This window comes from Phodopus roborovskii, unplaced genomic scaffold (assembly GCF_943737965.1).
Source record: "Phodopus roborovskii unplaced genomic scaffold, PHOROB, whole genome shotgun sequence".
Classification (NCBI taxonomy): Eukaryota; Metazoa; Chordata; class Mammalia; order Rodentia; family Cricetidae; genus Phodopus; species Phodopus roborovskii.
The window spans coordinates 4,347,980-4,636,337 of NW_026125264.1; the positions used below are offsets into that span (position 1 = coordinate 4,347,980).

General features: G+C 44.9%; 5 protein-coding genes and 1 long non-coding RNA gene across 6 annotated transcripts; 3 read left to right on the forward strand and 3 right to left on the reverse strand.

Moving 5' to 3' along the window:
• Positions 1–2,737: 2,737 nt before the first annotated feature.
• On the forward strand, positions 2,738–79,155 carry Abhd12 (abhydrolase domain containing 12, lysophospholipase). The gene is made up of 13 exons (XM_051193977.1): positions 2,738–3,118; positions 51,931–52,055; positions 60,489–60,594; positions 62,737–62,856; positions 67,890–67,920; positions 69,429–69,474; positions 71,662–71,791; positions 72,766–72,803; positions 73,130–73,209; positions 74,125–74,207; positions 76,161–76,239; positions 77,152–77,279; positions 78,514–79,155. Exons 1-13 carry the CDS (start codon positions 2,928–2,930, stop codon positions 78,551–78,553), a joined length of 1,197 nt encoding a protein of 398 aa, XP_051049934.1. The 5' UTR covers positions 2,738–2,927; the 3' UTR covers positions 78,554–79,155.
• A 1,003-nt stretch (positions 79,156–80,158) lies between these two features.
• Pygb (glycogen phosphorylase B) lies at positions 80,159–130,253 on the reverse strand. Its single transcript, XM_051193965.1, has 20 exons — positions 129,888–130,253; positions 109,747–109,848; positions 105,091–105,169; positions 102,763–102,866; positions 99,271–99,402; positions 97,544–97,655; positions 97,039–97,121; positions 96,124–96,267; positions 95,546–95,638; positions 94,307–94,453; positions 93,279–93,442; positions 92,314–92,428; positions 91,350–91,451; positions 90,448–90,595; positions 88,111–88,169; positions 86,830–86,971; positions 84,714–84,921; positions 83,534–83,668; positions 82,331–82,397; positions 80,159–81,710 (listed from the first exon to the last, which is right to left on the reverse strand). The coding sequence occupies exons 1-20, from the start codon at positions 130,128–130,130 to the stop codon at positions 81,558–81,560; spliced, it is 2,532 nt and encodes an 843-aa protein (XP_051049922.1). The 5' UTR covers positions 130,131–130,253; the 3' UTR covers positions 80,159–81,557.
• A 10,118-nt stretch (positions 130,254–140,371) lies between these two features.
• Entpd6 (ectonucleoside triphosphate diphosphohydrolase 6) lies at positions 140,372–157,660 on the reverse strand. Its single transcript, XM_051193989.1, has 13 exons — positions 157,333–157,660; positions 155,124–155,200; positions 150,811–150,954; positions 149,477–149,552; positions 148,654–148,689; positions 147,710–147,798; positions 146,663–146,742; positions 146,125–146,189; positions 144,740–144,841; positions 143,958–144,095; positions 143,488–143,544; positions 141,604–141,716; positions 140,372–141,414 (listed from the first exon to the last, which is right to left on the reverse strand). Exons 1-13 carry the CDS (start codon positions 157,622–157,624, stop codon positions 141,316–141,318), a joined length of 1,368 nt encoding a protein of 455 aa, XP_051049946.1. The 5' UTR covers positions 157,625–157,660; the 3' UTR covers positions 140,372–141,315.
• A 53,177-nt stretch (positions 157,661–210,837) lies between these two features.
• Vsx1 (visual system homeobox 1) lies at positions 210,838–216,561 on the forward strand. The gene is made up of 5 exons (XM_051194264.1): positions 210,838–211,267; positions 213,211–213,289; positions 213,546–213,669; positions 214,685–214,862; positions 216,000–216,561. Exons 1-5 carry the CDS (start codon positions 210,838–210,840, stop codon positions 216,290–216,292), a joined length of 1,104 nt encoding a protein of 367 aa, XP_051050221.1. The 3' UTR covers positions 216,293–216,561.
• Positions 216,562–236,141: 19,580 nt separating this feature from the next.
• LOC127229226 (uncharacterized) lies at positions 236,142–236,649 on the reverse strand. The gene is made up of 2 exons (XR_007835119.1): positions 236,612–236,649; positions 236,142–236,468 (listed from the first exon to the last, which is right to left on the reverse strand). It is a non-coding gene; the product is annotated as an uncharacterized LOC127229226 (long non-coding RNA).
• A 229-nt stretch (positions 236,650–236,878) lies between these two features.
• Positions 236,879–282,771, forward strand: Acss1 (acyl-CoA synthetase short chain family member 1). The gene is made up of 14 exons (XM_051194000.1): positions 236,879–237,231; positions 245,253–245,349; positions 260,384–260,583; positions 262,597–262,772; positions 263,131–263,283; positions 269,707–269,854; positions 270,964–271,101; positions 272,151–272,243; positions 273,328–273,440; positions 273,791–273,917; positions 274,600–274,727; positions 274,849–274,912; positions 279,051–279,169; positions 281,114–282,771. Exons 1-14 carry the CDS (start codon positions 236,919–236,921, stop codon positions 281,291–281,293), a joined length of 2,049 nt encoding a protein of 682 aa, XP_051049957.1. The 5' UTR covers positions 236,879–236,918; the 3' UTR covers positions 281,294–282,771.
• The last annotated feature ends 5,587 nt before the right edge of the window (positions 282,772–288,358 follow it).

Sequence of the window (288,358 nt, forward strand, 5' to 3'; positions counted from 1 at the left end):
TGGGTCAGCTGGGGAAGGAGGCAAGATCCTACCTTTTGTGACTTCAGAATCACAGCATGGGCCTGTCTTATTCCTATAACTGATCCTGGAGGGAGGGAGAGAGATGGCTGGGAGTGTAGACTTATCTGTGAGGCTACAGCTCTTGCTTTAACAAGGACATACATTATCTGCAAAATGGGTATGGGAATACCTCACCACTTTAAAAAGCAACTACTTGTCCAGGTGTTGTGGCTCATGCCTGTAATTCTATCATTCCAGATGCTGAAGTAAGAGCATTCCAGAGAGTTCCAGGCCAACCTGGACTTTAATGTGAGAGCCTGTATCAGAAAACAATAGATAGATAGGTAGATAGATAGCTAAATAAATAGGGATGTCTTTTTTTCTCTATTAGGGATACTTAGGTTAATGTTTATTAAACACCTAGTTATACTGCTGTAGGATTGTGAGTCACAGGCTAGTAGCTTCAACCCTTCTCAGACATGCATATTTCAGTTTTAGCCAGGAGGCAAGTCTTTTATTGACCTTTAGATTTCTTTTTAAATGAGAACAGTGGTATACCTGTGAGCAGTCTTGATGATTCAATCTTCCCCCTTCAGCAAATATTTATGAAGTGTGTACTATGAGCCAAGTATTGGTCCAGATACTGAAGATAATGCAGTAAACAAGGTCCCTTCTTGGAGTCTATCTTGCAGTGTGGAAAACATCAATACAGATAAAGATATATCAATGTCAGGTGTTTTGGCAATAAGCACTAACAAATAAACCAAGGAAGGTCAGCACAGCAAAGTTGAGAGAGTCTGAGGGTTCTGTGTTAGTGTTCAGCAAACACAGTTCTTAAAGGGGAGAGGAGTAACTTTGTTGATATGGGCTTTAGGAGGTAAAGTTTTGGGGTAACAAGAATCAAAATGCAAGGTCTCAGGGAGGGACTAAGGGACATAGTGAAGGACCAGCAGGGAGGCAGTGATCCTGGGAGAGGTTGGTGCTTGAGCATGGGGCTGGAGCTCTGTCAGGCAGGCTACTGTAGAGCCTTTTGTATATAACCTAAAATAATCCACCCTGCTTGGTCCAGGGTGGGGATTGGTAGAGAAGATGGAAGTGGTTAGATACTGGATTTTGAATAGAGGGCTGATACAAAACTTGATGACTGTTGTGGTATGATGTAAGCAAGGAAAAACCAAGGATGGAGTTCTCATTCCTCAGGAAGGAAAGACTATAGGTAAAGATGAAGTAGAAGGAGAATTGGGTGCCTATTAGAAGTCAGCAAGAAGTAGACCTTTGAAAAAAGAGCCTTAGTTCCAGGAAGGGTATGACTCAGAGATACAGTGTGGGCTTACCCAGTGTGGTAGTGTGTTTAAACATTAGGAGACCAAGAGATGAGGATCATAAGGACAAAGTCTAGCCACTCCCTATCTCCTTTTCTGTCTCCTCCTTCCAGTGCCTCCCTTCCCCCCCAGCCCTGGATAATGGAACCCTGATCCTCAGGTACACTAAGCAAGTGTTACCACTGAGTTATATCCAGCTCTTTTTATTTCTGTTATTTTGACCCAGGGTCCACTAAATTGCCTGGTTGACCTGCAACCTGCAACCCCCTGATATCAGCCTTTATAATAACTTCAGGCAGGTCCTACCAGGTCTACCTGCTCTTTTGTTTTTCTATAAAGATTTTTAAGGTGATAGGTAGAAAACAATTTTTAAGCATTTTATTTGCTTTTTGAATCTTCAAATCTATAGCACTGTTTTTGATGTTGCTTTAAAGACTATATATATTCACATGGTATGAACATAGATTGTGACATAGCAAAAAGTCAAAGAAATTCTTGGGCAACTTCAAAATAACATTACAAAGCCAACAACATAACCCCTTACATTTCTAAATTCTATTTATTAGTTGCCAATTGTTTTCAAAAGTAACTTTGAAATAAGTAGGCAACTATGTATCTCTCCATTGTAGGTCATTAGTGTAACTAATGCTACCATATCGAACAAAGCAAAAAACTTTAAAAAGCTACATTCATGAATGCGCCCTTTCCATCCCCCCCCATTGAATTATTACTTAATTTCGGGTGTCATTAGTACAAATCCTTCTTTGAAACGGACTTCCTGGCCTCCACCATTTCTAATCGTTTTGTGAAGATCCAAATTTTAATAAGAGATTTCAAAGCATATATAGGCAGTTGATTTTCTTACAGTCAACCAAAGAGCTAAGTAAATACAAACGTGTTTTAAATGATACGTTAGCTACAGGAGAGCGTGCTTCCCCCCCCCCACCATCTAAGTTAAAGCTTTTTGTTGAATATAATAAACCTTAAGAATATCTGGAGGTTCTCGCATATTAGGGGAGCCAAAGGTCCCAGAGAGGGAGTGGAGGGCACCTATTTGGCTCTGCAAGTGGAGCAAGCGCCCTCAAGGAACCCCTTATGGCTGTTGCATTCCCTGCGTCCTCACCATTGGACCACTGAGATGGGACATGCCTGAGTCGGTTTGCAGAGGACAGCTGACACCTGGAGCCACTTAGCCTGAGAACCCAAACCCACCCTAATCCACAGCGTAAATGCGGTGAGACTTCACGTCAGCCCTGCCCTGACAATGATCCGCAGCTTCAGCTTCTCCTGCCCTTCTCCAAGATGGCTGTTGTTGGCGCTGGGGATGCTGGGCGTGCTGCCCGCGGAATCGGAGAGGAGGTGATGGGGGCGTGACTTAGGGGCGGAGCTGTCTGGAGCCTTGCGCTGATTGGCCGCGGTGGCCGACCGGCCTCCGGCGCTGGTCCATAGTGGACGCCGCGGCCTGGGGCTGGGATGTGACGGGCAGTGGGCTCCCGGCTCCCGGCGCTGACGGCAGTGAGCGGCGGCTACTGCGGCCAGGACGGCGCAGGCGGGCAGGCGGGCGAAGCCAGGGCGCTGAGGACTGCGGGCCGACAGGGCCGCGGGATGAGGAAGCGGACCGAGCCCGTCACCTTGGAGCATGAGAGCTGCGCCGCCTCAGGCTCGTCCTCCTCCGGCTCGGCCGCCGCGGCGCTGGACGCCGACTGCCGCTTGAAGCAGAACCTGCGTCTGGCGGGCAAGGGGCCGGCAGAGCCGCGCAGCGGAGCGGACGCGGGCATGAAGCGGGCGCTGGGCAGGTGAGACGCGGCGCGGGTACTCATGGGCCCCTCACCTGGCGGGCAGGTATTCCCGATCCCCCACCTCCAGTGATCTGCTGTGGGAGCATCACAGCATCCCATCCTCCCGGCGTCCTCTTCGACCCTTCTTCAGACTGCCTCCCCTCGTCTGGCCCGCAGGGACCGTCCAACCCCATTCTTTCCAACAAGCGCTTGCCTCTGGAGCGTTCCTTCCACCTTCGCTTGCCTGGGTTCAACCCCTACCCTACGGGCTTCTCACTAACCCACCCAACATTCTGGCATGTAGACCCTTATCTGGTTAGCCCGCAGGGATACTTAGCGACCAGGTCAGTAGTAGTCAGGGCTCCAGTAATCCTGACTGGCCCGGGAAGAGTCTCCGAGGAGTTAGAAAGGCCCTGTGTAAGAAGAGGGCCACGCAGGCTGGACTGCAGCCCCTCCAAGTGCTGTTAGCCGCTTGACTTGCTTTGCCTTGACCTCAAACGGAACTCAGTAGCAGCTCTCTTCTGTCTGGAACATTTTGGGGTGCTTGGTCTTTCTCTTTGGTAGTTCATCCTGGGTAACTATTTCAGAGCAGCGTTCGCCGACCCTCTTTCGTGGGGTTAAACGGTTTGTAGTGTCTAGGGGAAAGGATCCTCAGCTGTTGGAGGGAACCGGTGGTTGGCTGTGCAGCTGGCTCCAGGCACTTGAAATCTGGTTATTGAGAATTACTTTGTAAGTCCTGAAGTCTTCTGGGGTTGGTCGATTAGTTAGTTTTGCATCCTCCCTTTGGGATGGAGAAGAGTACAGTTATGTAAAACTGATTTCAAAATTGAAATAGCATATTTCATAGGGATAGGTTTCTTTCTCTCTGATGGTTTCTAAACCGACAATTTGCCAATTTGTAGATTATTATCTTTCCTTGCCAGTCTTGAAGTCTTGATAGTTCATGATCAGAGACGTTTCTTTGCAATATTCCCAAAACAGGAATTGTAGCAGTCATTTCTTTTTACATCAATTGAACATTCCTTATGTATATGTAAAACATTTACCTAAATAGGAAGCAAATCAGAGCTTGTGGCTCTCTGATAAAAGATTATGAACATAAACTATAGAGATCTCTTAAGTCAGTGATTCTCAGTCTTGCAGAAGGGTCAGAACTGGTTGTTTTTGTTTTGTATGTGGATAAAATTAAGTAGCAAGGGGTGGGTGAGATTGCCTATCTGGTGAAGGCTCCTGCCCTCAGCCCTAATGACCTGAGTTCCATCCTTGGGACTTAATGGTGGAAGCAGAGAACTGTCTCCTGAAAGTTGGCATTTGTCCTCCATGCAGTCCACCTCACATATATGCATACAAAATAAATGTACTACATGTAATTAAAAATTAGCACATGATTAATCTTTTGTAAAACTAATATACTCTTTACTTTTTCTTAAGGAAAGTTTGCCTGCATTAAAAACCCTTGATAGTTCAAATACATTTTTTTATTTATATACTTTGCATATAACTTAGATAATTTAGAAGTTCTTTCTTTGAAAAAAGTCAAATTGCTCTGCACTGTAATGTTCAGGGTGTGGGAATACTGCCCTGACACCTTCCTTGTATTAAAAGGACTTGATTAATATTGTGGGACAAAGAAGCATTCAAATGGTGCCCACATTCTCTGAATGAACAGAGGCTTCAGGGGAATAAAGCATAACAAAGGAAGGCCAGGATAGAGTATTGCTCCATAGCTTTCTTTCTGGTTGCCTTTAGAAGACATTCTGGTGCTTCACTCAGCCCAGCCCTGCACTGTTTACATCATCACTTACCTGATGTTGTAATTGTTATAATTGCATGCATACTTGTTGAATTATTTTACCTGTCTCCTCCCCAGCAAGAAGGGAAATGCAATAAGAGCAGGTTGCTTTCTCCACCTCTGTATTCCAGTGCCTGCCAAATGGTAGGGGGCAAAAAAAAAAAAAAAAAAAATGCTCATTGAATAAATGAGTATCTGTGAAATAAATTCCTAGAAGTGGAATTGCTGGTCCAAAGGGTGTGTTTATAGCTGACAGATAAAGCCAAAGTATGCACTGAAGAATTAATACCAATTATGACCTCCATCACTGTAAGTTGCCTGCTCCCAAGACCATGTGTAATTACCACATTTTTGACCTTGCCTGTTTTTTTAAACTCTGTTCCTTGGATACTTTCAGATACATGAAAGTGAAGTAAACATATAATGGTCCACTATGTATCTACCACACACTTTCAAGCTTTCACTGTTCAACAGTATTGAATCATCCCTCTTCACTGCATTTTTTTTTTTTTTTAGGGTGGGGGGTTAGAATATTTTAAAACACATTTTATCAATTGATTGATTGATTGACTTTTCAAGATAGGGTTTTTCTGTGTAGCCCTGGCCATGCTAGAACTAGCTCTGTAGACCAGGCTGGCCTCTAACTCAGAAATCTGCCTGCCATGTGCCTTCACCACCCAGCTTGCAAATTTTAAGTACTTTAGGATAACTTGAACAAACAATTAATTTGAAACAATGTAGTAGTGATAGTACCATATATCAACTATGTAAAACATCCAGTCTGCACTCAAATTTCCTAAATTCTCAGAAATGTCTTACTGATTGTTTTATCTTAAAATTCTGTTTTTTTTTTTTTTTGCTCCCTGCCTATGTATTTCCTTTAGAAAAATTCAATACATTCTTTTTATATATTTATTATTTTGTGTGTATTTGTGCTATGTTTGTGGAAGTACATGTTCCATGTAAAGATCAGAAAAAAATTTCATGGTATTTGTTTTCCTTTCTATCTTTATGTGAGATCTAGGGTCAAACTCAGTTCTCCATGCTCAAATGGCAATTGCCTGTACTATCGGATGAGTCATGCATTTTTATCCTAATTATTTGTTTTTTTTTGTTGTTGTTGAAAACAGGATCCTTTATTATAGCATGTATTCTTATTGTGTTAGTTATAACTAATAACATTATTTCTCATAGTTTTTACAATTGATTCTATTTGATTTTCTGAGTATTCTGTCATGGCAGCTGCAAGTAGTGAGAATTTTGTTTCTTGTCTTCCAGTTTTTAATGTCACTTGTTCCTTTGTCTTTTCTGATTTATGGTATTTGCAGACAGAAAGCCAAGTACTGTTGATGATTCTGGACATGGCTTTACTGAGAGCCAAGCAGAATGGGTAACACTGGGTACCAGTGACTAGTTCATGACTCTGACAGCCAAGTAATGTGGCTGATACTAGGCACTTTCATGACTTTACTGATAATGCTTTTTGAGTTTTTTTGTCATTAATCATCATGCTAGTTATTTTAGTAAGGGGTGTGTGCTGATGATTTTTTTTTTAAATAAAAAAATGAGCTGGATTTTTAAAGTGACATTTTAGCATTTAGCATTTGTGGCAGGTTCATAGTGCTTTTCTCTTTAATATTACAGGTGATTTTTTTTATTATAGAATCATTCCATTTTGGGGATAAGTATTATTATATAGAGGTGTATTGATATTTTATTTAGAAATTGCATTGTTATTTATAAGGCTTATCTATAATTTACTTATAAATTTTTTGCAGTATTGGGATAGCAAACAGTTTTTTTTTTTTTTTAATTTTATTGTATTTTTATGTACATGAATGGGCACATGACTTCAGGTTTCCCAGGTCAGAGGTGTGGGGTCCTTGGTAGCTGGAGTTATAGGCAGTTGTGAGCAACCTGACATGTTGACATGCTATTGAGAACTGATCGGATCCTCTGAAAGATTTGTACGTGCTTTAACACTGAAAACACTGAACCATCTCTCCAGCCCTCACAAGCTTTCTCTCTTCTCCTTCTCCTCCTTCTCCTTCTGTTGTTGTCTCTATCAGTTGTTTCAGCATTGTCTGTAGCTTGTTTAAAAGTTTTGTCTGGCCAGCCATGGGGTTGAGGCAGAGGAAGGTGCTTGAGCCCAGGAGTTTTGGGGTCAGCCTGAGCAACATCGGGGTGGAGGTCTGAATCTCTCTTCCTTTATGTAAGTCTGTTTAAGCTACTTTGTGGCAGAGTTTTAAGTAGCCCAGGCTTGTTATCTGTATAACCAAGGATGACCTTGAATTCTTGGTCCTCTTGCCTCAGCCTCCAAGTGCTGGGCAGGTCTCTGCCACCAGACCTGGCTCAATTTAAAATACTTTCAAAATTGTTTCTTTAAAATTTGTAGAATTAACATGTAAAACTGCTAAGTATGGAACTCTTTTAGCATATAGCATTGTTAACTATTACAAATTGTTCTAGGCCATCAGTATTTAGGCTTTACTACTACTGTCTGGGTCCACTTTTGCTGACTTACACATTCATGGAAAATCATCAAATCATCTATGTAATTTAGCTTCCCCTGGGTCTCTCTATCTGAGGCTATTTTCCTAATATTATTAAACATTTCCTGCCTTCTCCTTTGATTTAGACCAACTAATGATATGTCTAATACATATGTACACTGGAATTTGAGGAAATGTCCCCAAGAAAATATTTGCTTTTTATCCTAGGAGGGCTGGAGGATGCCAGGGGTTACTAGTAGAACTAGTTCTGTCTGAAGGTTTCAGTAGCCCTATGTCCTATTGTTTTTTGTTTGTTTGTGTGGGCTATTGTGTTTTGTATATGGTCTTACCAGCTTTATAAAACCAAACCCCCCAAAAAAAAAAAAAAAAAAAAACTGTAGCTAATTCAGATGGAAACAATTTTTGAGATTAAAGGCCCCTATTTTGTTTTAAGTTCTGTGTTGGTCAAAGGGTGATTTATTTTATTTTATGTTTTTGGGTTTTTGAGACAGGGTTTCTCTGTGTAACAGCCCTAGCTGTCCTGGAACTAGCTCTATAGACCAGGCTAGCCTCGAACTCCTGGAGATCCATCTGCTTCTGCCTCCCGAGTGCTGGGATTAAAGGTGTGCACCCCCACCCCCATGGTGTTTTTTTTTAAAGGTAAATATTGATAATATTGATACAATTAACATAGGAACTCTATACTCTATGGGAAGAGGAATGATACTAATTTGCTTTGTCTGATGAGTAGAGATACAGGGCAGATGAAGGATTTTGTAGGAGTTTCATTTTTTTTTTTTTTTTTTTTTTTTTTTCTTGTAGCCCTGGAATTCTTGACAGTGTTCATGAAAGGTTCAAGCCCTCTAACTTGGACCCTGAGAAGGCATGTGACATGTGTGAAATATATAGTAATGGTGTTTCCTCTTCTTCTCCCAGCCTTTAGACCAAATCCAGGAATGGACAGAGCCCAATGAGCTGCAAGGGAAGGTTTCCTAGTCAGATGACTTTTCATGTAAATACCAAAGAACACATTCAACACCTTCATTTTTCTTGGTCCAGAGAAGGGCCCTCATCCAGCATGTTGCTGACTTTACTGCAGCCCAGAAAGGCTAGTGGCCGAGGTCAGTGTCCATGCCCTTCACCTTTAGCTTTCCCAAGGAATAGCCTCATGCATCCCTGTATATGTCTCTTCAAGCTTAATTTACTGAAATGAGAGGAAGCTTTTATTCTTCTGTTTTCCTTTCCTGCACCAAAACCAACAGAATTGGTACCAAGTAGCAAGTTGACTGTGAAAATTCTCCCAGACCCCCATTGGGTCAGCCTTTTCCCATTGTGCAGGACTTGTCATGGTTGCACTATAGCCTGACACCAGTAACCTGACCCCAGGTTTTATTAGGACTGTGGGATGTGTATATATGCACGTGTGCGCGCGCCTGTGTGTGTGTGTGTGTGTGTGTGTGTGTGTGTGTGTGTGTGTTTCTGTTTGACTCAAAGTTCCTTTCAGCCCACAATCGCTACTTCTTAAGTGGTGACTCTGACAGACAGACAGGCCTGAAAGGACAAGTATCAGGCAGCACAAGACACCCCAAGACCATGTTCTCAGCACAAAGGAGATTTATTTGCCCTAGAGGGACAAAGGGCAGGGAATAAGAGACAAAGACAGGAGATAGAGGATGAGGGAGACAGAGAAAGGAACAAGGGAGTGGGGGAAGGGATATTTGTCCTGGAGGGACAAAGGACTGCCTCTGGATAGAGAGGAGACAGAAGTGGCCCGTAGGCAAATGACAGTTTATAAAGGGAAAAGGGGAAACCCCCGTTAGGATGAGGTGTTTAATTTTAATTAGGCATGCATGTTAATTAGGGCAGCCAAAAGAGGGCTTTTGATGGTGGGACTTCAAGTGGCCAAATAAGGGAATAGACCTTGGTGGCTATCTTTAGGGATGCAATATAATGATTTTTAGCAAGGAAGAGGGACTAGGGGAATGACAAGGCCTGCCAGAATCATGTTTGTCATGCTTGGGCCTCCTACAATCCTACAAGGTCTACATTGTGGGAGATGCCTTTGGGCAGACTGAAAACTCTTGACATGCTCATGGAGGCCACCTTAGAAAGAATCATGGACTTGGGAGGGCCTATGCCCTGTCCCAAATGATATGACAGACTTTGATGATTCCCTTGGAAGGCCTCACCCTTCCTGGGGAGCAGAAGAGGGCTGGGATGGGGGATTGGTGGGGGGCATGGGAGGATGGAAGGGAGAGGGGACTGGGATTGATATGTAAAATAAGATTGTTTTTAATTTAAATAAAAAAATTTTAATAACACACTCACACACATACACACACGCACACTCTCGTGTACACATACACAATCTGACCTGATTCTAAAAAGAAAGAAAGAAAAACAATCATGGAATTTTTTAAAAGTTTAAAAGTGACTTGGTAGAGAGAGCATCTGTTAGTGGGTTAAGGTGCTTGTTGTACAAATCTAGTGACTTGAGTTTGATCCCTGAAATCCATGTATAGGTAGAAGGAGAGAATCCTACAAAGCTGTCCTCTGCCTTTTACATGTGTGCCATGACAAACATGCCCCCATACATTCAGGTGTGCCCACACACACATACACACTTTTAATACTTTAAAAAAAAAGTAATGGAAGATAGTCACTTTATCATGTCTGTGCTAATAAAGGTGGAATCCTGTTTCAGATGCCTGCTACTCCTCCCAAGAGAACACTTGCATTTCAAATAAAATATGCAGGAAGACTGTTTAATGACAGTTGTGACAAGCTTCAGGTCAGTGCTCTTTGTCTACAGTTGGTACCACAAAACTTAAGTTTCAGTGAATTTGTGCTTTGTGAGCGGCTCTGTCAGCATAGCAAGTCACTTGTCCTATCCTATGTTGTAATTGGCATGTGGAATTTCAGGACAGAGGGACTAAGTCAGCACAGGAAAGATGATAGCCAGGTTGCTGGGACTAAAATGTCCATTATCTAGAGGACCTGTCATTAGGGTTTAGTCTCCTCCAAGCTAAGTTCCATATTTTATAGGATGCTGCATTGTGACCTGAGTCTCAAGTAAGTCTTTTCAGAATCCCTGGCTTGACAGAAGCTACTTAACTTTCTGAGTCTGTTATTTTTTAATCCGTAATGTGGGGATAAGAATGTCTCCCAGTTGGATTATGGCGAGGCCCAGGTGTGTGGAAAAGTCCTGGCACCTGGTGAGCATCAGGCAGTAGCATCTTCTGGTATAACTGTCCCATTGTTACTACTAATATTATAAGCTAAAGAAACTGAGAAAGCTGTATGCTCGTGTCAAGAATTTATTCCACCTTCCCATTCCTGCCCCAGTTTATAATCTGACATTTCATAGTTGTGCATTTAGTATATCCTAGTTGGTAAACATGTCTTTGATATTTTTTTAGTATGTCCTAGTTGGTAAACATATTTGTGGGTTTTGGGAGGAGGGGGGCACACTCAAAAGCTCAGTAGAGGTCCGAATAAATTGCAGGAATTTGTCATAGAATATTGTTTTAACTATGTAAAAACGTGTTACGTTTGTTTATGCTGCACAGTATTACTTTAACTGTATAAAGGTGTGTTACTTTTGTTTATGCTGCGTTTGTTTAAGATGTAAGGATGTGTGTTTAATGATGTAAAGATGAGTTGCATTTGTGAAGGCCAGAGGGCAGTTTGTGTGAGTTGGTTCTCTCCTTGTATCACGTGGGTCCCAGGGATTGAATTCAGGTGGTCAAGTTTGGCAGTAAGTGCTCTTACCCATTGAGCCATCCTGCCAGCCCTGAGCTATTCTTTTAACAATTTGAATATCTGTGAGGTATGATAATACTTGCAAGGCTTCAGCAGTGTTCACAGACTTTATTTTCCTATGGGAGAGACAGCAGATAACTCTGTTAGGTGCTCTGGATACTAAGAGCTGTAAAGCCAGTAAGAGGCCACAACTGTGGTAGTGGTCTAAATGAGAAAGAAGCCTTTCTGACAGTGGGACAATTGAGTGGAAGCTTCTGGCTGCTTTGAAGCAGAAGAATGGCACAATAGGCTATGTATCCCTCTCTCTCTCTAGTGTGTGTGTGTGTGTGTGTGTGTGTGTGTGTGTGTGTATAATACGTGTGTAGATATAGAGAAATATCTTGTCTGTGATGAAAACAACCAGGAGATGATGAGGTTAGGGGTGTTGTCATCAGTGTAAAAAAGACATTATGGGGCTTGGACTGAGGAAGCCTTGGAGATGGGGGAGAAATGTGGAATTCTGACCATACCTCAAAGGAGGCATTCTCAGAACTTACTGATTGCTTGAATGGAAGAGTGTGTGTGTGTGTGTGTGGGGCGTCTTCTGTGAGTAACTGGAAGAATAGAGCTACATTGCTGAGAAGGGAACTATTTTAGATGGTTTATTGCTGTAACTACCACAGACTGGAGAAGATTTTTAATTTACAGTTCTGCAGTGTGGAAAGTCCAGAATCAAGGGGCTGTATTTGGTGGGGGTAGGAGGGATGTTGGGGCTACAGTTTAACATAGCAGAAGTTGTCACATGCAGAAAGAGTATTTTAGAGAAAATGGAACAAGGACAGATGTTTGACCACTCAAGAGAAAAGATTTTCACTCCTAACAAAGCCACTCTTGATTTTTGACCCACTTCTGGTTATAACACCTTTAATCTAGTCTCACCACTTCTCAAATATTTCATCCTCTCAATATAGCCCTATTGGTAACTACATTTCAACATGTCTGAGGTATGGTAGTGTATGCCTGTTGTCCTAACTTCTGGGGGTACCAAGGAAAGAAGGAAGGGTTATTGTATATTTTGGAGGGGTTCAAAAGTCTCACAGATCTGAAAGAAATCACAGTACAGCATCAACTCAAGGGTCCCAAGTTCAGAGTCTCATCTGAGTCAGATATGGGTGGCATTCCAAGGTTTCATCCTGAGACCTGTTCTCGCCTGCTGTGAGCCTTACTTCCAAAATATAGTGGCGGGGCAGGCATTCCAAAATGAAGAGGTAGGCAAGAAGAAAGAAGTAGTGGTCCCTGTTAAGTCCAAACCCATCAGGTAAAATAGCATTGGTCTAAAAGCTAAAGGATGGTGTTCTTTGCTACTACATCCCACGCCTTGAGCACTATAGGATAGTAACAATGTGTTTCTGGGTGCTTCAGCCTTTACCTTCTGCAGCACTCTTGCTTCTGTAGCTTTGTTAGGCTTTTACCAGCAGTCATAAGTTGGAGTTTCTTACCTCAGTTCTTCCAAAGTGGAGTCTCACAGGTAGCTCTACAGGATCTTTCTGGTGGCCCCACCCTTATAACTTTGCTGAGCATTTGCCCTAGAGCTATTTCTGTGGTGGCTCTGCCTCATATCTCTATCTAGTCTCCTTGGCTGTTGACAGCCTACTCAAAATCAAGGTATACATGCCTTACAGCTCTCAGAATGCTCCAGATCATGGGCAAAGTTAAACTGGTCTTTAGAACTCTATAAACAAAGTGATCTTTGCTCTGATTTCCCATATGGTTCCTCATTTGTGCCTGAGCTCTCACAAGGATGGCCTTTACTCTGTTTTCTGATAGAGTTCCACACTTTGAGATCTCACAAGGATAGCCTTTAACCTTTATTCTGATTTCCAGTATAGTTCCTCATTTTTGTCTGCCCTGGCTAGCTTTAACTGTCGAGTTGACGGTTAACCCTAGAATCATTTGAGAAGGAAATCTTAAATAAGGGATTGCCCAGGTCAAGATTGACTGTGGCGTATCTGTGGGGGAATTGTCTTGATTGTTAATTGATGTGTGAGGGCCTAATATGCTGTAGGTGGCACCAAATCCTGGACAGGTGGTTTTATGCTGTATCAGAAGCTACAAGTGAGCCAGGAAGCTCTCCATGGTTTCCTGTCAAGTTCTTGCGTGTTCTTGCCTTGACCTCTCTCACTGATGGACTGCAACTTAGAAGCTGAAATAAACTCTGTCCTCTGATTTGCTTTTGGCTAGAGTGTTTAATTACAGAAAGGAAACTGAATAGTGTTTGAGACCCAGCAAACATTTAAGCAAAACTGATAAATTCTTGACTTCCCTGAAGCTCTTTTTCTTTCTTCCTTTTTTTAAAAAAAATATTGATTTATGTATTTATTTGTTTTTTACATACCAACCATAGTTCCCCCTCTCTCCCCTTCTCTTACTCCCCCCATGGGGGTTAACAAAGTCTGGCATATCAAATTGAGGCAGGACCAAGTCAGCAACACCCCCACCCCTCGCCAACCAGTTGAAGCTGAGCAAGATATCTCTCTATATATAGGGAATGGACTCTATAAAGGCACTTCATGCACTAGGGATAAGTCCTGGTCCCACTGCCAGTGCAGTGGCCCCACAGACTGCCCAAACCACAGAACTGTCACCCACGCTCAGATGGCGTAGTTCAGTTCCATGTAAGTTCCCCAGCTAGTAGTTCAGCTCCCACTAGCTTAGGTCAGCTGTCTCTTTGGGTTTCCCCATCATGATCTTGACCCCTTTGCTCATATAATCTCTCCTCCCTCTCTTTGACTGGACTCTGGGAGGCTGGTCCAGTGCTTAGCTGTGGATCTCTGCATCTGTTGAAGCCCTTTTCTGAGTCCTTACCAGAATTATCCCTAATGCTTTGCTCATGAAAATATAGGCTTTTTCTAACTTTCTCCAAATTATCCCAACTTTAACCCATTACCAAGTTCTAAGCCTTCTCCCACATTTTCCTGCGTGTATGTGTGGGGGTTAGAGGAGGACCTTGAGTGCCCTCTGTCATTCTCCACCTTAGTCCTTTGAGGCAGTCTCTCCAAACCCAAAGCTTTCGATTTTCAGCTGGCAACCAGCAAACCCTAGAAATCCTCTTGTGTGTGTCCCATTCAGTCCTGGGGTTCCAGGCACTATGAGGATCACATCCAGGTTCTTATATGCACTCAGAGAGAATGCTAGGCTACAGGCTGAAGTTGTCATTCTTGCAGAGCAAGCACTCTTAAACCACTGTGCCATTTCTCCAGCCTCTTAGTCTGTTTTTATAGCTTTACAGAAGACCATTGATTGGGAAGATTATAAACAAATAGGAGCTTATTTGGCTCACAGTTGTAGAATATGAGAATTCTAGGATTGAGGATCATATCTGTTAGGGCCTTCATTATGGGTTATACATAACGTGATAGCAGGCATCATATGGCGAGAGAGAGAACTCAGGGAGTAGAGTAGTTTCAAGGAAGAAGTCACATATCAGAGCCTGTCACCTTTATTACAAAACTACTCCCTTGATCTTTAAGCCATTTGTTCAGTAAGTTTGTCAAGATGAAGGAAGAGGACCTGGAGGTATGGCTCAAGTGGTAGAGCACTTGGCATTCGCAAGGTCCTGGGTTTGACCATCAATACTGTAAAAAGAAAGAGATGGAGATAGAGAAGAACTGCCAGTTGAAGAATAGAAGCAGAGCTAGGAGTGTTTTGACCTTTTTGTTGTTTTGTTTTGAGACAGGATTTCTCTATGTAGCCCTGGCTTTCCTGGTATTTGCTCTGTGTAGATCAGACTATTCTCAAACTCAGAAATCCTCCTGCTTTTGCCTCCCAAATACTGGAATTAAAGGAATGTTTTGATCTTGTATTGGTTCTTGAAACTGGGAAGAAGTGGTCTTGCACTTTAAAGTGAAGAAAAAAAAAGTTAAATTGCCTTCAGTTGTTACCAGACTAATGGAAGTTCCACAAAGGATTGGATATATTGACTGACCACTCATATAATGGAAGGGTAAAAATGTAGGGTTGATGCCAATTATTTTGATGTAGTGAAAGAGGACCCTATAAAATATCAAGATGTTGATTTTCCATTGCTTTTAATACCGTGTGTAGCAGATACATTATGCTCTTTTGTCTTTGAGCTGTGCCATTCTCAATGCTAAAATACCCACATAGCTTTGCTTGAAAATAACGTTAATGTCAGGAATACATTATTGTATTCCTCAGTTGCTGAGCTTTCCCAGGTACTGTGAAAGCAACTGGTGATGCAAGGAGAGGGTACAGTTCCCTAGGGAATCTTGTTTTTCAGCTTTATGAATGGCAGCAATCAGCTCTTACATTCAAATGTTTTGATCAGTGCTATGGCTTAGACAGAACACAAGAGTGATTGGAGACCATCTGTCTGCTCTCATAGTCACCTTTTTCTTTCAGAGTCTTGTTGTATAGCCCAAGCTTACCTTAATGTTTACTTCTATCCTGGTTTGAAAAAAAAAAAATAGCCCCCCAAAGGGAGTGGCACTGTTAGGAGGTGTGGCTTTGTTGGAGTAGGTGTGGTCTTGTTGGAGGAAGTATGTCATTTTGAGGTCTCATATATGCTCAAGCCACACCCAGTGTCTCAGACCACTTCCTGTTTCCTATGAATCAAGATGTAAGAACTCTCAGCTCCTTCTTGAGCAACATGTCTGCCTGCATTCTGCCTTGCTTCCCACCATGACAATAATAGATTAAATCTCTGGACTGTAAGCAAGCCACCACAATTAATTGTTTTCCTTTATAAGAGTTGCCATGCTTATGGCAATAGAAACCCTAAGACACCTTTCTTCTGCCTCAACCTCCTGAGTACTAACTGGGATTACAACAGGCATTTACTCATCACTATGCTTGATTTTCTGATGTCTCCTTTTTTCTTTTTTGAGATTGGATCTTTGTAGCCAAGGATGGCTTTAAATTCCTGATCTTCCTGACTTTGCCTCCCAAGTGCTGGGATTACAGGTATGCACTGTAGATCAGGCTGGCCTCAAATTCACAGAGGTCTGCCTGTCTCTGCCTCCGAGTGATGGGATTGAAGGCATGTGCCACCACTGCCCATCATATCATCCTTTCTTAAAGACCCATTTATTTCATTATTTTTATGTGCTGATTTATGTTAAAAGTAACCTATCTTGTGGCCTCTTGTTCCATTCAAATGAAATAATGCAAAGAACATCACTGACCAGCTACACAGTCTAGAAATAGAACAGAAAGTCTCACAGTTAGGGACACAAGGCACTCTGACAAAGCATGTTATGTCAGTACTCTTCAAATATAGCTATGTATGAAGCCTTGAAAATGAGGAATAACAAAACAACCATTGAAGAACACTTACTATCTAGCTTAACATTTCAGAAGAGCCTCTTAAACCAGTATGGGCTGTGTGGAAGCCTGCCAGTGTCTCCCCAAAGCCTCAAGAGAAAATGGAAAGATTATATAGGGCCCAGGGAAGATTTCTAGGTGTGAAGTCACCCAGGAGATGCCATCGCTATGGTGAGAGGCCGCTCAGGGGCCATCACTCTCTCATTCAGTTCCTTTCTTTGTATCTGATTCCAAAGTAGTAAAGATCCTATAGTGAGAATCAGAGTATAGAAAGATAACAGGGAAGTGAAATTCTCTTCCAGAGTTTTAACTGTGTTGTTAAAATATTGAAAATGGGATTTGTGTCTTTTTTCATTCATTAGCCTTCCTTGAGAGCTAGTTAATACAACTAAAACGTGGCAGGAGAGTGGGTCTCAGTCTGTGTGGAACTTACGGTTTTGTGAAGGAGAAATAGCCAAAAGGCAGACATAAATACCAAGGAAAATTTCAACAGTGTGATGAAGTGCTGCGCAAAAACAAAACCAAAAAAAAAAAAAAAAAAGAAACAAGAATAAGGAAACATGGCCATGTATGAAGCCTTGAAAATGAGCCCTACCTCCAATAACTTTATTTTTGTTACTACCAGAACCCTACCCTGTCTACCTTCCCTGCACAAACACAAAGCAGACTTTCCATAGTAGGATACTCAACTGCTCAACTCTGCCAACAAAATCCTCATGATTTTTGTTTTCCTTTTTGAAAACAAAGAGACATTAGAGGTTGTTGTTGCACATTTCATTAAGGCCTTGAAGTTTTCAGATATGTAGTGCAATTGCACCTAGTACCAACTGTGTTGGAATAAGATTTCCATCTCACTGGGTATAGTGGTGCATGTAAGGCAGAGGCAGGTGGATATCTATAGGTTTGAGGTCAGCCTGGTCTACAAAGTGTGTTCCAGGACAGCCAGAGCTGTTACACAGAGAAACCCTGTAATGAGTCTTTTCCTGAAGTCCCAGCTCTCAAATAATGGCATGGAGACTTGTTAATTATGAAAGTTTGGTCTTAGCTTAGGCTTGTCTCACTAGGTCATATAATTTAAATAAGCCCATTTATTTTAATCTGTACACTGCTATGTGGCTTGTAGCTTTTACCTCTCCTGCTACATGCTCTGCTTCCTCTGAGTCCAGCTGGCAACTCCCCCTTCTTCTCAAGTCCTCTCTCTTCCCAAAAGTCCCGCCTAATCTCTTTTTGCCTAGCTACTGGCCATTCAGCTCTTTATTAAACCAATCACAGTGACACATCTTCACAGTGTAAAGGAATATCCTGCAGCAAAACTCTGTTTCAAAAAACAAAAACAAACAAATTCTACCTAAAAAGAAATATTTAATTCAGCTAATAGTGTTGGGAGATAATCCTTATTAATGGGATTATTCTTTTGTTCTTTCTAAGAAAATATGTTGTAATAAAATAAAAAAGAAAATACTTCAGCTCTTTTGCTGATTACAGTAACAGAATTGTAATGGTTACTTTTCTAGTGCTGAAACAGTATCAGACAGAACACCATAAGGGAAGGGGGGTTTATTTTGGTGCTCAGTTTTCAGAGGGTATGATCTACTATGGCAGTGAAAGCATAGTGGTCAGAGCTGCTCACAGCTCATGTGGCAGCTATTTTACATGGAGAAAGATGAATGCCACTCACTTTCTTCTTTTTCCACTCTTATTCCATCCAAGCCCATGGGATGGTCACTTATTCAGGTCAAGTCTTTCTTCCTCAGTTAATCTTCTCTGAAACATTTTCACAGATACTCCAAGGCACATGCTCCAATCTCTTCGGAGGTCCTAAATTTGACATTATGTTATGTTAGTCATCACAAGTCCACTCCTTGTCAGTTTTCAAACACATAACTTGAATCTGTAATACTTTATCCCCTCCCTTCACATCCCCATTCACCTCCCCAAAACCCACTCCTGTCTATCTCAGAATTTATATAATTTCAAGAGTACCTTCAAACATTATTCAGAAGGCTAAGTTTTCAAAGTCTCCTCTTTGAATTGATGCTTTGACTCAAAGCATTCTCTCAACTCTAGCCACTGTAAGATTTTTCAAATGTTACATACTTCCAATATATAGTAGCACAGGGAAGACATCCCCATTCTAAAAGAGAGGGGGCATAGCAAAGAAATATCAGACCAGACTAAGACCAAAGCCCAACAGGGAAAACACCAAAGTTTTGCAGTTCCAGGTTCAGCATTTAGGGCTCATGGTAGCATTGTCTAGTATCCAACAGGCTTGGGTAGTCATAATTCTCCAGCTCTATTACCTGTGACATACATGGCATCTGTCATGAGCTGACTCCTCTTAGTATGAATAGTTTTCCTTGGTGATAACCCTCATTCCTAGCATCTGCAACACCCTGGAGTCTGTATCTATTGTAGATTGGTCTTCATATTCATAGCTTTACAAATAGCCACTCAGGAGTTCCATTCAGGAAATCTTACCCTGCCATATATTGCCTAGCCAAGTGACTTTCCTGAACCTTGAAGCAAACCTCATTATTTCTACAACACTTGTATTTTTCATGCCTGCAAGGTGACTGCAAATTGTGTTTCTGGCTTGAAATGTAGCCTGGCCACTTTGAACCATGGTGGTAGCAGCCTATGTTTCTTTGCAGATGAACTTGGGGAAACATCATTCTTTCTTTTTATTTCATGTTCATTGGTGTTTTGTCTGTGTGTATGTATGTCTGTATGAGGGCATTAGCTCCCCTGGACCTAGAATTAAAGACAGTTGTGAGCTGCCATGTGAGTGCTGGGAATTGAACCTGGGTCCTTTGGAAAAGCAGCCAGTTCTCTTAACTGCTGAGCCATCTCGCCAGCTCCAGAAAACATTTTTCTAAGGGATCCTGCAGCAATAGAGTGTCTTGGGAGCTCTGTCTTCTCAGGCATTCTCTTCCATTCTTCTTTTAAATTAATTTGCATTTTTATGCCCTGGAGCTTTTGATAGATTGAGGTCTTAGCTTCATGATACCTTTTCTATTGTCCCAGTTCAGAGTGTGATCTCTTTAATTGAACCAGAATATCAGTTACAATGACTTTGTCTTCAGCTACTTTGAACTTTAAAATTTGTTCAAGATCCTCCATTTACAAAACTCTATGCTTTTCACATCTTTTTTGTTCCACTTAAGCAATCTCACTGTAGACTGTATATATAGTCTTGAAATTACCTCTGTAAAACAACCTATTACCTTCTAATGTAGCCTCACTCAAAATTTCAGAACATAGAACATAGCCAGAGCTTTTGCTAAAATACAATACAATAGTTTCGATCACAATTCCTGGTAGAATCCTTGTTTCTCTCTGAAACCTGATGAACAGTCTTTTCATATCTGCTTTTCTGAGTTTCCAGCAGACCAACTCATTATCTATGCTTGCAACACTCTAGGGTTTCTCCAGGTCACAGCTCCAAACTCATCCACTTTCCTCCCATATACTTGTTTCCAAAGCCTAGGAACTGCTCAGTTAGGTTGGTTTATCACAGCAAGGCTCCACTCAGCAGTACCAGCTTCCTGTATTTAGTTACTTTGTAAACCTTTTCATCAGTGGGGTAGCTGATAGACCAACTTAAGTGAAGAAAGGTTTGTTTTTAACTCACAGTTTCAGAGGTACATTCTTTCACAGTAGGGAGCAACTGGCTTGGCAGGAGCATGTGGCAACTCCCTTTTTTTAGGGATTTTATTTTATTTATTATGTATACAGTGTCTGCCTACATGTGTGCCTCCATGACAGGAGAGGGAGTCAGATCTCATTATAGATGGTTGTGAGCCACCATGTGGTTGCTGGGAATTGAACTCTGAACCTCTGGAAGAGCAGCCAGTGCTCTTAACCTCTGAGCCATCTCTCCAGCCCAGCAACTGCCTTTTACATGTCGCCAAACAGGAAGCAAGAAGAGGTGAATGTTGACATTCAATTCACTTTCTCATTTTTCCCATCCTGTCCCTAGCTCATGAAATGATTCTGCTCATGTTCAGGATAGGTCTTTCCTCCTCAGCTAATCTCTGATTTCCTCAGAGGTGTGCCTCAGTCCTCCAGGTAATTCTGAATCCAATCAAGTCGACAATGAAGGTTAAGCATCACTACAGGTATTACTGAAAAACAATTATGAACAATTATGAAAGGATAAATAGAACTTCCACCTCTCTGGGAGTTACGGAGCACACCTGCAGCCCTAATAGTAGGAAGCCAAATCGAGAACATCATTTTGAGGCCAGCCAGGTATAATTAGTGAGACCTTGTCTTAACAAAAACAACAAAACATTCTACCTCCAGCCCATTTAGTGACACATGGGGTTGAGTTTACTTGAAGTAGCTGAAACAGCACCACAGCAAAAAAGAAAGAGAGAGAGAGACAGTATACATGGAATAAAGGTTTGTTTGTTTACACTGTCTTTTGTAGCCTAGACTGGCCTCAGAGGCACTATGTAATGGGGCAGGTCTTGAACTCCTGATCCTCTGTCTCTACCTCCCAAGTGCTGGGATTGCAGTTGTGCACCTCTATGCTCAGATAAAATAATGTTTTCAAAATACCTGGCATTGAGCAACAAGAGCCAGTAATCCCTGGAGAGGACTGACAAATGAGATAAGCCCTAGGATTGCTGGACCTGACAGGGTTTCTCTGTTGTAACAGCCCTAACTGTCCTGAACTCACTCTGTTGACCAGGTTGGCCTGTAAATTATAGAGATCCACCTGCCTCTGCCTCCTGAGTGCTGGGATTAAAGGTGTGGGCCACCACCACCCGGCTTTGTTGAAGCTCTTATATCAAAGTAATGGCAGACTGGGTGACTTAAATGATAAATTTATTTTCTCATAATTCTGGAGGCTGGAATTCTAAGGTAAACTTGTTTGCATAGTTTTTTGAAAACTGACTACCTTCCATTTTCTTCACAGTCTTTTGTCTATATGTGTCTGTTAATACTTTTTTTTTTTTTTCTTTTTTGCTTTTCCTCATTTTGATTTTGTTTTTTGAGACAGCATTTTATGTAGTCCAGGCTGGTCTTAAGCTTACTACATAGCTACAAATGATGTTGAACTCTTCTGATCTCCCTCCTTTTGAAGTACTGGGTTTACAGGTATGCATCATCACTCCAGGCTCCAAATTCACCATTTTACCAGTTTCAAATTTCTTCTTATAAGGATTAAACATAGTGGATTACTGCTAACTCAACTGATCTCCTTTAAAGACCTCTCTAAATATAGTTACATGCTCTAACATTTCAAAAAACCCAAAACTACATTAAATGGGCACACAAGCGTCGTTTCAACCACAGTAATATTTTTAAAAGATCAGTTCATAGTGACAAGGGATCCATTAATGAAGAGGACAGATATAACACTACTAAATATTTATGCACACAATTGGCAGAGCTTCAAAATATACATCTTCATTACTTTTCTCATAACTGTAACTTTGCAAAAATAACAGGATACAAAAGTATTTTGGTTTAGTTGAGTTGGTCATAGCAGGGAAAGCATGGTGAAGTTTCATGGCAATATTCATGGTGGCAAGAAGTGTGTGACTGATGCTCCTCATACCTTAGCAGATCAGGAAGAAACAGAGATATGATGGAAACAAGGCCAGGCTGAAAAGCACATTCCAGTGATCCTTCTCTGCTGGATCTTGGTACATCCACATAGTGGAGCACTGGAGTAAACAAAAACAAAAATAAACAAGCTAACTTAGCAGAAACAGTTACTTTGCCATCCTGGATGTATTTGAGAAAAATCCTCAATGTACAATAGCAAATGTGAATTCTCATGTAAACTATGAACTCTGGGTACAAATGTGTTGATGCAGGTTCTTCAGCTGACAATGTTCCACTCTGCAGGGGATGTGATGGGGTAGGGGTGTAGGTGTATATTTATTTATAGAGAGAGTATATGGGAAATCTCTGTTGCTTCTGCTTCATTTTGTTGTCAACCTAAAACTGCTCAAAAATATTAAGGGCTTAAAAGAGAGAAATGAATATTGACAGGTGTTGTAGAATATTATCTTAAGGTGTGTTCCATTTGTTTATGTTGTGGAACATTTGTTTAACGATGTAAAGATGTGTGACTTTTGTTTATGCTGCATTTGTTTAATTCCATAAAGCTATGATTCTTTAGTGTGTCAATTATGTCTCAATAAAGCTGTTTTTTTTAAACTAACTACACGTTACAGTACTTTTATGTGAGAGTTTGGAAGGAAACTATCTGACTTTGGTCTAGTCTGTGGTAGAATTCTGGGTTTTACTCCTACTGGCCTTTGGTATTTGTGAGCCTTTTCAAGTAATCTGAAACACCATGGAGAAGGCAAGATCAAGTTTCCTTTGTGTATTTTTGTGTATTTATGACTATGCTTTTTTTTTTTTTTTTTTTTTTTCATTCCAAATGAGGATTCAGTGGAATGGAAAAAGTGGGCTGAACCTCTGAGGCCTGGGATGTGAGCTCATTGCCACGCAGAGGCCAGACCTAGGCATGGCATTTGATAGCACTGAGTTCATTTTCCATTTCGCTACAATGGGAGCATGATCTATGCTTCCTCCCTTCCTGGCTGTACTAAGATTTCAGCATGATCATATCATTAGTATGTAAGAATAAAGTTCTATAGTTTGTTTCCCCTCATCTGTTTACCCCATCTACTACTTCTGAAATGTAAAAGAAGTTTACAGAGAACACCTATTTGTGCCTTGTTTTAGCCCCATGACGTTGGGGTATATATACTATAGTAAAGCTCTACTGTTTGGCTACAGCCCAAGTCCTACTTTCTTTTCCTTTTGATACTTGGTGTCATTCATTACCTGGCCTTGATTCACTGTGTAGCCCAGACAGGACATGAACTTACAAACCTTCTTCGGCTTCTCAGGTAGTTGGAATTCCATCCTGAACTATCAGGCCTACCTAGCTTTGCCTAGATTTTATGATGCTTCTCAATACTGTTACACATTGCTAACTTAGATCATGTCCTTGTATTTTTGCATTAACCACAGGTTTCAGAATTTTCCTCAACACATTTTGTATGTGTGCTATACAAATAGCACTGAAAATCAGGTAATTTTACTTTATTTGGTAAGAGATATGCAGTTCTGTTTTCTCTTTCTCTCTCTCTCTTTTTTTCTCTCTCTCTTTGTTTGTGTGTATGCATGCATATTCATGTTTGTGAATGTTCATGTGGAGAGCAGAGGTCAACCCCATTGTTATTCCTCAGGTACTGTTCCTAGATTTGAGATGAGGCCTATCACTGGCTTGAGCCCGCCATGTAAACTAAGCTAAGCTGGCTGCTTAGCTACCCCATTTTCATCTTCTCAGTGCTAGGATTAAAAACTTGTACCATGAAACCTGGTTTTTTTTTTTTTTTTTTTTTTTTCTTTAATGTGGGTTTTTAGGGATTGAATTTATGTCCTTGTGCAAAGCAACCATTTTAGTGAGTTATCTTTCCAACTCCCCGTTCTTATTTCGAGAGGGTTCTTATTGTGATGCCTAGATTGACCTTGAAATCCTCAACCCAAGTGATTATCTGGCTTAAATTTTTTTGGTGTTGTTTTTTGAGACAGGGTTTCTCTGTCCTGGAACTCTGTAGACTAGGCTGGCCTCGAACTCACAAGATGTGCCTTCCCCAACCCTTCACCCTCTCAGTGCTGGGATTAAAGGTGTGTGGTTATTAGAATCAGAAACTTCCACAAACAGGCAGCTTATTGCATTTATTTCTTTTGCAAATACCTTAGTCTGTTTTCTGTTACTATAATAAAACATATAAAGAACAGAAGTTTATTTTTCACAGTTCTAGAGGCTGGAAAGTCCACAATGGAAGTTCTAGCAGGTTTGGTATAGGCAGTTGTTCACTTTTTAAGATTTTGCACACCATAAATGGATTGAACTTGAAGAAACCATCCTGAGTAAGGTAACCCAGTCACAAAAAGAGGAACATGGTATGTACTCACTCATATATGGATTTTAGACCTAGAGCAAAGGATCACCAGCCTGTAATTCACACCGCCAGAGAAACTAGGATACAAGGAAGAACCTAAGAGATTCATACAAGATCCCTCACAGAAGGGGAAAGGGACAGGATCTCCTGAGCATATTGGGAGCGGAAGGGGGTGGGATGGGGGTATGGGGAGGGTGGGGGGGGCAGTGAGTAGAGAGGGAGTTAGGAGAAAGAAAAGGGGAGGAGAATATATAGGAAAATTGAGTCATGGGATGAATAGACAGAGAGAGAGAGAGAGAGAGAGAGAGAGAGAGAGAGAGAGAGAGAGAGAATAATAGGCAGAACCATTGGAGGTTTGAAGAGAAAACTGATTCTAGAGAAATGTCCAGAGACCTACAAGGATGACCCCAACTAACAATCTGAGCAACAGTGGAAAGGCTACCTTAAATGCCTTTCCCTGATAATGAGATTGATAACTAACTTATATGCCACCATAGAGCCCTCATCTAGTAGCTGATGGAAACAGAAACAGACACCCACAGCTAAACACTGAGCTGAACTCTTGGAATCCAGTTGCAGAGAGGGAGGAGTGATAAGAAAAGGGGTCAAGACCAGGCTACAGAAACTACCAGAGACAGCTGACCTGAACAAGGGGGAGCTCATGGATCCCCAGACTGATAGCTGAGAAACCAGCATTGTATCAGTTCAGACCCCCTGAACCTTGGGTCTCAGAAGGTCTGGGCAGTCTAAGGACCTCTGACAGTGGAACCAGGATGTATCCCCTGGTGAAAAGGACTTTGGGAGCACATTCCCCATGGAGGGATACTCCCTTAACCTAGAGGCAGGAGGGAGGGCCTACTCCCTACTCCAAATGACTTGACAGATTTTGATGATCCCTCCTGGGAGGCATCACCCTCCCTGTGGAGTGGGGGTGGGGTGGGGTGGGATGGGAGAGGAGTCAGGGGGCATGGGAAGGAGGGAGAGGGAACTGGGATTGATATGTAAACTAAGAAATAATATAAAAATAACATACTTCTAAAAACAACAACAACAAAAAGATTTTACACATCATGATGCTGTGTGCTTAAATGGTAAAAGCAGAAAGGCAAGCTGGTGAATGCTGTCTGAGGCCTCCTGTGTAAGTGCCTTACATGGGTTCGTGGAGGCGTCCTCATGGTATAATCTCATAAAGGCCACCTTTTCACATAGACAGCACCTGAACTTTAGAGGAGGCACATTCAAACATGTGACCGATAATAGCTGTTGCTATTTTCTGAGCTTCCAGTTGGGCCAATTTTACATATCAGAACACTGTCTTTGTATTTGCTATACTCCATTAAGAAATAAACATAAGTGTTTCCTCTTTTAGCCAGTGTACATGGGAAAGCAACATAGAAAAAAAGGGGGTAAGATGAGAATAATAAATCATATCCCCAAACTCTAGGATCTGCACGGTCCCATTCTGGCCCACAAGAACAGAACCTTAGGCAAGAAAATAAAATGGTACTGTTATTACAATAGTCCCTTTTGGGTGAGGCCAAGAAGATTACCATCTTGCCAATAACTGAGGCTCCTTCCAAAAACAAAGAGAAGAATGCCTCCCAATGCTGGGATTAAAGATGTGCTTCACCATGCCCAGCTTAGCAGCCCCAACTATCACCTTGCAACCTGATGTAGGATGTGGGCTGCAGAGCAGGCTTTGTCCAGCAGGTACATCTTCTTTAGTTAAGTGCCAATCCGGGCAGCGAATAGAGCTTCATGTGCTAAAGAGAGAGGAACCAGCCCCCCTGGTACTGATCTTGAGGGGTGGGGGGGGTGTCTCAAATCCTGCCTTACAGTCCAAAGTGCTTGGAGCTACATTTCTGCTATCTAGAAAGGAAATGAGAAAAAGATTGGAGCTATCAAGATGGTTTAGTGGGTAAAGACAGGAAGTTGTAGGGAGGAGCCAGGTGGAGGAGGGTTTATAAGGGTGAGAACTTCTTGGGAGAAGCAAAGAGGTGAGCTGCTTGCTGTTTAGCCTCTCTGGGAAACAGGATTCTACCTCAACCTTTGAATTCTGATTCCTTTAGCCGAACCAAAATTTAAGTTTTCTTAGTAGCTTGAAAAGAGTCAGTGCCTGAGGGAGCAGAATTCCCTCAGGCTTCAGCTCTTGCTGCTTAGCTGCTGCTTTAGTTTGGCTTGTTTCTAGCCAGCTTTTTTTAAATCTTAAGTTAACTGTCTATCTTTTCCCTCAAGGCTTTTACCTTTTTTTGTATCTATTACTTTCCTTTTTACTGTGTGGACAGCTGGCCCCTTGTTCTCTTGCTGTGACTAGTCCTCATTTCTTCTACTTATTTTCTCTGCCTGCCAGCCCCGCCTATCTAGGCTCCTGCCTCACTATTGGCTAGCCATTCAGCTCTTTATCAGGACCACCAAGTGTTTTAGACAGGCACAGTAACACAGCTGCACAGAGTTAAACAAATGCAACATAAACAAAAGTCATACACCTTAAAATAATATTCCCCAACGCTTGGGAGGCAGAGGCAGGCAGTTTGAAGCCAGCCTGGTCTACAGAGCGATTTCCAGGTCAGGCTCCAAAGCTACAGAAAAACCCTGTCAAAAAAACAAAACAAACAAACAAACAAACAAAAAACCCTAAATAAATAAAAAAATAAAGGGGTACTCTGAACAGTTGTACACTAACAAATTGGCTGACCTAGATCAGTGGGCAGATTCCTTGGAAGAAAACATCTATGAAGACAAAAATCATGAAATAGAAAATCTAAGTGGACATATAAATATGGCTAAGTGATAGAGCATGTGATTTTCATGTTCAAATCAAAAAAGTCTGAAGCCAGTGTGATAGCACACAGCTATAATCCCAGCACTTGGGAGGTAGAAGGGACCTTGAGGATCAGAAGTTCAGTGTCATCCTCAACTGTCTGATGAGTTTTTGGCCAGCTTCATAAAACCCTGTATTTGGAAAAAAGAAAGGTCCACACCCAACAACAACAACAACAATAATAATAATAATAGTAATAATAATAAATAAAAAACAAAACAACAAAAACAAAAAAATATATATATATAAATAAAATTTAGTTTAGTGGCAGAGCACTTGCCTGGCATGTGCATGTCTCCTAACTGATATTCAGCAGTCCCCAAAAGAAAACAAAGTGTGTGAGGGGATCAGACACTTCCAAAAGTAAAGTAGTAGCCAATAGGATGGGAGAAAATATTTGTAAATGTCATATTTAATAACAAAAAGATAATGTCCTCACTATATAAAAGACTGCTAAATGTTGACCAAAAGTTTGTGAAATGGTCAAAGAACTTTCATAAGCATTTCTCTACAGATACATCCATGATGAATAAGCACATGAATTGATGCTGAGTATCAATTCATGTGCTTATTCATGCAGATTGAAACACCAGTGAAAAGCCACTGTAAATCCATCAGGATGGTTCATATAAAAATAACAGCAGTGCTGGAGAGATGGCTCAGTGGTCGAGAGCACTTGTTCTTGCAGAGCTCTTGGTTCTATTACCATCACCCACATGGCTCACAGCCTCCTGCAATTCCAGTTCCAGGGGTTCTGATGCCCTCTTTTGCACTCTGTTGGCCCCAGGAATGCATATGGTGCACAGAGCTACAGTGAGAAAAATACTCATACACATAAAATAAACCTAAAAAAATGCCAGCATCGGAGGCTAACAGGGCTGTTGAGGATATGGAGGAATGGCACACTGTGAATGGAAACGTGAAACAGTATAGCCATGTGAAAAACAGTATAATGGCCCTTCAAAAACTAAACATAGAATTGCCAAACAACACAATTCTGTTTCTGGGTATTCTTAAAAGAATTGAAAGTAAAGTCTACAACATGACTGCCTATGTGAGCTGAACAAGGATAACAACAGCAGACATGCTAATGCGGATGGGGGAAAGCCCGGGAGGTCTCAACCCTAGGGAAAGAACTACAGGTAACTAAGGAATGCTGAGAGCTGGAGAAATAGTTTTCCTCAGGGAAGAGCATACTAGTTATCCAGTACCAAATTGTCATCCCAGAAGACATACATACAAGTCATATTACACAGACCAAGCTGGTTGTACTAGAAGTGCTTAAGAGTATATATGTGTGTGTGTGTGTATGTATGTACGTATATATATATATATATATATATGAACACACATGTGTATACACATAGATTTGTGTGTACATATATGTATATGCACAGATCACACATGTATATAATAACAACGAAAAAAGAGGTCATAAATTTGAAAAAGAGTAAAGGAGGGTTGTGTAGGATGGTTTGGAGGAGGAAAAGGAACTGGATTGAAATAATGGAATTATCTCAAAATTAAATGAAAAGAAAACAGTGTCTAAAATTACATTCTTCTTCTTGGCAGTATATTTACAATAGCAGAAGCATGCAAGTGGCCCGGAGATCCATTTAAGGTTGAAAGGATAAGAAAACTGTGGGAAATGGAATATTAGCTTTAAAAAGGAATGGAGGGGCTGTAGAGATGGCTCAGCAGGCAAGAGCCTGCACTGCTTTTGCAAAGGACATGAGTATGGTTCCAGGCATCCAGGTCAGGCAGCTCACAACTGCCTATTTCTTCAACTACAGGGGATCTGATCCACCTTTTGACCTTCCTGAGCAATTGCACCCATGTGTATGTGTACACACACACACACACACACACACACACACACACACACTGAGATATTCACCTTGTCTGCACCTGTGGAATAGATCACGCCCATTGGGGGATGGAGACAGGGTCGGACATGACCTGGGGGAACTAAGGCTGAGGAGGGGGCTCCGAGAGCTCTCTTGCTTGCAGCATGGGGACAGGAGTACATTTGGAGGCATCCTTGGGAACAGGAACCTCCTGGTGTTCATCTGCCTATATTGTGAGTTATTTCTACCTGAATAAACATCTATTCGGCCTATTTCTCCTGATCCTTATTAAACATCAACACACACACACACACACACACACACACACGCACGCACGCACGCACGCACGCACACACACACACACACACACGATTAAAAAGATAAAAATAAGGGATGGACTATTATAACATGATTCTTGAAGAAGTGCTGAGTGAAAACCAAGTCACAAAAAGACAAATAATTCCTGATTCCACTTGCTTGCAGTACTGTATTATCCAAGTATTGGAGATTGACAGTGAACGGAGGTTGTGGGGTCTGGGACTACAGCATGGGAGCTGTTGTTTTAGTGGATTAGAGTTTCAGTGTTAAAAGATGAGAAGAATTATAGAGATGAATGCTAGTGATTGCTGGTCAACATTGAATACATTTAATAATTTAAATGTACAATTAAAATGATACTTTTTAAACATTATTTTTTGTGCATGTGTGTATGGACACAGTCATTCCATGTGGCATGTATAGAGATCACAGAAGATTTATGGGAAGTCACTTCTATCCTTCCAACATGTGAATTCAGGTCTGCAGGCTTGGCAGCAAGCATCTTTACCTTCTGAGCCATCTTGTCAGCCCCTTAAAGGATCATTTTGTTACATGTATTTTATAGTAAGAGCTGAGAAACAAAGACGTGTAAGAGCTATTACCTATCATGTGCAAGGCCTCGGGTTCCAGTCACAGAATAATAGAAAATAAGAGTATATTTTTTTTCTTAAAACAATAGGATGTTGTAAAATTTCCTCCCACTTCCCCTTCTGTAACTTGAAAATTCCTTCCCTATAAGAATGTAAGTCCTTTGTGCACCCTATAGTGCCATCACATAGATGACAATGGCAAACCATTTTTGTGTGGGGGTGCTATCCTCTATTAATGAGGTAAAATTACTGTTCAACATGTCAGGAGGCCAAAGCAGGAGGATTGACAAGGGTTCAAGTTCAGCCTGAGCTATATTATGAATTCCAAGCCAGCCTGGACATCAGAGTGAGACCTCTGCTTCAAAAACAAACCAAACCAAGCAAACAGTATACAGTAATCTGTAGCTTTCATATGTATAAGCAAGTGGTTGTCAGGCAAAATGAAAGAAAAGATTTTAAAAATCAATTGTAAAAAATACCTCAAAGAATACTTAGTGGAAATGCAAACGCAAGAGAAACATGAGAAGGAAAGGAAAGACTCAGCAACATGTTATGGCGTACTGTGTTCTTGAATTGCACACATGAGAGTGATAAGATGCCTAGTCCTCTGGATGATTTTTCTAGAGAGATTCCAAGTGAAAATACCAAGCTGATTTGCTGAAGCTAAGGGAAGGGCAGTTTCCAGAGTGGCAGGAATCTCTGCAGAGGAAGGTGGTGTAGGTGGGGCCTGGTCCATGCTGGAGGACTCCTCAGACTGTTTTCCTGGTCCTAGAGATCAAGTCTGGGTTCTTGAACAAGCTAGTCAAGCAATCTACCACTTAGTTCCACTTTTGGCCCTGGATTTATTCACTTAGTTCTTTTTAAAATTGCTATTCATTTCCTTAATTTTTATTTTAATAATTCTTTGAGAGGCACATATATAGCCATTTGAAATAAAACATTTGAATTGGAATCTTGCACAATATACCAGCATCAAAAGTACATTGTGCTGGTTTTGGTGACTCATGCCCTTAAGCTTACTTAACACTCTAGACTTAAGTCAGGCTGATCTCTGTGATTTTCAGAAGTGCTGGCTAGTCTTAAGTCAACTTGACACAAACTAGCTATAAAGTATTTTCTTTAATTAGTGATTGATGGGGAAGGCACAGCCCACTGTGGGTAGTGCTATACCTGGGCTTGTAGTCTTGAATTTTGTAAAAAAGCAGGCTGAGCAAGCCATGGGGAGCAAGCCAGTAAGCAGCATCCCTCCATGGCCTCTACAACAGCTCCCCCCTCCAGGAAGTTGGGGAGGAGTTTATTCTGCCTACACTTCCTTACAGCTGTTTCATCACCAAAGGAAGTAAGGTCAGGAACTCAAACAGGTCAGGGACTACTAGAAATTGGGATGGGGAGATGGCTTAGCAGTTAAGAGTAGTTCCAGGGGATCTGATCCTACAAGGGCATGAGGCATGCATATGATACACGCAAGCAAAACACTCATAAAGTAAAAATGAATAAATTTTAAAGCTTTTAGTAACTGACAAGAAAGAAGATCAAATTGCCATGGATATTGTGCAAAGATCTAACTAAAAAGCAAAACAAAAACGCTGCAGAATAAGAAAGTACATATTGTCTTTTTCTCTCCACTACATGCTTCCCCACCTCATATGTGGATGGGCAATTGCTCTCCCACTGAGCTACACCCCCAGCCCTACTTTTGGTTCTTAGAGAACCTGAAGGTACATCAAAGTGGCCCTTCCCATCCATCAGACTGGCAACTGCTTTGTTATTTTGCTTTTGAGGTGTAGATGGAGTTTCTGTCCCGCTTCCTACAACCGTTTAGACCCAAATAAACACACAGAAGCTGGTATTAATTATAACTCCATCTGCATTGGGGGAAGCAAGGACTTGGGAGGGAAATCAGTTTGTAATTACAAATGCAGATGCCATCCTAGTCCTGCCTACACCTGCATGTACAAAACTATAGAATGATTCCTTGTGAAGTTTGCTAGAAATAGCCTGATTGCCTAGAATAGAATGGTTTTTCAGTGTTTGTCCTGTTGGTTAATTGAGGTGGGAGGAGCAAGAAAGCTATCAATTGATACGGAAGAATTCCTGGATATCTTGTAGGATGAAAAAAATCAAGGAAGAAAACATTGAAACTGTGTAGCATGCAGCCTTTATGTTTAAAAGAGAGGGTTTAAAGCATATGTGTTTATATGTGGAAACTCTGGAATCAGAACTTAGTAGAAGTGGTTATTTTTGGGCCCAGGGGTGATGTGACAAGATTTATGACAAGTTAGCAGTAAGATTTGCTATGATTTGTTTTTTAGGCTATTTATATACCTTTATAGATACTACTTTTAAAAGCTTGTCAACGGTTTAAAAACAAAAAATGATGGTGTATGTTCCTATGTGCGTGCATGCATACATACATACATACATACATATATATATATATATATATATATATACATACAGAGAGAGAGAGAGAGAGAGGGAATGAGGGGAGATGCGTGTGTATGTATGTATGTATGTTTTGGCAGAGGAAACATTGAGATAAATTCTTGCTGTGTACTGCCCAGAGTGACTTAGAACTTTTGTTCTGCTGCCACCTCCTTAGTGCAGGAGTTACAAACATGGCTAGAGTATAGTTTTGTGTGAATTAGGAAACACTAGCTGTTGTACTGGGTCAGTTAAAAAAAATCATCTGTATGTTGCTTTGGGTGACACTGGCAAGAACCAGTCACATGGTTCCATATGCTTCCAGATGGTCTAGGAATTCTCCACCAGGCAGCCTGTACCTATCAGCAACTGTACACTAGGGGCAGAGTGCTAGTTTGGTATGGCCTGCTATCCATTTCCCTTGTAGAGCCTAACTTTATACAAAGTAATAGGGCATTGAGCTTCAAAAAGCACAATGATGCTACCTACACCAGGCTGTTAGTATTAGCTTGTTTATCCCAAAGGTCCCAAGTTCAATTCCCAGCAACCACATCTCTATAAAGAGATCTGATACCCTATAAGAAAAATAAATAATTTTAGGGTCTGGAGAGATGGCTCAGAGGTTAAGTATTAGTTTGTTTAGCATCATGTGATAGGAGATGATTTTTTACATTTCATGTTTTTTTTTTCTTTTTGATTTATATGCTATGTTCCCTGGAAGATTCTTGTAGAACACTGTACCAGAACAGAGCCTCCTATCATGCTGGGATGGCTGTTAGGTGAGGCTTTTTGTTAACTTTTGTTTCATGCTAGGGTCTCATGTATCTGTCTGATCTTGAACTCTCTGTAGCCAAGGATGCTCTTGAACTTTCATGTGAATATGTGCATGTATGTACACATGCACATTACGTTACTTGCATGTGGAAGCCACATGCCAGTATCAGGCATCTTCCACAATTGCTCTCCATCTTAGGTTTATTTTATTTTATTTTGTGGTGGTTGGAGGCCTGTGTTACGGCATGCCTGCAGAAATCGGAGGATAACCAGTAGGCATCAGTTCTCTCCTTCCACCATCTATGTTTTCTGGGGATTGGATTTCGGTACTCGGGCTGGCATGAGCCTTTACCCACTGAGCCATCTTGCTGCCCACCCTCTCCCCTTATTTTCTTGAGGCAGTCTCAGTGATTAAGGAACTCATGGATTTTGGTAGGCTGACCAAACAATGGACTCTATGGATCCTCCTATCTCTGCATTTCTAGTCCTGGGATTACAGATGTGTGCTACCACCATACCAGTTTATACACTTCAGGGGGTTGCATTCAGGGGTTTATGTATTTGAGGCAAGCACTCAGTCCCTAATTTATTGTTTGATCAATCATTTTATTATTTTCATTTTATAACTATGAGTATACCTATGAGTTTTGTCAGTGTGTGTGTGTGTGTGTGTGTGTGTGTGTGTGTGTGTGTGTGCACCACATGCATCACTGGTACCCTTGGAGGCCAGGAGAGTGTTGGAGCCCATGTAACTGGAGTGGTTGGGGGCTGCATATGGGTGCTGGGAATTGAACCTGGGACCTCTGGAAGAGAAGCTAGTGAGTGCTCTTAACTGATCAGCCATCTCTCCAGCCCCTTAGTCAGTAATCCAGAGTAGAATGCTAGGTTCAAGGATAGCTCTCCACAGATGTTTAATGTTAACTTTTTGGTATTGGCAATATTCCTTTGTTGTTCTGAGATCCAGTATTACTGCTTTGTTGCCTAGTGTGCCTTTTTTTTTTAATTTTTAATTTTTGTTTGTTTTTCTAGACAGGGTTTCTCAGTGTAGCCCTGGCTGTCCAGAAACTCCCTCTGTAGATCAGCCTGCCTCTTCCTCCCAAACTGAAATTAATGGTATGTATCACCACTGCCCGGAAGGGCTTATGAAATTTTACTGTCTTGGCCTCCTATGTTCACCATTTTGGCCAGCGTGGTATTAGCAGTCTTCTTATTCTTTGCCAGTAATACAGTGAAAAACTGAGCATGGCTGCTCACACCTGTAATCCCAGTATTCAGGAGACCAGAGGCAGAAGAAATGTTGCAAATTTGAGGCCATCCTGGTTTGCATAGGGATTTCTAGTTCAATTTGGGAGGGCATCACAGCAAAACTTTATCTCAAACAACTACAAAAATAACACAGTAAAAATGGAAATTAGTTATTTAATTTGCATTTTCACATGTCATCTTTACTTAGTACCCGTGTTTTGGTAACAAAATACCATCTATCATGTGAAAACAAATTCCCAGTCTATCCCTTGTAAATTTTTGTTATCTATTTTTTTTGTTTGTTTGTTTATTTTGTTTGTGAGACAAGGTCTACTCTATGTCCTAGGCTGGCTTGGAACTCTCTTGTAGTTTAGGCTGACCTTGAACTTCTGAGAATCCCCCTACTCCAGCCTCCCAAATGTTGGGGTTATAGACATGAGCCACCACACCCAGCTGTTTTATTTAAATAAAAATACAAGTGCCATGATTTCAAGAGCTGTTACAGTGGTTTTAGACGCCTTGATAGGAGAGAGGCCGGATGTACAACTCATCCTGGTTATCTGGCCTTCCATGTACATTGTTTAAAATATTTATTTTTATTTCATATGACTTGGTGTTTTGCCTGCATGTCTGTCTGTATGAGGGCAGCAGATACTCTGGAACTAGAGTTACAGACAGTTGTGAGCCGCTGTGTGCCTGCAGAGCAGTCAGTGCTCTTCACTGAGCCATCTCTCCAGCCCCCAGGGGAGGGAACTTTGTGTTCCATTCTCAGCACAAGCAATCCCAAGGCCTAGGGATGGATTCTCAGGTGGGTGAAAATGCAGATAACTGTATTCTAAAGCTGCTTTTTGTAGCTAATGTTTTATTGACCAAGCACTAACCTACAGCATTTAAAGTTAAATTTTGATCAAAGACATCTATTTCACCAGCCAGGATTGTAATAAAAAAGTGAAATGTCATGGTAGTCACCACCTCATGCCTCTTGGATACTTGGAAAGTATTTGTTAAGAGAATGAAAATTCAAGTAAAGGAGTGGGGTTTTACGCTTCTTCTCACTATAGTATAAAATAGTATTCTAAATGTTCTTGTTGTTATGGAAGGAGGCGTATAAGAGCTGGAAGGATAGGTCAGTAAACTGCTTGCCTTGCAAACATGAGAACCCACATAAACAGTTGGGTGTGAGGATACAACTTTGTAATTCTAGTCCTGGGGAGATGACCGGCAGCTCAGGCCAGCCCGCATAGCTTACTTGAGAGTGTCAAACCGGTGGGACCAGTGAGAGGCCCTGTCTCAAAACAAACAGTCCAAATCAGTGATTTTCATAGGCACACACATGCACATGAGTACATACCTATACCCAGATCTGCACCCACACAAACACATGAACACACAAAACAAGAGGACGAAACTGTCACTGACTGACTGAAGATGACTTTTTACCTGGAAAAACCTAACAATAGTGCTCAGACTATTAAATGAAAAATAAATGTATGCCAGTTGAGAGCTTTCTTGTATACCCATAACTGACAGCTAGAAAGAGCAACAATATAAGCTGTATTTCACAGTAGTAACATAGAAATATATAATGTCAATATCAAGAATAGACATTACCACTGGATGATGGTGGCACACACCTTTAATTCCAGAACTCAGGAGGCAGAGGCAGGCAGATCTCTATGAGTTCAAGGCCAGTCTTGTCTACAGAGCTAGCTCCAGGACAGCCAGGGCAGAGAAGCCCTGTCTAGAACCCCATCCCCCATAGACATTAAATGATACTTTAACAAGAAAATCATTAGACTTTAATAATTATGTAAAATATATTTTTACATAAAATTTCTTAAATTTTATTTGGGTTATTTTCAAAACAGGATTTTTGTAGCCCTGAGTGTTGTGGAATTCCCTCTATAGATTAGGCCAACCTTGAATTCATAGAGATCTGCCTGCCTCTGCCTCCCAAGAACTAGGATTAAAGGTGTGCACCACTACCACCCAGCTCTTTTGTAGTATATCTTTCATATCTTCCCCCTATTTCCCCTTTGCTGCTATCTGAACCCTCCCACCCCCCATATTCCCTTCCCATTGTCATATCTCCCCCCACCCAGCCCCTTGTAACCTGCTGAGACTAGTTAGTGCCGTATGCTGGAATGCTAACTGAACTTGGCTTGTGTGTAGGTAAGCATAGCTACCATGAATTCATGAGTACAATGGCCATGAAAAGCAGGGCTTTGAAGTGGCACATGACAAGCTAGTGTGGCTCAAGGCCTGGACTTTCAGAAGGTTATCGGAACCTGCTTGTTGCTTGTATTGCTTAGCTCACCAGCTTCAGCTCTCTAACAGTGGAGGAGCAAGTGTGGGATTCCTAACACTTTTTTTTTTTTTTTTTTTTTAGCTTTCCTGTATTTCCTATGTTTTTAGTATAATTGGAGCTCCATGATTCAAACCTTTTCCTTTATAGTTTTGAATAAATAAACTCACTGTTCTGGTAAGATCAGAACAGTAGCTCCACTTTGTTCTATGAAATAGGAATCGGGGTTGGTCTGTCTGGCTGTGGTGTGAAATTGTCCTGATTTCCTGTTCCAACCTGAACAACTTATAACCTGATGCTATCAGCTTCTGTGCTTTTTTTTTGCTCACATGCTGATTCAGGGTTCTGTTAGGTGTGTTGGCATAATCCCCTGGAGTTCTTTTTCTATTCTCCAGCTTTTCTCCAGCTTCCAAATGTTCTTACTGAGGCCTCTCCATATTTATGAGGTTTTTGTTTGTTTTTCAAGACAGGGTTTCTCAGTCTAACAGTCCTGGATGCCCTGGAACTTGTTTTGTAGATCAGGCTGGCCTAGAACTCACTGAGATCCACCTACCTCTGCTCCCCAAGTGCTGGGATTAAAGATGTGTGCCGCCGCCGGTGCCTGGCTGGTGTTTTTTTTTTTTTTTTTTTTTTTTAAGATTTATTCATTTATTAAGTATACAGTGTTCTGCCTGCATGTATATCTGCAGGCCAGAAGAGGGCACCAAATCTCATTACAAATGGTTGTGAGCCACCATAAGGTTGCTGGGAATTGAATTCAGGACCTCTGGAAGAGCAGCTAGTGCTCTTAACCACTGAGCCATCTCTCTAGCCTGATAACTTATTTCATGGGAAATCAGATTCTAGAACACAGTAAAGGTTGATTGATGTTTATTTGGGGAGAAATCACTTATGCTTGAAACAGATGACTGTCGCGGGTTCCCCCTCTAAGGATGCCCCCCCGGATGCTCTCTGCAGCCTAACCAGGGAGTAAAAAAGCGAGCTGGGGGTCCGGGACTCCAGATCTAGACCCCACAGGTCACATCCGCACTTGTCCCCATGCCCCAATGGGCGCGGTCAGTGCAACAGGTGCAGGTGGGGTGGATATCTCACTATAGATAGTTATGGTTTTATATATTAAAAAAGTTATTATTTTAGTGGAAGGAACAGTTAAACCTATCCTTCTTAGACTTGTGTGTACATTTTTATGTTCAAAGTGATTTTTAAGGTTACATTTATTTAATGTGTATATGTACATGCGTGTGTGTGTATGTGTGTGTGTGTGTGTGTGTGTGTGTGTGTGTGAGAGTGAATCTTGAGTGTTGTCTCCTCAGGAGAAGGGCTTTTTGTTGTCCTGAAGCACTTCTATTAGGCTAGGCTGGCCATCAGCCCCAGGAATCTGCAAGTCTTTTACTCACCAGCTCTGAGATTATAAGTGCATGCCACTATACCCTACATTTTTTTTAATGTAGGGTGTGAGGATCAAACTCAGGTTCTGTTCTTGGACAGCCGGTGTTTTACTCCCAGCCCCAGGGATATCCTTTTGAATATGCATTCTTACAGTATTTTTCACTTAGCAGTATATCAAGAATTTATTTTTGCATCAAAATTATTTGTATAAAATTAATAAAAGAAAATAGCTATCGCGGTAAATAAGGATCAGGATAAACAAATAGGCCGAATAGATGTTTATTCAGGGGGAAATAACTTACAACCTAGACAGATGAACACCAGGAAATTCAACCCGATCCTCTCCTGTCCGAGTCACGCCAGAAAGAGAGAGCGCCTTCCTGGCCCCCTCCCACCTCCTTCCTCAGGTCACCTCCGCCCATAGCTCCACCCCCCAATGGGCGTGGTCAGTGCCACAGAAGGACTATCTCACTACAAATAGCATATAGAAGGCAGTGTTGATTATGACTGAGTTCATTGTAAAAATGCATTTTCAGATAATGTGAAGGCATAAGTCAGACAACACATAGCTATAAGATCACTTTTCCCTGGGCAACAGTTACCCTTCTGGTTGCACTTACATTCTTTAATCTGTGTACACACAAGTACCATTTCCATTTTTATCTAAGATTTTGGTTTTGCTTGATTTTGGAAAGGGTCTTACAATGTAGCTCAGAGTGGCCTTTGTTTTTAACATTTGTATAGCTAGTGCTTCCTTGTTTGACCTGGGGGCCTTCCTATATACTGAGCTGCCATAATGCTGTCTGACTGAAAGATGCAAAGGAGTAGGAGTGATATGATGTGGACAAGGGGACTGCATTGTCACAGTGGCTGTGATTTAAACTGCTAATGGCTCAGGTAGCTCATTTGGTAGAGCATGAGACTCTTAATTTCAGGGTTGTGGGTTTGAGCCCTACATTGGGCACCAAATATAGCAGGTTTTCTCAGACTGCCAACCCCTACTCTAGTATACAGTAGTTACAATACAACTCATAAAATCATGTGCACAGCTGGGTAGAGTGGTACACCTATAATTTCAGCATTGGGGAAACTGAGGTAGGAAGATCTTGAGTTCAAGGCCACTCTGGGCCACAAAACCACCCTGGGTGCTTTGCACAAGACCCTTGCCTACTCCTGATAATGCTTGCTCTTTGTAGGATTTTCTCATGTTTGGCATTGTCTTGCCCCTTACCATGTTTTGACACACAAGAAGAGTGTACATGCCCTAGTCCAGATTCCCAGGCTGGGGATGACATAGGAATATTAGCATGCCTTCAGAAACACCACTGTTGCCCACAAGGATGGAATGACCATTGAAGGGTCAAGAGGAACCCGTGGCTACCCGTCATGACATCAGGGGAGTTTTAAAAGGATAATTACTGCTTTTCTCAGTCAAGACCCAGTATGATACATACCCAGCATCTTCATAATATATGAGTTCATCATTTATTTAATCAGCTTCCTACAGATCTGGTTTTTCTTGGTGCTTCTTGCTATTATTAGCAGTTTCCTAGTGTTCAATCTGTTCCTTTTTCAAAAAGTGCCTTGTTACTTTGGGTAATTTGAGATGTGGTGAGTCAGAGTATGAATATTTACAATTTTGACACTGTTGCCAAGGTGACCTGTGACAGGGTTATAATGTTTTATCCTTTTGCCTGGAATGTTCAAATGGATCATTTTCTTCTCACCATCATTATCTATTATTAAGATTAAATGACTGTTTATGGATGAAAATGAAATTTTATGTGATACTTTCCTTTGATACATATACTGAATAATATTTATTTATCTTGAATCTTGTAAAATGTATAAATTATTTCCTTGAAAATATTTTGTTAGTGGATGTTGTAATAAGAACTTGATTTCTAGCTGGGTGGGTGGGGTGGTGATGCTCGCTTTTAATTCCAGCACTCAGGAGGCAGAGGCAGGTGAACCTCTGTGAGCTTGAGGCCAGCCTGGTCTACATAATGAGTTCCAGTTACAACCAGAAACCCTTTTTTGAAAAAAACAAAAAACCAAAACAACAACAAAAGAACTTAAGGGATGGATATATATTATATCTCAACCTCTAGGCTCTGGCTTTGATGCCTAGCACCATATAAAAGTATTATCATCCTGCTGAACTCATTCTCATTGTTTTAATCTAATCAGAAAATTCTTGGTAGAAGCTGTAGACTTCTGACTTTGTTAATTTATTAGCATTGTAAGCAATATTTCATGATCACCCATGTGCTTGGTACTGGTGACTGTCAATTGCAACATTTATCATGGAAAAGACATATAGAAATTATGTCTAACTATTCCCTTACAGACTGTGGAAGGGAAAGAAAGTTTAGATTAGACTGAAGTCACAGGAAGACTGCAGAAATGTCAGTGAGACAGACCTGGCTGAGGACAGGGCTGGAGGCTTCAGGTAGGGAAACACAGTGTGTATGTGTGAGCAACTGAAGGATCTGGAGGGTTGAGACCAGTGAGTGGGTGCTGAGGTGGGAACATCAACAGGGGTCTCCTGAGATGCTCAGTGGGACAGGCACCAACATGACCAGATTGCATGTTAAAAAGGTTTCTCTGGCTGTACAGTAGAGAATGTCACTGGAGCAAATCAGGTGTGAGACAGAGGCTTGCAGCTGTAGGTCATTCCAGGAGACCAAAGCATTGGTCTCCAAAGTGGGTCACCAGACACATAGTCACTGTGGCCTGGGAAGGAACTAAGGCTTTTTGATTACATTCATATTTAGAAATTAACCTGATAAACATGCAGAGAAGTCATACTTTTATATAATTTAGTAAGCATGTATGTAATAAGGCCATATGCTTTTTTGAAAAGTTATTAATACAATGAATAACCAAAATGATTGCCAAGCATGATAGTTACTTTTCCTGTTACTGTAATAAAATACTTCAGCGACAGCAGCTTATGTGTCTCACAGTTTAAGGGTGCACCCCATCATGTTGGGGAAGCGAAGGCAGCAGATGCTTGAAGCAGCTGGTCACATTGCATCCACAGTCAAGAGGAAGCAAAGAGTAAAATACGTGCGGCTGCTCAGTTCCTTTCTTCATTTATACAACCAACCCAGGTTCCCATCTGGGGCATGGTGCCATCTACAGTTTGCTCTCTATTGCTGTGCAAACTTAAACACCATGAGCTAAAGCAAATTGCAAAGGACAAAGTGGAGTTTTGGGCTTACATTTCCCTGAAGAGGGAGCCTAGTTGGTCTTATCAGTAAAACCCAGAGTCAGATGTTTAGGTAAATGCTGAAAGATCAGAGAAGCAAAGGAGCAGCCACAGTCACTTCTCACGTCTCCGAATCTTCCAACCAAAAAGGCTGAGATCCTGTCTCTGCCTTGCCTTATCACTTCCTGTCTCTTTTCTGTACAAACCTCTATGGTTAAAGTGGCTAGTTCCACCCTCTGATCTCCAGCAAGCTTTACTCATCAGAGCACAAACAAAATATCACAACATTTCCCCCATTACAGTCCATCATTGAGGGAAGTCAGGAAAGGATCCTGGAGGCAGGAACTGAAGCAGAGACCATGGAGGAGTGCTGCTTACTGGCTTGCTCCTTAAGGCTTGTTTTACTTCCTATTTATTTTTTATTTGAGTTCGTTGGTGTTTGGCCTGCATGTGTCTCTGTGTGAGGGACTTGAACTTGAGTTACAGAAAGTTGTGAGCTGCCATGTGGGTGCTGGGAATTGAACTTGAGTCTTCTGGGAGAACAGCCAATGCTCTTAACTGATAAGCCATCTCTCCAGCCCGAGAGGGAGTCTTTTTTGGTTGTTTGTTTGCTTGGCTTTTGAGACAGGGTTTGTCCATGTAGCCCTGATTGTCCTGGAATTGGATATGTAGACCAAGCTAGCCTTGAAACACAGAGATCATCTACCTCTTCTTCCCCAGTTGTGGGACTAAAGAAAGGTGTGCACCACCACAAAGATCCCCCCCCCCCCACCCAGTCAGCATTTTTTTTTTTTTGTGTAGCCTTGGCTGTTTTGGAACTTGCTCTGTAGACCAGGCTGGCCTCAAACTCAAGAGATCCGACTGCCTCTGCCCAACCCAGGATCACTTGCTCAGAAGTAGTACCACCCACATTGGGCTGGACCTTCTCACATCAATCATTAAACAAGAAAACGCTTCACAGATGTCTCTATCAGATATCTTCTCAATTAAGAATCTTTCTCCCCCAAATGATTCTAGTTTGTAACGAAAACTGGCACATTTGTTCTTCCCACCTCTATCAAGGTAATCTTCCACAGGCAAACCAGAGGCACGATTCTACATTTTATCAAACTGACAATTGATACTATCAGTAGCACAAGCCTATAATCCTAGCACTTTGGAGGTGGAGCTTGGGGGAATCACACATTCAAGGCTGGCCTGGGGTTACATAGCAAAACGAAAAGGAGAAAAAGTGTGTGGTTCATGGTAAAATAATTGCTTAGTATGTGTAAGGTCTTAGATTCTGTCCCTAGCAATGTAATTAGTTGATGAATTTTGTGTGATGTGCTGGAGATGGCTAATCTGGTCAAGAAATATTGCTAGTCCAAATTGAGAGGTAGTGAGTGAGATGACTAAAGGTAAAGGAAAGGTAAAGGTAAAGACTTGGTTTGGATTGCAAATGAAGATCAAGGAGGTAGATACCAAAATGCTGTCAGGCACCTGGGCAAGTCGTGTTTGCAAGATGGAAAAGGTGGGGCAAAACAGGTGTTGGGAAGGAGGAAAAAAGCAGGAATGTTGGCTTTGAGTAGCCACTAAACCTCCAGATGGAGACCTAAGGAGAAGATAGGTAAGTAAACTCAGAATAGTGCAGGCATAGAGTTTGCTGAAGAACCAAGTCACTGAAGCATGTTGGTTACTCCTGCTGTGTGCCAGCTATTGTTGTTGTGGTCACTCAGGGTCCAGGCCATTGCCCACCACAGCTCTACACACTTTCTTCATCTCTCAGGATATAGACCCTTCTGCTCATGTTTCCTTAGGCTAAGCAACTCAGTTGTCCATCCTTGACCTTAAAAGTGCAAGAGAACAGTATGCCATCCTTCTATGAATTCAAGCAGAGAACAGCGCTGACCATTGCATGGCAGTTTTCCAGAAGACCCACTGGCGCATAGACCATTGGGTATATTGGGAGCAGCCTTGAATTTACCCAAAACTACTTGGCTCTGGGCATGCATGCCGTGGGGGGAGTGTTAGAAAGCCCTGTAGCAGAATTCTTGGTGGATAGGCAGGTGCAGGTAGCCTTAGAATGAAGTTGCTGCTGCCTACCACTTGCTTGGAGAGGTAGCCTCCCTTCCCCGCTGCATTGGGGTGATCTAGGCAGTCTCAAGCTACTAATGCTGCTGGAGAGGAGTAGTTATAGACTGTACCAAAGCAGGAAATGTAAGCTCAGCATGATGGGTTTGTCCAGAGGGGCCTTGTCAGATTGTATCTGCCTCTCCCTAGCTCTGGCTAGGCTTTGAAACTTCACTCCTGCCTCCTTCAGGGGGCACAATAGTGGTCTTGGTCTCTTGGGGTCTCTTGCACTGCAGTCTCTCTGAAGGCAGGCTGCTGACAGGCAGAGCCAGTGGGGTTGCAGTGATAGATGATTTGAAAGCACTGCTATTTATTGATATGTGGCCACTTAAAGGGAATTTGAGGGCCCCCAGGGAGTGAAATCTGAAGTCTCTGGTGCAGGAGCAGAGATCAATTGGCTTCCAGGAGGCCTGACCCTGGGTATACTCACTGAAGGTTCCACCATATTGGTGACCCTATGTCAGGCCACTCAGCTCCCATGGTGGCTGGACTAGCTTTTGTTCTCCCAGGGAAAAAAAAAAAAAGAAACCAGACCCAGTGTTGTTTTGTAGTATTATTTCCTTGTCACAGCTCAAAGTGGTGAAAGGTCAGAACCCTGAAACATACATGATGGCTATTTGGTGGCTTATTTGTGTATTTACATATGCTTTTCCCTTATATGTCCCTTGCAATTTTCTGAAAGGGGATGTTTTATGCCCCAGCAGGAAATGGTTTAAAAACAAAACAAAAAACAAAACCCCAGAAGATCACAAGGCAGTCTCGGTCGGCTACACAGTGAGAAAGTGTTTCCAGAGAAAGGGGAAAAGGGGGTGGGGGGGAGACTGTGGGACGGTCTATTCCCAGTCCATTCCCAGCTGTGTTGGAGACAGTGTTTCTCACTGACCATGATGAGCTTAACCTCATCCTGGTTTTCTGTATGAGTCTATTTGTTGAGGACAGAGATCTAGTCCAAAATTTCTTGGTACTTTCTGCCCCATCTCCTGTGATGCTGGAGATGGAACTCAGGACCTCACACATGCTAGGGTAGTGATCTGTCAGCTCCTTCTGTTTCCTCTGATTGGCAACAGCAGGGAATCACAAAGCCTCTCTTTTGGTCTGAGCAGAAAAATTATGGTGACTGAGATCATGTACCCAGGAAAGAGAGGGTCTGGGAAAGTTAGGTGCTGTCCTCTAGAAGTTGATCAGAAAGTGAGCTCCCTAGTTGGGGCTGATGGATGATTTGAAAGTACTGGTGTTTATGACCAGCTAATGGGCATTGGAGGGTGCTGTGGGAAGTGACCTCTGAGGCCTCAGGTACAGGAGCAGAGATCCAGGGAGGATGCAGGTTATTCAGATGGAAAGGGATGCGTACCTCATAGAACCAACACGTTCATGGAGTGCCAAGACTTCAGCAGGCTTAGCAGAGGCTGTGCCAACTTTGTTCTGAGGATGGAGCTTTCTCAGGGATGGGACCTACGATTGGTTACTTCATCTGTCTTTTGTTCTAATTATACACCTCTAGAACAGAGATGCTGTCTTCATTGTTGAGAGCAGTTAAGTTTGAGATATTCCAGTATCTTTTTAGAAGGCACAGAAGCAGCTGGTGTTGCAGTTCATGCCTATAAACCTAGTTACTCAGAAAATGGAGGCAGAAGAGTGTTGCAAATTTGAGGCCATCTTGGACTATACAGTGAGAATGAGAATGCTTGCACGTATGCGCGTGCACGCACGCACACACACACACACACACACACGAAGGGCAGGATGAGGCAAGATAAAAGGATGCAGATAACGGAGCAACTTTCTAATTTTCAGCTGTGTGGGGAAAGCCAAGCATGGTGTTCTAAGAGAATAGGATGTACCAAATAGGCTCAGGAGGACAGACAAGTGAACTTTTTATTCCCCCTAAAATAATGTTTATCACAGTTACAACAGGTAAATCCTGTTTTACCTAAGATTTGGGTGTGCTACTGTTTGGCTTTACAGATTTCTGTTACTGTCACCATATTCCCCTGTTCATTAGAGGTCCTGTGTGTGTCTGTGTAATGCTCTGATTCAAGAATGCCAGGAAAGGCGGACTGTGTTTAGTTCCAGTGTTTCTATCTGATATGTGGCTTCTATTGACCATTTTAGGCCAGAAAATTTAAGGCCTAGAAGTTAATAATGAAAATCTAGATGTTTATGAACTGAAATATACAGGGAAAACTCATATTCTGGCTCCAAAGCTGAGACTGCCTGGTCTCCTGCCTTCAGGTACCTCCCTCCCCCAAAGGTGTTCTTTCAGGTATGGAAAGAAGTAACTATATGTGAATATGGTTTAGATATTGTTTAGGGCTTCCCAGTCTTTAAGAATTCAAGAGATTGTTTGGCTACTATAGGGTAGTTTCATTTGCCTTCAAATTCCTGTCCCTCTCAAGTTTCATCCTTAGTACCATTACTGTTGCAAACACTGGGTAAGGGCCACTATGTGACTCTAAAATACAGGTTGGGGAAGTATTAGTGATTGCAGGTAGGTATTCTTAGACGATATGTTGATTGAGAGCCAACTGTATAAGAAATTGAGTTAGCTCTGCAAAGTCAGATGGGAAGGTCCAAAGAGCTCATGGCTCAGGCAGGCTGTGTTCTCCAGGTCCAAGATGTGAATCACTCATCTCTAATTCAGAGGTGATTGCTTATTTTATCAGCTTTGATAAAAGCACAGTTAATTCTCTGTCAGAGGCTCTGGGCTGATTACCAGGGGGAGATAGTGATCTTGCTAGCTCTGCTTCCAGTTGGATCCAGCAATACAACACATGTAGAGAAAATAGTAGGACAGGGTCTGGTCCAGCTATTTTTTCTCCTCTGGGGCCTTGTGCCCTCTGCCTGAGACAAGAAGCTGCAATGTCTTCAAAACACACTTAGAGAGGGTTATATTGGGAAATGACTGAACAGTTAAGTTTCATGTTTTGCATAGAGACTTGGTTAGTCTATATTCTCATCTCCATGTACTTGTTCATACTTTGGGAGTTAGTTTTAAAGAGACATGAAAATTAATGTGAGAAAAAAATGACACCCTCAGCTCTTAGCACTATATTTCTAAAGGTGTGTGTGTGTGTGTGTGTGTATGTGCGCACGTATGTGCATGTGTGTGTGTGTGTGTGTGCTGTTCGTGTGTGCGCTCTCGCATGTGCACATGCATGTTTCTGAGGTTGGAACTCAGGTTCACACTCCACTGCTGAGCTGTACTCCAGCCCTATGACAGAATATATGTTAAGGATGTAAATAACGAGCAAAGTGAAGAAGTACATGGGACGAGGCCTGAAGGTTTTTCAGGGCAGGAGCTTTCATTTCCATGGAGTTTGGCTTCTCCGTACAGAGGGCAAATTCTTGTTCACCTTCCCACAAGTCCATGTGATCAGCTGTCCAAATTTCCAGTGGGTTCCTGTTTTCTTCTTCCCCTAGACATGATTGAAGCATGGACAACCACATAGAGGAGTGGACAGAATGGAGAACCCCAGAAGGCCTGTCTGTCAGCTTCTTGGCCTGTTGATTCAGCAGGACAATAGTTTACAGGATTTGCCTTGAGGAAAAGAAATCATGATGACTGTGGCCTGCCTTGTGATGGAAAAGAAACTGTGTGTGTGTGTGTGTGTTTGTTTGTTTGTTTGTTTTCAGGGGGAGATTTTGTTCCCTGAGACCTAGAGCACCTTTCTACCTCATCTTTGTGAAGCTATTTCAAAGTGGCTTTATGACCTGAGAACAAAGCTCAAATGAACAAGATAAGCTGATTCTAGTCATTTAGGAAGCCCTGTGCCATCTCATTGAAATAACTGAGTTTCTATCGATGAGAGTTTTTGATACTTTTTTCAATATCTGTGATAGCAACTAGCATTTTAAATAGTCAAATGATATTTCTTATAATAAAGAACATTAATAATTTCATGAGCTGGCTGTGGTAGCAGGCAGATCTGTGAGTTACAGACCAATCTGGTCTACAACATGAGTTCCAGGACAGCTAGGGCTATTACATAGACAAAACTTGTCTTGAAGAAAAAAAAAGTTTTACCATGAGATCAAACCACTTAAAAGCAGTGTTTCAAACAGGAAGTCACAGGGAAAATTACAGAACATTTTTAGGAGAATGAAAGTGAAGGTACAACAAACCAGAATTTATGGGAAAAGCTAAAGTAGTGCATGGTGGTAATCTTACAAAAAGGGACTTCAAACAAGGAAACCTTCAACATTAATACCCTAGGAAAAGAAGAAAAATAAAGTGATCAAAATGAAGGGTAGTACAGAAATCAGTGAAATAGATAATAGAAGAGGAAAAAAAAATCAGTAACGCCAGAAATTGGTTCTTTGAAAAAATAATCTTGAGAAACCTTTAGCTAGATTGAGAGAGAGAGGGAGAGAGAGCTGTAAATAGCTAAAATCAGAAATGAAGGTGAGAAAATGACTGCTAACTTTTCAGAAGTTTTTTTGTTTTTGTTTTTTTAAAGCAAGGGGAGCTCATGAAGGAACACCATGAACAGATACATGCCTAAAATAGACAACAGGGAGAGGGAAAAACGGACAGCTTCCTGGAGCCATACAGGTTCCGTCATTGACTGGTGAGAGACACACACACTGAGCAGACCTGTGGCCAGCAAGGAGATGAATTGGTAATTTAAAATTTACAAAGAAAGGGAAAGTTCCAGGTAGCCTCACGGGAAAGTGTTACCAAACCTCTGGAGACAATCAAACAATTTTTCTTCACAAACTCTTACACAAAGTAAACATGGAGGGAATATCTTCCACTCAGAAAACTTTTATAATTTTTAACCTGATAATGATACTGGACAGAATTTCACAGGTAATGTCTCTCGTGATTGCAGGTATAGAATCCTTAACAAAATGTTAACAAACCAAATCTAGCAGCATATAAATTATCTGTACATCATAAACAAATGAGATTTTATCCTGAAAATAAATGAGTTTAACATCTAAGAATCAACTAATGGAATATGCTATATTAATAGAATAAAAGACAGAAATCATACAGTCATCTCAGTAGATACAGAAAAAGCATTTGAAAAGTTCCAACATTCCTCATGCTAAAAATATTCAAACCAACTCAAAATAGAAAATCATCCTTTAAAAACCCATGTGGGACTGGGAAGATAGCTCAGTCAATGAAGTGTGTGCCTTGCTAGTGTGAGGAGACCTGAGCCTGATGCTCAGAATCCATGTGAAAAATAGGCATGGGGATGAAGTGATGTCTCACTGCTCTTCAAGAGGACCTAGGTTCAGGTCCCAGGCAACTCACAACTGCTTGTAACTTCAGCTGGTCTCTATGGCACCATCATGCAAGTGGTATACACAAACTCATTCACACATAAATGAGCCAATAAATAAATCTTAAAAAAAAAAAAAAATAGCAGGCATGGTAGTATGAGCCTGTAAAGTCAGCACTAGGGAGGCAGAGACAGAAGAATTTCTAGGGCTTGCTGGCGAGCTAGCCCCACTTGCTTGCCGAACTCTAGGTGATTGAGAAACTTGTCTCAAAAAAAAAAAAAAAAAAAAAAAAAATAGCTGGCCCCGAGGAGCATGACTAAATTTTCTTCTGACCTCCATATGCACCTACACACACACACACACACACACACACACACACACACACACACACACACACACACACACACGAAGTCCATATTTTATTTCAGGAAAAAAACTAAACACTTTTCTTCTAAGGCCAGGCCAGAATCAAGAATGTCTAGTATCTCCACTTCTAGACAGTATTGTACTAAGGTTCTAGTCAAGGTAGTTAAGGCAGAAATAAAATATCCATGTTAGATAGGGAGAAGTAAAACTTAATCTGTTTTCAGATGACACAATCCTTTGGCTATTTGTTTGTTTGTTTTTGTTTCTGAAGACAAGATTTCTTTGTATAGTCCTGTCGTGGAACTCAATCTGTAAACCAGTCTGGCCTCAAACTCAGAGATCCACCAGCCTCTGTCTCTCAAGTGTTGGGGTTAAAGGTGGGTATCACCATGCCATGTATGTATGTATGTACATATGTATGTATGTATTTTGAGATAGGGTCTCATTATGTAACACAGGCTGCCCTAGAACGCATCTTGTAGCCCAAATTGGTTTCTAGCCCTTGATGATTCTCTGCCTCCGCCTCCCTAGAGCTGAGTTGTGAGCCACCATACCCAGCCATGATAATTTATATACAGAAATTCCTGATAAATTTACAACAAATAACTCCTCTACACACACCACAAAACAAAGTTATCAGAAATAATAAACAAGACCAGTGATGATGCAGGATATGAGAAGTATACCAAAATTTAACACTATAGTATTAGAGTAATGAATAACCCCAAAATGAAGATAAATAACTCCATTTATCACAGTATCAAAAAAGAGAAAGGCACCTTGAAATGTGCAATTTTTTCTTTCTGAGACAGAATTTCACTGATTGTTCAGGGTGACCTCAGATTTATTCCATAGCTTAAGCAGACACTGAACTTAGGATTCTCTTATCACAAATTCACAAGTAGCTAAGGTTACAGCTCTACATAAGCTGTGTATAAGCCCAGTTTTCTTCATGTCTGTTAAGATGATTCTTGAAAATTTTTTTGTTATGATTTGATTCTTTTGTTGTTATTATTATTGATGTTATTTTGCAGTGTTAGGGATTGAGCCCTGGGTCTTACACATGCTAGGCAAGTCTCTACCTTTAAGCTATATCCCTAGCCTCCAGCATATATTTTAATTTGTAAATCTTGATATGTGAGGAAGCTGTTGGAATTTATTGGACAACAAATTACTTTCTCATTGACTTTTTAAAATTTTTTCAGTTGATTTATTTTTGGTGGTACTAGGGATTAAACTCAGAGCCTCAAATACTCTACTATTGATCTATATCTATAGCTTGAATATTTTGTTTAGGAACTATCAACCACTTTTATTTGTTTAGATTCAAGGGTTATACTTTGTGTTTCCCCTTAGCTGTTTTAACATACATGTGCATGATAGTGTTAAGTTATGATGATGGCAATGAATATCCTCCTATAACTGGTGTTTTACTCTGAAATTCTGCTTTGTTTGGATTAACAATTTGAGGTGGATATGAACTTCCCTTATGTCAAGGGGGAGTGCCTTCTTCCTATATTCCTTTCTCACTAGGTGTTTTATTGCAACTGCATGTTGAGTCTTGCCTGATACACTAAGTAACTTTTAATGAAAACACATTGAATGATAATATAGTTTATGGGGGAAAACTGTGACCATGGACTTGGGTGTATGAAGTTTGGAGAAATATAAGCCTCTAAGAGGACACCAGGTCCCATTCAGGGTCTTAAAGGAAGAGATGTGTTTCTTTAATGCTGTCCCAAGCCCAGTTCCTTTTCCTCCCTCCCTTCTTCCCATGTCCCCCCCCCACCCCCCAGTCATACTGCTCAGAAGCCAGGTAGCTCCTCCTATCTGCTGCTTTCAAGGTTACCAATACCACATGAGATGCAACATCTAGAAACTTCCATTATACTGACTTAGATGAGAAAGAAAGAGGCAAATGTCAGGTCAGTGTTCTGAAAATCAGTGATCTCACTGGCCCTGTCCATGATCTTGGGGGCACAATGAGCCTGTGGTTCCCCCTGAGGAATTCTGTGTAACTTGGTATCTCATTCAGCATTTCTCACTCAGTGTGTCGGTCTAAGCCATGCTGGAGCCGATTGCTTATTTCTGGGCTATTTTCTAAATAACTCCTAGGATGATTTTTTAAAAAATCATTGGACTGCTAACATAAGTAACAGCAGAGATGAACCTCAAAACACTGTGCCAAGTTAGTGAGATGGCTGTAAGATAAACTGTGTGACTCTATCTGAAAGTCTAGAAAAGGCAAAACTGTAGGTCAGAAAAGCAGAATTGTGGTGCTGGGGGCTTAGGTCAGAGGAGACTGCCTGAGAGGTATGAGGGAATTTTGGACCCTGCCTGAAAGGGAGTCCATGGGATGAATCCAAGGGCTGGTCTCATTTTCAGCCTCTGCAGTCTCCTGGACCTGGTTGGGCAGGTTCTGCTGATGTCCTGGGTGTAGATACTTCTGGCTTCCCACGAGCAGCTAATGAGTAACTCAGCACTGAGCTGGATCAAAGAAGCTTGGCAGCAGTGAGGTTTCAAGGCCAGAGAAGCCAGCCACTCTGCCGGGATGAGGTGGAAGCGGGGGTCTGATATCAGGTGGGATGCTTTTTGAGGACCTGTTGTCTTTGCTGGATTCTTGCCCAAAGGCCAAAACAACAGATGAACAGGACTGTATCTTTGACTTTTAAGAAATAAACACAAAATGTTCCCTCTAGTACAGTTGAAAACTCAAAAGACTATCTCAGTTAATTAGCAAAAGCAGATGGGAGGCCACTTTTATCAGTGGCAGTGTCCCCTGTGTGGAAAGATGCCTGTGGCACTTGTTTAGAAATTGAAGGTGCTAATAATAAGCTGGCAGAATTCATACATACTGCCTTTTGACTCATATTGCTTCTGTCTTGTAGACGAAAGAGCCTGTGGTTCCGACTGAGGAAGATAATTCTCTGTGTTCTGGGGTTCTACATTGCCATTCCGTTTCTTGTCAAACTGTGTCCTGGGATACAGGCCAAACTGATTTTCTTGAATTTCGGTAAGTCCCTTGTATAGATTTTTCTTTAATTTTACTTAGTATATTTTCACAATGGTGGCTGACTTTAAAAGATGTCTTTTTATTTTAATTGAGATTGAACTTCCATGTAGTAAAATGTATAGATTTTAAGTGTATAGTGTGTAGGGAAGTAGAGCCACCTCCCGGATTCAGGAATAGTATGGTCTGTGACCTGGGAAGTTCCCTGTACCTTTTGTCAATTGAGGGTCATGGTGACAATGGCGTTACTATCCAGTACTGCATTCGGGTCTCTAGGTGACTATTGCGCTGGAGGTGATTATCTCTTGACCCAGAGTAGATAAAAATATTGATGGCATGAACAATTGTCTGAAGCAGTCCTGTTAGAGACATGTTGTCATTGTATAGTCTAAGTTAATTGGAACCATAAAAAGAATAGTGTCAGCCAGATGATAGTGGCTCACATCTTTAATCCCAGCACTTGGGAGGCAGAGGCAGGTGAATCTTGGTGAGTTGGAGGCCAGCCTGGTCTGCAAAGCAAGTTCCAGGTCAGCCAGAACTGTTACACAAAGAAACCCTGTCTGGGGGGGGGGGGGGGTAAAAAAAAAAAAAAAAGAACAGTGTCTTTAAAAATAACAACAATGAGCCTCATGTTTTTCTTAATTGTTGTTATTATTGGTCCTTTTTAAAAAAACAAAAACCTAACACATTTTGATTTTTGTGGGATTTTATGCTGTTTATAAAACATGGACCCTGTTTTATTCCAAAGCTGTTTGGGGTATAAGAAGGGGGAAAGGTGAGGAGGTGTGGTGCTTAAGACAGGAGGCAGAGGGTCCTAGGTGTGTTTGCTAGAAACAGTCTTTTCAAAAATACCATTTTATAAACAAGACGAGGCAAAGGAGGGTGGAGGCATTAACGATGGCCATGAAAATGGCTATGGTCAGTGTTAAGATGGGATGAGGTGGCCTCCTCACCAGATCTTTGGCAAGGTTGGCTTACGTGTGTTTGGGAGCTTTAAACTCAGAAGCTGGCTTGATGCTGTGAGACAGCGGGCAAGCTTTGGGCAGCTGGGGGGACTGGAAGGGTCCAGTCCGTGTGTGAGTGTAGCTCAGGACATGGTAGAGCCAAGGATGCAGGGCAGGTAGGAGGCATGTCTCAGGTTTCAAACTCCCACTAGTAACAATTCCATGCTCCATTGGGTCTGGTGTTTTTCTGAGTTATTGTCCTTTAAAGAAGGCACAGAAAAGATGCTGGGGTTTCAAACACAAAGACACGGAGCTGTAAATTTATTGGTGTGGCCTTAGAACTGACCCATGTAGCCTGGGGCTGTGTGTTCTCTGTTAGGTGCCAGCAAAGATCTGGATTGGATTTTTTTTTTTTCCCCCACTAGATTCTGTGGGCTGCTGTAGACACAGCCCACAGTTTTGCAGTGCTGTTTTTTCTGAAGAGTTAGTGACTATGCCACAGGCACAGAACTTTGGGTTCTCTAGTCTAGCATGTGTCACAGAAAGGAGGTTGTGACATGGCTGCCCCCCCCCCAGGTTGATGCTGCCCTCTAATATTTTTCCTTCCACTGCCTACTGCTTGGGGAGCAGAGGGTCTGGGTCAGGTTTGGGTTGGGACTGCGCTGATTTTGGAATAGTGAGACTTAAACCCAGGGCCTCACATGCTTGTACCAGAAAGTCCTTTCCTGGGCAGTGTTTCTGAAGGAATAATAGGATGAAAATCTGTCTCTGGGGTGCTGCTTTGTTTGTTTCCTTTTGTTTGGGCTGGGGAGGTGGCTCAATGGGTAAAGTGCTCAGTGCTCAAGAATAAGGATCTGAGTTTGGATCCCCAGCACCCACATAAAAATCTGAGTGTGGTGGTACATGCCTGTAACCCTGGTACTGGGTTGGTGGAGACAGGCTGATGATCCTGGAGCTAACCAACTAACCAGCCTAGCTGAAATGGGTGAGCTTCAGGTTAGTGAGAGATTCTTTCAAAAACTAAGATGAGACTGGGCATGGTGGTGCATGCCTTTTGCCCCAGTGTAGAGAAGGCAGAGCCAGATGGATCTCTGTAATTGCAAAGCTAATTTGGTCTACATAATGAGTTCCAGGACAGAGATTGAGACTCTCTCTCAAAAAAAGTAGAAAAGTGATTAAGAAAGATATTCTGACATTAATCTCCAGTTTTGCTTGAGCAAGCATAGATAGCCACAGACACACACACACACACATACACACACACACACACACACACACACACACATACACACACACACACAGACAGACACACACACACACACTCCGACAAAATTTATAAAAGAATTTTTGGATTTCTCAAGGACTAGAGAAAGGCTCAGCAGGTAAACTTTGCTGTATGACAGTCTGGAACTCATGTAAAGGTGGAAAGAGAGGATCAACTCTACAGCGTTGTCCTCTGGCCTTCATTCCTGTGCCCTGGCACACACATGTACCACCCACTACAGGGAATAAATAATATTTTTTTAAGTTACTCAAGAGCTTGGCTCTGATGGACATCATTTTAGGGCAGTGGTTGGCCGTCACCACAGCCTTTCTCACAGCAGCATCGTGAGGCCTGCTCTCCTGGGGGGAAGGGGCAAAATGGCTCGGGGCTTGCTGGTTTTCAAGTTATAGTGTGGCCAGCTTTAACTGTTTGTGTCTGTCTCCCCTTTGAACTGGAAGCTGTAGAGGCTTTGGGGCAGGAGTTTTACCTGAGGCTGGGAGGGTCTCTCTGTATGTGGAAGTTGTCTCTTCCAGATGGGAGTCAGGACTTGTTGCTGTCCATCCAGACAATCTTTAGGACTCAGGGCATGGTTAACATAGTCATGAGTTTATAGCAAATTTATCTTAAAATAAATTTACAGTTAGATAAATAAGCTTTAGAAGAAGCACAGCACCTCTGATTTAAGGCAGTATTCTCCTTTAGATGCATTTTTTTTTTTTAGAAAGAAAAAAATAATTCTTCTAAAAAGAAAAAATGTTAGCTGAAAAACCCTGAATAGAATAAGTAATAAGTAACAGTGAACATCACTTTGAAAAAATTCTGTTAATACTGTAGTTCATTGCCTGGTAGTCTTGTTTTGTAAGTGTGAGTTCGTATGAGCATGCTTCTTGCTTCTTGGGTCCTGGTATTCCAAAGCCTGATTCCATTCCAGCGATACTTGGGTGATGCCTGACATCTAAGGTCTAAGAGGCTGGAGTATGCTCCCAGCTATCACTCTGCTATCATGTCTCAAGTGTTAGGAACACGTCTCCCAGAAAAGGGAACGTCTTGGTTTGGAGGCAAATGCAAGGGAGAAGTTCAAACCTTCTTGGGAAATGAGTTAGCTTTATTAAACACTAACCTCCTTCATCCTTCCCCTGAGCAGTCCCTGTTAAACTCATATAGCTTTCTTTCTCATATCCTTATCTCCCATAGATGTCCCTGGAATTGATAAAACCCAGATAACCTGCCAGGCCTTTTCTTTCTTGGCACCACACCTGGTACAAAGCTGTTTTGTTACTTACAAAGATGGAATGAGATGCAGCCTGATAGCAAAACAACCCAGGCAGTCACAAATGCTCATCTCAGTTTAGGAACTCTAGGCTTTTACCCTTTCAGGTTGCTTTCCTAGTCATTGACATATTTATTCACTTGTTCTTTACTGGGTGCCTGTATGTGGAGGATCTTTTCCTTGGTTTTATAATTGCTGATACATGGTGGCATGGCTGAAAAAAGGGGTTGATGAAACTCTGAAGACTCCAGAGACCTGCAGAGGTAGGGTTTCTGACCTGTATGTCCTAGCCCTGTTTAAGAGGAACCTGTGAGGGATGGTGGTGAGAGCAGGACTACATCTATAGAGCATGAAGTAATGAATGCTCTGTGGAGGGCCTGTTTCTTTTGTTACCCTTGAGCCACGTGTGCTGTTCCTGCTTTAGTTATTGCATGAATCTGTGCCTCAGCAGGGCAGGCTCCAGACAGCATCCCACAGTCATGAGGATCACCAAGGGTTGATGGCTAAGAAAGATATAATAACCACTTGTTAGGAGAAAGGGCCAGTATTGGGCAGAAAGAGTGAGCTACACATCTGGCCTAGGTGATCCCATGACTGCACTCAAGCTACCTCCACCTAATGCACCCTTTATCCCCATTTCCTGCTTTGTGGCATTTCTGATCTTTTGGACCCACACTGGCCAGGTGGTTTCTGTAGTTACAGTTCTGTGGGGGCTGTGTGATCCTGGGGACTGACCAGGCTCTATGTCAAGATCTGCATAGGCAAGGACATGAAAGGCAGCATCTGCTGACTGCAGGGTATTCCCTATGCTTCCCTTTCCACTGCTAAGTCAGTGAACTGGCAGACCAGCTTCCTGGGATGCTCTGTTTGTACAGAACAAAGCTTCCCAGATCCTAAATGCCTGTAAATTCTCATAAAACCACTTGACCAGAATTCCTCCAGGATCTCAGGGAGGTTCATGTTTCTATATTGGCTTTCTTTCTATACACAGTATGGAGTATGTTAGGATGCTGAACCAGGGAAACCAAGTGTTCCAAGCCTTTCTCCCCTTGGGAGGGTGGCTGTGGTTCCACCTTCAGAGGCAGGACTGACATATGAGTCTAAGGTTACCGGTAGGCATCTGATATGAATCTTTATAGTTTTACTGAGGGAGTCACCTTGTTAGCAGTGGCAGGCAATACAACCCAACACAGCCACCAGCACCCTGAGTACTCTTAACTCTTAAGGATCTCTATTCAAGTAAAGACATCTTGACTGCTACAGAAAAGAATTTCAGGATGGGCCAGAGTAAAGCAAAGCATGAGTTTATTCTAAGTGTTTGACAGAAAATCACTGTATTAGTTACCTTTCTGTTGCTATGATAAAACACTGTGACCAAAAAAACAACTTATGGAAGAGTTTACTTTAGCTTGTGGTTCCAGAGGGGTAAGAGTCCATCATAATGAGGATTTGTAGCAGCAGGCAGCACACATGGTGGCAGGAGCAGGGAGCTGAGAGAGCACATATCCTCCTCTAGGTAAGCACAAAGCAGAGAGAGGAAGTCTGCTGAGGCTAAGAACTCTCAAAGCCCACCTGCAGTGATCTAATTCCTCCTGCAAGGCTGCCAGGTTAGGGTTAGGGTTAGGGTTAGGACCCTCCCACCCAGCCCACCCCAACAGCACTGGGGATCAAGTCTTGGAATAGCTGAACCTACAGTAGACATTTCTCATTCAAGAAATCACCACAATCATACAGGAAAAAGGATGACACATACTCCCAAGACACGGACCTAGGTTTCTCAAGAGAGTCATGCTAAGGTCAGCCAGGTAACTCAGCAGGTAAGAGGGCACAAACCTGATGGCCCGAGTTTAATCCCCAGGACCCACAGTAGAAGAAAGAACTGACTCCCAAAAGTTGTCCTGACCTCCACATACATTCCATGGGACATACATGGATGCCTGAATTTACACACATAGCATACACATACAGTAATAAGAATTTTTAAAAGGAGGCATACTTAAGTGTCTTTACAATGGCTATATATAATCCTGTGGCTTTCTAGGTTCCATTCCTTAAAGGATGTAATTTAAAGCAAATTAAAGGCTAAGTAAAGCGCAAATGAAAAAAAGAAGAAGAAGAAGAAGGAAAAAAAAAAGCCTAAGTGAACTTTTAAAATTAAGTGAAAATATATGAGGGTGTTTACTTATTTTCAAAGAATTACTTTTGTGACTAAAATTGTAAGGTGTTGTAAGGTGGCTTTATGGTGTGTATTATTTAGGCTTAGGAGTGCTGATAGAATTACAAATATTCATGTCCTACATAAGCACAGTTCAACTGCTGTTTTTAACATCCTGTCTGAGATGGCATCTGGAGGTTCAGGAAGACACCTATCTCTGTGGGCAGTTTTGGCTTCATCGGTTATATTAAGTTTTGACAGTCCACCCCCCACCCCAGGCAGCAGTGAAGGCAATCTGGGTGCTAGTGAGTGAGATGCTTTTCTTCCTTCTCTGGCTTTCCTGAAACTCACTCTGTAGACCAGGCTGGCCTCAAACTCAAAGACCCACCTGCTTCTGCCTCCAGAGTGCTAGGACTAAAGGTGTGTGACACCACCGCCTGGCTAATTTTGGGGGGGGGCTTTTTATCCTACTTTAACTTCACCTGCAAATGAGGCTGCAGCTTTTAAATTCCAGTGTGTGGTAAGTTCATAGAGGGAAGCACGGGATTGGCTCGTACAGCACAGGAAGTAGACTTCTTTCTAGTCAGAGCCTTCATGGGTCCCACTGTTATCAATAGAAAACTTAAATAAGCTCTTAGCTCTCTGATGGGTGGCTGCAACAGGACAAAAAGCCTTGGTATTTCTATCTTCCTTTCTGTGCTGCCATCACCCTCAAGTCAGGTTCTATTCAGGTCTCACTCAGACCTGCTGATCCTCTGTGGAGCTGGTCTTCTGCCCTTGAATATCTTCCAGCCTCTACTCTACCTTCAAGCCAGCCAGTGAAGGCCTGCTTGCCCCTTTGTCCAGGGAGCAGTCAGTGCTGGCTCCTTCCTATTTGTAAGCTGGAGCCCCATTAAAGCTTTGCATGTATCCTTTGCTTGGTTTCATTCTATTGCTTCCATGCCAAAGGACTGCCAAGTCTCCAGTAACACTGTTGTCATGGTAACATCTGAATACTTTAGTATGATTTTCCTGACAGGTCTTCAGACTTGTTGGCTTAAAACAAAAATGCTATCTTGAAGTCCCAGTGGCCGAAAGTCTAAGATCAAAGTGTTGGCACCGTCTGAGACACCTGGATAGAATCCATCCTTTCTCCCTCATCTCCCTTTCCTCCCTCCCTCCCTTCTGTACTAGGGATGAAACTCTAAGGCCTTGTGCATAGCGGGCAAGCACTCCACCACCTCCTGCCTTTTTCATCAGCTGCCACTGGCCTGCAGTCTTTGATATGTCTTGGGTTGTAGAAACCTCAACTCACGATCTTCATGTGATCTCCCTTTTTAGAAGTATGCTAGCCATGATGGGTTAGAGGTTACTCTGGAAAGACCTGGTGTCTAAGTGAGATCATGATAGTCTAGGGTTCTAGGAGTTTGGGGGAGAACATTTTTCAACATGTAACAGAAACTTAGAAGGAGATTTAAAACTTCAGCCTGCTTCTTCAGGGAAGTGGATTAGGAGGTAGTGATGTGAATAGCAGTTCCAGGAAGAATTCCTCTCCCAACATGGCATGGAGGAGGCACTCAGAGGACTTTCTGGAGAAGGATCCTATGTGCATCCCTGTGTGCTCATGAATCAGATGGTTCACTTATTCAGCAAGTGTTCGTTGAGGCCCAGTGGCATTTCAGGAAGTGAGTTAGACCTGCTATATGTGATGCGTGAAGTTAGTTTTGAAACCTCCTTCTTCACCCCCTCCTCAAATCTGTGAATGGATTTCTTCTAGAGATTGTTATCACCCAGAAAGAAGTCATGACCATCCTGCTTTTTGTTACTGTCCCCCATGGTGAGGGTAAATTACACCTCGGGTCTTATGCTTTCTGGCTTATTCATTTAAGTTTTTCATATTTCCATTAAATTTTTCTCCAAGAGTTGTTTGCCATTGCAATAAATCACAGTGATGTATAAGGAAGAAATTAAGTCTCTCTGCACACTATTTGGCATGTGTCTTTCTCTGTCCCACCTCCCAATCATGCATTGTGTGGTTGCGGTTGTTCATGTTCTTTGCTTGTGTTTGCAGTGTCAGTGGGACTGTCATGCATGTTTCCCATAGCTGATGTTTCCATGATCTCTCATAGTTTAGCATACCAGTTTATCCAGTTATGAACCTACTGGAAGATGACCATTAATTGTTAAGACTCTGCATAGTAGCCTTGAGTTCACTGTGGATGAGGTTCTGGATTCTTCCATTTTGATGTCTTTTCTGGGGTTAGTGATATCCTGGAAACATGAGGACCTCTGTGCCTTCTTTCCCTTTTGTACCTGTCATCTTATCCATTATCCCTTTTCCAGTGTCTGCCAGCCACCCTAGCCTTCAGTTGTGGCTTAGCTGAGCTCTTCTGCAGGACCTTCTCCCCTCTGTGTCTCAGCCTGTCTTGTACCAGTTTATTTCCTTGCTTCTGACTTCCCTTGAACAACCATCCCGGGCTCTACTCAGCCTGTGTCCTTACTGCAGTGTTTCCAAGTTGTATTTCAGTTCTTCTTAGCTTTACCCCTTCCCTGAAGTATGCCTCTCATGCGTCAAAATCCTGATAGAAACGCACTTAGTGCCTTTTTGTGAGTTTCTCCTATGCTGTGGGAACGGGGTATGTACTTCTCTCTCTCTCTCTCTCTCTCTCTCTCTCTCTCTCTCTGTCTGTGTGTGTATGTTGTGGTGTGTGTGTGTGTGTGTGTGTGTGTGTTGTATACTGAATGCATGGGTGAGAAGAAGTGTTTCTTTGTGTGTGTCCATCCTCTCCCATTAACCCAGACTTCATCTCTTTGTCCCCTACAGTGAGGGTTCCCTATTTCATTGACTTGAAAAAACCACAGGATCAAGGTTTGAATCATACCTGCAATTACTACCTCCAGCCAGAGGATGATGTGACTATTGGAGTCTGGTGAGTGTCTACAGCCAAGGTTGCAGGGTAGAGGCACTAGCTTCTTTGGTCTCCTCGGGAGGCTACAAGTCCCTGCTCAGCTCTGGCAGTGTCCTTGAGTACTGTTGCTTGTTTTTTATCTTCACCCATTCTCAAGGCCAAGAGAAGAGCTCAGCTAAATTTGATCTCAGTGGTGCAGAGTGAGATGGCACCAAACTCTATCCTGAGGTCTTTGAAACAGCAAAAGCTTTGTAACCACATTGTTTTTAGAGTCTTATTTCCAAGTTGTTTTTTTTAAACCAAACAGTCTAGAGACAAAAGGAATGTAAGCACACAATCAGAAATACAGGCTTGAATGTACCTTTTAGAGAACTGACTGCTGCCTGTAGTACTTCTCAGGAGGGAGCCTCAGAGGGACGTTTATGCTTTCTTTCCATAAATTTACACTGGATGTAAGCCCTGTGACTTCTCTGTGTAAGTGATGATTCCTAAATAGCAGGGTCAAAATTGACCAGAATTGCATCAGCGTTTCTTTTTTTTTTTTTTCTCAGAAGCAGCTCTGAATAACTACCCCTTTATCTTAGCTGGGTCTATTTTCCAGTTGCCATAAAGTCTCTTTCTGCAGCCTTAGAAACCCACCGTGTATGTGAGATGTTTATAAATGAACCCGGTGAGTAGGCTGCCAGTGTGGATGAGGGGACCTTCGATCGACCGTCTGTGGTAAAGAAGAAAGAGCAAGAAGGGAGGCTCTTGCTCTCAGCAGAGGACATTGGGAGTAGTTTTGTCATTTTCTTGTTTGATTTAAGTGAGCAGTAGCTGACCCATGTGTGCTTTTGGAACTGTCAAGAATCTGACTTGCTTTGTCCAGAGCTATATGGGGGGGGGGGTAGATGGTAACTGGCCGGTAAGCAGGAGCAAGGCTCTTGTCTTGTGTAGGAGGTGTGTCATGGCGGTACTTAGGCAGAAGGTATCGACAGCACCTGTGTACATTGTTAAGTTCCCACAAGAGTTAGAGTGATGGCTATTTACATCTCAAGGCAGTAGATGGCAGCTGCTGCTCCTGCCTGTTCCTGACCATTCCACGACCTTGGACCTTAGGAAGCAACGGGCTGTGCTCTCAGCTGCCCCTCACTACATCTCTGCAGATTCTCCCACCAGCTTGTGCAAAGGCCTGGGTGGAGCCCAAGCAGTTCTTAGCTACCAGGTCAGTGTTAGCTACCCTCTGCCAACTGGTTGGAGGTGTGCCCACTGGGCCTCTGCCAAAAGCTCCAAAATGGCACAGTCTGGCTTCTAGAAGAATATCAGCTCCAAACATCAAATAGGCTCCGGTCTTTCCCCCACTACTCCATTAACACGGTATATTGCATAGCCTGGCCGAAAACTCCTAGGATCTAGTAATCTTCCTGCCACAGCCTCTCAGGTATCTGGTACTATAGCTTGTGATTGTATGGGATGATTATAGTGGCTAGAAACATGAAAACATTATCCTCATGAATGGACAGGAGAGATGCATTAAAAATGAGAAAATAGCCAGGCAATGGTTGACACACACCTTTAATTCCAGCATTTGGGAGAAAGAGTTTGAGGACAGCCAGGGCCATGCATAGAAACCCTGTCTTGAAAAAAGCGAGAGGGGGGTGGCAAACTTGGCTACTTGATTTTAAAAGATTCATGTCACTGGCATCCGAATGAATTTGGCTAAGATTTTTAGAAGAAAAGTAGACATCAATTTAGACCTTTCCCAGTGATTAACAGTATTCGTGTTGGCATTTGTATATCTCTAAAGGAGAGTTTGGCTAAATAAAATAACAATATCCAAGAGCCTAGGTTAACCTGGCTTTGGTGAATTTGCCCATGCATTTATGGCCCTAGAATGCAGGAAGTTTCTATCTAGGAAGTTCTAGTTAATGCAGGACAGATTTCTCTCACATCAGGATAAAGGCCACCAGAACAAGAGAGGCCCTTTTGCTTTGTCTAAGGCTGGCAGCTTACAATTCTAGTTACTTATTTGAGGGATAAGTTATTCTGCCACCTACCTGTTAGTCCACTTGTGTGTAGATAGGAGTTCTGCTGCTTTCTGTCTCCTCAGACCTTCATATAGGTGTCACTGTCTGTGAAGAAGGGGCATCTGACTTTGCTCTCTCCCTCTGCTTTTGTTTCCAGGCACACCATCCCCTCCATCTGGTGGAAAAATGCCCAAGGGAAGGACCAGATGTGGTATGAGGATGCTCTGGCTTCTAACCACCCCATCATTTTATACCTGCATGGGAATGCAGGCACCAGGTAAGCTCAGACACGAGGTGTAATCTCTGTGCAGCATCACCTGGCTCCTTCCTAGGCTGGAAATGCATTAGGTTAGTCTATCTAAAGTGGGCCTGTGGTCTACATAATCAGGTTTACTGACCTACCTCATGCAAGGAAGCTTCTCTAGAACAAAAGAAAGGTAGGGAGAGTTTAGAGGCTGGGGCTGGGAGAGTTTAGAGGCATCTCTGTGTGCTAAGTACCAGTGGGTCTCATCTACCCAGAGCTCCCTGGGAGATAGTGCTGAGCAGCAAGCAGCTTTGGAAGTTGAATTTTAATTCGGTGGAGGGGGATGTTTCTCTGCCAGAGAGACTGAGCTCCTCCAGCCATAGGGTATCCTTCTTCCTGCTTTAAGTCAAAGGGTACTGTGTCTGCTAGTGTGTAGTTTAGGAATCAGGGCTTCTCTTTAAGGAAGTGGTAGTCACTCAAGGGGTGGTGATGACACTTGTTGGTGGCTTCAATACACCTTGAGGAAAATGATGACTGCCTTTCACCTGTCTGAGTTTGCTACCAGTGGGATAGCCCCAGGGTGTAGACTAGGGTGACTATAGGAAAGGTAGGCACATTTCTTTATTTCTTTTTCTCTTTCTTTCTTCCTTCCTTCTTTTCTTCCTTCCTTCCTTCCTTCCTTCCTTTCTTGATTTTTTTTAAAAATTTATTAATTTATTTTTATATTACAATCCCAGTTCTCCCTCCCTTCTCTCCTCCCTATACCCCTACTTCTCCCTACCTTCCATTTGTTCCTTAGAGAGAAAGTCTGCTAAGTCTGTCCTATCATCTCATTGAGTCATGAACAAGCCTTCCACTTCCCACCCCCACCCCTGTGTCTAGGCTGAGCAAGGTATCTCTTCATATAGAATGGGCTCCATAAAGTCAGTTTGTGCATTAGAGTTAAGATCTTGGACCCACTGCCAGTGGCCTCATATATTGTCCCAGCCACACCAGTGTCACCTTTATTAAGGGAGTCTAGTTCAGTCTTATGTAAGTTCCTGAGTTGTCAGACAGGAGTCAGTGATCTCTCACTAGCTAAAGTCAGCTGATTCTGTGGGTTTCCCCATGATGGCCTTGACTCCTTTGTTCAGATTATCACTTCTTTCTTATTTTGATTGTACTCCAGGAGCTCGACCCAATGGTTGGTTGTGGATCTCTGCATCTGCTTCCTTCTGTTTCTGAAAGAGGGTTCTGGTTTCTCTGTGGTTGTGGATTGTAGACTGGGTATCTTTTGCTTTATGTCTGGTGTCTACTTATGAGTAAGTACATACTACATTTGTCTTTCTGGGTCTGGGTTACCTCACTCAGGATGTTTTTTCCTAGATCTATCCATTTGCCTGCAAATGTCAGGATGCCAGGTTTTATCTTTGTTTTGTTTTTATGTTTTGTGTGTTTGTTTGTTTTTGTTTCCCAAAACAGGGTTTCTCTGTATTGCTTTGGAGGCTGTATCGTTTGGTTAGTTTGGATGAAGGTTTGTCTGTTTTGTTGAATTTCTCGAAGAACCAACTCACCAACTTTATCTAATTGATTCTTTGTATTGTTTTTCTTTTTTTCTATTTTATTGATTCAGCCCTCAATTTGACTATTTCTTACTGTCTACTCCTTCAGGGTGACTTTGCTTCTTTTTGTTCTAGCGCTTTCAGTTGTTCTATTTGTGAATTAACAGATTTCAAGTCTTGAATTGTTTCCTTCACTTGTTTGGTTGCTTTTTTGTTTTGTTTTTATTTTCTTTAAGGCATTAAGGCATTTGTTGATTTCTTCTGATTTTTTTTTCCTCTTTTTTTTTTTTTTTTTGTTTTTTTGTTTTTTGAGACAGGGTCTCTGTATTGCTTTGGAGCCTGTCCTGGAACTAGCACTGTAGACCAAGCGGGACTTGAATTCACAGAGATTCACCTGCTTCTACCTCCTGAGTGCTGGAACTAAAGGCATGCACCACCAATGCCTAGCTTTTCCCTCCATTTCTTTAAGAGAGTTTTTCATTTCCTCTTTATGGGCCTCAATCATCCTCATAAAGTTATTTTTAAGGTTGTTTTCTTCTGCTTCATCTGCATTGGGATGTTCAGGTCTTGCTCTTGTAGTACCACTAGAAACTAGTGGTGCTATATTGCTCTTTATTGTTGAGTGTGTTCTTACCTTGTCTTCTACACATCTCTTTCTCCAATCAGTATAGGTAGAGCTTGGGCTTCAGGGGACATCTCTCTTTCTACCATTGGTATAGTTGGGGGCTGTGGCTCCATTGACTACTCCTTCAGGTGCAAGCAGGGCAGAACCTCCATTGATAGCTCCTCTTGGTGGAAGTGGGCCCAAGGCTTTAGTTGGTGGCTCCTCAAGGTGCAGGTGGTGCTACAGTTCCGATGGACACTCCTACCATTAGAGGTGGGGCCATGGCTCTGGCGATTGCTTCTCTAGGTGTAGATGGGACTGAGGTTCCAGTGGTCACTATAGAAGCAGGGTATCTCAAACTGAGAAATAGCAGTGGATGCTGGCTGGGACACAGGTGCTCTTTCCCAGAGGAACTTCTTGCGATTGCTTCTGGTGTCCACTGCTGGAAGCCGGTACTATAGTCTCTCCCGGTGGTTACTCCCTGATCCTGGGTGGTGGCTCAGGCCTCCCTCTGATGTTACTCCCAGGCCCGAGGCTCCTCTTCTTTTTTTTTTTTCCCACTTCTAAAAAATGAGATGATAGTATTGAAAAGTGGCCATAAGAAAAGCTGAAGGCTGAGCATGCATGGAAGTGTCCTGAGCTGCCTGTGCGGGTGAGCTATCTACTGGCATCCTTGACACAAGCAACAACAGTGTGTCCCAATGGGCTGTTGAAAAAGCACACACTGTCCATATGGGCCTTTCTCTTTTATCCCAGATGCTTCTCATGAGTGGGTTTAATGCCTTGGTCTAGTTTAAGCCGGATTTGTTCTCCCACCTAAAGAGTTCATGCTCTTTTTACACCTCAGCATGTTCAGAAGGGACAGAGTAGGAGGGGAGGTGCATTTTTTCTAAGGAAAGCATTGTTTGAAAATTCTATGGTCCCTTTTTCTGTGCCTCTTTGGGTTTCCTGTGAGAGAGCCCAGAGGAGCCAGAAGGGAGGCAGCCCTTCACCAGCAGGGTAGTGTGAGGTCGACCTTTCATAGGTAGAAACAGCAAGAAGAACAATGTATGGGTCTTTCTGGAGGCAAAGGCAGTCCAGGATAGATATCTGCTATGGAGCCATGCAGAGGGCATTATACAAAGAACCCAGAGCACAGCCCACGAGGCTGGCGTCTGTGCCAAGAGCAGAATGTTTGGCTACTGAGTCACACATGCTCTGCACAGTTTACACTCTGCTTTGTTGGGGACAAGCTGCAATAGTTTCTCTTCTGCTTTTCAAAGACCAAGTAGCTATAAACAGCCTTTGTACTATCTTTCCCTAAATGAGAAAATTATAGTTGGCTGTGACACTTGTTTCTGGTAGTCATGTGTTAAAGAAAAAGGACAAAGCTTTTCTGTAGCTATGTCTGAAAGGAATATGGTGGCATTCAATGATTTATTGTGCCTTCCTACGCCCAGGGCCTGCCTATAGCGCCTGCATTCTGTCCAGTTTTGTCTTCACCCCTATTTCTCAAAGGCTTTGGCTCACTTACCGAGATTCTTTTCTAGCCATCCCTCCCTCCCTAAGCAGGGTCCCTTCAGTCTCTATAGCATTTGAAGTCTCTCAAAGATGTGTCTTTCTGAGCTCTCAGCCCACTTTCTTTTTTCAGTTAATGGAGGGAGCTTGGGGCTTTTAGGAAAGCTATCTTCCAAAGATAACTAAAAACATCTGGCAGGATTTCCTGCTGGTCTTGAACACTTTTTTTTTTTTTTTTTTTTTTTTTTTTTTTGCATTTTTGTGCTGCAACGTATGGTTTCATGTGTCCCTGCAGTGGCCTTCCCACTCACCATATACCTGAAATGGCCTCAGTGCTCCTTATAAAAGAAAGAAAATAGGTTTGCGGGATGAAGAGAATAAGAAATGCTTGATAAGACTCTAGTATGCTGAGGAGTTAGCCATTCTCATACACTATGATGAGAGCTAAGGGACCTCCTGATGAAGGTCCAGTAGCTAGGTCCAGGGCTCACTTACCTGTGTCTAGGTATATTCCACATGTTTGTATGGCACATGCATGTGAAGAGATATCAGTGTAGCCTGACTAGGCAGTAGGCAGGAAGGAGCTCCCATGATAGGTCTAGATAGGTAATGAGGGTTGAACTAGGAAGGTACTTGGGCAAGTTCCTTGGGACACAGCTTCCATACACATAGGTAGTCTTGGCAAGGCCCTAGGAAGCTGGGGAAGGCCGAGTGGTGCAGGCAGTCTGGGTGAGGGTCTGTTGTGATTTTTAATTTGGGCAGTAAGTGTTCATTCCTACTGAAAAATTAAAGTATACACGGTAATTAAGAAATATCCCTAAGAAGAAAAGTTTGATATCATTTAGGGGAATCCAAAAGTCATGTGTCTACTATAGGACCTTTTTTTCCTTCCTTCCTCCCTCCCTCTCTCCCTCCCTCCCTCCCTCCTTCCCTTCCTCCCTCCCTTCCTTCCTTTCCTCCTTTCTTGGTTTTTTGAGACAGAATTTCTCTGTATTGCTTTGGAACCTGCCTTGGAATTAACTCTATAGACCAGAATGGCCTCAAATTGCTGGGATTAAAGGCATGCGCCACCAACGCCTGGCTTCATAGGACCTTGAAATGGGGTTTGGGATCCCAGATTGAAGATTTAAAAATATATAAGTATGCATGTCTGCATGAGTTTATGTGCATTATGTGCATGCAGATGCCCACAGATGACATGGTAGAGGGTATTAGATCATATAGAACTGTAGTCACAAACAGTTGTAAGCTGCCCAATGTGGGTATTGGAAACAACCCAGGTCCTCTGCAAGAGCAGTAAGCATTCTTAACTACTGAGTCATCTCTCCAACTCTGGGGTCCCAGACTCTTGAGGATCTTCCTTTGCCTCACCTTGAGCATGGGAACTAATACCACTTCCTATTTATTTCTCTTTCATGCTGCAGAGGAGGCGATCACCGCGTGGAGCTGTACAAGGTGAGTGCTGATGGATCAAAGGAGCAGTGCTGCTAGCTACAGGATGCTGGAATAGAAGGGGTCACTTGAACTAGCCACTCTGAAAAGTCACCATTCATGGACATGATGAAGGTGATGCCTGGCTAGTTCCCATGGCTCTTAGATTGTGCTGCTTCTGGGGTAGGCTCCAGAACCAGTGTGTACATGTATTTGCTAATGAGATGAAAGGCATTTGCCATAGTTTTAAGCAATGTGCTCCTCAAATATAGAAGTGCTGAGGGAGCTATCCTTACTATAGGATCACCCTTGGGGTGTAAGGAGTATAAAGGCAGGTAGAATTTGAGCCAAGTTCCAGACAGGCTTGGTAAAAGCTCCTGTAAGTAAATGTTCATACCTAAGTAAATGTTCATGCCTTAGGCATGACATAGAATCCCTTTTGTTTTTGTAGGTTTTTTTTTTTTTTTTGGTGTGTGTGTGTGTGTGTGTGTGTGTGTGTGTTTGTGTTTGTACAGTGCAAATCAGAGGAAGTCAGAGGACAGCTTGTGAGAGTTGACCTTTCCTTGCACCGTGTGAATCCTGGGTATTAAACTCAGATTACTAGGCATTGCAGAAAGTGTCTTTACCTGTTACCATCTTGCCAGCCCTGTGGTTTTGTTTTTTGATGTTGGTACAGCATGCTTGGTGGCCCATGCCCACTCTCCTCTGCTTTGAGAGTTGTGTGTATCTAATAGAGCAGAAAAGAATATACACAGATAGGTGGGCCTATTTTGCTCTGGGTAGTGGGAAGTTTTTTATACTCTTGAATAAACTGGATCAAGACAGGAAAGGTAAGAGGCTTTGAAGTTAGAAGTTCCCTTGATGTTTTTGTGGTAGAAAAGAATCTCCTTGTCTAGGCCCACGAGGCTTTGAGTGTATGTAGGCTAGGAGGGGCCAGGATTCACCAGGCTGCCCAGGAAAGCACCATGTCATCCTGAAGGTAGAATGCTAAGTGTTTCTCAGTGACAGTGGTGATGTGGAAGTCTCTTTCATTGTTCTAGGCATACCCTAGCCAGTGTATTGGGCACTGCACATGAGTAATGACCTTAATGAGAATGGACAAGGACAGCTAGTAAGTCTGTAGGGATTTTTAAAATAATAGAGAAATTCACCAAAATCAGAGAAATAGAAGGTTACAGGAAGGGTCCTCAAATGAGTTTCTGAGGTTCACCAATATGCTGGCTGTCTTAGGCCTGCTGGTGGTACCCGAGAGCTGTCTGCTGCCCTGTGTTGTGAAGCATCATCCTGGGAACTGTAGGAGCTGGCCACTTGGCTATCTAGGCAGCAGCAGCAAAGCCACCCTTCCTGTGTTGCTCAGCCAGAGGAAGTGAAAACATCCTACAGTAGTAAGTCTAGACAAGAGCTACCTGCCAACAATCTGTTAAGTGCCCATTGTATGCAAGCCTCATGACAGAACTCTGGATGGGTTTAGCAGGGAGAAAGCCTCTCAATACAAGACATGTTGCCAATGATGGATGTTTTTCACTTCACAGGTGCTGAGTTCCCTTGGTTACCATGTGGTCACCTTCGATTACAGAGGTGAGGTTCTTTTTGAATGTATCTCTCAAAAAACCAAACAAAAGAATTTATCCAGGCATGCCCTCACTTCTGATTGTACATCACTGGCAGATTTGAGTGAGAGCTTGGAACCCAGGCAGTCGCTTGTTTATGCATTGCTGGGCCTGCAGGGCTATGTTGTCAGTGAGAGGAAGGGTAGGTGGTAGACGTCCTGCTGTAGCTTCTGGTGCTGACTTTACTGTCAGTGCCCTGATAGTAACATTTAAGTGCAGAAAATACTGTCTTTTCTCCTCACGGGACTCAGATTTTCCCTGCAGCTGGGCATTAGACATGGGCTTAGTAGCAGAGGTAGACTTGGTGAAATGATGAAAACAAGAAAAAGATTCATTGAGAACAGAGAGATTCCTCCATCTTAATGGCCTTGCTTCTTTTTGTATTTAGTCAGGATTGCCACTGGGCAGACTGTGAATCCAGTTTGATGTGTGCTATGAGCATTCTAATTAATGAGCAGCAGATATACTTTTTTAACAGTGAGCAACTATTGGAGAGCTCAAGGGAAAAGGCTGCTTAGCGAGCTTGTTTGATTCTTCTGGAGAAGGGCAGTTATTCAGAAGTCCTCAGGCTAAGCTGTTCAGAAGGGATGGAAACCACTGCCACCTGCAAGTAGGGTTTATATCAGTTTTCTTTTGTTAATGTAACAAATTACCACAAACAGAATATCTTAAAACAAAGCAAATTTATTATCTTGTCATTATAGAGATCAGAAATCTAAAATCTTTAGCCTCTGTAGTAGAATTAAAGTTTCTGTGGGCTTTGTTCTTCAGGATTTCTAGAGAGACCTTCTCTAGAGAGATCACTTGCCTTTCCTAGCTGTAGACACCACTACCCCCTTTGACTCATGGGTGTTTGGACCCTGGCATTTGACCTCCCTTTCTGTTATCAAAATGTTTATGAATCCTTGGGCTTTACCCAGATGATCCAGTATCACCTTATTTCAAGGTTGGCCCATTAGTGGCCTTCATTCTTTCTGCAGCTTAACTCCCTGGCTTGAGGGTCACATGCTTACCAGTCCTGTGAATTAGATGTGGACTTCTCCAGGAGTCACTGTTCTGCTGCCTACAGTGATGGCTTTCAATAAAGTTCCATTAAAGGTGGCACACACCTTTAATCCCAGCACTCCGTAGATCTCTGAGTTTGAGGCCAGCCTGGTCTATAGAGGGAATTCCAGGACAGCCAGGGCTACACAGAGAAACCCTGTCTTAAAACAAAATGAAACAAAACAAACAAAAGGATGAATGTTATGGGCTCAGAAAAATTAAGTGAAGAGCTGGAAAGCCCTGCTCCTTTTCCTGCCTTCTTCCTTCTCCATGCTGCAAAGGTTTTTAGAAATATTCTTCCTGGTGTGTGCTGAGACCCTAGGGTAATGAAAAGAATGCCTCCTTCCTGTGTTCTCTTCCTGCAGTCTGTCAAGAAGACATTCCTGCACCTTGTCTCTCCAGGCCAAATCTGCCTGCCTGTGTGGCCTGGGACCGCCCCATCCCCTCTCTGACTCTGCTCCTCTTTTCTGTTACTCTGTCTCTCTTCATGTCTTGCACATGATATCCCGAGCCTTTACCCATGTCCCTCCTCAGTAGTTCTTCTGGGGTTGGGAGGCTGACATTATAATTATGGGGTTTGCTCACACAGCAGAATTGCATTTCTGAGCCTTGTGGTGTATTCAGGTCATGTGATGATGACTCAGTGCTGAGCCACTGAAAAGGCAATTGTATTTATCTTTGCTGGAGACTGTGAGAAGAATCTCTCCACCTCCCTGGAGCTTCATGACTTCCTCCTTTCTGACCTGGTGTATCTGTGGGCAGACTGGGCTGGCCTGGCTCTCATGAGCTTCAGGGCTGGCCTGTCAGTAGAGCAGAGGAGGAACTAGGCTGGATGTTTACATCTGTGGGCAGGCGCTAGCAAGACATGTGTTTGAGGTTGAGGTTTTGCTGACTCTGTTCTGTTAGTTACCAATCTGATGTGCATGTAGAATGATAAGGACCTCTGGCTTGTCAGCCAGCAGAAGTAGGAGAGGTTCACTTCCAGACCCTCCTGCCTGTCTCCCTGCCACCAGAGCTGGAGCAGAAGTGAGGGCACAAATGTGCTTATAGGGCAGCTTCTGTGGAGGCTGCTTTAGTTTCACACGCTGCCTTTGACATTCTTCTTTCTCAGGTTGGGGTGACTCGGTGGGAACACCATCGGAGCGAGGCATGACGTATGATGCACTCCATGTTTTTGACTGGATCAAAGCAAGAAGTGGTGACAACCCTGTGTATATTTGGGGCCATTCACTGGGCACTGGGTAAGAACGCTCAGGCAGGAGGGAGACTTAGTGAAGGCAGGCCTAGTTTGTGACCTCTGAAGCAGCCCAATGCCTCTGAGCTGATAGCAGCATCCATCCTTGCAGTCTTGGTTCCTGGCCCTGTGGTAGGGGCTAAGGGAATAAAGCACCATGAGGGACTAAGGGGAGATTGGATTTCTATAACTATTCCTCAGTTCGGAAGTGCTTTAGAACCAATATAGACAGTGGTGATGGCAGCCAGTGTTGCAGGGAACTCTTGTCCCCCAGAGCATCTTCGGAGTGCTGGTAGAACACCTAGACTGTGTCAGGTTGAATTCATGTGTGTTTACCAACCATTGAGTCCAAGAACACTATGCTATGTAGAGATGTTTGGAAGCCCCTTTGTCACTTTGCCGTGTTCAGCGCAGTAGGGAGGATTGCCCATAGGGAAAGACCTATGGGCAATCTGGGTTCTGCTCAGCAAGGTCCCAGATGTTCTGAAAAGAGCCTTAGCCCTCAACCTTCCTGATACCTCCCCCTGTAGGCATACTGGCTCAGCTCTTTCGTAGCCCTTTTTCCTCACTTGGGTGGAATCCTGTAGGACAGGGTTACCTGTCCATCTTAGGGAGAGTGGGGATAGCGCATGGAAGGATACGCCATCTCTGTGGCTGCCTGCACAGAATCTGCCAGGTGTTAATCCTGAGACAACAGGAGGTCACAGGATGGTAACAGCTATCACCCCACCAGGGCACCAGCTAAGGGAAGGGCCAGGGAAATCTGCGGGAGACTTCCTGGAGAGAGATCACATGCCTGAGGACAGGAGGGATGGCTGTTGGCACCTTTTTAAAAGGGTCAAGTGATGGCTCACCTTCTTTCTCCCACTTAACCTTGAAGCCCTAAGTTAGCTTCAGGTCAGATTCCTGTCAGGAGCAATGCAATCTCATTGAAAAGAATTTTCATCATAATTCAGCTGAACTCTATTTTTTTCTTCCCAGAGTGGCGACAAATCTGGTACGGCGCCTCTGTGAGCGAGGTGAGGGAGCCAGGTGCTGTGGCTGGGCACCTTGTTGTACATGTTAGAGGTCCAGCCCCTGCTACACAATCTTGCCAAGCAAGTTCTAACTGGCAAGCAGCACAGTGATGGCATGAGCTGACCATCAAAGGCGGGGCCCCTGGTGTGCTCAGAGTTTACCCAACCTGTCCCAACAGGATCCTCAGAAGTCATCGGGGCCCCTTGGGGGCTGGGCCTGATGGTAGTGGGAGGCCTGCAGAAGTGGGTACCTGGGCTCCCTGTCCTATCTAAGCTCCCCAGCCACCCAGCTTCTTAGCCACTATCAGCTCTTGTGTTTGCTTATCTAGAGACGCCCCCAGATGCCCTTATATTGGAGTCTCCTTTCACAAATATCCGTGAAGAAGCAAAGAGTCATCCATTTTCAGTGGCAAGTATATGCTTTTATGAAAATTTATTTTCATTATTGACATAATTGCTATGAAAATAAGAGCAAGTAGATGATGAAAACAGTTTAGTTTGATGTTACTGAGGGGCTCCCAGTTCTAGGCACTGACCTGCCCAGAGAGCTTCCAGAGAGGGAGGATCGCTTTTAGCCAGAGACACTGGTACTACAGGAGCCGTGGCCCTGTGGCCTTATTGTCTACCCAGTACCCATGTGGCTTCACTGCACACCTGATCTCACAGCATCACTGTCCACTTGGGGCTGTGGAAGGCTGCAGACTATCTGCCTCCTTGGGGTGGAGTCCATACTTTGGTACTAGAGGATGATTGGAACTCAGACTCGGTGCACTGCAGTGTCTCAGAGTAAAGTCCACGTAATCCTTGCTGGGGGGCTCTAGGGTGGGCCACTCCCTGCCCTTTTCCTCATTAGTTGGGACCCATCCTTTCTTCTGGCCTACCCTCCCACCTTCCCACTTCAGCTCCCGACCAGTGTGTGTGTTCTGGAGTCTTTGTTGACATGATCTCATGCTACCACCTGTGTGGGCCAGAGCACCCCTTTATTTTCTCTCATATAGTTGTTACTGCTTTTTTTCTGACATTTTGTGAGGAAGCTAGCCTTTGGTACCTATTTCCTTGGTGGGTAGTGGCTTTTGTCTGTGGGGAGTCTGATTTCTCAGCAGGATTCTGGTGTACCTGAGGTGTAGGAGCCCCATGTGATCAGTGGGGCTGGCAGATGAGTCTTCTGACTCCAGCCACAAAGCCAAGAGAAAGCTGGGAATGGATGGAAACTACACATCCCCCTAACTCCCTGAACCTAAACTACCAGAACTCTTGGCCTTTCCCCTCCGCTCAGCTGTCTTAATCCTTCTGAAAAATGCTTTCCATCTTGTCTTGTGTTCAGATATATCGGTACTTCCCTGGCTTTGACTGGTTCTTCCTCGATCCCATTACAAGCAGTGGAATTAAGTTTGCAAATGACGAAAAGTGAGTATTGTGGCTGCAGTCCTGTTAGCCTGACAGAATGGGATTCAGAAGATTTATGGTTGGTCTCTGAGAAAGTGTCTGTCGACATTTAAATGGCAGGCAGGGGCATATGCAGGCCACGGTTTGCCTATGAAGTCAGAGTTTCGGGTGTCGGTTTTCTCCTTCCACCTTTTAGGCAGGTTCTCTTGCTGTCTTTGCCATTCTGCATGCTCTAGGCTAGTTGACCCACAAGGTCCTGGGCCATTCTCCTGCCTCTGCCTCCTTTCTTAGTCAATACAGGGTCTAGGATTTTTGGATCCCTGCCATCACATTTATCTTTTTTTTTTTTTTTTTTGTCTTGTCAGGCTTGCACAGTGAGTGCTTTTACCCACTGAGCAAGTAGATAGATTATGATACAGTTTTTTCCAATGGCACAGAAATAGACTTTTAAAAGACTAATAGCACATTTTTGCTCACATAATTCTTTTTTCAGTCTTGAAACCATGACTCCTGAATAGACATTAAAACAGTATTTAAATTTAACAGTGAAAACTATTAAAATAGATGTTTAAACATAAAGTAGTCTTCCTCCAAGTATGTATTTTTGTTCTAAAAATAAAAATGCACCAGGTTAAAATTTCAGTAAGCTATTACAAACAAAACCCCTTGCTTAAGTGTTGCCATTGTAGATCTTAAAGGGAAGTTATCAGTATAAAGCAAATTTCTTTAAAAACAAAAGTGAACAGTAGTCCTGGAAAGCTGACTTTGGCTCTGACTCTCCCACAAAGCTAGTTGGCATAAGAGTGGCATGCTGCAATGGAACCCTGAACCTTCATGTCAATCTCTTGCCACTTCCTCCAGGAGGCTCAGGCTGAAGGAACCAGCTCATCAGATGCTCCGCCTAGGGGGATAGCTTAATTAGTGGAATGCTTACCTTGGAAGCATGAACACCCGAGTTTAAGCTCCAGAACTCGGAAAGCCAGGCAAGATGATGCTTGTAATCTCAGTGCTAGGACCTGGGGCTCTATGGCCATCCAATCTAGCCCTGCCTGCTGAATTCTAGGTTACCTGTTTCAAAACAAAAGGTGGACGGGCCCCTGAGGATGATGTCCAAGACTGCCCTCTGGCCTTTACCTACACGTGCATACGTGTGTAGGTATATCTACAAGAAATGTCCCACCGAGTCATGTGTGTGCTGGGTGCCACTAGTAGGAGGTTATGTTTGGGTAGCAGGCTGTCTGAAGGCTAGGTCCTGCCCCATGTGCTAGGATGGCACTGTGCTGCCCTCAGGGAGTGCACAGCCCAAGTAGCTACCTCAGTGGTCCTGTCCAGTCTTGTCAGCTTGTCTTTCTGCTAAGGCTTGTGGAAGAACTCTGGCTCAGTTGGACTTATTGTCCCATTTACTGTTAAAGGATCAAAGTTGAGAGTTACTTAAATGTCAATTACACCAAAGATTAAATAGAATACTGATTTTTTTTTTTTTTTTAAAAAAACAACAGATTCATAGTAACATGTACTTGCTGCCTTCCTCTGCCAAGACAGTTTCTCTGTAGCTTTGGAGCCTGTCCTGGAACTTGCTCTGTAGACCAGACTGGCTTCGAACCCCTGCCTCCTGAGTCTTGGGATTAAAGGCGTGCCCCGCCACCTCCAATGCACTTAAATACTCCCACTTATAAAGATTATCTTTTTAACTTTTAATATGTCTACTGGCAAATATAATGGTTTTCAGTTTTCATAAAATACACAGGGGTCAGATGTTGGGGAGTGAAATGACCTCTGGAATACATACTAATTTAAAAAACAAGAAAACAAAACCCTGAGAAGTTATTTCTTAGCTCTGTAGTGAAAAGAAACCCAGCTACATTCAGACAGTTAAGCACCAAGGCAAAGCACACTGTAAACCCAGGTCCCTGCCCAGGGTGAGGGGTACAGGTGACCCCTCTTTGGTCTCCACCTAGCCCCTCTCTCCTGTAGTGTGAAGTACATCTCCTGTCCCCTGCTCATCTTGCACGCCGAGGACGACCCAGTTGTGCCCTTCCATCTCGGCAGAAAGGTAGGTGCTGTGTGACTCTGCCCCTGGTACAGTAGGTGCCATTGGCCCCAAGTCTGGACCAGGTTGGGCATGCAAGGTAGGGTGGCAGCCCCTATGTACTTTGTAATGGAGTGGGTTCAGGTCACACTAGTCTGCATCTTCTTCAGGTGCTTGACAGCCTAAGAGGTCTGATGTCAGAGTCAAGACCAGACTGCTGTTCTGTCCGCCAGAAACTGTGACAAGCAAGCATTAGAACTCAGGCTGACAAGGGAGGACTGAGGGGACAACATCCGGTCTGCCGGCAAAACTGATGTAAAGACATCCAGACGTCTTCGTGCCTTTGGGGATAAACTGCAGGGTCTTTGCACTTGATTCTACAAAATCTGCTTTGATTCTGCTGCTAGGAAGCTGGATTAGTTTTGTGGAGGGGATAAAAGTGGGGTAAAGAACAGCATGTAGGCTCTTGGCAGCATATGTTCATATGCCAAGGAGCAGGCGAGCCTAGAGGAGTGCATGCTGTGCCTCACCAGCAGACTTGACCTAGGACTCACATTGAGCAGGCTTCATAAAGTACAGACAATGAAGCCATTCCAGAGAGTGTGACCTGCTCAGCAGTGGCCCTGTGGTCATGGAGCTGAGGTGGGATTACATTGTTTCTGTCATTGGAGCTGTCCCCTCTTAGCCTTTTCTCAGAAGAGCACCCTGGAGATACAAGGGTAAAAAAGGGTCTTAAATGGTGGGCTTGAGTAGCCGTTCCTAGTGTTTGGCCCCTGGTAACCCACACTCTGGCTTCTTGGACCTTGGCTGTTGCAAGCTATAATAACAGAAAGTGTCCATGGGCTCTTGCACTGTTCTCTGGAGGAAGCATCCAGTCTTTGTTGCAAGAGAGGTCTCCATTGGGCTCTGGGCTGATTCATCTCTCCCTCTCACCAGCTGTACAACATTGCTGCACCATCTCGAAGCTTCCGAGACTTCAAAGTTCAGTTTGTCCCCTTTCACTCAGACCTTGGCTACAGACATAAGTACATCTACAAGAGCCCGGAGCTTCCACGGATACTGAGGTGAGACATTCTCTCTCCTAACCCCTGAGCCTCTCCTGAATAGTGATGGCCTCACAAGTAGCTGTGCAGCAAGTGGCAACCACTGATGCCATTGGAGGTGGCATGTTGCAGGGTCACCATGATTTAAGAGCTCCCACTGACAACACAAAGGCATTACAAAGTCTGTTTCTGGATAATTCTGATTAGATGGGGCATATGGTCTCCCTGTACACATTGTACAAACCCACATGAACATGTCTGGGGGAGTAGCTAACACACTGTGCACAAGCACTATCCTTACTTACAGACTGCTGTGTGTATAGGAGTGTGTGAACATTCTGAAACCTTTCAGTGTGCATATGCACCATTCCTGGTGTACAAAAGACCTCATATGTACAGGAGTACTCAGACACAGCTTCCTGAAGGGAGGCCATGTTTCTGGCTATGGAGCACTAATCATACTCTTGGACAGAATGTAGGCTGCAGCCCAGAAAGCCAAGGGCCCCATCTAGCCTGGGCCCAGAACCCAAGTGTGAGTGGGGGGTAACAAGGAGCAAGAGTTTCAAAGGACTCCCATGCGTGCCTATCCTCCATGCTTCTATGATTTCCCCATATCATCACCAAGCTCCTTGTCAGGTACCCAGGTTCCCCACATCATCATTAAGAGCAGCCCTGATCACAAGTCTAACCTTCCCTGTACACAGGACAAGGTACATACTTGGGCTGCTGTGTAGCATGTGACCCAGAGCACTGTTGTTGCTGAGAGTGACAGTTCTGCTTGTGCTGGTAGGCTTGAGTGGTTTAGAGGCCACTTCTAACCTGCAAATAAAACTGCTTCTAAATCGTCTCCCAAGGAGCAATGTCCTGTGTAAAATTATAGTCCATTCTCTGGCTCCTTTGAGAGTTTCCAAGGCAAAGCTACATTATAGTAAAGGATTCCTTGTCTTTGGGGACAGGGAGCTGAATAAATTGGGTTTGGGATTGACATCTTTCCCCTCATTATAAAAGGGAATATGGCAGAAAATTCCAATTGAATATGGAGCCCCAAAGCCTAACTTTGTCTTTACTTCCCCGCACTGGGATTTGACCTGGGAGCTGAGCTGCAGTGCCCGTCTGCCTCTTTCTTGTCAAGAGCCTCCTGCCCCAGGCTCGTTGCTGCCTCTACCACCAAAGACAGCCACTTGAGGAATGTGCGGAGTGGGATCTTAGCGCTAAGCACAGTTTGGCTCATGCACTTGTCCTCTTTTTGGTCTAGGGAATTCCTAGGGAAGTCGGAACTGGAACGCCAGCACTGAGACTGGCCCGTGAAGGAGCATGAAGACCCACCTTCCTTCCCTTCTCCCCTGGCCAGCAGTCTGGCACCCAGTAGCCCAGGGTGCCACCACCTGTGGTGCTCAGGAGCCCAGTGCGTACCTAGAAAGAGGACTCGGACACAGTGGGCAGAGGCTCTGCAGATGTGGATCTGTGAGGAAAACACGGTGGCAGGCAGGCAGCCTCCTGAGCCTCTGGTGGCCACCCTACCTGAGCTCTCTTTGGGAATGTTTACTGACAGCAAGTGGACCCCATATGCCTTGTGCTTGGGCATGGCAAACCTGGGAGGGGCCCAGGAATGCAGGACCACTCCAGGTTTTCTGGCACCACCACTTAAAATATGGGGAAATGGTTCTTTCTGCCCTCCCTGGCGTACGAAGAATGGACTCTTAAGTGGTTCGGTTTGTCCCCTTCAGCTTGTGTACCTGCTTGCCTTCCTCAGCTGACCCTGCCTCTCATGGCATCTGCTTACCCACAGTAAGGGGCACCTGGTTCTGCACTTCCTTCCATTCTGCCCACCTGTCTGTCATCTAACCTGGCTGTAGACTGAGCATTTATTTAAGAATAAAATCTTGGTGGTGGTCTATTTCTTGTTTTCTCTACAAAGTAGGAATCATTGTTGCCTCCTCTTCTGCACCAGGCACGATCCCCACAGGAAGTACAGGGCTTCTCCTAATGCCCGGGCACTGAGGTCTACCCTGATTGGAGGCATCTTTTCCGTATCTGCTAGGTAGCCTCTTCTAAAGGCAGTCCTAGACAGACTGCACCACCACACTGTGTGAGCATCGCCACCAACACACAAGCACTGCTCTTCCAGAGGTTATGAGCAGCACAACCAGGACTGAGAAATGTACCAGACACATTTCACCAGGTTGTCTTGATCTGTTTTGTTCAAACAGCCTGACTTGAAGCTACACACCTAGAGACCAAGCAGGGCTGAGAGTGTCAGAGCACAGAGCTTAGCAAGAACTGGCATGAGGAGCAGCCACAGGGGCTGTGGTCCTGAACATGCAGCTGAGTACAAGTGGCTATATCACCTGCATCCTCTGGATACAAGATCCTCTGGGTGCGTGTGAGCCCATGGAGGAGCCAGCCTTTCCTGATGGTAGACTTTCCCCAGGTCCTTAAACTATAGAACTTTACATCTCAAAGCACCAGTGCTGGGAGAGCTTGACCATCTGCCTGTTTTCCAAAGTCAGAGGCACAGCATTAGCAGGTGTGGGCTTAGCTGGAGGACCCATGCCTGGATCCTTAGTCTCACCCATTCCAAAGCACCACAGAGCTCCCTGAGAGATTCTCAAGACACGGGAAACAAACCTTCTCTACAACACTCAAGGACCAGGGATTTAGCGTTACTAAAGCGGGCCTGAGACAAGAACACCAAGCTTCCTTCTCTTTGCCTTTAACTGGGCATACCCATCTTGTGTTACCTGTCTTGTATTCACTGTCAACAGGGCAGGGCCATCAAGGAACCCTTGGCTTCCTTGCATAAGTGGTCTATGCCAGCATCCTGGGCCTCATCACCAAGGATCAACTATAGCCTGTTTTGTGTGGTGCCTGCCCTTATGGGAGTTACCCAAACACAGATACACATTGACCAACCATGGGCATAGAAGTTTTAATCCATTTCTCATACAAGGAGGTAACAGCAAGTAGTAGAGTGATGGTCACGTATCATGGCTTCAGGGACCTCATGCATAAGGCCACCACACAGGGCAGCAGATGACCAGCCCTAGAATCTGCTCACCCCATAAGCTATCACAGTGGCTCCGGTGACTTGAATACTGAAAGCAGACACTTCCCAGCAAATGCTGCTGGAGTGAGGGGAGGGACAGGGTCCCCTACCCACCCCTGCCCACCCCCAGCCAGTTATAGCAATGCAAGGTGACAGAAGCCTCTGGAAGGAGAGTCCCACGTAGTTTCTCTGGCAATCCACTCTCTTTGGGGCAGCACTTAATGCAGGTTCTGCCCTCAGGGAGGAGCACGGCTTTTGGAGTAAGGGGATGGGAGTGTTCACCCTCTCGTCCTCACTAGGCTGCTGCAGCAGAGTGGAAACTGGGCTGCTTTGGGCCCATGGACCCTCTTTCCAGACCTGGCTGGTGGAAATGGAGGCAGCATAGTGCCTGGTCTCTGTGCAGACAACAGGAAATGCACCCCAGGATGTGGACAGAAGTGTTAGGGGGACCCTACTGCAGGACAAGACGCTGACTCCACCAAAATATCCCTAAAGTAGCCAACTCTTGACACCAGACTGAGCTAGTAAAATGTTTACTTGCTAAAAAAGAAAGGCTTTAGCTAGTTTCAATTCCTCATGAAGTGTTATTTCCTGTTGGAAAAGTAGAACACCAACCCAACTCTATAAAATTACCAGTCTTTAACCAAGGCCTCAGATATGGGGTAAAGGTCCCTCTTCAGTGCTCCTTTCCTGAAGTCCTGGATTCTACATGACATCCACATGGTTCCACAGACAGCTACAGAGGCATGGCCTATATGGGTCAACAACTCATATCCCCAATACAGCCAGGGGCAGAGGACAGAGAGCTGTGAGCTTGAAACCTGAAGAAATGATTCTACCCAGCAGGACCATGGAGGCCACATACTGGGCTTGGCCTTACCCTACAGCTAGTGACCTCAGTCCTAGTAAAACACAGAAATACAGGCTTCATCACAGATCCCTATTCAGACTCCCAATCTAAAGGTTCAAAACTAAAGCCTTAAGCTCACTCAGTTAGCTATGTGCAGGGTTTCAGGGATTTAGCTCCATTCCCTGCTCACCCTCTGCAGGGGACCATCTCTGCCCATCTGTGCTGTGAACTCTGCAAGAGTTCTTTTGCGAGAAACCAGGAGGATGCCACACATTCCTTTATCCCCTCCTGGAAACATAGTGCATCGGATCGCAGGGACCAGTAGTTGCTTGTAGTGCTTGAGGACTGGTACAGGCACAGAGTCAGCCAAACAAGCCACCGGTCTCACTGTGTGGTGGGGTAATTAGTCCTTGGGGAGGTTGGGGGGTGGGATCTGCAGGTCGGAGGGCTCTACGCCCCAGATCTCCCTTGCGTACTCAGTGATGGTGCGGTCACTGGAGAACTTGCCAGAGCAGGCAATATTCTTGATCACCTTCTTGGTCCACTCCTTGGAATTCTGTCAGAGGAAGAGGACATGATTAACCTTTGGCAGAGATAAGGTGCCCTAAGAAAGTCCAAGCTTCTGGAACATGAGGACTGTTAACAGATGAGCGCTGAGCCTTGGAACAGCCTGGTAGTAGAAGAGACTGCAATCATATGCCCAGAGAAAAGGGGTCCTCACTGGCCAGAAGAGTGACATTAGATGTAAGGTACCAGAAGCTTAAGACAGGGTCACTGTCCTGTCCTCAAAAGGCTCCTAGGCATGGCCCACAACATTAAGCAGGGAGCACAGCCCTAGGCAACTAAATGTCCTAAAATGACTGCTCTCTTCTAAAACTTCAGTCCCATTACAACTTCCCCTGTACTTCAAACTCCTAGACTATATACAGCCTCCAGACTTCAATGGAAGAGGCCTCCTAGGAGGGGCTTAACTCCTGTGGCCAGCCCCCTGGATGCTGTTTTCAAGCCCCTCATTCTAGTCTCAGCTGTGAGGGGAGGTTCCCCCCATGACACCTAATGATAGGACAGCTGACCCTGAGGCAGGCTGGATATACTGATAACAAGGCACCCCACCAACAGGTCCACACCGACCCATCCAGCCACATCCTCCCCATCCTGATGGCCCACAAGCCTTACCCGGTATAGATGGTCCACCTGGGCCTGGCACTGTATGTAGGCTTCATAGTCTGCAAACACCTTAAACCTGAAACCGTAATAATAGGTTGGGTCAGGGTAGCAGGTGCAGTGGGTGAGAAACCCTGCCCGGAACATCCTGCAGTATTTCCCAGAGGACAGTCTCCCAGTCAGATCAGGAATGGCCCAGGCCATGCCTTTCATATCCTCCCAGCTACTGGGGGGCCTAGGTAGAGACTATCCTGCTTGTGGGTGCCAGGATGCACCAGGTCTACACGGTCCACAGGCTTCTCTGGAAATCCTTATGTCCTGGGGGTACTTTTTTGAAAGTCTGGCTTCAACCCAATGTTTCTTTTAAGAAAATTATCGTTTCCAAAACAGGTGTTAGACATATACATGCCCAGAGGCAACTGGAGACCCAGAGCAGCAAGCCCATGGTGCATTTTATTTTACTATCAAATTTGAAGCATGGTTCACTATTTAAAAAGTCCCTCCTTCATCATGGGCCTCAACAGGGTCTCACTTTATGCTGGACACATGGAGCCATGTGTGGAGCCATGATCTAGTCTGATTGCAGCCAATGCCTTGCACAGTCTTCAGAGAACAAAGACAGGCTAACCACAGGCAACTAAAAGTGGAGAAGTTAAATCTGGATTAAACTTTTACCAGAAGGATAAGCACTCCCCTGAGGCACCAATGTCTTTGCAGACTTGCCTTGTAGCTAAGCTGGTTGTAATTATACCAGGTATAAACGATGTATCTCAACAAAGTACTGAGTACATTGAAAGTTTGCGATGCAGCAAGTTGATTCCATTTTAACAAGGGAATGTCCTTGTAGACTAATACTTGCCATGGAGCCATACCCTCCCTGCCACCACTCTGCAAGTTCTAGGCTGTCTTGCCTAGAACACACTCTTGAGCACACTCCCAGGGATATAGCTCCCTGTTCAGACATGGTGGTGCTGCTGGCCACCACCCATGACCCAGGGTCCCTGAGACACCACTAGAGGCCACTGTAGACTGTGGTTTGGCTGTGACTGGCTGGGGTAAGGTCTAGTTTGAGGTGCAGATAGGAGATCATAAAAATTCAGGCAGGTCTTACATTCCTCATAACATGAAATAGCTCATCAGGTGAATCCAGCTGTCTCAATGGTGGCGAGTGGGTGGCCAACCTGGAAAGCCAAAGTAATAGGATTTGTGTCCTACCTGTCATGGTACATCAGCATGTTGACCACATCCTTGAAGCAGTCTGGATCTTTGGGAGAAAAGAAGCCACTGCTGATCTGATCCACAGCCTGTCTCAGCTCAGGCAGGCGGTCATAAAAGTCTCTGGCATTGTACCTAGGGGAGAGAAGCTCACTTAGCAACCGGCAAGCAGCCTCAAAAACAGGTGGTGGTGGGACCAGCTTATGCTTGACACAGCCTCTACCCCATGGCAACCCTCCGTTGTGGTGGAGGGCATCAGCTACTGACTACATGTGGTTCCCTTAAGAGGCAGCTGGCTAGACAAAAATCAATCCCTGCCTCCTTCGCTGTTCACAGAAATGTTACCACTATTACACACAAGCCTCCAGCAACAGCCCACCTGAAAAAAACCAAAGAACACTAAGAGATATTATGCCTAAGAGGGTCACTGGCTGGACTGTAGAATGAAGGAATAAGGCCACACAAAATGACATAAAGCTATCTGTGACTGACCAAGAAGCCCAAGAGGACAGTGAGGGACATGCAGAGCTGAGAGAGAAACCAAAACACCCTGCACCAACACATGAGCTCTCAGGATGACAAAGACAGATGGATCTTAGTTACACGCCCCCCCTCCCCCCAGGAGCTTTGAAAAACAGTTAGACTACACTGCCTTTTAGTTTCAAAGTCCAGGGTTCCTCATTAATGTCAAGGCCAGGGAAAGCAGCTGTTTTCACATTAGAAATGGGGACACATGATGACCACAGCCACCAAGGGCAGGAAAGGGCAGTGCAACATGGACTTTAATGACAATGTGTCACTGAGAGGCTGCCCCACCCTCAGGAAGATGTAAAACAGTGGGAAGCTGGAAGAGTGGGAGACAGAAGCTCTGCACTGTTTGCGAGTTTCTGCATTCCATTTCAAAATGGAAATGTCTGGGGACTGTGTCCAGCCCTGTCCTGAGTGGTGTGTCCCTCTAGTAGGAGACCTGTAGCCAGGGCTTCCGCTTGTCATGGGGACGTGAAGGGGCTGCCAGATTCCTCTCGCAGCAGCCTCCTTGGGATCTCATGTTTTGTGCTTAAGAATGGACTCAATGGGCACTCAGTCCCAGACCCTTCCTTGCTTCAGCTTCCTACCAGCCACCTTTCAGTCCCCACCCCAAAGCTGCCACATGCCCAACAGCAAGGGAATGGACACATACCCTTTCTGGTCCAGGGCCTCGACGTCCTCCACCCGCATACCAAAGATGAATAGGTTCTCCTCCCCGGCCTCCTCCGCCATCTCCACATTGGCACCGTCCATGGTGCCAATGGTGAGGGCCCCATTGAGCATGAATTTCATGTTGCCCGTGCCTGAGGCTTCAGTGCCCGCAGTGGAGATCTGCTGTGACAGGTCAGCGGCTGGAATCACTGCAGGGAGATAGGGACAGATACAGACAAGATGGCAGCTCAGTCCAGGAGGTAGCCTGTCTCCATGGAGTGTGATCCTAGGTAGGAATCATAGTCCTGAAGACATTGAGCTCACTGCCAAACAAGGAGCCTGACCCCAAAGCGGCCACCGGAATTTTCAAGACGCCTCCCTCCCCTGGACTAGGTTAGCTAGGACAGAAGGTCTAAGATGGAGACCCTAAAGGAGAATCCCCACAGCGGCATGGGATTTTTGTTCTGACATTTTCCTTACTTTTAACTTTTAAAAATTCTGTATGTGTGCTTTTCCTATGCATGTTTATATATTTCATGTGTGCCTGGTGCCCGTAGAAGCCTGAGGGCTTTGGGTCCCCTGAACTAGAGTTACAGATGGCCGTGAACCATGAAAGTTGGATCCTTTGCAAATACAGGCAATGCTCTCAACTGCTGAGCCATCGACAGCCAGTTCTGGGTCCAGGTTTACTGACATTGCAGATACTTCTTCCTCTTGACACTGATACTTTATTCAATTAGAACACACTCCTGATTAGCCTGAGAAGGGCTTAGATCCTGCAGAACCAGATGGTGGGAAGGCTGGGTCTAAGCTTGAGGTTGATGGTATGGGGAGTTAATTCATGTGTACAGGGGCCCATGCAGGCAACCAAATACCACACCCTCTTCCTTCCACATTCAGGCTTCTTGCACTTATAAGGTAGCAGGCTAAGAGTGATATCCTTGGGGCTGGGTCAGTGCCCCAGGTCCTAACCTAGCTGGACACCTCATCTCAGCATCTACAGCTAAAGCCAGAGCTTCCATTGCTACCTGATGGCAGTCACTCAATTCAGGAAAAACCCAGGGTCAGGCATCTACAGCCCCCAGTCCAGCTGACAACAGCTGTATGTTTCCTACCAAGTCCAAGGAGCTAGAGAAAAAGTGAGGGCAGACCCTACCTGAACACCTGTGGCCAATTCTGTAGATGAGCTGGTCTCAAAAATAAAGATGGACAGAGTTCCAGGCAACAGAAAGGGCACAAGATGCTTAGGTGGTAAGTCCCACCAGGGTTCCCACCTGGGTGAAGCCCAGTTCCTGGAACCCACGAAGGGACCTCAAGCATCAAGTGCTGATAGAGGCAGCAACAGCTGGATAAAGGACCAGACCTTGGAGTAGTCTGAGCTCACAGGGAAGCGAGCACATTAGGCAGCTACCATCTGGAAAGAACTATTTAACTGGACATGCAGGCATCTGACCCCAGTGGCAGAAAGGAAACGGGAAGCCCAGGCTCAGGCTCCTCGACATCCATCTGATTGAAAAACATGTTTGCCACCAAGAAAGACCTACCTAGGTCAGTGAGCACCCTCATGTCTCAGGAGAGGTCCCCAGTAACAGCCTAAGTGGAACAGCACCAGACCAAACTCTTCAGATAAGCTCTGAGGTGCCCTTGGCGCTGACACACAACAATGAACAGAGTGCCCCACAGGGAGAGGGACATGGTGAGGACAGGGCTAGTGTCAGGGAAAGTAACGGGAGGTTGCAGGAGCTGGTGGAGGTGAGCAGGGGAGGAGGAGAGGACAGGTAGAAGGTTCTCGGAGGTCAGGGGAGTCATAGTCTACTGGCAAAAGAGACCCAAGAGCAGCTGACAGGAGAGGAAGGAGGAGGGAAAAGAGGAAGGAGAGGAAGAGGAGCAGTGGGAGGAGACACTGAGATCCAGACAGGCATGAAGGGATCCAGATGGCAAGAACGAACAGTAGGAACTAATGACGTGCAAAGGTCCTCAGACACTCATGACACACAGTGTTCCCCTGGCAGGACCTCTGTGTCCACACCAGAAGCTGACTGAAGTGGAGAACAGTCCCAGTCAGCACAGCCAACCCCAAACTCAGCTCCAAGCAGAAGCCAGGAGTTCAGAGCTACCTTTTTCAGCTAAGGACACTCGGTAGTTCTCCAAGAATATCACTTTGAGCCTGTCACCCACAACTGGATCATGATTGACAACATCTCCAATGGATGTGACCAGCTTGATGATCATCTTAGCCATGTGGTAACCAGGAGCTGCCTGGAAGAGGAAAGAAAGGTTGAGGTGTTAGCACAAACACCGGGATCAGGTTCCAGGGTTCACGGAGCATTTGGTAGCATTGCTAACTCCTGGCTGTGTAAGACAGGGGCTTATGAGCCATGGAGACCTGTGCTGGACTGGCCAGTAGACTGCAGACCATGGAGGTCACACCTGCAGTGGCCCTGCTGGTGTTGGAGAAAGGGAAGAGCTTGCCTTTGCTCAAGTGTCTTGGCTTCTGCTCACTTCACAGTGATGCTGAGAATCTAAACCATCTTGTGGTTATAGAGAGCATCTATGTGCAGATGGACAGTAAATACAGAATAAAGTATATTATTTGGACTCCATTCTGCAGTGGTGAGAAGGATGTTCTGTACTCCTTTCTCCTTTTCTTTAAGTTTAGTCATTTTAATACTTGAACAAAACTTTCCTAAAAGTCCACATTGCTTTGGACTGTAGATACTAAAGTACTAACAAAGCAGTATGCCATCCAAATTTGCTTCCAAAATACCAGGTGCTAGGTGTGGACAGAGACCAAACAGGTGAGCCTGACCCTCCAGATCCTAATCCCAGAGGAGAGGATGTCTTGTGGCCAAGGGCAGCACCCGTGTCTCTCACTGCAGCCACGGAATGCCAGAAACAGCAGGAATGCCATCGTGGCCGTGAGAGACTGTCCCAGGGCAGTCTCTCAAAAAGAAACTGTACCCCAACAGCTCATATCCTCTGACAAGACCCGGCTACCAGCTGAGTACAAGGAAGTGGCAAACACGTCTGCTATCCCTGGAATGTGTCACAGTGCATGTGTGGCAGGTGACAGCCACAACCACCATTGCACTGTGAAATCCTGGAGGCAGAGAAAGGATGTGCCGGGGTTGGGATAGGGAGTGGGGTGTGTTCCATATAGCCCCTGGGATCCAGCCCTTGGGGCTGGGGATCCCCTAACTCCTATGAGTGAGGCCAGCAGGCTTGAATCCATCTCCCTCATATTCTATTAATTGTGTAAAAGGCTCCTTGCCTCAGCCTGGCTCCTCATGGTTAGGGGCTACATGTGTAGTGACATCTGCTTTTTGAGTAGGCTGTCAAGAATGTATGTGTTTCCAGGTCCAGCATCAAGACAAGGAGAGAGGAGGGGGTTACCTCACCTTGCCCCCGATCATAACGGTCCTGGGCACAAAAGCCTTGGCTGGATCCTTCTTTATTCCTGGAGGGCAAACAGAAGAGGCAACTTTACCAGATGGTCCCTGCCCAGCTCCCCAGGGTGACCTATCAAGAGGCACATTCATCAGACTGTGTTTTCATCTAGAACATACACAGCTGTGGCTCTAATACCTCCAGGAACCTGTCTCTCAGGGGAACAAGGCCTCTCCTAAGCTCTGCAATTGCATGCCAGGCTGGTGGAGAAGGCTATCCAGGATGATTGATGACAATTTATGAAGTATCCCGAGCTTGAGGAAAGTCACCCATATCATTCCAAAAAAAAAAAAAAAAAAAAAAAGTTAACCCGGGAGCTGTCTGTGGTCACAAGGAGTCAAAGGCCTGTATGAGACAGGCACTGTGTTCTCAAAACCTATTTTCCTTTTTTTTTTTTTTTTTAATTTTTTAAAATTTTTGCTATTTTGCTATTATTACTATGTGCATGTGTGTGAACGTGGGTGTGCACGTGTCACCATCTGCATGTGGAGGTTGGTTCTCTTCTGCAGTCAGGGATAGAATCAGGTTTTCAGGGTTCTGCGGAAATGCTGGGCCTTCTCGCCAGTCCTTAAGACACATTTTAGACACATCATTTTGATGATACTGAGAAAGGAGGGGACCTCGAGACTGTGGTCTGGCATCGTCTGCCCTTGAAGCATGAAAGTCTCCCCGCTGCCTGTGTGTGGCTGTGCATGCTGTCGTTTGGAAATGCCTCCCAAGCCTCCTTTGCCTCCTGTACCAAAGGCCTAGTCGCCAGCATGCACTGCCATGAGGAAGTGATGGACGGAGCCTGGGGAACCTCGTGGAAGGAAGTTAGATCACCAGAGGTGTGGCCTTGAAGGGGACATTGAGAGAGGCCTTCTCCTGTCTCCTGGCTGTCATGAAATGAACAGCCTCTTTGTCCATGTGTTCCCACTGTGCGATATGGTGCCAACACTGGATCAACTGACCAGGGCCTGAAACCCTGAGCCCAACCATGAGCTGGAACAGTCTTCCCTCCTTAGAAGCTGGTTGTCTCAAGTGTTTTGTCACAGAGCATACTTCGTGGCTGGGAGGCTCGCACTTGACACTGTTCTGCAGATATCTAGTCAGAGGGCTGAGCCACAGTGGCCAGTTCAAACCCATCCATCCACACATTTCAATCAGGGGTGACGGAGTCTACAACAAGCATCCCCAGACAGTCGTTCAGTAGCCAAAGCTAAGGAGTGGGGTTCCCTTCGGTTCCATGGGAACAGAACTTCCCACTTCTGGAAATTAGGCAGAGTAACATGAAGAAAAGGTAACAGTAAAAAGGAGGCTGAGCAAGGTGGCCACACCTATCGGCCAGACATTTGAAAGGCTGAGAAAGGATTTTTTTTTTTTTTTTTTTTTTTTTTTTAAAGCCAAGGAGTTCAGGACCAGCCTGGACAACCACATAGCAAGACCCTTCCTCTTAGTTAAAAAGTAAAAAACAACTCCCTCCCGCCAGGACAATTTCACCACAACTACTAAAGTGGACAGCAGACAAACTTCAGATTACTTAGTAACTCCTATCAAGGCCATCAGGGGGTGGAGGACAGCAGGGTCTCAGGAATATTACAGGCCCTGATTTGGGGTGGGCCAGACCTCAGCTGGAATACCCACAAGGCCATGTGTTAAGGAAACATGGCTCAGATCCAGGAGGAAAACCGCCCTGGAAGAGGAATCTCCTACAGCATCCTCCTGGGCACCCAGGCATCCCAGGCTCCAGGAAGAAGTGGCCAGGAGGCTCAAGCACCAAGATACTACAAAGAATAAGTCATTTATATGATCAAGAAAAGCAGAGAGCAGGCTGGAGAGATGGCTCAGTGGTTAAGAGCACTGGCTGCTCTTCCAGATGACCTGAGTTTGGAGCCCACACAGCCTTTCCAAACAAGACAAAACTCATTATCAAATTAAAAAGCTTAGAACAAAAACTAAAGACTAAAATGAACATGAGGCTTGCCTGGGAACTCTACAAAGACCCACTGCACTGAAGTTCAACACACTGTTCCCTGCCCCCACAAAAAACAAAACAAATACACAAACAAACAAAACAACCATGAGCCTCATGAACCAGTCCAACACTGAGCACTGAGAAAACCCAGCTGTGGCTCAAAAGGAACCTCTCTCCCTCCCCCCGCCCCTGACACACACACACACACACACACACACACACACACACACACACACACACACACACACACACACGGCAGGGGTGGAGGATCCAGTCCTGGACCGCCTGGGCTCCTGAGGGGAGGACATCTTGGCAATGGGGACCTGGAACTCACTGTTGTACAGGGTGATGACATGCAGACAGTTAAGCAGCTGTCGCTTGTACTCATGGATCCTCTTCACGTGAACATCAAACATGGAATCAGGGTTGATCTTCACCTTGTAGTCCTTCTCCAGCAGGGCAGAGAACTTCAGCTTGTTTTCCTGAGAAACAAGACGCTGGCTGTATACACACCAGAACTGCCTGTCAGCTCTCCCAAGCCCCACTTCCCACCTGACCCAAGAAGACCCTTGGCTCTCCAGAAACCAGCATGGACAACACTGGGGGCCTAGAGACCAGGGCCAGGGGCAAAGCTGGCATTAGGGGAGAGTAGGGAGTAGGGAGATATGGAGGACAATGAAGAAGGCTGTGCCGGCCACACAAAAATTAAAACTAGGGCCAAGTACAAGTCTGGAGCTATGCAGAGAAAGGAAAACAAAATAAAGGGAACCATAAGCGTGTCCTGCAGGCACAAAAAGCAAGCAAGAGTCCAAGGGAGTGAGGCACCATGGGAGAGAAGTGACTGGGGAGAGGGCCTTGGAAACTGCCCTACCAACTACCATGGACACTCAAGACACAACTTTCTGCTGCCCTAAATGCTGGCACCAACATCCCTGCCAGATGACACCATAGGGGAATTCTGATGAACTGGTGGCCCTGTGACTGGCTGGGGTCGAGTGGAGGCCACAACCTCAGCTCTCCCAGATGAAAATGGAATGTCTCTGGCGCCCAGAGGCTTTCCCACATGTGTGGATGAAGAGCAGAGTGAGGTGAAGGCTCATGTGGCAAGGCTCCATTCACCCACGTGTTAACAGCGTGAAGATAAACGGGTCCTTCTGGAGAGCCGAGGTAGGTCCTGGCCCCGGCTCCTGGGTGCCTACCCAGGTCCCAGGCGGACGGCAGACCTGGGAAGCCTACCTGCTTGATCTTGGCTATGTCTCTGATGAAGGCCTCATCGTCGACCAGTGACAGCAGCTTCTTCAGTTGGCTCAGATCAGTCAGGAAACCTTCCCCGATTCTCTGGGTTAGGAGGACACACGAGTTCTCTTCACCATGCCTGAGCCATCGTGGAGCTTGTCCCTCCATCTCACACCTTTCATCCTACTTTCCCTGGGATCTGTCTGCAAAGCTGGGCCCTCATGCCACCCTCTCTCATGCCCACAGTAGTACAGCCACTAAGACACAACAAACTCACTGGCCTTGCCAGTCCCCACTTTCCAGTATTTCCTGTTTGAGACACCCTATCACAGGTGACAACTCTGGACTAGCAGAACAATTCTTCCTCCCAACTTGCCTTCTCATTAAGGGCCTGCATCCCATTAAGGGCCTTCCTGCTGTCTGCCTCCCACAAGGGCTCTCCCCACCTCTCCCCGCAAGAGGCCTGGTGATGTATGGATACTGCACTGGCTTCCAGACCCCTTGGGGGCCTGAGCACTGTACCAGACTTGTCCCCAGAGAAGCTGCTCCCTGCCCCTAGCCTACAGAGTTGCAGGTGGATCGTATTTCCCAGCCTACAAGGGAGGCCTTAAGTATGCTCAGAAGACCTAACTGCAGCACAAGGTCTGACACATATCAATCAGCATGTGATTAGGGACCTAGGATGCTTGGGGAACAGCTTCTAGTCCTCTTAGGCTGGTGTAGGCCACATCCCAGGCCTTCCCAAAGCCCAGGCTAGCTTTCAAGCTGGCACACAGCCAGAGCCGGACCACTAGGTGTGCAGAGGGGTCTCTACTGCTCATGTACCAGGGCCACTGCTGGACATGAAAGAAATATCCCTACTAGTTCAACAGCCACTCTGAGAAAAGCTTGGTGAGCCTCTTTGGGGTGGGAGGGGAGGCAGCCTAGGTATCTCACAGGACACAGAGCAAGGCCAGAGACTCACCTCCACAATGACGTCTGCCAGCCCCGGGTTGCACAGCAACAGCCACCGTCGGGGTGTGATCCCATTGGTCTTATTCTGGAACTTCTCTGGCTCTAACTCATAAAAGTCCTTAAAACTGCAAACAAAGCAGGGACTTGTCACAAAGGCTGTTTTAAACCAGGCGAGACCAAGACTGTAAGGCCTTCACAAGCCTCCCGAGAGCCCCAGAGCTCAGCCGCTGGATCTTCTGAATCGTGACAAGGATGTGCCGCCACTGAGAGCTGGAGTGGTAGCACTGAGGCAGCACATGGCTGCCACGTGTGGCTGTGGCTTGTGTGACTATCATGTCCTAGGCATTTGGACTTGGCTGTCTCCAGACAGATCTATAAGGAACAGTCAAGGCCATAAGTGTGGAGACAGCAGGCAAGAGAGCTCACACTCTGGCGCTCACTTTCCATGTACGCTGAAAAGACACCCAACTCACAAGTCGGTTATGGGGAAAAATACACAAAGTGCTGGGCCAAGCCCCAGAACACAGGAGGGCTTCAATGATGTGGCTAAGGACCCTGCACCCACGGTGCTGCCCGACTGGTAGTTGTGGTAGGTATTACACACTCTGGTGAAAGACTTGGAGGAAGAAATCCTCAGCTGTCACACTCGTCACCACATCGCGGGTCCCAGATACTCAGCCCCATGTGGGGCATCCACATTACCCAACCAGCAGCAGATGCAGCGTAACTGGACACTTTAAGGAGGCAGGAGCACTAGAGGAGTGACTCCTGGCAGTAGAGAAAGATGTCTCCCCAATGTCACCAAGTGGTGTGTGATGTGGTGGGGGCTTTGGGCAGCTTCACTACGTCCAAAAGTGACTTAGTGGCATGGGGGCTATGTGCCACACTCCTTGGTCATGGAATGTGTAGCGGACAAATCCAAGCTGGGCTTGGAAGAGGAAGCCCCCTAGGCTTGGTGAAGAGCCCCTCACTCACACAGACTGCTTCACAATCTCGGAGTGAATCCTTGCCACACCGTTCACCGCATGGGACCCAATCACACACAGGTGTGCCATGTTGATTCTCTTGCAGTCCCCTTCCTCAATCACGGACATCCTCCTCAAGCGGTCCACATCCCCAGGAAACAGGGCAGCCACGTGCTGGAGACAAGAGCACAGGACAGAGAGAGTCTGAACATCCCACAGCAACGGAGGTGCCCACCAGTGAGGAACAGCCGCCATGCCTACAGGAAGGTCTGCAGCTGCCAATCAAGTGGCTGCAAGGTCCAGCCCTGAAAACCAGCGTCCCCGAAACTAGCCACTTATCCCAGTGTCCTCACACAAAACCTGGCTCAGATGTGCTCGTGGGGGCCCTGAATTGCATATTTCACCCAGATAAGGCCCTGGGACTAATAGAGCTGTTACAAGGAAGCTGGGACACCAGTGGGGTAGGAGAGTGCCAACCAGTTTATGAGGGGAGAGTTAGGTCATGTACCCCATTGGCCTGAGCAGCATTAAGCTATACTTAAATAGGGGGATAGCTGTTCTCTCCCCCAAAAGGTTGAAGCAGTCACAAAAAGGCTGGGGTATGGCTTGGTGACAAAATGATTGCACAGCAAGCTCAAAGACCTGAATTCATCCCCAGCATTACACACATGCAAAGGCATGGCAATTACCCCAAACCAGAGATTTCCCTGCTCATACACCACCATCTTCTCTGTGGATAATAGAGAACATGGGTTCTGTTTCTGAATTGCCTGGAGCTGTCAGGACACCTCCAGTGCAATCCAGGAAAGACACTCAGATTCACAGCCTGCTCAGAATGGACCTTAAAAAAAAAAAAACAGATCTGCATTCGCTGCTTCTCATATACAGAGCAAGGGTCTCACAGGCCAACCAGGAGCTCTGCCAGGTGACGGTCCTTAGTCCTCACAGTAAAATACCTCCTCTGCCAGGCAGGATGAGGCCAGTGTGCTGGAGCTATTGTGTGTTGTCCAATCCCTACTGCCCCCCACCCAAGCTCACATCTAAGTGCCTCTGGTTGATGGCGTAGATGATGTCCAGGTGCCGAGGCAGCAGCTTCTCAAACATGGACACTGGCCAGCGCTCCAAGGCCTCGGGCAGCACCGTGTGGTTGGTGTACGCACAGGTCTTCTTGGTGATCTCCCAGGCCTACACATCGAGAGCAGCAGATGTCACAGGCGCTCAATGCAGCCAAGAGGGAAGACCCTCATTCCATCCCTGCTCTCTGCTCCCCAGGCATGTGATCAGCCCAGGCCAGTCACCACACTGACGTGATCACCTAACCCTCACATCTCACACACGTAAACACACTTGACAGACCCTATTCCCTGACCCTACTCTCCGACGATTACCTTTTAATTTCTCCTTTGCAATCCCTCTGCTGTTGGTGAACTATCAGACAATGGGGCAGTTTTCTGCTAGCTTCCATTAAAATGTCTGACACCCACAGTGCAGAGGACACTGGTTACCCTGTGGCCTGCCATCCCCAGGTATAGCCTCAAGGGGAATTTACACCCTCAGGCCAGAGAGGGGCTCTGGTTTCTGAAAAGGAACAAGAAAACGGCCTTATGGTTTTCTGATGATCTAGTTAAAGCTCAACCAAGAAGGCGCTGCTGTACCAAAGAAGAGGAGCAAGGGAAATGGAGCCCCCAGACAGCCTCCAAATATGAAACGCTGCAGACCTTCCAGCTCCTTTTCCTCACCATGCAGCCCAGGCTGGGTTTGAACTTACTACCTTCCTCCTTCAATCTCCTGAGTGGTCATTTATAGATTTCACCACCATAGCCAACTAATATATTTCTGAAAGCTTAACACTTCTAGGTTGTTTTGCTATTGTTTCTGAAACAGAATATCACTATATAGCCCAGGCTGGCCCGGAACTCACTATGTAGACCAGGCCTCAAATTCATCCACCTGCCTCTGTCTCCCAAGTGCTGGGGATTAAGGCATGCACCACCATGCTCGGCCAACTTCAAGGGAAAAAAACATGTACAAGATTCCTAGAGTATTTATGCTTGTCTTGTCTGTCCTGTTACCCTTGTCCACCATGCATCTATCCCACAGAGCATCCATTTCCTGGAACCAGACACTCCTGAGGCTGGGGAAAAGGCACTACTTCCTGGACTAGCCCAGCCCACAATCACTATGTGTGGCACAGCTTGGGGTCTAGCAAGGATGCTGTCACCCGATCTGGTGTCACCCAGACTGGTCGAAGGAGGACACTGTCTTCCTCACACTCACCTTATCCCAGTCTACCTTCTCCACATCCACCAGGATCCGCATGAGCTCAGGAATGGAGAGCGCTGGGTGGGTATCGTTCAGCTGAATGGCTACCTAGAGTCCAGGAAGGGGGCTGTTCAGTAGTCTCGCCCCTGGCACCTGAAGGGGTGAGCCAGGGTATGAAGGAACCAGTCTAGGAATGCACTCTGGAGGATCCCAAGAGCTTAGCTTAGAGGCACCAGGAGGGTGCTGCTGGCTCTGCAGGTAGTTGTGACCTGCAGTCAACTGTCCCCTCATGTAGCTGCAACCTGGGGCAGATGTGTGCAGAAGGGACTTCAGGATGTGGCACTCTCGCAGGCCACTTTCCCCTCATCTCAGATGGGACAGTTTTGTTTAGAATTACTTCGATGTCTGTCACACACATCAGGAGCCTTTCACAGTGACCTCCCTGCCTCCACCTCAGACACACTGGGGCTGCACTGGTTTTGGAAGAGACTCAGGACACAATGCCCTCTTCCTCCTGCCCCTCCCAAACACGAGCCCTCAGAAGCCCAACCATGTCCCATCCCTATGACAATGAACTCACTCCTTTTACAGACCTTGTCTGGGAACGTCTCGAAACAGGTTCTTACTGGGTCCCTGCAGCCGAATCTGGAGGATTTGAACCTTCGAATGATGTCCTGAAGGGTGGCAGCCACCACAAAGTACTCCTGCTTCAGCCGTAGCTCCTTGCCCTCAAAGAACTGCAAAACAGCACTGTTGTGGCAGCCAACACCAACCCAGTAACTCCACCAACCCAGTAACTCCAAGACTGATGCTCTACAGGAGCCTTGCATTTGCTTGCCCCTATCTCCCATGCTTATCCCTCTAGGGCCAGGTCAGTGCCCTCCTCAAGGTGGCAGGCTTAACAACTGCATGGTCAAAACCAGCCTGCCTGACGGCAAGGCCTGCATACACACCTGCAGCACAAGGTCACCTAATTACAAGGTGTTTGGTCTATCAATGAGAGTGACAAGCCTAGCTATGAGGAGTGCCATAGCTACTCAGAACCAGTTCTCAAGACAGACATCAGGAGACACCCCACCCCTGAAGTTCTAGAAAGTCCCCAGTCTCCAGGGACAGGAGCATTTGGTTTTGGCCTCCTGCACTGATGTGCACAGATTACTTTGAGAAAAGAAAAATTCCACTTTAAAGGGTGCATAACCGATCAAGATAGGCAAATTCTGGTGGCTTATTTTTGGTGTTGGGGACTGAGCCCAAATCTTTGGACATGTTAAACATAAAGTCTACCACTGAGCTATGTCCCTTCCAGGGCTCCTCAAGCCACCAGACACTAGACCCAGGTGGGAGCAGAGAATCCAGCTGTGACCACAGACTAGCGTGTGGCAGGCATGTGGTAACATGCTTCTAAACACGTCACGGCATTGCTGCAAGATGGGTGCTACCACCCCATGTATACACAGGTCTCCAGCTTACATGTCTACACTTTAGAGAGAGTCACATTAGCCACTCACGTTGTCATTGGGATACAGGACCCTGGAGATGTTCTCAGCCAAGTTCCTGTCCAGGACAGCTTCGATGTAGTCCCCAACGTTGACTAAGGAGAGACAGCACCCAGTCAGTACAGCCTCCGTGCAGGCCCACGGGTCTCGTGAAGTGTGGCAGCTACAGCTGCTCGGCAGCTTCCTGGAGGAGTCTGAGATGCCCTTGGCCGCTGCCATCCTCAACTCATCACCACAGAGCAGCCATCTCCTGTCTCATAGTGCCTCATTCCCACTGCACACTACCAAGCCCCAGCTCTTTTCTTGGGGACATAAGGTTTGAATGATCATGACCCTGGCTGCCTAGAGCCTGGCATCCTATCCACCCTGTTTGCAGGGGGAATGTAAGAGGCACACACTTCACAAGATGCTCCATCCCAGCAGAGAGTATAAAAATAGGGAGAGCACTAGTGAGGGCCTTGTGTTTGTATAAAACATCTAAACAGACAAGCGCACAGGAGCCATGGTGGGAACTTACAATCCTTCAGCTTGAAGTCATTGGGTGCCTTGGCAGACCAGAGCCTCATGGTGTTGACAGTGTTGTTCTTATATCCAGGCACTGGGGTGTCGTAGGGCATGGCAAGTACCACCTGACCACAGAAAGCACACTTAGGGATGAGTCAACAAAGACCCCCTCCTGCCCAGCCACCATCCCCTGGCAGGACAGCTCTAGCTCCCCACAGTCCCTGACCCACCTGCTCCCAGACTCCTACCTCCCCCCTCCTGCATAAACTCACTCACCTGTCAGAACACTTGCCAGGGTGCCACCCCTACACTCTCAGGGTGCCATCTAGACATCCTGAGCAAGGCCATCAGAGAAGGACGGCAGCCACACTCTGACATCTTTCCCAACCACACCCGTCTCCCAGCTTCATCTACTTTGGTACTGGCAGCAACTCAATAATCCCCCTATGCTGGCCTCTCAAGGTGCCACAGCACAAGCACCCCCTCCTACCCCATAACCCATGCTCTCTCCTCACCCACTCTGCTTTGGCAAGTCCAGACCCTGGCTAACTCCTACCGACACCTGCTCCCACTTTCTGACATCTTTGGCAATATTCCTCTTGTTGGGTGCCTTGACCGTACCCTCTATGTACCTAAATCAGCCCAGACAGAAACACAGCCACTCTGCCATAGTCTCTCCTTGCCAAGCCAGCCAAGCAGTTAGTTGACAACCCCAAAGGACAGTGTGTCTGGGTCACCAGGAGTAACGCAGGTATCACTTTTCTCTTCCTATCTGCTGCCAAGCCTATCTCCTGTCCTACAAATGCTCATCTTACAGAGGACAGGTCCCAGTCAGGCACCCACTACCTGTCCACAGTCTTCAGAGCTAAGGCCCTCATCATGCACACTGAGCAATCATCACAAACACACACATTAAGAACACAGGCTTGCTTCTCTGCTTTCGTGTCTGTACAGTAAACTGTTCTGGCTCTAGACTGCTCTAGATCTACGCTTCCTATTTAAAACTCTGTTACAGAATATCAAAGAATTTCCTAGCCGCCAGGCTCCCATGTCTGCTCATCCTTCTACATCACAGCTAGCTGAGGCTCACTATTCTTACCTTGTTCCCTGCACTCCCCTCTTCCAGGATGCTCCCCCTTCTCCAGGGAGCAAGGTGTGTGCTTCCAACCCGAGAGTGGATTGGCTCTTTTGCACTACATCTTCCCAGACCAGCACCACACTGGGGCCAGCTGGGAGAGAGAGACACTGGCCAAGGCCTAGCACACCCACCAGGAGCTTGACTGGCTCAGACACTACACAGAGCTGTGGGTCGAAAGTGGTACCAGGAGATAGCGGTAGTCACTGCTCTGTGATTGATCTGGGAGCTGTTCTCATCCTCCCAGAGCCAATGCCTTTCTCCCCATCAGGATCCAGAGCTCTGTCACTAAACTCTAGTACTGTGTCATCTAGTAGTGTAAGAACATTCTGGCTGCCAGCATCAACCCCAACACACAGCAATGGCTAAACTGTAAGACTGCTGTATGAGATACATCATAGTCTACAGCAAAGAACACCCACCAAAGTGCAAACATTAATGTATATGGGAGAATATTTCCTTCCTTGGGTTTTACCTTAAGTCCTCCAAGGAAGCAGCAGTATGTCCCCTGACTCCCAAAATGAAGTCAAGGTGATAGCAAAAGCCCTCACTCAGGGAAGCCCTCTTGCTCAATAGCAGGGTATCCCTGGGCTGGGTCTTCTTACCTGTGTGTCCAGCCACAGGACACCATCAGGGGTATGTTCTACTCTCCCGTAGAAGTGCACAGGTATCATGTACTCGGGCCGAGCTTTCTCCCACGGGTTCCCATAGCGCAGCCAGTCATCAGCTTCTTCAACCTGGAGAGGCAGGCAGCCAGGAAGGACATGCTCAATACGGAGGAGAAAATGCCAACAAACTAACCCCGCTCTTGGCCTGGACGTGCAGAATGTAGAGACTGCACAGTGCCTGGCACCAAAACACCCAGTCAAAAGTTCCAACCCAGGGGCTGGGGGTGGCTCAGAAGTTAAGCACACTGGCTGTTCTTCCAGAGGTCCTGAGTTCAATTCTCAGTAACCACATGGTGGCTCACAACCATCTATAATGAAATATGGTGCCTTCTTCTGGCCTCCAGGAATACAAGTAGGGCAAAACACTGTATACGTTAAAAAAAAAAGAAAAGAAGTTCCAACCTAGTCAAACTACACACATTACTAAAGCAACAAAGTCCTACACTATTCAGAAAAAGACACCTTGTTGCTGTAGTTTCTTGCTTGATAGCTGTTTTGTTATATATAGTTTTACTATGTTCAAGCTAAAAGCCTTCTTTTTATTTAGACAGAAAAGAGGAGAGGATGGGGGAGGTCCTTCTGTATATGTGTTTCTCTTATTGGTTGATGATTAAAACACTGTTTGGCCAATAGAGGCAGGAAGATAGGTGGGACTAGGAGATGAGAATTCTGGGAAAGACAGGCAGAGAGAGGCAGTGGGAGGGACAACATGTAGCCCCAAAAGGAGCAACAGGCCAAGCCAAGACCACATTTAAATACACAGATTAATAGAAATGGGTCAATAATTAACACAGAGATAGCCAATAAGAAGCCCTAGCCATTGGCCAACAGTTTCATAATTAATATAAGTCTTTGTGTGTTTATTTGGGGCTGAAAAGAGGGCGGTGGGACATGGCAGGACAAGAAATCTCTAGCAACAACACCTTAAATAAAAAGACACTAAAATCACCCCAGTGAAGGACGGATACCCTTGTACCAGGGGTGAATCTTGAAAAAAAAAAAAAATGTTGATAGAAGTGAAAGAAGGCTGGGTGGTGGTGGTGTTCACCTTTAATTCCAGCACTTGGGAGGCAGAGGCAGGCGGACCTCTGTGAGTTCAAGGCCAGCCTGGTCTACTGAGCAAGTTCCAGGACAGGTTCCAAAGCTACACAGAGAAACCATCCAAAAAAACTGGGAGAAAGGAAAGAAGACAGACAGACAGGCACATGTGCACACAAACACCCACCACATACTGCATGACTCCACTTACAGTAAATGTCAGGAGCATGCAGACTCACAGGACAGTAGATAGAGTAACAACTGTCAGCACTAGTCACAATGATTAATGGATAAGTGTTCTGGAGATAGTATGTAAGGCTGGCTTCCCAACTGTGAAACTTCCAAGAATGACGTTATCCCTACATTGGGCTGTTATTAAGATGGGAAGGAGGCCAGGGAGATGGCTCAGCAGTTAAAGTCCTTGCTAAGCAAGCATGGGGACTGAATTTCACATTCCCAGAGCCCACAAAAATTATAGATGGTCAGTACTACTTGTACACACACACACACACACACACACACACACACACACGTACCCACACACATGCCAACCCCCCAAACAATAAACAAACAAACAAAAAAACCATGCAAACACACATGCATACCTGATACACACATGAAGATGGAAAATGGAAAGTTACCTCAAATAAAAAAGACAGTCACAGTGCGGAGTTAGGCATGGTGGCTCATCCCTGTAATTACAGTACTTGGAGGTAAAGACAAGAGAATGAGGAATTCAAGGCCAGCCCCAGCTACTAGTGAGTTGCAGGCCAGCTTGGTTATATGTGGTTTTGTCTTTAAAAAGAAAAAGCAGCCCATGAGAATGCCTGGACCAGACACATCTCACAAGAGCAGTGGTTCTCAACCTTTAGAGATCACATATCAGATATATACATTGCAATTCATAACCATGGCAAAATTATAGTTATAAAGTATCAACCAAACAATTTCATGGTTGGGGGTCAATATGAGGAACTGTATTAAAGGGTCACAGCACTGGGAAGGTTGAGAATCACTGCCCTAGAGGATGCTGCTGTTTGGACAAACCATCCATCCTTAAATCAGCCATTTTCCCAAACCTAGATCAGTGAATATGCAAAACCCATGCAAATTCCCATTAGGAATCTAAAGGTTTGAGTGAAACAAGTGAGGTCCCCCCCCCACTTGACTTAAAAAAGTCCCAACATGTGACTCTGACTCTGAAGGTTTGTTTTGAGATAAGAATCTCATGTAGCCCAAGCTGACCTCAAACTCAGTATGTAGCTGGGTGACCTTGAACTCCTGGTCCTTTGGTCTCCTCCTCCCAAGTTTTGGGATTACAGGAGTGAGGCATCATGGTCACTTTATAAAGTGCTGGGGATTGAGCTCGGGGCCTTGTGCATGGCAGGCAAGTGCTCTTACCAATGAAGCTGCCTCCTTTCTGGAGGGATTTGTTAATGGTTCTTGCACAGAAAGATTATCTAGGGTGCATCTATCTCTATTCATATTCACAACAAGACTCTTCTGTGCATGGTGACCAGTGCTGCCTCTGACCCTATGGCAGCATTCCCTGCTCTGTCACTGAAATTTCTCAGTACCACAGCTGGTGTAATCCTACAGAGTAATCCCAAAGTCAGCTACCTTCCCAAATGCAGGCAGCAGCAGGCCCACCCTCCGCCTTCCTTCTTCTCTCCCTCCCTCCCTCCTTCCCTCCATCCCTCACTAGTAGCAGGCTCCTCAGTCCTCCCACCAGAGCTCTCCACAGGCCACAGCCCTGCCTGTCACTTGTTGCTACCCAACGCTGCCTCCATGGTGCTGGGAATGAAGGAAGGTAGTGGGAACCAAGGCCATAATAATTGCTATCATTCTAGTCTATTCAAGTCTGTTGTTTTGAGACAGGGTCTTGCTCTGTAGGCTTAGCCAGCCTGGAACTCAAAAAGTAGGCCAGATTGGACTCAAACCTGTGGCAACCCCCCTGCCTCTGACCTCTTGGGGGTTTGGAATTAACATGCATGAGTCACCATATCTGGCTTTGCTTCTCTAGTTATCAGATTGTCTCAGTGGATGAACCCCAACTGCAATACCCTCCCTGAAAATACAAGCATCTCAGGACACCAGCACATAACTCAGGGGTCCTTGCCACCACTGTTGGTGTACCTGTCTGGGATCTTCCGAGGCTCAATTGAACCAGCATGTCCTCCCACATGACTTCCCTGTCACCATGAAGAAGCTGTTTGTCAAGGACTTATACAGGGTCAGCCTAGTCAGAGCCAACTGCTTCCTGATGTGCTAAGAACTGGCTAGCTCTCCCCAGGGAGTGTGGAGCACAGTGAAAAGAACTCCAAGAGCACACACTCACTTTTGTATATGAACGAAGACTGGAAAACAATGGAGACACCTAAGCTCACCCACCTGCCAGCCATTGACAATCTTCTGGTTGAAAATCCCAAACTCATAGCGGATTCCGTAGCCATATGCAGCTAGACCCAGGGTGGCCATCGAATCAAGGAAGCAGGCTGAAAAATTCAACCAAAAACCACAGCTCATCACCAGAACTCAGAGTGCTGGACCAAGGTTCCACTGGGATTCAGCCAGGGAGTTGTCAGGGAGCTGGTGAAAACCACAGCAACCTCAGTTTTCACAAAAGGTAACATGAGTCCCCCTCACCCAAGAACAGGGGGCAAAAGTGAGGAACTCTAGAGATCACTGTTAAGTCTCCTCACTGCCAGCCTGCTCACAAATGTGTGGCTTGTCTTCTGTATACTCCAAATCCACAGTTCTGACGGCAGGGGCACATCTGACTCTATCCAGAAACGGGGCCACTGATGTACACCCATGGCCCAGAATACTAAACACCCAAGCTCCACAGTGCCTCTATGGTCCCAATGTGAGCTGCAGCAGCATGTCACCAAATGGAGCTCTTGTTTTGTTCCCAACCTCCTAAGAGGCTGGAGGGGTGGCTTAGCAGCAGAAAGCACTGGCTGTTCTTGCAGAGAATCCAGGTTCACTTCCCACCACCCACATGGTGGCTTACGATTGCCCTTAATTGCAGTTCCAGAGGATCTGATGCCCTCCCTCTCCTGACCTCTGCAGGTACCAGGCATGCATGCCATGCACATACATCCATGCAATGCAAGTAGAACGCTCATACACATCAGGTTAATTTAAAAAAAAAAAAAATCCTAAGCAAGAGATAAAACAGTGTTTTGAATAAAAATGCAGAAGTTGTGTTATATTTCTAGCTTAGGCCAATGAGGTTGTGCATGCCTTTAATCCCAGCATTCAGCGGGGAGAGAAAGCAAATCTCTGTGAATTCCAGGCCAGCCTAGTCCATAGAGTAAGTTTCAGACTAGTCAGGGCTACATAGTGAGACCTTTTCTCAAAACAAATGACAAATCCAAAAATCACCTCCTGGCTTTAGAAAGGGGGGGCTGAAATGGATCTCAGTGGTACAATGCTTGTCAGGAATACATAAGGCATCGCTAGCTTTATCAAGAAAAGTGTGAGAGAGGAGAAAGGGCTAAGGAAGCAAGAGAGAAAACGGAAGGGTGCCACAGGAAAACTGGCAGATAAAACACATGTCTAATTCACCAAGTGCAGACACCTGCAAGTGATGAAGAAGGCCTGGACTCCTGTGCTAGACTCACTCTTCCAGGAAGAAACTGAACAATCAAACTGCCATGAACTCACACCAGGTCAAAGAAGAGGCTGGGCAAGGAGGAGGCATCCAGGTCCAAGCCACGCAGGGTAGGTGACAAAGAAAGGTACCTGGTATCAAAGGACATGCAATGGGCGTCAAGGCAGAGGCCAGACCCTCTGAGATTGGAAGACGGGCTGTTGCAAGGCTGGTAAAGAACATGGGGGCTTCCATCCAGGAAGGGACACAGGCTCTGCATCAACAGAGCAAGGACAAGGCAAGATTGTGATAGCCACGTGTCATGAGGGTTGAGCAAAGAGTAGCTGCTTTGAAAGTGGGCTCACTTTCAAAGCCAGCACGATGCCTGGCCTGGCCCAGAGCCTCTGAGAGGAGGCTGTGACATGTGGGGAGTAGGGTGGACAGGGCAAGTCATTTTTTAATGTGGATTCAAGTACAGTTTTGAGATAAACATGATGCCTTAGAAATCTTAAAGAATTTAGTTAAAATACACACAAGTACATTTTAGAGCACATCTCAGTTTATAAAATGGCAACTTCCAAAAAGGCTGGGCCTGGATACCCTCCCTTCCTCCCGAACCCCACCACAAAGCCAGGCTGCTTGCTTTTTCAGCTTCTGTGTTTGTTACCTAGTTTGTTCTGTCCCCCAACGTCTGTAGAATACCCAAAGAAAATAACACTTGTGGGTGTTCTCAAATGCAGCCAGAGAAAGCAGCATAGCCCAAAGCTTGGTCCTATTCTGATAGGAGCCATCAGCTCACTATGCTGGAGCCACAGGGCATGGGCAACATTCCCAAAGCACTGGCTTTTGAATCCTGGAAAAGGGGGGTGGGGGCAGGGCTCTGGGAACCTTAGCACCACTGATCTAATGCTGGCAAAATGGGCTTCAGGATAATTATGCAGTGTCCTGGCTGGAAGATAATGTACATTTTCCCTTTTTTCTAACAATGGCAAAGCTTTTGACACAAACACATTTGCCCATGCCTCTGAGGGGGCCAGTTTATGGACATCAGGAGTACACTGGGTATTGGCCTTGCCCTGTGAGCCTCCACCAAGCCAGGTTAGAGAGATACAAGAACAGATTACCTGCCAGCCGCCCCAGGCCGCCATTCCCAAGGCCAGCATCTTCCTCTATTTCCTCCAGCTCTTCCAAGTCCAATCCCAACTGCAATCAAACACAAAGGTGACATTTCAGTATCGTTTACTACTGCCTGCCAACAAGTTGAAAGTATTTAAATCTTGAGTCAGACTTCTTTCAGACTGAAAATACAATGGTAAAACTTAATGCTAATTAATGCACAGAAGTGAAAGTTTTCAGGTTATTTCAAAACCTACTAGTGCTGACTATTCAAAATTAGATACATCCAGTGGGGTGTGCACACCCTATCTGTAACCCCAGCACTCAGGAGGCTAAAGCAGGAGGATTCCCAACCCAAGGCCAGCCTGGGCTACATACACAGTAAGATCCTTAAAGAAAAAAGAAAAGCTAATTAGCTACAGATCCTTGTTGCCAGGCTACGGACCAACAACTTACAGTGAGCAGATTTGATAAACTGCTCAACTATAGTTTTGATGAAGTTCAATGTATCTACTTTTTTCTTTTGTTGATTATGCTTTTTGATGTTAAAAAAAAAAAAAAACAAAAAAACAACTGTGCCATACAAGGTCATGAAGATTTATCTCTACATATTCCTCTGGATGTTAACTCTTACAGCTAGATCTGTGGTCCATTTTCATTAATCTGTCTACTTAGAGTGAGGGAGGGGTCTGACTTTCCTTATCTGCCATGTTGTCCAAGTGTCTCAGCACCACTTATTTAAAATAGTATTCTTTCTCCAAGGAATTAATTATTTGGCATTCTTCCCTTTTATGTTAGTATTGTTGTTGTTTGAGACAAGAACTTCCTATGCAGCCCAGGTTAGCCTCAAACTTACAGTTCTCCTGCTTTAGCCTCCCGATTGCTGAAATTATGGGTATATGCTGTGTGTATACAGGTGCTCACAGAGGCTAGAAGGGAGTGTCTGATCCCCTGGAGTTGGAGTTACAGGTGGTTGTGAGCCATCTCATTTGCTAAGAAGCAAACTTGGGTCCTCTGAATGAGCAGCAAATGCTCTAAATCACTGAGCCATCATCTCTCCAACTCCCAAGTCCTTTCCTTTAAAAAAAAATGCTTTATATGTGACACCAAAAGCATAGGAAAGAAGAAAAACAAACAAACAATACTATATAAAACTTTTACTCTTAACTTGGAGGTGGTAGCAGACACTTTTAGTCCCAGCACTTGGGAGGTTGAGGCAGGTGAATCTCTGTGTTTGAGGCCAGCCTGGTCTACAAAGTGAGTACCAGAACAGTCAGGACTGTTAAATAGAGAAATCCTGGCTGGAAAAAACAAAATAAAACAAAAACCTTTTACTCTTTGTGAGTCAAAGGATGCTATCAATGGAATAAAAAGACAGTTTAAGGAATGGGAGAAAATATTTATAAACCACATATCTGATATGAGATTAGTATCCAGAATAAACAGAGAAATCTAAAAGCTAAGTATCAAGAAACAAGCAACCTGACTCAAAAATGGGCATTTATACTCAAATTGACTTCAAAGATAACACAAATTCTCTAGGAAAGGCAAATCAGAGCCACCAGGAGGTGGGAAATGCCACTTGGTACAGAGATTCATGCTCAAGTCCCAGCATCACAAAGAACAAAAGAGCCAGATGCTCTAGTGACTGCACTTCTAGCTGCAGACTAAGATACCAACTGCAGGGTCTTATGGAGCTATTTGTCACTCATGTTCACAGCGCCATTTTTTGTGATGGCAGAAGTGATGAGTGAAACATGACACAAACACGACAGAGTGTACTCATACAATGGAGCCTTAAGCAACAATGAAGGAAGATCTAGGACCCGCGGAGGGTCAGGAACCCTCAGATGACAGGAGCAGTACCTCGGTCTCTCTGGCCTCCCTGATACAGGTAGGACTTTTCTATCTATTACTTAGTCTTTATAACCTAATGGCTTTGCTTTTGCAAGTGAGTTAAGTTTACTCTATGTTAGCACTGTGAGGAATATGTGTTCCTACAGGTTATTGGACACATAAAAACGAGTGTAAAATTGTTACTTAAAAAAAAAAAAAAAAAAAAAAAAGCAATGAAGGACCAACACACACTGAAACACAGGTGAACCTTCCGGGCTAAGGACACTCTATACTCATGAAATACCCAGGATAGCCAAACGCACGGAAACATGAAGAACAATGATGGCTTCCAGGGGCTGGGGTGGGAAAGGTATAGTTTCAGTTTGGGAAAATGAACAGGTTCTGTGGATGGGTAGTGGGGACGGCTGCAGAACACTGTGAATGTACTGAATGCCACTCAACTGTACACTAAAAATGACTAACTTTACGCAATATGAATTTTCCAACAATTATTTTAAATTGAAAAAGAGAGATTTAGCCTCAATGTGCAGGCCTATCTCTGGACTCTCGGTTCTATTTGGTGGCTGATACATGTTACCTGCCAGCAGGACCCAGACCAGGTCACTGCAGCTCTATAGTAAGTTGCGAAGTGTGGGTCCCCCAAGTGGTTACTTTTATAGACTGTTTCAACTGCTCTTAACCCCATGGGGATCTACCCAGACAGGCGGATCATTTTGTTAGACTCTGAAGAAACTGGGAATCTGAAGAAGACTGAACTGAATCTACAGACCAGTGTGCAGAACTCTGCATCTTAACAATACTGAGTCTGCCAAGCCGTTAACAGGAATGTCTCTTCCATTTTTAAGCCTTCCTCAGTTTCTTTTAACTTCCTTTCAGAGTACATACGCTGCACGGGGAGTGGCATTCTTTGCTACATTTTCACCTATTTTATTCTTCCTTATAAGCAGAACTGCCATCTCTGTCTCAATTTGGATGTTAATCTGCAAACGTAAGATATAGATGGTTTCTGCAATCGATCCTGTATTCTGAAAACTGATGGCACTCTTTTGCCAGCTCTAGTATTTCTTTATGGATTTCTTTTGTTGTTTTTCGAGACAAGATTTCTCTGTGTAGCCCTCACTGTCTTTATGGATTTCTTATGATTTTCTAGTTCGTGTCATCTGTAAGTAGATGGTTTTACCTCCTTCTAATCTGGATGCCGTTTATTTCCAGTTCTTACCTAACTACCTGGCCAGAACCTACTACTGGAGGACACTGAGACATTATGAGCAGGATGCTGTTAATACAGGCAGGTTAAACCCCAAGATGGGAGACACAGTCAGGAAGATGACAGAGACTCTGCATGGTAAATCTATTTCCACCAAGTAAATCACAAAACGGAGAAACAAACTAAAAAGAGATACAAATAAACTAAGGGAAATTTAGGAGCTGTATCAATTTCAAACATTCTGTTTTAGAAGTTCTAAGGCAATTTAGGGCTGGAAAGATAGGTAGGTCAGCAGTTAGCTGCTTTTCCAGAGGAAACATGTTCAATTTCCAACACCCACATGGTGGCTCACAGAACTCTAGTTCTGGGCGATCTGATGCCCTCTTCTGGTCTTGAAGGGCACTGCATGGTGCACTCACATTAAAAAAAACACAAATTAAAAAAAGAAGAAATTTTAAGGCAATTTATATGGTCAGCATCACTGGGTGAGTGTATCTGAGAGTTCCCATATTCTAGAGATCATATTGAAGCCCCGAGTTAAAGCTGTTAATACGCACTGAAATTTTTCTATAGTGCAAATTGACTGCCAGTGCACTGTTGATAGGTTCACAAGGAAAAAAACTGCTTCTTTTGACGTTCTCGTTGTGAGAGCAAGCAGTTCCCCAAACGTTATGGCATGTCATACCTTGAGCAACTGATGAAGTAATAGGCTCAATAAAGACTATCAGGGGAGGTCTAGTTAAAAGAACTGGGTCACCTCGGAGAAGGCACTCTAGAAGAGTGTGCCTGCCCCTAACCCCCACCTTTGATTCCTGAGGGGAGTCTCCTATGCCTGGCTCAGGCCCAGTGAAACTGGCAGCTAAAATGAACCTTTTTTCTTTAATTGATTTCTCTCAAGTATTTTGTCATAGCAATATAATGGTGATTAACACAGCCTTAGAGAAGGAGAGACATGGGTCTCCAGCAAGGCTTGCACCCATCAGGCCCCCAAACGCCTCCTACCTATGCTCTAAACAAAGCAGGTGGGATGCTGCAGTGTGGGTGGATAAACATTTTTGTATATCCATGCCAGCAGGGGAAAGAGACGGCAGGGTTTCACTACAGAACTCCCCCATCAGAAACCAGTGTTCCAGGGAAGAGAGGAGAAGAAAAAGATAGGCTGGGGAGACAAACATTGCTCTGTGGAGGCTACAAATGACTTGTGCAGGAATTACCCCAAAGAGAATGGCGCGATAAGGAGCCTGTAGGAAGGGTTGGCTTCTTTGGATGAGAGGAGGGCCCTTCCACACCTCTACAGTACACTGAGTTCAGGAGGATGTCTTGAGATGGGGGAGTGAAACCAAATGGATCATGACATATGCAAAAACACCTTTCTAGAAACTTCCAAACCACAGCATCACCACTCAATTCAGTCGTCCCATAATAATTCCATTTATTATCTCCCCTTGCAATCCTAAATACTCCCCTGAGGAGGAGGCATGCTGCCCACCAGCAAAGTCCTTTCTGGTGGGGTAGCACACACCAGGGCACAGGTGTCCATTCCCAGAGGACACAAGTCCTAATATCAGTGATCACTCTGCAGGGGACAGATTAAACATACCTGATAAGTGGCTTCATCACATGCAGTCTGAAGGCCCAGGTTCACCATGGTGTTCTGCAGCGTGCGGCCCATGTAGAATTCCAGGGAAAGGTAATAAATTCGCTGAAGAAGTAAAGGAAAGAAACTTAGGTTTCCCACTCTGTCGCACACGGAGGAGGCACAGCAGGGAAGGAGTCATAAAGCACCTCGGCAGACTTTCCTGTGAACCCAATGCTGATGCCTTATTTGCAGGGTAGCTCTACCCTCCTGAATCTTTAGTGCACAGAAGTGACTTCCTATGACAGGGGGTCAGGTTGTCTTAGAACCTGGGAACAGGCTTTCATGGCTGGAAGACCCCACAGTGAGCTAGGCTGGCCTCTTCCCAGCTGTGTGCCCTGAGACAGGCCGCTTTTACAGCTCTGACGTAGGATAAAACAGCCTACAGAGGAGGAAATGTAATATGCTGGCCATGGTGTGCTCTGTTGCTCCGTCTACTTGAGAGACTAAGGCAGAGGGATGACTTAAACTCAGAAGTGTGAAGCCAACCTAGGTGAGCTGGTGAAACCCCATGTTCAAAAGGATGGTTTCTTGAGCCCACAGGCGTGCACAATAACCAGGAATGAGGATGCTGGCAGCCTCCTGAAGATGTTCCCTCAAGGCAAAGTCTGGTTTTTACCGGCTATGTGGTAGGTTTGCTTGGTGTGGGGGTGGGGTGTAAAGTGTGTGCAAGACTTAATGAGGTGTTTTAACTTGGACTGTGGCCACAAACAGTGCTACCAGACCGGACAGGTTCTAGGAGCTTCTGTCAAGACTCAGAAACCAATGCCCCACCAACAGGTGTTGACATGCAGAGACATCTTGGAAGCCATTTCAGAACCACACATCCCTAGACAGGGATGGCTCTTAGCCAAATTCCCTTGTCTACCTGAGGAAAGTCCCCAAAGGAAACATGATGCTTCCATCTTCTTGACATGCTGTTAGCCGCAAAGCACCAACTCTTCACAGACAAAGACTGGCACTGACTGTCATGTACAGGGCAAGTCTTCTGTTACACCCTGTCCTCCCCCACAGGCCCACGAAGTACTGCAGAGAACCCTAATCCCCCAAACTGTTGCTGAGTCTGTGGGGCATGCCATACTGTGAAGGATTCTCTTAAACATTGGCTTTTCCAGAGTTCTCTAACAAATCGTTTGTTATCCCTCTGACAATTGCCACACCCACACTTCCTCCTGCCCTGTGCACAGGTATTTAAGCTGTAACCATCTGCCATCACTTCTGACTTTAGCATGTGCTATCAAAAGTCGGGTCTGACTGGGCCTGGTGGTAGATGCCTGTCACCCGACTACTAGGGAGGCTGAGAAAGGAGAAGGATGATCACACTTTCAAAGCCTGTATGGGTAAATTGGTGAGTCGATATCTTAAAACAAAAAGTTAAGGTGGCACTTGCTTTAATCCCAGGACTTGGGAGGCAGAGGGCAGCAGATCTCTGAGTTCGAAGCCAGCCTGGTCTACAGTGCAAGTTCCAGGACAGCCAGGGCTACACAGAGAAACCCTGTCTCACCCCCCCCCCAATCCCAACAAATAAATAATAAAGTTAAAACGCTGGGGGTAGGAGCTGGGGATGGCTCGGCAGTTGAGAGCACTTGCTTCTTTTCTAGGGGACCTGGGTTCAATTCCTAGTAACTACACCATGGCTCATAGCTGGCTGTAACTCCAATCTATTTTCTGGCCCATGCATACAGCAGGCACATTCTGAATATCCTTACATACAACATTCATACACACATTAAATTAAAAAAAAAAACTTAGGATATAGCTCAATTCTTGATTTAAAAAAAAAAAAGACTGAGGAGTCCGGGGAGGGCTACCCAGACTGTCAGATATCAATGGCTATGAGGACAGTGTTTGGTGGGTGACAACTAAAAGGAGTGCTTATCAGTGTGATGAATACAATGTCTTTGACTGTGTTGCCAGAATGCACAGCCTGTGAATATTCCTCCCTCACTTGCCTCCTCCCCACCCCCCCTTACCTTCTCCCACTTTTGCAGATCAAACCCAAGGCCTCCCATGTGCTAGGCAGATTCCCCAAAAAGCCATTTCCCCAGCCCAATTTGCACATTTAAAATGGTAAATTATATAACTGTTTGAATTTTATTTCAATATAGCCCTTACCAAGAGAAGATGGAACAGTGTTAAAAATCCAAGTTAAAATAAATTTGACAGTATTTTCACATTTATTTATTGTGTGTATGCACACCCTATGTCACACATGTGGAGGTCAGAGGACAGCTTTAATCAATCAGATTTCCCCTCCCATCATGTAGGGCTTGAACTCATGTTCAAGGCTTGGCAATATGTGCCTTCATCCACTGAGTTACCTTGTCAGCGGTTCTACAACAGCCGAGGCAACAGGGTAAGACCTTACATTTCAAAACAAAAACCTACCAATGAATGGATGGTAGAATAAAAATATCCCTGCTCACACATCCCTCAAAACTCAATGGCTATAAGAAAAGAGATGCAGTGTGGTAAGGTGGCACTTGTCTTGAATCCCAGCACTCAGGAGGTAGAGGTAGAGGCAGGTGGATCACTGTAAGTTAGAGGCCAGCTTGGTCTACAGAGCCCAGTTCCCGGAGAGTAGAGGCCAGAGTTTCATGCTGAGACTTTGTCTCAAAAAAAAAAAAAAAAAAAAAAAAAAAAAAAAAAAAGTTTGGGGGGGGGGTAGGACAGAGTACTGAAAGAGACTACTAGAAAGGATGGGGAACATTTCCCAGTCAGGTAAAAACCTGGTGCAAGGGAATCTCCCAGGAATCTACAAGGATGGCCCCAGCTAAGACTCTTAGGAATATTGGATACATAGACCAAACTGGCTACTATCTCCTGTGAACAAGCAAGACTTCAAGTGGAGAGAGTGGGAAACCAAGCCAGTCACAAAACCTTCAACCTATAGTCTGTCCTGCCTGTGGGATGTGCTGGGGTAATGGTGGCCTAGAGATTGAGGGAGTGGCTAACCAATGACTGGTCTAGCCTAAAACCATGCCAGGCTGGAGCACCAGGACCCACAGGCTGGACAGCCCAGAGACCTAGGATAGAAAGAACTAAACATGACTGGAGGAAAAAATGTCAGTGTAATGATGCCTGACGTTATTCTGCTATACTCATAGATTGGTGACTAGGTTGATTGTCATCAGAGAGGCTTCATTCAGCAATTGATGGAAACAGATGCAGTGACCCACAGCCAAACATTAGGTGGCATTCAGGGAAGTCTGCAGAAGAAGAGAAGGGATTGTAGGAGCCAGAGGGGTAGGAAAACTCACAGAATCAACAAACCTGGGCTCATAGGGGTTCAGAGATGGAAGACAACCAGGAAGCCTGTATGGGACTGACCTAGGCCCTCTGCATCTGTGTTACAGTTGTGTAGGTTGGTCCTCTTGTGGGTCTCCTAACAGTGGGAGCAGGGGCTGTCACTGACTCTTTTACTGACTTTTGGGACCCAACTCTTCATAGTAGGTCACCGTGCCCAGCCTTATTACAAAGAGAAGTGTTTAGTCTTATTACAACTTGATATGCCATGTTTTGTTGATATTCATGGGAGACCTGCTCTTCCCTAAACAGAAATGGAGGAGGAACAGAGGTACACTCCTGTCATTCTGGACTCCGGGGAAACAGATAGAAGGATAACAAGTTCAAGGCCAACCTGGGCTAATGTCAAAAAAAAAAAAAAAAAAAAAAAAGGAAGAAAACAGAAAACAAACAAATAGAATAAGAGACACAAGAGAACAAGTAACTTATGGGACTTAGATGTATCTATGTATTGAAACATGGCATGGTCAAAACAACAGAAACTCACCCCTCAAAGGTGAGTTACCATGGAATGTAAGGAAGAGCAAAGCCAGGAACAAAAATATGGCTGAGTAACACTGGACAAAATGAGAGGAGAAAATAATTGGTGGGAAAAACAGACATTGGTGAGAAAGAACAACACAGGCAGAGTTAGTGTCCCTGCTGAAAAGGAAATAAAACGTCAAAAGAGAAGACAACTCCAGAACACTAAAGCTAACCATTGAAAGAATATACTAAAAGTCACAAAGTAAGTTTGCTCTCTGCCCCACCCCATTCTTCATTTAATTATGTGAATTAATGCTGACTTCCTATGCAAACTCTGCTGTCCTTTAAATGACAGAAACACATTGTAGGGTAACCAGCAAGTCCTTGGACAGCTGCAATTGCACCTGCTGTTACTACTGGCTCACAGTCCATTGCCTTTTGCTTTTTAATCACCGTATGCTTTATTTGCACTACACTTGAACCAACTTATTATTTTATAGCGTTTCCATAGTGCAAAAGAAGCTGCAAGTCCTGTCTGGACAAGGTTTATTTACAAGTACGGAAACATACAGAGTCCGGCTAGATCCCAGGTGTCTGGGAAAACACTGAGTGCTCAAGGTCCACACATACAAATTCCTCTTACTATGAACAGTATCCCCAAGCTTTATCTCCTCCAAAACTCTCAACAAATGTCTAAAAGTAAACTACACAGTTGAGCATCTCTCATCTGATATTTTTTGGATGAGATGTACTAGAATGGTCAGGTCTATGAAAATACTCCAAACTCCAAAATCAAAAAACACTTTTGGCTCTATGCATTTGTGCTAAGAGACTGTCAACCAATATGCATCATGTTTCCCCATATATGTATGTATATATATGAGATTATTTTATAAATTAATAGCAATAATGAAAAGGAAATATTATTTTGATATTTGATATAATAAGGAATACACTCTAATGAAGTTATGTGATTGTGGCACATAACCTCAAAAAATATCTTACTCTGCAACAGATATTAGCAACCCCAGCATATTCTTTTCTTTCCTTGGGTCAAGAACTTTCATTTGTTTGTGTAAAGGAAGCTCTTTTTGTTGTTATTGTTGTTTGTTTGTTTGTTTGTTTTTCAAGACAGAGTTTCTCTGTGTAGCTTTGAAGCCTGTCCTGGAACTTGCTCTGTAGACTAGGCTATAAAGGAAGCTCTTTATAGCTTCTATTCAACATGAAAATTGCCAGGATTGTCCCTGTGCTTTGGGGCCAGCCAATAAAGTACATCATTTGAATACAACACTATGATACTGCAATAGTCCTCATGACAACTACAAGCACCACAAAGTGACTAATGACAAGCAGAATATACTGGATAAAGGAATGACTCACAACTCAGGCATTGCAGTGCTCTCAACACTGTGCAAATCAAAGCTTATGGTGTTGTCAGTACTGGGAATGGGTTACCTCTCTTTGAGTTCTTAGTCAGAGTGGTCTCACAGACCTGCTTCCCAAACAGTACAGGCCATAGCTCTTTGTTACCCGGAGAACCTGATGAATAATACCAATTGCTGAAGATACCATATACTTCTATTATAGGGCACGGAGAAATAAGCTAATATCAACCTGGAAGCTTCATGCCTACTGGCTAGTTCTGGATGGTTCTATTTAAGCTATTAGGGGAGAAATAATATTCAACAGTCTTATCCAACTATGAACCAAGAGCTACAAATATTGGCCTAGCGAGATGTGCCCACTAGTGCAATAGTGGGCATGAATGTTATAGAAGTAATCAACTACTTTCTGCTTGGATTTAATGCCTGCTCCACAGGACAGAATTCAGACCTGTTAACAGGGCCAAAAGCTCATGACTGGCTAGGCCCTGAGGGGAAAACCTAATCCTATTATTTTGCTAAATGACATAGCAATAAACTGCCCCCTAAGTTATCTTTATGCCCATAGTTTAATGCAGCTCTCGCAGTAGTCATCAGAGAAGCTTCCTTTTACAGCATGTAGTAACTAATATAGAGATCCATAACAGATCCATTTATAGACAATAAAAGAGTATGGGGGTTCTCAGCTCTCATTAGGACAATCTATATCACATCCACTCCCCTTAAGGTTCAGGGATCATCACAGAACAGGGAGCAGAATGACCAAGTGCCAGAGGTCTGCAGTGAAACATTATTTCCGGACATGATAAGGCTCTGCACGTATGAACTCAAAGCAGCTGTTTCTGCAAGCAGGAGACTTGCACAAGATCAAACCAGCTAAAAGCCTAACACAAACATGGGGGAGGACTAACTGAGAAGCTATCGACAACTGATGGCTGGCTGCTAGGGGTGGGAGAAGGTTTTTCTCCTTGATGTGACCTCTGAAAGGCTACCCATGTTAAAATAGATGGTCCTACACCTGTGCACATATAGATAGCACTAAGTAGACTCTGTTTTTAAAAATAAATAAAAAAAAACATTTAAAAAAGGGACATGCAGTTGGGAGGGAAAGGTGGTAATGGGGGGATGGGGAGGATGGAGTGCTAATTGATTTGATCAAAATACATTATATAAGAAGTTAGCAGCAAGCAGAAAAACTTTATGGGGTTTATGTCTGGAATTCTCCATTTAATATCTTAAGATTGCAGTTGACTACAGATAGCAGACTTTGAAGCACAGGTAAAGCATACAATGAGGTGTACTGTATATACAGGCCTATATGCTCCCACTAATCTACTGTTGAATACTCCCTAAGAAGAGACTTACTAAAAGCTGACCAGTCGGGAGTATGATCCTTTTGGAATGTTCTATTTTGCCTTTCCTTAAAAAAAATACGTATATGTGGTATATATGTATGACATGTGTTCAAGGGTGGGCATGTGTGTTCCATGTGTATGGGGAGGTCAAATGGCATCTTGTCAGAATCAGTTCTGACCTCCACCTTGTGGAGACAGCCTCCCATTGTTTCTGCTGCTGCCACCACAGGTTTGTTTCAGTCAAGCTTGCTGGTGATTCCCCTGTCTCCGCCTCCCCTCTCACTACAGGAGTATTAGGATTACAGATGCATACCAGATCCAGACTTTACAGCAATTCCGGATCTGAACTCAGGCCATCACATTTGTACAGTAAGCATTTTTACCCATTGAACCATCTCCCTGGCACAAAATCTTAAAAAGGAAGGGAGGGAGGGAAGGAGGCAGAGAAGAAAGGAGGAAGGAAAGGTAGGTATGTAGGAAGGAAGGAAGGAAGGAAGTGAAAGACCTAAAAAGTAATGTTAATGATGGACTGACCTGGAAACCATTATCTGTTCCTTGGAATTTGCTAACTTTCTCTCATAAGGCCCTGAGATAAGAAGAATTCACACTGCCCCTCCTTTTCTGTGAGTCAACAGGTGGTAAATAGGGTCCTTAGGAAACAAAGAGATAGCTGCAACTCTGGTTTGCCCAGACAAGATTAATTAGCACACCCTGAGGCCCTAAGGTCTGCTGATCCTAATAGCAGACCATCCGGCCTCCAAGGGTCACGTACTCAATGGACAGAGGGTCCCACCCCCTTCCTAAGCTTGTGGGTTTGCCTTTAAAAACACCTGGGCCCAGGGGAGGGGGCTTCTCTCTAGCCTGCGTGCTTGAGGAGCCCGTTTGCGCAAACGTTTCCTGTTCATTAAAGCCTCTTGCATTTTGCAGCAACTGGACTGGACATTGAGTTCTTGGGGTATCGACCAAACCTGGAAGACTCATCATTCTGAGGGTCTTACGGAAGGAAAGAAGGAAGGAAGACATGGGTCTCACTGTGTAGCCCTAGCTGTTCTGGAAATCTCTCTGTAGAGCAGGCCAGCATTGAACTCACAGAGGTACTCTGACCCCTGCCTCCCAAGTACTGGAATAAAAGATGTATACCACCGTGCTCAGCCCCAAATATATGTATTTTTATATTTATTTTATGTGCATTGGTGTTATGCCTGCATATATGTTGGTGTGAGAATATGAGATCTTGGGAGTTACAGACAGTTGTGAGGTGCCATATGGGTGCAGGGATTTGACCCGGGTCCTCTGGAAGAGTAGTCAGTGCTCTTTAACTAGTGAGCCATCTCCCCAGTTCCCAAAATCTATATTTTTTCCAAATCTATATTTTTCAAGTTGTTATAGTTTGTCCTTTCTGTACCTTCACCTAGCACTTCAAAAAGGAAATGTAACTGTTGATCGACGAAGACTACACAGAAGCAACCAACACATGCTGGGCCTACACTTTAAACCTCTCTGATTTCTTTTTCCCTCCAAGTTGGTCATCATCACCAGGCAGCTACCTCTACATAAGCAGAGAAGTCACAGCCAGAAGCACTGGTGAAGTAATGGCAGCCGTGGTCCTGACGGTTGGGAGATGCTTGTTGTTTAGGGTTTCTGCAACCTGTTTAAAAAGTTCTTGCAGGGTAGTGGTGGCGCACACCTTTAATCCCAGCACTTGGGAGGCAGAGGCAGGCAGTTTGAGGCCAGTCTGGTCTATAAATTGAGTTTCAGGACAGCCAGGGCTGTTGCACAGAGAAGCCCTATCTCAGAAAAAGGAAAAAAACAAAACAAAACAAAACAAACAAAAAAAAAAAAAAAACAAAAAAACCAAGAATGTTCTTATTTCCTGATCTGTGTTGATCTAGTTTTCCCATTTCCTTAGGATGGTTGAGTGAAGCCCTCCAACTGAAAGACGATTGCTGGAGGAGTCAGCCAAGAAAATGGACAGACCTGATAGTGTGGATGGAGTCCCAGTTCAGGCTGCCCTGCCTTGGCCAGCTGGGTGCTGAGCATAAGGCACACACCCTCTGAACACACAAAGCCACCCTGGGGTTTCCACCTGGTCAGGCCGGGCTCAAACAGCATACCATGTTTTATCACACCATGCTTTAAAGAGATATTGCAGCTGTTAGCAAGGGGCAACTGTGGAGAACAGCTGTGAAGACATCTGTCTAAGCCCCAGCCAGCAAGCCACTCTTTAATGCTCAGCCTCAGCACTCAGTCCTACCTACGCTCCAGGGCATTGGTGGGCTTCCCAGATCAGGGAGAGAATCCCTTACCTAATCCAGCTAGAGAACAGCAGGATCCTCAAACCCTTGCACTGTGGGCTGTTGACTTTCCTCTGGGATCTGTCCCTGACAATAAGTGTTAAGTGGCCCAGTGTAAGCCTTTGTTTGGAGGGTTTTTTTTTTTTTTTTTTTTTAGTGCTAAGAATGGAATTCCAGTGCTTTGCTCATGATACACAAGTGCTCTGCCAGTGAGCCACAATTCGCCTTTTAAAGTTAGGATTATTTATCATATGCAAAGCCTACCCTACTAGGAGAATTACAGAAAAGCACTAAGAAGCTCCCCAGCCAGAGAAGTAGGAATTCAAACACAAATATCACACAACACAGTGCGCTTCCAATGGCATCTTAGAAGGCTTACAGAAGTGGAGTTTAATACCAATAGCCTTCACAGAGCTACATCTTTTGCATTGTTTTCTCTTGGGGTTGTGAGACAGGACTTAGCTGGGTATCTCTGGCTGGTCTTGAACTTGAGATTCTCCTGCCTCACTAAAATTACAGACATGTGCTGTTGCCATCACACCTTGCCTGATGCCCTTTACAAAACCAAGGCTCAGAACCGGGCCTTTTAGATTCCTTTTAGTTTGTCTGCAACAAACTCCTTTTCCCTCCTCTCAAAAAAATTCTTAATCAAGAAGACTCTTCCATTTGCAGAAGTGTCTGGCACCCTGCTGGAAAAGGAAAGAGAATTTTCCAAAATTCTGGGCACAAAACAAAGACGTGGGCAACTGCTTTCATCAGGATCTATAGTCCTGTTCCCAGGATCACGTGGCAACATTCCCCTTGTCTATTTGGTTCTGTTCATTCACCAGTGACCACGGGCATAGAATAGCTCTCATCAACAGACTACATCTGCCTGTCTCACGGCACTAACATGACACAGGCACACGATTACAGACCAGTGAGCACAGTATACCACAGGTCCTGGGAAGGCTCCTTACCCCTTTAGACACAGAGGGCCATGCCGGGGACTGGGCCTTTGCCTTCCTGCTTCCTTCCTGTAAGATGAACAAGACCCAGACCCTTCCCAGCATAAGCTGAGGTCTAATGGGAGGAGAAACAATCTGGCAGGATCCTCCCACCTGCCAGACAAGACCTGCTCCCAGCTTCTCACCATAGCACAGCGTCCACACTGGCATCTCGCTCCTGTGTGTGTGTGTGTGTGTGTACGCACGTGTGTGCGTGCATCACTTCTAGATCAGTCTTATGCATCAAGCATGACATTTGCCATAGGATATGTAGCCTGCCTGCCACAATCCTAAAACTTCCCACTTCATCTAGTGAGTATCCTGGGGCTTGAGAATGCTCCCTTTTCTGATGGTGGGTGCAGTCATAAAGCAGGTCACTGGCAGCTTCCCAGCTCTGAGACTGGCAGGAATCAGGCCCAGCACCTCTTGCTTATCTGCAACTCTAGCTCTAAGCACAGCTCATTCTGAAAATGGACAGTAATGACTTTGTCTTGTTTTGTTAGGCTTTATTTTTAAATGTTATTTATGTATATGCGTGTTTTACCTGCATGTACATCTGTACATTCTTGTCCAGAAGAGGGTATTTGGATCCCCTGAGACTGGAGAGAGATATGGATGGCTGTGAGCCATCATGGGGGTCCTCTGGAAAAGCATCCAGGACTTCTAACTGCTGAGCCATCTCTCCAGCCCAGTAGTAAATTTTTTACAGAACTACCCTCATCCTCACTTCATTTTCACTTTAAACTGCTTTTAAAAGCTGAGAAAACAGTCAGGACATTGGTGGCACACGCGTTTAGTCCCAGCACTCGGAAGGCAGAGGCAGGCACATCTCTGTGAGTTCAAGGCCAGCCTGGTCTACAGAGCTAGTTCAAGGACAGGCTCCCAAGCAATACAGAGAAACCCTGTCTCGAAAAAAACAAACAAACAAACAAACAAAAAAAGCTGAGGAAAACTACTGAGCTACAGCTAAAATGATATATCACACTTCCTTAGCAAAATCCTGTTGTAGATACTAAATGCTTGTGTCTAAATGCCTTTCCAAGTTTCTGGGCTCACAGAACTTCCCTTTACTATATCCTAGGAACCCTATTCTGCTGGCAGAGGAAAAGCCATTCCTATGTTGTGCTGGTTATTTGGTTCATGACTGTTTTGTTTTTAGTGTGTCCTGTCCCCTACAATCTCATAAGCTCATGAGTGTTTGAAGTCATTGTCTCCCCCCCCCCCCCCAGGAACACTGCCATGGCAAGGTACAAACGTTTGGACATGGGCTTGGCTAGAGGAAGTGGCCCCAATTGGCCTCTCTCTGTTTCTGAACCACCAAGATACAACAGGTCATACTGCAAGCTTGTACTGTATGCCTCCCCACTGTGGAACCATGAACTGAATGAAATTACTTAAGTTCTCTCCATCAAGTATTTTGTCCCAGTGACAAGAAAAGTAGTATAATGTCTTATAATGTATCAGGGGTTATTTAGTTTTCTTGTCTGTTTTGTTTTAGACATTAAGACAAGGGTCTTTCTATGTGGCCCAGGTTAGACTTGAACTTAAGGCAATCTTCCTGCCTCAGGCTCCTGAGTGTTGGTATTACAGCTATGTGCCACCACACTCAGCTTTTTTTTTTTTTTTTTTTTTCCCTTGAGATAAGTTGTTTTGCAGTCTAGGTTGGCCTTGAACTCCTAGATGCAAATGATCTTCCTAGTTCAAACTCCTAAGTAGTTGAGTTAGGTGGAGCCATCACATCGAGACTTACAGCCTTGCTCTTTTTTGTGAGAGGAAAAAAATAGATAAATCTGGTTTACAAAGTTCCATTTTCTTATTTTTATTTTTTATAACTGTCTCATTGCATTTTCCAGTGTGTGTGTTACACGGATTGAACCTAAGGCAAACACTCATCACTGGGTCACCTTATCAGGCCATTTGTTTTTGAGCCACAGTCTCACTCTGTAGCCCAGGCTAACCTCAAACTCTCAGTAATCCTTCTGCCTTAGTCTCCTGTGTGACAGAGGCTCACTGCACCAAGCTCATGACACCTTATTGCATTATTTAGTGGTGAGACAGCTGGTGGAGCTGAGCAAGCATTAGGAGCTGAAGCAGTGTGCATGTGGCTCTGTGGGGAGCCCGAGTCTTGCAAGGGTACCCTGATACTAATGGACAGCAAAGAGGCGCCAAGGCTACAACTAACGTTCAGATAATTCAGAGAAGAAAACTGAGCTCACAGACAAAAAGACCTGCCAATTATGTTAAATTGATCAACATTTGGTGAACTCTGTGTGTGAGCCATGCAAATTTTATTTTGTTTTGAGACAAGGTCTCACTATGTAGATCAGGCTGGTCTGCCTCTGCCTCCCAAGTGCTGGGACTAAAGATGTGCACCACATACTCAGCATCTTGCAAATGTTAAGTCTATAATCATGTAAAATAAAGTTGTGAAAGTCATATAAAGGGCAGGGGTTTTGTTCAAGGGTAGAATGTTTGCTACCCTTGGTCAAGGCCTTGAGTTCAATCCCAGCACCAAATACATATATATTGTGTGAGTGTGTGTGTGTGTGTGTGTGTGTGTGTGTGCGCGCGTGCTGCTATGCATGAAAAGGGGGAGCTGTACACATCTATGTGTGCATTTAGAGGTCAAAGGAAGGCACCATGTGTCCTCTGTCTCATCTCTCTCCTCTTTATCCTTTGAGGAGGGGGTCTCAAACCTGGAGCCTGTGTTGCATGGTGGTTCAGCTAAGGTAGCAACCAGCAAGCCCTAGCAATCCTCCTGCTTCCTCCCACTTCAATGCTAGAGTTACACGTGTGGAAAGGACCACACCTAGCTTTTACATGGGTGCTGTGATCTGACCTCCAGCTGAGCCATCTCTCTGGGACCTCCAAATTACTTGGACTTAATTTTATTATTTTAAGTTATGTGTATGTATGTGTGTCTGTGTGTAGGTGTGTGCACGTGAATGCCAGTGCCTGCAGAGGTCACAGATGTCAGATTGCCTTAGGGCTATAGTTACCTGACTGAAGTTGGGAGCCATCCATCCAATGTGAGTGCTAGGATGTACTTGGGTTTTTTGTTTGTTTGTTTGTTGTGGTTGTTTTTCTCTGTGTAGCTTTGTAGCCTGTCCTTGAACTCACTTTATAGACCAGGCTGGCCTCGAATTCACAGAAATCTGCCTGTTCATCCCAAGTGCTGGATTAAAGATGGGCACCACCACTGCCTGGCTGTATTCAGGTCTTTTGCAAAAGAAGTATGTGCTTTTAACTGCTGAGCCATCTCTCCAGCACCACCACCTATATTTTTTTAAGTGGAAAAAAATTAAAAATACTTGAGGTACAGGGGTGAGGCCGGTTACAATATTTCATAAAGATACAATGGCCCTTACAGCCATTTACAGGCCCTACATGGTAGGAAATCTCCAGACCAAACTCTGCAGGATTCCATAGGGCAGACCAGGCTGGCAGAACTGCAAAGCCAGTCCATAAGCAACCGGTTAGCAGAATTCATTCTATGAGACGTTCAGATCCTTGAAGAATATATACATTTGGTCTTCGTGGCCAGCCTGCCTAAACCCTTGTTTTGTTTCTATCATTTTCCTAAGGGGTAAGAGTAGTAAATGTAAAATGAACATTGCTGGGGACATTGTGGCACAGATCTATAATCCCAGCAGAGAAGCAGAGATAGAAGAATCTGAAAGTGAAAGGCAGCCTGGAGTTATAGTGACCCCTTGTCTCAAACAATAACAAAAAGCAAAGCAAAACAAATGGTAAGGTGTATCTCTTGTAATCGAGTCTCATCTGACTTTGTGTTCATGAAGTAACCTCAAGCAAGCCACAAGAATGGACTGGCTGCCAGGCAAAATCACATAGGTGATTCAGGTGATTAGGGGTTGGACAGTGCAGGCTCAGTCTGCCTTTGACCTTGCTAGGTAGATGAGGATGACCCTGAATCTGATTTTCCTGCCTCCACTAGACTGCTGGGATCACAGGTGTATGGCACCACACCCTATTTATGCAATGCCTGGATCTAGTCCAGGTCTTTGGGCTGGCAAGCATTCGGACAACCGAAACGCATCCCCTCCCCCTCTTTTTAATTTTAATAAACTTCCTGGCTTTACCTCATTCTGAAATTCTGTTTTATAGCAGCCAAGGATTCAGATTTACCGAATGAGGTCTGTGGTGGTTTGCACAGGATTGATCCCCATAGGATTCATATATTTAAATGCTCGGTCACCAGGGAGTGGCACTTTTAGGAGGTGTGGCCTTGTCAGAGGAAGCGTGTCACTGGGGGTGGACTCTGAGGTTCAACATAGGCTCTGTGCCCCTCTCTCTCTTCCAGCTGCCTGCAGATCCAGATGTAGAACTTTCAAGCTACTCTTCCATGTCTGCCTGCATGTTGCTGTGCTTCCCAACATGACGGCAACAGACTAAACCTCTGAACTGTAGGCAAGCCCCAATTAAATACTTTCTCCTATAAGAGTTGCTGTTGGCCATAGTGTCTCTTCACAGCAACAGAGCACTGACAAAGCCAGTAGCAAATAAAATTTTAATTAAATTAAAACAAAGCAGAGTGGTATGTACCAGAGTGGTATAATCCCGGCCAGGAGAAGGAGACTGTGGGTAGGAAGATCACAAGATCAAAGCAACTGGGCTACACAGGGAGACTTTGTCTCAAAATAAATAAAATGCAAAGACAAATCCACTGATTTAAATGTTAATCTCATCCCCCAAATCACCTTCCTATAAATCAGGATAATGTTGTCTGTCTAGGCACTGTGTCCCAGCCAAGTTTACACATACAATTAGCCATCATAGCCTGTAAGAGCAGAGGCCAAAGGTGCATGCTCACTGACAGGAGTCTTCATCTGGTCAACACTAAACAGCTGCCTACCATCAGTTTCAGGCCAAAGACCTTCGTTATCTGCTGTTGGGGAAGCCTGCTGCAGGGAAAGGTCACCTTCATACACACAATTGGGAACACATCAGGAGACTAGTAATGCCTAGAGGATTCTGCATTTGCTCCCAGTGCTGACAAATTCTACCAAAGCCCCAGATGTGGGGCTCACAGAGGGGCCTGGCTGCTGGATTACCTCCTTAGAAGCTGGTCCAGCCAGACTGTAAATTCATTGTGATTATCTTCTCGGAAGAACTGCTTCTCGTCAACCTACTGCTACCATCAGGCCTAATATTTATGGGACCAAACCATAGTCCAGGGGTCCCCAGAGTGAAGGTCACTATCCATAGGACACTCAACTGGCTTTTCAAAGGCCTCTTTGAGACCAAGTGCCTGCACACAACACACATGACAGCAAGACTCTGGTGTCTACTGTAAATGGATTTAATCTGCCATTTGCTTTGGTGGCCAGAGATGAGGCCGTGAGTTTAGTTCCTGACGTCATATCCAAATTTAACCCACCCTTTGCACTTATTAGCCACAAAGTGGCTTTAGGAGCAGACTTATCAATCAATGTACATTCAAGGTACCTTTTATTTTCAACAGAAGTTTTATAACACCAGAGGCACTCCAGACCATCACTTTAATCTTTCTTCTTTCTTTTTTCTTTCTTTCTTTCTTTTTTTTAGAGGTGAGTCTCCAACTTTAATATTTTAAATGTGTGTTCCTTGACCTTGAAATGAGTATACTTGGGAGTCTGCTAATAACTGCTGTGGGAGAGCATTGCTTTGGAAATAACTCCATACTCTCCTTGCTTGCTGCAGGTCATAAGTCTTTTTCTACCATGTCTTGGCTGTGCTTATTTTGGCTTATGACTCACCACAGTTCAGACTCAGTGGGTTTGGCTACACCATGATGTCTTACCCGAACTTCACTGAGACCACCTATACTAATTTGAACCCTTTATGTTACATCTTGCTTAACCATCCTCAAATCTTCCTGCATAGAGAGGTTTTTGGTTTTTAGTCCTTTTTCTTCTAGACAGGGTTTCACTGTGCAGACCTGGATAGTCTAGAACTCACTATGTAGACCAGGCCTTGAACCAAGAAACCAGCTTGCCTGTGCCTCAAAGGCATATGCCAGCACACCCAGTATGATTTTGGGTTTTTGACAGGGTCTTTTGCATGCTTATCTCAAACTTGCTATGTAACAAAAGACAGCCTTGAATTCTTCTGGCTCGGGAAATTTCTGGATAGAGGGAATGTCAACATGAAATGGAAACATTTTACAAGCAAGCACAAAGCCTTAACCTGCCATAATGACAAAAACCTCAAAAACAGATTTCCTGGCTCAACTCTCCTCATTTTAAAGATGAAAAATAAATAAATAAATAAAAATAAAGATGAGAGGCTAAGAAAGGCTTAGGGAAAAAAAAAAAAAAAAAAAAAAAAGACCACTATGCTTAGCTAGCTGGTGTGTGGTGATACTCAAGTCCATTCTGGGATACAGAGAGGGATGCCCCCTAAAAGGGATAGGGGTGTCAATCCAAACAGATAGTAGCACATCATAGGTAAAGTAGAAGAATGGAAAAATCAGTATGGAAAGGAGTTTGAGGTTGAAAGTGTGTCTCAGTAATAGTGTTTACCCAGAATTCTTCAGGCCCTAGGTTTGATCTCCAGCACCAATAAGTAAAACACAAGTGTAAAAGGGGTTAGACTCAGGTCCAGTCCTCCTTTGCTACCAAGGTTTTCTAGTCCCTAAACTGAGTGGCCTCCAAGGAGTTATTTCAGGATGGACTTCAAGACTGTCAGAAATTAAGAGAATCCATGCTATGTCTGTAATTACTGTGTTTAATAACCATGATGCTAGGGCTGGAGAGATGGCTCAGTATTTAAGAGACTGGTTGCTCTTCCAGAGAGCCTGGGTTGTGACCTACATGGCAGGTCACAACTGTCTGTAACTCAGGTCCCAAGAGATCCATCACCCTCTTCTGGCCTCCATAGGCACCAGACACAAAACTAATATATAGAAATAAACAGAGGCAAAACATTCATTTTTACACTCATTTATATAATAAAATATATTTACTTTGAAAAAAAAAAAAAAACGAAAACACAATGCCTCTAAGTGAAAGAAAAAATCAAGAGCCACTGGATGGGTCTAAGAAAGTCTTTGGGGCTATGCATTCTCAAAACTGAAAAAATGGAAGACTTTAAAAAGTAAAAGGTGCCAAGAGGCTCAGTGGGTGACCCTGAGAATCTGAGTTCAATTCCCGGGACCCACATGTTAAAGGAGAGAACTGACTCCTACAAGTTTTCTGGCCTGCACATAGATTCTGGTATGGTATACACCTGCCTCATACACATACACAAAATAAATGTTTAAATATAATTAAAAAATTAAAAAAAGAAAAGCCCCAAGTGCTTCTACCAGTATAGAAGAAAAACGTAGAAAACAAAATGCATGACAGCTCCAATGTGAACACCATGTGGTGAAACTACAGTTAACTGACAGGAGATGTCATTCTGTAAGTATGTCTACTACTACTCACTGCATAGCTTTAAAAAAAAAAAAACAATAATTTTTGTTTGTTTGTTTTTTGAGACAGGGTTTCTCAGTAGCTATGGAAGCCAGTCCTGGAACTCACTCTATAGACCAGGCCAGCCTCAAACTCACTGAGATCCACCTGCCTCTGCTTCCTGAGATCTGGGATTAAAGGCGTGTGCCACCACTGCCCAGCAGAAAAAAAATAATAATTAAAAAAATAAATTATTTTAAAATAATTTTTTAAGTTTTTGATAAAGTACTGCTTTATCAAATATGCCATCATGCTTCCACAGTCTGAGACATGTAGGTTCACATCCCTAAGGTGTTGCCAGAGCCTGGGATGGCTCTGAGGTATTCTGTTGGCAGTCCACTCCTACCCCTCACTTGACCTGCAATAAAATCATTGTGCAGAGAGGTGACTGGCTGACTGTCATCACCAGTTACCCAGACAAGTATCGAAAACCAGGGCATCGCACACTCAAATCTGGGCGCTACCACTGTGCTACACCTCTTCTGTCTCTTGTATAAGACAGGGGATTTCGCCCAGACTACCTCAGACTCTGGAGTAGCTGAGTCTACAGGAACACACCACCATACTTGGATCCACTTTCCACTTCTAATTTATTTATACTTGTATGATGAGTGTGAGCACAGGCACACATAGGCCACAGGACAACTCCAGAGTTCAGAGCATAGCTGGCAGGTCTGGTTCTTTCCCTCTACCGGGGCAGTTCTAGGGATACATTTCAGGCTCGTGTGGCAAGGGCCTTTACCACCATCTCACCAGCCCTCAACTTTCCAATTTTATATACTTTCCTATGGGATCTGACAAACAACAGCCTTCCATTCACAAACTGGGCAGGTTACTTTTTGGCTTTTGAGATGGGGTCTCAAACATGAGAACCCTGCCACAGCATGCTGTATGGTGAGATTATCTGTGTAAACCACCAAAACATACCCGTCCACACTAAATTAATTAATATATGGGTATGTGTATGTGTATGTGTATGTGTATGTGTATGGGTATGTGTATGTGAGGTGTGGGGAGAAAGGTTTCCATCTATAGTGAGGACAGTGGACAACACACCTGAGGACCAGGAAACCTGCTGGGACCCTTCATAATAGGAGTCCTACAATATCCTCTACCTCCTGGGAAATGACCTTGAACATGCAGGCAAAGCTGTATCCCTTGTCATCCCCTGCTTGGACAACAGCAGAGAATCTGAGCAACATAGCTCTCCTACTAACAGGGCATTCTGGGGGAGCCACTGCTCCTGGACACTTTCCCTGGCAGTTATCCCAAGCCCTTGTTGTAATAACCTGTTTTAGCCATTTGGGGCCACTTCTTTAGAAGCTGACTTGCATACTAAATATAAAGAGGCCCAACCAGTAATCTAACAGCTTGTCCTTACCATCTTTATTTTAGGAAGGGGAAAAGCCTCAGGATGTTTGGAAAGCAATTAATTTTTACTCTTAGCAATTATCAAATATACTTTAATGCCTACAAAAATTACTCTAAAGTTCTGTCAGTAAGGTGCCCAGGTTTCTACTGCAATAAAATCATTACTAACTGGTCTTTCCTCGCTAGTTTGCACTCTATCTTAATACAGGGTAGGCAGAATTCTCCATATCAAGTGTGAAGGAAGGGAGGAAGGAAGGAAAGAAGGTAGGAAGGAAGGAAGGAAGGAAGGAAGAAAGGAAGACAGGAAGGAAAGAAGGAAGGAAGGAAGGAAGGAAAGAAGGAAGGAAGGAAGGAAGGAAAATCTGGCAACAGGGCTGTGAAAAATACGAAACAACCATAAATTGAAAGGCACCAGCATGAGTTATTGACCCGGAACCCTGTTTACCAGTGAAGCCACAAGATGGTTTGGGGTGAAACAAAAGCCACAAAATTGTGCAACACACAAATATACGTACCTGTGTATTTGGGAACAGAAATTACCTGGAAGCACAAATGGCAAAGAATAAATAGAACTGTCGGGCTTGGTGGGGCTGCTTGTGCCTTGAATTCCAGAACTCGAAGACAGAGGCAGTGGATCTCAGTGAGTTTGAGGCCAGTTTAATTGTATATAGCTACAGGCCAGACAGGGCTGAATAGTTGGGGGCGGGGTGGGGGGCGCTGGCGAGGGGGGGGACTGTCACAGACTTTCTCAATTACTTTGTTTTCCTACTGGGAACAAACGTTTGCAAAATAGAGAAAGTTAATAACTTCTAAAGCAATCTCCAGACAAGTTTTATTAAGGTGGAAATCTCAAAGACAGCCTTCGGATCTCTCCTGTTTTAGGCAGGCATTACAATTATTTTCTTCTCATCGGTGTGTGTGGGGGGGGAGTGGGGTGCACAATTCCCTGCAGAAGATGACTGATCTCACCCCTTTCCAGCTCATAAAACTACTGGGCCTGGTTCCAGTCCCCTGTGCTTCACTTGGGGCGGCAGAAAAACAAAGGGGGTGGGGGTAGAAGAAGCTCACAGCTGGAAACCATCCGGAAAATCCGGCTGGATTTGGGGCCTGGCAGCTGGCGGAAAAGCAGAGACCCCTAAGGCACTTCTTGAGGACCTGCGACTCCGCTGAGTGCAGCGGCCTGGCTCCGCACAACCAGATTACGGACGACACACCCTAGGGGACTGACTGCAACGCAAGACCAGGGCCACTCAAAGCCATCCTCAGGGACTGAAGGCTAGGGACAGGAGAGTCAGGGAATGGCTCTCAATCACAACGAAACTCGCAAGAGCAGCGTAAGCACGCATCCTTCTAAAGAGGAGGTTCTACTGTCACTTCACTGGTCACTGGTGACCGAGGTGCAACAGTGACCGGGACCCACGGGCGACACTGGGGGGCGGGGCCCGCCCTTCCCAGGGCCCGGTCTCCCTCCCGGGAATGGCGGACCGCTCACCTTGGGGTCCCGCTCGTAGTAGTGCTGCTGTGTGCGGATCCAGCGGCCCACTAGGTGGTCGCGAACCGTGTGTGCTAGAGCGAAGAAGTAGTCGCGGGGAGTGGCCACATTGCGGTCCTTGACCAGCGTGAAGTGCAGGTGCCTGTTGAAGCTCTTCCGCACCTCGGCCACGTCGCCTAGCCCCGCGAGGCCACGCACACTGATCTGCTTCTGCCTCTCGCTGTCCGTCAACGGCTTCGCCATGGCGCCAGAAGAGGCAGGGGACGAGGGATGGCCCTGGAGCGAGCTGAGATGACTCTAATGCTTAGGATGCTGCGGCGACTCTGGCGCCAAGGACTGCGGCGGAGGCTGGCTGATACGGACTGCGCTTGCGCATTTCGAGAAGGCAGGGCCGCGCCGAGGGGCAGGGCCTGAGTTGGAGGCGGGATCGCGGGGAGAAAAGACCGCGGATCAGGAGAACATTTTAGCCAGTAAGACAATATAGACGCTTGAACGTTGGGAAGTGGTTTATCCGTGTGTCTGAAGCTGGGGAGACCGGCCTACAACTTCACCATACCCGAGATCTATCCCCTTTATGGGACAAAAGTAGAAACAAAACCAGTGGCTGCGCCTGCCACACCGGAGGGCGAACCCTTGCTATCCAGTTCTGGGGCTGCAGGCTCTGGCTCTGCACAGAATCACCAGATGTCCCCTGTAGGATTGCCTAGGGTGCTAAAGTGCTGCAGAGTCCTGTGAAATGTTAGGAGTGCATGCTTGATAGGCAGCCTCCAACGCCTGCTGGGCCCTGTCGCTGAGCTAACAGATGGTTCTGAAAAATACACTTAAGAAAATAAAAGGTTGTTTATACAAAAACTGCAAATTCAGAATTCCCCACGACACTTCACTTCAGCTCTGGGGAACAAATTGCATGGAAAACCTCAAAATACAAATTGCTAGTCTAGGCTGCAGTGATAGATCAAGCTACCAAAATACTGATACATATATATGTGTGTGTGCACATACATACATGTGTGCAGAATATATACATATATGTGTATATGCACACACATATGAATATATCACATATATGAATATATATCAGATATATGTATATATATACATATATATGTGTATATATATATATATGTATATAAAATTTTCTTATCGCTCAGAATGACTCCCTAAATCACACACAGTACCTTTTGACCTGAATCAGGAAGAAGGAACACCCTATGCCTGGAGAAGCTCAGTCTCTCTGACAGAGACACATCCCCTCCAGCACTATTTCCCAGGTGGCAGATGAGACCCACTGGTCCTTGGTACACATGGGCGCCTCCTGTAAACTCCCATGGCCCCAGAAGAACTCTACCTTTCCTTTGCTCTGGAGAAGCTCCCCTCACATAATGAGGCCTTCATTTGCTCCTTTAGGTGGGCTGATGGGGATGAAGAAGTTCCTGGTTTTGGAGGTAAAGGTTGCCACAGTGGCTACCATAACAGTCCAGGGGTGGAGGAGGTGTGTCACTGGGGATGGACTTCAAGATTTCAAAAGCTTACCCTCTTTTTCTCCCTTTGCTTCCAGCTTGCAGATAAGATGTGAGCTCTCAGCTACTGTTCTAGAACCATGCTTGCCTGCCTGATGCTAAGGTTTCTGCCATAGACTCTAACCCTCTAGAGCTGTAAGGAAGCCTCCAATAAATTCACACACACACACACACACACACACACACACACACACACACACACACACACATATATAAAAGTTCAGGTGTAGGGTTGGAGGTGTAGCTCAGTAATTGTGTAGCTTGCATAGTGGATCCCATCCCCAGCTCTGGAAACAGTAAAAACAAAAATCCAGTATAGTTGTTTTCTTGGTTTGTTGACTCCAGAGTTAATTTACCTCAACCTCTTCATTTACAGACTTCTCAGGAGACAACACACTGGAAAACCTCCAGTCTGCTCTGGAATTCACTCCAGCACTTTATCTTTGTGACTGTGAAGCCAGTAAGATCAAATTTCAACCACTGATGACTGGGCCTGTGGGATTCCTGGTGGACTGGAGGCTGGGGACTCTGCCTAATGCTATCTCTCAGAGAGTGACTTTGCAGTTCTGAAGTCTTAACAGTGTGTGTGCCCCTACAACCCCACTTGCACAGTCCTGGGGGAAAAAATTGCAAGCTTCAAAAGACAAAACTATTAGAACTGGCCATGCCTGTAATCCCAACACTAGTTGAGGCCAGCCTCACAGGCAGACCTGTTTCAAAACAAATAGCTGTTCAAAGACAGGGTTTCTGGTGTGATTAATTATGCCTAATGTCTGGGAAAGGTTCAGCCACTTACCTTGTCAGGGAATAGGGACCCTATTGCTCTTACGATTCAGTTAACTCAGAGGTGTGGAAGACTGGAGCTCCCTGGGTTCCAGGCAGTCCTGCTGGCTTCTCTATGCTGGTCAATCAAGTGTTAAATAACCACAGACCAGACTTTTCAATACATGGAGGCAAATGGCAAATGTGTTACTTTTGCTGGACTTGGGTAAATGGAGACAACCGACCCCCAGCCCCTCACCACCCCCAGTCCCGCCACCAGCTGGAGTGATTTGGTGACATGGAAGCCCTCCCTCTATGTTCTGCTTAGTTTTTTTGTCAACCTAGTAAAACCTAGTCATCTGGGAAGAAGGAACCTCAACTGAGAGACGGACACCATCAGATTAGTCTATAAAACAAAGTGTGTGTGTGGGGGGGGCATTTCCCTATTTGTGTAAGTGACATTTTTTCCATGACTCCTTATATAAGTGTCACACAATACCGCCTTTTCTGACTCTTCACTTGAGCCTGCTCCTGTCTGATGGGTGCTTGTCTTTTTTTGTTGTTGCTGTTTTCTGCCCTGGCCAGCAGGGTCAGTCGACGAGGACCCTGAGGGAGGGAGTGAAAATTAAGACACAAGAGATGTGAGAGATGGAGACAAGACAGTATTCTGATCAAGTCTCTTTTAATGAATATAATAACAGGGTTTAAGTAGTGGAGAAATGAGGGAATGGGCCAGAGGGAGGATGTGAGGGAGGCAGAATGTCCTTCCAAGCAGAATGCAGGTGTCCTGCCATAAGATAACTTGTTATACAATAAGACTTCAGCTGGGACTCTTTCGGGGTCAGGCTGCATCATGTTTAACAAGAGAACAGTCATAGGGGAATGGAAAATACCAGCATATTAGTATTTAAGAGAGTAGCAGGAAGGACGGCTGTTAAGATGCTAACTTTGCTCTTGAGTTCTCCAGTTTTCTTTTGAAAAATAGTCTCACCAGGCTCACTATGTAGCCCAAGACCATCTGGAACTGGTAACTGCAACAGTATCCTGCTGGTAATACCTCCAGTATGAGTGATGACTCATGACAGCTGGAAACCCGGAACACACTTTACAACCTGCGGGCAGCCCAACAGATTCCAGGGTGTCTCTTCCAGGCAACTTAATTGATCTGAGCCTCTTCCAGGTGCCTTGACTGGTCTGTTTCTCCCAGGCAGTTTGGACTCTCTGGGAGTATCTCTTGCAGTACTTATGGCTTATGTAAGCTTGGGGAGGAAGCCCAGTGAGTTTCAAGGACTTCTGAAGCTATGGAGTTGCTTACTTCCTGAGATTTTGTTTGTTTGTTTGTTTTTGAGAAAGAGTCTTACTGTATAGATCACTCTGGCCTTTCTCACAGATACTGATCTCACAGATACTGACCCGAGTGCTGGAATTAAAGGCTGCCTACTTCCTGAGTTTTAACCATCTTCTCTCCAAGTCTGAGATCTTTATTTGCAATGTTTTTTGTTCTTTGAAATTCCCACACAATGCATTTTGATCATATTCTACCCCCTTTCCAAATTCTCCCCAGATCTATCACCTCTCCCTACCTATTGAACTTTGTGTCTTTAAAAAAAAAAATCCATGAAATCCAATTTGTACTGCCTATATATACTCTTTTTCCTTCCACTACAGTATCACCAACCCACCACAACCTTAAAGAAAAGTGCTTTTCTCAGAAGCTATCAATTGCCTCTCAGCTAGGGGTGAGACCTCATGCCCATCTTCCCTCTCCATGCTGGGACTTTGTCTGGCTTCAGCTTTTGTGTGCTGTCACAACTACTGTGAGTTTGTGTGTGCATCTTTTCTGCTGTGTCCAAAAAACAGTGTCCTCACACCCACCAGCTCTTCCACGATGACTCCTAAGCCTTGTAGGGAGGGCTGACACAAACTGGTATCATAAAGAAGCTAGAAATGTAGCTCATGCTCAATCTCTAGAACCCAAAATAGATGTGTGCCATAATGAAAATCAGACACTGATTCCCAGAACACTGAGTGAAACTCTCTGGGGTGATAGACATGTTTGTATGTTTTAGGAAGGGCAAGCACTTCACAGAATCACTTAAGTAGCAGTTTTAAGATCTGTGCATTTTACTATATGATAATGATATCTAACCAAGAAAAATCAGCTGGACTGGTAAAGGCTAGAAACAGCCTCTACAAAGCAGGCAGCCATGGCCACTAGCAAGCCCTCAGAACAGCCTCAAGTTCCCTCTGAGTGTCATTTCACACAGAGTAAAGTCAGCGGAGACTGAGCCAAACATGGAGCTGTCTAAGTCAGGAAGGCAGGGAAGACTGCTTGCCAAAAGTCTATTTGCCTTGCTTTGCTGCTGCACCCTGTCTGTTTGATTTGGGTGGAGCTCTGCCAGTGAGCACCCACTGACAAGACAGAAGAGCAGAGGACCCTACAAGGAAATGCCTGGCAGGGCGAGGAGAGGCCCACATGATCCATCAGGGATTTCAAGCTTCTTCATTCTTCTGTGCAGACTTTTCTCAATTGAGTGACCTCCCCAAGGATCACCAGCCAGCTAGCTGGTCCTGCTCTTCTCTCAAGGGTTAGTGAGACTGCAGGTCTGAAAAAGGCTTAGCGGTTGAAATAACAAGAGTGTCTGTTAGGAACAAAAGGACATACGTGGTCAGGCTTGACTAACTAGACCTGCCTGGAGAGACACATGTTGTTTATATGATTTCTTTGGCAGTGCTGTACCAGTAATACAGGACCTCAAAGATACTGTGGGAGACCCTGAACTTCATCCCCAAATTCATGCTTCCCTTTTCCAAACTGCTTTACTGAGATATAGTTTACATATGCTAAGCTACCCGTGTAAAGAGCACAATTCAAGGGTGTGTGTGTGTGTGTGAGTGATTAGAGTTGTGCTACTATTGTAATTTAAGTGTAAATAACCTTTTCATTGCCCCCCCAAATCCTACATCTGTACCAGTCTGTAGTTCCTATCAATTCCTCCATATCTGCTCTGGGAAACTACCACCTTGATTCTGTCTTTACTTGGGATGTTTTATGTAAGTTAAAATCATACAATATGTAGTCCTTTATGTCTACTCCCTTTCTCTTTCCATCACTAGCTAAGAATTAAACCTAGGGCCTTTCTGTACATGCTAACAGCTTTACCCCATGGATTTAACTACAGCCCCAGAACTTCATTCCTTTTAAAGGCCAAATAACATTCCAACGTGCTCCTTTTATTTTATGGGTGTTTTGCCTGTATGCATGTCTGTGCATCACATGCATGCCTGGTGTTCAGAGGCCAGAAGAGGGTGTCAGATGCCCTGGAACTGGAGTTACAGATAGTTCTGAACTGCCAAGTGAGTGTGGGACTCAAACCAGGGTCCTAGAAGAACAGTCAGTGCTCTTGACCAGTGAGCCATCTCTCAAGCCCTAAAGTACTCATTAAAAAAATAGAATGTCCTTTGAAAGTCTTGGATTATGGCTTAGTGGTAGAATGTTTGTCTAGTATATGTCCCCAGACCTTAGAAAAAAATATTCTTTGAAATTTCCTACTCCCCAGAAATATCTCTCGCCTTAAAACAAGTCCTGGCAGGCCTCTGAGCTTTGGCACTTTGGTTGCAAAGCTGTTTGGACCTGAGCTGTCCTCCCTGGGTGGGTTCCAATCCTGAAGTTGAGTTTTCAGAGAACCCACAGCATAGCAGGCATGCCACTGCCTGGCTCTGTACCAGTGGACCTCATCAGGAGCTGGGGTAGCTCAGTGGAAGAACACATACGCTCATGCTAGGCACTCTTCCAACCTTTCTGGAGACAGCCTTATAGGGGGATATCTGCCTGGGAAGTCTGTAAATCATGCAGCTGACACTAGGATTTACAAGGCAGCACTGACCTCCCATAGAAACCTTTATCTACAACCAACAACACAGAAAGTGACTAAAGGTTGTTGGATGGTAAAGGGGTGGCTAGGCCTAGAGCTGTTGTTTCTCATTGTCTATTTTCCTAAACATTGCAGAACACATTACAACTATGACTTACTCTTCAGGGCCCAGCCTGTGGGTTTGGCCTGCGGTGACCAGATACACTATGGCGTTACTTCCCCTACAATGAATGAGATAGCACATTGGCTTAGAGTAAGAAGAGAAGCCTCTGGGCTTGTGTCTCACTCACTAGGCCCTAGAGAATCCTTTTGAGTTTCTTAAGGCCTAGCTTGCCAGTGGCAATGAGAGAGCTAGTTGTATGGCTAGTGACCCTAGTGATCTCACAAGATGTAGTTAACATGATGCCTGGCACAGTGGCCACTCAATAAACCAAAGCCACTGCTATTCTAACTTAATTGAAGGAGAAGAGATGTAGTATGCTCCCTGGTGTTATAACTTGAAAGAGTCCCCCATGCACCACATTGGAAACGTCATTTCTGATGCATCAGTATGAAGAGATGGAGATCCAATAAAAGGTGACTGGTCCACTTGTGAGCAAATTGAGTTGACTATCAGGAGAGTGGAAGATGGGTATGACTCTGTGGATGAAGCGCTTGTTATCAAGCATGAAGACTTGAGTTCAAATCCCCTCACACCCAGGCAAAAAGCCAAGCATGGTGGTAGGTACATGCCTATAATTCCAGGACTGGGCACAGGGTTGGGATGGTCATGGTGGAGACAGGTGATTCCCAGGAATCCCAGCTCTCTCGCTGAATAGCAAGCTTTTGGTTCAGTAAGATAGGGAGAGACACTTGAAGTAAAACTCTCTCACTTCATGTGCATGCACAGATGAACATACCCACATGTGTGTACACATGCATACACATGTACACACCATATACACCACAAAGTGTTGAATTGGATCCCTTTGTTCTTTTCTATCACCTTCTCTTGCCATTCTGCTTTTTACTGTAGAGAAAGCATGAAGGTCCCACCATAGGCCTGTACCATAGTCTTGAACTTTCTAACTTCTAGAACTGTGAGCCAAAGGCATTTCTCCTCAGTATAAATTACCCAGGTTGTAGTATTCTGTTACACTAACTGAAAACAGACTAAGACATATGTCTATGATTTTAAGGCAAATCTAAGAGTCTTGAGTATGAAGACATTGGAAGTCCCAATTCTTTTTGTTATTATTGTTGTTTTTGGAGACCGGGTTTCTCTGTATCTTTGGTTGTCCTAGAACTTGCTCTGTTGACTGGGCTAGCCTTGTACTCACTGAGATCCACTTGCCTCTGACTCCCAAGTGCTGGGATTAAAGGCGTGTGCTGCCACCTCTGCAACCATTGAGGCTACCATCACCACCTGGTTGGAAGTCTTGATTCCAACTCTGTATCCTCTGCAGAATCCCTGGATGCTCACAGGAGGCATTAGTTCTCATGAGGAAGAATGTCTTTTTATTATTTATTTATTTGATTTTATGGGTATGACTATTTTTGGTTGCATATATGCTTTCCTTAGTGCCCACAGAGGTCAGAAGGGGGTGTTAGATCTCCTGGAACTAGAGTTAAAAAAGGCTTTGAGCTGTCATGTGGGTGGTGGAAACTGAACCCAGGTCCTCTGCAAGAACAACACATGCTCTTAATCACTTAGTAAAGTCTCCAGCCCCAGGAAAAACATATTTTGTTCTTATTTCAATACCTGAAAGCAGCATTCTTGTGACCCTCCGCCCTGAACTATTTCAAAACCTGGGCCCTGGAAAGGTACAAGCCATCAGGTAATGCTGGACACCTGTTATCTTCCGCCCAACCCAAAGCTTTTCACAGTTACCTCCAAATGTTTCAAGAATTCCTCACATTACAGTATCTCCAATAAAGTCCCATGCACATGACATTACTGGAACCCTCACACCAAGTCTGTTCCAAGTTCCTGCCTGGGGAGATGGCTGCTGACACCTCTGTGACTGCCATGCTTTGTAAATGCCATCCTGGAGTTATCTCTGTCATTACCCTAGCCAGTATTGTTACAGTCACCCTTCCAGGACTCTGACATGGTTTTAAAAATGAGTAGATCACAAACAATGATTTCTTGCTTTTCAAAGTATTCAAAAGCTTTGGGCTCTTAATGAATGGAAAAACTAAAACCATAAAAAGTCCATTTGGTTAGTTTGTAGTGCTGTGAGTTGAGCTCAGGGTCTTGTGCATGCCAGGCAAGCACCATGATGCCTCTGTGCCACACCCCAATTCCAGAACTTTAAAACTGTGTAAGTGAGGAATTATAACACAAAATCTGGAAGCCACACAATACATTTGTAGATTTGATCAGTTTAAATAAAAGGTTTCAATATATATTAAAAAGCTACCATAAAGTGAAAAGGGAGCCAGGCAGTGGTGGCGCATGCCTTTAGTCCCAGCACTTGGGAGGCAGAGGCAGGCAGATCCCTGTGAGTTCCAGGCCAGCCTGGTCTACAGAGTGAATGCTAGGACAGGATCCAAAGCTACACAGAGAAACCCTGTCTCAAAAAACAAACAACGAACACAACAAATAAAACCAAAAAAACCAAAATAAAGTCAAAAGGGGGTGGAGGAGAAATAAAATTGACTTGATTATCTTATCACAATGGGCTAATCTCCTTAATAAAGGTCCTAAAATCTGGGGAAAAAAATGACCAGTGGTCATGAAAAATGATAGATATTAACAGCTACTCCACTTAGATATAAAGATAAGTTCGAGGAATCATCAGTCCCATTTTACCATCTGCCAGAATGGCAAACACCAAACCATGGGCAGTCACCACACAGGTGAGGGACGCGAGCACCAGTTACAGCAGGGTAAAGGAACTGGCAGTGTCCACTCCAATTTAAAATGTAATGTCCTTGACCAGACCGTGTCAGGATAGCTCACATATATGGCATGCAAGTTGAAGGACAGTTTGAGTTGTCGTCTAGATGTGGGAGTATGACCACCCACGACAGCATGCAGCCAGGGTCTCTGCCATTCACGTAGGAGCGGTGTAGGGTAGGGGACATAGCAGATATCTGGGGTGTGTCAGGTGGGCCCAGTGAGGCACACAGGTGTACAGGCCAGAGTGATGCAGCTATTTTAAAAAACAAAACAAAGTAATAAAGTCCTCTTTATTGTCACAAAGGATGCCAAGTGTGGAGTGACTTGCATATTTTGCCAGGCCTAAGAATATCCCAGTTTATTAGTGTTCTTTTGGGAAGTATCCAGCTGTTTACTTTTTCATGAGTGAGATCACTAACCTTTACCTGCATTGAGTCCACTTCCGTATTTCTGTCCTGTGAATTTGATGCTTCACCTCTGGAGGTCTTTCAATATTCAGGCCATTAGCTGGAGAAGAAAGGGGCAGTGGGAACTCTGCCAAGGAGTGCTGCAGTGTGGGAAAGGACAGGGTTTTCCACACCCTCCTCAGCAAAAACCCCTGGGCTCTGGCCCCAGGTGACTTTAATCTGGGAAGACACCTTCCTGTCTTCTTTTTTGGAGATGTTATACACTGGTCACAAGTCCCTCCAAGGTTTCATTTTAAGGAGATTACAAGGCTTACTTTGCTCTGGTTCTGGGGTCTCCCTACTGCTTTGGAACTGAAGTCCCACTGACCACCCTTTCCCCCCCCCCCGCCCCCCCACCCCCCCCCCCCGCCCCAGGGATGTCAGGTCTTACCCAGGCTTCCCTCCTACCCCTGTCACCTGTGAAGCTACTTCTTCTGTAATGAGAAGCCACCCAAGATGCCAGCTACAGGCCTGCAGTGCAGGTTCCACTGTGCAGGGACCCAGCTTCTTCAGGGTCATGTGACTACTTGAGTAGTATGGACAAGGTATCAGAAGTTAAGAGCTGGCTCCTTGGAGCCTTCCCTTTGCCTACAGAACTCTGTTCCTCCGCACTGGCCGGTCCAAGTGGCATTCTTGGTTTAAGGTGGTGGGGGCGGTGAGTGGGTTTCGAGGTGTTTCTCAGGGCCAGATCTTGTAAACCACCATAGGCTTGGGGGCTGTGAGCATTTGGGGTATATATAAGTGGACCCTGGCATGTGACCCCTTTGGGACTATGCCAAAATCAAACTTGATCATTGTTGAGCAGAGGGACCTACTGGTGACGTACCCAGAACTGTCCCTAACCAAACTGTCAGTCATGTCTCAGGAGAGAGAGGAGCTCAACAGAGAGCTGGGACAGGGCTCCCCTGGACCCTGAAACCGTCCAGGTCTCTGGGTGGCCCACTGCTGCTGCTGGTTACTGCTACTGCTGTCCCAGTTGGGCAGGTTTTAAATGCAGGCAAAGGAGAGAAACCCTTGTAAACCTTTATTCGGAGTAGAACAACATGGCTCAGCTTATTCTATAGACTGTACATTCACTGAGGGGACCACAGAGAGCCAGCTGCAGCCCAGTGAGGAGGGTGGGGTAGAGGGCCGTATGGTTCAGGGCTGAGTTTTCTGATCTGCCCCACTGGTGCAAGTGGCTCATAGCAGTAATACATTCACTGGGACATTGTTGTGTCCAGAAAGGGGGCTCAGTTTTAACATAAAGCACTCACAGTTCACAAGGTAGTGCTTGAGCACACAGCCTTGACTATCCTTATAGCCCTGCTCATAGCCATATGCTCTGCAAAGCTGGAACACTGGGTTTGGAAAGAGGCATTGTCCCACCTTCTTCCTACTCAGTGTCCTCACATCAGTTAACGCAGTACCATCCAAAGATGGAACAGCAGACCTCCAGGTAGCGCCACGACTATCCTGAGGAAGAGATGTATGCACTGAAGACACGCTCCCCTGGAAACTGCACTGGGCCAGCCTACTCCATCTCCCACAACTCAGGGAAGGCAGACAGAGGCCTAGCTCACGAGGGAACAGGGGCTGGGAGACAAAATAAGACCCACACAGAAACACATAAAAGCAGCCACAATTCTGCAGATGGACAGGATAAGAACAGGGCAGCATCTCAGTCTGTGCCCTGGGCCCCGCCTGGCTCCCTGCCCACTTGGAGGCAAGACAGGGAGATGGCCTCAGGCCAGGAAGCATTCCTACCCTGGTCCTGCCCCAGCTAGTGTGGTATAGTGGGGCTGGTACATGGGCCATGTCCCAGGCAAGTCGGCAGCAGATGACACTTCTGGCACAGAGGAGGGCCTCAGCCAGGTGCAGGCTCCTCAAAGATGGTGTCACTTCCAGGACAGAGTTGGGAGCCGTGGAATTCTGGCTAGGCTTGGGACTAGGGATTGGCTGCTACAAGGCAGGAGTCTTCTGTCTCTTCAGGGAGTCGATGTAATGGAAAATAGCCCCCAGAGCCCAGCTGGTTTCAACGTTGTCAATTTTCCGAGCCAGCTTGAAAAGACAAAGAAAAGGAGAACAGAACATCATAGGCCCGAGTTGGGTAGCATCTGTGGGGGAAGGCGGTGGCTGAGGAGGGTACACACAGTTTTGGGCTGTTTCTTAAAAGCAAGGATAGGAGTGGGAGACAAAAATCCAAACAGTGGGGTCAACAGAATGTGGAACCCAAGATGCAATGTTTACCTTTAGCACCTTGTCCCTGGGAAAACCAAACTCGTGGAGCAGCCGGCTGATGTAGGTGAGGTCCATGCAGGCAAAGGGGCTGCTGGGTGGCTGAGTCTCCAGGGTGCGGCACACTGGAAGAGATGCCAATTGCTAGTCATGTTCTAGACCAGTGGTTCTTAACCCTTTAATACGTTCCTCATGATGTGCTGACTCCCAACCATAACACTATTTTTATTGCTACTTCATAACTGTAATTTTGCTACTTTGTTATTGTTGTTTCCAGACAGGGTTTCTCTGTGTAGCTTTGGGGACTGTCCAGGAACTTGCTCTGTCGAACAGGCTGGCCTTGAACTCACAGAGACCCACCTGCCTTTGCCTCCCAAGTGCTAGGATTAAAGGCACGTGCCACCACTGCCCAGCTAATTTTGCTCTTGTTATGGATTGTAATTAAATATTTTTTGGAGATGGAAGTTTGTAAAAGGGGTTAAGACCCACAGGTTGAGAACCATTGTTCTAAACAATCTGGGGGTGGGGAGGAAGCAACCCTGACCCCACCTGTTGTGTTACCCATCTTCCTCTTCAATTCAGATTCACTGTCAAATTGCAGTGTGGTCAACCTAATGTCAGGCCAGGAGGCCAGTCTCAACCTCCACTAGACCTGGATGCCAGGACCAAGAGACACTTGAATGTCTTAATGTGGGGCAACAGGGGAAACGCCCTTTCCCGCAGCTACATCTCTGTCTGAGACCCTTGACACTTCCTAGATGTCAACATATTCTAGAATCCATCCTTTCTAAAGCATGATATTGACACTAAGGCTGATTCCAAATCTATTCTTGTGTGTGTGTGTGTGTGTGTGTGTGTGTGTGTGTGTGCACGCGTGCATGCGCATCCTTGTGTGGGCACAGAGAACAGAGGAAAACATATGGTATCCTTGAGACAAGGTCCCTCATTTGAACCTAGAGCTTGGCTGGTGACCAACAAGCCTCAATGATCCTTCTGTCCTTTCCCCACAGCCTGGACTTGGCAGGCACAGGCAACCACACCTTTATTTTACGTGGATTCTGGGGATTTGAATTCAGGTCCTCATGCTTGTACAGCAAACATTCAAACCATTTTTACAGCACACATTCAAACCATTTTACACCATTTAGAGGGTGATAGAGGGGCAAATCCATCTAGATACCAATGTTCAGGGAAAAGCCAAGAAGTAACAGAGAGCACAAAAATGCCTTTTTTTTTTTTTTTTTTTTTTTTTTTTTTTTTTTTTTCCTAATGGGAGGGTAGGAGAGGGAGAAGAAGGAAACTCCCTATGGAGAAAGAAATATACTAAGCTTAATTGCTCTGAACTGCAAACTGGGAACAGCAACCAGAAGAGCTGAATGTGGACATGACATTCAGTCTTGGGTGCCAGAGTGCTGTGACCCAGAATGGCTGCAGAAAGGACACAGGAGGAGAGGAAAGGCAACTCGGTGAGACACTCAGGATGCTCCCATAGCAGGCTCTATTGCCCTGGAACACAACTTCCTCAGGGTCATTTGATCATCATGAAGTGGCTGTGACCATCCCAGAGAAGATTCTCTTGGGGTTACTTTGGTAGCAAGGAAAAGTGTCAGAGATTTGAGATGAGGGAACTGGCACCTCAGAGCCCTGTGGTGGCACCGGAACTTTGGCCTTTCACATTTGGGGATACTTTCCACCGGGAGGTTGTATCTGGGGTTCAAGTCCTATGTGATCCTAGTACACTTTGAACTCTGCCCTTAGACATCTCTCAGCACCAGCTAACAGACAGAATTAGGTACTAACCCAGCAGTGCTGGGCCTTGTGCCCATCACAAGCACCCAGGGTTTCTGCTCCCATACCCCTACGACCTGTCACCCTGACAAGTGCAATACTACTCACCATACTTGGCTGCTGTCTCAAAGTCTCCAACCACAAGGCTGCCTCCTTTCTCTGCATCTGTTGGATGAGATAGTCACTGTCAGCCTCACTTCAGTGACTGACTGCTTACCCTGCCCTGGATCCCTAGGCCAAAGCGAACCCTCATTGCACATCTAGCCTCTTTCTCAGAAAAATAGCATGTGGCTGCCCATCCCAAGAGGCTCCTGAGCTGAGGCTACAGGGCCAGGCCAGGTAGTAAACCACAGAGAGTGAGTGTAGAGCAAGCCCTACTTTCTAGCAGGATCTGTATCCACAGCAGATAATTGCTCTTTTACTAAGTGGGAACTAGCTTACCTACGAAAAGGGACTTATAACTTCCTGCCTCTCTATCACATTGCCCCCTAAACCCACTCACTTCACTCAGACCAACAAAGCTACCACTGGCTAGCATTGCCCCCCCCCCCCGCCACCCAGACCACCCTGGCCCTTACCTATAAGGCCAAAGCCCGCTGCAAGGTCATAGTAGTAGGAAAAAGCATAGAAGTCCACATGCTGGACCTCTTCTGTCTTGTGTACTTTATTTCTGAGGATCTCTGACACCCTGCTGGCACACAGTTCATAGAGGCCCACTGCAAATGGCAAGAGAAAGCACACAGCCAAAGTTAGCAAGCCCAAGGCACACAGGTCACACAGCTCCCACCCATGTGAACAACTGACAGTTCAACCAGGCTGACCACACACCAAAGGCGGACATGCCGCATGTCTTTGTCCAGCCTGGGAACAATAGCCCAGTTTTTCTCCTAGAAGAAATTCAGAGGACCCAGAATAACAAGACCAGGGTGAGAGCCAGTGATAGGGTGGTGGAGGCTGTGTGTCCTGGGCTGTTGGCAGGAAGCAGTGTTCATTTCTCTCTGTACAGAACTGGCCAGAGCAGAGTTTCTGGGCCAGAAGCCTAAATGTGGTCATCTGTCTCAGGCCCCAAGGCAGCCAGTTCCTTTCTCACTGGAGGTTTGTTGGGAAACTGGGCTATTTGGATAGAAGTGCTTGGTGACAGACAAGGAGACTTTGTGCAGACCCTGAAGAGGGAGGTAGGCAGAGGAGGCCCAGCTCTTGACAAAAGCCTTCGTAGTCCTGCCATAGTTCTTTGCTGCCTGCTCTAGGGGAAGGTGCAGTCTTGTCTGTGTTGGTGCCTACTTTTTAGAGCTATCTGGAAAAAGAACAGGGAAGATGACTACCTTTGACTCTCATGATCCTCAACAGCAATGCCACCTACCTGCCTTCTGTCCTGAAATTTTATAGGTGACCTCAGCATGCTCCCACTCTCCTCTGAACCGGGGAGACAGACAGGGGCTGACCAATTCCTTGTCATCCTCAGCTGAAATAGAGAGATGACCACGAAAGTAAGAAGGAAACAGTGATGAGTCCATCAGACAGAGCTTAGAGGACTGGGTGGGGCCCAACAGAGAATGCTACAGGCTGTAACAGGATGTTGGGGGGCAATGGGGCCTGCCTCCCAGGACAGTCCAGGTCAGCTGGAGAGAACCCCTGTTCTGTCACAGGGGTGGCAGCCAATCCTATTTGTCCAGAAACATGGCTGTGGCCCTGGCAAAATGCAGCAGCGCATGTCCCCTGGGCATCTGGGGTTCCCGACATTGGGCCAAGTGCTGTTTTATCAGTTATCATAATGATCCTATTTGGAGCAGACTGTCACAAACCAATTTTACAGATGGCCAAGGCTGGCAGTAACTGACAAGTTGGTAGGAAGGCAAGGACAGGTGCCACCAGGTGTTCCCATGCTACAGAGTGAATCTGTGCTTCCCATCATGAACTAGGCCCAGAAGCTACATGACGAGGCTCATGTCCAGCCTTTAGCACTATTAAGATGGAGCGAAACCTTTGGTAGGTGAAGCCTAGGGGAGGAAGTTAGGCTACCAGGGCATTTTCTTGAAGGAATACTGAAGCCTGACCATTTTCCTCCTTTGCCTCCTGCTGCCAGCAGGTGGACAGCGTCCTCTGCCACCATGATGTCCTGCTTCGCCACAGGCTCAAAGGCAACATATTAAGTGATCACAAACTTAAGCCTCCAAAACCATAAGACAAACTCTACTCTTCTTTCTTAGTCATCTGTCTCACTATCAGTGACAGAGACCTGACATATGAGGTAATTCTAAGTGTAGGTGACACAGTTCAAAATTTATTTCTCTACTATCTCTCTCCTTTTTTAATTAAAAAAATCCCTTTATTTTTATTTTATGTACATGGGTGTTTTGCCTGCATGCTGTTGTTGTAACACACATATGCAGTATCTGTGCAGGCTGGTAGAGGGTGTCAGATCCCTTGGGTCTGGAGTTACAAATAGTTGTGAGCTGCTATGTGGGTGCTGGAAATCAAACATGGGTCCTTCAGAAGGGCAGCCAGTGCTCTTAACTGCAGAGCCATCTCACTAGCAACCCCCTAGAATGTCTTTTAAGAATGATAATTTAGAAGACTGGATGAAGGTAAACATGTCACCCCATATTCTATCTTATCTGTGATAGGATCTGGACCCATCCCACCCAGGCTGACTCGGTGGGCAGTGGCTGATATGCTGCTGTGCAGCAGAGGGGGAGGAGAGGTACCGGAAGTGGGGACAGAGCCTAGAGCAAGTGTTCTACTCACCAGGCTTCCCCTCCACACCACCCAGAATGGCCAGTCGTGCCGACATCAGTCCCAGCCCCAGGTAGCTGTGGAGACAAATCCTGGTGAGGCTGGGCCACTCATGCATCTGCCTGGGCTCAATGGGAGTAGGAAAGGTGTCCCTGCTTCTTTTCTGAGCCTTACACCAAGGCTGAAACATTAAGTAATTAACTGAGAGCCTATCATGAGCTCTTACAGCAGCTGTGCACATGGCAGCGGGGGCAGAGCCCGTCTCTTTTTATGGGGTTCTGCAAGTGCCATGTGGCCAGCAGGCAGCCAGCTCCTCACCTAAGTCTTCTCTAAGCCTCCCCCAAAGTAGGACAGAACACACACAATAGAAGAATGTGATTATACAGGAAATTTAAAAACGAAGCATGCAGGGGGAGAAGCAGGGGAGGCAGGACAAGAAGGGCCCAGGCAGTCTCTTGGCACAAGGGACTCTGGGATCTGGCCTCTACATGGGGAAAGGGCCCCATCATAAGGCATCAGTGGGAGGTAGCCCAGGAGTGGGCAAACCCACCTGTATGAATACAGCTTGTACGTCCTGTTAAACATCTGCAGTGCGGTCAGGTGCCCGGGCGGGGAGGCCTGCAGGGTACCCTGGGGAGGAAGATGAAGCTACTGTTGCCCCCGGTCTTTCCAGAAGACCGTGCCCTCCTTTCTGAACCATCTGGATGAATGGGGACATCTAATGAGCTTTCCATTAAGTCTTTGGCTATGAAACAATGAAGAGCAGGAGGTAAAAAAAATCAAACCATCCAGAGTGATGCTTTTCCCTCTAGGAGATGCTTTTTTTGTTTTTCTTTCCATATTAGGGGCCAAACCAGGGCTTCTAGGTACTCAGCCAGTGAGCAACATCCTCAGCATTTATTACTATTATTGATTGATTGATTATTGTTATTTTGAGACCATGTCCTGCTACCTTTGAACTCCTAGCCCTCCAATCTCAGCTTCCATAGTGCTGGGATTACAGATGGACAGCACTGAACCAGCTGCATCTTGCACCTTCTGACACACGTAGTCCAATCAGACCAGATAAGAATCTTTCTCTAATAACCTGACTAGGACCATAGCTTCAGTTACTAAGTGTGTACAGGTGCATTTATTCACACACTCTATAACATAGGTATTTCCTGTGATTGTTAATAAACAGTGTGGGTGACAAGAAAGGTATTTAAAATAGCAGATGCCACTAGACCCAAGTGTTTTTTTTTTTTTTTTTTTTATCTCTTTAGAACATTTATCTTGAAGAAGGCTGGTTCCACCACCCCCAATCTATGATCCATACTGTCCACTCTTGCTCCTGGAACTTCATGGGGGATGAAGGTGTCTAAGTCTCTAGCCCAAGGTGTTCTTGCCATCATTTGATTTCTCCTCACTGAAGAGCAGGTTTCTATTTTGGCTTTTAATCTGTACAGTTTGAATCTGAGAAGCTATCTGTGAGAGAACTGAGATGGGTGGAGCATCTTCCAGTGGCCAAGGGGCCTTCTCTGAGGGGCCTCCTCTGGATGGCTGCAGCTCCCTGACTGTGATGCACACACCTGGTGAGGCAGGCAGGGCTGGTTACCTCGACACGGGGGAGGAAGGTGATCTGAGTGGATCCTCCGCCCAAATCCAGCATGCCCACACTGCTGCTTCCTGGGGTTTTCAGACTGCCTAGATGACAGTGAATAAAGACACAGTGCTGCGGGTTAGGAAGGATACCAGCACACCAGGAAGATCAAAGAAGATCAGAAGCTGCCCTTGTGTGTGTATGGTGGGGGGGGGGGGGGAAGGATCAGGGAAGCTGCTGCAACTACTTGAAACATTTTAACTTAAGAGTTTCCAAGAGCTGTGGCTCTGCCAGCTGTGGCTCTGCCAGCTGTGGCTTTGATGTGAACAGACCATCAAGGGAAATGCTCACCTCCCCGGGGAAGATGCCTCCCAGGGAACACAGACTTCTTTGCTGTTTTGACACAGAGCACCCTCTTTGACTAGCCCCATCTCAGACTAGTATCCCAAAGCATCAGAGCTAGGGATCCCCAACCTGCCCACCAGTGTCTTTCTGTCCTCAAAGTGGTGAGACCTTCCAGGAAAACACTTTCTTCTTTCTACACAGACACACTGTCCTGCACCAGTACAGGGCCACACCTGTGTCTCTTCACAACCCGTTTCCAAGGCAGATGCCTCTGGCAGGAGTGACCGGCACTCACATCATATCCTGACTAGGTTTAATTGGATGCTTTTCTCAGAAACAAACTACAGGTCAAAGTCCCTGTACCAGTACATGCTGGGTGGGGACTGTGCTGAGAAAGGTAAGGCAGTGAGAAGCTATGAACACACGCAGCACATATGGGCTCACATTGCCTGACCTGTCTGGATGCGCCTCTACCCCCATCTGCCTCCAAGCCAGGAACACTGAATCTGGCTGTTATGGTAACAGGGCCTCAGCAGGTGCTTCAGGAAGCCCGGCAGGCACTCCTTTCCTAGGGATGGTGAGCCATTAGCCTTTCCCATCCAGTAGACACGCACCTGTCAGGAAGTTGACAGTGATCCATGCTGAAACACCTGTAAAGAATGGCAGACATTTCGATTCTTTTAAAAAAAAAATTAGTGTATGGGTATGCTGCTTGCATGTGTGTCTGTGGACTTTGTGTGTGCCTAGACCCATGGAGGCCAGAAAAGAGTGGTTGGAGCCCCTGGAACTAGAGTTATGGATGGTTGTAAGCCACCATATGGATGCTGGGAACTGAATTTGGGTCTTTTGTAAGAGTAGCAAGTGATCTTAACAGCTTAACACAAAACTGCTATCTATTTCCAGATTTCAGGGACATTGTGGGCACTGCTTGCATTTTCAGCCTTGAGAGGGGAGCAGTATTCACTCTAGAACCCAGCTGCTTCGGCTACACACTGAAAACCTAGAACACATTACCAAATGCTAGTCTCCTCCAGGACTTTGTCACCAGCTTCCATTTTTGAAGGAGGCAGGCAGAGAATCCAGTGTTCCCTCTGCCCTCCAGACAAGCTTAAGGTCATACTTAAAATCACTGGCCTAGAAGGAACCTCAACTGTCTGTTACAGAACGAGCTACAAAACCACAATATTCCCAGCATGGCACCAAGTGGCATTCTCTAAATGTCCTTAAAACCCAAAGCATGGTGTTTTCAGAGGCTTCATCATTACCAGGCTTGGAGCTGGTCAAGAACCTGTCTCTAATAAACTGAACAGGACCATGACAGGCCAGCCAGCTACAGTGCCCTTAGGCCTGGAGTCCATGCAGTGGCAGCAGCAGCAGCACCAAGTCACTTGTCTGACTGGGACATGCACTGATGAGATACTCATTTGTCCACTCTACCTTCATCTGTGCCATTCATGATGGAGACACAGTCGTCCCCTACAAGGAAAGGTGATGCCTTGAATACCTCCTTCACCTAAATGCAAACAGAAACATTTCTTAGGCTGGCATAAAGCTATACACTTGTACAGAACTTGGGAAGCGGAGGCTGGAGATCTGGAATTTGAGGTCAGTTTGGTCTACACAGGGGGTATCTCACTCTCCACCCCAGCCAGGGCAGGGGGGGATGTGCTCATTCTTCAGAAGCAAGATCAGAGCTAGCAAGGGAACTGTGTGTTCATCTGGCTCTGACAGAACACTGAGGGTTCTATGGTATTCTGAGAGGCAAAGATGAAACTGTTTCAAGCTTCTGCAATCTTCTGTAGGAGTGTCCTTGGCTGATATCCCTAGGATAGCTAAGAGACATGCTACTCCAGGTGTCTCATCTTGAACTGCTGGGGATAGGCGAGTTCTGAGAGCAAAGATGGCCTAGACAGAGTTGTTGTGCACTGAGCCTGTAGGGTCCCCAAACATTCTCTGGCTTTGAGTTCAGAGACGAAGGGCAAGAAGGCCTATGAGTCAGGGGACCTGGGGATCACACATATGGCCTGTGTATAAATGAGACAGGGACATGGGCCATCAGAGCCTGACAGAGGGAGGTGAAGGTGTGAACAATTGGGTATGTTTCTTTCTCCATTTTCTAAGAAGTCTCAGGACACAGAAACTTCAGTGCCCCTAGTCACCCTAACTCCCTCGTGTCCTTAGAGGGTGTATTATGCCACCATCTTGCAGGTAAACAGTGTAAGAACAGTCTAGAAGTTGAGAGAGACTATATCTTTCCAAACTTGGTCGATGGAAAGAAAGTTAGAAATGCGTTCTGGGGTCAAGGATGTAGCCCCAGTATAGAGTGCAAAGTGGTTGTCTGGGGACACCATGTCCTCCAAGAAGCCCTGAGGCTGGGGAAGAGGCTGAGGGTCTCTTGGACAGTCACATCAGAGCTTGGACTAAGATGCCAGCTCAGCTCACTCACCTGAGGGTGCCCTTCAGGACCACAGCACAATCTTAAAACAAAGTTGTTTTCTTAAATGTCACATAGGCGGATCCTAACTGTGACACTGTGAACATTTCAAAGTTTTTTTCTTGAGGACACTTCTATGTCCTGTCTGCTTGACTTGCGAGGTTAGTGGCTATTTTGTTTTGAGACAGTGTCTCTCACTCTGTAACTCAGACTGGCCTCTGGTTTGAAATTGTCTTGCTTGGCCACTCGGGTGCTGGAGTGTACCATCACCCCCAGCAGGGTTAGCATTTTTAGTGACCCTTACCCACCCTCCAGTGGGGGGAATGGCTTAGTTTACCTTTTGCAGCAACTTCTGAGCCTTTTCTCCTGGCAGCAGGCGCAAACCAGCTGTGGCCTTGAGGACCAGAGGAGTGGCCTTCCAGAAGTCATACGGAATGTGTTGCTTAGCAACATTCAGAAGCTCCTGGATCCCCTGAGCACTCTGTGGATATAGTGAAAACAAAGCAGGGCTATTATATACACTACCCAGTTACAACTACCCTTTAAAATGTAAATTGGGGGGAGGCATGTACATGCACCAGCATTTCACATATAGGAAGATAACTTCCATGAATCAGTTCTTACCTTCTTTCTCGTGTGGGCAGGGTCTCTCTTGCTTCTGCTGCTGCAGACTTACTATAGGCTAGCTGACTCACCACACTGAGCTTTGTGTGTGTGTGTGTGTGTGTGTGTGTGTGTGTGTTTATGGTGGGGGGGGGCGGTTCTGGGACTCAAACTCAGGTCACCAGGCAGCTGAAGCTAGTGCTTTTTGCCCATCATCCCACCTCCTGGCCCTTTGCTCTACCTATCAAAATCAGCAGGAGCATTGCATCGAGTAGCACTGGCCATTTGTGAGAACACTCAGGGTCAGGGCAGTGGACTAGGGCAGGGTCTGGGGGATGCTGAAATAGGCTGAAGATGTGGCTCAGTGGTGGGCACTTGCCTAACAAATGAGGAAAGGCCCTGGGTGTCATACCCAGCATTTAAAACAAACAAACATACAAACGAATGACAGGGAAGTCACAGGGAAGAAACTTAGGAGTCCTTGGTTCACATCTGCTAGTGCACTAAAACATTAAGACATCAGAAGTCTAAATGCTACACACTTACAGAAATCCTATTTCACTTCAATAAAATTTACTTTACATTTATTTGGTTTGTGGCTTACATTTCTCTGCTAGCCCAAGCACAACAGTTTTTAACATTAATATTTGGTTTTAGTAAATTTTATGCTTTCAAGCAGAGGAATTGCAATGAAAAATTAAAATTACAAAATCACTATGGGGAGTCAGTATCAGAGGTCTAGCCTTGGGAAGCCCCGAGCTCCATCCCTAGCTTCCTGCATCACAAAGTACTATGCAAAACTTACATTACTAATACAAATATTTTAAAGTCCAAATGCAAAATACAACCCCCCCCCCCCCTATTTTACTGTTATATGAGTGTTTTGCCTGTCTGCAGTCTGTGCACATGTATGCAGTGCCTACAGAGGTCAGAAGGTGGCACTGGATTCCCTGGGACTGGAGTTACAGGGGGTAGTAAGCTGCTATTAAGTGCTGGAAAGTGAACCTGAGTCCTCTGGAAGAGCAGCCAGTTCTCTTGACCACTGAGCCATCTCTCCAGTCCCTTAATAACACTTCTGTACGTTTGTGGGTGTGAGCTTCTGAACTGTATTTAGGTTTAATAAGGATCAGGAGAAACAAATAGGCCGAACAGGTGTTTATTCTGGGAGAAATAACTTACAACATAGACAGACAAACACCAGCAGGTTCCTGGTCCCAAGGATGACTCTGGATGTTCTCCTGTCCCTGTGCTGCAAGCAAGAGAGCTCCTTCCTTAGACTTAGTTCCCCCAGGTAACATCCACCCCTGTCCCCACCCCCAATGGGTATGGTCTGTGCCACAGGTGTGGACAAAGTGAATATCTCACTACAATTCCCCTTTTAGTCTAAAGAAAAGATTTAGCCTTGACACAAAACTATATAGAACACAGTGAATAACAAGTGTGCTCTAAGAAAAGGAAAATCAAGGACTACAAACTTAAGATCTACATATCTAGTCCTAGGGTGAAGGCAAAACAGGGTTTATAATAGAGTTGTCCTAGGCTGGAAAGCTTAAGTCTAGTACCTAATATGTCTAACTAGGAAAAGAGAATAATAGTTGTGATAGTTTAATCTTTAACCTCATCAAAGACCTGAGAAGGAAAATAACAATACTAGGGTAGACAGGAAGTACAGATGGGTAACTTCTACATGGTGCAGTAAGGACAGAAACAGCAGGCTACCTGGACAGTCACCCAAGGTCTCATTGTAGCATTGGTACAGCCAGTTTTGGCTAAGGCCAAGAGTACCAGACAGACCACAACAAAAGCAGGGAGGTAGAAAGGCTGTCTTACTCTGACTTGGCAGGGTTTAGCAGTCTTCTAAATCTGTCTCCTGTAAGCACACAGGACAGCACATCCAAATCAGTGGTCGAGGTGTGGGCAGTTCTTTGACCAAGAGGCCATTAGCTGAAGCAAGGATGAACTCCAGAAGGAGCGACAACAGTGTCTAGCATATTTTCGGGAAAGTGCACAGTGCTGTCAGGAGCAACAGTGTCTCATGTCAATGGAGTACTAATATTAAAACATTTAAATGTCATGTTTTGCAGGGCTATGAAGTGTTTGAAGATTAAGCATCTATGTCTGACTAATCTCATAGGTATAGGAAACATGGGTGAAGACAATCTGTAATACTTAGGAACCTTGTTATAAGATTGATTGAAACTTCCCTGAGTAAAGCAGGGACAAACATCTAAGCAATATAACTATGTGCATATATATACATGTAAATCCCTAAAACAGAGGTAGAGTAGAAATGTCTAGACCAGAAGTAGAACTATAAAGGGCAGCATGATGAAAATACCCTAAATTGTATCATAATACAAAATGGCCTGAACATAATTAAAAGTATACATACATAAATTATGGTAAGGATAATGTGCATAAAACATCATAAGTGGAAGGATTTTACACAATATTACAAAATGTACAATTTTTTCTGGGAAGGGAATATAAACTTAAATTTACATAGGTTACCATATAAGAATCTATAACAATGTAAGCTATATAATACTAGTATCTCACTATTACTAAAATAATTCACAAGAAGATAGGCTAATCTACCTATATCCCATTTAAACCATACCTTTCCCAACCATACTCTATCCCTGTCTATAAGAGATACCCAAGTCTAAGCATCACCTTCCATACCCAACCGTAAATAACTAAAACCAACCATAAGAAGATAAAAATTATCCCTTAAATGCCAGGAGTAGGGAAAAGGGGCATCATTATCTTAAGATTACTTCCTGCTGAAATGGGATGGTGATTGCTCCATGGGATCCTGTAGGAAGAAAATTTTTAGCAACTAAAGTACAATTGGATCTCTCAACTATTGCTTGTCCTGTAGGATTGTGTGGTATACCCGTTATGTGCTTTATGTTATAATACTCAAAAATACTCAATTTGTTGAAATATGCTGGAACATTGTCAGTTTTTATTTGTGCAGGTATGCCCATAATGGCCATTACCTCTAATAGGTGTGTGATAACAGAATCCGCTTTTTCAGAGCTTAGAGCAGTGGCCCACTGGAACCCTGAAAATGTATCTATAGGGTGGTGCATGTATTTTAATTTTCCAAATTCTGCAAAATGAAACACATCCATTTGCCATATTTTATTCCTATTTATACCTTTAGGGTTACTGCCTGGTGGTAAAGGAGTTTGGTTATAGAATGAGCAAGTAGGACATTTCCTTACTATTTCCTTAGCTAACTGCCAAGCGATAGAAAAATCCTTCTTTAAACCTTTGCTGTTCATGTGGTGTTTCTTATGAAACTCAAAGGCTCCTAGCACATTTCCTATTAATAACCAATCAATCTTATTATTGTCTTGTGCTAGAGGACCTGGCAGACCCGTATGGGATCTGATATGTAATATATATATATATATGATGAGTCCTATTCCTGATAGTATCTTGTAACTGTATAAACAATGAAGTTAATTCTGTATCGTTGGCAATAAATTCTGTAGTCTCAATGTGTAAGACGACTCTCTCTGCATACTGAGAGTCAGTAATTATATTAAGGGGTTCTGTAAAATCCATAAGTACCATGAGAATGGTATACAATTCTGCCTTTTGTACAGAATTGTAAGGGCTTTGAACCACTTTACTAATTTTTCCTGATTTATATCCTGTCTTACCAGATTTGTTTGCATCAGTATAGAATGTAGGAACTCCAGAGATAGGTGACTTTTTACAATGTGTGGAAGGATCCAAATCATTTTCTTTATGAATTTGATTCTTACACTTTTGGGATAACTGTTGCTAATCATTGGTGCAGACAAAGTGAATATCTTACTACAGAACTGTGTAAGGGTCAGGGACTCATGATGTCAACACACTGGTGGGTGAGACCTGCACTTCTCCCCATCTCTCTATCTTCTCCAGGCAGTACCAGTATTGAGGTCAGCCTTCTCTCAGAAGATGGCCAACTGATCCAGTTCAGAAGGGGCTGGCTGGGAAGTCAATTAGAGGACATGGAAGGACATACAGACACAAGATGGTGGTTACCTTTTCAACATCATCAGCATAAGCAGAAAGCCCAGGCTTCAGTGCCTTGAAGGTCTCATGGGTCAAGGTGGGAGTTTCTAAAGGGAGACGTTTTTAAAAGATGTTATTATGAGTATACACAAGGAATATAAATATATACAGCAGAGACTAGCTGATTGTAAGAGCAGAGGCCTGACCACAGAGGCCAATTAAGAGGGATTATTTTTGTTTAAATTCTGCCATCTAGGTCAGCTGAGTAAAGGACCAAAAGTTTGCTTTCCTTTGTTAAGTATGTATTGCGTGAGCATGCGTGCACACACACACACACACACACACACACACACACACACACACACACACACACGGGCGGGGGTGAGTGTGATTGCCTAGCATGTTAGAGGCCCTGGAATTGATTCTAGCACTGCAAAAAAAAAAAAAGAAAGAAAGAAAGAAAAAGAAATGAACAACTGGAACCTCAGCTTTACCGAGGAAAACTTACTTAAATTTTAAGATAATCCTTGCTGATTTAACAAGATAAATGATCTTAAACTATAAAATAAAAATGTCATTTGTAACTCTGAGATATTATCCTTATACAGGCTCATGCTCATGAAGGCTTGCTTTTCTTAAGAAGTCGAGTGTTTGATGTCAGGAGGAAAGTGTCCAGAGGCACCCTGTGGCCAAAGACAACAGTCTAAAATCGGATTATGTGACTATGAAGATGAGAAAGACAAAAACAGGACCAACAAAGGGAACAAAACTTTTTCACAAAAGTTGTTCTCTTTAAGGGCAAACTCTAGATTATAGTATTACTGCCTTAAACTTATATTTCTTTTTTTAAATTTGGTGATAGAAATCTACTGGGGCCTAAAACATGCTAGAACAGTATTCCACCACTGAGCAAACCATTCTAACTACATCTGTTACAATTGGTTTCAAAACCAATATTGGCGGTACATAAGTAGATCTGGTATTTAATGTTTAACTACTGCAATAAATATAAAAGTATCAGTGCACAAGTGAATGAACTAACAAAAGGCTAGAGTATCATTTCTGCTGTTGAGTCAGCAAGAATTAACTGTTAAATTATAATTGTTGTTGTTTATCGAGACAGGGTTTCTCTGTGTAGCCCTGGCTGTCCTAGAACTCATTACATAGACAAGGCTGGCCTTGAACTCACAGAGATTCATCTGCCTCTGCCTCTCAAGTACTACAATTAAAGGCATGCATCACCCTGCACTCAGATTAACTGTTAAAATTTAACACCTTAAATGGATACAAACTTTTTTCAAAAAAAGAAATCTAAATTATCCTCGTTAATGTTTACCCCCCTTTTCTTATAAAGCAAAGTTCTAGCCCAAACACATAAAAATAAATATTAACTAAATCAGAAGCAAGTAAACCAGACTACTGTAGCTTTGGAAAGAGGTGTCAGGGTCTCATGCTGACAGAGCAATTAACGCCAGGATAGTGTCTGGTTACTAGACACCTGGATATGGAACTGGGCCAAGCAGAGGGCTAGAAAGCTGGTTGACTGAGGGTCAGATGCACAAAGAGGGCAGTTTAGGGAAACAGGTGGGAGAGCTGAGTAAAGAGCCATGCAGCGGGGTCATAGAGAGAAGTCCCCATCCCTGGGAAGCAAAGCTTCCCTTCTCAGTGCCATGCTAGGCTCTCAGGGCCCATAGTAGCAGTTCCTGCAAGCCTCAGTCCCAGGGTTCTGCTACTGTTCTAATTTGCCTGGGCTTCTGGCTCCCGTGAGCCTGAGTCAGCATTGTTTCCCGCCTTGAGATCTCCCAACATCAATGTGACATGGCCCAAATCGCAGGCTCAGCCACAAGGCCTGCTGTGGACACAGGGAGGGCACAAGCCACTAAATGCCCCCGAGGGTCTTAGCTGCCCATCAATGGTAATCACTGGTAGTCTCAAAGTGTAAGGACAGTCTTGGGCTCCTGGGGGATTTAGGTGCATGAGCTTTGCATCCACTGAGTAAGTATCTCTTAGTACTGCATCCTCCTGCCCCCAAGTGGTCTGGTGCTCACACCCAGGACCTCGCATATGTTCTATCTATATGAACTTTGCCTTAATAACTTCATGTTAACAGGCTTCTGGGTTAGTCTAGGGCAGGGGCTCAAGCCCACCATCTTCTGAAGTAAGTTAACAGCCTTGCCCTGAGAGAGGAGAAAGCAGACCTTGTGTCTGAGCCCCTAATGACTCATGGTCAGATACATACCTCCAGGTGGCCGGGCAAACTGGAAGACGTGGATGCGGGTGCCGGTGCTCCCAGCGTCAAACATGATCCCATAGAAGACCTCGTGACTACGAGTAGCTGAGTCTGGGGAGCTGAAGGCCTGCTGGGTCCACCGTGCCCCTGAGGCAGCTCCAGCAATGGTGAAGAAGGCCTGGGCAGCAGAGGCCCGGTGCCACTTGATATAGGCAACATAGATGAACAGGCCCACACACAGCCCGAGGGGGTATGCCACCTTCGTCATCCGCATAGTCCCATGGTTTGGTATTTTTCTCATTTCTCGGTCTGCTGGGGACTATGCAGCTGATGCCGGCTGAAGGGAGGAGAATTAGGTAAATCACATTAGGCTGTAGCCTACAGCATGTGTCAGAAGTTCCCAGGTCTGGGGACAAAGTATGCAACTCAAAACTGGTCTGCAATCCCTTCCCCAGGACTCAGAGGTGTCTTTTGATTTTCTTGATGAGTCTAGAAGGGCTGGTCCAGAACTGAGGGTTCTGGACACTGGATAATTTCCCAACAAACCATACTGGGGTGTTGCTGCTTGTATCAAAGAGCCCAGTGTCCACACATCACTCCAGGTAAACAGATCCACATGCCCCACCCGGTCTTGCCATCTTTACTCACATTTTCATTCATAGATTGTACTGTCAGTGATTTACTTTGCCAGGGCCACTCGAACAACTACAGTGAACCCAAAACAGGTGTGAAACAGTGAACTTTTTCTGGATGTTTAATGGATGCTGCTTTTCATTTATTAAAAAAAAAATTCCTGTTGAGGAATGATGTCTGGTACTTTCAAGGCCTATAACATTCTATACAAATAAATTAAATTGATGCCATCAGTTTTGGTCCAATATACTCCAAACAAAACCATTTATTCATTTTTTAAAATTTAATTTTTAGTTTTTTTTGGAAGGGTTTTTGAGACAGGTTCCTGCTATATAGTCCAGGCTGGCCTCAAATCTCAATCCTCCTGCCTCAGACTCTTCAATGATGGGAGTCTGGGTGAGTATCCCTGGATGTTCAGTTTTTCTTTTTCAGTAGCTCCTAGTCTTAAAAGGATGAGAAGTGAGGGGCCTGCATCTCAAGGGATGTCTGTTGGTCTTGTTACTCCTCACTCTTGTCAATTATGGAAATACAGCAGCTAATCCTACAAAAGCAGGGCACTTGGTGGTATGGGCTACAAGAAGGACTAGGGTCCTGCTGGCAGCAGTGTGTTACTAGGGCAGCCTAGTTCCTCCAAAGGTCTCCTCTGCAACGTGGCTGCTCATGGAGGACTATCACAGGAATTACAATGGAACTTGGAAATTGAATGTGTTCAAGAACAGCCAGCAAGAACATAAACTGAAGACACAAGCTCTGTAGAGAGGCAGAGGACACATCACCTGGAAACCAGGCTTAACGGTGGGCAGAAGGACCCTGTGGCTGCCCTGCCTGGGGAGAGTAATGGCAGTCCTGGCAGGCCTGTGTGAGCATCCTAAGATGGACTAGGTGAAACAGAAGTGGAAAGACCCTGTACACAGAGCAGGCTTTCCTGGGTTCCACCTCTGGTCACGGTCAAATACTCTCAGGCGAACAGCTCAGGTCACATAAACACTCTTTCTGTGCCCTAGGCCCAGGGAAGAGGCCCAAACTGGGGTAAGAAAAGAACAGAAATCACCTTCCCTAGTTCCTGCCCCATGTAGGGCTCAGAAAGCTTCTCTTGGCACGTGCTAAGGATCAAGCCTTCCTGGCCAGCCCCCAGCTCCTGCCTTACTTTGGATCTCACTTGATCCCATTGCACTTAAGAGCTTCTCATTTCTTTCAAGATCACATCTCATCACCTGCTGAGGCCTGGCCCTTGCAACTTATTCCATACCTTTTTCCTGGCCCATGCATTCCAAGAACACAGTGCTTTCTTTTGCCTTGAAAACTCAGCTCCCTGTCCCAGGCCCTTTATGCATACTATTACCCATTTCCAGAATGCTCAGCCATCAACTGGGCCAATTATGTCCAACTGTCCAAATTCTACTGCCTTCTCCAGCCTGTCTTCACCATGTGCTGAGTACCCTACACCCAACTTGGAAATACAAGATTCTACTTTAGACAGCCTGACAACACATGAGTTCACAGACCTACAATCATGGCATTTACACATCAGCAAGTTCAGGATGATATTAACAATCCAAACTGAACACTATACCCAGGGGGCACAGGACCAGGACCAGAAAGACGGGTCTGTCCATAGGCATCTCCATGTCTCAGAGGCCCAACCTCAAACACATCAGCTTTATTTTGTTGTTGAAGTGTTTGTCCATAGCTAAGGCACTTGCAGGAAGGACCAATTACTTTTCTGTAGCCATGTGGAACACCAATGGTGGCATATTGATCAGACTCCCAAAAGGCTTGCTGAGGAAAACAACTCAACCTTAGTTACAGAACTTAAAAAACAAACAAACAAACAAAAAAATCAAGCAGCAGGCAGAGGTAAAGCCAGGTGGGGAATGAACAGAACAGAAAGCAGCATGCAGAGGCAAACAGAGGTGGCTTGGAGAGGTTCACTTCCTGTCAGGTAGAGACTGGAGTCAGAGAATGTAGGCGTGTGGAGGAGGGGAGGCTGGATCTCAGAACTATGCTCCATCTGATTTGAACTGGCAGCAGCCAGATTTTTCCAGGTTTGCATCAGCCAGATTTTTCCAGGTTTGCATTAAAGTACAGGAACCAAGCCATGTCTACAAGTGACTGCTGCACACACTAAGTATGTGTCCAAAAATAAAGGTCACTGGCCTTTATTTCTTCTGGTAGTTGTAGAAAATCTTTTCTTGGAGGAAAGAATAAATCCTATACATGAACAGCCCTGTGAAGACAACTTCCTGATGTCTTGTGTAGGCTGCCATGCCTCTGTGGGCAGATACCTACCTCAGACCTAAATATACAGAGAGTTGTGTGCCTTTCAGGTTCTATGAGCCTCCAGGAGGGGCTCATATACCATATTAGCTTACACTCCTCCCTGGGATAGAAGGAGAGGGACAAAAAGACCCTCAATTTTTAGAGTTACCATTATGCTTGCTGCATTTTTCAAGGGCTACATTGTTAATTCGCTGGTAACAGGTATATAGAAACCTCCTCTCTATGCTATTCAGCCCCCTCCAAGGTTCTGCAGTGCCACATTCATCTACCTCTCCCTGGGGAATCTCCTAGGCGGGTGTCTGAGATTTTCCTACTGTGGCTATGAAGAAAGACTTCGCTATAGTCCCTGTGATGTAGGATGTATGGCTCATCACACATGACCATGGGGTACAAGTGCCTGCAGAGACATAAAAGGCCCAGGTATTTTCAGGCGACTGATTCCTTTGGACACTCAGTGTGTGTAGGGCTGTGTCTGCTGTAACCTACTCAGCAGTGTAGCCTCAAAACCACCCAATTACTTCCCGCTGCTCTTAAAATAAAAACCTGTTCCCTCGGATGGATTCTCCATCCTTGTGCATTCTGGGTGTCACATCAGGACCTCTCCCTCCTTTAGCCTGAAGCACCTGTGGCCACACATCAACTTAGGCAGAACCACCCTGACCCCTGGCAGGCTTTTCTGGGCCACCATCAGTCCCACCTTCTGTACTATCAGGATTTCCCCAGTTTCCTGAGCCCCCTAGCTAGACTGTGCAGTGTAAGAGGGGTGGGGCCTGGGCCTAGCTCTGCTAGGGGCGGGTCAGCCAGGACACACCGGCCGAATGAATGGACGGATGGCGCAGGGCAGTGGGCTACACTCGGGCAGAGACCTCTGCTGCTTGGCCTATAGTGTAGCTCACAACACTGCCCACCGTGTAGGGCAAACGTGCGAGGGCTACGCAGCGGAACGGAAAGGCAGCAAGGGGAAAGGATCGGGAGCTCAGTGACCCTGAGATCTCACTCAGGTGCTGCCGCCTGGCTCAGGGAGGTGCCAGGCACTTGGACCCGCATCACCGGTTCCCTGTCAACCCACTGCACTCAGTCATCCCGACCAAGCACATCCCGCTTACCCTGCACGGCGCACCTAGCCCCTCGGCGGAGGCAGTGGCGTACCCGGAGACAGAGAGCGACCACCCACCAAGGGCTCAGCTTCCCAGCCCTGCTCCGCGTCAACACTGCCTTCACGCGTGGAACCTTCACGTAGCCGATCCCGAGAAGCTGTCCCCGCCTACGTACACTTTGCGTCACCAGGTGGGCTGGACGGCATCGATGCGCGTGCGCTGTGGCACTTGCAGTACGCAGGCGCAGTAGCCAGGTGCTCTTTCGGTGTGTTTTTCTTCTGCTGGTGGAGGACTCCAGAATCGAAATCTGGTTGCTTCTTGGATCCTTTTGATAAGTCCTCGAGCATGGCGGAACAGAATCTTATCTTGACTGGTGTACGAGTTACTTCAGTCTCATCCATCACCTTGTCCTTCTGTAGGCTTTCTCCCGGATCCCTCCACCTCCGAGTTGCTTCCTCCTTTACTTTCAAGAGAATAGAGACTGTTGTGCCATCAAACCTCCTTTATCTTGGCCATAGTTTTTCATGTTTTCTACAAGCCACAGGTTGCCAGCTCCTAACTGTAGCGAGACCCGAATATATGCCCCTAGTTCATCTGTTTGAATGTTCCCCAATTTGGTTGTCCTTTTTCCATCAGACCAGGAATCCTCGTCTGCCTGTCCACGTGATGGCATCTGTACATTGGGTACAGGGAAGTTGATCCTGGTCCTGAAGGAGTTCCCTGTGTCCCAGGAAAGCCCAGAAACAAGGATTTTTTTTTTTTTTTCAAGACAGGGTTTCTCTGTAGCTTTGAAGCCTGTCTTGGAACACACTCTGTAGACCAGGCTGGCCTGGAACTCAGAGAGATCTGCTTGCCTCCCTAGTGCTGTGCACAAAGATTTCTGATGGTTAAGACACTGCACTTGGAGTGAGAGGGTGAGTGTTAGCCACCGAATGCAGGGACACTGTGTGAAAGCAGGGTTGGCAACCGATAGTAGTCCCATGAAACCGTTGCAAATGACCACGCGAGCAGCTGATTGAACCTTGCCTTGTTTGGCTAATCAGATCGCTGAGATACGATTATAACAGTAGTCTTGGGTCTCTTATTTGATGGGTATTAAAAGTCACCCCTCCCAGGAGATTTATTGTAAACAACCCTACAGTATCCCAGTGACTATCTTGCTACAACTGTGCATGTACTGTAGGAGAGGCTTAGAAGTGGAGTTGGTTATGATAACTGATATGCCCTTTGAAAACAACTCCATAGATATGGCTGAATCTTCTCTTTAGTCATTGTACTAATTTACACTCTTCAAATGTGTGAAGCGTGGGTTTCCCACAGCTTCATCAGCCGGATCTTTCCAAACTTTTGGTTCTTTGCTAATCCAATAGTAGAAAAACTGCTATTGGCTTAATTTTCTAGTATTTTGAAGTTTGTTCGTGGACCTTTAATGACCCTACTTCTGTCTGCCTCCTTCACATCTTTTACCACCTCCTCCATTGTTACTATATTTTTCTCACATTCAATTTGTCTCAGTTTGTATATGCTATTATTGCCAGGAAAGCGATTCTATCAGGTGCTTCCTTTTGCAGATCTTTTCTCATTTTTAAGGTAACATAACGCCACCTTCTCAGACCGTTTCATTTACAGTGACCTCTCCTTGCTATTCTATATCATTCTTTGTGTTTTTCCTTCATAGTATTAAGTCATGCCCATCATTATTTGTTGGCTTGTTTATTGGTTCATTCTCTGTCTTACTACAGAAATGTAAGTTTCATGGGAGTAAAAGAGTCATCTGCCCTAAGCAGTAATGCTTGCTTATCATCTAGCATTTTAATTCATGGAACCTACCAACCAAAGCCTGGCTGTGATGCCATCACTGTAGTGTAGTAGAGTGCCCTTGATGGCTGCATTTCTTTGCTATCCTCTTTAGAGCTTGTGACAGCCTGGAAATGGAAGGAGATAAGTTTCGCTTTCCCAGAAGCAACACAGCCAAGTTCTCTGTGGTCTTAGAACAATTCTATCCCCCAGGAACACAACATCTTGAGAGAAGAGGGAGCTTGAGATAGGGTCTGAAGCAGTGTTTCCTTCAGTGCTTTAGCCCAGAACATTATGAGTGCTCTTAATAAAACAGTAAAATCCAGAGTGGTCTGCTTTTCAAGGCCCGAGGTACAAGCAGACAACAGGTACTGTTGAGACATCTTCTACCCTAGGCAGCCTTCCTGTACCTTAGTGGAGGAGGGAGGTGGGTAGCAATGTGTTTAGGAGGCTGTTGTCCCTGCCTGCCTATCTGCCAGGTATAAATACATTTTATGTAGATTGTTAAGCCTAAACGTGTTGTATGTTACTAGGCAGAGACAAGGTGGTAATCAGTGCATAGTAAACATGCTTCATAGCAGCTCTTAACTATTAAGGTTATTAACAATTATTAATTGCTAATCCCTTAACTACTCAGTCTGCCCTTCACAGAGGTGCAGTTTTGAGTCCACAGCAGGCATGAACCTTGGTTGCCCATAGTCATGGCTTCTCCTTCTTCCCAGGCTTCCTTCCCTCCTTTCTTAGAGACATTCCTGGGGAGCACCAGTCAGGCAACTTCTTATTACCTCTTATCTCAGACAGCACTCAGGGAAACCCAAGTTAAGACAGTATTGAAAAATGTCTGTTGGAGGAATAAATGGATTCATCAGGACGCTTCTAAAGTTTTCCCTTCTGAGCAGGAAGACACAGAGAAGCATCCACTCTGAGGCTAGAGGAGATGATGAAGCAGATAGCAGAAATGTGGGGAGGGCAGGAGTGTAAATGCATGCTCTGGCAACAGATATGACTGGCCTTGCTTTGTGGGCTGAGGAAGTGTTGGAGGAAGTAAATGAGTATGTAACCTACCTTAGCTTACTCAGGGACTAAGAGTGGGGAGAGTCACTGTGTTGCATGCTGTCTGCTCGGTTTGTTTGTGTGGTTACACCAGCTGTAAATCTGTGAAGTGGGGCAGGAGCAGGGCCTGGTGGTACTGGCCTGCCACCTTAGCTACTCAGGAGGGTGAAGCAGATAGATGGAAAGTTCAGAGCCAGCCTGGACAATTTCATGAGAGTCTATCTCTAAATATAAATGTCAAGAAGAGCTGAAGATGTGGTTCAGTCATAGACACTTGCCTAGCATGAGGGAGGCTGCTAGAGCAATCCCTAGTACTACAAAAGAACAAGACGGGGGGGGGGAGTATCTGCTGGGTCCTTGGCTTCAGAGGCTCTTGGTGCCCTCTCACATGACTCACCCCTCTACAGGAGCCCATGATTCTGGAGTTTTCTGTCAGTCAGAGAAATACCCAGTGACTGAAGTTCTGGGCAAATGATCTTGGGAGAAACCTTCAGCTTGATTGGGGTGTAGCACCTGGCTTCCTCCTAGGCTGGACAACTAGTCTCTGACCTGTGAACACTGGAATGTGTGGTAACAAAGTATGGTTTTCCATTCTTTCACACTTATTGGTATTTTCTAAGGTCACTGAGTGGGTGAGTGGGACTGATAGATGTCACTCACCAATTATAGGTCATTTGATAATAATACCAAACAAAATATCTAGTTGCCTCTGATTCTCTTTTGTTAGAAATAAAATGTGATGGTTCATTTCCAAAGATGCCTTGAGCCAGCTTAGGTGCAGCTACCAGAAGGCGCTACTAGACTCCTGCTAATGCCCTATGTTCTAGTTAGTCCCCTCCATCCAAACTCTGCCAAGTAACCTCCCCACTGCCCCCACCAAACAAACCAGCACTTCAGAGTAGAAAATTACTAATAACCAAGTTTGCCATCAAGGTCATGCATCTGATGAGCTTTAAAATAAACAGGAGGTAAAACACAGATAAACCCAGGTACCTTTGTTGAGAAAAGACAAATGTATGCAATTAGAGGGGAAGATAAGAGCTAGATCACACCCGGTTGTTCAAAAAAGGGAGGATGGGTCATGTGTTAGGGTCTATAAAGACTGTTCTTTGCTCCCAATATGCATGCCTGTAATTCTAGGCTGACACAGGTGCTTACAAGATCATAAAGTAACCTACCTGGATTTCATCATGCTGTGTTTCCAATGCTCTTATTATGAAGTAATTATTGTTCCTCACATCATTGTGCATCATTGTGTATTTTTATTATGAAGAGATTGTTGTTTCTTATATTAAAATTGTTACATCTTTTTATTTGTATGGGCATGTACACGCATATGCCATGGCACACGCAGAAGTCAGAAGATAACTCTGCGAAGTCAGCTCTCCTTTCCACCATGCGCATTCAAGTCATTTGACTTGGCAGCATGTGCCTTTGCCTGCTGACCCCTCTCCCTAGCCCACCTCTGTGACTTCTTCCTCAAATTATTCATATGCATTCTTCATAGCTCCTCCTAAAACTCAGGCCTTCTTTGTTCATGGCAAGCCTTGCATTTTACAAAGCTAGTACTGTATGTGGAAGAAACGGGGGCTTTACTCTTGTTCTTGGGAAGCTGGTTGTTTATCCTTCTCGCTTGCCACTCTCGTCATTCTGAGGTTTCTGTGGGCTTCCTGAGACATGGTGCCACAGAGACCACCTTGCAGTGCAGCAACAATCTGGCTGAGACAAGAAGTACAGCTGCAAAACAGGTCCTAATGACCTGAGTGGTTTATTAAGGATCTTGGTGAGCAGAGGCTGGCGGAATTGTCTTGTTGATACGCTGTTGTCTCCTCCCCAGGAAGACATTAACACTGTACCTGTGTGATGTGACTCATTGTAAGAGTAAGAAAAGAGCCTTTCCTTTTTAGTTCAGGAGTGTTCATTTGAAAAATTATTTATTATTGTTCTATTCCTTTTGTTGTTGTTTTGAGACAGGGTCTTACTATATAGGCTTGGCTGGACTGGAACTGGCTTAGATCAGGATGGTCTTCAGCTCACAGATATCTGCCTACCTCTTCCTCCAGAGTGCTGGGATTAAAGACGTAAACCACTATGTGGCTTTTAAAATGATTTACTTGTTTTTATTTTATGTGTATAAGTATTTGCCTGTGTGTATGTATAAGTGCACTGTGTGTGTGCCTTGTGCCCACAGGGGCCAGATGAGGGTTCTGGAGGCCCTATTACTGTAATTATGGACAACTGTGGATGCTGAGAACTGAACTGTTCCTCTGGAAGAACGGAACATGCTCTTAACCTCGAAGTCATCTCGCCTGGTAATTTATTTTTATTATTACTGTGGTCACATTCTAATTAGAGTCTAATTAATTATATTCTAACATTGAGCCATTTTACCTTCCCAATAAAAAGCATTTTAAAATGCATTACTGGATATGATTAGCCAAGACTGTATTTTTAAAATCTTTTCCATATACATGGTTTTAATTTTCTAGGCCTTGAATAGTTGCTAGAATACGCACATTTTTACATGAGATATTTGAAACCTCTGACCCATTTCTAAGGTCAAGTTTTACATTTCTTCTCCAGGGTATTTGCTTACCTTTATAGCAATTTCCCACTTCACTCACAGTTTTCATCTTTCTTGAAATAACATGTGTACACAGTTCCTTCTACTTACAATTTCCATTTTCCTCAGAACATTATTTATTTCTTCTCTCTGTCTCTCTTTGCTTTCTCTCTCTTTCATGCACTTGTGGGCACTCTACAGTTCCAGAAACTTGGACATTTTGTGATTTTTTTTCCTTTCAGTAAAAACTAAGCTTTGACACAGTTGAGTTTCATTTTATAGTATGAATTTAAAATTTTTTTTGTACATATTTTTTTGTGCATTTTTTTGTCTAATTTAAGACGAATATTTCCTCCTCCTCCTTCTTTTGGTGTTTTGAGACAGGGTTTCTCTGTATTGCTTTAGAGCCTATTCTGGCTGCCTTCAAACTCACAGAGGTCCACTTGCTTCTGCCTCCTGAGTGCTGGGATTAAGGATGTGCACCACCAACACCTGGCTCAGCCTGACTTCTAATAAATGCATTTAAAGCTTTACATTTTCTCATTTATTTATTTATTTATTCATTTAGAGAGAGAGAGTGTGTGTGTGTGTGTACGTGTGTGCGTGCGTGCATGTGTGTGTGTGTATGAGTTTATGTGTACCACATACATATAGGTGTCCGAGAGACCAGGAGAGGTTATCAGATTCCCTGGTGCTATCTGATGTGGGTGCTGGGAACTAATCCTCGATCCTCTGCAAGAACAGTAAGTACTCTTTACTGCTGAGCTCCAAAAGCTCTATATTTTTAAAGTACTATTATAATTCTATCACATCCCACAGACTTTAACATATAGTACTTTTTGTATTGTCACTTTGAAGCACTCCTCAAGTTCCATACTAATAGTTACTATGTGGGGCTATAGAGATGGTTCAGCAAATGAGTTCTTGCTGCTCTTCCAGAGAACTGCAGTCAGCCTCCCAGTTCCCATGGTGACTCACAGCTGCTTTTAACTCCAGCTCCAGGGGATCTGGTGCCCTCACGGGCTTCCACAGTCACTTGCATGCTGTGGACACACACATGCACAAACACATTTAATAAAAATAAATATTAATAGGTAATTATTATGTTTCTCTGTTCCATATGCTATGAAGAATTGTGTATTAAAGATCCTTAATTGATTTTTATTTTACCATTTTGTTGTTTTTAAAGTTTTGGAAAATGTCAAACATGTATACAACGAACTATGATTATATCTGCCTCTCTTTACCCTCCTCCAACCCTCCCCATGCGGGAGGCCACAAAAACAGTCATTCTCTTTCTCCCAGCAACTGGTCACTGTCAATAGCTACTCAGTGAGGGTAGGGTCTGGTGATCATCTGCTCTGCCTATGTCAGAATTTTTGCTGGCTTGCTCCTGAATAGGTCTTGTGTAGGTAACCACAGCTTCTGTGAGCTCATGATTGTGATAGCCATGTCATACCCAGACAACAGCATTTCACAACCTCCCGGACATCCTTCTGCCCTTAGCTTCTTTCCACCTCCTCTTCTGTTACATTCCCTGGGCCTAGGTGGTGGTGGGGTTAATTGTAGGGCTGAACACTAAGTCTCTTGTACTCAGTGCCTTGGCCATTCTTCATTGACTGCTACCCACTGCAAAAAGAAGCTATACTGATCAAGGTTGAGATCAGCTAAATTCTAAGGGCATAATCATAGATATTTAAAAGGCAATTTGACAGCATGACCACTTAGCAAAATAACTATAGTATATTCTTATCTTCTCTAAGTTGCTTTTGTCAGGTGTTTTGTTTTGTAGTTTGGTGCTTTTGAGACAGGATCTCACTATGTAGCTCTGGCTGACCTCAAACTCACTGAGCTCTACCTGCCTCTGCCTCTGGAGTCCTGGGATTAAAGATACACCTTTGTACCATGTTACAGTGTCCTTGGAGACCAGAAGAGAGTGTTGGATATTCTGGAACTGGAGTTGCAGACTGCTATCAGCTGCCATGTGGATGTTGGGAACAGAACCCGAGTCTTATGAAAAAGCAGCCAGTGATCTTAACCCAAGTCTTCTCTCCAGCCCCAGGTGCTTGTTTTTGTTCTTGTCAACTACTTGGATCAATGAATGAAGAAAAAATTGCCTTTTTTTTGTCATCCTACCCATAAAATCTAATAATCAGAGACTTATATTTAAAATTGTATCACTCCTTTCTGATTAGCAATACCCAATATGGTTCAACATTGAAAGACACGTAATGATATACCATACTGTTCCCCCTCTTTCTAGAGGTCTCTACTGCTACAGTTTAAATCGTTCTTCAGAGGTGTTTTCTGTATGCATGGTTTGTTGACTTTTGTGTATCCTCCTTGTTTCTTTTTTTTTTCTTTTTGGAGGGTCTTGTTACATTGTTTAAGCTTATCTGGAACTTGTTATGTAGTAGCCTGGTCTTTTTGAGCTTGTGATCCTCTAGCTTTAGCCTCCTATTTCTGTGCCACCAGGCTTGACTGAGACAATTTCCTTAGAAAGCATTAGGTGGCAGTATAAGACCACTAAAAGGATAGAGTCTGCTGCACCATGTCACAAATACATACATACATACATACATACTATGTACATACATACGTATGCATATATACACATAAGTAAATGAATGGGAAATTTAAATTAAATTTTAAGAACTGAGTTAAAAATCAGTTATAAAATGAGTTGTGGGGCTGACTTGGTGATTCATAAGTATTTACTTTATAAAAAAAAATATACTGCTAAGTTTTCTATACATAAATATGTTTTTAAATTGCCATTAAAAAGACGAAAGAAAACAGCAGATCTTTGCGAGTTGGAGGCCAGCTTGGTCTACAAAGTGAATGCCAGGGCTATTACACAGAGAAACTGTTTGCTGAAAAACCTCAGAGAGTTAGAAGGAGAAGGAGAGGAAGAGGGGAAGAATGAAATGATCAAGTAGTTCCCTGGACAGGTTCCCTAACTGTTCTCCCCAGGTCATGTGACTTTCATCAGCTTTATGCCTTTAAGCTGCTGGTATCTGATGATTTAAACCCATGCAGACAGGTGACCTGTAGTATCAAAGTACTAACGAAGGCTCTCTCACTTTACCCACATTTGTATTTCTTCTGGCTTTAAGGCATGAATTAGCCCATTCCTCTGTGCACTCCCCACCCAGTGCCTGTGACTGGTGCTCCGTTTTAAGTACTCCTCCCATCGTCTTCCAGTGAGGTTCCAGACACGGGTAAAAACAGTTGGTTTATTTTCTTTATGGAGCAGAGATCACTGTCCCTGGTCAAAGCTTGCATTGCATACACATCCCCTAAACACCTTTTTTTCATTTGCTGTCATACCCTGCAGAAAATTCCTTAAAATCTGAGAGCTCTTTTAAACTGAGTTATACTTCCCATGTGGTAAAGTACATAGATCTTAAGAGGCTCAATGGTTTTCACACAAGTTTACACCTGTGTCACCACCAACCTTTTGTGACATAGGAGGCATATGACTGACCTTGAGCCATTCTTGGCCATGACATCTCAAGTATCCACAATTGCCAGCCAAAAAGCTATTCATTTACTTAGGGTCTGGGTGATTTTCATTCCTTTACCTACTTTAGCTCTTCAGCCCCCTTTTTGTTCTTACCCATGAGAGATTTCTCAGCTTCACCCACTAGTGTGGATTGTGGATATATTCTAGGATGACCAGTGCCAACTCTCCTATATCTGTTATTCCCATTTGTGACCCAAAGTCTGTTGTGAAAACAAATTCATTTTCCAATATAGTAAACCTTCTGTTACAAATACAGGACACCCTTAGGGAGATAGCATCCGTCCAACAAATCATTAGGTAACAAAAGTGCATGTAATAATAGACTGTGTGGGCAGGCTATAATTGCTTAGGAGTTTAATAGCTGTAATTAGTCTTGTTGATCTCTGTCTAAGACATTCTCTTACACAGTTGCAGTGGCTCATTAAGATCAGAAAAGTATCTAGGTATGGTACCACTCTCTTACAGCATTGCTAGCTAGAGCAGAGGATTTCAAGTCCAGCCTCGACCACATAATCAGACTCTGTCCCTAAAAACAAACAAACAAACAAACAAACAAACAAACAGAAACTCAACACTCACCCAAAACCAACATCAAACTCACACTCCTCAGGTTTTACTAGCTTCACTAAGGGTATCTCTGGTGGTTTGGATAGGAATGGTCCCCAAAGGCTCATTCATATATTTGAATGCTTGGTAATTAGGGGTAGCACTACTTGAAAGGGATTAGGAGGTGTGGCCTTGTTGGAGGAAGTGTGTCACTGGGGGTGGGGTTTGGGGTTTTAGAAGCCCAAGCCAGATACCGTGGCTCTCTCTCTTCCTGCTGTCTGTGGATCCAGGTGTAAAACTTTCAACTTCTCCAGCACCTTGTCTGCCTGTGTGCTGCACTCTCTGCTATGACAATAATGTTTTAATTTCTATGCCTTAGTAATCAGGGCAGACAGCTCCTGAAATGCCGGAGGCTGTTGTTTATGGAAGATAGTAAGCCACATGTTTTTACTCCCCTAAACAAATTTGTTTGACCTATTTGTATCATATGTGCTTGATTACATGTGGGCGGGAGACTCACAGGCAGGAAATAAGTATGCTTGTCCCTGATTGGACTTGATGGGAAATACTTAACCAGTATTTAATTAAAGTTTGCTTCCAATTTAACTTTGAATTATGGCAGTGGTCTCATTTTCAATTGGTGGGATTAACACAGTGAGTTCATTCATTTTTTCCATCAATTAAAAAAAAAATATCAAAAGACAAAAAAAAAAAAAAAAAAAAAAAAAAAGCTGGAAAATCAAACAAGGCCAAAGGGTTTTTGTTTTTTTTTTTTTTAAAGAAAAATTGTTTTTAGAGTAAAAACAAAACAAACAAAACAAAACAAATAAACAGGGAAGGAATGCTGTATATCTCAGCAGCTGCCCCGAGGAGGGGACTGGAGGTGAGAAGGGAAAAAGCCATGATGTTTGAGTTAAACAGGCTGGAGACCAGACACTTGGTGGACAAGCAGCCACATGGTAAGGAGGGAGAGGGTTAGGGAAAGAATAAAAAAGCCCAAAGCACCAGAAAAAATATATTTAGGTTCTTGCCAGCACCAAAAAGAAAGAGATAAAAAAACAAAGACCAAACCAAACCAAACCAACCAACCAACCAAACAAACAGAAAAAGTGAACTATTTCCATCTGACAGACCCAGCCAAGCCTTGTGAGAGCTCTAGAGACTGGGCTAGGGAGTGGCGATCCTGGGAGGGAAAAGCACATTATCTCACTAAAGGGATAATTATCCCTCCTACCTCCTTAGCATGGAATAGGTGAGCTGGACTTCCTAGGGGGTGGTCTCATCTCCCTGAGGGATAGTTCCCTGGCTGTGTGAGTAACTTTGGTATGTTTTAGGTAGCTTGGGTGTTAGGTTGCTGTAGAATATTGTTTTAACTAGGCAAAGATGTGTAACATTTGTTTATGCCACACTTGTTTAATGTGTAAAGACATGTTGGGTCTGTTTCACCTTGCCCAACTAAGGCACCTGACTGGTCTAATAAAGAGCTGACTGACCAATAGCTAGGCAGAGAAAGGATAGGTGGGGCTGCTAGGCAGAGGGAATAAATAAGAGGAGAGATCTGGTCTTAAGAAGAACAAGGAGCAATGGGAGGAGGAGGGAGACACCAGGGGCAAGAAGCCAGGTAGACATAGAGAAGCCGTGAAAGTAAGGTACACATAAGTAAAAAATGTCCCAAGGCTAATTTAAAAGAGTTAGCCAGAAATGTGCCTCAGCTATGCCAAGTATTCAAAACTAATAACAAATCTCTGTATCATGATTGGAATCTGGTTGGAGGCTTTAAAGAAAAAGCCTGTTACATTAGGGCTCCATCTAGGCCTTTCATCTTCTTGACCAGAAAGAACTGCTTTTTCCTTGATGGACAGGCCTTGTCTGTTGCTGTATCAAAGTTACACCATAGCTCTCAACAGTTTCTATGAGTTAATTACTTAAAATATCTCTCAGTTTGGGTTCAACTAGCAATCATATAGGGCTAAATTCAGACTTTACCCTTTTGTTAAGAATACCCCAAACTGGGGAATGTACCTTCTCTACTTCTGGTTAGCAGGTAGGAGGTGTGGCTCCTCCCACAGTTGACTGGCTCATTTAATTGATTGGCTCATTCAGCAGTTAGGCAGCTTGGCTTTGCCCTTCCTCTGCTATGTTTCTACACTTCCTTTTGAAATCTGTAAGTACCTTGTGAGGGAACACTTTGTGAACAGTAAATACCCGCCTACTCCCCAAACTTCTACCCATTAACTTCAAATACTGATTGATGATTCTCTCTCTGTTTGTCTGTCTCTGTCTCTGTCTTTCTGTTGCTCTGTCCCTCTGTTTCTCTCTCTCTCTCTCTCTCTCTCTCTCTCTCTCTCTCTCTCTCTCATGTTCCCCCTCAAAGCACCTGTGTTATTTGGGATCATGTTCTTGGTTCTAAAAGCTCTCTAGCACAGGATGCCTCAGCCAGCGCTGAAGTGACCTGTTAGAAAGTTACATCTGTTTACAGAAAATCACACCTTGCACAATGGGCTTAAAACAGCAGTTTTGGTTTTGCAGTAATCCTCAGCCTTCTAGATATGGATAGATATACTAACAATTTGGTGATTTAAAGAAACAGAGTAATATTTTATAGGAGTCAAGAAAAATCTGGATCATTTCATTTATTGAAGTTTCCAATGTATTAAAATACAAATAACAAACAGGACTTTGAATATGACCAAGAAAAAAAAAAAAAAAAAAAAAAAAGAATAAAGCTGCCTATGGGCTGGGGCTGGGGTGTCTCTATGGAGAATCTATAAATTGTATCAACCTCCCTACATATTTGAATATTTAAAAAAATAAGATGTTGGAGAAACATGGGTCACTGCAAAGTTATAGCATATTAATTAACAGGTAAAAGCCTTTAATAGGCCAAAATACAATTCAATAAAGGTTTGCCATCCATCTATAAGATAATTATAGGCTATATTGATAACATGGTAGTGTCAAAGGTGTGTTGTAGTTATGGACATGGGGTTAGCAATTGATGAAACAGATTTTCATTTTTAAATTTTGTCATCTCAAAATTGTTCCACATTTTGTATCAACTTGAAATTTTATATAAACTTAGGAGATTTCATCAATTTGTTGAGATCATAAGATAGCATTGTTCTTGTCTCCCATGCACTTGGATGGTGGCATTCCTTATTTATGGCTCCCACTACATTTTACAGAGGAAAGCAATAATACGATGCAGTCTGTCTGCACAGCCCCACCCCTCCACCCCCTGATCTCTTGTCCACTCAAAGACCCTTCAGCTCCTTGTTGTGACTAAAACAAATCAGAAAGCTTTAACATTTGCTAAGCAGGAGGTGACAGGTCCTTCCCATCTCTTTCTATTCATGGCTTCAAATTAATAATTAGTCATTTGAAAAATGAGCCAATCTGTCTCCTGGAAGGGGAAAACCCTGAGCCAAGCCAATTAGCTTCTTGGTTCAGGCTGCCTTGGGAATTTAATGTAGTTTCATGGCCCATTTAAGGTATCAGAATATTGTTGTGTTCTGAAGAGGGAAGTCATGATTGTTAACTGAGGGGAGGGTCCTGGGGACCCATATGCTGAGGATGCTCCACTGGAGTGGCTGGTGAGGGCCCTGGGACCAGCAGCCTTTGTCCAGGCCACATGCCTGCTCTATTCTTTCCCCGGGACTTAGCAGCTGGCTCTGGGTAGGGCAGGCCTTAACCACCAGCAGAGGGAGTGGCCACTGCCCCAAATAGCTGTACACTTGAGCGGACCTTTTGTTTGTTCAGAAGACATTCAACTGCCCATTGCCAGTTGGCCTCCTCACAAAAGAGGGTAGTGGCCCTGAGCAGGGCGGTCTGTCTGGGCAACATATTGTTGAGGTTGAGTCTACACACCAACAGCTTGTCAGTTACCCCTTCCAAGGATGTGTGCAGGGAATGGATGCAAAGGGATGAGGGAGGGTGTGGGGAGCAGGACCCAACCAGACAATTTAATTAGGGAGACTTAAAGAACTATATGATTAAGATACTGGGACTCCAAGGGAAGCCTGAGGGATGATTTGGTCCTTTTTTCCCTCAGGAACTACCCTGAGTTTATTTTATTTTATTTTGAGACATGGTCTCATGTAGTCCAGGTTAGCCTTCAGATCATTATGTAGTGAAGGATGGCCTTAAATTTCTGTTTCTCCTGCCTCCACCTCCCAAATAATGAGATTACAAACACATGTCAACACAATTGTACCTGACTCACAATTTTCTTTAAGTGAATTTCAAAGATTCCTGGATCTAACAACTCTTGCTGGGGAAAAAAATACTTTGAGTCTTTCTGACTTAAACATCTGCTTCTTGGGGATGGGAAACAAAAAACAAAAACAGACTAACAAACAAAACCAACAACAACACAAATGGAAAGGCAGTGGTGGTGTAGACCTTTAATCCCAGAGCTTGGGAGGCCAAGCCAGGCAGATCTCTGTGAGTTGGAGGCTGGCCTGGTTTACAGAGTGAATTCCAGGACAGTCAGAGCTACATAGAGAAATCCTGTCTTGAAAAACAACAACAAAAATCTGGTTGTTGGACTGGGAGATGTCTCAGTGTACCAAGTGTTTTCTGTGCAGGCGTGTAAACCTGATTTTCAATCCCAGCACCCATGTAAACAGCTGGGACTAATGCTGGGTCCCCGGGGCTTGCTGGCTTGCCAGCTACCTTTAGCTAATCAGTGGTCCCTGGGCCAGTAAGAGACCCAATCTCAAAAAACAGCTAAGGCTGATTTATGGCCTCCATACATATATACACATATACGCACCTGCACACACACAAATCTTTAAAAATATCTGCTTCTACTCCCACAAGAGGTTGCCAGAGACAGAAATTAAAAAAAAAAAAAATAGTTGGGAATGGGGACAAGAACAGCCTGGCTGGTGCTGTCTTTCAGATCCATTTCATTAACTGCTCACCTCCAACACGCACAAGAGCCCGGTCAGTGGACTTTACTGCCATTGTCACAAGAGTAAGGAAACAGAGGCTAGAGTAAGGTAACCAGCAGAGACTCCAGTCCAGCCTGGCTGCTCTCCACGTTGATTCGGGGCGCCATCCTTCTCCCCCCTTTCACAACTGTCACTCTTCCCTTCCTCTTAGGCTTTGGCTTTCATGCTTCCTCCCTACCTGTTGCAGCCATGGCTCTTGGGTGTCTTCTGCACTGAAGTAGGGATAATACCCATGCCATACGATAAAGTGCCAGGCTGGCTTTAGGTTTTGCTTTAATCACTGAGCCTCACAGCACCTAGCATGGGGCTGGCAACCTGGGTGCACAGTGAGCAGAGTTCTATGTCCCTTCAGCCAGCGAGCAGCTGTTAGACAAAACAAAACAATACAAAACGATACAGCACAGCACAGAGAGTCAGTGCCACAGAACCATTTTGAGATCCAGACAGAACTTGCAAAGAAAACTGCTCTCATGAAGTTGGAGATCAGAAAGGTCCGTGGGAAGTGACGTTCAGTAGGGGAGGGTGAGGACAGTGTACTGTGACTAGAATTATGGTGACATGCAGAAGTGAGGACAGAAGCCTATTCAGCAGAGCTTAGGCGTTCTGGTGGGCCCAGGTGGGCCTGCAAAGCTGACAGAGTAACATGTATGAAAACTGATTAGGGTATTAACTCAAAGTGGAGCCTGAGAAGGGGGCACACTTGACTGGTGTTCTAGGAGCAGCTGCCACTGGAATTCTGGAAGCATGAGTTTAGGAGGCTTAGGAAAAGTTAGCAAGGAGCTGAGCCCCCTACCCGGCACTCAAGGCCCTGCCCTTGTACTCTGACTTTGCTGGGTGGCCTCAGTTTTCAAGAGCTGAAGCTCTTGGTTGGCACCTGGCCTGGAAGGCATTCTGGCTAGTGCCAGACTTCTGACATCCACACACTGTTAGCCCTCTCAATTCCTTCCAGGAATTCACCAGAGTCACTTGACAAATAACCCAACTCCATGGTAATATTTTTTATTTAAATTTGAAACAAGCTTGTTTTACATGCCAATCCCTTTCCCTCCCTGCCTCCCTTTTCCCCTTCCAACCCCCATCCCATCCCCTTTCTGCTCCCCAGGGAGGGTGAGGCTTTCCATGGGGAGTCTTCAAAGTCTGTCATAACATTTGGACCAGGGACTAGGCCTTCCCCCATGTGTCTAGGCTGAGAGTATCCCTCCATGTGAAATGGGCTTCCAAATTTCATTCGTATACTAGGGATAAATACTGATTCACTACCAGAGGGCCCATAGACTGCCCAGTCCTCCCAACTAACACCACATTCAGGGAATCTGGGTCAGTCCTATGCTGGTTTCCCAGCTATCAGACTGGACTCCATAAGCTCCCCCTTGGTCAGGTCAGCAGTTTCTGTGGGTTTCTCTACCCTGGTCTTGACCCTTTTGCTCATCACTCCTCCCTCTCTGCACTGGATTCCAGGAGTTCCAGTAATTGTTTAGCTGCAGGTGTCTGCTTCTGCTTCCATTAGCTACTGGATGAAGGCTCTAGGATGGCATATAAGGTAGTCATCAATCTCATTATTGAGGAAGGACATTTAAGGTAGCCTCTCCACTATTGCTTAGATTGTTAGTTGGGTTCATCCTTGTAGATCTCTGGACACTTGCCTAGTGCCAGATTTCTCTTTAAATTTATAATGGCTCCCTCTATATTATGGTATCTTTTTCTTGCTCTCCTCTGTTCTTTCCCTGACTCATTTTTCCTGCTCCCTCCTCTCCCCTCCTCTTCTCCCCTTCTCTTTCTCCTAACTCCCTCTCCCCTCCCCCCATGCTCCTGATTGGCTCAGGAGATCCCCTTCTGTGGGGGGGAATCATGTATGTCTCTCTTAGGGTCCTCCTTGTTTCCTAGCTTTTCTGGCAGTGTGGATTGTAGGCTCTATGTCTAAAATCCACACATGAGTGAGTACATACCGTGTTCGTCTTTTTGTGGCTGACAAATAACCCAACTCTAGGGCCACAGCAGCTTCACGGATGGTGCCAGAGCAGGCTTGGGAGGCATGGGGGTGAGATGACAAAGAGAGTGAGCTGTGAAGTGGCCCAGGAAGAAAAGTTAGGGAAGCGCCAGGGCTTTCCTCTCCAGCTTTCCTAGGACATGGCTGATGTCCCTGAGGGGGTAAAGCTGAGACCCTATTGGAGGAATGCATGCTATGTATTGGTCAGCTTGACCTGCTTGTGACACACTACTCCTTTTATTTAGGTTTTCTATTGCTGTGATGAAACCATGACCAAAAAGCAAGTTGGGGAGGAAAGGGTTTATTTGGCTTTTACATTTCTGAATTGCTGTTCATCACTGAAGCAAGTCAGGAAAGGAACTTAAACGGAGCAGGATCCTGGAGGCAGGAGCTGATGCAGAGACCACGGACGGGAGCTGCTTACTGGCTTGCTTTCCATGGCTTGATTAGCCTGCTTTCTTATAGAACCCAGGGCCACCAGCCCAGGGATGACCCCACCCACAATGGCCTGGGTTTTCCACCATCAATCACTAAATAAGAAATGCCTTACAGCTGGATTTTATGGAGGTATTTTCTTTTTTTTATATTTATTTTTTTATTTTATTTAATTTTTTTATAACAAAGTCCAATTAAATGAAAACAAACATTTATACACAATATTTGGGAATTTGGGCGTCGTTCTTTCCAAGCTACTTCCTGCTGGTAAGGGGCGCTGTCTTGGGGGGATTCGAAGAAGATTCAGATATCCTGGCTGTAGTCTGTAGGGCTGTTTTGTCCAGCTGTTTTGAATGTAGGATTAGCTTGTACTCTGTTTCAGGTGGTCTGGCGTGATCAAACCTCATTAGTCTGGAAGGAATCCACATCTTTTCATTTTCTGTGGTATGGAGGTATTTTCTTAGTTAAGATTCTCTCCTATCCGATAACTCTAGTTTGTGTGTCAAATTGACATACGACTAGCAAGCACACACTCCAAGACATGGCACACCCACCTAAGAGTCTATCCAATCTTCTCTATGTTCTTGTATACTTGGGTTGCTACACTATAGTCCACATACACAAACACACACACACACACACACACACACACACACACACACACACACGTAAAGACAATTTTCCTTTGGGGGGAAATGTTAATCTGAAAGGTGAGAGGAAAAAGACTACTGACCCAAATCATCATGGCCAAATTAATTAAAGCAAGGTTCTTTATTGGTGTACATGGGCTATTTCTCCCTATAGGCAGGGTTCAAGAAATCAGCCTTGGATGTGAGGAAGACAAGGTTTTTATAGCTCAGGAGTAGGGGTTTTCCAAATGGGGGATTTGCTGGGCAAATAGGTGGGATAACAGGAGCAGACCATAAGCATAACACATTATACATAGCTACCTTCTGACACCAAAACATGATTGCAAGGTGATTTTTATGTATACAGCGTTCTGTCTGCATGTATGCCTGCAGGCCAGAAGAGGGCACCAGTCTCGTTACAGATGGTTGGAAGCCACCATGTGGCTGCTAGGAATTGAACTCAGGACCTCTGGAAGAGCAGCCAGTGCTATTACCTGCTGAGCCATCTCTCCAGCCCTCAAGGTGGTTTTTAATAAGGTAGTCATGACAACAAATAGTTATAACAACCTTTTGAATCAAAGGCAGGGTTGCAAGATGGTTTTAAAGCAAAGACACAGTTGCTGTTTCCTGGAACAGCCAGTACAGAAGCTAATCCTTGAAAATAGAGGTTTAATCATAAACAGAAGTAAACCTAGTTTGCCTTTACTATAAGATGACTTTTTTTAAAAAGATGACTTTTAAGCCCCAGATGGAAGCAGGCTGGTTCATCAAAAGTACAGCAAGCCATTAGGTGGTTTGAGGTCATAGGCATGGGGGTTCGGCATGAAAGGATGTGGACCTGGGGCAGGTGTGACCCAGGATATACAGAGGAGATGTGTGTGGAAAGACCTTTTCCTTCTTACATGTCTCCCTGCAGCTGTAGAGACAGAAAAGGTACTCAGAGTCCTTAGTGCCCCTGTGCATGGGTGTCAATTGGGGCAGAGGTCAGAAAGGTGACATTGGTAGCCAGTGGCACGCTAATATCCTGTGGCCACAAACATGCCTAGTGGGAGCCACTTGTGAGCCGACTTTCCTGAGATTTGAGAACCGGATCAGAATTAAATATGGACCTCGGCTCAGGTAGTGCTGGATTGGACCTTGGCTTATCCACTCTTTTGGTTTTGTTTCTCCCGAGCAGACTCAAGACTAGGATTTGAGTGCAAGAATAGTTGGCCCTCTGTATCTGCAAGATTGAAGCAGCTGAGAATCAAACTATTGGGGAAAAAACTGCATCTATACTGAACATCCTAAAGAATTTTTCTTGTTATTACATAAGCAATACATTTTTTAGAACTATTATATCCTGTTATCATTTGAAAATTTAGTGGCCCTTTCCAGGGTTCCTGTTAGAAGCTCTGTCCTAGCTTGGCATTGTTGGGAGGTATGGCCTAGAGGGAAGGCTTGGGTCACAGGAGATATGCCCTAGAAGGGGCTGTGGAACCCTGGTCTCTTTTGCTCCTTGGCCATGATGTATTGTCCCACCATAAGCCCAAAGCAATTGGGGCCAAATAATCACAGACTGAAAGTATCAAAACTGAGCCAAACAAGCCCTTCTCTCTCATAGCTGATTGTCTCCGGTGTTTGTCCTAGTGATAGAGAACAGACTCTCACAAGCACTTCCTTCTAGTTATGGGTATTACAGCTTTTGTGGTGATCTGGAGAAATGGGCAGTTGAAGGGAAATTATATATAGTCACAACACAATATAGTCACAACCACATTTTACATAAGGGGCCATGGATTTTAGTATTAGTGGGTTCCTGGAAGTAAACCCCCGAATTCACTGGGGTATAACTACAGTGTATTTGTGACAGAATCCTGGGCAACTCCAACAGGGGAGTGGGATGAGGGAGAAGGTACAGGGCAGGGTGTTAGATAACCAGTGTAGGCAGCCAGGGAAGAGGAAGACAGGCAGAGGGGTTGGGAAACTTGAAAATACAGATCACAGAAAACAAGCAAACAGAAAAATATCACAACCACCCAGAGGCTATCATTTATACATACATACATACATACATACATACATACATACGTACGTACGTACGTACATGTCCAGAACAATTAAAATGCCAATAAAAGAGGGTTGAGTGCTTGCTGTACAAACATGAGACCTGGAGTTGGGATCTTCAGAACCTGTGTGGATGCTGAGAAGGCATGACTGCCACCTCCAATTCTAGTCCTCAGATCCCCAGAGTCTAGCCACACCAGCAAGCTCTGGGTTCAACTGAGAGACCCCACCTTAATGACTAAGGTGGGGAGTGATCAGGGTCATCAACCTAAGTGTCTGAATAAACTCAAACAAGTGCGCATGTGCACTGCACACATACATGGGCACACACCTGTGAACGTGAATGTACACACACAAAACCTGTACTAAGTACACACGAAGAAAAACATCAAATGATGAAAGGTAAAGAAGGCTGTTAACAAATTGACCCTCCACTGTGATACCAAATTATAATCGTACACAGACTGGAAAGTATTAAAATGTAACATGCCATGCTGGGTGGTGGTGGCGTACACCTTTAATTCCTGCACTTGGAGGCAGAGGCAGGTGGATCTCTGTGAGTTTGAGGACAGCCAAGGCTATGTAGAGAGATCCTGTCTCAAAAACAAACAAAAAACCCCCAAAATCCACATATGTGTGTATGCTTATTCGTGTACACACACACACACACACACACACACACACACACACACGCACACGGAACATAATAAAAATGTTAACATGGCTTTCTTGCAGTAGACACAGAGACTTTTATAACCAGAAATGAGGAGCCACTTTAGGAAGTAATCATGGCTATTGTTAAAGTGAGATGCAGTGGGGAACCCATGTGGGATGGATGAGCCGCTTATTTTCTATCTGGTGACTGGGTGGCTGTGTTATGTTATTTTGAGCTCTGCCCCCTATAGAAAAAAATTCAAATCAGATTGTTATTCAATTCCCTGACATTAACATATGACATTTCAGGCATGTGGATGCCCTGTGGTCAGTTGATTGGCATGGGGATTATGCCATTGAGGGAATGAGTATGGAATTTGCTAGGTGCTTTGCTCTAGTAATCAGGACTTTATCTCTAAGCTAAGAGAGAGGATTGAGTTCCTTAACAACAATCAGAAAATGCTTTTAGGAAGATTCCTTTCCTAGATAACCATTTCTTAAGTTTTCAGTAAACATGTGGGTCACCCTGGCTAGGGGACACCTGGAAAGAGCTTGGTGACAAAAGCACCTTTGCCTTCAAAATCAACAAAAGAATGTTATGGGATCTAGAGAGAAAAATTACCTGAAAGAGGGGGAAATGATGAAGGAGTGAGGGCTGTTGCTCATGATTATGATGGCAAGGTTCTCTGGCCATCGTCCCTTTTGTTGGGACTATGATTTTCCTCGAGTACTATTTGGTGGCAAGACTCTCATCATCAGCCATCAGAGCATTCCTTAAGTGGTTTGAAGTGTAGGTCTTAAAACCAGATTCACAATGCTGGGTATATTGCAGCATTGTGGTTCAATTGTATATTCTGTTTCAAAGTGTGTGGTTGGTTGTTTGGATTAGAAGGAAGATGCTTCCTGTAGGCTTCCAGAGAGAAGGTGTCTTTGCCCTGATGTCCTTGCCCTGAGAGCCCAGGACACATCCCTGGCTTCTTAGTTACTTTCCTATCGCTGTGAAGAGACACCACAACCAAATGAATTTATAAAAAAAAACATTTAATTGGGGGCTTGCTTACAGTTTCCGATGGTGAGCCCATGACCATCATGGTAGGGAGCATGGCAGTTGGCAGGCATGGTTCTGGAGCAGTAGTTGAGAGCTCACATCTGATCCACAGGCACAAGACAGAGAGAAAGTGACTGGATGTGGTGTGGGGTTCTGAAACCTCAAAACCTGCCCCCAGTGACACACCAATAATCCTTCCCAAAACAGGTTTCCTAACTGAGGACCAAGCATTCAAACATATGAGTCTATGGGGGCCTGTTACCAGGAGTTTTCCCTCCAGCCTGGACCCACAGCCACAAATAACACACAGAGAGACTCTGTATTAGATATAAAGCTGTTGGCCTGTTACTAGCGTTTCTTATTGGCTAGCTCTGTTTTAAATATTAACCCATTTCTATTAACCTAAGTGTTTCCACATGGTCTTATCTTACCGGAGAAAGTGTCTGGATCTTCTTCTCAAGTCACTACATCTTGAATCTCCCCTACTACAACTCCCAGAATCCTCCTTGTCTCCTAGTCCCGCCTATCTTGCCTTCCTATTTGTCAACAGTGCTTTATTCATTAACCAATAAGAGAAACATATTTACAGAACTACATCTCCCATCAGGGGCCATTCTCATTTTAAACCACCACACCTGGTTTCATACCCCAGCACTTACACCTGTTGGAACTTGATAGTAGAATTGTCAATATCTGCAGTTACTTAGGAGCCCAATTTCTCAGGGACAAGGAAATGATTTCATCATTGTGTGGGGTTCAGAGGATCTCAGACTGAAGGTAGAAACATCCTCTTCATGACAAAAATTATGTGCATATATTGACAAAGATCAGAATCTAACACTTCATCACCACTAAATAAGTATTTGTCGACTAAACAGATCAGAAATGGAGTTTCTCTCAGTCAGTGCTATTTTATCCAGCAGATTATGTGGCCCCTAATTCATAGCATATTGTATATGTTTTACTTTTACCCTATTCTTTTTATTTTTATGATTTTTCCCCCATGTGTATCTGTGTGGGTGTGCACCATGTATGGGCGGGGTGCCCATGCAAGCCAGAAGGAGCTGTTGGATCCCCCAAAGCTGGAGTTATAAACAGTTGTGAGTTTCCTGACATGGATGCTAGGATGTTTCACATGACCTTTTATACACGATGTTTCTATTTAACAAAAACAATGAATCAGGAACTCTCTTTTCTGGATAAGGTTTGACTCTGAGTCTTCATCCTTCTGTCTCTTGTGAATTCTTTCAGATGTCTAGCTCTGGAGTTCCTGGATAAGCCTTTGTTTATTCGTTGCCTTGATCTGAGTGTTGGTGTCCTCCAATTCACATGCTGAACCCTAACACCCAGTGTGGAATTAAGAGGTGAAGCCTTTAGTAGACAGTGAGGTTGTGAGAGTTCTGAGCTGGCACATGGAATTAGGGAGTGTTCTTATTTCATGTCTCTTGCTGCAGTAAAACACAATGAAATCAATTTAGGAGCAAAGTAGTTTTATTCAGACTTACACTTCAAGGTTATAGTAGGTCAAACATTGTGGTAAGATCAAGCTAGGAACTTCAGTTAGTCATTTCACATCCATAATCGGGAACAGAGAGATATGAACCCATATATTCTTGCTTGCTGTGTGCAACCCGATTTTTCTGATTTACACAGTTCAAGACTTACTGCCTAGGGAATAGTGCTGTCTGTAGTGGGATAGATGTTGCCCTGTCAATTAATTTAATTAAGACAATCACCTACAGACATGCTTACATGCCTACCTAGTGTAGATAATCCCCTTGCTGAGACTTGATTCTAAATTGTGTCAAGCTGACAACTGAAACTAGCTATTGTAGAGAGGAAGGATTTTAGCCTCTTCTGCCACACAAGGACACAGAATCTGCCTCCCACTGACTTCTATCCTGCCAGGAGGCTTAGAAAGTACAATCTGTGAGTGAAGCACTTAGGTACCACCACAAGGGGCGAAAGCAGATAAACACTGGGACTCTAACCTGCTTCCCACTAAAAAATGCTGTAAGTCTAGGGAAATTTCTCACAGGTAGTGTAGCAAGTCTTTCTCTATACCACTAGCTCCCAAATAATGACACAGACACTTCTTATTAAATAGGAAAGCTCAGCCCTGAGCTTAGGCTTGTCTCAACTAGCTCTTTAACTTAAATTAACCAATTTTTATTAATTTACATTCTGCCGTGTGGTGTTTCCTCTCTTCCATCTTGCACCTCCTGTTTCCTCTCCATGTCTGGCTGCTGGCTCCCCCTTTCTTTCTCCCAGATTCTTTCTGCCCAGAAGTACCACCCATACCTCCTGCTATTGGTCGTTTGGCTTTTTATCAAACCAATGACAGCAACATATCTTTACATAATATAATCAAATTATGTTGCAATATTTCCATCTTTTGTCTAAATAAAAAGGAAAGGGTTTTAACTTTAACATAGTAAAACTATATACAATAAGAATAATTACCAGGTCAAAATTACATTCATAATATCCAGTTCATTTGTATTTGGCAAATTTGGAGGAAATACACCATCATTTATCCTATCCTGGTGAGTCCAAAGTTTTGTTCGTAATTCACTTTCTATTCTAACTTATATAACCAACCCCAAAATAATTTTTTAGACCTGAAAACATTTTCTTAGATAAACAATTTAAACGTTTATGTTTCTCAACCATATACACTTTACACCTTTTTTGTGAGTTTCTTTTCTGAATTTGGTAACAAGGAAAACTGTAACTATAACTATCTATTCTTCAACTCCATCAGAGATCCAAGAAGGATATATTATTACCCAAGTAAACAGAAAATGCAAAACAAACAACTTTCAAAACTAGAAATGATAGAAATAGCTGGCTGCCTGGATAGTCATTCATGGTTCTTCTGTAATATTGGAGCATCTATCTTCAGCCTACAGGCCTAGAATATCTGACAGACTTTTCTGTGAAACAGGAATTTTGAAGGACTGTCCCACTTTGTCTTGGAAAAGTTTGGTAGTAGCTTTATTTTGTGTCCTGCTTGTCAAATTTGGACAGCATATTGTCAGCAGTTGAGACAAGAGCAATTTCTTTCTCTGTGGCTAATTTTTGCCATAAAGAAAGCTAACTCCAATTTCTTCAATGCCCATCATCTTCTCTGAGGTAGAGTAGTACTGCCAGGAGCAGATGTGTTTCATTGTCATGAAAAGTTTTATATTTCTGCAACATCTTAAATGCCATATTCTGTAGGTCTCTGAAGTGTTTGAAGTCCACCTGTCTATCTAAACTATATCTGTTTGACCTTGAAAAAATACCTGACATGACTACAAGTTTGATTGTTATAGATGACTAACTACTAATCTACATTTCTTTATTATCCTAAGTAGTTTGTAATAATAACTTTCAAGGACTAGAAATTTACATTGCGTTGTTAAATGAGCTGCATATGTACAATACCTTAAACAAGAGTAGAAACATATGTACAGTATGTTCTAACAAAAATAACCTTAAATTTGTATCAATATACAAAAATACCCTAAATAAGAGTAGAAACATATATTCAGTATAACAAAAATAACCTTAAATTTGTGTCAAGATACAAAAATAATACCAATGTAAAATATTTAAGACTAGTAGTTGCTTTTTTAGTTTAAAGGTAGATTCAATAATCTACCCTTTTATCCTATCATTCCTATATCCCCCCTTTTTTTTCAGAGCAAGATCCCTGAATCTAATCTCCTTTGCTTAGTTTTTTCCCTGACTATAACCAATAACAACTTGCAATCAGTCCCCTACATGGTGATTAACATTCATAATCCACCAAACAAAACCACTCACTCCACCTTTTGGAAATACGGGCATTGTGTTCTTAAAATTACTTTCTGTTCTCTCTCTCTCTCTCTCTTTCTCTCTCTCTCTCTCTCTCTTTCTCTCTCTCCGTGTGTATGTGTGTGGTGTGTGTGGTGTGTGTGTGTGTGTGTGTGTGTGAGAGAGAGAGAGAGACAGAGAGAGAGAGAGACAGAGAGATAGTATCTTTAGGGGACTCCGAGAAAGTTGAGATAATGATCAAGTCCTGAGAGAGCTAACTAGCTGTATTTTTTTTTTTAATTTGGTCTCTGTGTGATGGAAAAATGTAGAGTTTATCTGAAATTTGGCTGGAGAAATCTGTGAGGCTAGATCACCTCAGCTAACATTTTTGAAGTTGTTTGGATGCAAAATTTTGAGGAAATGGCATTCTGAGAAGCTGGATCACCTGTGCTACTTGTCTTCATTGGTGTCTGGTCCTTTTGTTCTGAAAACACAAAAATTTAAAGGTAACATACATATCTGCGTTAATACAAGTATGGATTGTGCTATGTGTACAAATCCACTTAACATGCTTTTTTTTTTGTTTTATGTTTGGGCAGGTAAAAGGCACGTGTCAACATTTTAAGTTTGTTTGGACTGTATAACCAAACTTCTATCCAGGCTATATGAAAGGATGGCATCTAATATTAAGTCATGAGGATTCTGTAGCCAACAAAATTTGTCATGTCTCATCCAGTCTCAGAGTTGTCCCCATGTAAGGGGATCAGTATAGATGTCATCTGTCCTGTAGTTTTTCCAAGCTTCCTCCCTCATGTCTGTAACCAAGATCCTCAGGAAGTCTCCCCTCGTCAAACTGATCTTTATTAATTTTGAAAGAATTCATAGCTTTTTATTTCTTGTGGAAACAAAAGTACAAACTCTCCCTCAACACAACACATTCTGAAGCCAAGACATTTTTTTTTAAACATATAAGTTGGGTTAATTTAGCAGTTTCCATAATCCGATGTCTCTTAGCAGCTATTTTTTTTTTGTTAATTAACATCTTAAAAATTCAAAGTCAACAAAGCACCATATAGGATCCATACACCTTGTGTATTTCCCATCTTTATTTGGCTTATTCCTTTTATATTACTTTAGTTTCTCTTTAAAGACTTCACTATTATTTTCAATCTATTTGTTTACTTTTCTATGGCTGTCTATACTCATTTTTTTCTTTAGCACGTAAACACATTTTTAAGCATATTTTATCTGTTTAGAGGTTTTCTTAGTCTGGACCTGAGATAAACCTTAAACTGTTAGATGATAGCTACAGTTTGGCACTGGAGGCTGGCTCCACCCCCCTCAGTTTTGTGAGAGCCTAACTTCATGTTAATAAATACAGGCCCCGAGCCATATTTACCCACCCCAGATCTGGGAATTAGTATCTGCCTATGGCAGGTGTTTGTACCCAGTTCTGGTTGTTCAAGTGCTCAGGTGCCTCTTAAAAGATTCATGCCTCTGTATTCTGAGCCTAAGAGAGATAACAGTTGCCAAGAAGCTGGGTCAGGAATTTGCATCCTCTTATTTGGATGACATTTATAGCATGTCCTTCTCTGTACCACCAGCTCCCAAATAATGACATGGAGACTTCCAATTAATTATGAAAGCTCAACCTTTAGCTTAGGCTTGTCTCAAGTAGCTCTTATAACTTAAATTAGCCCATTTATAGTAATCTATGTTCTGCCAGATGGCATTATCTGTCTTCCATTTTGTACCTTCTATTTCCTCTCCCTGTCTGGCTGCTGACTCTCCCTTTCTTCTATCTAGAGCCCTCTCTGTTTGGAAGCCCTGCCTATACCTCCTGGCTAGCTATTGTCAGTTTAGCTTTTTGTTAAACCGATCACAGTGACATATCAAATATGTAATCAATAATAGTGTAATCAAATCTCTCACAACAGAGCAGTGCTTGCCATGCAAACATAAGGACCTGAGTTCAAAATCCCAGAACACATGTAAAAGTTGTAGTAAAAGTGGTAGTATACATGTCTTATAATCCTAGCTTTTCAGACAGGAGTTTAGGAGATGGAGACAGAAGAATCTGTGGAAGTTCGGGGACCAGCTATCTTGGTGTACACAGCAGTAAACAAAGAGAGCCTCTTTCAAACATGGTCGGAAGATGAGGACCCACACCCAAGACTGTCTTCTGACCTCCACACATGAAGCAAGGCACGTGCATGACTGTACACACACACACACACACACACACACACACACACACACAGATACAGAGACAGAGAGACACTTAAAAAAAGCATGGTTTCTATAGCTTTGTCATAAAACACCAGATTAAGCCACAAGGCCAGAATGTCTATAGATCAAGAGCCACTTATGACTAAACAAGCTAAAACTGTAGTGTCCGAGATGGCCACACAAATGGCAAAGATAAGGGGATTATTACCAAGGAAAAATGCCTTTGATAAGCTTCCAGAATCAATTCAAATGGCAGATAATCTGTCAGGGCAAAATAACAACATTTGTTCTTTATTAACTTAAAAATCTCAAATTTGGAGGATACACAGCTTCAACCATAGACTACAGCTCTGATGTATGAACTATAGCTATTCCCAGGGTAATTTGCAAAACAAACAAACAAACAAACAAACAAAAAAAAACAAACAAACCTCTTAAGTCCATTCTTGGTAAAAACACTGACTCCTCAGTGGTGCCTACAGGTATGTGATGGGTGACTAAAATGTGATAAAAGACTTGTCTTCCTGGTGTGTCTATCCCCTTTACTGTCTTAAACCAGGAGTTGGACTTCACTCACTTCTGCATGTAGAAATCCCCAAATATGAGACTGTAATACAGGATGGACTTAGCCTGTTGCCTTTTGGAGTAGACATAGCCCATGCACTATATCTATAGGTTAAGCACCCATAGTCCCTCAGCCTTGCCATGAGGCCAGGATGCTTATGCAAGATGACTATGCCAGTGGTGGGAGTAACTCAGCAAGTCACTGCTTTAGCTTGGCATCTTTGCATACGGAACGAAAGCATCTTTTGAAACTATGTCTTTGGCCAGTGGATAGGAAACAAACTTTAGCCCATCCCAGAAGATAAATAAAATGTCTGTCCCTTCATTTGCTCAAAGAGTGGCCAGATAAGTGCTAGCTGAGACCAGCTCTCTGGAGTTGATTGGTTTTAGTAAAGTTCCTGTGTTGTTGATAGTGTGGTGGTTGGTCTCAATTTAAACATTTTTGTGTCTGTGGTTCCAGCCTGTGATCATGAGAAACAAATCATAACAAATACTGAGTCTGTAAACACCTTGATCTTGGCATGCCTGGTTCTGGGAGTTTGAGCAACAATTTTCTGTTATTTTTAAGTTACTCAGCCTAATGCTTTTAGTTATAGCAATAAAAACAGACTAAGTATGCTATAAAGTAGAGCTGTAACCTGTGGCCTGTGAGGTACATGCACCCCAATATGGCTACAAATGTGTTCCAACACAATTTTATAAACTTACTTAAAATATTAATAGGGATTTTTTTTGGTAATACAATCATTAGATTGTTTGGAGGGAGACAGAGTCTTACTATGTAGCCTTGGCTAGCTGGGAACGTACTATGTAGACCAAGTTGGCTTTGAACTCACAGAGCTCAATCTGCCTCTGCCTCCTAAGTGCTGGGATTAAAGATGTGATGAGCCACCACACCTGGCTAATTAAAAGGTTCTTGAGCATGAACTTTGTAGATGATAATGTAATGGTGTAGTGTCAAAAGGTTGGGCACAAAAATGAGATTGATGACTACCTTAAATGCCATCATAGAACACTCATCTAGTAGCTGATGGAAACAGAAGCAGACACCCACAGATAAACCCTGAGCCAAACCCCTGGAATCTAGTTGCAGAGAGGAGGAGTGATGATCAGGGAGGGATGAGCAAAGGGGTCAAGACCAGGCTGGAGAAACCCACAGAAATAGCTGATCTGAACAAGAGGGAGCTCATGGACCCCAAACTGATGCTGGGATGTGGGGATTTGAGACTTAAGTCAGCCTGGCTCAGAGTATTGTCCTACCACTGCCAAGGTATTTGGCATCTTCCTAGGAACTTCCCATGTGTGGTGAGGATAAAGGAAGGCACCTGCCTCTGGCTTCTGGCCTTGCAATGGGCTCCTTCCAGCCAAGCATTCATGCCCTGGATACTGCTAGTCTCACTGTGGGCAGCAGCAGGAAGATGCAGACTGTGCCCTTCCTATAAGAGATGCCAAAAGCCATAACTGAGTTGTTGCATGCATATTCTGTGAGTCTCCTGTGGGACTGGGAGGAGAGGCAGGTAATTGAAATTCAAGTTCATGTATACACTGGGATGCGATGAAATCCCATCAAGGGCTTTCCACTTTACCTCTGTGATAGAGAAGAGCACATAGGGGTTAAACATTTTATCTAGATGGCTCTGCTTGTTCTGTAGAATTAATGGAAGATAAGCTAAAAGTTCATTTATAAGAGTATTAAAGGATAATTATTATGGAGTAAGTGCAGAGGGTCTAAAGGCATTATGATGCCCGACTTACATCAGAGAGCTGGAAAATAGGCTAAATGCATTCAATAATGCGTACCTGACAGTTACCCTGCAAATTCCACTATGTAGGAAAATCCTCCTCTTTTTTTTTCTGTTTTAATTTAGCTCTGCTTAGGTCATCTTTGAACTTATACATTGGACTCAGTAACTTAGGAGTTTGAGGCCAATCCAAATAGATGATCTTTTAATAGCAACAAAATAAAAAAAGATTTGTAGAAAATCTGCTTCAATCAGATTAGATGAAAAATGGGTAAAGCTGATTACAATCTTACTACAGACAGTGTTTGTGCAGTATTTGTTTAAACAATGACATTACTTCTCTTTTAACACATATTCTCTGGCGAAAATTCAGTAATTAATAAGAGGTCAATTTCAATTCCCTGTGTAGTTCTGACATGGTACAGGGTGTTATAAGTCATGTAGTAATGATTATAGTCTCTACAAGAGGATTATGCAGGTTATATGACACACTAAGCTACTTTATGTCAACTCCTTGAACATTAATGAATTTTTGTCATTTACTAGGTCCTGTGTTATTCCTATTGGTTTTTTGAGACAGGGTTTCTCTGTGTAGCCCTGGCTGTCCTGGAACTCACCCTGTAAACCAGGCTGGTCTCAAGATCAGAGATGCCCCTGCCTTTGCCTCCTAAGTGCTGGGATTGAAGGTGTGTGCCACCACCTCCAGGCCATTTACCAGGTCCTGGAATCAGGCTCCTTGAGTGCTGAGAGGCTGTGATATTTATATTAGGAGACTGGGAAGTCTACAAATATGTAGCTTCCTTCCTGTGTACAGTGAGCAGGATGAATCATCTCCTCTGCAGTGTCATGGAATGTACTCAGAGATGCCTGGAAGTGGACTTGCTGTTCAGCTGTGAGATGGTAGCTACAGGGCCTGGGGCTCTGTGTGTCTTAGCTGCAGATGCCACCATGTTCTTTCTTGAGCCACTTTGTCCAGTGATTTATTTAAGGCAGCCTTGGACCTGTGGATGGCATCATTCTATAGGCCGAGGGCTAGACAATTTAAAGGAGGAAGAGAGAGAATGCCTGTTGAGCAATGATGTTCTGCTCCCTAGCCAGTCATGGCACAAACTGTTCTGCTCTGGCATACTTTTTTCCCACATATGGGACAAAATGCTCCAAAACCATGAGCCCAAAGGAGACATCCTTCCTTTAAGTTGTCTGTGCCAGGTCATTTGGTCACAGTGATAGAGAAATTAATATAAATCTGGGCAGAATCCTCCTAACATGTGTATGTTGAAGACCTCATCCCCAATATGACTGTGTTTGAAGACAGGGTCTTTTACAAGGTTGTAGTAATTAAATTAGGTCATAAGAGTGGGACCTTAATCCAATGAGACTGGTGTCAAAAAAAAAAAAAAAAAAAGGAATAAGGGACAAAGGCACAGTGAGGTGACCTTCTGCTGATGTAAGAGAAGTCAGCAGAGGGACCTTAGGAGCCCATGGACTTCATCACCATCTTGATCATGGACTTTCCAGCCACCGAAATTGAAAAAAAATATGTTTATTTTTTAAGATTTATGTTTTTTTCTAATTATGTGCTGTGTGTGTTGTGAGGGCAGTACGAGCTCACAGGGCCCAGAAGAGCCATCACTCCAGTCCCAGAAAGTAAATTTCTATAGAAAAAAATCACCCTTTTCCACATCCCAGTCTTTCCTCCTTCCTGTCATAGGCATTTGACACAAACTAGAGCATTCTGGGAGGAAGGAACGTCAATTGAGGAATGGCTTCCATCAGAGTGGCCTGTAAACGTGTTTGTGGAGGTTTTCTTGCATATGATTGACATGGAAGGTTCCAGTCCTTTTGGGGCAGTGCCACTCCGGAGCAGTTAGTCCTAGGTTGTTTAAGAAAGCAAATTGAGCAAGCCATGAAAGCAAGCGTGTACACAGCCTTCCTCCATGGCTTCTGTTTCAGTTTCTGCTTCCAGGTTCCTTCCATGGCTTCTAAGGTGGACTGTAACCCGTGAGCCAAAGAAACCCTTCTCCAAGTCGCTTCTGGAGGAAGTGTTTTATCACAGCAACAGAAACCACCCACCTCCCAATCCTGCTGCTTTCTGCTTAAATTCTTCTATCCAGCCCCTATCCCAGGGTGTTCTGCGTCCAAAGAACTCCACCTGCCCACTGAAGTGGCTAGGCAAAGACCAGGAATAAGAGAGCAACCTATGCTTCTTTCTAACAACTGAGAGAAAGCAGTCTTTTATTTGCTGTCACTTTTGTTACAGACTTTCTGAAACACTGAGAATCATAAAATGAGCACTTACAGAAACACTTGCTGGACATTGGTGGCACATGCCTTTAATACCAGCACTCGGGAGGTAGAGGCAGGAGATCTCTGTGAGTTTGAGTTCGAGGCCAGCCTCCAAAGCAATACAGAGAAACCCTGTCTTGAAAAGCAAAAGCAAAAAAGAAAAGGAAGGAAGGAAGAAAGGAAGAAAAAGAAACACCCACTCGAATCCACCACTTGATCTCATCTGGCAACATTAGTGATCCTTCCATTTGAAGTATGTGGCAGACAGACATCTTGACATCTCACTGTTGAAGGATAGCAACAATCTACAGAACTCCAAAACCACCGTCTCATGGATACCACAATACCAGCTTGTATTCAGTCTGTATTAAAATTCCCTCCCTTATCACAAAAAAAAATGCCCTTTAATACAATTGGTTTGATTACAACAAAGATCATGGATTCTATTTAGTGGTGACATAATCTTTTGTTTTGTTTTGGAGAGAAGATTATTATAGATTCATAGTAAAAGCTTTAGAGGGAGGGAGAGAACATGCTGGTTTGAGTTAGGCATAGAGGTCAGCCATATAGTGAACCAGCAGCCACTGGGTAGGAAGGGGAGCTTTGGAAAAACAGTGTAAAGCCGGGGCATGATAATGCACACCTTTAATCCCAGCACTTAGAAGGCAGGCAGATGGATCTCTGTGAGTTCCATTACAGCGAGGGCCACCTAGAGAGACCCTGTCTCAAAACCAAACGAGACAAAACAAACAAACATTAACAAACAACAACAACAAAAACAAACCAAAAACTCAAAAAAAAAAAAAAAAAAACCCGATAAACAAAAAGAGTGAATGAGCCCCTAGTAAAGAAAACACCCAAAAGAAAGACAAAAGGGAAGAAAACGTTACTCAGCAGGGTGAGCAGACCCAAGTTCATGGTGGCCGTGGGGTGACTCTTGTGACATAGTTTTATGACATGTCATATATGCACTCCGTCACTGGATGAAATGATATGTGTGACTCCTGTGAGGGTGTGTACTCCATTTTTTTTTTTTTTTTTTTTTTGTTCATCCGCGCCAGTTGTTTCTATTTGGGTACTGTGAGTGAGCTAATGAACATGGAACACACACCTGAGATACCAACTTCATTCCCTTTGGAAACACCCAGATGTGAGACTGCTAGGTCATATAGGAATTTTTATTGTCGTCCTTCTTTCCTTCCTTCCTTCCTTCCCCCCTCTTCTATTTTCTTTTTGAGACAGGGTTTCTCTGTGTAGACCTGACTGTCCTGGATCTCACTCCATAGACCAGGTTGGCCTCAAACTCACAAAAGATCCACTTGCCTCTGCTAGTAACCTTTAAAATTGTGTTGCCCTTTATTGAAATCTCCGTTTCTTCATGAATCTTGCATCTTTCTGCCATGACTTGTGGGCATTTGTTACAGGCCAGGTCTAGTGCTAAGGAATTGCCTCAGCTTTGGTCTGTCAGCTGTAAGATTCTCAGTCGGCAGTATTCTTTTCATACTCAAAACACCCCGACTCATCTTCTTTTGACAAATCACTTTTCACGCGCTGATTTTAAGTTTTTTTTCTCTCTCTTTATCTTTCAATTTTTTTTTCTCTCTTCGTCTTTCAAAAGCTCCATCTAAGGTGTTGGAGAGATGGCTCAGTGGTTGAGAGCCCTGGTTCCCCTTGCACAGCACCTGGGCTCAGTTCCCAGCACCTACTGGATGGCTCACAGCTGTGCATGACTCTGGCTCCAAGGGATCTGGCCCCTGCACTTTTGGGGGCAGCATTGCTTTTGTTGCTTTTTCTTCTTTCCCGTTTTCTTTGTTTCTGAAATTTACTTTTTATTTTCTCTTTTTAACTTTGGTGAGAATAATGAAAACAAAAACTGTGGGTCAGGAGGCCACAATTAACTGAGCACTCACCAAATGGCGCCATCTTACCCAGTCCAGTGAAAGGATGGACACTGAAGGGCTTCTGAGGTATTTCAGTTTCTTTCGGTTGTGGCAATACCTGCCATTGAAGTAGTGACTTTGTTTAATTCTTCCTTTGGGATACGCAATGATGCCAACATCTGTAACATCCCCATGGTCGTTTCTTCCTTTGCATTTCTTGTTAGCGCAGCCTTCTCCATAGGATGTGTTCATGCAGGTTGTAATTCCCAGTGGGTGACACAGGTCTTCTTGTCCCTAGGTGTCGTCTAGGATGAGGGTAGGATAAAACAAGGCATGGTTGCTATGGACACAAAGCTCATGTCTGGAGAAGGCCCACGATTTTCAGGAAATGGGAGGTTTGTGGGTAACAGTACTACCATGGTTGCAGAAAGCAAGGGACAGTTTGTATAGACAGGGAGGGGCCCAGAGTGACATTTAATCACTGGACATTAACAGGGGACATCTGTCACTGCCTTTCAGTGAGGAAGCTAGGCCCACAGCCCTGGGATGACAATATGTTCCAGGCTTCCTAATCGCTCAGAAAATACCACTTCAGCAGAGAGTTCTTTCTGCGTTTGTTGCAAATCCTTCTATTTTATTACAGAAATCCCGGGGCAAATCCTTCAGTGAGTGGACTTTCTATTAGCACAAAGCTGCTAAGTGAGAAACAAAATGAACAACAAAAAACTTAAGCCAGATCCCAGATAATCACACATTGGCCCCAGGCCCACCAGCCATGAGAGACTTCAGCGCTCTGACAGAGGACATGGGGGCGGAGCTGTCACGATGGTCCCCATGTCCAGTAATTAAGAGCCTGTGCTGTTCTTGCAGCACACTTGAGTTCAATTCCCAGCATTTCATAAGGCAGCTCCGGACCGCCTATGGCTCCAGTTGCCCCAAGTGCTCTTCCGACCTCCATGGACACCATACACAGGTGGTACACACATATACATGCATTTGAAACATTCATAAATCATTTAAAAAGAGAATGAAGAAAGGCATGGCAAAAGCCCCCAGACCTGGCCGAGTGACCCTGGGTGCCCTTGTCCTTCCTGCTCTTCTCTGTAGCTAACTCCTTCTTTTTCTCCCTAACAGGAGACTTTAATGGCATACCCATCCTTCATCTGGAAGGCACTGAAAGTGAGGTGCTCCAGAGCTTAATTTCCCCTATGAGCTGCTGTAGGTCCATAGGCCATGAGGAAATTCTACATGTGTAGTATTTATTTAAGTGTGTGCATGTCTTTCTGAGGATATGTTGTATGTATGCAGATGACTACAGAGGTTGGGAGAGGGTGTAGCATTCCCTGAAGCTGGAATTACAGGAAGTTGTGATTGTCCAAACTGGGTCCTGGAAACTGAACTCAGGGTCTTTTGGAAGAACAGCAAATGCTCTTAAGTCCTGACTATCTCTCAGTCCACCAGAAAGAAACTCTAAGCTACAACCAAGTGAACAACCAGCTGAACAACATGAGGAGAGCATGTATATTAGGGCTAAGTTTCCAGCTTATCTATTATTATTTTCTTTCTTGGTGTTAGAGACAGGACCCTGTGTGAGTTAAGCACACATTCTACCACTTAAACGAAATCCCCAGCTCTCTATCTCACATATTTGTAAACGGCCATTTTTCCCCAACAGGAGAAATGTTATCACTGACTTTTGTGGAAAGAATATTGGAAATCTATAAAATATATTTAACATGGGGGGAGCTCTGGGAGTATAGGTCAGTTTTGGAGCATTGCTAGCGAGTGTGATGCTTCTGGTTCAATTTTCTAGTGCTGTCCATTACGAGTGACTTTTTTTTGGTTCTGTCACACAGGGGTGGGGGGAGTGGTGGGATGTTCCACAGTTAATGCTCTTAGCAGCGGCCATTAGCTTCACAGTGTGAGCCACGATCAACTTTTCACTCCCACCAGCAGAACATACGTTGAATCCCCGTGCAGGATAAACATCTTCCTAAGGCACAGAGTAGGGACCAATTTAGCGGGATTAGTTCCCTCGATTATCTGTGGAGATAAATCCACCAGATGTGTCACTGGACAGTCAGTCCTTATATGTACACATGCATGGGCATCTGCCTCTCTGTTCATCCAGCATGACGTTATTCACCAGGTGTTGCAAAGATGACACATAAAATTAGGAATAGATTGAATATATCAGGCTTTTTTCAGAACTGCCAGGGACTTTTCTAAAATGTGTTTTTTAAATTTTTACTTCAGTTTTGGCTCCCTGGTTTTCTTGCTTAAACAGTTTAATATCTCTAACAGATCTTAGATATGTTAATAAAGAAGGTCCATCTAAGTCGAAGGAAGGTAGGTGCACATGGGCCCAAGTAAAGTTTTTGGTGCTTGCTGCCCATTCTAAAAATGAACAATTATAAAACTGGTAAAGGCTCTAAAATCTGATTAAAGGCCAGCAAGATGGCTCAATGGGTAATGTCAGCAACCGAAGACATAAGTTCAACCCCCAGGACCCACATGGCAGAAGGAGAGAACCGACTCCTGCAACTTGTCTTCAGTCCTCCATATACACATGAATGCACACCCCCTCCCTAATCCATGGGAAATAAGATTCCAGGGCAGAATATTGGCTGATGGGTGTTTATTCCGGGAGAAATTGCTTACACCAGAAACAGATGACCGCTGCTGGTTCCTGTTCCAAGGATGCCTCTGGATGCTCTCTGTCTCTGACCAGGAAGTAAGAGAGTGAGCTGAGGTTTGGGACCCCAGACCTAGTCCCCACAGGTCACCCCCACACATGTCCCCACGCTCCAATGGGTGTGGTCAGTGCAACGGGTGTGGGCAGGGTGGATGTCTCACTACACCTCCCAGCACACAAAATGATAAATAAAATGGACTATTGATTTTTAGAAACTTACTAAGAACTTGCATTTCAAGTTTTCTTTTAACCTTTTTACTATTAGTGAATGGGGAACTTAGCATTTCTCTGTGAGCTCTAGTTGTCAAGCCTTAGGCCAGTGAAAGACTGACCCTATCTCAAAAAGCAAGGTTGACCTCTGGCTTCCATGTGCAAATGCACATGTACACATGTGTTCCCATGAACACACATGCACACAAAGACACAGCTATGTGAGTGAAGCTGTCTGAAAGAAGCTATATCCAGATGCATTTTCTTCGTTGATGTGAGATCTTAATATCTTGCACATGGAAAAAAAGGAAAAGACTAAAGGAGGTGGACAACTGTCAGGCTAGCAGTGCAGAGCATTTACCTGCTCGTGTGGACCTAGCTCTAAAGCTCTATTTCAAGGAGCTAGGTTCCCCCTAGGTCTTTCATTTCAGTCTCTCCATACTTTCTCTTAGTCCTGCTGCAGCCTGCTTGCAGGAGCCCCTCCTCCCACCCTGCCTTCATCCCCTGGAAACTCTGCCCCCGGTGCAGACCCAGGATCCCACAGACCCTTTCAGCTTTCCCTTCTAGTCCATCTCCATTGCTTTGTGTCACCCACCACTGACCTGCCCAAGCATTCTCTACCAGGAACCACACTTCAGATGCTGAGATCCCAGCACAAAAACACAAACATGAACAGATAAGACAATGATAACTCTTCCTGAAGCCAATAGCCATATTGCAATGGGCCCTTAAAAAAAAAGCAGTTCAGCAGAACCACAAGACAGAGACCTCAAAGTAGCAATTATGACTTTAAGAGGAGACGAACAAATGTCTTAAGGAAGATGGTAGAAACAGGAACAGTCGAATAAAATAATGAAAACATCTCAAGACATGAAAATACATGTCTTTAACAAAGAAATAGGATCAAAGAGATACATTTGCCCAATAAAAATGGGAGCATTAAATCTAATGGTTCTTTGAGTTTTAAATATACTTGTGACATATTGTTCAGCCAAACACTAATAATGATTGCTAAGATTCAACCCAGATAATATTTTTTGAGGCTGTATCTCTCATTGTAGCCTAGACTGGCTTAATGTCTCAACTTGTCTTAAATCTCAAATTTCTAAGTACTGGGACTGCAGGTGTGTGCCACCTCCCCTGGCTCCCCAGTGACATCTCAAAATGTGTTGAGTTTTTAAACATTTTTTTTTTAAAATCATGGTTACATTCAGGAGGTAGAGACAAGTATATCTCTGTGATTTCAAGGCCAGCCTGGTCTACATAGCAAGTTCTAGAACAACCAGAACTATATAATCGAGAGACCCTGTGGTGATTTGAATAGGAAAGGCTCCCATAGACTCATGTGTTTGAAAGCTTGATCACCAGGGACTGGTGATGTGAGATAATGCTATTATACACTGTAAAGATTGTATTGGTTTAATAAAAGGCTGATTGGCCAGTAGCCAGGCAGGAAGTATAGGGCTATCAGATGAAGAGAATTATGGCAAGAGGAAAGGCAGAGAGACACAGTTGCCAGCCAGGTGCAGAGAAAGCAAGATGGGAATGCCTTACTGAGAAAAGGTACCAAGCCACGTGGCTAGACATAGATAAGAATTATGGGTTAAGTTGCAAGAGTTCATTAGTAATAAGCCTGAACAATAGGCCAAACAGTTTATAATTAATATAAGCATCTGTGTGTTTATTTGGGACCAAATGGCTGCAGGACTGGACAGGGCAGAAGTTTCTGTCTACAGAGTGGCACTATTAGTAGATGTGTCTTTGCTGGAATAGATGTGTCTTTATTGGAGGAAGTGTGTCACTGGGGGGTGGGGGTGGGCTTTGAGGTCTTCGATGTTCAAGCCAGGGCCAGTGTGGCACTCTCTTCCTGCTGTCTGCTGATAGAGATGAAGAACTCACAGCTACCTCTCTGACACCATGTCTGCTGGCATTCTGCCATGCTTCTCACCCTGATGACAATTGGACTAAACCTCTGAACTATAACTCACTTTCCTTTATAAGAGTTGCTGAGGTCACAGCAATAGAAACCCCAAGACAGATCTTGCTTCAAATAGGTAGATAGATAGATAATCATGGTTATAGGAAAAATTTAAAGCAGAATTAATTTGAAAACTTTATTATTATTAATGTGTTGGGGGATACCATGGTGCATGTGTGGAAGTGAGATGACAACTTTGTGTAGTTGGTGCTCTCCATCCTCTACATGAGTTCCAGGGATCAAACATAGATCGTCAGGCTTGTGTAGCAAATGCCTTTACATGTTGAGCATTCTCTCTGGCCCTAAAACTTAAAATATTAGTGCTTTAGAAATATAAAACCATGCTCCATGAGAGACTGTCAAACACAAAGTGCATATAACACCAGGGTAGGTGTGGGGGCTGTGTTTAAAATATGAATTCAAGGAACAAAGGAAACTTTGGTAAGTGTCTGACTGGCAAGGAGCATTTGCAACGGCCTTTTTAAATAATTGATAACTGTGGGTGCCAAGTTGCCCTTTGTGAAAGCAGTTAAGGAATATCATAATAATCTTATGTAGTGATTCCCATGTACCCAGAGTACTGTAAGCATCCTTTGTGATTGGTAACAATTCTGATGAATAATTAAGCAACAATAGATCCAGTTACTTATGGATGCATAAAAAAGCATTCCAAATCAGGTGTCTTTACCAACAACACATTCCCATTGAGATCCCCATTGCCAGCACTGGGAGAAGCCAGATACAATTCTACTGGGACCCCATTCTCGAATGGGACTATGGGAGCATCCAAATGTTATGGAGAGAACACAGACTCAGCCACCAAACTACCTGGCTTGTCTCAGAGTCTCCTTAATAAGACTGCCTGTTACTGAACTAACAGAGTAAGCAGTGCACTCCTCTCCAGCCACCAGTAGGAGATGAGCAAGAATTTAGAGGGAGCAGTGAAGATTGTCTAGCTAGCTGCCCATCATCAGGGTGGACATTGGAGCCAGGAAACCAAGAGATGCTCTTTTCTAGACTCTGCCTCTCCCCTCGCTGCTGTAGAATCTTCTCAGGTACCTGCTCAGGTGACAGAGTTAGCACCAGCGACTGCCAGCCCCTGAGAGGAAATGTTTAATTTTGAGCCTGGTGAGACCCTTACACAGAAGCATCTCTCACGGGTCCTCAAGACATCAGATGGTTCATAAGGCCAATGCTCTTCTAGCCCCACTGAGTCAGAGCCCCACCCATATAGGCGTTCTCTGGGTGCTCTTAGCCTATGTCCTACGAGGAATGCAATGCCACTCAATGTCAGAGGCTGTCAGGCCAGCAGCACATGTGGGAAAGACAGAGAATTGGTCTCTTTTGACCCTTCGTCTGTTCTTCCGTCTCTCAAGCCCCAGTCAGTATCCACCAGTCCCAATACTCCTAGACTCTGTAGTCTCTCAGCACATCATGGCATCCCACCCTGTATCTCTTGAGAGGAATCAGGACAGAGATAGCCAGTACAGGGCTGTCCCAGTCAGCCTGCTTTAGGCTCTACACTTAGAATGGCCCCAGAGCCTCTACTTTTGCAGGCAGAGCACCCACCCTTCCTTCCATTCCTCCCACATTTCTCCATACATTTATTGTGCTCTGGTGTAGTAGCTGAAGATGTGTCTGCCATCTGCTTCCTCCAGGACAGTTTCATCACATCCTATAGCAAACAGGATCCCTCCAAAGAGATGAGTAGATACAATACACTCAGTGCTTGTAATACATAATATAACTTTAACCAAATGCTTCCTCACTCCAGTGGCGAGCTGGTGGCTGGAGCTGGGTATGGAGGGTGCTCTGTGGTGAAGAAGCTTTGAAATACTCAGAGATAGAGCCAGAGGGAGAAGAGTTTCTGCAGAGCCCGTTGTATCCCACTGTTCCATGCATCCCATTGGCTGTCCCATCCTTCAAGCTAGTTTCCTTCTGCTTAAATTAGTTCTGGTTGGTCCTGACATGTCCAGAAAGAGACACCTTGGCAATTTCACATGTATGAAGTTGTTTTACTCTTTTTTGTTTTGTTTTTGAGACAAAGTCTCACGTAACATAGGCTGTTTTATAACTCTGTAGCCAAGAATGACTGTGTGCTCCTGACCCTCTTGTCCGTATCCCCAGAGTTCAGAAATTACAGTGTGTGCTAGTATGCCTGATTTACACTGTGGTGCTGTGCATGGAACCCAGAACCCCATGCATGGAAGACAGGTGCTATATAAATCATGCCCAGCCCCTTGATTTCCATTTTTAATTGCAAATGGATTAAACAGAATCACCTCTAGAAATGCTGGATAGCATGCTTCCTTAAGTCACCATTTATCTTGTGACATTTAAGGGGAATTTCCAGGGCCCAAAATGAAGGTGAAAACCAGGGTGGTGAGAGGAACTGAGAGAAGGCTCTTCCTTGTGGTCTTTGCCAGCTTTGAAAACTACACTTTGGTCTTTTTATTTTAAGAATGTGAACAGAAAGTACAGAGAGTTCCCATATACACGCCCCAAGCCCCCCTCAGGCCTTCTGTCATTAACATCTTTCATAATTTCTTATATCAATCAAGACCACGAATGGGGGGTGTTGTTGAATTATGGAGTCTGAGACTGGACAACTGCATTGTGTCATTTAGTCATCACTACACCATTACACACAACAGTGTCACTGCACCAGAATAGCATCCACAGCTGCCTGTTCATCTCTGCCTCCTACAGATGCCCTGACAACTGGTGATCTTTCGACTGTCTCCATAACTTTGCCTTTTCTGTATGTGGAGTCACACAGTATGTAGCATTTTCAGATTGATTTCCTTCACTGCATAAAAGGCATTTAAAATTTCTCCTGTCTTTTCATTTTCATACCCTTTTGTCGGGGTCTCTCCATGTAGTTCTGCTGTCCTGGAATTTTAATGTAGATCCACCTGCCTCTGCCTCCCAAGTGCTGGAATTGAAGGCATGCATGGGTCACTATGCCTGGCTCTTTTCATTATTTTGATAATAGAACAATATTTCACTGCCTGCATATAGTATAGTTTATGTATTTCTCAGTGGATGCACCAGGCTGATTGCTTCCAACACTGAAGTATTATATTAAAAAAAACCTGCTGTGAATATTCATACTGTGAGAGCATGCTTACCAACACAAGTGAGTAAATACCAAAAAAAAAAAAATACAATTGCCACATCAGATGATAAGATCATGTGTAGTTTTGAAATAAATGGACAAACTGCCTTTAAAACTTGTATCAGATACAAGTTTTTAAACAGATCCGTATTTTGTAAATATTGTCTTCAGGTCTGTAGTTTGTCCTCTCATTGTGGCATTCTGCATCTTTCAGAGGATAGTAGGTTTCTGTAAAGATTTTCCAAACACATTTACTGTTAGTTGCCCCACACCTTTGATTTTGCCCTACCCTCAAATTCCCAATTTTTTTCCTTCTCCATCTCCAATCTGTTTCTACTATGCTGCTTTCCTTATCCACCCCCATCATGGACCCCTTTTAGTTTCTTGGCTTCTACAGGTACTCCAATTTAAATATACAAATCTAACAGATTGGAAGCTCCAACCTATATGAGGGAGAACATACAACATTTGTCTTTCTGGATCTGAGCTACCTCACTAAGTATGTTTTCGATTTGTAGCTCCATTCATTTACTTGAAAATTTTACAATTTCATATATATATATATATATCCTTATTTTACATATCATATATATATATTTCCTTATTTTACATATCCATCCCAGTTCCTTCTCCCTCCCTCCCATGCCCTGACCCCCCCTTCTATCCCATCCACCCCCACTCCACAGGTTGGGTGATGCCTTCCAGGAGGGATCATCAAAATCTGTCAAGTCATTTGGAGTAGGGTCTAGGCCCTCCCTCCTGTCTCTAGGTTAAGAGAGTATTCCTCCATGGGGAATGTGCTCCCAAAGTCCTTTCATGCACCAGGGATATATCCTGGTCCCATTGTCAGAGGTCCTTAGACTGCCCAGGCCTTCTGAGACCCATGTTCAGGGGTCTGAATCAATGCAATGCTGGTTTCCCAGCTATCAGTCTGGGGGTCCATGAGCTCCCCCTTTGTTCAGGTCAGCTGTCTCTGTGGGTTTCTGATCCCAACAGTTCAGCTCAGTGTTCAGCTGTGGGTGTCTGCTTCTGTTTCCATCAGCTACCAGCTGAGGGCTCTATGGTGGCATATAAGTTAGTTATCAATCTCATGATCAGGGCATTTAAGGTAGCCTCTCCACTGTTACTCAGATTGTTAGTTGGGGTCATCCTTGTAGATCTCTGGACATTTCTCTATAGTCAGTTTTCTCTTTATACCTGTAATGGCTCCTTCTATTATGGTATCTCTGTTTTTGCTCTTGTCTATTCGTCCCCTGACTCAACATTCCTGGTCCCACATGTGCTCCTCTCCTCCCCTTCTCTTTCTCCTAACTCCCTCTCCATTCACGCCCCCCCCCACTCCCAATATTCTCAGGAGATCTTGTTCCTTTCCCCCTCTGTGAGGGAACTTGCATGAATCTCTCAGGTTCCTCCTTGGCAATTTCATTTTTCTTTGCAGCTAATAACATTCTATTATACTTGTGCACCACATTTTCATTATCATAGCTATTGTGACTAGAGCAGCAGTGAACATAGATGAGCAGGGTTCTCTGCAAATATAGTATCCTTTGGCTGTATATACCCAAGAGTGGTATAGCTGGTCCTTTGTATGATTTCTATTCTTTTAAATTTGAAACGTGTTTTACAATCCAGAATATGCCCTATCTTGGAAATTTCCCATGCAATCTTTTGTGTATGTGTTTGTGTTTGTGTATATGTATGCTTGCTCTTTCTCAGGCATTACTCACTTTAAAAAATATTTTTTGAGACAAGATCATTTACTGACCTGGAGTTCATCAAGCAGGCTAGCCATTAAGCCCCAGGGACCTGCTTGCTTCTACCTCCCCAGTGCTAGAGTTACAACATGTTCCTCTGGATTTTTATATGGGTGCTGAGGATTTGAACTCAGGTCCTCATGCTTGTGTGGTATTCACTTTACCAACTGAGCCATTTCCCATAATACCTCAAATATCCAAATCTGTTATATAACAGATTTATTTATTTTAAAAAATCCTCCCACCCTATGTGTGTGTGGGTGGTTGGGGTTTGTGCATGTAAATGCTGGGGCCAGAGAAGGTCAAAAGCATCGGATTACCTGGTGTTGGAGTTATAGGAGGTTGTGATCCACAAGACATGGGTGTTGGAAACCAAATTCAGGTCCTCTGTAAGAACAGTTCACACTCTTAACTGATGAGCCCTCTCTGTGGTCTCAAATCTGATTTTTTTAAAAAACAATAAAAAGTAGGAAACATCAGTGTGAGGAGCAAGAAAGAAGTCCCAGAACTGTGGGACAAATGTTCTCCTAAGGAAGGCAGCACCAAGGACAAAGTAATTCAGAACACTTTCTTCTTGGGCAGATGGAAGACTTGCCTAGAACTGTAGCTATGGGAATAAAATGTGTCCCAGATGCTAGCTCCTGTTTGGGTAGCTGTACTTTTAAGAACATAGCATCTTTGCTATGTTCAGGAAGGGCTATGGTATGATTGGTCACCATATCATCTCTTTTCTTTCTGCTCTATTCCTTAAGGAAGTTTTTTTCCCTAGTTGATTTGGGACTGTCTGGCTAAATAGAGTGCTGGGAAACTGAGTTAGAATAAGTTAAACCAGCATGCTGCTGGTTGCTTGGATTGATAAATAGACAGTCTAGTCTATGTCCACACAGAGATCTGTTGTGTGTTGAATCTTGCCAAGGACTGACTACCACCAGTCTGGAATCATCCTAGCTTTGGCTGACACTTCTGTGACCTGTATAAACAAAACTTCAACCTGGATAAAAGCAGAGTATCAGGATAGTCACCCATAGCCAAAATGGCATAGCCAATGGGGATACCTGGTGACCTACCTCTGCAGTTGGGGAACCCAGCCCAGAACTGGTCTGTGAGAGTTCTATTGAACTGTGCTTAATAAGCAACCTCTCATCATATTCTTTCAAGCAACCACAATAAACTCATTGGTTTACCAAGCTAGGCTTGGGTGGAATTATTTTCTTTGGTCTGTTGTCATTGCCATTTATTCACATCTGTTGTGGAATATTTGTTTGTGCTGTAAAGATGTGTCTTTGCCAAGGTGCCTTCTCACATGTTTAATAAAGAGTTGAATGGCCAATAGCTAGGCAGGAAGATGTTAGGTGGGACTTCCAGAGATAGAGAAGACTCTGGGAAGGAGAAAGAGGGAGATGCCAGGAGACAAGGAGAGGAAACGCAAGGTACAAGATGAAAGAGAGGTAACACCATATGCTAAAATAGATGAATATAAATTGGCTAATTTAAGTTATAAGAGCTAGTAGGATAAGCCTAAGCTAATGGCCAGGCATTCATAATTACTAAGAAGTCTTCATGTCTTTATTTGGGAGCTGACTAGTGGTATAAAGAAACACTCACTACAACATTATTTTTCCTTTCCTCCTGGGACCACAGAAGGCAGGAAGTAATGCTTTCAGATGTCTCAGGTCCTTGGAAGTGGGCTCAGGATTTGGTGCGAGGTTTTCTTTGGGACCAGAAGAATAAATGAAGGGAAGCTGAAGTTCTCCAAGGAAACTGGATCAGGTAACAGCTCACAGTTGATACCAATCCATCTAAGACTCATTCACTTGGTGCTAGGTTGTTTCATGACTTTTCCTGGGAAGAAGTGAATAAATGGCAATGACTATGGACCAAAGGAAAGAATTCTACCCAAGTCTAGCTTGATAAAGCAATGAGTTTTCTGAGGTTGCTTATAAGAATATGGTGAGAGGTTGCTTACAAAGCAATTTAAAAAGCAGTTGCATCGCTGAAAAGCCCACCCAGAGTGGGTGTTGACTTCTGAAGATACATCTATCTTATAAACTTTGTATCTTTCTGAGCTTCCTGCTCCCTGTAAGTTCTATGAGCTTCTTGTACCTTGCAAGCTTCTCTTAGTTTCAATTCAAAGGAAAAAGCTGAAGAATAGGGCACCCATAGCACTACCAGATTAGCACTGGAACCTGTTCCGAGCTTGTTGTGGACTGTCTGGACTTGGGTTCCCCCCAAGAAGAGCCTGGGGCAGGGATTGTGTGAAAAGGTTAATTGGGAAAATGAACCCAGATGTTCCTAGGTAGAGAGGGTAGGGAGGGATTGTCCTTGATCCAAAGTGTGGTGATGGGCTGGGAGGGAGACCTCCTACTCATGCAGGATTTGAACAGGGAATCAGGGTTACTATTGGCCAGGCTTTCAGTTCTTATTGTTTGGGTTCAAACCCTTGCTCTGAGCAATTCAGATAACTATACTGTTTGACTGGAATCTCCAGCTTGCTCTGGGAAGACCCATTTCTTTATCCTCAAATCCCATCCTTGTAGAAAGTCTTTTGGAAGAGCCACCAAAAAGCCCAGTTCTGCATTCTTAGCAGCTGGTGGCTCCTACCAGGACCTTGGAAAACGCCTTCCAGGATCCTGGAGTCAATCCTCCCAGGACCTTGGGGACAGTCCTCCCAGGACCTTGGGAACAGACCTCCCAGGACCTTGGGAAAAGACCTCCCAGGACTTTGCAGAGACAGAGTGTACTGCATACATCTGTGGCAGAACATAGTATGTATAATCCATTTCTGTTGTTCTGTGATCTAGGGCTTTTCAGAACTTGCTCATTCTTGACACATGTGGCTAGTTAGCAAGGTGGACTCATAGCCAAGGGAATCCCCAGGAAAAGATATGGAGCTGAGGACTGGGGTGGTGGTGGTGGTGGTGGTGAGACATTAAGAGGAAAAGGATAAGAACAGGAAAACAGCTCTTTCACAACTTTTTGGTTTGGAGACAGGTTCTTACTCTGTATCCCAGGTGACCTGCTGGCCTCTAATGAGTTGTGATTTTCCTATCTCAGCATCCCACATGCTGGAATTACAGGCATGAGCCAATATACTGAGCTCTAACAACATTTAACCAGGAGCAGAGAAGCAGCTAGGAGCACCCCAAGCTCTATTCCACTCCTGTTACATCTGAGGATTTTGTATAGCAAGCCAGGCCAGGAGCAGCTCTGAAAAAACGAGGAGCAGTGTCTTCACACCAGTCCCAATTGGACAAGCCCCAGCCTCATTCTGGGAAGGCTACAATGCACCTAAACCCAGCAAACAGGAGAAGCTCCGAACGGGCACATTTGTGGTTGGCCTCAGAAAGTGTCTGGAAACATTCCCTGAAAATAACGAGAGGGAAAACTTTGATTAGTTCAATCCCAGATAATCCTGGCTGATGAAGTCGGATCTAGACTCCTTAATGGATTTAGGGCTCCAAGGGGGGTGGCAGAGGCAGCAGGCACTGGCTCTAGATCTGCCTGGTGAGAGGAGGCCAAGAGTAGTGCACACCAGGCTGCCAAAGCACCAAGGTGAGGTGCAAACCTCCCAGCCCATGTTTTTATCTGCCTGGAGACAGGGTGGACACACAATATGGGTAGGCTCAGGGGCACGGCCCTCTCTAGTGCCCGGTCTTTTAAACTACTGGAAGTGATTTCCTCTACTTTTGAGGACATTTGAGTAGAGCACTTTCTCATCTCTTGCTGTTGAGCCTCCATTCTTTGATGTCAGATCATGGACTTGCTTGCCGCAGGGGGTGCAGTGGCATAGGTTCCTTAGTAGGGAGGGGACTATGAAAACCAATTAGCCCACCCCTTTCATTCTGTATTGGAGGGGATCATGTGTGCCAGAGGGTGCACTTGGGAAATTTGGAGGACAGCTTGAGAGAGTAGGTTCTCCCCTTGTTGTGTGGATTCTGGACTATGCGTGTAGTCCGGCTTGAAGCCAAACACTTTCACCCTCTGAGCCATTTCGAAGGCACCATTAAAGGATTTCTTGCCAGTAAAGTGCCCAGAGTTCCAGCTCTCCTGCCAGACTTGTGCTGGCCCCATTTCATCCTGCCAGTTGTGAAACAAGCAACATTGGGATGCCTGTGTTCAGGAATAGCAGGACTCCTTAAGCTCTCTGAGCCCTAAGCAGGCTCCTTCCTCAGTAAGGCTCTGCCTCAGTTTCTCCATTTCTCTTCTTGTGTTCCACGAGGCCGTTTGATTTATGTGAATAACCTCTTATCTGCAAGTGGGTTGATTTGGTAAGATCTTTCTCAGGGAGTTAAAACCAGATGTGCGCTTTGCGGTCACCAGCGGCTGAGGTGAGGTATTCCTCCATTCCCCAAACTTTTGCTTTTCTATACCGCTGGCATCTACTTGGGATGTGGGGAGTCTGTCATCTCGGTGGCTGTCCACCTCCTAAGACAGGACCTGGGAGAGGAAGGCCCTAAGATCTGGACCTCTGTGGCAAGGTCGCTGGACCTCATGTACTTGCTTGTGACCATGGATGAATCACCTACCCAGGTTACAGACTACAAAAGAGTGAACTGGATTTATCTTTCTTAACTGTGAGCCCAAATTTCAAACGATGCTGCTGCTAGCTGGCAGGGCTCTGTATCTCTGATGTCTTCCCCTAAATCCAAAAGTGAATTTTGGGCAACAGTCCTAGCAGAGCTGAAAAGGACTCCCCACAATCTCGCTCCCCTCCCGCGAGCAACTCAGGACAATTATCCTGAAGGAAAGTTCTGCTTTGTTAATCCAGAAGAACAGCTTGGAGGGGAGATTTGGGTCTCCCTTTAATAATGGAAAGTTAATGCGCAGCCTCTTGTCATTGTCTTTCTTAGAGCCCCTTGTTTAATCCTCTGGCTTAGTGGTGGCGCCCCTCACACAGCGAAGACAGCAAGGGAGACATGCTGTGCAGGGCTCTGCCCTGATCCCACGCGGAGGGAGCCGCGAGCAGCGCCATGTACTGCAGGACTCCAAAAGTTGTGGCTCGGTCTCTGGGCGATTTTGAGAACCACAGGAGAGCTGGGTCGCATGAGAGAATGGGAGTCTGGGCGGAGTCTGAGCCAGGAGTGGCTTGCTGGAGTGTTTTAATTAGTCCTAATTTCAACAACCATGGGATTCCTACGTGCCAATCAGGTTGTCTTGGATAATGATGAAACCGGACGGTGATTTGTTAGTCTCAGTAAGAGTTCCAATAGATGGACCTACCTGTTTATTCCACGCTCCCCACCCATTTAGTATTGCTGAATCAAATACCGGTACATTGTTATACTAAAACACTATCCATTGTTTACGTGAAATTTAAAGTCCATTGGGCTGCGTGTATTTTTGTTAACCCTGCCCACGGTTTTAGCCCTCATACTCCACTTCTGCCTCTCTTCCTCTCTCCTTCGCCTTTTGTAGCTCCTGCGATTTCACGAATTTGTTGCTACTGTTTGGTTGGAGGGAGAGTGGCCTACCTTGAGTTAAATACAAAATGTCACAGCTTCTTTCCTCCAGGGATTTTCAGACTGGGTGCTGAAATTGAAGGGGCTGCCGGCGTGGTTTGGGTAGCAGTGAGGGGGTTGTGGTTGGGAATTTGCCCAAAGTATCACAGGGCAGTGGGGCGTGTGCACGGATTTGGAAGGCCAGGAGTGTCCAGAATGGGGACCCATCAGCATGTGGAACTCGTGGGGTTCTTTGGGGGTGGACAGACAACACAGCTCTTGTTGCTCACTTTTCCTCTTCTCCCAGAACATGGGGGTGGGGTGGGTAAGGGACAGCTGGAGAGAGAAAAGAGGTGACTAGGAGGACCACAGTTGGGAGGCCAACGACTCAGGGGAGGGAAGCTGGTGGTGTCTGCACCTCGCTGATGGGAGCCTGGATGCGACTGCTCTCTGCTGATTGGCGCCTTCTGGGCCGTCTAAGTCTTACGGACAGCCTCCCCAGCACAAAAAGCATCGCTCGAGCTAGCCTCCTTTGCACTGGTGACCAAGACGGACTCAGCTCCTCTCGCCTGGTTTAGAGAGCCGAGAAGCATGACTGGACGGGATGGGCTTTTGGATGGGCGCTCTAGGAGTAGAGCCCTGGCTCCAGACTGTCCTCCCACAGGCCCTCGCCTTCGAAGCTTCGCCATCAACGACCTGCTGGGCTTGGAATCGGACTTGCCAACTCAGGCTGGGCCGGGGTTAGAATCCAGCTGTGAAGCTCCAGCGGAGACCGCGGGCCCCGGGCCGGGATTCTGCGGTTCCTGCCCTGCGCGCGGGGCTCTCCCGCTGGGTCTGGGCCTCCTCTGCGGCTTCGGGGCGCAACCCCCCTCCGCGGCTGCTGCTCGTGCTCGCTGCCTGTTCCTCGCCGATCTGAGGTTTCTGTCGCCTGCAGGACCTGAGCCAGCGGTCGCCCAGACCCCGATCTGCCCTCCGCCCACACTCGGCCGCCAGCAGCGCAGTGAGAGCATCTCCACGTCGGGTAATTAGGCAAAACTTCCCAACCCCAATGCGCTCGAAACCTCCAGAAGCACCTAGGTAATGCTTGGTCGCCCTTTGAGACACTTTAGAACTCCGGAAGTTGGAATCGCAAGGGGAGCCCAGTCCGACTGGGACCCCAGCAGGGGGGTCCGCTGTGCCTCCTGCCATTGCTGGTCTCCAAACCCTAGCCTCTCCTCTCAAGCTTTATTCTACAGGCAGTGGGGACAATCGCCTTGGGTTCCGATGGACCCTATGTCCAGGCCAGCAGGCAGGCGCCTTTCTCTCAGCGCTTTGAGAGGCGAGTGGTCAGGAAGACTGGGGTCTGTCTCATATATCTTTAAGGTAGAATCTACAGAAATGACCCGTAGTTTTAGAGGGCTGGGTGTCAGCGGGAACTCTTGGCCTTTCTGGGTGCTAAGAAGAGTGTTCTGGGTCTCCAGCCTCTGTCTCGAGCCATCACACTCGTGTTTTGTTCAGAGTCCACTTATTTTTCTCAGGAAAAAAAAAGTCTTGGAGTGGGGAAAGAGAAGGAACATAAGACATTCATTCCACGGGGCAAGAAACTGGGAGGCTGGAGATGTGAGAGGGACAGGAGAGAATGATGCAGAAAACCGCGGACCTAGTGAAACTCTGTCCTGCAGAGCAACAAGCGGCTAGGTAGGCATAGTCGAGGAGTCTGATGAGCAGAGAGGGGCCGATCTCTGGGGCTCTCTATGGACAACCGACTTTATCGCATACTCCTGACCTCTCTGTAGGATGAAAGGAAACTCTGTTGTGTCATTAAAATCCAAACGGCTATTTTCATAGGGTGGCTTCTTCTCTGAATATTAAAGAAAGGAAAGGCAAAATGCAAGTAAATTTTATTTTGTAGAAACAGCATCATGTGACTGGTGAGAAATTCTGTCACTTTAAAAGAAAAAAGAAACGGTTGGCATTGATTTAAATACTAGATTGTCAATCCAGTATATGCAAATATTATCATTTCTGTGTAATCAATATGAAACAATTATGCTTTCGGGGATATTATGTTTTCCAGACTGACAGAGTGTTTTATATCTGCCACATGTCTTAGTAGCCACTGCTCATGCATTTTCTCACCCCAAATCTCCAATGGCTTCTGGAAACTCCATAGAAAAGCACAGAATATTATAATTCAAGTATGCCATTTTGTGGTGATATCATTGAAATAGAAACAAAACTGGGGCTGGGCAGTGGTGGCACACACCTTTAACCCCAGCCCTCTGGAGGCAGAAGCAGGGAGATCTCTGTGAGTTCCAGGCCAGCCTGGTTCACAACAGCAAGTTCCAGGACAGCCTCCAAAGTCACAGGGAAACCTTGTCTCAAAAACCAAACCAAAACAAAAAGTTTGGCTTCCTTACCCTGAGATCTTTTGCTATGTTGAAACTGCAACTACACAGTAGAATGGTATTGTTTCCAGGGGAACCTATACATCACAAGAACGGCACGCATAAACTTTGTATGCTGTGTCTCTAGAATGGGTGCATCAGGGCAGGGTGAGTTCTGACAAAGATTCTGTTGTCACAAATCCTGCCTCTCAGAAATGTCCACATGGACATTGAGGGGAGAGAGGAGGCAACTGGAGCATGGTGGTCTATTAGCTGTGGAACTCTGGTTGGAAAAGACAGTAAGTAGCCAAGTAGCATTGGTTTTACAGAATGTGAAATTTGGATCCCAACTTCATCACTGCAGCTTGACCTTGTGTGATCTGTCAGGGCAATAATACCAGCTGCCTTTGTGTTTTATTTTATGAGGAATAATTGAAATAATGCAAGCAGTATCTGGAATGTGAGAATTGCTCTCAGTTGCACTTATCAATAAGTACATTCTTAACAGATATACAATTTTAACCTTTACATTAAAATATAGCCCAGAATATAACAAAACCTTTCACGTTTTCAGAGAGTTATCTTCTTGTACCAACAGATGGGGACAGTCCATCTGAAGAAAAGAGTGATCTGAAGATGTCCCCTGCCCCAGGCAAGAGGAAGAAGCGGAGGCACAGGTATGGGTTCCAGGCTTCTGTCTGTCTTTCCTCTGATGGACACAATTCTACTGTCTTTGAGAACAGTGTCTGAGAATTATAGAGGGCCCAACAATCTATTGGTGGCTAATGAGTACCACATAGCCATTTTCAAAGGTGACCTGTAATCCCCAGGAGGCTACAGAAAACTCTCCACTATTCTAAAGACATGGTTTTGTGGGTTTGTAAATGGGTTTTATCTCTGGCATAATTCATGTGTATTTCTGGCTCTCTATAGGACGGTTTTCACTGCCCATCAACTGCAAGAACTGGAGAAGGCATTTGGTGAGGCTCACTACCCTGATGTGTATGCCCGGGAAATGCTGGCTGTGAAAACAGAGCTCCCCGAAGACCGAATACAGGTGTCTAGTGGTGTCCTTTCTCTTTTCTAAAGGCACTGCAGAGAACATTCCAGCACACAGTGAACGTCCCATAGCCACTCAGAATAGCCCAGTATGGTGTTCTTCACTTGAGACTCAGGGTGACTTAGCTGAAGACACTAAAAGACTCTTTCTGGCCTTCATGCCTTATTTCTTTTATCATCTTTAACTTGTCCTCAAATATTACACAATTTTGAGCCATCAAGATGGCCTAGTGGGTTAAGGCACCTGCCACCAAAATGACTTACATCTGAGTTGGATCCCTGGAACCCACTTGGTAGGAGAGCACTAATTGGTGTATATTTTCTCTGGGATCCATATGTGTGATGTGCCACACCAACTTCTACACTCATGCACACAAAATTAATTTTTAAAAGATGGTGTTTCAAAAAAAACCACACAATTGTATGTTGAACTAGAAAACTGCATGAAGACATATTGGCAAAAATGTTTTCCTCTCATCTTTAGTTCTTAAAGAAATCACCATATGCATACAGCCTGAGTAGGTGTCAGAAGGTGCTATGTATCATAGGCATATTCATCCTGAAAGTTCTCTCGTGCTGGAGGATGTGCTCTGTTGGAAGAGTTGCCAGTGACTTGCTGCCTTGAGCTTCGGGTTATCTTGTATTGTTTAAATTAATGTACTTTTCTTCAGGAAATAGCAGCAGTCCATAAGTCTAATTGAAGGGGCCATTGCCCCCGTAGATTTGCTAACCCGAAATGTCAGGAAGCACCATGGGCAGCCCCGTTATAAACACACTGTAGGAAAGTATTCTTTCCATTCCTTAGTTTTGATTCCTGGCCTCTTAGAAAACTTCAGAGGAAGCGACTCCTGTCTTATCTCCATGTTGCTGAGTCCTTGCGGGTTTAGAGACATGTGGGTGGGGAACAGGCCATCTGTAGACTCAGAGTCCCGGAGCTCAGGCATGCTGCTCCAGGCACCCCTTTAACAGTGTCTCTCCTTGAGCTTCCCGCCCTCCTCTCTGCCTCTAACCAGGTCTGGTTCCAGAACCGGAGAGCCAAGTGGCGCAAGCGAGAGAAGCGCTGGGGTGGCAGCAGCGTGATGGCTGAGTATGGGCTCTATGGGGCCATGGTGCGCCACTGCATTCCGCTGCCAGATTCTGTGCTCAATTCGGCAGATAGCCTGCAGGGTTCCTGTGCACCCTGGCTCCTGGGTAAGCCAAGGCTAAGTACAAGACCAGAGAGGCTGGCGGGGTCCTTACAGTGGATTTGCCAGAGCAAAGCAAGATAGGTCTCAGATTTAGGCCCAGTCTGGACTCTAATTTCTCTTTAATTCCTAGCCTTAATTTTCATTGGAACAGTGAAGGCAGTGTGTGGGATAGCCATCGTAGGCTGCTCACATTGGCCAATATGTATTTGAAACTTATGAACAGCGAGACTTGCCTTGTGTTTGATACATATTTTCAAAGTGGCAAATGCTACTAGAAAGTTTAGAAACTCTACAGTTTAGTGTGCAAGGTTTATAGGGACATACAGAGCAGGGACAATCTAGAGCATCCCCTTCTGTTGACACCCCTGAATAGGACAGGTCCTGGTCTTGATTTAACAAACCTGCCCTAGAGTAGTGCCTCTGCTGGTGAGGTCAAGCCCATTCTCGTGCCCTTACCTTTGACTGGGTTCAGAGTTCAGAGGCTTGGGTCACAAGATGATCACTACCAGAAAATTAGTTAGGTATGTCATAGTGAGATTTTAGGTTGGGAAAGTTCAGTAAATTTTTTTTCCGGCTCCGTGCTATGCTGAGAACTGGAGATACAGCCTAGATTTTGCCTAAGGACTGAAGGGATTAGAAAGAAGTGGGTATGGACAGCCAATGCCCACGCTACAAATAGGGATACTTGCTGGCATAGGACTTTAGTCACACAAGCAAGTGGGTTTAGTGCTGAACTAGGGTCAGTTTGTTATTCAAACAAATGTGAAGTCACTGTGTCAACCAACAAAGCAATTTTGAGGGAGTGACAGCTGATGGATAGGGCCTTCTACACCCTAATTCTGGGAGTTAACTACCTGGCGACTCTCCTCTAGGCTCTAGAGGAACACTGACAAATAAAATTTTGGAGATAGGAAGAACAGTGGTAAGAAAGGAATGTACTTAATTGCTGAATTTAAAGATAGTTTTGAGTCTGGTGTGATAGCACATGTCTTTGATCTGAGTACTTGGGATAGAGAGGCAGGCAGATCTCTGTGAGTTTAAGGTTAGCCTGTTCTACATAGCAAGATCCGGGACAGAGACAGACCCTGCCTCAAAACAAAACAAAGCAATTTTTTTGATGTTGTTCTTTTTTATTTTCTAGGGATGCATAAAAAGTCTACCGAGATGAGGAAACCAGAGAGTGAAGACAAGTCAGGAGGACTCTGGGATTTTGACCACTTTAAGGAAGGTGCTAATAAAGGTCAGGATGGATCTGAAAGGGACCCAGACAAAATGAACCTAGATCCTGAGGATAGCTTGGAAGATGTGGCCATTGACCTGTCCAGCTCTTCCAGGCAGGAGACGAAGAAAATGCCCCTCCAGTCCAGTGCTCAGGGATATTCCCATGACCCAGGGCTGCAGGTGCTCCAGCCCCCAAAGGTGGGAGCCTCATGAGACCAACAGATAGCTCCCTCTTGGAAAAATACGTATTTCTCATGAGCAATTTTTGGAGACAAAACTGCTCTAAGACAAACACCTTCAGTTTGATTTTCTTCCTGAAACATCTGGATAAATGCTGATCCAGGGGAGGTCCCATTTAATTCTAGAATGGAGAGCATTCACACAACCTCTTGAATCAGTCAATTTGGCCTAAAGTTTTGTTTCTTCCTTGTAGAATTTGAGCAGGGAACATTTGAAGTTCAAAGATAATTTTAGGGACAGGGTGTAATGTAGCTCAGTTGATAGTACACACAAAGGCCTGGGGGTCGATCTCTAGCACCACATAAACTAGATGTGGTGGTACACGCCTGTAATCCCAATACTCAGGAAGTGGAAACAAGGGATCAGATGCTCAAGACCATTACAGTTTGAAGTCAATCTGGGCTACATAAGACCTGAGATAGATATAGATAGATAGATGATAGATAGGTAGATAGATATTATTACCACCTATATCATTGAAATGTGATTTAATCATTAAGAGGGCTGATCTGACCTCTTCACTCCAAGTTAGAGCATTTAGTTTGGTTTTAATGAGACAGGGTCTTGCTCTGCAGCCCAGGTTAGCTTCAATTTTGTGATTTCTTGTCTCAGCCTCTCCAGTGCTGGGGTTACAGGTGTGAATATAACTGTTTTACATTCCTAAGGGAAGTTTCTAAACAGATGAATAAATGAATGGATGCTATATTACCTTCCCTTGAATTGGGTCTTAGACATTCTTCTTTTTCATGGTAGGCAGTAATTTTGTATTCTGAGTGTTAATTGATAGGCCTTGAATATTCAATGCATAAATAGCAAAGAAAGTCATACTCCCCCCACTCCCCCCCTGGAATCACCTAGAGACATGTTTAGACAACTGTTAAATACCTGGAGACTGAAAATCAGATCTGATTTCCTGGTCCTTTTGAATTTATGTTTGGAGCACTTTAGTGACTTGAATTAACGAATGTTTTCTTTCCTTTCTTTGCTGTTTATTTATTATTTAAAAATAAATGTGTGGTGTGTCTAGCTCAAGACTATTTTCTGGTCTCCCGATTGGCTTTCCCCTCCTGTCCCCTCTTAGGGCAAGCACAGCAGGTTGTCTTTCAGCCCCTGTGGGGCTTACGGTAGGGCAGTGGCCCTGGCTGAGTCATGTATTGGAGTGTATTGTCTGAAGAAGGGTTGTCTGTTTTGGCAGCTTCCTCTGCAAATTATGGCAGGAATCCATCACCTTGGGTACACACACACACACACACACACACACACACACACACAGACACACACATACTCACACACACTCATACACACAGAGGCACACACACTCACACAGTCTTACAGACTCACACACAGAGACAGACACACACACACAGATAGATACACACTTACACAGAGAGACAGATACGCTCACACACACTCTCATACATACACTCTCACATACGCCGTCTCTTCAGATAAGAAAACAGGAGGTTTCCTCCTTTGAGCTATCTCCATCTTTATCCATGTTAGGTCTATAGTGTTGTAAATATCGAATACTACTGATTCCAGACTATGGGATAAATAAGTCTTCTCACTTGAACTTATTCTGGCTGTTACTGATCCTGGCTGAGTCCTAGGACTGAGTCTTAGTGTAAATCAGAAGTCTTTCCATCCTTCCTGCCTAGAGATAGCAGCCCTAGCTCTGAGCCCCCTGGGCCACATTCATTTGGATTCTTTAATCTTACAAGGAAAACTGTGGGTGGGTGGGGGGTGTTCACATACATTTTCTGTTAAAAATTAATTTATTATTTTTAATTAATGTGCATATGTATTTATGTGCATTATACATGTTCAAGAGCTCACAGAGGGCAGAGAGCGTATAGGATTCCCAGGAATTAGAGTTATAGGATGTTGTGAGCTACTCTGGGTGCTGGGAACTTCAAGAGCAGTAAGCACTCATAACTGCCAAACAGTCTCTCTAACCCCTCACACGTTTTTATCAGGCACTATCCTCAGATTTTTCATCTTTAATTTATCAAAAGTTGAGTTTGAGGAAGGGAGCTAGTAACTGTTGTGTATTTCCTCAGCATTGAAACAATACTTCTTAGAGAAGGAAGGAGGCCCTCCTTTCTATCTAGGGAGCCTAAGAAAATGAATAGATTCTAGAAGCTCAGAAAGTCACAAAACTCATGTAGCTCTTCCCTGGGGTTATGAAAACTAAATGGTTTCAGGGAAGGATGGGTCTGCCTGCATAATCCACAGGGTGTTCTAGAGATGCAGTTTCTGTCAGTCAATGCCCATGCATGGTGGTTTTTGCTTACACAGCTGCCTTTGAGTCACCCATGGACCTGTAAATGACCCCCATAAACTCACTGGCTCACTAAGCTAGACTTTGGTGGAAATGTTTCCATAGTCTGTTGTTAGTGCCCTGTCTGCAATGAATACAAGTTTGTTCACATATTCCTAGGAAAAGTGATGCCACCCCCAAGCAACTTGCATGCTTTCCGCTGGAAAGATACTGGTAAAGTATTAATACTATTAGAGAATTTATCACAGTGAAACCTGTGTGAGATCACAGTAAAATGTTGCTGAGTGAGAAATCCTTTAGAGGGGGAAAAAGATACAAATAGAAATAAGGACGTTTAAAGTACAGTGAAAATGAAATAAATAACATTTGACAACTGGTTCTGCATAAACATAGGAACAATGGACATATTTCTCTGAAATATTGTGAAGAGGAGATACCAGAAATGGTGTGAGAAAAGGAGAAAACCATATATTTATATACATATATACATGTATATATGTGTATAAATATTTTTCTTTTTTCCTTGACATGGGTTTCTGCTATATTGCCCAAGCTATTTTGATTTTTCTGGAATAAAGTGACCCTACTGCCTCAGCCTCTTCAGTAGTTGTATCACAATTATGTGATCACCCAGCTAAAGCTATGTTATATATGTAAGAAAAAACTATGCCCAGTGAGATGGTATTTGGGAGGCTGGACCAGAGGATCTCAAGTTCTAGGCCATCCTGGGCTACAGAATGAGATCTTGTTTCTTTTTTTCAAGATAAGGTCTCACTATGTAGCCCTGGCTGTTCTAAAACTCACTGTGTAGACCAGGCTGGCTTCCAACCACAGAAATCTACCCGTCTCTGCCTCCCAAATCATGGCATGACCATGAGATCTTGTTTCAAAAAATAAAATAAAATCACTACTCACAACTAAAATGACAGACATGTTCACTAATTTGTTATAAAAGTCATTAAAAAATGGGCTATGGAGATGGTTCAGTGGTTAAGAGCACTTGTTGCTCTTCCAGAGAACCAAGGTTCAGTTCTCAGCACTCACAGAAAAGCTCAGAACTGCAACTCCAGCTGTGGGGGATACAATGCCCTCTTTCTGCCTTTGTAGGCATCAGGCGTGCACAAAGTACACAGACATATCTGCAGACAAAATACAAACATAAAATAAAACAAAATAATAACAATGAAATTCAAACCCATAATGCTTTTATTAGGGAAAAAAAATCTATGAATGGTACATTTCCTGAGAAAATACATATTACTAGAACTGAATTGACAAAAGTACAAAGTATGTGTAGTGCTTTGAATGTAATTGGTCCCATAAACTCATAGGGAATGACATTATTAGGAGATATGACATTATTATAGCATTACTAGGAGGTGTGACATTATTGGGAGGTGTGGCTTTGTTGGAGTAGGTATTGCCTTCTTGGAGGAAGTGTGTCACTGTGAAGATAGGCTTTAAGGTCTCATATGTGCTTAAGCCACAACTAATGTCTCAGACCAGGTTTTGTTTCCTGAAAGATGTAAGACTCTCAGTTACTCCTCCAACACCATGTCTGCTTGTACTCCACCATGAACCTTTGAACTGTAAGTGAGCTACCCCAATTAAATGTTTGCCTTTGTAAGAGTTTCCATGGACATGGAGTCTCTTCACAGTAATAGAAACCCTAATGAGGGGTTTCTATTAAACAAGGACTTCCTGAAACATTATACTCTAATACGGCTGTAGATTGATGTCAAATCACATGCAAATTCTTGAAAGTCAAATAAAACATTTTTATGGTATAGATTTTATCCCTGTACACAGAAAATATGTAAGATTGCTGACCTAGCATTATCCAAATTCTAGAACTTCCAAAAGTTAACACACCCATCTCCCAGCTCTATTTTAGCTCCATAAATGGAAATATGAGATTTGCAAATAACTGTTAATGTTTACAATCCAACAGAATACTAGATTCTTGTTCTTGGACTGCAGAGGTCTATTCCAGGCACACAAAGGCATTTTAATATTGTCATTCTTAACTCAGGAATGCAAGGGTATCTTAATATTATGAAGGAAATATACATTTATTAGCATCTCAAACTATACAATAAGGTTATCTTGGTAGATACTGAAACCATTCAACAGGGAACTGAGGAAATTGCTCAGTGAACAAAATGTTTGCTGTGCAAGCATGAGGACTGGAGTTCAGATTCCCAGAATCCAGTTAAAAGCTGGATAGGCATAGTGACCTGCCTGTAATCTAGTACCCAGTAGGCAGAAACAAGGGGTCCACAGGGCAAATTGGCTAGCTAGAGTAGCTGTAATCTGTGAGCTCTGCCTCAATAAATAAGTGGAGAGCAATAGAAAATGACACCTTGTTGTGCCCAGACTCTGGACCCCCCAAATCACCAAGAGATCAGATCTAATGCAAAAGCAAGGAGTCTATTTAATTATGAGTTAACTTGGGTTCTCCGTCCATCCAACACAGTGAGTGGAGTAGGAGGGACCCAGAGCAGCAATGGGATGGGGCATATATTGCAGGTAGAGCAAGGGGGAGGGAGGGACTGGGGGTATACTAGTTGGCATAGTAACAGTCTCAGGATTGGTGCAACTCTAGAATGGGGGAACCTGCCCTGAGTTGATTGATCAGCTGCAGCTGCAGAAAGGTTGCTATGCTTGGAGGCCATCCAAGGGCCTTTGCTACCTCCTGCATTCCACTATTATCACATCTAAAGCCTGACAGCTAATTTCTGATTGGTTCCTTATCACACGGAGGGCATCTGGCAGTTTATTCCCAGTAATTAGGGCAAGGTGGGGGCGGTGTTCATATGCTGAGCACCGCTTATATCTTGCTGGGTCTTTTCTGCTGCCTGTCATGGCTGCCAAAGCAGGGGGCCTGGGTGAGGGTCTGGGCCCTTCAGCCTGACATCAGTTTTGAGTCTCTACAAGCACATACACACATGCTTGCATGGGAACCTCCCTTACAGGTTCCCTCACATGCATGTGAACACATATACACATGAACTCACACCACATACCCACACAGATACCCATAGAAGAAAAGCACTCTGTAAATTAAATATCTACTTCCTAAAAAACATCATTTAAAACCAGGTGTAGTAGTGCACATCTATGTTCCTGACAGCCAGGAGGCTGAGGGAGGAGGATTGGGAGTTCAAAGCTGGCTTCTCTCAGCAACAGAGAAGTGACTGATACAACATGGCATCTTCATAGAACTGGCATGCATCCTTCCACATGGCTCAGTCCTTTCCAGGTGTTTTATAGTATGTAATGTAATGTAAATGTCATGTAGATAGCTAGCTGTAGGTTGTGTTACTTAGGAAATGATGATAAGGAAAAAGGAGTACATGTATACTTACAGATGAGCTTTAAAAATATTTTTGATTTATGGTTGAGTGGATCTACACATACGGGACAAAATGGCACAGAGAAAGAAGGCCAACCATAAATGAAAAGGGCAGGGGTGGAGGGGATTGTTGAATCAAGATAAAACTCCCACTACTTTCTAAGCAAAATAAAGGGACTGGAGTAAGTCACGGTCCTGGGGTAAGTGAAATCTCATGTAAACCAAAGCATCCAGAGGCGTCTGCCACCCTTACATCTGTAATCTACCTGGAAATGTTTTCCCTTAAGCTGTAGGGTAGAGGCCCAATTTCATTTCTCCATCTATTGATAATATATAATTGTCCCCCAGCGGCTTATCAGGCCGGCCTTCTCCACCCCTGTGCAGCTTTTTCAAAGTATCCTCCCTATTCTCTAACTTAAACTTTGGCTCCTTGGTGCTATACAGGTTGATTCTATAAAATTGCACAGCCTCCTCCATGTCCTGTTATGTTGGGTGATCGGTTAAGTTGGGTTTCAAATGTCCCCCAAAGGTCATGTATGAAAGGCTCTGTTGTCAGCCAGTGGCATGTTGGAAAGTGGCAGAGCCTGTGAGAACTCTAGTGGAAGGGACTTAGTCAGTGGAATTATGCCCTTGAGGACTTCCTCCAAGTCACTATGAGTTGGGCAAGCTTCTCTGTATTGTTCTCATGGTCAACATGCAGAGGCTAAGCAACTATACAATGAAGACGCTGAAATCCTGGATCAAATCAAACCTTTCTCATATGTTGGTGACCTGTTTTTTTTTTTTTTTTTTTTTTTTTTTTTCTGTCACAGTGACAAGCTGGCTGACAGGGTCACCTTTGGAAGAGCTCAAATGCTGCTGAAGTTAGCTCACTGGAGAACTCAGTGGCTCTGTCCTGTTTTATGTTATCTTTGATTTCCCTTTGTGGGTTCCTGAAATGCTGAAGATTCTCCAGATTTAGACTGGAGAGCCAGGGCCTTCGGTTTTCTTCCTTTAGTTCCCACCTTTGTTACTTTGTTGACAGAATAGAACCATACTTTTGACCAATAGGCAGGTAGAAAGCTGGTCTGGAAAGCAGCGTCTGTCAATGGCCATAGTCCTGGGCTACTCAGACATAAGAAGGCAACTAGAGAAACAGTTGCCCCCATGGCTTTTCCTGGGGCCCCCATCTTACAAGTTCATCTAGGGACCCAGTTATCACAAATGGCACACTGGCATCACCTGCTGGCGGGTCCAGTTAACATGCATTCTCTCTGACTCTTGAGTCCATTCTAAAGCCACACTTGAGTTAGAGAAAATTCCTGACCTTTTCTACCCAGTTCTCCGAGTCACCCTCAACACCACCAGCCATGTTTTCTTTCTTATTCCTGATCTCCACCAGGGCTTTGGAATGTCTTAGTTTCCATTTGCAGCCCATCACCCAACCTCCACCCTTTGCAGATTTTGTTCAGTCTTATAAGAACATATCAGGATTTCTCTTTCCCTCCCTGCCTACAAAGACCCTCTATTCTACCTCTTTTATTTTTATTTCTAAAATTTAATTAGTTAAACTTATTTTTCATTTTATGTGAATGCTTTGTGTTTGTAAGCCAAATGTGTGCAGTGCCCCAGAGGCCAGAAGAGGGCAGCAGATCTCTTGTCGACGCAAGAACAACCTAAGCTGTCAATCAATCATTCAGTCATTTCTCTACTTAGTTTAGTTTTGGTCTTAGTTAGGGTTTCTATTGAGGTGAAGAGACACCAGAGGTTTAGTCTGTTATGGACATGGTGGGAAACATGGGAAGCAGGCAGACATGTGCTAGAGAAGGAGCTGAGAGTTACACATCTTGATTGAAGGCAGTAGAAAGAGACTATGTACCACAGTGGGCATAGCTTGAGCTATGAGCTTGAGCATATGAGATCTCAAAGCCTGCCTCTATAGTGGCACACTTCCTCCAACAAGGCCACACCTCGTCATAATACTACTCCTTAAGGGTCAAGCATTCAAAGACATGAGTCTATGGGGATCATTCCTATTCAAACCACCACAGTTTTAATAAATAAAAATTGTTCATACTTGGTTCAGCATGATGTTTCAAAATGGACAATGTGGATTTTCTGTATGGAGTGAATTAATATAAGTTCTACTTCCAACGTTTATCATATTTTATAGTACTGACTTAAAATCCATTTTAGACCTTATGATGGTTAATATTGTCAGTGTGACAATCAATACCTTGAATCATCTAGTAGACAAACCTCTGGGCATGCCTGTGGGGGAATTTCTAAATTGTTTGAATTGGTGTGGGAAGACCCACCTAAATGTGGGCTGAGGTCCCAGACTGAATAAAAAGGAGAAAGTGAGCTATACACCAGCATTGGCCTCTCTGCTTCCTGACTGCAGTCAAAATGTGACCTGCAGCCTCACAGTCCTGCCTTCATGCCTTCCCCACCATGATGGACTGTACCCTCCAACTGGGAGCCAAAATAAATCCTGCCTTCCTGAAGTTGTTTTTTTTTTTTTTTTTTTTTTATAAATATTGACCACAGCAACAAGGAACATTAACTAATAGTGGTCATTTCAAGCTCATGATGTTGGTTATTATCTATAGTCAACTGTGTTGTGCATTAGATCTATTGTCAGTACAGTGTAAACAAAGTTATGCATCCTTTCTCCAGGCACATCATAGCCATTTGTTTCCCTCTTTAATATAATGCCTGTTTTAATTGTTTTTCACATATATATATAGTGTGTGTGTGTGTGTGTGTGTGTGTGTGCTTGCACACCATGGACCACATGATGAAGAGGTTAGAAGACATCTTTTCAGAATTGGTTCTCTCCTCCCATGTGCGTCTTGGAGATTGAATCCAGGTCATCAGGCTTAGTGGCAGGCACCTTTATCCACTGAGTCATCTCTTCTGCCCAAAACTACCAGTTTTGTTCATTAAGTGTCATTTAATGGTGAGCAAAGGGACCAAGATGCTGGGTGAGGCATTCTGGAAAATCTTTTAATGTCATTAATGGGAAGTTCCTATAAATTCAAAGATTCAGTAACAATCACCAGTTAAGTCCAATTTTTCAGAGGAGTACTGTGTTCATGTACTTGTGCATATATGTGTATGTGTATGGGCATGTATGAACTTGTGAGTGTGTGTGTGTGTACATATACCTGTGCATGTATGTGTATATGTGTGAATGGGTTTGTGTGTGCATGTGTGTGTGTGCATGTACTTGTGTATGAATGTGTATATGTGTGTGTGAGTTTGTGTGTGCATGTGATGTATCCTCATTCGTTTTATCAGTGAACATGATGAAGACTCCTTCACAGGGCTTCTGAATGGAACACCTCTTTGCCTTATGTCACATCTTTAGGAATATTTGTAACTATAACCTCTGCTGTAGTGATTCTCTTTTATCTTGGGACATCCATGGCCTTCAGAGGATGCTAGTATAGTTGCCTGAGTGACCTGGAAAAAATTCTTTGAGGGAAATGTGCAGCATATGAGTGTTGTGGGATATTTGATTGAACTGTGACACCCAAAGACTGTGTTAATAAAGTTAACCTTGAATCAGGGGGTAGAGACAGCAACCAACTGACAAGAATTAACCATAAAGAAGCCTGGGATATGGATAGAGAAGATGCACAGGTGGGAGAAGGGACTTAGAGCTTTCATGGTCTCTTCCATCTGGGAAGTGTAGAGAGAAGGTCAACTGGTCACCCTCTGTGGCTTCTTTGATCTACCAGGTTTTCACCCCAATATTTGACTCCTGAGTCTTTATTGGTAATAGAACAACTTAGATAAAAGCAACATATGAGCTGACTGGACAGCAGAGCAGGGTGAATTCCTGTGATGAGTGCTCTGAAGAAGTCTGAAGTCATGCCACGCACAGCGTGAAGGCTCTGGTGGCCCCAGCTCTAGCCGACCATAGAGACAACAGACTGCAGAATGGGGCTTTGCTTGGTGCTCCCTTATCCCCGTACCACACTTTTCCATTCCCATTCTCTTTCCTGGCTCACCCCCTGAGTCAAGCCACTTGTCCTAAAGCAGTTTCAGACAAAGATGGTGTGGGAGTGGAAAGAGGGTTGGGGTAAAATGGAAAGTGGTTTGTAACCCTGGTCGTGACAGAGGGATCATGGAACCTGGAGGGACTAAACTTCTACCTGTGTGTTGGCTATTCCTATGTAATTCAGTTTTGTCAGCAAAGTTTGAATCCATCAAGATAGCCAGTTCTGGAAATCTAGATGATATGGTCATTGCTTGAGTTTCAAGGGCCAGTTTTGGGATTATGCACACATACACTGAAATATTGTTAGGGTCGATTTGCGGGGTCTCTTCTTGAGTTTCTGCCATCTTTTTCCTATTGTTCTAGAGTAGGGTACAAGCTGCAATGTTGGGGAGTATTATTTTGAGGTATGTGACTTTTGTTTACACTGCATTTGTTGACTCTGTGAAGCTGTGTTACTGTGCCTATTTAAAACACCCGATGGTCTAATAAGGAGCTGAGCAGCCAATAGCAAGGCAGGAGCATTAGGCAGGCAGAGCTGGCAGGCAGAGAAAATAAATAGAAGGAGAATCAAGGAAGAGGAGAGAGCAAGGAGAGAACAAGGAGAGGAGAGGATCAGGGGCCACCCAACCACTCAGCCACCCAGCCACCCAGCCACCCAGCCACCCAGCCACCCAGCCACCCAGCCAGCCATGGAGTTAAAAGGAAAGTAAGATACATAGAAGTAAGAAAGATAAAAGCCCAGAGGGAAAAGGTAGATGGGACAATTTAAGGTAAGAAAAACTGGCTAGAAACAAGCCAAGAATAAGCTTCTGTGTTGTGAGTTATTTTGAGCTGGGTGATGGGCCTCCTAAAAAGGCCAAAACAGCCAAAAAGTAAAAGCACAGTAAGCATTCACGGTGACTTGCTTTCCTTCCTCTTTCTTCTTGTATTTTCTTCCACTGTGCCGACATCTAACTTATATTTGTTTAGTATATGTTTCCATCTGACTTAGTTACTGTTCTTTTGCTGTGAAGAGACATCATGACCAAGCCAACTTCTAAAAGAAAAACATTTAACTGGGGCTTGCTTACAGTTTCAGAGGGTTAGTCCATGGGTCATCATGATGGGGAGTGTGGTGGTGGGGAGTGTGGTGGCAGGCAGGCAGGCAGGCAGGCAGGCAGGCAGGCAGGCAGGCAGGCAGGCAGGCAGGCAGGCAGGCAGGCAGGCAGGCATGGTGCTTGGAGCAGTAACTGGTAAGTTACATCCTGAACAAAGGCAGGCGGCTGAGAGTAGGGGTGGAGGGAATGGGCTTTTGAAACCTCAAACTCCACCCACCAGTGACACACTTCCTCCAACAAGGCCACAGCTTCCAATCCTTCCAAAACAGTCCACTAACTTTTGATCAAGTATTCACATAAGCGAGTCTCTGGCGGGTGTTCTCATGCAAGCCACACCATCCTTTCACTAACATATTTTTTTTCTTTTTTCTTTGGTGTTTCAAGATAGGGTTTCTCTGTGTAGCCCAGGGTTTCCTGTCCTGGAACTTGCTCTATAGACCTGGCTGGCCTAGAACTCAGAGAGCTGCCTGCCTCTGCCTCCTGAGTGCTGGGATTAAAGGTATGCACCACCAACCGCCCAGCCCCACTAACATTTCATAATAGGCCTTAGGTTGGTTATGAAGTATACAATTAGGATTTTTAAAGATTTTTTTAAAATTCTAAATATCTACACCTTGAAAAGAGAACCTAGTCCATTTATATGAATTATAAATTATATAAATTATAGCTGTTGACATTTAAACATTGCTTTCATCAACATATGTGTGCACGCACATTGTGCATGCCTTACTTTTCAAGCCATCCTTTGTTTCTTTTACACATTTCTTCCTCTTTCCATCCTTCAGCCTCTTGTATATTGCTCTCTGCTAGATTATAGTTTATACATTCTATATTAAATGTGGCTGCTCTCACACAACTAGCAAATGTAGATCAGAACTCCCCAAATTGTAAAAGGATTCCAGAAAGCTAGCTCTGACCTCTGTCACCTTTATGCTCTGGTTGCTCAGGATTTTGCCTGTGTTTTGTTTTTCTTGGCCATGTGACTATGGCAGGCATTTCCTGTCACTCATGTTTGGTTTTGTTTGCCCACTAGTGGAGTAATTATCTTGCTTATCATTCCCTCCATTTATCACCTTCCTTCCTTTCGTGGTTCCTCCTCCTCCCCCAAAGACAGGGTTTCTCTGTACAGTCCTGATTGTCCTGGAACTCATTCTGTAGGCCAGGCTGGCTTTGAACTCAGAGACCCACCTGTCTCTGCTTCCCAAGTGCTGGGATTAAAGGCATGCACCACCCCCAGCCTATTCTTCTTCTTGAAGTAATACATTGTTAGGGTCTAGATTGGGGAAACTCCATTAGTTTTTATTTGTCATAGGTATTCTTGAGAAATGAAACTATCCCATATAGAAGATGCACTATACTTCTAAAGTTGACAGCCAATTCCCATTCCTGAATTGGAAGTCTGTCTTCTCTGATTTTATGACCACACCCTCATTAGATACTTTGACTAGAATGTGTGTAGGTGATGGTTCTTGTTGTATTTAACCTGCTTGCATTCTGTGTATGCCCATGATTTTTGAAGTCTTTTGTTGATAGCAGAAATTTTGAAGTTTAAAAAAAATTTGAAGTTTTTAACTCAACCTCTCTGTGTTCTCTCTTCTGGAAACTCTAAGTGTGTGTGTGTGTGTGTGTGTGTGTGTGTGTGTGTGTGTGTGTATCCTATATTCTGTGTCTTGTTTCCTCTTTTTCAAAGTTTCTATCATTTTGACTCTGTTGTATTTCTGACTTTGATGGGGAAATGTATTTAGTTCTTAGTTACTACTAGGCTAGAGCTAGGTTGTGTTTCTTAATCCTATTCTATATTTCCAAACTTCTATCCTTATTTGTTCTTTCCCCATTACATCTACCTTTTTGTGTTGTCCTTGCTGTATTGAGGCAGGGACTCAACTGTGTATCTCTGGCTGGCCTGGAACTTGATATCATGATGACTTCAAACTCACAGAGATCTACCTGCTTCTGTCTCCCAAATGCTGGGATTAAAACCATGTGGCACCATATCTGGCCACCCCTGTTTTTTTATTTATTTTTTGTTTGTTTGTTTATTTGTTGCTGTTTGAGACAGTCTTGCTGTGAAGCAGAGGCTGGGCTTCAACTCCTGGGCTCAAGGGACCCTATGGTCTCAGCCTCCTGAACAGTTGGTTCTGTCTAGTGGTTTTGTTGTTGTTATTGTTTACAAACTTTTGCTTCTATCCTTTCACTGGTGGAAGTTCAGTACTGGTTTTTGTTTTCTAAGAGTTATGCATGCACTTTCATGTACGGATGTGTTCCTACCAGCATCGAGAGCTGCAGAATAGTCACACCATGCCTTTATCTAGAAAGGACTCTGGTGTGCTTCTTCTCCCAGACTTCCAGCTAAAAGCCTGACGGTTTCCCTGAGCTCTCCACTGCTGTTCACCTCTGTCCTTTTCAGATTCTGCATGCATCTTGAGCTACAATTTTTTCTTTCTTTCCTCCATATTTACCTATGCTGGGAGACCCCCACCCCCTTACCCCCAGTTTCTTTTTGATCTCAGAGTCCATGTGTCTCAATTTATCATATTTGAAAGTAAATCCAAATTATTCATTCATAAAATGAAATCTACTTACTTACTACATAAACTTCCTATACCCAGTCAACCATATTAACTATGTGTCTTGAACATTCAGAGGCAATCCCTCATCTGCAATCCAGAGTCAGAATCCTTGGGGTCAGAACTATCTAACTGCCTCTACAGTCATCCTGTGTTCATGAGTTATTTCAAGAGGCTCTTCCAGAGCACCTAGTATGAAGGCAGTTCTCCTGAACTCCTTTTGATGGTGGCATCCTTTAAGGAATTCCTTGTGTTCTGGTTGACTTGTCTAGGACAAGATTACAAACAGAACTAGCTTTGAAGGCAAGGGTAGAACTCTACCACCTGGTGGCAGCATTGGTCGGTTTTACAATTCCATGGTGACTGGAGTGTTGTCAACTTATTTAGCTCCTGATCTGCAAACACACATCCTCTAGGGATTCCCAGCTTCGGTCCATGCTTAATCACTACCCTGAAAACCTGCAGGCATGTTCTGACTCACCCAGGCCAGTGGTCTGTCTTCAAGTCATACCCACACTATAAATCTTGCTTGGGTTTTGGCTGATAGGAGGGGAATGTCCAAAAGTTCAGAGGCTGTACCCAGATGTGGTGATGGCAGTTCCAGCTTCCTTTACCACTTGGGAGCAAGACACTGACCTGATAGCTCAGATCTGTCAAAATTCCATTCTTTGAGTCACTTCCTTCCCCTTTGTGGTCTCTTGTCACAGATGAGCCCAGGAACCATGGTACTTGCTGTAAACACAATCAAGAAGAGTTTACCTGACAGTTGAACCGTACACTTGGGGGCAGGCAATGGGGTGGGGCTCAGTGAGTATTGAGACTCGGGGATAATGGCTGGGTCCAGGCTGTTGGGTAAGCATATGCCCAGGACAAAACTATGGAAGGCCTTTAGTGAGAGTAGGCACAGGATCTGGGGAGACATTCAGGTCCTCAGAAAAGGGGAATGGCTTTTTAAGATTGATGTGGGACCTCAGGAGGCAGAGGCAGGAGGATCTCTGATTTTGAGGCCAGCCTGGTCTACAAAGGAAGTTCTAGGACAGCCAGGGCAGTTACACAGAGAAACATTGTCTCAGAAAAAAAAATTGATGTGGGGCCAATAGTAAGCTAATAAGTTCCCATGCACTGGTGTAGCTCAATGGAAGAGAATGTGCTTAGCATACGTAATGCCCTGGGTGCTACCTCCAGCCCTAACAGAGTAAGCATATTTTGGTGTTGGCCAGCTTTGGTAAGCATGTGGCTGGAGCTCGGGCTGATCCACCATGGAGTGCCTCATGCAATCCTCTCAGCACACCATTGAGCAGAAGCGCATGAAGATGGGGATCCAGGGCCCCGGAGAGGCATCAACCACGCTGGTCATTCTCCCTGAAGTTGGTTCTGCTTTTCACCTCCTGCTCCTTCCTGCTCTGGATGGTCCAGCTATCTTGAGTGTATCTATGTGTTGTTGGGTTAACATTGCAGAGTGCAGACAGCTCATACACCTCATACATCCACAGTATTGCACAGTGAGACCCTGGGTCTGCTGCAGTCGGTCAGGGATCATCAGTCCTTCACTGCTACAGGGCACATTTACATGGTGTGACCTGAGACCTTTGTGTCATCACAGTCTGTGAGAAACCGGAAGCCCCTAGCACACTGGCTTCTGGCTCTTCCCTTGACCCCTTCCCTTGCTCAGTTGTGGAATCCTTGCAGCTTTGCTTTGCATCACTATGCTCTGAGCATGCATTATGACCTCATCTAGTGCGGGGCCTTTGCCTGGTGGAGGCCCCTCAGTTTCAGATGCTGTACATGGGAGGTCCCCATAAATAAATATCCTATAAGTGTCCATTGAAACAAGGGTGGAATAGGGAGTGGGGATGAGTAAGATGAAGGACACGAAGGACACGTAGTATCCTTAGAGTATCCACTACCAACCAAAATGATTTATTAATTGTTTTAGTTTTTCATTGTGCAGGAATCCAGTTGTGTACCAGGCAAGTGTTGTACCACTGAGCTATATCCTTCACCTGGGACTGTTTCTTATATTATGTAAACATCATAGGAAGTGTTCTTTTGGACTGGCACAGTAGACAAGCTAGGATCCCAAAGAGCTGGAAGTATGGATCTGTCGATAAAGTGTTTCGTTGCAAGCACAAAGGCATGTGCTTGGTTCTTAGAATCACATAAAAATGCCAAGCATGGTGGTGTGTGCTGTGTGTGCTTGTAATGTCAGGGTGGAGGAAACAAAGACAGGAGGATTCCTTGGGCTTGCTGGCCAGCCAGTCTAGCCTAATTCATAAGCCCCAGGCTAACGAAGTATCCTGTCTCACAGAAGAGGGATAATGCCCCGAAGATGACGGCAGAAGTTATTCTCTGGGCTTCCACATGCAAACTTGTACATACATGTATCACCATCACCTGACCATGCACATGTGCACATCCACAACCCTACACACAAATAGCTTAAATGGAGTTACTCATGCTAAAATTATTGTCACAAAGATGAAACTAGGCTGCTAATCTGATCTTCAGAGGAAACAGAGAAGCAAACAACCATGTGTCCCACTCCAGGCTATTCTTAGTGGGGCTGGTGGAGAAGTCCCATGCACATTCTTCCTTACACAGAACAGGAAGCTGGAGGGGATTGGGGTGAGCCACCATCATTTACCCATTGTTCTCTATTCCTGTCCCCAATTTACAAGAAAAGTGATTTTGAAATGACAATCCACCCTTTGAATTTTGTCTTTGCTTTCTCCAGCTCTTCTCTGTATAAACAACCTACTTTCTCTGCCTGGCCCATTGGAAAACCTGGCACATTTCATGGAAGGAGAGATCAAGAATTGGAAGTAAAGCCGGTTGAGATCTTTAAATTGTTGTGACTTTGTTCTTTAATACCTAAGTGTGTTGGAATTCTTTGCCTCTTTTTTATGATGTGGAGTGGGAGCCAGTAAAGCAAAGGCAAAGGAATGATAGGTGGACACACCCCTGGAAATTACCCAGTGAGTCCTGGAGGCCTAGAGTTACCAATTACCCCCCACCCCTGTGCACCTGAGTCCCTGGCCTTGGGCACTTGTTGCTGCCAGGCAGAAGAAGAACAGGTGCATCTAGCTTCAGGCCTTGAAGGTGCAGGAAAAGCACTCTTGGAAGCTGAGAAGCAAGACAAGCACCAGGTTCCTTTCCTGCAGCCTGTGACCTCCACCCTGTGGCTTCCAGCCCTGGATTCTGCTGACTTCACAGCCAGACTCCAGAATGGAAAAAGTGTGGCCAACACTGCCCAGATGACCCATGTCCTCAGCACTGAGAGCTGCAGGAAGGAAACATGTGGACACAGGGCTGGGTAAGGCTCACCCTTCTTCTAGTTCCAGAAGGAACTTGGCCTTAGGCTGTCTTCTGGAGAAGGGCCCCACGTGGCCTCTTAGCTGGGCAGTAGAAAGTGCAGTTTTACCCCATCTGGCTGATTCTGCTTCATGTGCATATCCAATACAGTTTATGTGCATATCCAATACAAAGAGGAAACAGAAACTGTGTGGTGTTTCTTTATTTGGAAATAGAGTCAAAGACCAGATTGTAGCTCAGTGTCACAGTGCATGGTAAGCATACATAAGACCTTGGGTTTAATCCCTAGTGAAAAATTAGAGAGTGGGGGAAGGGATAGAGAGAGAAAAGGAGAGATCATACTTTTATCGATTGTCAAAACACATTTCTTAGTAAACAAAGATAATAGAGGGTGCACTAACCCTGGGGCCCACAGCAACTAATGATAGACAAGCTGTCTGTACTGTCTCATTCACTTGTTCAACGAATATCTACTGACTATGTAATATGTTCCAGGAAGATTCTAGGTGCTGGAGACAAAAGTCCCAAACACAGAAATTGGCTTTTTCCCCCCACTTAGACTTCCCACTTCCAAGAAGAGAGAGAGAGAGAGAGAGAGAGAGAGAGAGAACTTATGTACACGTGCTACAGAAAACAGTGAAGGTGGAGGGTGGATGTAGGCATGAGTGTTGAGGTGATGAATCCACGTATGTGACAGAAAAAAAACCTGTGGATAAGGGAGTTTGAAGAGGTCTGAAGGAGGTAGAGGGAGGTAGTCTACATGGATTTCTAGGACAGAGTGATCCCGCAGGACAAATGGCATGTGGGAAAGTCCTGAGGCAGGAGCGTGTCTGTTGCTTAGAGGTCTGCAGCCCGGTGTGGCTGCAGCCTGAGAGAATGAGGGTAGAGAAAACTGTAATAGGAATAAATAAAAGAGCCCAGAGATTGATATTGGAGTTCAAACTTCAAGCCAAATATCAGAAAAGCAAAGCAGCTGGACATGGGCTTCTTACTTCTACCTCAGGCTGAATGGGCTGATCCTGTTTCCACAAGCTCTCACCAATCCTCAGACTGTAACCTTTTCCAGAGTGGCTGGAGAATGAATGTCTCTCTGAGGTCTTGCTTCTGTCTTATACACTTCCCTAATGTTGGGATTAAAGGTGTGAGCTATAATTCTCTTTTGGACCAATTCACTCTTGTGTAGACAGAGATTTGGCTACCTCTTAATCTTGAGTCCTAGGATTAAAGGTGTGTACCAACACCTAATTTCTGGTTCCTTGGATTAAAGGTGTGTGCCTGGCTTCTAAGGCTTGTGGCTGACTTTGTTTTCTGAGTCCTTAGTCAAGCTTTAATAAATCATAAATAATATATCACTACAGAAAACATCCTAGAGGAGGCAAGTCTGGATCAGGTGGACCCCTTCCCCTTCCTCTTAGGCTTCTTTCCTCTTTCTCTTCTCTTTTCCTTTTGGAGACAAGATCATTCTATATTGTTCACCTGGCAAGAGATCCTCCTGCCTCAGACTCAGTAGTTGGAACTATAAGCTTAAACCTCCATACCTGGCTAACATGGTATTTTCATACTGGGCTATGCATAGTATGTCTATCTTCTGGGGATGTGATAACATGCAGGGTGTGGCAGAGCCTAGTATTCTGCATGTCTCAGGCTTCCTGGGAAGAGGACCATGATGTTGTGAGTTAGAAATGAAGTAGAGGAGACCTTGGCTTGTTCTGAGTGCAGACAGACTTCATCTGACCTTTGCTTTCTTTTTCTAGACTATTTTTCTTTTCTTTCTCCGCCCCCCCCCCCATGCTGGGGATGGAACCCAGGGCCTTGTACATGCTAGGTGGTAGCTCTACCACTGAGCCACAGTTCTAGATAGCTCCAGCCCTTAATCTTTGTTTTAAAGAAACTGGATTGGCTGATTAGGCAGAGAGGGAAGGAGTGAATGCAATTAGAAACCCATTGAATGATAATTAAACAAACAAACAAACATTGAGTATGGTTCAGATGGGGATGAATAGGAGGGGGTGAGGGAGGTTGAGAGGTATTATTCTAAAGGTGATCCCTCCAGAAGTCAGGACCAACTCCATCACAGCACAGCAGCTGGGAAACAAACAAACAAACAAACAAACAAACAAACAAACACAGTATTGAAGGCTGTGGAGGACTCAGGATGTAGCCAAAGACTATCAAAGTATCACTTCTGCCAGGTCCTATGGAGTAAAGCTAGGAGATTTAAGGGGAGGAAGCCTGGATTCTCATCTTTTTAGAGTTAGGTCTACGGGAGGGAGGGGGCGTAGAACTCATGCTATGCGTGAGTTCTGTCTCTGAGCCACACTCCCACTCAGCCTCCTTTGTCCTGATGGAACAGGAAAACTCCAAGAACACACTAGAAGAGGAAGTGTTGGTGGGCATCTCTCAGACCACTTGACTGAGGTTGATCTTTCTCTTGTGTATAATTTTATATGTCCACTTAACAAGGGCTTGATGGTAGAGTTAGGGTGCTGGGTGCTACCTTCCTATTCCATTAGTCAGCCACGTGCTGTTTTGTAAGTCTCATTAGTTTGGATTGCTTCCTATTTTTTCCCAGCACTATATAACCTTTTGTTCTACTATGTTTTGTTTCTGGCACAGAGTCTTGCAATGCTGTCCAGGCCACTCTCAAACTCACGATCTCCAGAGAGTGATTTCTGCCTCAGCTTCCTGAATAGCTGGGACCACAGGGGTACTCCACTGTGCCCAACTTACCTAAGTTTTAAAATAACAACAAATGCTTGGCTGAGGGCAGGCAGGGCGTGTGTCTGCATTAGCTTTTGGCACTGTCTTCTAGCCCTTCCTTCTCAGAAGCTCACCCACAGTATTCCCTCCAAGGGAATGACCTATCTGCACCTCTCACAGCCAACAGGAAGGAGTCTTTGCCAGCCTGAAAAACTCAACAAACCAGTTCTTGAAAATCCCCCACCACTGGTGTTTATTTTTTTAATTATTATTATATATTCACTTGTTAGTTGGTTCTTTGAGAAAATCAACAGGATAGACAACCCTTATCCAAACTAACTAAAAGGCAAGGGTGAGAATATCCAAACTAACAAAATCAGAAATGAAAAGAGGGACATAACAACAGACACTGAGGAAATCCAGAGAATCATTAGGCTGTACTCCAAAAACCTGTACTCCATAAAAATTGGAAAATCTACAAGAAATGGATAAATTTCTTGACAGATACCACTTGTGAAGTACTTGGTAGAGACACATTTCTTTCTATTCTTGATTCTTCAATAACAAAACCTTCATCTCCATGAAGGAGCTGATGGTATATAGTGCCAACCACAGTGCTGTGGGCATTGATTTTATTCTTCACCATAGCTTCCCACCACCTCAAATCAGCGAAGGTTCCCAGGGCAAGAAGCGGTATCTGCCAGGACAGAGATTGGCAGCTGATAACACACATAACTTTCACCAGACTCCAGCCTTCATAGAACCTTCTTCTCAATGTCAGTTATGTGTGAGTGGCATGGTGATACAGGCCGGCACCACTGGGAGAAGGGTTCATTTTCAGGAGGTCACCTAGAGAGGAAAGATTTGACTTCAGTCTTTGGAATGCTGAACCGATTGAAGGTTCATCCATACCATTTGTGCTCTTCGCTCTCATGACCCATTAGTTGCTTTTCCAATCCGCTCCTGGTCAGGAGACTGGGCAGCACACATACTTGCAGCTGCTGTCGCGAGGAGGGAAAGTTGCAAATGCGGTATCAGAAACCCAGGAACCTGAAGCCAAAAGCGCGGGTTTTCATGGCACTAGGCACACAGCAACTTCACCCCCGCAACCCTCCACCGCCACACTGAGCGCACCCCTCTCCAGGCAGGGAGAAGAGGTGGGGCCGAGGCAGGCTCAAGGAAGCCGCTTCAGTGAAGCAGGGAGTAGTGGGTGGTGGCCGCGGGGGCGGAGCCAGGGCGGGGCGGTGGAGACTCTTAGGGGCGCCCAGGCTCCCGCACCCGCGTGGGGCGTCGGGCGAGATGGCGGCGCGCAGCCTGGGCAGCGGCGTGGGGCGACTGCTGCGTGGCTTGCATCGGCGCTCCGGACAATCGGGGTGGTTTCTGAGCGTGCCCGGATCGACCGCCACTCGGCTCCTAGGCAGCGTTTCCCTCGCAGCGCAGCCAGGCTCATACCCTGCCTTGAGCGCTCAAGCGGCCCAGGAACCAGCCGCCTTCTGGGGGCCTTTGGCCCGTGACACACTAGTTTGGGACACCCCCTACCACACTGTCTGGGACTGCGACTTTAGGACGGGCAAGATCGGCTGGTTCCTGGGAGGCCAGTTGAATGTGTCTGGTGAGTGGGTTGCTGGGGACCACTCTGTCCCGCCGAGACTCGGGAGGCCCCCTGTCAGTAGCAGCTGTGCACAGGCCTTGGCCCCTTCCCCCAGTGTGCTTCACCACCCACTCTAATTCTTGTGCCACGTCACCCTGTCCTGCATCCCACCCAGTCCAGAAACTGCAGCCCAGCGGAGCACCAACTACGCGCCCAAATGTGCAGCGCTGGCTCAAGCTGAAAACGAAGGGTAGTCCCTTTGAGGTCACAATGGCCTATCCTAGCTCAGATTCTGGGGGGACTTGCTTCAGACTTTAATCTCAGGGATCCCTAGCACCGAGTGCACACAGCCTACGACCCCAGATCGGCCTAGGTGGAAAGAACGCATGGTCCAAGAACCCAGTCTTTTCTGCCTGGGGGGTGGAGGGGGAGGGACAGGTCAGCGGGATAAGCGCTGCTGTGTGTAGGTTGTTACCATCAGTTATGGTGCTAGCGTTTGCAACTCCCCAGTAGACAAGCCCTGCAGTGTAAACAGAGCCCTGGTGGGTGCAGGAAGAACGCGCCAGCGGCTGGGAGGGAACTGGTTATCTCCTCCCTCAGGGGCGTGTGGGCAGGAAGTTCTGGGTGTCAGAACTGCACCCCAAAGACAAACTTCTACAGTGTCAAAGGCAGGTAACCCCAGCACTCTGGAGGCTATCAGGAGGAGCTAAGCGGATCTCAAGGCCAGCTTGGGTCATGTAGCCTCCTCCTCGTTCTCCAAAAGACGCATCAGTCACTAGCTATTTTCCAATGAGCCTGAATTCCGTGCTGCTAAGGTTGGAAGCACTGAGAAGTCCAGCTGGACTGACAGGCTGGGCCTCTGGTGCACTGCAGGGGTTCAGGGACTTCTGCCTTCCAGTGGGGTGGGTGTAAGGCTTGGGTTGGTCAGATGCATAAGAAAGGGACTGAAGGTCATCCTGGCAAGGGGATACTTTGTTTAAGGACCACAAGTTAGGGGTGAAATCTGGTGTCTTATCACTTGCATTACCTTCCCTGAATCTCAACCTCCCCATTTGTAGTTAGGGAAGTAATACCACTTAAGCAGGCTGTGCTGAGAGATTCAGAACCTTGACCAGACTTATTGATAATCAATAAGCTGTATCAATTTTGATTTACTATACTCAGAAATTATAGGTGGTGTCTTTTTTTTTTTTTTTAAGCACAACACCTTAAAGAAACTTTGGACCAGTCATTCCCCCCCCCCCATTTTGTATATTACTTGTCAAGTTTAATCTAAATGAGTCTCGTACTAGATAAGTGTTGCCTTTAGATTTGAGTCAGCAAAATCTTGAACTTGGGGGAAGAAGTTCCTGGGACTGTAGAATTGATGGAATGTGCCTTTGAAGTGAGTAAGGCTGAAGGAAGAGGGCAGAAAGTGTGTGGCTTCTTTGGAAACCTCCCTGGGCTTAAGAGGTCAAAGCCACAGGGACACCCAAGTTTACAGCTGATAAGGAATAGTATTGACCTTATGGTGAGGCTTGGGTGTGGTCTTCAGGGAATTGGTTGGTCTCTGTTCTTCTACCTTTAGAGTTGTGTGAGCCAGAGACTGAGCTTCAGCAAGCTGACCTGTAGGGAAAGCAGCTTCTCGGAATGTCTGGCTGTCTATCTGTTAGCAGCATTTTTGTCCTTTACCAGTGTCTGCAAACCCCAGAGGTCATAGTGTGAAAAGGAGACAGACTGCAGCTGCCCTGGGAGCCACGTAGAAAATTGTGATCTGTTTGTCTTGTGTGATAATGCCAGCTTGTTCCAAAAAGTGTGAATGACACTATTGTCCTTCCAGGGATCTCCAGACTAATGCTTCGCAAAGCATGGTCTTGGACCAGCAGCCTTCTCAGGGAGCTTTTAGAAATGCAAATTCTGGGACCGGTTCTAGACTCCTTAGGTTTAGAAACCTGGTGGCTGGGCATCTTTCAGTTGCAGGTGCTTGGTACAGCATAGCAGGGTGGTTTCAGCTGTGCCTTTTGAGATACACTCTCAGTTCTTACTGTGCTGGCTTCCCATGTTTCCTTATATGCTGTTGTAGTTACCATTGTTACATACTTTCAATTTAGCAGAGCTGCAGAATACAAGGCCATTTTATTACCCTCTGAGGTCCTAGGTCAGTACTCTGGACAGGGCCCACCCTGATGTCTCAAGCCAGAGTCATCTGTCAGTTTCTCACTTCCTAGTTTTGGGGCTCGAACTGGTGCTGGGCTTAGAATATGGTTCATCCCTTGAACTCCCCAGTAAAATCCCTTTGTCTGGTATTATAAGGAAGGTAACTAGGATTTGGAGAGGTTATCAGGGCAGAGGCATAAGGTTCAGATTGTGGTGTTTTATAAGAGGGAGAGGCCAGAAGAGATAACTATTGTCTCTGCCTCATCTTAGGACTACTGAGGGGGGATGAGGGGGCATCACCAGATGCAAGCCTTTGAACTGTGACATAAATGTTTTCCTTTGTAAAGGTAGTCATCCTCTGTTATTTCATCACAGTTCTGGAGAATGGATTCTTATAGTTGTGATAAGTGAAATTTCAGGCTGGGTTCACTTGCTCCCCAGACCACTCGAGGCTTTTAACAGTGTAATGGCTAGGGTCCATGGGAAGTTTTGTGTGCAGCTATTGAGGCTTCTGAGCAGCCTGCTTGAGATGGGGAGGGCACTTGTTTGCACTTGCTCCGGATCAGATGCTGTTCTCAGCATACATAGCTGGGGCTCTTGTTAGGATTAGGTGAGATGAAGCTTGTAAAGCTCTCGACACTATCCTTAGGACATTTGCAGCCCTAACCACCCACTGCTGTTAAACATTAATGAGACATGTGGTGGAGTTTATCCTTCAGAAATGCTGCTGAGTACTGTGCCCACCTGAAATGGACCCCATATGTTTGAGTCCCACAGCCTGGGATAGGTAGGAAGAGGTTGGAATGGACATGCAGGTGCCTGAAGTTCTCAAGGAACCACACACTGTGCCCACCCCAAGCTGTAATGATGGAAGCCCCTTGGCTTTCAGGGAGGTATAGCCTCCAGGCCCTTCCTTGACTTGCCTCTAATGCCTTCTGAAAAATACTTTGAAGTAGGGTCTTTGGGAACCTACATTGTAATAAGGAATCCTTTCTGACCTTGGTCATTTGGCTCCATTCTCTGTAGGGCTCCACAATTACTTTTTCTCTGTGCATGTACACCCAGGATGCCAGGAAACTGCAAATCCAAAACCAGGGGATCATGGTGTATATGTTGCATTCACCACACACATCTTAGCCATATTTTCTAAATTCCAGACCTTGAGTCTGATTTAATTCAATGTGTTCATTCTTATTCTAGCAAGAGTGTATGTATGAGCTTTTTGGAGACAAGGTCTCATATGTAGACCAAGCTGGCCTGGAATTCACAGAGATCCACCTGTCTCTGCCTCCTAAGTACTTTGATAAAGGTATATTACCATCATACCTGGTTTAAATAAGCTATTTTAAAACTAACCATTGAATACTGAGACTTCTTGGGTGCCTCTCCTCCTCCTCCTTCTCCTATGCTGGGAATGGAACACAGGGTCTCAGACAGGCTAGGCTGGTGCTGTGCCACTGAGTGCTACCTGCAGCCCTCTTGATGCTTTAGGAACACTGCACAAATAGAAGTCATGTTGCTGATGCTCTTTCCTCGATGGCAGTGACTCAGAGATCAGGCTGATCCTGAGATAACGCGATGGCAGACAAAGCTTGTCTAAGTTTTTTTTTAAGGAACTCCAAATGAAAATGTAGCTCCAATCTCATGAGGTGGAGTTTCTGGAAGAATCTGAATTCTTCTCCCTTGTCAGAAGCATGACTTGCTTTAAATAGCAGTTGCTTCTGGAAAGTTGGCAAATATAACTTTCGGAATGAAAGTTGTCCAAATGTGCCAGGGAAGTTCGCTATTTAAAGAAAGCCATTGTCAGTCCCCAGTGTGGTTGCTAACCCCAGTTTCTTTTCATGACGAATGAAGCTTTGTGTTCTGGGTCCACTTAAATTTGAGCTGGGTATGAGGAGGATATATTTAAACAACCAATCAGAGCTTTTGGATTAGGGGTGTGGCTTAGTATTTGAGCACTTGCTTAGTATGTGGGAAACCCTGCATTCCATCCCTAGCCCTGTACAGCTAAGGGTGGGAGTTTGAAAATTCCTACATTATTGTATATCATATTTCTAAAGGAGATAGTAACACTCCTGTAATTTTTTTGTGTTGTTAATAAAACTAAAAATCTCTGATTCATTAACTGCCCATAGACTGTGTAAGGATCTGGGCTGGGCCATGTGCTACAGTGATTAAGATGGAGCCCATGGCTGAGCAGACATCCTGATCTCAAGGGCCATATCCCCTAATGTAAACATGGAGTAGTTAGCATCCTGTTATATAGATGGAGACACAAAGGCTCAACCTCAGAAACAGTGGGAAATAACCATTGTCAGAGCACCTGTGCTGAAACAAACAGATTACAAATCTAGGGTGGAATTACAATGATGTGGTTCAACATTCTCAGTTGGACAACACTTAGCCTCATAAACTACTGAGAAGGGCTGAGAAAAGCACATTAGAGACAGGAAACCAATCGGCTCTTTCAGCCACTTCCCTTGAAAGGCAGGCACAGGGAGATATGACAATATGAAAATAATGAACAGTTCACCTAGTCTCCGTAGTCTTTCCTTTTCTGTATATGTATGTAGGTGGGGGTGGGGGTATGGGGAGACTTCACCACCAGGCACACTGAGAAGCGTGGCTCCAATTTTTATGTCTCCCATCTTGATTTCTCCAAAGGTCCGATAAGTAGTCATGTTTCAGCTTAGTGATGTAAACTGCAGCATGAACAACCCCCTTTTGATTTTTAGTCTGGTTTGTGCTAGAGCTTAGACCCAAACAGTGGTCTCCTGTGATTTTTGTTTAACACAGTAAGCAAGCTAATCTGTATTGGGGTGATGTGCTCAAGATTTCCACAGGGCAGGGGAAGAATTGTGGTCCTCAATCAGTCACCATGAGAAAGGAACCTTATGGCCCTTGTGACCCAGATGGTGGGGTAAGGAGGGGACTCCTGGGCAGAATAAGGAAGTGCTACATGGTGTGGGCCACTGAGAAGTGGGAGGACAGAGACTCACTGTGTGCTGGGGACTTGGATGGCTCAAGATAGGAGGCAGAGTTTGAGCTCTGCCTTCAGTTGTGCTGGGCCCAATTCTTCCTGTAAATGCTTGAAGGTGGAATTTTCCTGTCCCACTGCCCAGTTCTTGGATTGTTATTTTTTTTAATCTGTAGAGATTGTGTATATACAGGGAGAGTACCCTCCATGTCTTCCTCATCCCCCATCTCCTCTCCTCCCTTCCCCAGTTCCTCTCTTTCCTCTTTCCTCACTTTTCGTCTCTCTCTTCCTTCCCTTCCTCTTTCCCCTTAACCTTCCTCTCTCCCATTTTCTCTCTCTGCCCCTCTCCTTTTCCCTCTGCCCCACCCCTCCCTTCTTTTCTTCCCTGTAACCAAGGTAGCAGATGGAATCATAAATATGTGCCAAAGCCATCATGAACATGGCATCTTAGGGCCATGGTTCTGTTAGACCCCGTACTGTGGTGGCTCTACACTATAGTATTATTGTGGGATTATTATATTGGCATGTTCCTTGGGAACACTGTGACATCCTCAATCCCAATCTTATGACACAGTAGGTGGCAACCAATTGTTAGGCTTGCCCGGAGTCAGTGGTTGCTGTACCACTCTATGGACTAAGAAGCTGAGACTTGATGTCGAGGGCAAGGCCATTGTTCGTAGTTAGTAGGTGGCTGGCCAAGGGCCAGACTTAAAGGCTTTTCAGGCAGCTCCCGGCTGCCAGCCAGTAAGGCATGGCCAGGTGTTCCACAGGGCTAACAAGGATCTTTATTTACCCCACTCCCCACCCCCAACGAGGAAGAGAGAGAAACAGAATCCCCATGGAATCTGAAAACTACATATATAGTGGGTGTCCATGTAAACACACAGGCATCTGCTAGTGTATGGTTCCAAGACAGGCTGCAGCAGGACTGTGCTTAAAATGCACGGGGGGGGGGTGAGTCTGATACTACTCAAGGGTGAGAAGCATGGGGTTCAGAGACAGGGGTATGTGCAGAGAGGGAAATATAGGCTAAGATCTGTAGCCTGCACAGGAGGGGGATGGCAATGTCAGGCAGGAAAAACCGGTGCAAACACCCTGGGGCAGGGGGAGCTCTTTGGACTCAGCTTGTCCAGCAGGGAGAGGAATGTCTTTGATGGCCTTGGTAATCAGCGATCTAACATCTTCTCTGTGTGGGAGGCCTCTGGGGAACACTGGATTTGGGGATCTATTCTGAGCTACCTAGATTTGTGCCATCTGTCAGCCCCAGGAAGAGATACATGGGAACACCCAACTATACAATCTGTGCTAGGCCTTCTTCATCTCCTCTCAGCCTGCCTTCCTTCTTGGCATAAAACAGGCAAGATACCTTGCTGAGCTTGCAATGCTGAGGGTCGTAGTTCAGAGTCAGTCACTCTCTGGGCAAGAAGGATGCCCTGTGCCCACCACACATCTGTGACTTCTCATCACAGCTAGGTAGGTGAAGGACTTCAATTTATTACTAGCTTCCAGGTGTCTGGAGCAGCCCAGATTTCCTGCTCTTAACCAGTCCTGTCCTGATTTTCCTTCAGGACTTCCTGTAGCATTGATTCTCAGGTGACCCTTCCCAACTTGTCAAGACCAGATCAGAGTCACCTCCATGACCAAGCAGCTGGGGACATGGCCCTGTACCAAAGGGTGACCTCTTTGCTGACTGCTTAGAAGCCATAAAAGTATGATTTTAGGTTGAAAACTCTTGGTATATGGGCATCTGTGTACACACAGAAGCACACACACACACACACACAAGAGGAGAGAGAGAGAGAAAGAGAGAGAGAGAGAGAGAGAGAGAGAGAGAGAGAGAGAGAGAACCACCACACTGCTAAGCTAGACTCAGCCTGGGGGCACATTCAGCTGACGTCTGTGAAGCTAGCTTTTCCTTCCCTAACAGCCTTGTTTTCCCACTCATAGTATGAGCTATCTATCCTGCTCCACTGTTCTCCACGGCTCTAAGTTTCATCTGTCTGTGGAATCACGCCTTTTCATATCTCCCCTCCCCTTTGCTATAGGTCAGGCTCAGCTTTCTTCCATTTGCTGCACAGAACAGTTTATTGGTGGCTTGTTCGGACCATTACAGGGACACTGTGGAGGGCAGTGTGAGGGATGCTGGAGCTAGTTTGTGTCAAATCCAGATCTGTTACTCTGTGACCTTGGGCAGGCAGTCTCTGTATACTTCACATCTGTGATGGGAAATACTGGCAGTGGTTCCTCAAGAGCACTGTCTACAGCCAGGCTCCCACTGTTACTGTTGCTAGCCCAAGTTGCTCTTAGCTTCAGTGAGTGCATTTGTCTTGTCTGGGTAACTTCAGCCCCAGAGTTCTGTGGGAAAAAGTTATGTGACACCTTCCACAGACCACCTCAGAAGATTGGAGGACACTGGTGGGAACCTGGTTGGGAAGATGGGATCACCTCTGTGGGAACCAGCCTGGGGTAAGCTCACTTTTAAAATCAAATAATCAGTGAGCAGGGTGTCAGCAGAACTGAGCCCACTAATCCTCAGGTTTTTGTAAACCAGCCCACTGACCTTGTGTTTTTTCCAGGAAGTCATGTGAGCTGAGCTTGGGTAACAGAGCAGGAGGGGAGCAGGATTTTCTTGAAAGGCATGTCTAGCTCAGTGCCTATTACACAGAGATTTTTGGGTGGTGATGCCACATGCAGCCAGTGTGGTGACTGTTGGAATGCTGTGATGACCTCGGAGTCTGTGTGGAAGGTCACTTTGCAGAACAGATCCTGTTTGTATAGTGATTGTGTCTGTTTTTTGCAGTTGTGGCAATCACCCTTTCTGGAGGAGGAGATCCTGTTCTGTAGGAATAGCAAACCACAACAGATCAAATCCCACGTCACCCTCTTCTAAAGCATCCATAATAACATCTGTTATCTTTTCTTTACATAGTCAACTGCCTGGATCAGCATGTGCAGAAGTCCCCTGAGACCGTAGCTTTGATTTGGGAGAGAGATGAACCTGGGACTGAAGTGAGGATCACTTACAGGTACTGTGTGTCACTTGGGACTCTCAGCACCCAAGAGGGAACCTGAACCTTTCTATAGTTTGGTTTTGGGGAAAGTGCATGGTCTCTGTTGCAACCATTAACACAAAGTCTGGCTCTGTGTTTGCTTGGTAATACTGGATGTCTGAAGATTCTTGTAGTGATATTAGGGACTGGGGAGACATTGGCCCAATTCTGCTGCTGTGTCTGGATCAGGGCATGGAATTGTCTGAGCATCAGGAGATGTTTCAGATTTTGGGATGCTCTGTTATCCCAGGCAAAGGAGATGTGGATAAGGCAGGCTGTGGCAGGTATCAGAGCACACAGAACATCTGTCCAACAGAAGCCTGGGTTGAAGTTACCCGGATGAGACAGGGCAAACTCATCCATGGGAGCTATGAACTCAGAGGCTGGATGTGGGCGGCACCCTTGGAGCACTCACTATCAGCATCTCATATCACTGATGCAAAATGCACAGAGATTAAGTGGCCTGCCCAAGATCACATAGTAGTAGATTTTTATTTGATCCATTTAACTCTGGGACCTCCCCCACCATTTTGTCTTCCGTTGTTATGTTGTAATGGTCCAAATTGGAAGCAAAGCAGCATCAGTGTTAGCTACTGACCTTTATGTACCTTATGATGGGGGTGGTGAGTGAGGTGATAATTAACACAAGTTTTAATTTTTTTAAAAGGCTGATATTGTTCATTGATTTCATAAGTGGAAACTAGTCGCTATGTAGGCACCGTGCCGGAACATTCAGGGAAGTCTGGCCATAGACTGACAGCGGTTTAGATGAATGGCCACAAGCTAACAGAGGTTTAGATAGTTCCTTGGGTAACGAGTTATCCAAAGCTGCTGCCCTCTGGGCTGTCTTGATCACAGATACAGTAGGGAGGATATTGCCTCTTTATTGAGTCTCATTAGCTGGGGATAGGTATAACTCAATGAAAGCATGCTTGCCCAGTAGATGTGGAACCTCAGGTTCTATCCGTAGCACTGAAAAAAAAATCCTTTTGACTAAAGACACAATTTACCATTACAATTATATCTCTGGGCCACCATGTGTTCTGTGTTTTCTCCTCATCAGGTCTTCTGAGTATGACTATTCTCCTCCAGGGTAGTTTCAGGCTTTCCATATCCAGCCAGTCATCTAGCAAGTACTTGTTTTATGCCTTTATATAAGTTACTACTGGTTAGAGTGTGTTGAAGTAACAACCAAAGCATGGCAGCATATTAGGCTGAATAGTGAGGGAAGGTCTCTCTGAGGTTGTTTAAATTGAGATTCAACTGATGATCGAAAATACCATGTCCTGGGGGCAGGGAGATGATCTGGTAGCTGGGACTTGGCAACGATGGGGAGAGTGTTCGTAGAAGCAGTTTTGGGCAGGGTTGTGGATGCTCAGGTAACTTGGGGGCAACTGGACACTCATTTCCCACTGGCTTCTGGAATTCTAGTTTTATTCCAGACCAAATTCAATCCAGGATTGCAGTGCTCAGGCTGCCTTTTGTAGAAAGCAAGGTGACTTAAAAATAGGTATTTTGATTATTTTTAAATTATGTATATACATGTGTGGGTATGTACATGAGAGTGCAGGGCCCCACAAAGTCCAGATGAGGACATTGGATCCCCTGGAGCCAGAGGTAGAGGTGGTTGTGGGCCACCTGACATGGATGTCAGGAACTGGACTCTTCCGCAAAAAACAGTACCTGTTCTTAGGCACTGAGCCAACTCTCCAGCCCCAAGGCAACAGTTTCAATCTTCTATAGCCCCTGGCAGTGTTAATGGCCTACTCATTCCTTCATCTACCCATCCCAACAGCCCTTAGGCATATTATAGCCTTCATAGTTAAGGGCTATTATGTAGTACTTTGACATCCTCTTGTCAGCCTGAGCTCAGGGTCTGTGTTGGTTCCTTTTTTCTGGTACCTGGCTTCAGCCTCCACGTGGCCCACAGTATCTTACTTCCAGGAGCCTGAAATCTATCAGACTGGATGATGAGGTTCCTGGATGGCTTCTGTACAGGGGATCTTGGGGAGTGCTGCTTGTGCATGAATTGGCTAGCTCAGCTGCTTCTTAGGGATTTTGGGACACCTCCATGTGCATGTACACATATATCCTTCTAAAAAAAGAGGCTGAAGCAGTTGCTTGAGCACGGTCTGTGTGTGGCAGGCCAGAGGCACTAACTAGACAGCTGGGGTCCTGCCCTGATGCTGCCTGAAGGACTGGTGTTTCCTCTCCATCCCAGGTAGGCTTAGAATTGTTGATAGGCAGGTCACTAGGAATGCTCTGTGGCCAGATGCAGCAGTATTTGGCAGTCTGTGAGCTGCTGAAATTTGTGGTTGAAAGTTAAAGGTAAACCAAATGGAATGCTCAGGATTGTAGCCAGCTCATTACAGTCAAGAAATACTTGAGGTTGATGGGAATGAAGCAGCTCTCAGCCAGCCGACGGATTTCTGAGTACAAGTGAAGTGTTTACTAAGCTGCCCCTCTATACACATACAGAGTTTGTCCAAGGTGCTCTGATTGGTCTCTGATGGCTTAGAACTAGATGGCTGTGTCTGGCATTAGGGCAGAGTGTTACACACACTGTAACTGCAGCAAGTGTGTGAAGGCCTCTAGTTAGCCCTTTCCCTGGCCATTTTAGGTGTTTGACTTGCTACTGGTTGTCATGCTATTAGACAGACAGATAGACAGACAAACAGATGCACACATACTTAGCATAGTCCCTCTGAAATAATGTGATGATTTCCTTCCAAACACTGAGGCACTCAAGCTCTCAAGCTGCCTCAGGATAGTCACAAGCCCTTTAGAGTCAAAGCTCAAAGGTCAAGCTCCAGACTCTTAGACCCACTTTTTTTTTTTTTTTGGTGTTCTTCTGTTAGAGATCAAATTCAGGACATTGGTCATGTCAGGCAAATGCCCTGTCACTGAGCTAAACTATACCCCTGACCATTTAAAGAAACTCAGTGTGGCTATGGATGGTGTTTTTACCTCTAGTCTTCATTGATTCAAAAGATCCTCCTGGATGATGGTCTGGCAAAGCTGTGTGCTCTCTCAGGGCACCACTCCCCTCTCTGTAAAATGGGGTGGTCGGTGCAGTGAAAAATGACTTTACAGGGTTTGCCCAAGGAGGCTGAGGTGAGTGCATGCATCAAACTGCAAAAACACCAATGATAGCTAGCGATGGATATGATCAACCGCTGAACAGTGAGTATTGTTTAAAACACCATACTAGAATTACTTTAAAGACTATGATTTGATTAGATAGGAAGAAGAATACTAATTTTTATTATTTTCAACATTTGTTATGAAAAACTTGAAACAGTGCAGTCATCTACTTGCCACCTACATTTTGCAGTTGTTTCGTGGTGTGGTATCTCTACCCCTTGTCTGTGTGTCCATCCTGTTCTTTGGGGCATTTCGAAGTGAGTTGTGGATATCAGTGCTGTATTTGCACTGATCATCACCACCGACTATATGACGGGAAGCAAATGAGGGGAGGGGGGTTGCCTTTGGCTCACAGTTTGAGGGCATACAGTCTGTCATGCTGGAGAAGGAATAGCAGTGGGCTGTTCTGTGGTGGCTGGAACATGGGACAGTCACACTGTGTAGAAATCAGGAGTCAGAGAGAGTTCAGGAAGGAGGTAGGGCCAGACCATAACCCTTAGGACCTGCTCCCGAGTGACCCACTTACTCCAGCAAGGTTCCGCCTTCTAATGTTTCTAAACAGTATCAGTTGCTGGGAAACAAATGTTGAAACACAGGAGTCCCTGGGGGGATATGTCTCACTTAGACCTGTTGAGTGCTCTTCTCCCAAGCTCTCCAACATGTATGTGATCAACCAGAGAATAGATAGTACGTGCTTACTTTTCTCCTTGATATGCAATTTACCAGCAATGAACCCATTTGCTAGATTTTAACCAATGCAAATGCTGTGTAGCCCAGACCTGTATTTTAAGTTACTGTTGTTACTCCTTGTGGATTATTAGTCTGTCTATCTAGTTCCCCACATACTGTTGATGGTTTCTTTTCTGACACAGTTTTTAATCCAACCCTACAGATAAGGAGGCAGACTTAGAGAGATGGAGTTGTTTGTTTGTGAGCAAATGCCTGGTGTGGGTGGGGAGCCCCAGGATGGCCCTGCATCAGCAAGTCCAGCGCTGTGAACCCGCATCTAGTGCTAAGGGCCAGGTCAGCAGATGTGTCTGAGGCTCGATGGATCCTGGGATGAAGGCAGTCAGAATGAGCTGTGTCAGCATTTGGTCTGCCATTTAACTTGTCAGGGATGGACACCTTCCTCAGGTGCCTGGGGCCTCACTGGGTCTAATGAGTTCTCTCAACAAGTGTATTTCTGAGGACTCTGGTTTGGTGAACTAACAACTGCTTTACCCAATCATGTGGGGTTCAGCCTTGAGTGATACTCCCGTCCTGGGAACTCACAAGATTTACCACAGTGTGTGCACACTCCCACCTCATACACCTTTTAAATCAACCCCTAGAGCATGAATATAGATCTGCTTTATGCTTTGTGTGGGCCGTGTTACTGTCCTGTGAGAAGACACACCCTGTGTGATTTATTAGCCTTTGCCCGTGGGTAGACACACCTCTGCCCTTCAGGACCATGTATTTTGCACCCTGGCCAATAATAACCCATTTCGCATCGTCTTTTGTATGTGACCATAAACTCAGAGCTGTGAGTAGTGAGACGGATGGAGCCAGTTTCCTTGCACACTCTGCCAGAGGGCACCTGAGATTGGAGTTCAGCTTGTATGACCTGTGCCCAACTCCAGGCAAGTAGGCTTTGTGACTATAGGGAAACAGTAGGCTGAGTTCCCCTCACACCTGTGGACATAGTTGAAGGAAGCCACCAGACAAAGCATGATAATCTGGTCCTTCCTGAGGCAGGTGGCCAGATGGCATTTGGGGAGTGCCCCTTCTCACCCCCCTGGGTCCTTCTCATATGACAACCCAAACGCCTCAGGTAGGCATTGCAGAGACTCAGGGTACGTGTGGAGAAGCCCCTGTGCTTCTGTGGTAGGATGGATGAGGCTTTGGAACTCTGCTGGCCTGGCTGATGGGGCCTTCCCTGCTGTGCTTGAGGGTTTCAGCCCAAATTTCTAGGCTGAGGAGGGCATAAGTTAGGGAGCTGACTGAGGCGCTATAGTCCACAAGCATGATCAGGGGAGAGGGTCCCCAGGTCTGAACCAACACATTTCTTCTCTTGGGCTGGCTCACTGCAGAGGTCTGACTTTGAATGAGAACCCAGAGGACAAATCCTAAGGTCAGTTTTTCTTTTTAGGATATAAAATAATAGGTTTCATTATGTCATTTTCTTATATGTGGATCACTATGCTTTGCTCATATTCATTGGCCCCATCACCATCCCCTGTGCCCTTCTTCCATTTTATTGGTCCCCTTCTTCCCCCTTCTTTCGTCTAATTGGTCTCCTTCCTTCTATAGCCCACCCCCTCTGCTTTCATGGCCTACCTTGTAGCATTGGGGCCCATCCTTCAGTTCTGGCTTAATCTGTGAGAGGAGGGATTGGATGACACCATGCTCTTCAGTGCTAGTTGTGGGATGGTCGTGGGGTAATTAACATTGTGAAATAGTTCAAATGTTCTTCAAGAAAGGATAGCACCATGGGCCTGTACCATTGTTTTCATGGTGCTGATGTTTGTGGTTTTATACTGGGTTTTTGTAGTGAGTGGGACATACTCCTAGGAGGCAGCAAGATCCACAGTTGTGTGGGGCCATTAGGATGCTGCCTGCCTGCCTCCAAGTCCTCAGTGAGCATCTAGGGGAAGGTGTCCTCCTGGCACGCTGGGCTGGGCGTTGGGCCTTACTGTAGAGAACCACATCAAAGTGCAGAATAGGGTATGTACAGTGGGGGGTCCCATTATCCAGGTGGCAGGGCTGGCATATAGCACATACCCAAGTCAGGGTGGAGATGGGGGAACCTTCAGCTAGAACCACCTTCCCAGGAACCTATTTCTGTCTTGAAACAGAGTGTCTTCCAATGTGACCAGAAGGAGCCGGTCTCTTTGGGTTGAAGTGATAGGAAACAGGAAGTCACTCCTTGCATATCAGTTGGGAAGGCTTGATTTGAGGCAGAGGGAGACAAACTTTGGAGGGGTCTGTACAGGAATCTTGTGCCAGGGTCTTTATAGGGTTGGCTCCATGCTTTTCCCTAGCCGTGTGGCACCCAAGACACATCACCCATCCGACTCGGTTTTCTCATCTCCAAAGTGGAATCATGTTTCTCTGTGATGGAGTTGAGTGCTGAGTGTGCCACGTGTGATGGTGTGTGTGTGTGTATCTACACCATGTGTTCATGAGTCCATGGGAGTCACCAGGGCATTGGATCCCCTAGAACTGGAGTTACAATTAGTTGTGAGCTGCTCTGTGCATGCTGGGAATGGAACCCTGTTCATCTGCAAGAACAGTATGTAATCCTAATCTTCGAGCCAACTCTCCAGCCTTGAATATACTGATTTTAAACCTTTCTTTAAGACCTTGGCTTCTTCCATTTAAGCCGGAAGGTGTTTTGAATCTTCCGCTGTATTTTGTTTGTCCTTCTTTTTTGGCACACTAAGGGTCTCAGAAGTTTATACTTTAGAGGGAAAGGATCTTTGGACTGTGAAGAAGGTTTATTTATGTCTCAGGAAACCTCTCTGATGGAGCTTTTTTGAGGTTTCTCTGGGGCGAGCCTGACCAAGGTTCAGTTTGAAGAGCACGTAGAAGCAAACACCTCCACTTTGCGAGCTTCCTTCTGCTATGCAAGAGCTGGTGTGGGTGGCCAGCTTGCAGGAGATGGGCAAGGGCCTGGGTTGAGAGAGAAGAGGGACTCAGTTTTGAAGGAGAGGGGCATGACCTCTGCCCCTGCTTGAGAAGCCTGTGGTGGAGAGCTTCCTTGTTCCTGATTTGTATTTTTCTTCCTTTTTCTGCTGCCTCTATAGACGATAGCTTGAGTTAGCCAAACTGGCTGTTTTGCTGTGTGCAGCTGTGGCTTCCTGTGGCCTTGCCAGGAGGGTCCCCTTTAGGACAGCAGACTAGACCTGTTGGATCAGACAGACCTGTTGCTTATCTAAAAATGTGAAACGTACTGTTCCCTCTCCCACACTGCATCCTCTGTCCCTCTCCTTGTGTGGAGGACACGGCATGCCATGCCTTAGGGTGCAGACTTGGGAATGTGGGGGCAGACTGAGGGTTCTGTCACCCGGCCCTCTGTCCTCTCTTATCATCTCTTTTGTGTCCAGTCTCTAGCCTCATTGCTTTCCTCCTGTTGGTTGTACCCTGTGGTGTCACCACCCCCGCTGTGGATGACCTCAGGTTACTATTCAAGGTTATAGCCTGGACTCCCAGAAAGCTTCTGGAGCTGGGAATTTCATCCAGCTGGAAAATCCATTATTAGCTTTGTTCTCAGCTTGGCCTCTGTAAGGCATAGAAAAGTCTTTTTCTGATGTCTGGTTTCCTTTCACAAGGCATCACTGCAGTCTGGGACATCCTGCCTGTGATGCTCACTATTGGCTGTCAACTTGATGGGATCCAGAATAGCTAAGCAGACAAACCTCTGAGCTTCTCTGTAAGGGAGTTTATGGAGTAGGTTAATCAGAGTGGGGAGACCCACCCTGACTGTAGGAGACACATTCTGTAGGCTGGGGGCCCAGAATGAATATAAAGAGAACAGGAGCTGAACACTACATTTATCTCTCTGCTTCCTGACTGCAGACGCAGTATACTTCCAGCTTCTTCTCGCTCCTGCCTTGTGCCTTCCCTGCTAGGACTGTAATCTCATGAACTGTGAGACAAAACCTCCTCTTCCATCCTGAGTTTCTTTTTGTCAGATATTTGACCACAGACATGAGAAAAGTAATTAGCATACCAGACACACCTCTCTGTTAGCATCTGTGTGCATAGTGTCCTGCTCACTGGCTGTCTTTCAGATTACTGGGTCCTAGAAGAGAAGCAGGCACTGAGGGAAGTTGGGTATGAGCAGGGTTAGTGGTGCCAGAGGGCTGGGAGACGTCGTAAAAGGACAGAGAGCTAGCTGGAAAAGAAATGGGAGGTGGGGGAGGGCAAAGGCTGGACTGAGTGCAAGTCAGGAAGAATACAGCTCGTAGTGTCAGCAGAAGTAGGTCTTGTCAGCTCCTTCTCTTAGAACAGGGGTCTCTGCCTGGCACTGCCATGATTCAGTGAGGAGACAACATTTCACAGCAACTAAAGCCAGCTGAGCTTCCTCTGAGAAGCCTGGAGAAGAGATCTGGGTCTTTAGTTGGTGAAGTGAATGATTTCATTGTTTTGTGTGAGGTTGTTGGAGCCTTCCCCACTGGTGCAAGTGGATATTCTTTTGTAGAATTCAAGGAAACTTCAAGCCCACAGAAAGGGTACCAAACCTGGTGAAGCTTCCAGTATTCATGGGCTAGTAGTGTCTCTCATCAGAGATGAGATACTTGACCAGAGTGGCAGGATTACCCACGGGAACCATGTTAGTGTGCTCTCTGCCCTTGAACCTATGTCCCAAAGTGCAGTGGGTCCAACCTCTCAGATTCTACAGAACTCATTGTTATCTGAAAGCCCGGGTGAGAAGGCATGTAGCCAGGAAAAAAGGTTGGCGTGGCTGTAATAAAAAGAGGCATGCGGTTGCTCTTTCCCACCTCCCAGATGTTAAATAGAACGTATGACACGATTGACAGTTTCTTTGTGAAGGGGAAAAGGAGTTAGTTTACTTTTAAAGACATCCTCAGGGAGGTCGGAGGGCGCAGGCTGTTCTGAGGGGCTTCCTGCTGCAGCAAGGCAAGTTTGCTTGAGTTCCCATGCCATTGACTCCATGCTTAGCTTTAAATACCTTGTTTAGGGAGTTCTATTGGGGGTTTGAAATCAGCCAGAGGCAAGACTTAACTGTGAGCACTGGCACGTGCTGCAGGATTGTTTTCCCAAGAAAGCTGGTTTCTGAACACTTGCCAGCATGACAGGGTCATGGGAGCTCTCTTTCTCAGAGTAAGATGCTTCACCAAGCTGCCCACAGAGGCAGGGAAAACACCCAGCCTGTGGCTCCTGGGGTGGCATCCTGGTGACCATGTCTACTGGAATGAATCTTTCCAAGAGATCATTTTCTAAGTGTCAAACTGCAGTGTCCTGTGCACTCACAGGAAAGTCTCAAAAGGGAATGGCTCCCAGCTTGTGCCCAGTCTGGAACTTTCTGTGGGAACCCAGCTTCTCTGTTTTGTCACATGGACCTGTGCAGAGTGAGTGCTGGAAATCCACCAGCTGGTATGGGAGTCATGCAAACTTGGAACAGGACCTGGGAATGTCCTGTGGCCTATTTATTTATTATCACAGGGAAAGTGAATGTTTTTAGAAAGTTAATAGCTACATCCATTTTCACAACTCACCAGGAAGAGGACTCCCTATGTGGCTTTGGAGCTGTTAACATGTCTGTAGGCCAGGGAGAAGTGTTCTGCCATCCCCAGCAGTTTTTTCTGGCTTCCACACTGGATTCTACCAGCTGATTGGGACTCCAGTCTGTGGGAATCTCCATAGAGTGCTTGCTGCCTTGGCACTTGCCTGCTCTGGGATGTGAGCTGTGCTTTGTACTCGACGAGAGAGAACTTCTTTTCTGGAGACAAGAGGTGGGCCAAAGGGAAATCAGGCGTTAACGAGAACAGAGTCTTTCTCAGGTTTGACTAGTTACTTCTATCCTGCAGGGGTATAGTTTTGGCTGACAGACTGCTGGCTTTGGTCAGGAATGTGGGATTTGACCTGGACATGGCAGGGGCAACATCAATCAGGGGCAGAAGGTGTTGAGCATGGTGTTATACTCCTCCCCAACAGTTCTTCTCTATCTTGTTGATACAAAGAAAGACTTCATTTAACCTCCAAGTTAGTGGACTTCAAGGCATTCTTTTGCTGCTTTCCCTGTTTTCCAAAAGGTTTACTTTTAAATAATGCCCATCGTGTGTATCTCTGTGTATGTGTGAGCCCATATGAGGAGTTGCCCAGAGAGTCAAGAGGCTTTGGATCCCTCATGGAGTTGGAGTCACATGCTATTGTGAGCTCTCTGAAGTTGGGTTCTCTGCAGGAGCAGCCTGTTCTTTTAACTGCTGACCCAACTCTCCAGTTCCTTAATTCCCTTTTGAACAAGTCAGCCTCTGGCTCCCTCCCATCTCCTGTGCTGGTGATAGAACCCAGGACCTCACACATGCTGTCCTCTTTAAAACAAACAGACATTCAATTGCAAACTAACTCCTGGGATGGGGTGGTGATGGTGGTAATAACATTAACATGGCCAGTGGGGAAAATTATGATTTTGGGGAGGCTTTGTGTCATAAAGAAAATATCTTATTATGATACTGGGGTTCATGAGGAGAGCTAATAAGTCAGGCTTGGGTTTATAGCTCGCCCTGGTTAATTTTATGGGAAACCCTTTAAAGACGCCTGGGGCATCATAGTTGTGGCTTGCAGTCTCCTTAGTGGTGGGCTCTATTATAAGGTCATTGTATTCTGAAGTGTGGAGAGCCTAGTGAGATCTTGTTATATATATTAGCATCTCTTGTGTAGATAAGTCTACTCACAGCAGATGGGCAAATCAGCAGTTCCACCCCAGGCTAGCATGGTGAACCAGGAAATTTATCAGACTTACTTACAGAAGTACGGGAGAGGGATAGGTTACAGTCTCTCTCTGCAACAGTTGCATGACTGAAAAGTGCCACTCCAGCATGACCTCTTTACACTTCTAGCATCCCCAAGATCACAAGCAGCTAGAACAGAATTGTGTACACCTGGGAAGGGGTGTTGGTGCAGGAGGGAGGGGCTGGAGTCTCTGGTGAGGGTCTAATATCAAATCATCCCTTTCTATGAGGAAGCAGCAGGGCCAGGCCTTGAGGGTGTCCTGCAGGAATTCACAGCTGCTCCAAGTAATAGAGCAATGACACTATGTTCAGAGGACATTGTTCTACAACAGCTCCTCATCTTTGCTCAGAAGATCCTGGGTGTCCAGGGAGACACTCTTGTTATGAGTAGGTTTCCCCACCAGCCTGGCTGGTCCCATAGCCGTGCCAGACCCAAATAACACACAAAGTCGCTGTATTAGATATAATCCTGTTGGCTTGTTACTAGCATTACTTATTGGCTAGCTCTGTCTTAAATATTAACCCATTTCCATTAATCTAAGTGTTTCCATGTGGTCTTATCTTACCGGAGAGAGGGTTCGGAGTTCTGCCCTCTTGCCTACAAGTTGAATCTCCTCCCTACTTCTCCTCCTAGTCTCCTAGTCCTGCCTATCTTGTTTTCCTATTGGTCAACAGGGCTTTAATCATTAACCCATAAGAGAAATACATTTACACTCTTCTGAGGGATAAAGGCTGAGGTCAGTATCTTCACTGGAGTGTAGCACACTGAAAGCAAAGTACATATGTTTTCTGAGTGAATTCAGAAAATACAGCTGGAGTGGCCCAGGTTGACTAGATGTCCTTGTATCACTCACAGCCATCCAGCTGATTGTGTCTTGGACTTTCACTGGTAAACAGCAGCAGCTTTGGGAGTTTTCCATGTTGAAATATGCTGCTTAATACTTTCGTTAAAGCTCTGTCTGTGCTAAAGGTCGTGGTCATAATGGCACAGGATGGTGTACTTGGTTTATAAGCCTGTCCAGGGCATTTCTGTGGCTTCCATTTGCTGAGGGTTGTAAGCAGCAGAGTGAATGAATTTCATCACTCAATCAGGCTTCACGGCTCAGTAACTGTTTTTCCCTGGGCTGGTTCCTCAACATGGGATGCAGGACTTGCTGAGCCTTGCTGGGAGAGAAAGGTCAATCTTGTCCCATGAAACTCTCCCTTACGCCTCTCAAGTGCACTGAAGCGAATACTATATTGTGGCGGAGTCCTTAATATTTGCTTAGGTCATGGAGTTGGTCTTCCAGGGACTGGTGGGTAGAGAGATTATGCTAGGGGCTTGTAGGGAATGTAGCTCATTGCTTTTTGTCTGCATGGCTCTCATTTAATGTTCACTTGCTGTACTCATTTATATATTAATTTAATAAATACTGAGTTCCTTTCATGACCTAGCCTTACTATACATGCTGAATGGAAGGCAATGAATAAGATTCAAAGCTATGTCTAAGCAGTCCTTGTACTCTAGTAGGACAGACACATACTAAAGAGGATGAGATTTTCAGCTAGTTTTTTGTTGTTTTGTTTTATTTTCCATGAACCTGGAGATCCAGAGTCAGTGTGGGAAATGGACAAACCATCCACTCTCAATTTGTTGTTTCCTAGACACAATACACACCAATCCATGTCTTCCTTCCTTGGGCTAACATCAGGGAATGACTGGGAAGGAAAGAAGCTTTCAACATCAGACATGGAAAACAAAAACCAAAACGTTTTGAGCTGGACTTGGTGGCACCTGTAATTCTAGCTCATATGAAGTGAAATAGGAGGTGGAGAGTTCCAGGCCAGCCTGGGCTATAGAGAGCATTTCCCGTTAGCCTGGGCTATGAGGTCCTATCTCGAAGCAACGACAACAACACCCAACTTTGATGAAAAGAAAATTAAATATAGCTTCCTCTTCTCCTCTCTCTGTACTCCTTTTCTAGCTGTTTCCTGTTTAGAGCTCATCTCAGACTCTCAGGCGGGGGTGGTGGGGTGGGTAGTGGTGGTGAAGTTACATTGTGTGACTTTAAGCAAGTGTCAGGTTGATTACCTAACTTGTAGTAGAGTTGTGTCTGCTATAGGAAGGTCTTGCCATAAGGATACTCCACAGTCCTTTCTTTAAACTGCTGCCATAGCGCTACAGGGTAAAGGCTGGTTTTCAACATCATTGGTCAGTGGGCATGACACTCTTGACTCTCTCTCCCTCAGCACTGCTAGGGCATAAACTCTAGAGCTGTGAAAACAGAACTGACAAGAAGGGCCCTGATTTACTCATGCATTACTGATCACAACTGCTTTTTTTAGCGCTGGGCAACCGTCTCAGAGGAGTAGGGGGGCCTCTAGGCCCTAGATTCTGTGGCTTTGGTCTTGGAGTGTTCTTTCATTGTTAACTTAGGGAAAGGGTAGGCAGAGTGCCACTGAATGCCTCCTTTGTCCTCTTTAAAGCTTCTGTGAGAAAAGATGGAAGCTCTCAAGGGGCCCTGGACTGAGCTGGGCAGGAGTGGCCAGCAGCTGGGCCAATAGCAGGGTAGACAGACATCAGGCTCATTTGGGTGCCTTTGCAGGATGGCTTCAGAAGAAACAAAGGGCTCCTTGAACTCTGTCTGAGATGGGGGGCTGCATTTTCATTCTGCTGCGGCTTCCCAGAGTCCTTGTTCAGCTTAGTCATTCTTGAAGCCCCATGGATAGGGAACTGTGCTTTCCACGGGCTTTGAGGGGCTTGAAGTAGGGTTCCCTCTGGGCCTGCTTGCAGTCTGGCTCTGCTCTGTTTGGAGCATCTTGGTGCAATTCAGAGGGTAGGCATGTGGCCCCTGGTAGCTTCCCTTATCACAGAAAAAGGGGGCCTTTATTTTCCCACTTACTCTAGCTTTCTGAATCTTTTCTTTTTAATGTAAATAGTTAATCAATATCAAACAATGCACAGAAAAAGAGGGAAAATATCTGGGTATCCATTTTTCATGTACAAGTTTAGTGAGAAAAGGTGCTAGAGCAGCTACAAGCTTATTTCTATCCCCTGCTCTGCTTTTCTCCTCTTCTGCCCCCATAGTGGGGCAGCTTTCCTATTGTGTACTCCTGGCTTTCTTTCTCCTTCCTTCCTTCCTCCTTTCTCCCCTCCCCCTCTCCCCTCTCTCCCCCTCCCCCTTCTCTCTCCTCCCTTCCCCTCCCTTCCCCCCCCTTTATTTTTTTGAGACAGGGTTTCTCTGTGTAGCCTTGGCTGTCCTGGAACTCGCTCAGTTCAAAGCTGGCCTTGAACTCACAGAGATCTGCCTGCCTCTGCCTCCCAAGCACTGGAATTAAAGGCGTGCACCCCCTCCATCCAGCTACATCTGCTTTTCTTGGAGTACAGTGTCATGGGCTATGATTAATCAAGGGCTATGATTATGAAAGAATCATTATTAACTTTGAGTCAACCCAACTTCTTATCTTTGATTAGCTGGCTAAATGTTGTGAGCTGATGAAAGAGTCTTACATCATGTGGATGTAGGTGTGTGTGTGTGTGTGTTGTCGGTTTATCATTTGTGCCCAGTCAGTGCTTGCCACAGATCTCTGCCGGTCATCTCTGTATACAGGCAGGGTAGTCACCTTTCTGTCGCTTTCTCTTCCCAGCCACTATGGCTTTATCAGTTTGGCACCTGTCCCACCAAGGCCTAAGCACTTGACTGGAAGAAGAGTTTCTTGGTGCTTTGGCTTCTGCTGATATAGAAAACTGGGAGCCTCCTTTTCTCTTGCCAGAAGACTTTCTTTAGAAACCTGTGTTATAATTTAAGAAAAACAGTGTGTGAGAGACAGGTGCCATTCCACAGGGTTCAAGCAGAGTTGTTTTTTTTTTTTTTAAATTAGGGAAAGGGATCATAAAAAGAGGACAGGGGACACTGGCCTCAGGAGACAGGAGCAGCAGGGGAGAGGAGAGAAGAAAGAGGGGCAGAGTGGGGGGGGGGAGGAACAGACAGACAGAGAGAGGAAGAAAAAGAATAAGAGAGAGAAGGATGGGAGGTGGGCAAGGCCCTTTTAAAAAGGGAACACAGTGAACATGCACAGAAGGTGCTCTTAGTGGCTACAGCTGAGGGAGTATCCTGTCAGAACCCCAAGGACAGGCCAGTACAGAAGACCGAATACTAACAACCCGTCTCTGCCTTTTTTTTTCTTCCTGGAAGCCAGCATTCTCAAAAGTCTTGGGAACATGTCCTCTCAGAAACTAAAATGACTGTGAGGGCAGTCTTTGCAGTGTGGCTGACCATGTACAAATGTTGAATACATTTCTGTCTTGCCAATGCTACAAATTTACCTGCTCTCCTCATGTACTGTCTGTGACTTGTCCCACTCTGCACTGTGTTGTACTGTGGCGCTTACTTGTCCATAATGGCCTTCTCTTCTCTGTGCTGCAGGGAGCTTCTGGAGACCACATGCCGCCTGGCCAACACGCTGAAGAGGCATGGAGTGCACCGAGGGGACCGTGTGGCCATATACATGCCTGTGTCCCCACTGGCTGTGGCGGCAATGCTGGCCTGCGCCAGGATTGGAGCTGTCCACACAGTGGTGTTTGCTGGCTTTAGTGCAGAGTCCTTGGCTGGGAGGATCAATGATGGTGAGCGTGGGTGGGCATGGAAGGATCTCAGGAGTCCCCAGACCTTGATCCAACACACCCCAACCCATGGTTCATGAGACCGTCTTCTCACTGGCCTTCAACTTGAAATTTACTAGCCTTAGTCTCTTGGGCTGGGATTAACTACATTTTGCCCATGAAACAAAACTGAAATTTACATTTTGTTTTTATATTCTGTAAGTTTATTGAATGTTTATTAACTTTAATAGTTTTAAAATGGATTTCATGATAAAAATCATATGAAATTAAGATGAGGAATCATAAGTGACCCTAGCTGGCTAGGAAGCTCCCTGAGGACCTTTGAATGAGCAGTATTGGAGTGCACGCTTGACTCGTCATGAGGCTCAGGAGGGCCCCTTCCACAACTGTTCTTCAGGGTTGTCCATTAAAAAGAACATGTGCCTCCAGTCATCTAGGAGGGGACTTTTGGAAGTGCTGTTGATGGTAGGCTGTAGGGTTGGGAAGAAAAGTCCAAATTGGACTCCAGAGCTTCTTTCACAGGAGGACATGGACCCAGGATCAGCATCAGGGTAACAGTATGCATTGGTGATCTACACCCTGTTTCCTGAGAGCTGCTGGCTGAAGACAGCTATATGGGTAACTTCCTAGCACCTTAGACAGATGCTTGATACAGAGATCTAAGGCCCCGGGGTATTAGTTAATTTTTTCTCATTGGAACCAAATACCTGATAAAAAAACAAAACACAAAACACCTTAAGTGAAGAAGGGTTTATTTTGGATTAGGTTTTCAGAGAGTTCAGTCCATTTTGCTTGGCGCCATTGATTCTGTGCCCACAGTGAAGGGGGTGGATATCATGGTGGTGGGGCCATCAAGCAAAGGTTGCTCTCTCCATAGCAGACAGAAAGCAGAGAAACTCTGCCCCTTCCCCCCGTATGTGTAGGATTCAACTTTTAACTTCATGCCCCAGGCAACCCCACTTACTGTAGCTGGGTTTCACTCCTAAAGTTTCTAGAACCTCTCAAAATATCACCATCAGCCTGGGAGCCTGTGGGAGACACTTGAAATCCTATCTGTAATACTTAGGAGTGCCAGCCAATGGTGGAACACATCTTTAAACCCAGCATCCAGGAGGCAGAGGCAGGTGGATCTCTGTGAATTCAAGGCCAACCTGGTCTACTGAGCAAGTTCTAGGACAACCTCCAAAGCTACAGAGAAACCTTGTCTAGAAAAACCAAAACCAAAAACCAAAAACACCAGGAGTGTGGGGAACCCCTGCAGGTCTTATGTACCACTGAAGAGGATTTGCTCTAGACTTTTACACAGGGCAGACTAAAAATTGATACACATAAGGGATTCTGTTGGGTTATCCCCTTACGATAGTGTGAAGGGTAGTCCCTCAGAACCATATTGTCTTTCACACTTTGCCCTGGGCCTCAGTTAGCTTGGCTGTAGAAGTGTGCACTTCCAGGGAGAATCTTGAATGAATTCTGGGTCTTTAAAGAGAAGGATGTGACAGGGGAGTTCTCCCTTGAAGGCAAGGCTGGGCTACAGCTCCTGGCATCCACTTGGCAGAGGTGGTTCTATTCAAGCAAAGGGTCTTGGCCTACAGAATCACTGGCAGGGCTGGCTATGTGGAAGCTTTGGGACTTGGTCTCATCTTTTGGTGTTTCTCTGTCACAGTGCTCACACTATGACAATGTGAGCATTCCTCACTTGGGGAAAGCTCCTGGGGCAGGTGAGAGGGTAAATGTGTGGCTGGGAAACTGTCTGTATGTTGACTTGTAGAGGGATAGTTTAGTCCCAAGATAATTTGTTTCTGGTTCTTTCCCAGTCATCCTCAGAGTTGGGGAAAGATGGGGATTTCTATATGATACTCCAAGTTCCCACAGCAAGCAGACCCTTACTTTTTCTGTGGGTTCTTTTACTTGGTTAGGCTTCCTCTGTCACACTCTTAGGCTTGGAATATTCAGCTACAAGTCAGATTGGGCTGTGAGGGTCTATACGGATCAGACAGTCTGTGTTGTGTTCCTTAGCCAAGTGCAAGGTTGTTATCACCTTCAACCAAGGACTCCGGGGAGGGCGTGTGGTGGAGCTGAAGAAAATAGTGGATGAAGCTGTGAAGAACTGTCCAACAGTCCAGCATGTCCTGGTGGCTCACAGGACAGACACCAAGGTTCACATGGGGAATCTGGACATCCCCCTTGAGCAGGTGGGTTTCTTTACCTCATGTGGTACAGTGTGAGGCAAGATTATTATTGGATCACCTGGGTCTGGGAATTGTTAGGCTCTCAGTCTGGGTTTCCTAGCTGTGTCCCAGCAGTCACCTCCTCTTCCCCTACCAGGAAGTGGAGTAGAACCCAGCATTTTGCATATGCTAAGTAGGAGCTCAAACACTAGGCTATACCACCAGTCTCAATCCATCCTTTTGAGTCTTTGCATTTAAAATTGACAGACAATGTAAACTCTGAGAGTCCTGACTTCCTCTAGGAAAATGGTACTCTTCAGGGCCCTAATGGAGGGAAGTGGCTAAGTGCTTTGACCCAGTGATGTGCTTCTGTCCTTTCCAGGAGATGGCCAATGAGGCCCCTGTGTGTACCCCTGAAAGTATGAGCAGTGAAGACATGCTCTTCATGCTCTACACCTCTGGGAGCACCGGATCACCCAAGGGACTCGTTCATACGCAGGCGGGCTATTTACTGTATGCTGCCATGACGCACAAGGTAGGAACCCAGGGGAAAAGGGTGAAGGATGGCCCCTGCTGTGCCTCTGGAAGATTCTGGGTAGGGCAAGAAGAACTACAATGATGGCTAGAATTCTTGCAGCCACAGGCTTGTGGTGCTGATGTTGGCTTGTAGCATGCTTATGAGCAGGCTGCAGTGAATTATGGTGCAGTAGAGCCAATGTGTGAAAGAGAAGCAAGAGCCAGGATGCATCTGAGCTTGCTATGGCCCAGCAGCCCCTCTGCCCTGCTCCAACTCCTTCTGCTGGAGGTGGGGGGGATGGAGCCCTCGTAGGCCCCCTTTCATTTCTGACTTCATGAGCTCCTTGCACATGTATCTTACAAAAGCATTATAAACAGAAAGGATGCAAACAGCAGGAACTTACCAGGGCTGGTAGGGGGAGGGGTAGAATCCATGTTTAGTATGCACAAAGTCTGGCTTCCATCTCCAGGACTGCAGAATACCAAAGCCAAGCCAAACCCAGTCCTGTGTTGGTATATAGATGAGTACATTCACTATTATATATTAAAATACTTATTTTCTTCCACTCAGAAGTTCATAGTTCATTCTTTCCTTCTGATTTTTACTTGTTTGCTTGAGGTGTTTTTGTTTTTTTGTTTTATTTTATTTAAATTTTTTTTGTACAATATAGTTTGATCATGTTTTCCCCCTCCCCAACTTTTACCAGATCTTCCCTACCTCCCTAACCAACCAACTTTATGTTCTCTTTTAAAAAAAGAAACAAAAGCAAAATTAAAGACAAAAAACAAAGAAACACAAAAAACCTCTAAAAAAAAAAAAAAGAAATCAAAACAAATAAGTGTAACACCAATAAGAAAAAAAAATACAAAAACAAAATGAAAAAAACCCACAAAAGTACCATCAAGTCCATGTTACATTTGTCAAATATGCCTGGGCATGGGGCCTTCTCTGGAGTACGGCTGATATACTCAGTGACACTGTTAGAAAAACTGATTTCCCCTTTGCCCGTGAGTATCAATTGCAGGTAACTTCTTTGTAAGGGGTAGGAGACACTGTGGCGGTCTGAATAGGAATGGCCCCTATAAACTCATGTGCTTGAATGAGTGGTCCATAGGGGATGGCACTATTAGGAAGTGGGGCCTTGTTGGAGTAGACATAGCATTGTTGGAGGAAGTGTGTCGCCAGGGATAGGCTTTGAGGTCCCAGAGGCTCAAGCCAGTTCTCTTCCTGCTGCCTGCAGATCCAGAAGTAGAACTCTCAGCTCCCTCTCCAGCACCATGTCTGCCTGCATGTTGCCTTGCTTCTCACCATGATGATAATGAACTAAACCTCTGAACTGTAAGTCAGCCCCAGCGAAATGGTTTCCTTTATAAGAGTTGCCATGGCCATGGTGTCTCTTCACAGCAATAAAACTCTAACTAAGACAGACCCTGTGTCTACCTTTCCTCCCAGTACTGGGAACCTGTGCAGGCCTTGTGCAAGCTGTCACAGCCTCCATGAATTCACAGTAGCACCAGTCTTGTGCCTGGAAGACATTATCTCCTCTAAGTCATCTATCCCCACTGGGTCGTAATCTTTGCTTTGTTTTTTTGAGATAGAATTTTACTCTGTAGCCCAGACTGACCTCAAATCTGTGTCATCCTCCTGCTCCAGCTTTCCAAGAGCTAGGAGTATAGGCATGTATCAATAAACCTGGCTTCCCACCGACCCTAAAAAGAAAAGAAAAAAAAAATCAAGTCTCTAAAACAATTGAGGATTCTTAGTACTACTCATTTCAAAAGTAAAAATAGGATTAAAATCACTTTCATAAAGAAATTTGAATTAGTAAGTGGAAATTACACAACAGTGGGCCACCCTTTAGGTGAAATGACAGATCATGCTTTTATTCCAATAAATTTATATAGAAAGTGATTGCGATTTAACATGGGTCCCTAGTTGCCTCAGAGAGTAGCTGACACTTCCCAGATACTCTCTCCAGATTGAGCTTCTAGGGTCTATTGGTGGGCTGAATGCTCTGTTCCTAAAGGTAAACTCAGCTATAAGTAGTGGCAACAGCAAAGTGAACTATATGGCCAGGTGACCTGGGAACACATGTCTCTGTGAGCAGAGCTTAGACATTGTTCTAGCAGGTAGTAACTTCCTGTGGCTTGGTCTGTGCTATGATGAGGCCAGTGTTCCAGCCAGGCTTCTAAAGAGAGCCTTGAGTCCCAGGAAAATCTTGGCTGGTGTCTTAGTCATTGTTCTATTGCTGTGAAGACACCATGACCAAGGCAATTCTTATAAAATTGGGTGCTTACCTACAGTTTCAGAGTATAATAGTTCATAATCATTATGGTAGCATGAAGGCAGGCATGATGCTGGAGAAGTAGCTGAGAGTTCTAGGTCCTGGTCCATAGGCAGAGAGATAGACTTGATCTGGTGAGAGCTCTTGAAACCTTTAAGCCCACCCCCAAGGGCATACTTTCCCCAATAAGGCCACACCTCCTAGTCCTTCTAATCCCATCAAAGAGTTCTGCTCCCTGCTTACTAAGCATTCAAATATATGAGCCTATGGGGGAATCATTCTCATTCAAACTGCCATATTTCACTCGCTGATCTTCATAGGCTTGTGGTCACATCATAATGCCAAAATGAATTCAGTCCAACTTCAAAGGTCCCCATAGTCTATCACAGTCTCAATACTGTTTAAAAGTTCAAAATCTCTGAGACACATGGCAATCTTAATTGTAAACCCCCCCCCAAAAAAATCAAAATCAAAAAGGAGATCACATACTTCCATCACACAATAGCACAAAATATACATTACTATTCCAAAAAGGAGAAAAAGAAGCATAGTGAGGAAATACTGGACCAAAATCAAGGCAGAAATCCAGCAGGGCAAACTCCAAATTCTGTATTTCCATGCCTGATGTCATAGCACTTTTCAGAGCCCCAAATCCTTGCATCTTTGTTGATTGCAATATTCTTCTCTCTTTTGAGCTGGTTGTATTTCCCATTAGCAGCTCTCTTTGGCATCCCATCTCTGACAACTCCAACACCTTGGGAGCTCTCACACAATCCAGGCTTCACTTTCACACACAATGACCTCCCTCAACCTCCATTCAGGGATATCCCTGACACACCCCTGGCCTCAGCAGCTTTCCTTAGCTGGAGGGAGAGTCCACAACCCACTTTTTATATCCTGGGACCCTAAAGCCCGCATCTTGTGGGTGGCCAAAGTTGCCAGATTCTGTTGCTTGCTGGCACTGTAACTTGACCCCCTCTATGAATTATATTTGCACCAGCTTTCTTTTGTTGATGATTCCCTTTGCTGCTTAATTCCTTTTCACAAATAGGAAGCTTATCTGGGTGGGGTCTTGCCCTGAGGTTCCCACTCTATTCTATTTAGCACCAGGCTTCTCTTTAAGCTTTTTATCTCAAACTGTACATTTTGTATTTCTCGTCACTCAGCTTGCTACTTTTTACTAAATACACACACACACACACACACACACGCACACACACGTGATTAATAACCACACAACAGAGTCAATACTAGGCTGTCTTGAAATTTCCTTTACCAAAGCCATTAATCCAAAACGCTCTAATTTAGTCTCAGGTAGATTTTTTTTTAGACAAAAGTTATAAACAGCCATGTCCGTTGCTACAACATCACAAAAACAGTCTCTAGGCTACTTAATAATGCTCTTCCCCTCTGAAACTTCTTGAGATGGACCCCCACAGTTCAAATCACCCTCAGCACTGTCTTCCATGCTCTTACTAGAATGTCCCATTAAACTTTACTTAAGTCATTCAAGTGCTTTTCTAGTCCAAAGTCCCCAAATCTTCCATGTTTCCCCAAAAACAGCATAGTCAGGCCTACTGTAGCAATATCCCAGGCCCTGGTACCAATTTCTGGCTTAGTGTCACTTGTTTTATCGCTATGAAGAGACACCACAACCAAGGCAACTCTTGTATATACAAAAAAGCATTTAATTGGGGCCTCACAGTTTCAGAGGTTTAGTCTTTTATCACCATCATGGCAAGGAACATGGTGGTGGGGGGGTGACATTCATGACACTGGAGATGTAGCCAAGATATTTACAACTGGGTCCACAAGCAGATGTTGGGCCTGGTGTAGGCTTTTTAAATATCTAAGCCTGCCCCCATTGGCACATTTCCTCCAATAAGGTTATACCTACTCCAATAAGGTCACATCTCCTAATCCTTCTCAAATAGTGCCACTCCTTGATGACCACATATTCAAGTCCATCGGCCTGTTTGGCCATTTTTATTCACACTAACACAAGGAGGTACAGAGATAGGGAAGGGAACATCTTTTTAATACTTAGGAGGTTTTGTTGTTGTTGTTGTTGTTTTGTTTTTTGTTTTTGGTTTTTTTTTGCATTGAAAGTAGAGACTTTTAGTCTTCTATGTCCAAGAACAAATACAAGTATGAATGTCAATAGTGAATGTGTCTTTTTGCTCATTTGGTGTTGGAAGCTTTTTCTGCTCCATGTGTCACACTCAGGCCTGGGGTGTAAGGATGCCTGGGGTGTTCCTAGGAACCCAGCCAATTCTATAACCCACTCCCTGTGTGGCCATGACATACAACAAAAAGTCTGTTGGAGTAAAAGCCTGGTTTCCCTTCTAGGTATACTCAGCTCTGCTCTCATGTGGCTGGTTTAACTTGTACAAGTGCTGAGGCTTTCATGGCTCTGTGTTCTCAGTGGAAGATGGGCTAGAATGTCCACACTGAGGCTGCCCTATGCTCAGATGACAAGTGTGTGCTAGGGTTCTTGTCCTAGTTGAAGGGATCTTTGTGTATGCTCATGCACAGGGTGCATGTTTTAATATGCATGTATGTGTTCACCTGGGAGAATGTTAAATGTGTATAGATGTATGTAGATGAATATAAATGAGCATGTTTGCCCACATGCATGTGCTCATGTGTTTATGGGTGTTCCCATACACATGGGTGCATATTAATGGTACTGAGACCATCAGGGAAGAAGTTGGTTCACTGTTAAGAGTGATAGATGTGTGAGTGACATTGGGGCATGCAATGAAGTCATAGACTTCTTGGCTGTTTGGCCTTTTGGAGAATGACTGCACAACAGAACTCTGGGGAAAGAAATCTCCAGCCCAAGGCCAGATATTTTAGATCTGAATTGCGTACATATTTTTTTTTTTAACTCTTGAATTCTTGGGGGTTTTAAGATTGGAGCATCCTGATTCCTAAAACAGTGAAAGTGCCTGCCTTCTCCAAAGTGTCCTTGCTAACCTGGAGACACAGCTCTGCCAGGGTCTGGTTGCTCACAGTCTCTCAAAGCTGCTTGTAAACTGCTGATTCCTGGAGAAACTGACCCCAGTCTGTGGCAGCAGGAACTGGGGGACTTCCAACCAATGATTAAAAATAATTTTAGTGGAGAACAGGGTCTTCCCTTGCCTGGCCTGGGATTTTCTGTGTAGACCAGAGTAGCCTGAAACTCAGAGATTTGTCTGCTTCTGCCTTCCAAGTGGAGAGTCTAAAGCTGTGTGTCACCATGCCCAGCAAAACTTTTTTGAACATACACAAATCCTACCAAAATCCAATCCATGTTCTAATGAGTTACTATACAATGAACATCAATTTGATGAAGAAATAGAGTGTCTATTAGTCTTGCAGAAGCCCCTTCAGCAGTCCCATCCTTTATAATGGGATGCATCACTGCCCCATGTTCCTTTCAAGGTTTGCTCCAAAAGCACATCCCTAGAAATACATATTCCTGCTCATTGCAATATTTGGATGTTTTCTCTACCCTGTGGGTTCTCCTTTATCCCTTTCATTTCCTTGGACTTTGTCTATGGGTGCCAGTCTTTTGTCACTGGGCCCCCTTCAGCAAGGGGAAGTTGATGGTGCTCAATGGGTGCTTGTGTTTGAGTTTAAATTTTTTTAAAAAATATTATAAAAAACAGTCGTTTAAGGTAGTTCAGAAGAAATATGCCAATTTTTTTCTTTCTTCTCTTGATGTTATGGGTTGAACTTAAGGCTTCATGCATGACAAGCCTGTACTCTACTGCCAGTGTGCATTCTCCCTTCAAATTGCTATCCCTTAATTGTACAATGAGATGAAATAACACCACTGGGTGCATACCTGTTTCAGGACATGGGCCATCTTTAGCTCACATATAAACACCTGAGCAACTTCCTGCTGTAGCTCAACATGTTTTTTTCCTATTCTCATGTACCATTTACTGTTTGGTATTTGCAATGGTCATACTGCTGCTGTCTGTGTTGGTGGTTCTGTCTTCTGCTGGGCTTGGGAAACCTTTGCAACCATCACTCACCTTACGCCTGGCAGCTGTGGTGGCTGTGTCACAGTTACAGACTACTGTGCAAATGACTATGTCTTAGTGGTGGATAGGAAAAGGATGACTTGGGGAAGGCAAATTCTTCAGGGTCCTTTTCTGTATCCATAGCTCGTGTTTGACTACCAGCCAGGAGATGTCTTTGGCTGTGTGGCTGACATCGGTTGGATCACAGGACACAGCTATGTGGTGTATGGACCCCTCTGCAATGGAGCTACCACGGTCCTTTTTGAGAGCACCCCAGTTTACCCTGATGCTGGTGAGGACCAAGAACTCTGATGAGGCCTGCTTTAGGTAGTGTGGGAGGGATCTCAAAGTTGGAGGAAAAGGTCACAGAAGCCTGGAGGCTGGGACCTGTCCCATTGATTAGATGCCAAATGGACACTAGAGATGCTAGGCCTTGAGCCCTGCTGGGTGAACTGGAGCATAGTGCTGTGTGAGGAAATGAGAGGGAATTGATCAGGGAGTAATCTCAACTCAAAACTGCCCATTTCACTTTTACTGCTCCTATACTGGAAGCTGCCTGCTGAGAGCCATCATTTTAACGTTCTGCATCTCTTGTCTGGACCACCCTACTTGCCTACATCATGAAGCCTGGGCCAGTTGCCCATTTTTCCCTCCCTCCTGAGCCTCACAGCCCAAGACTTCAGGACCATACATGGCTTGCAGTCACCCTTGATAAATTGCACTCACTTTGAAGATATGACCTTATCCTGCTGTCTTTGGTATTTTTCTCACACAACACAATATCCCCAAATATTTGTTTTAATGTAGTAAATTGCAGAGGCTTTGCTGCTGGCCCTTGCCCTAGCACACTTCAGTGTTGGGGCATGAACTTTTTCTTTGATGTCTTTTGGTCCCCACAGCTGCACTCAAGGGAGTATAAAGGGGTGATAGCAGGGAAGGATGGTTGTTGTTTAGATGCAGCTTCAGGGAATAGTGTGAGCTATGGAGTTTCATGAGTATTAAGTATGTGTTTTCTGGGCACAAGGCTGCACACATACCAGTGGCTATGTTGTTACTAAGGGAAGATGAGTCATTTATTTAGGGTTCATTTAATCACCACTGATCAAACTTCCATGTCATTTTTTTTTTTTAAACTTGCAGCAATAACGTCTGAAGCTGAACCCTGGCTAGCTCACGTGGAACACCTCACGTGATGCTGTCATCCAAGGTTGGGTGTAGAAGTTTCTGCATGCCACCTTGTAATTAGGGGGTTCTCTGGGACCCCATTCTTCAGGGATGGTATTGGTTCCCTTTCTATGATCACATAATAGACCCAGCCCTTAGTAACTCTGAGCTTAGCTTGAATGTGTATAAATAGGTCAGGCTTGGTGGGATCTTTGACTGATCACAACCCTTTTGTAGGTCGCTATTGGGAGACAGTGCAGAGGCTAAAGATCAATCAGTTCTATGGTGCCCCAACAGCTGTCCGGCTGCTACTGAAGTACGGGGATGACTGGGTGAAAAAGTATGACCGTTCCTCCCTGCGTACGCTGGGGTCAGGTGAGCACAGTGCTGTGTGGCTTAGAATGAACTTGTAGCTCTTCTCAACAGTGCTGAACTGGATAGTCCTGATAGGTGACCAGCAAGGGGGGGACACCTCAATGGGTCAGTAGTAGTTACTCAATGAGTCAGTAAACTGATGGGCAAGGGTTGTGCGCTAATCCTGGGAGCTTTCCTGACAGACACAGAGAAGTCAGGCCACAAAATGTTAGGGCAGAGTACCTCTTTTCGGAGGGTTGAAATCCAGTCAAAGGTACAGATGCTAAGAGTCAGGTTGATAAAGACTTTCATGCATAACACAGATGACTGCTATCTAGGTCAGCTATAAAAGAATATAGACTAGAAAATAGAGAATATGGAGGACTTCCTCCACAACCCCTTACTGTAACCAGTGTAAGAGTTTTCTCAGTGTGTATTCTTATGCTCTGAACTTCATATGGATGGGGAAGTCATAGGCAGCAATGGCTTGCTTATTTTCATAGCTGTATGGTATTTCACTGTATAGATATACCATAATGTATCCATTCTGCTCTTAAAGGAAATCTCTTTCTGGCTGTGATGAGCAAAATGGGCATGTATCTCTCCTGGTACATGCCCCCCCTCCTTTTTTTTTTTTTTTTTTTTTTTGATCAGGTGCTACTCTCAGTTCTGTGGAATGAATGTCAGGAGTCAAAATCTCAGGTAGTGGGTTTTTAGCTTTAGTAGATTCTGTCCCTGACAATTGTCCACAGTAGTTATATGGGATGTATACTCTCTTAGGTATTACAGCAAATGCACTACTTGCTCCTTCCTTAGAAACTCTGCCAGATTTCAGTCCTGCACTGTGGGTGATATCCTGGTTTCCCACATGGTGAATTTACCTCACCATAACGTACATTACTCTGATGACTATGGGCATGCGAACACAGGCCTTTCCAGGTCTTTTGGTGTAACCTTCAAGGAGGTCACAGAGCTGTTCATCCCTAATCATTTACTCCTTTTGGCTTCAGGTTTTCTTGAAGATTGTTAGTTTCTAATTTTAAAGTAATTGTTGCTTTGTGTGTGTTCAGTGGGAGAGCCTATCAACCATGAGGCCTGGGAGTGGCTCCACAAGGTCGTGGGTGATGGCAGATGTACGCTGGTGGACACTTGGTGGCAGACAGGTGAGTGTCCCTGAGTGGGAGTTGGAACAGGCCTGGGAGCTAGCTGGAGACTGGAGGGGCTCATGCATACCTAGCACCAGGGTTCATGTCCTTAAGTGACTTTGATGTGCTCATAAGGCCTGTGTCCCTTCATCATGCAGCTGTAGAAGAGAAGGCTCAGAGGTACAGTCTGGCTGCTAGGGGACATGTGGTGCTTTCCTGAGCCTTGGTTTCATGTGCTTCTTACAGCCTCTGTGTGAGCCCTGGAGTGAGGAGGAAATGAGGTGACACACTAGGGCAAGTGATCTAAGGCCAGTGGACTGGCAAATTCTCAGAGTTCACTCTCCTTTGCAGGAAGGGGCCCTTTCCTGGCTTGCTTCCTTCCTTTTTAACTTTGGGGCAGCACTGGGAGTCAAGTCCAGGGTCTCACATATGCTCAATAGTTTTCTGCCATTGAGCCACCCCTCTCTGAACACAGCCACTTCTGAGGAGGACAAGACCTTTTGTTGGAAGGACCCATATTCTAAATTTAAATTTAAGCAGGAAAAGGAAGTTTTCCTGTGGCATTTTGTTTCCATTTGTCCCTTTTTGAATATTTGACTCCTTGGAATGTTCAGGGGAAGAGGTTACCACTATGCAGTAACACAGCTTTTGGAAGTCTTGTGTTGTAAGCAGCCAGCAGGATGCAGGTTCAATGAATAGCTCTGGTCTGTGCTGGAAGAGTTGAGACAGAGAACTTTTCACAGTGGGCCTCATGAGATGCTACCATACATGCTGATACATGCAGGTGCCCCAGAAATGGCCACACAGACTTCACTATTCACGGTTGTGTGCCAGATAGATCCTGCCTTCAAGCAGTTCATTTCTTCCATTTCCTGTGCAAGTAGGTGGCCTTTTCCCATTCCCTATTTTAAACACAGGCCTGTCTCAGTGAGGGCCTATTAAACAAAGGGTAGCACCTGCACCCATCTGCGGAATGCAGAGCTAAGGGCTCTGCTTGTGCCCACAGTGGAGGAGACTGCAGTCTAAGCCTAGATGTGCACACTCTGGAGGCTACCCATCCCTGGTTCTCAGGTCAATTGGTGTTTCTTCACCTTTCCTACAGAAACTGGTGGCATCTGCATTGCACCACGGCCCTCAGAAGATGGGGCAGAGATCCTCCCTGGTATGGCCATGAGGCCCTTTTTTGGCATCGTGCCAGCACTTCTGGATGAAAAGGTATGTGGGATCCTGCAGAGATTGTCCCCTGTACACACGCCTTGCTACTCATCTGGCTAGCTTTCCAAACCCCGGTTTTCTGTCCGTTGCTGAGATGCAGGGTCTAGTCCCTGGAGTAAAGGCCAAGTCCTCACATGCTCTCTGTAGACTTGTCTTAAACAGCACTGCCGATGACTGCTGCAAGCCAGGGCCCTCATCAGACTTTGCCAGAGGGAAAGCTCTGGACAGTTCTGTTCAGTGCTCATACTTTCGACCTCAGGCCAAGAAATCAGGATTCTGCTAATGGTCAGTTTTTTGCTTTTCTCTCAGAGCTATCCAGGTCTCTCATGAATGTCTCCCTTCATCTATAGGGCAATGTTGTAGAGGGTGGAGACGTCTCTGGGGCCCTGTGCATTTCCCAAGCTTGGCCAGGCATGGCAAGGACCATCTATGGCGACCACCAGAGGTTCATAGATGCCTACTTCAGAGCATACCCAGGTGATTGATGTTTCCATAGATAAGGGGACTGGTTAAATTCATGGCAACAGAGTCTAAAGTGATGGCTCTATGAAAGAGAGTCTGGCTCTGAAGACCCCTTCCCCCAATTTCCCAGACCTTCCTTATTTTGACTGGGGGTGGGGTGGGTATGCTGAGATTTTGTAAGGGTCAGGGTGGACATGGATTTATCCATTAGCACATGCTCTGGTGTGGGATGGGCATATTGGTATTTAATGAGAAAGATGAGCGAAGAAACATGTTTGGGAAGCTGTTACAAACTCTGGGTCTTTTCACGGTTTATATTTCTGTTCTTCTCTTTTCTTTTGGGTCCTGGGTTGGAAGTTGGTGTGACTGCCATCTTCTTTGCCTTGCTGGAACTAGCAACTTTCAGTCCCAAGATTACAACTGATGCTCATATTGAGGGGCAGCCCAACTGTACTAATGTCTGTTTTCTGCTCTCTGGACATTTGTAGTCTTGACATCAATCATTGGATGTAGTCTCAGTGGCGCTTCCCCTCTCATTAGAGTACAGCCTGGCATCACCTAGAGAGGTGGTTTTGCTTTAGTTGCTGGAGGGAGATCACAGCCACCTTCAGAGTTAGCTTCTGGGGTGGGGCTGGACCATGGACTGTGCTGAGGCTGGTTCAGAGTCCTTGGCACTGAATCCCCCACTATGGTGTAGGTTATTACTTCACTGGAGATGGAGCTCACCGGACTGAGGGTGGCTATTACCAGATCACAGGGCGCATGGATGATGTTATCAACATCAGTGGTCACCGCCTGGGTACCGCAGAGATTGAGGATGCAATGGTAAGCTCAGCTTGCCTTTTATTTGCCTGGTACTATAATGATGCCTCTGCTGATCTCAGAGTCAGGTTGGGATTGTACACCCCAAGTCACCTCAGGGCCTTTTGTCCTTTGTTGTGTTCAGGCTGACCACCCTGCTGTTCCAGAAACTGCTGTCATTGGTTACCCTCATGATATCAAGGGAGAAGGTAAGTGTCCCCTTCTCTCTACACTGGAGACCCTAGTAGAAGGAACAACAGGTCTCTGAGGATGCAGTGATAGGCCCTTATGGGTCATACTGTTGCCTTCCTGGTGAGGAAACTTAGCAAGGTAGGCATTAAGGGTCTGAGCTGTGAAAATGCCCAGATTTGCTGACCTTAAGGACACTAGGCCACAAGAAGCCATGACCTGTTTGGCCCCTGGCTGAGCCTGGGAAGTCTCTGCTGTTCCTAGTATCTCCTTGGCTTTCTCTCTCTCTCTCTCTCTCTCTCTCTCTCTCTCTCTCTCTCTCTCTCTCTCTCTCTCTCCTTTCCTTCCTTCCTTCCTTCCTTTCTTTCCTCCCTCCCTCACCCTCTTTCTCCATTCCAATCCCAGTTCTCTCTCCTTCCTCTCCTCATGCTCTGCCCTTCTTCCCCCCCATCCCACCTCCCATCTGCTCCTCAGAGAGGGTAAGGCCTCTCCTAGCATGTCAAATATATCTGTCCCAATCACCTCATTGAAGCAGGAACAAGCCCCTCCCCCACCCCAAGTCTAGGCTGAGCAAGGTATCTTTCCATAGAGAACGGGCTCCTCAAAGTCAGTTTGTGCATTATAATTAGATCTTGGTCCCACTGCCATTGGCCTCATATATTGCCCAAGCCATCCCATTGTCACCTGTATTCAAGGGTCCTAATTCAGTCCTATGCCGGTTCCCCAGTTGGCAGTGTGGAGTCAGTGATCTCTTACTAGCTCGGGTCAGCTCATTCTGTAGTTTTCCCCATCATGGTCTTGACTCCTTTGTTCATATTATTGTTCTTCACTCACTTCGGTTATACTCTGGGAGGTTGGCCCAATGGGTAGTTACAGATCTCTCCAGGGCTTTCTAAGCACATGCATGTCCTGCCTACCCACCTGCTGGGTTTCGGCACTCATGTCAGCTCTGCAGCTGCCATGCTTGTACACCGCACTACAGCAGGCTGCGTGCTGCCTTGAGACGCTGGGAAACTTGACCTGGGACTCCACTGCATTTTGACATGGCGGGGGAGGGCAGGGAAAGGCATCAGAATGATCTTAAACCAATGGTACATTTTTTTAAACCCCATCCCCCGGGCCAGCCAGTTCCTAAGTGGCTGTGTCTGGAAAGGACACTTGAGTGTTGCAATGGCAGGCCCACGGCACTCACACTGGTGTGACCTGACCATATCCGTAGCCCGTGTGAGGTCCTTTCTGCACCAAATGACCTTGCCCTCCCTGCCCAGTGGCCTGGGATTGAGTGTTCTTGCTCCACGTAGGGACATTCCAGGTTACAGCTTGCTCCAACTTTGTCACCTGCCTCTTGTCTACACTTCTGTGCTGCTGTTCCAGTATTTGCTCAAATAAATTAACTTCTTTACTGTCCTGGCTAGAACCCAGGCCCTCAAGCATGCTAAGTTCGCAGTCTACCATTGCACCATGGCTCCTCAGACACTGCCTTTTCTTTTTTATATTTTTATTTTATGTCTTGGATGTTTTGCCTGCATGTATGTCTGTGTACTCTGTGTGTGTGTGTGTGTGTGTGTGTGTGTCTGTGTGTGTGTGTGCAGTATCCACAGAGGATAGGGACAGGCAAGGGTGGGGTGGGGCTGGGGTTGGATGGGACATTGGATCTCCTGGGACTGGATTTACAGATGGTTATTGGCTGCCATGTGGATGCTAGAATAGGACATTGGTCCTCTGGAGGAGTGGCTGGTGTTCTTAACTGCTGAGCCACATCTCTAGCCCCATAAGATACTATCTTTGAATTGACTTGTTGAAAAATTTAAAAACCAATTAAGTGCTTTAAAAACAACAACCTTCGTTACCATATAACCAATGTGCTGATGTGACTGTGGCTTTGTTAGCAGGACTCAGGCAGCCTCCAGCAGAGGCAATGTCTAGATATTATCAGGATGGGAAGTGGTTAGCACTGAGGACAGTTCCTCATGGGTGACTGAAGATACCTCATTTGGTTAGGGTCCTGGACTGACTTTTGGGGCCCCAGCATTTTACACCTCTGAGGTCCAGACATCTGTAGCACACTGATGGGCTCCCAGCATTTAGAAGTTGTGAAGGTTCAGTTTGGGTTTCAAGACAGTGTCAATGCTTCATTCCTGAACCCAAGAGGGCAAGGAACTGTGACCCCCCCCCCAGGCACCTTCTGCCTTGCCTTTGGGGGTTTATCACACTCTCTCTGGGCCTTCTGGCCTCTTCCTGCTCTGGCAGCAGCACTCACCATAGGTATTTCTAGCCCTTCAGGGCTGCAAGGGCTGCAAGGGAAATTTTCATATAGTAAGTATGCTGCTAGGTATTGTATTGGCTTCTAACAGATTTAGAATTCACAGACAACCCATTCACGGTTCTTAGTTAATGTCAGGCTGCTTGAACACACTTGCATGTTTGTCCCCACTCCCCTGGCTCTAGTTTGACTTGGACCTGAACACTGGTTTATGACTGCTTGGAGCTTGCACATTTCTGTCTGGCTCTTGATCTGCTCCTCCACCACTCTTTGTCCCTGCCTTTGGAATCCATAATCCAGGTCTGTCTCCAATGCAATGTCATGTCAACTGCCAAGATGAAACAATGCAGTTCTTTCTTCTGATAATCTCACAACTTGATAGAGTAAAAGTTAAACCAAGCTGGGTTTTGAGAGATACCTATGAATTTTTCAGGAGGAGATGAGGGAGCATTTTTAGTAGCAGCTTGGTTCACTACATGCAGATCATATAGCTAGTGCAGGAAATAACCATTCATTAACATGTTTATCAAGCACGTACCATACTCCAGGCATGGTTTTAGATGCTGGAAACACACCAGTGAATGCGAAGTAGGTGAAACCTCTGCCTTCATGGAGTCACCTGATGGGGTGGTCAGGGAATAGAAAAGAGAGACAAACACTGAACGTAAACATAGTCAGTGAGGAAGTACATAGTGCAGTAGATTGAAGAAGCTCAGGGGATGGATACAGTTGGGAGATGGGATCCCATGCAGAGCAGACAAATGAGTGACTGGAAAGCTGCACAGAAGTATACAAACACTTCATGAGAAGAGGGACAATGTAGGGCAGTAGGGAGGACAGGTCATCAGAAATGGTGTCAGGACAGGGCAAACAGTAAAATCAGATCCTTGTGTGGCAATGGGAGCCATGGTACATCCTTTCTAGAACTCTCCAGGATACTGAAAAATGCCATCTAGTGTTTGTGCTGACACGTACGTTCACCTTGCTACCTGATAGGACTTTCTTCCGTGATGGGGCTTTTCAAGTTTGAAAGTTGATACTGTCTAACACAGTAGCCCCAACATGGTTAACAAGCAACTGAACTATGGCCATGCAATGGGGTAGAGTGTGTGTGTGTGTGTGTGTGTGTGTGTGTGTGTGTGTGTGTATGTGTGCATGCTCATGCATGTTTGTATAGTACATATGCATGTGAAGGCCAGAAGTCAAACTCAAATGTCTTGCTTAGTTGTCCTCCACTGAAGATTTTGAGACATGGTCTCTTACTGAACCTGGATCTCACTGATTGGCTAGACTGGCTGCCCAGCAAGTTTCAAGATCCTTCTGTCTCTGCTTCCCCAGGGCTAGGATTATAGGCATGCTCCACATGCCTAGCCGGCCTTTTTATCCAGGTACTGGTGATCTGAACTCCGAGTTATTATCCTCATGTGGCTCTTACTTTACTGATTGAGCCATTTCCCCAGCCTCAGGGAACTCATTTTTATGTTAAAAAGCCACTGTGCTAAGTAGCCACCATGTTGTTGGGCATGGACCCAAGTGTTCACCAGTTCATCGCTAGACAATCTTGTGTCGATCTCCAGACCATGCGTTCTTTCACAGCCCAGGGAACAGAACGTTAAGTCACATGTCTGGGTCACACACAACCATCAGCACTGCTGCTGTGTCACGCTTTCAGCCATGCATGACTACCCATGCAGAACAAGGACAGAGCTGCTCTTGAGGTTGCTTTCATTTTGTGTGCAGTGGGCATGCTCCTCCAGGGTTGTAGTAACTGAAGCCAGTTGCTATTTGGAAACCACCTGAGGACTTAGAGACCCTCTAGGTTTAGCATAGGTTGTGACCACAGATTCAAGCCGAACCCAGGACCTAGGGCTCTCTAGTCTTTGCTCTCTTTTTAGCTGCATTTGCCTTCATTGTGCTGAAAGATGACACCAGTGATACAAACATGGTAGTGAATGAGCTCAAGTTGGCAGTGGCCACCAAGATCGCCAAGTATGCTGTGCCTGACCAGATCCTGGTGAGTCAACTCCCTCTCAGGGGGATAGCATTGCTCTCTTTAACTCTTCCCTGCTTTCCACAAATGTCAAGCAATGGTGAACTTTTACAAGCATGAGGCTCCTTTCCCACCAACATCAAAACTGTCATTAGTGGTTTGGGTTTTCCTGAGACTTGGAAGGACCCTAACATTTAAAGTTTACAGCACACACCTGTTTAGGACACAGCCCTAGGCAAGGCTAGATGCTTTTGTACTGTACCCTTTGAAGGCTGGCTTCAGGTACAGGACTGAGCTATAAGGAGAATAGAATTTTCTTTTTGTGGTGCTAGGCAGGTGTTTACTTCCCATCTCTGTGACAAAATGCCTGGAATAATTAACTTACATGGCGGGATGGTTTTACTTTGGTTCACAGTTACAGTTCATGGTTGGTTGGTTGGGCTGTATTTTGGCTTGCTTTGATGTGAAACATATGACAAACAAAGGTGCTTAAATCATGGTAGCTGAGAAGGAGGGAGAAGCTGGAGGGCGAGATGCAGTCCTAATGTGTCCTTCAAAGGCTACTCCCCTGAATGATCTAATTTTTTCATTAGATCCCTATTGCGGTTACATAAGGATCAGGATAAACAAATAGGCCGAATAGATGTTTATTCAGGGAGAAATAACTTACAACCTAGACAGATGAACACCAGCAAGTTCCACCAGATGCTCTCCTGTCCAAGTCCCGCCAGCAAGAGAGCTTTCCCAGGCTCTTCCTCAGCCCTCCTTCCACAGGTCACTTCTGTTCATGGCTCCACCCCCAATGGGCGTGGTCAGTGCCACCGAAGGAGACAAAGTACATATCTCACTACAGACCCCACTCCTAAAAGTTCCACTATCTCCCAGTAACAGCACACTTTCAACATAGTCTTTGGAGGGCATTTAAGATCTGAGTCACAAGAGTACTGAACCCAGCGACTTGTGAGTCCTGAGCATGCACTCTACTTAGCCCAATTACAAATCTTAAAGATTCCAGAGGCAGGGAAAGCATCTGAGTCCTCCAGCCCCATGTGGTTTCTAAATACATTTCCCATTCCCAGCAAGGAGTCAGTTCCTGCAGGAAGGCCCGGGCCACTCCCTAGTTTCTTCAGGTTTTTCCTCCCTTCACTACACCTTTCCATTATGATCTCTGGGTTTGAGATCCTCTGAGGCAGGAAGAGCCCAGCTCCTCTCCATCTTGCTGGCCTATCAGCTGCACTTGTGACATGAACTCTCTCCAAAGACAGTCATTATCAAAAGTTTTATATATGTGAAGCCCTGGGTTCCATCTCCAGCTAGTACTACCATCACCACACACACACACACACACACACACACACACACACACAGTCAGACACAGTCAGACACAGACACACAGACCCAGACACACACTGGCACACACACAGAAACACATGCACACATACACACACACACAGCCATACACACAGACACACACACACAGACATACATACAGACACACACAGCCATACAGACACACACACACACACACACACACAGACATACACACAGACATAGACACATACACATACACTCCTCCCAAACACAGCTCTTAAAGTATTAGAATTTGCATCAGACTGTAAGACAAATTTTTCTGCTCAGTGGCTTTTACCCAACCAAGTCCCAGGCTTGGGATGAGTAGGAACCCACCCAAGTACAGTGGTAGGCAAACAAGACCCAGCAGTCAGAGGGAAGGGGAGGTAGGCAAAGCTTTGACACAGGTTAGATCCTGTCCTTTGGGTTGATTTCAGCTTCAGTGTCAGGTTGCAGGGGGATTAAGACCTTGCTTGGCTCATGTATCAGACAGCTGCTGGGAAGCCCTCAGTGAGAAGGGTCAGCCTCCACAGGAGAACTCTTTCCTCTGTGTGGGCGCAGTGAGACACTGGTGACAGAGGGCACTGTCCAGACCCTAACACCATCCATCTTTGCCAGGTGGTGAAGCGTCTCCCTAAAACCAGATCTGGGAAAGTGATGAGGAGGCTGCTAAGGAAGATCATCACCAGCAAGGGGCAGGATCTAGGGGACACCACTACCCTGGAGGATCCCAATGTCATCACAGAAATCTTGAGTGCCTTCCAGAAGTATGAAGACCAGCGGGCTGCAGCCAAGTGAGGCGTGCCTGCCTCTGTGCTCACACAAGGCCGTGCCAGACCCCTTGCAGTCCTCAGGGAAAGGGACCTTGAAGGTGGCTTGTTCCATCTGAGCACATAATTCATCTGTGACCCCCTCAACTGTCCTATGTGGGGCCAAAGCCCCCTTTTCCTCCCAGGGCCCAGAGGGCTGCCTCTGGAGAGAGAGGCCTTTGTCCTACATCTGGTTTCCAGAATGAAGTCATAACCGGCAGTGAACCAGCACAGGGCGTCCAGAGGACTGTTCACCACTTAGCTCTAAAGCTGTCACACTTTCTCCAGATGTGACTAGATACAAAACACAGATGTTTTATTTTTTGTACTTTTCTATTTGGGGAGAATAACCGGACACTCAAGTGTAATGTGAATGTTAACATTTAGTCTTTCTCTCTCATACGCACAGAGGAATTGGGGAAAATCTCCCTTCTGTCTCCCCAGAGAAGCATGAAGATAACAGAGTGTACTTTTTATTAGCATTTGATGTTCTTGAGGCCCAAATTAGAGATGTTTGTGCCTCTGTCTTACACACAACTGTCCTAATCCTGGTAATTGGAGTAGCCACGTCCACTTCCCGTGTCTGTTTCCTATTTGGTTCATTCGGTTTATGTTATAGAACAAACTTGGCAAGTTGTAAGTTTTTCATGTTAGGGATTGCACTCAGGGCATTCTGCACACTAGGCAAGTGCTCTACCTCTGAGTTACATACCAGCACCTCTAACTCCCAAGAGACAGGGTGAATGTCCTCCCCTTTACTTGTGAAATCATTTGGGTTTGTTTCTCTAAGCTGTGATCTGCAAAGCCTTCTTTCCCCAAGGTGCCTCTTAGTAGGAGGTCACTGTTGCTTCAAATAAATATGTGAAGTTATTCATGGGAGCCAGTGAAAACTCAGGTGCATTATGGTTCTGGGATCCGGAAGATTCTGCATGCCCTTTCTTTTGTGGTTGGGGCAGTAAAAACTATTGTTGCTTGGTGCTCCCAAGCAAGCCCTCTCTCAATGTGCCTTAAGTCCTCTGGACATTGGTAAGTCATATAAATTGTAAAGCCATGAAAATCTTATTTTGTAGCTATGTGTGGCTAAGCTTGGGAGGCTTGAGGGTGTGGCAGCTCTGTGCGCAAGGCCCCTGGCGTGGAGGAGGACTATTCCTTCTGTTTCACAGAACTTCATTATATGGGTGTTTCAGGGGTGTCTTAGTTACAGCACACCTATTGTGAGTTTAACCTGTGCTGACTTCTTGGGTAATGGGGTAAATATGCTGACACTTCCAGGAGGTGGAGTGGTTGTAGTACGCAGAAATGTTGAGTAATAGTCCTTTGTTACACTCAGCAATAAAGAGCCATGCGATGGACTTAGTTGACTATAGTTACTATGCCTTTTTAGGAAATGGCCTAGATTTCCAGGATGCTGATACAAGCTCTCAGAATGATCTATAGAAATATCCAAATAAAGCTTTATTTTGTTCACTCTTTTTCTATGAGGATGTTTTTTGGTTGATGCTGTTCTTTTTTTGTTTCTTTCTGATGTTAGGGATTGAACTGAGGGCCCCATGAATGCTAGGCAAGCATACACCTCAGACTTCCATGGCCCCAATGGCCCCAATCCTACCCGTGGAACATAATCCTAGGGGAAAAGCTACAAGGGGGTCTATTCGCTTAAAAGATAGCACAGAAGAGTGTTGGTGTGTTCGTGTGTGTGTGTGTGTGTGTGTGTGTTTGTTTGTTTGTTTGTTCAAGTGTGTGTAGGTGCCCTTGTGTGTGCAGATGTGCATACGTGTGTGTGCGTGCATATATGAGAGCAGAAAAATCCTCGTACTACTATCTACCTGTTCTTTTTGACACAAGGTCTTTCACTAGGCCCAGGACTTACCAAGTGGATAGTCTGGCTGTCCAGTGAACCCTAGAGAACCTGTTTCCACCTCGCCAGTACTGGGGTTACAAGTGAACACCTGCCTTTTCTATCCATACCTGCCTATTTACCACGGGTTCTGGGGCTAGAACTCATGTTTGCAAGTCAAGCTATTTTCACTGTTTCTGGAAAAGTCATTTTTTGGGGGAAACCACCCCCCCCCGACCTTGTTAAGTGGCCAACTCTGGCTGTAAGAGTGAGGTTATAATACTCATTTCCCAGAATCACAGGACCCAGCCTAAGTGACAAGCTCAAGTATGGCCATGTGACATTGTCAGGGTCACTGAGAAACACACAAAGACACCTTGAAGTTGACTATTATCTACCACTTGCTTGACAAGAAAAAGATGTGGCCTGTCAGAAGGAAAATAAAGAGCCAGGGATTAGTGAAGGCTTCTACCTGCCTGTTTCTCTGAGGACTCCCCTCTTGGGTTTGGTTTTTTTTCCCCTTGAAATTTCTGACAAGGATCCAAGTTCTTGGTACTGCATTGCAGAGAGAAGAGCAGACAGATGGCAAAGATGGATACTTTGAGGTTGGTCGATCTGAACAGTGTCTTTCAGAAGTGCAGGAGACCATGTGTGTAATGTTCATACCCGTAAAGTTAAATTAAAGTCAGACTCTGGAAGCAGCTGTGCCTTCTGAGGATGTTTCACTTAGAGTGGCTAAAACAAAAGCCACCACACTCAGGAAACACAGCTTTTAAGCATGACTGACAACCCTAGCCAGTCTTTAATAAAGTATGGCTTTATTTAATAAATGAGGTCGAAGAGACAGCTTAGAAGGTAAAGGTGCTTGCTGTCAAGCCTGGTAACCTGGGTTTAAGCTCTAGGACCCACATGGTGGAAGGAGATAACAGACTCCTGCAGGTTGTCCTGTGACCTCCACATGTACACTGTGGTGACATACATACACAAATGGACAGATAAATGTCAAAAATGATGGCAACGCTGTGGCTACTACTTATGCCTTGACCACCACACTTACATGAAAGGAAACTGTAGGGAGCATCCATCCCTGGTATATCCACAATAGCTGAACTCATGGTAGAAAAGAGGTTTGTGGTCCCTGTAATTCCTCCCTTGACAATCCGATTGGTCATAGCACACAGAGTGTGGGCTACCTTGTAGTCCTCTGTCTGGGCCTGGTGGTAGCTGAGTTGGTCAGCCTGCCAGCTCTCATCATCACCACTTAGGTGAGCTCTCCAACAGTGCCCCAACTAGCTCACCCATAGTAGCAGAGAGCAAGGAGCAGGACCAGGTCTCCTGCTCTCCCTACACTCACCCCACCAGGGCCAGCTCTACTGTTTTGCCCAGGTGAGGCCCACTGCCCCTCTCTGGATTGATGCACTTGGTGGGGTGGCAGGGCCAGCTTTTCCATTCTCATGTTCCGGGAGTCTGCTCTCCTGCCTGTCACATGGTGACAAGGGGTGGGAGGGAAGGCATGTTTCCCTTACCCGTGCCATCTCATGGCATACCAGGGAGGGGGCAGGACCAGCTCTCCTGGTGTCACACCCATAGCCAGGGCTCACCTACACCCCTGCTGACAGGGTAAGCTGTAATGTTCTACCCACCTAAGGGAAGCGCCACGCCTGCTCTCCCAGTGCTGCAGCTGACCTGCATGATGGGGTGAGGGCTGTGGGGCAGGTCACCCACCCTCCAGGCCCAGGGTCCAGCTCTCTCACCTGCCACAGAAGGTGTGGGCCTAGGGAAGGGAGGGCATTCCCCTCCCCCTTACCTATGCCACCACATGGTGGATGAGGGGTGGGCAGGGTCAGCTCTATTGTGCTGCCCAGGTGAGGTGAGCTCTCCTTAGAGCTGCTGCCAGTGGCGGGCATTTCCCACTCTCCTGACCTCAGGGCCAGCTCTCCCACCCACCACAGGCTGCTCTGTCATCTTGTTCAAACATTTTGTTGGGTAACAGGATCAAATCAATTAAATATGGTGTTTCTGAGTCTGCTGATACTTTATTTATTTATTTTTTTCTTTTCTTCCTACCTTCCTTTCTTTTTGGTGCTTGAGGATGGAACCTAGGGTTTGCTAAGCCTCCATTACTGAATGACAACCTTGCCAATTCATTTTTAACTATGGCATCACATATAGGTATAAACAACTTTTACTAAGACCCAAATGTCCATGACATCACCCCATTCTTGTGTTGAAACCCTACACTTAAAGCGATGGCATTAGGAGGAAGTTGACGAGGTCAGGAGGGTGACACCTCCATGAATGGCGCAGTGCCATTATAAAAAGACTTGGAAGTACCTACTTCCTCCTTGCTCAGGACACAGTAGGGACACTGATACGTGCAAGCCAGGAAGTAGTTTCTTACCAAACATGCAATCTGCCAGCATCTTGGTTTTACTTTTCCAGTCTCCAGAACTGTTTAAATTACTGTCATTTGAGCCACCCAATTTACAGCATTCCTTAGAGAAGCCCAGCATTTTCATTTCATATTGTACTGGGGAAAAGGGGCACTGAAGAGATGACTTCTGTACTGTCCAAATTCTGAGAAGCTGCCTCCCTCAAAATAGAGAAGGACTCCAATGGAAAGACATTGTGAAAATTATCAGGCAAACTGTATGTACACTTGGATGGCTGTTTACATTCTGGGGGCCTGCAACAGGGCTGCCTTGGTTACCATGGAATTAATCAACAGAGGCTCTGGGTTTCTGGGCATGGTTCCACCTTCAAGTGCCCAAGATTCCTTGTCTGTGTTTACTTGGTATTGATGCCCTTCATCTGCCCTTCTACAGAGGAGCTGCTTGGCCTCCAACCTCTCCCAGCCAACAGAGGCACCTGGCCTTATTGAAGTTTCTATTGGCATTGCGATTTCCTTATGCCATTGGTTATTTAGGAGGCTATTATGATCTCTGAAAGAAAATATCCCCCATAAGCTCATGTATTTGAATACTTGGCCCCAGTTAGCGGTGCTGTTGTGGGAGGTTTAGGTGGTGTAACCTTGACAGAGGAAGTACATCCCTTGAGGCCAGCTTTGAGATTTCATAGTCTCACCCATTCCCATTTGCTGTGTCTGAGGTTAAGTATGTGGATCAGTTTCCTGCTCCGTTGCTGTATTCGCTTGCTGCCATGCCTCCCCGCAGTGATAGACTTCTGGAACCTTAAGTCTGTAAGAAACTCCTTCCCCCCATAAGTTGCTTCTGGTCATGATATTTTATCACAGCAACACAAAATTGACTAATAACAGCTATCCTAACGTGGAGGGGGTGGGGACCCAAACAACTTCCCCCCCCCTTTTTGGCATTTTGAGGCCATAACCCCGCCCGGTCTGGAACTTGCTAGGTGGCCCAAGTTGGCCTTGAATTCCTGTTCATTCAGTCGCCTAAGTGCTTGGAGATAGGTGTGAACACCAGGTAGAGAGTATCTACATTTCTAAATGTGTGTGTGTTTTCAAGGACTTTTTTTTTGTTGTTGTTGTTGTTTTAGATAAGATCTTTATATATAGCACAAGTTGTCCTGGAACCACGACCCTCACACCTCTGCCTCAGACATGTGTAACTATATCTAACTGCTTTCCAGCTTTTGTCACAGTGGTTTAGCTCATTTACATGTTGGCCTGACAATCTACTATTAGAGTTTCAGTCCTCTGAGGTTGGTAGAGGCTTCCTTCATACATCACCTGACAACTATCTCTCCTTACCTCCCTCCCTTTGTTCCTTTGTGTGTGTGTGTGTGTGTGTGTGTATGTATGTGTCTGTGTGTACGTGTGTATATGAATGTGTGTAGGTGTGTGTGTTTGTGTATGTATGTGCGTATGTGTTGCATAAGGTCTGATATAGCCTAGACTGTGCTTGATTTTACTCTGTAGGAAGACCTTGTACTTCCAAATGTTGGGATTACAAGCACATGCTACTGTTCTGGGGATAACAGGTACACACTGCCATATCTAATCTCTACCACCAATTTTTATAATAATCATATCTGAGGTGAGCCACTACGTAGTATGGGACTTAAACCCAGGATCTCTGGAAGAACAGTGCTATTAATCACTGACCCATCTCTACAGCCATTTGATTGGTTTTTATTTACCCTGCTTAGACTTTGGACTTCTAGAACCTTCAGCTTGATATCTATGTGTGTCAGTTTTAGAAACACCTTAAACACCACTTCTTTGAATACTGTCATTGCCTATGTTCTTCTGTTTTTTTTTTTATTTTTGGACCCCTTATATCCCATAGTTGTAAAGTCTCACATTCTATCTCTCTTTGCCCTGAAAACAGATTCTGAGATAAATGCTTGAATGAAGGTATGTAAATAAGAATATAATTCCAGAAACAAGTATGACAAATGGTAGAAGAGGAATAGGGGAGGGTTTAGAGTAGAGGGGGGTTTGTGGATAGGAAGGGAAAACCTAAACCTAACCATGGCTCCATCTTGCTAGACTCATGATCTTATCAGATGTATGTCAAACCAACTCTCTCAGAACTAGCTATTGGGACCCTTAGGGCTAAGATGGCATTAAAAACCAGGCCTATCCCAGATCCTCCCCTGATCATGGATGGCCACAGATTTCCTGATATCTTTAAATGGATCCTCAGGGCTAAGGTGGCTCCAAACAACAGGCCTGTCCCAGATGCTCCTCTAATCATGGCCACAGTTTTCCTGATATTTTTCCCCAAGAATTTTAAAGTAAAAAATAGTTCGTGTGTTTGAGTGTATGTGTGTACATGTGCACACTCACACATTAGTGTAGTGGTTGGAGGTCAGTAACGGATGTCTTCAGCTGCTCTGCACCATATATTTTGAGGTAGGATCCTGCATTGACCTGCAGCTCACTGGCTCAGCTGGGCTGGCTGTTCATCAAGCCCTAGGGTTTCCTGACAATCTTTAAACGGGACCCCTAGGTCAAAGGTGGCTCCAAACAACAGGCCTGTCCCAGATGCTCCTCTGATCATGGCCACAGCTTTCCTGATTTTTTTTTTTCAGATTTTTTTTAAAGTAAAGAATAGTGTGTGTGTGTGTGTGTGTGTGTGTACATGTGCATGCTCACACATTAGTGTAGTGGTTGGAGGTCAGTAACAGATGTCTTCAGCTGCTCCCCACTTTATTTTTTGAGGCAGGATCTTGCATTGACTTGCAGCTCACTGGCTCAGCTGGGCTGGCTGTTCGTCAAGCCCCAGGGTTTCC

Bases quoted from the DNA above. Each gene is read 5' to 3' on its own strand.
- Pygb (XM_051193965.1), bottom strand. From the start codon at position 130,130: ATGGCGAAGCCGTTGACGGACAGCGAGAGGCAGAAGCAGATCAGTGTG. The intron at 97,122-97,543 runs GTAAGTTCCCAC...GTCTCTCCTTAG, and splicing joins TGACTTCAAGCTGAAGGATT to TCAACGTTGGGGACTACATC. The intron at 82,398-83,533 runs GTAGGACACAAA...TTACGGTTTCAG, and splicing joins ATGCTGATGTACCATGACAG to GTTTAAGGTGTTTGCAGACT.
- Acss1 (XM_051194000.1), top strand. From the start codon at position 236,919: ATGGCGGCGCGCAGCCTGGGCAGCGGCGTGGGGCGACTGCTGCGTGGC. The intron at 237,232-245,252 runs GTGAGTGGGTTG...TTCTTTACATAG, and splicing joins AGGCCAGTTGAATGTGTCTG to TCAACTGCCTGGATCAGCAT. The intron at 245,350-260,383 runs GTACTGTGTGTC...TCTGTGCTGCAG, and splicing joins GAAGTGAGGATCACTTACAG to GGAGCTTCTGGAGACCACAT.
- Entpd6 (XM_051193989.1), bottom strand. From the start codon at position 157,624: ATGAGAAAAATACCAAACCATGGGACTATGCGGATGACGAAGGTGGCA. The intron at 150,955-155,123 runs GTAACCACCATC...CTATATCCACAG, and splicing joins ATGCTGATGATGTTGAAAAG to AGTGCTCAGGGGATCCAGGA. The intron at 144,096-144,739 runs GTAGGTGGCATT...TGCCATTTGCAG, and splicing joins AATTTCAGGACAGAAGGCAG to TGGGCCTCTATGAACTGTGT.
- Abhd12 (XM_051193977.1), top strand. From the start codon at position 2,928: ATGAGGAAGCGGACCGAGCCCGTCACCTTGGAGCATGAGAGCTGCGCC. The intron at 3,119-51,930 runs GTGAGACGCGGC...TCTGTCTTGTAG, and splicing joins ATGAAGCGGGCGCTGGGCAG to ACGAAAGAGCCTGTGGTTCC. The intron at 72,804-73,129 runs GTGAGGGAGCCA...TTGCTTATCTAG, and splicing joins ACGGCGCCTCTGTGAGCGAG to AGACGCCCCCAGATGCCCTT.
- Vsx1 (XM_051194264.1), top strand. From the start codon at position 210,838: ATGACTGGACGGGATGGGCTTTTGGATGGGCGCTCTAGGAGTAGAGCC. The intron at 211,268-213,210 runs GTAATTAGGCAA...TTGTACCAACAG, and splicing joins TGAGAGCATCTCCACGTCGG to ATGGGGACAGTCCATCTGAA. The intron at 214,863-215,999 runs GTAAGCCAAGGC...TTTATTTTCTAG, and splicing joins CTGTGCACCCTGGCTCCTGG to GGATGCATAAAAAGTCTACC.